Source organism: Phaethon aethereus, assembly GCF_964289735.1.
Source record: "Phaethon aethereus genome assembly, chromosome: 17".
Classification (NCBI taxonomy): Eukaryota; Metazoa; Chordata; class Aves; order Phaethontiformes; family Phaethontidae; genus Phaethon; species Phaethon aethereus.
This window is the reverse complement of record NC_138593.1, coordinates 1,632,637-1,900,449: the sequence shown is the minus strand read 5'-3', so window position 1 is coordinate 1,900,449 and position 267,813 is coordinate 1,632,637. Positions and strand designations below refer to the sequence as shown.

At 49.1% G+C, this 267,813-nt stretch overlaps 10 protein-coding genes across 13 annotated transcripts; 5 read left to right on the top strand and 5 right to left on the bottom strand.

Annotated features, from left to right (window-relative positions):
- Positions 1-1,088: 1,088 nt before the first annotated feature.
- On the bottom strand, positions 1,089-49,725 carry CORO1C (coronin 1C; the record flags this gene model as incomplete). Its single annotated transcript, XM_082007938.1, has 8 exons — positions 1,089-1,238; positions 2,410-2,514; positions 3,143-3,262; positions 3,848-4,029; positions 5,542-5,671; positions 12,823-12,945; positions 24,192-24,391; positions 49,251-49,725. 8 exons carry the CDS (start codon positions 49,723-49,725, stop codon positions 1,089-1,091), a joined length of 1,485 nt encoding a protein of 494 aa, XP_081864064.1.
- Positions 49,726-59,746: 10,021 nt separating this feature from the next.
- SSH1 (slingshot protein phosphatase 1) lies at positions 59,747-96,461 on the bottom strand (the record flags this gene model as incomplete). The annotated part of the gene is made up of 15 exons (XM_082007556.1): positions 59,747-61,157; positions 61,623-62,253; positions 63,184-63,384; positions 64,053-64,199; positions 65,551-65,597; positions 66,746-66,874; positions 68,263-68,356; positions 68,591-68,785; positions 70,098-70,163; positions 70,598-70,666; positions 72,749-72,870; positions 73,647-73,711; positions 75,468-75,571; positions 91,872-91,912; positions 96,396-96,461. 15 exons carry the CDS (start codon positions 96,459-96,461, stop codon positions 59,883-59,885), a joined length of 3,252 nt encoding a protein of 1,083 aa, XP_081863682.1. The 3' UTR covers positions 59,747-59,882.
- Positions 96,462-99,587: 3,126 nt separating this feature from the next.
- On the top strand, positions 99,588-107,422 carry DAO (D-amino acid oxidase; the record flags this gene model as incomplete). The annotated part of the gene is made up of 10 exons (XM_082007774.1): positions 99,588-99,781; positions 99,915-100,029; positions 100,392-100,468; positions 100,907-100,972; positions 101,775-101,829; positions 102,338-102,442; positions 103,018-103,100; positions 104,956-105,073; positions 105,666-105,764; positions 107,291-107,422. The coding sequence occupies 10 exons, from the start codon at positions 99,588-99,590 to the stop codon at positions 107,420-107,422; spliced, it is 1,044 nt and encodes a 347-aa protein (XP_081863900.1).
- Positions 107,423-115,148: 7,726 nt separating this feature from the next.
- On the bottom strand, positions 115,149-136,826 carry SVOP (SV2 related protein; the record flags this gene model as incomplete). Its single annotated transcript, XM_082007617.1, has 16 exons — positions 115,149-115,355; positions 116,026-116,115; positions 116,347-116,428; positions 117,697-117,808; positions 119,343-119,450; positions 120,589-120,665; positions 121,003-121,076; positions 122,457-122,585; positions 123,644-123,769; positions 124,779-124,842; positions 127,575-127,699; positions 127,925-127,996; positions 129,618-129,716; positions 130,804-130,889; positions 132,481-132,641; positions 136,792-136,826. 16 exons carry the CDS (start codon positions 136,824-136,826, stop codon positions 115,149-115,151), a joined length of 1,647 nt encoding a protein of 548 aa, XP_081863743.1.
- Positions 136,827-140,088: 3,262 nt separating this feature from the next.
- On the top strand, positions 140,089-151,198 carry USP30 (ubiquitin specific peptidase 30; the record flags this gene model as incomplete). Its single annotated transcript, XM_082007516.1, has 12 exons — positions 140,089-140,510; positions 141,487-141,669; positions 142,938-143,041; positions 143,895-143,993; positions 144,740-144,782; positions 145,047-145,141; positions 145,890-145,949; positions 147,054-147,140; positions 147,741-147,821; positions 148,832-149,051; positions 149,731-149,839; positions 150,934-151,198. The coding sequence occupies exons 1-12, from the start codon at positions 140,411-140,413 to the stop codon at positions 151,196-151,198; spliced, it is 1,446 nt and encodes a 481-aa protein (XP_081863642.1). The 5' UTR covers positions 140,089-140,410.
- Positions 151,199-155,287: 4,089 nt separating this feature from the next.
- Positions 155,288-156,715, bottom strand: ALKBH2 (alkB homolog 2, alpha-ketoglutarate dependent dioxygenase; the record flags this gene model as incomplete). The annotated part of the gene is made up of 3 exons (XM_082007719.1): positions 155,288-155,597; positions 155,741-155,939; positions 156,511-156,715. The coding sequence occupies 3 exons, from the start codon at positions 156,713-156,715 to the stop codon at positions 155,288-155,290; spliced, it is 714 nt and encodes a 237-aa protein (XP_081863845.1).
- Positions 156,716-157,016: 301 nt separating this feature from the next.
- On the top strand, positions 157,017-160,404 carry UNG (uracil DNA glycosylase; the record flags this gene model as incomplete). Of its 2 annotated transcripts, none has more annotated exons than XM_082007855.1 (7): positions 157,017-157,106; positions 157,677-157,877; positions 157,949-158,044; positions 158,704-158,801; positions 159,231-159,319; positions 159,574-159,752; positions 160,264-160,404. In XM_082007855.1, the coding sequence occupies 7 exons, from the start codon at positions 157,017-157,019 to the stop codon at positions 160,402-160,404; spliced, it is 894 nt and encodes a 297-aa protein (XP_081863981.1). The 2 variants fall into 2 exon arrangements, with proteins under 2 accessions (XP_081863981.1, XP_081863980.1); XM_082007854.1 differs by having other exon boundaries at positions 157,017-157,109.
- A 2,127-nt stretch (positions 160,405-162,531) lies between these two features.
- ACACB (acetyl-CoA carboxylase beta) lies at positions 162,532-187,768 on the top strand (the record flags this gene model as incomplete). 3 transcript variants are annotated; one of them, XM_082007676.1, is made up of 52 exons in its annotated part: positions 162,532-162,950; positions 166,144-166,276; positions 166,769-166,907; positions 167,190-167,299; positions 167,478-167,559; positions 168,309-168,407; positions 168,687-168,796; positions 169,022-169,132; positions 169,311-169,520; positions 169,779-169,949; positions 170,254-170,415; positions 170,658-170,821; positions 171,300-171,450; positions 171,531-171,634; positions 172,281-172,362; positions 172,880-173,025; positions 173,103-173,253; positions 173,406-173,540; positions 174,038-174,184; positions 174,321-174,509; positions 174,786-174,886; positions 174,972-175,060; positions 175,141-175,265; positions 175,684-175,797; positions 175,875-175,988; positions 176,371-176,460; positions 176,566-176,684; positions 176,927-177,064; positions 177,363-177,462; positions 177,553-177,660; positions 177,852-177,908; positions 178,323-178,364; positions 178,442-178,657; positions 178,759-178,914; positions 179,494-179,697; positions 180,244-180,399; positions 180,793-180,915; positions 181,134-181,403; positions 181,738-181,835; positions 182,003-182,123; positions 182,335-182,445; positions 182,971-183,114; positions 183,198-183,318; positions 183,484-183,580; positions 183,775-183,871; positions 184,113-184,248; positions 184,582-184,759; positions 185,219-185,331; positions 186,028-186,182; positions 186,422-186,592; positions 187,272-187,408; positions 187,538-187,768. In XM_082007676.1, the coding sequence occupies 52 exons, from the start codon at positions 162,532-162,534 to the stop codon at positions 187,662-187,664; spliced, it is 7,143 nt and encodes a 2,380-aa protein (XP_081863802.1). In that variant the 3' UTR covers positions 187,665-187,768. The 3 variants fall into 3 exon arrangements, with proteins under 3 accessions (XP_081863802.1, XP_081863803.1, XP_081863804.1); XM_082007677.1 differs by having other exon boundaries at positions 162,931-162,950; positions 176,879-177,064; positions 185,186-185,331; XM_082007678.1 differs by lacking the exon at positions 162,532-162,950 and having other exon boundaries at positions 166,148-166,276; positions 176,879-177,064.
- A 3,491-nt stretch (positions 187,769-191,259) lies between these two features.
- On the bottom strand, positions 191,260-195,925 carry FOXN4 (forkhead box N4; the record flags this gene model as incomplete). The annotated part of the gene is made up of 8 exons (XM_082007706.1): positions 195,762-195,925; positions 194,781-194,896; positions 194,578-194,691; positions 194,298-194,425; positions 193,806-193,902; positions 193,511-193,718; positions 192,097-192,480; positions 191,260-191,510 (listed from the first exon to the last, which is right to left on the bottom strand). Exons 1-8 carry the CDS (start codon positions 195,820-195,822, stop codon positions 191,260-191,262), a joined length of 1,359 nt encoding a protein of 452 aa, XP_081863832.1. The 5' UTR covers positions 195,823-195,925.
- Positions 195,926-243,195: 47,270 nt separating this feature from the next.
- Positions 243,196-264,972, top strand: MYO1H (myosin IH; the record flags this gene model as incomplete). Its single annotated transcript, XM_082007718.1, has 31 exons — positions 243,196-243,348; positions 244,459-244,574; positions 245,547-245,745; positions 246,344-246,424; positions 246,863-247,042; positions 248,193-248,291; positions 248,632-248,745; positions 249,147-249,218; positions 249,872-249,991; positions 250,335-250,402; positions 250,732-250,837; positions 251,378-251,458; positions 252,912-253,003; positions 254,404-254,498; positions 254,727-254,773; positions 255,006-255,086; positions 255,554-255,659; positions 255,911-256,028; positions 256,326-256,439; positions 257,408-257,484; positions 258,031-258,099; positions 258,709-258,793; positions 259,405-259,564; positions 260,132-260,215; positions 260,667-260,760; positions 261,544-261,599; positions 262,127-262,262; positions 262,996-263,063; positions 263,519-263,616; positions 264,605-264,704; positions 264,949-264,972. The coding sequence occupies exons 1-31, from the start codon at positions 243,223-243,225 to the stop codon at positions 264,970-264,972; spliced, it is 3,066 nt and encodes a 1,021-aa protein (XP_081863844.1). The 5' UTR covers positions 243,196-243,222.
- Between the last annotated feature and the right edge of the window lie 2,841 nt (positions 264,973-267,813).

Below are 267,813 nucleotides of genomic sequence, written 5' to 3'. Positions count from 1 at the left end.
GTGCAACTTAGGCGTGAGGACAGCCAAGGCCATACAAAGGATGCCTCGGGTCTGCCGCTCATGCACAGCAGCGTACCGGGAGACAGAGGCGGTGGGAAACGAGCAACCGTAAGGAGTCAGCCACAGCCGGGCTGCGCTAGGACTTGCAGGGCCCTGCAAGGGCTGGAGAAAACCACCTGGGTGTGTGCAGAGCTCCTCTCTTAGCTACTGGGTGACTTCAGAGGGTTGCACTTTGGCCAGGAGGGGCTGTCAGTGAGGCGCAGACCACTGCTCGGGCCATCGAGCACACCAGTAATTCACAGGTACACACTAGCCAGCCTTCTGCTCACCGCTCACACGTGTCTCCACACTCCGGTCACCCCTTGCGATCCTGCTTTGGGCCAGTGCCACAAACTCCAACGTCCTCAGCCTGGCCACTGGGCACGGCTGCTGAAACGTTCATGTGCTTCAGGCAAGCGCAGGCTCTGCTCCCTTTTCAGGGGCTCCTGCTTTCATTAATAATCAGAAGAGCATCAGAAGGCTTCAGGGGCAACATCCAGCATGTTCCCTACCAGCAGTGTGCCAGGAGCCATTGCAGTGACACAAACCTGCTTTCCCGAGTTGCCTTCTTCCTTTGCCGTGTTTTCTGAATCACAGCTGCACTCTGGTCACTGCACTGCTGCTTTAATTACTCTCTAAGTCCCTGAAACCAGCGTCCAACCCGCTTGCTGTGTACAAGCTGGAGAGGGCTATCAGACTTAGGCACCAAAAGTTTATCATCGGTATGTTGACAGCGTAGGCTGTGACCGACCTGACGCTAAGCTTTCTGCAGACAACATCTTCTGCGAGGTATCACTCACTCATTTATAACAGACTCAAGCCGAAGTCCTGGCATATTTTGAGGCTGTGTCATGTAATGTGCATCTATCGCTTCATGTCACAGGTCCCAACAAACACTGCAGAAACAACAGTGGAGCAGAGCGGTCTTTCCAACAGCGGGGTCCGGTGTAGGACAGGAAAATGAAAGCAGACTTTCCACTTCTGAACGGCTGAACTCGCAATGGGGTGGCTTGCTAAGACAACACTGCCCATCCTGACAGCCTCTCTCCTTACCTGGCAATCTCACACTTGTTCACATCAAGGCCCCTCTTTGGCATGAACCCCATGCCCCTCTGCGGCTCTTTGCTGCTGAAGGTGTTGAGGTAGTGAACATAGGGGGATTCGTCCGTGATCTCAAAGTAGCGAATGCTGCTGTCACCCTGCAAGAAAGGAGAGGAGGACCACTCCAGAGGCTGGAGGGGCCGGCACCGCCCGCGCCCGCACGCCTGCTCCCTGCTGGGGTATGCGGCCATCGGTCTCACTCGATAGCCTTTCCTTCCAGGAACGCCACCACAGAGCAAGCACACTTCATAGCTATTTTTTGTTCAAGCTAACCAGCTGAACCCGTCTCCTCTCAGGCTGCTCACAGCAGTCGCTATCAGACAGCACGCTGCTGTGTTCTCGCTATCCACAGGGCATCGGCAGGGATGAGCCCTGCTGTAACCCAAGTGCATTAGCTGAACAGTTTCTCAGCGGTAAGTGCTGTTCTTGAAAATACTGTGGCACAGTGACCTAAACTCGTGCTTCAAGACTGGGAGTGTCAACTTCCACATCTCCTCCTGTGAAAAAGCTGAACTTTCTGCCACAGTCAGGGAGAAAGGCTATAAACCAGCTTCTCTTCGATTCCAGGCAATTCTACTACGCTAGCATCTCTGCAACAGCAGAAAAAGTAGCAGATATAAAACGAGTATTTCTCATTAGCTGTTTACAAAGATGGGATTCTTGAACGTACTTGTATGGATTCTCCTGTGTAATTTTGTTCATCTTGTCTTTGGCTCCTATTTGCAGGAAGTCCAAAGCTGCGGCATCAGAAGCGAGCACTTTACAGCACTTAATGCCTACAAATTGCTTTTAGAAAGGAGCACATGACTTCAGTTTTCTATTATTTAACCCCATAAAATTACAGTGAGTGTTGCTACATGCTCCATCATCTTCAAGCACAAGGAGGATAACATCTAAAATGTACCTTCCTCCCACACTCATGTACAATCATTCGGGTCAACACCAACAAGAGATGTTTTGATGATGGTATCTGACTTGTTGCATTAAAAGCAGCTTTACCTATGTAAATCCACCTCAAAGAAACACCCAGTTACATACCAGACCTACACAGGGCAGACTTCACAGGTTCTCTGTATGGTCCTGCAGAGTGAGGATCAAAGCAATTTCAGAGCAGCCTGGTTTGTCTGCAGCCCTGACCATCGCTGCAGTGCTAATTTTTTGGTTCCACCTTTCTCAATTGAGACACTTGGGGAACATTTCACAGGTATCATACATGCAACAGGAGTCTCCCTCTAAACACACCCGGTCATTCCAAAAGCTTCTCTTTACCTTGCCACACAAGTAAATAATGTTGGTATCTGGATCGTAGAATGGCAGCAGGACTCCATTGCTGGTGTCCATCTCATGAAGGGCTATTGGCTCCTCCATGTTTTTCTGGAAATAAAAAAAATGTCAGTGATGTTAATGAAGAATGGAAAAGCTCCCGTTAACATAGGATCTAAATTATTAACAGTTCTTTGTAGCTAGTGAACATGCAGCGGTGTCTTCACCACCCTGAAGGATCTGTGTGTTACAATAAAAAATGCTGTAAATGTTCACAAGCTTATTCATTCCCCAAGGACATCTGAATCACAAAAAGCCATAAAAGCAGGACCCCAAAAAATTCACAAAGCCAAGGGACAGATGTGACATAGTCATGTTAGTGAGCGTCTTGCGCCAGTGCGATGGGATTGTTGCTGTCTTGCTCTGCACACATAATGCATAGAATGAAGCGACCCTCACACAGCCACTCTGCTCTCTGTGTACATCTTCTCAGACATGTCAAACGTGCAGCTCCCAGCTTCACTGCTGGTCTCAGTGAGACAGGGATTGGTACAAGAGAACTCATTTCCTTTACTGAGTGAACGTCCAGCCTAAATAACGGCACAGGAAGCCCACGTATATTCCAGAAGAGGGAATATGCTCAAGTATGTGAACTATGAATTCAGAGGGTGACTGTAGGTCTGGGCTAGTAACTCAACGGACATTTCAACAGCAAAGTAGTAATGGGACAGGAACCTACTGGATTCCAAAGGGCAAGCTGCCGTTCACTCATGCGGCTGAAGCCAGTTGTGAAGATGTTTCCATCAGCAAGGAAAATGGCTCGCATGGGCCGGGCTCCTTCGTGGGTTTTCTCTTTCTCCTGAAAGAGATTTACAGTTAGCCTCTAGCAATGAACAGAAAAGCCCACCTGGTGGTGGCTTCTCTTCTGGCTGCACAGAATCGCTGGCAGGACACACTGCTCCTCCACGCAGAGTGCCGACTCCATGGAGCAACACCCAGTGATCTTTGCCTGATGCTTGAGGGAAGAAAGCAATTACTAAACTACAAAAGAAGTGGTCATTCCTCACTTGTTTCAGCTTTGCCTATCAGACTTTTGCAAGGCTGAAGGAAAACTTCTTTGCAAGCTACGACACATATGCAGGCTGCTAAATCTCCGCTTTGCATACACAACTTTGGAACTGTAATTATACAAAAGGATTAGATGTGGAATTACACTCCTGCAGGTTTTAAAACCGAGCCCTAAAATCCTAGTTCAAACACTAATCCCAGTAAACCCAGACAAATCCTTCAACCACTCCTATCTCTTCAGTAATATTTCTCCTCACTTTGAAAAGCATGACTAAACATGGTATATATACTAAGGAAGGTTTTTTCTCTATGTGCTCTTGCTAACTCTCTGCTGGAGTGAAACCCCGTTGCTTCTTTCATTATCATGCACACTTACAGCAACAATTTCTTGTTTCCTGGGGTCAATAACTCGAACTTTTTTGTCTTTGGAAGCTGTACAGATTAGGCTGCCATTGCGATTCCAGCTCACATTGTAAATCATATCCACGTGCATGTCATCCAGGTTTATGAGGGCTTCACCTGTTCCCACATTCCAGATGATGATTGCATTATCACAACCTAAAATGGAAAGTAACAGCTAAAGTCACAATGCTGGAGGAGGTCTGTGAAAGTGTGTCCTGGCCACTGCTACTGCAGGAGCTTTGTGCAGGAGCTCTTGGGTCTTGGCTCAGCTGCAGGACCACAGAGCAAGAGATGGCAAGGGCAAAGAGCGGATGTTCTTGCACCTCTGTATGTGAGAATACTGGCTGGCAGCTAGTAGTTGTCTTCTCAAGTTAGAGAGATTTGCAGCAGAAAGAGTAAAAGTGGCATGGATGGAAAACAGACAAGTGACAGCAGGAGAAACAGCAGAACAAAGGTAGAAAAGAATGGTAGGCAGCAAAAGCTGAGGTCAGCAGTTTCACAAGGACTACAACCCATCAGACAGGTGGTTTTGTTCAAGGACCAGACAGCAAGAAGACAAAGAATAAAGCCTAAGATAAGATGACAGCAAAATAAAGAACAGAAGTGGAGGACCAGGTAAAAGAAGGAAAGCACAGTGTGTGACTGAGCAACTTCTCCCAAAGCCCCAGAGGGGAAAAAACATATACCAAAGCAAAAGATAATAATCACTTTGAACTCCCAAAGGGTATGAAAGACATCCAAAATCAGTTTGTTGTCACCAGGAGGAACCTTGGAGACTGCAATGACCTGACAGCATCCCTTCTCCCCTGTGTTTCTTAGGAGTGATCCTGGCCAGACTGCCTGGACATACACATCTTGCTGCTTGTGAGCAGCTACCTAAGAAAAATCACCTTCTCCTTTTGTATGTTTTCACACTGAGTTTCATCACATTAACTGCTGCAAGGTCTGCAACTCCAAGCACTTTTGGGGAAACCAGCTCAAAACCAAACTGGTACCTCAGAAGGCATTTATATCAACAGAAAACACACAGCTCATCCGACAGTTCAGCTGGAAGGACTGGCTTCTTTTACTGGGCTCCAACCTAAAGGTCATGCTGTGAAAGCCTCAGACTGTGCCAATGGATAATGACACATTAATTTTATTTCCATAATGATGTGACTGGTTTTCAGTGGTCAAAAGAATCCCATTGCATAGACTGGACCAGTCAAGGAGACAATTTGGAAAATGCTGAAAATGGAAGCTTGTGGAAGGAACAGCCAGACTCTGGGATACCTTGCAGGGATCAGTGAAAAGGAGAAACAGTTGGGCCTTTTTTATAAAAGTATATGAAAACAGAGATGAGGAGCGTGCAGGTGTAAATAGTTATCAGCAGATGAAACTTGCAGATCAAATAAAGTCTGGAACAATTTTAATACTGTAATTCATCCCTCCAGACGATTTCCCAGTTCTCATCCCTGTAAACTGAAGATAATAGATAAGGAGGAAGCTGTGAGCCACATGTCCTGGTGTTCCCAGGCACTGCCTTTAGTCTTGTGATTCACCGTCCCTAAGCAGCTGGGAGAGGAAAGAAGGGAAAGGATTCAACAAGCTCTTCTCCAAAATACCTGGTGTGCAAGCAAAACGCGAGGGAGAGGTGCCTGTCGACCCCACAGCCCTGACGCGCCGTACCTGCACTGAGCAGCACGTTGCGTGCCGTCGGATGCCAAGCCACAATGCCGACTCTCTTGGAATGGCCTTCTAAGACTACGACCGGCTCTGTCAGGGACAGGGTGAGTCCGTTCTCGGGAATCTGCCACACCTGGAAAGGGGAAAGGAAAGATGGTTAGCCAAGGGCCACCCCCTCTGAAGAGCGTGTAACTTGTTTGCTCCCTGCATCCTGCGCCGTGCCACAGCAGAAGTCCGAGTTGTCACTTCTCAATATAAACAGGAAGAGGGAATTGGGGAGGGAATCGTTCCCAGCCACCAATGAACCTTTGGCTGATCTGCGTGTAACATCCTTCCCAGCACGTGCTGCCAGCACATAACCACTGGCTACTTATGCTGCAAACGCCCCGTTACCACTGTGTCCAGAGAGATCTCTGTGTCCAGAGATCCATTCATCTCAGATGCTGCCTGAGAGGGATGCGAAAAAATCTGCCTTGCAGCTCGAATTCCATCTGACCAAGCTGCTGTCTTTTCAAATTGTGCTTGTTCCTCAGAGGGACGATATTCCAGCTATAACTGGTGCCTGCCTTTTATTTTAGAAATACTGGCCATTAGTTTTCACATTGTGTTTAGAGCCTCCTTTCAGATGCCATTTAACTGGGGAGGAGCAGTTTGGTCCTGGCAAAGGTTAAGGCAGCCCAAGTTAGCATAGCAGAAACTACCACTGAGCTCAGCAAACTGCCTGTTTGCTTCTTGCCTGCACGGTTACACAACCCTTCTGTTGCAAGCATCTTCAGGAAAGTGCCATCAGGAGGAGGAACAGACCCCGAGGGATCGCAGAGGACTGGAATTCCAGCTGCGGAGTCAGAGCAGGTTTATGTGCCAAAGGAGGCGGCTTCGGCAACTGGCAGGGACCAGGGACGGGAGCGGCAAAACCCATCACCCCACACCCCAAGGCAGGATCAGCCCTACCAAAACTATTCCTGCAACTCAGCACTGGACAATCATCTTTGAACTGAATTTGACCTACATAGAGTGTACTAAAAAATTAAATAGAAAGCCCCTCAGTCAGCAATTATAGCTGCCTATAGATAGGTGGCAGCATTAGAGCACGTTTGCTTTGCCTTCCATTGTTTGCTTTTCCTGGAGCTGGAGAACAGGGCTTGCCAGACCCTGCCCAGGATGGCCCAGCAAGCTGTCAGAGCCAGCAGATGCCATGCGAGCGGATTTCGGAAGCGAGGCAGACAGACACGTGCGAGGGTGACATGGATTTCTGCGCTAATCCCAATTTCTCCCTTTTCGCAGGGATGGCTGCTGCTTAAATAACCCCCCCCAAAGATGCAAAAATTCTCAGCGCGTACCAGCTCACCTCTAAATAACCCCCAAATTATTTCACTTGTCACTGAGACAGCTCTCCGCGCTGTCCCTCCCAGCGCCCTCAGGAGGAATGACCTGCGACGGGCACACAACCGCAGCAGAGAATTTCTCTGCAAGGGTTGAAAATCCCTCTTTCTCCTCCTGCCTGATGGAACAGTTCTAGCAAGAAGACCACGTAAACCAAGGCTTTTACCAGCAATCACGTTTTAAAACTGGGTTGCAAACCGGAGCTGTTCAGCCTGGAAAAGCAGGATGTCATCCTGCTCACTTCCAATTCCACACCAGCTTTGCTGGTGACCGCAGCCACAGCACGCTCTCGGGATTGTGCTGGAACACAACACGCCTTGTGAACGGCAACAGACCATTTCACCTGCCTATTACAAGAGAAAACTGGATTACAAAGCCATCGGTTTTTACAGAAGCAGCTTTCTTCTTGCCAGTCAGGGAACAACAGCCTGACAGTAGCAACAGTTTAAAACAAGTCTGCTGACGGAAGAACTTTAATGCCAGTCTGCTAAAACCGGTACCTGCATTTAATGTCACAACTGTACACAGGTCTCTGCGATGAACAACCTCCAAACCCCTCACAGATCTAGGCATAATGTGGTGCTGCAGAAAATAGCTATTACCTAAACCAGTAAGAGAGCTGGAAAGAGAGCATGAGAGCTGGGAGACCCCCGCAGACGAGGCGACGCAGGAGAGCCAGGGGCTGTGAAGCAGGGGTACGGGAGGTGCCCAGCAGAGCATTAGGTGACACCAGTGCAGGGGATGCTCAGTGGAGCAGCTCGGGTCCGACAGCTCTGTCTGGCAGGCAGATGCTGGGGCACAGCTGGCACGGGGATGAAAAACAGAAAAAACACTAAAACCACTTTTGAGGAGCCCTTAAAAACGGCAAGCCTTCATGCACACAGCCATTTCTTCCCCCGAGGGAAACAGTGTGACGAAGTGGCCTGCCTCAGCCTCACTCTCTTTGTGAGGGAAGCTTTGAAAATTGAATTTATTCACAAAAAGGCGCAGGAGCAGCACAAGCTTCTGGGCCAAGCAGGACCCGCAGACAAGCCACAGAGGGACAGCGGCAGGGTCAGAGCAGCTTCTGCACCTGCAGCCAACCTTCCTCCCTGCCCAGGGGCAGTCGGAGCAAAGGGACCGGGTCCCCGAGGTCCCCGTTTCTGCTCTGCACAGTCTCAGCCGGGAACGGCGTGGGGATCCTTCTGTGCAAGAGCAGCTTCCTAGCAAAGGAACCGGCGCGCCAGAAAACTCCAGGACCAAGTTTAAACGTGAGCCAGCGAGTGCAGGGGATGGGAGGGAAAGGGAGGTATTACAGGCAAAATACCAATGAAAAGGATTTTTTTAAAAGCCTCTGGAGGACAGACAGATTTTTTTTTTTCTTTAAGGGAAAGCCCCTGTAGTTTACAGCAGCTGCAGACCAGTGTAATACTCTGCAGATTACAGAAACTATTGACCTAGTAATCCTGCTCCGTATTGCACAAAAAGCTAGGAGCGTGAAAGGTCAGGGTATGCTCCCGAGCGACCTGGCCCACTCATTCCTGCACAGGGTGGGGTGCCCGTCTTCAGCGTGGGATGAAATTAGATCCACGGGGCAAATTAAGGAACGTTCGCTTTGGATGCAGGACCCAGCCTGCTGAAGGTGAGGACTCGGGATGAGTACACAAAGGAAACCTGAAAATACCGCAAGATTAACTGGACATCGGTAACAGTTTGTCAGCTTTCCCACTTGTGGGGGTTTCTGGGTTTTTTGGTTTGTTTTGTTCTTGTGGGTTTTGGTTTATTTTTAAGTTAACGTGTCTGATCTGTTTGTGATCGAGGAAGTGAAGTCACGCCACAGGGGTGTGTAGAGCTTTGGGTCTCAGAGGAAGAGCAGAAGGGGGAAAGGTTTTGCACAAACAGCACGTGAGAAGGAAAACAAAGCAAAATTTTTCAGTGCTTTTTTTTATACCCTTTGAAGAGAATCAAAAACTGTCTCTTCTGGCTCCGCACCGACCCGCAGAGAAGATTAAGTCAATTCCTAGAAACGACATCAATTCCTATGTCCACATTACAGGAGGAAAGGAATGAGTTTGAGCCCTGGGTTTTATCTTTACCTGTAAAGGCACTTTACACATCCATTATTCATAGCTACAAGACCTTCTCCACAGCTAGAACCAGTCCTGGTTCATCCTGCCTGGGTACCACGTCTTAACTGTCTGTGACCAGGCTGGCGTCCCAGGTCACTGCAAGGGCTCTGGTTTAATTTTTAAAACAATTTGCTCAATCAAACGAACTCTGCTCTGGCCATTACATGCAAACTCATTAGTATTCACCTTCTGATGGAGCAAATTTTCCGTATCTGAGAAAGGCCATCTGATACCATCTACAAGCCTTTATATAAGCAAACATTTTCCAGCTGAATTAAAAAACCTGCAGTACATTACAGTCATTCAGCAGAATATCAAGCATGAATATTTAAGTAATTCCTTATTTGTTGGCACAAGAAAATAATTCTTCAAAGAGAACACCAGAAGAGGCCACAGAAGGTATCTGCATGCCATAGCGTTTTAAAAGAAGTCTTTCTGAGAGCAATTTGGAGCGGAAGAGATGGGGACTGCCCATCCTGCTCTTCTGCAAAAGGAGACAGAAATTCGGCAAGAAACCAGCAAATGGGGCAGAGGGGCCACTGCCATCGCCTACATCACATCGCTTGTCTGATTAGGGCTCTTGTGTTACACTGGACGTATGAAATGGGCCCCATTCTGCAACCGAGAACAAGGCGTAAAGAGGAAAAACTTAAGACACTTGCAGACTACAAGTATTTTGTTATATCTTGAACAACTTCAAGTGAGTTGTATTTGCCGACTCAAAAGGAATCTGTTGGCTTCGCGCTCCAACTGGCAAGGGCCACGCTCCCAGAGAAGCAAGCGGGTGGCGTTTCGCAAAGGCCCATTGGGACCAGGGAGGTACTTGCTACCCACTGGCACTGTGACTCGCACAACGGTGGTCTTGCAAGGGCGAGCTGTCCTAAGCATTGCCCCCCACCATCTTCTTCTCCACCTCCAGATGATTTCTGAATGCGTCAGATGTGACAGCGGAAGTGTATCACCTGCAACTGTCAGATCACACCTATCAAGGGCCTTTCATCAAACAAATCTCGATGTAGCTGCAAACAGTTAGACCTCTAAAGCTGTCCAAGCTACAAAGCTAAGCAATATCAGAAAAAGATGTCTTCTTTCCCAGTCCCTTACTTCAGCCCCTAGTCTGATGATCTCAAATGCCAGACCTGTTCAAGGTTTATATGCAGCTCCCAGGGTATTTCCACCTTCTACAAATCTGAGATTTTATTTATATAAAAATGCTTCTGGCTTTTGAACGGGCCAAGTTAACCTTCCTTGTGCAACACAAAGTCTGCAGAGAGTACAAAGTTATGGCTGCAGGGAATCAGCCCTCTTCATCGTGGAGACACTGGTTAGATAGCATCTCAAAGCCACGCTCTCTCCCTCAATACATGTCTAGCTGACACTGATGAGATCCATTGTGGCAGAGGGTAAGACCCTAAATCCGTGAGTGCCCAGGCACAGATGGTCTTTAAAAACGTAAGGTATTTTTTTTAAAAGCAGCTGGCACTTCTGCAGAAAGCCACGTGATTTCCTCTACCACATCACTTTTTCTCATTTCACATTGGCTAATGAAGAGTTCAGAGCCGATGAACAACCACGCATCCTTTAAAGTAAGATGAGTTTATTCAGTGACAGGCTGTTCAGGAAGCAGGACTCCGAAACCTTTATTGAAGAAAAGCAAAGAAAACAGGATGCTAAATTACCTGCGCCAGGACAGAAAAGCAATTAAAAATGGGACGGCTCATTAGCTCATCCCGTTTGCTTCCAAATAGCCCAGGCCAGGGTTGTCCTTTGCATACGTTACCTCTGTCCAGCCCAGTTAACAACCGTCCCAAATCATTTGGGATACATCACTTCCCACCAGAAGTTATGCAATACTTAACAGGAGATTTGACTTCAGCCTTCAAGTCCTCTTTGCTTTCTTCATCGCTACTGCTGGCACTCAGCTTCACTGCATTTTAAGCCTCCAGCTAACACGCACCTAACATCTTCCCGATCACGAGTTGCATACGCTTGTTCCTTCGAGCGCAGCAAGGACTGACGTTTTTCACCTTCCCAGCTGCTTGCTGCCTTCCACGCAAGACACAGTCACACTAACAGGTCCCGTACACAAACACGAGTGTGCTAACTGGCAGCCAGCTACACCGCGGTGTCTGCCCGCATGGGTGATGCCGGCAGGGACGGAGGGGAAGCTCGCCCCTCACTGCAGCGCCTGCAGATAAGCAGCCACCGCAGAGCAGCCACCCCACCGCGAACCCCCGCCCCACGGAGCTTGTTTGCGCAGTTGTAGGCTCAGATTCTTGCAGACAGTTTGTGTCTACATTAGGAGCATTCGGACAACTTGTAATCGAACACTGTTGGTTTTTCTACATAATTCAATCCCTCTGGAGCCTCACAACATATTTCTCATTGCACTTGGATTAGAGACTTATTTTGCCTCCGTGAAGGCAGCTACGGACCTTAGCTTTGCCTGCTTCTGTTGATGCTCATGTTTCAGAGACGGTTCTTTCCGATCCGCAGCCCTTCTGGATCCTGGTTTCTGGAGGAACATTCTTAGATCCTTCAAAGCTTAGTTCTAGCCCAGCAGTGAACATTACAAACACAGAAGCTTGTTGTTTTGTTTAATATTAAATATAGTACATTTTGTTAACATGCTTCAGCTTCCAAGACTGAGAGATCATAGGCAAGAGCTGTCCCAGGAAAAGCCTCTTGGGATGAATCCCCTCCCAAACATTTTAACGACGAACAGAAGCAAAGGAATTTATCTGACATGATCTATAATAAGATTTCAATATAACATTCAGCCTACAGCATTTCTAAATATGGCCAAAGATCACTGAAGTTATTTGGCATTATTTCATCTTACAAGGATTTTCTTTCACTTATTCTGCTGTGTTTGCATACACGGGATTCCACATCCATCACGGAGCAAGGTCGTCTATTGTTCAGTGGGCTCTGACTGAGGTAAAATAGGTCTCAGGACCAAGGTTGGCAGGTGCAGAATTTGGATTTTTTTTTTTTATTTATTAAAAAAAAACCCAACAAAAACCTTTTGACATTTTTCTCGTTTCACATTGGCTAATGAAGAGTTCAGAGCCGATGAACAACCACACATACTTTAAAGTAAGATATATCTACCATATATCTACTCACAACCTGTAGATATAGGAAAAAATTGAAGTGTCACCCTTAAATCAAGGGCTGAAGCAATTCTGAAACCTGATGGGCTTGTTCCCCTCCAATCCCCACCTCTTCCCAACACACGCTACTACATCCATTAGGACATTTGAGGTAAGGAACCATCTCAGTCTTCTGCAAAGCACTACAAAACATGTCACCACTGACTGGCACTCTGCCTTCTCTTTCCTCTTCCCAAACATGAGGCAAATCCCCAGGGGAAGGAACAATGGAAGAGCAACTGAAGACAAAGCCAGGAGGACACAGGCCAAGTCCATTACTCAAAGTGCCACCTCAGTGCTGAAGAGATTCTGCTCAGAAATCTGAGGTTGCACCTTCTCCAACATAGTGTGAGAAGAAACTACCAGCTGTAAGAGTCCGAATTCTGCTGCTACGCAGGTAAAGCTTGCTCTGCTATTTTTTCTCCAATTTCTAGCTAGGTCCTGCAGCCAAGATAGCATCATGTCTTAAGCTGGGACAAAATGTGATCTGCAGAATGCCTGTGACCACTCTCACACGGGCAAGGACTCTGCCCTCCGCATTGCTACAGGAGATCCCTTTAGAAATACAAGTGTCATCTGCAGCAGCATTTTGAGCATGAAGCAAATGCCACCCCAAAAGACAAATTAAAGAGACTTACCATGACGGTGCAGTCCTCAGAGCCACTGGCGATGACCTGGTCATTATGAGGACACCAGTCTATGTCCAGCACCGGTCCTGTGTGGCCACACACTGTTGGGTAGGACTTGTCAATTCTGCCTGTCTGAAGGGGGGAAACAAGGAAGAGAGCTGTAATACAGACGGCACAGAGGACGTCTCTCAGACTGGAGGAAGATGCTTCCTAATTCTCCGTTAACTCTTTCAGTATTCACAATTCCATAAAATTTGAATCGTCTCGTGTATCGGTAGAGGAAATGAACCAGTGACTCTTCTCCAGCACCGATGAACTGGAAACGCCCGACGGTGCAAGACAAGGGTTTGGAGGTTCAGCACAGGAGGGCTTTGCTCCCCCTCGGATGCAGGGATGCTTTGCTGCCCGTACCTCAGCATTTGCTGGGACGCCATCCCTTTGCCTGTCCCCTATGTTTCGGGAAGAGGGCTCTGCCCGCACGGTGAAGCTCTGGTTTTGTCTGTGCTTCACAATGGTGGCCAGCGACAGCTAAAGATAACCAAGCTAAAATTTTAATGGAAGGGTGTTGCTGGTCATTGAGTTTACCAAGTCTGCTTGTTTTCATCACAGAAGTATTTTGCATAGATGGAAAGTTTTTAGGACATAGTTGTGCAGAGTAAAATACTATTTTCATGAATAAATACTGCCGATACAGACTGCCACTGCCACAGCCACCCGCCCCGATCCGTACCTGCCTCTCTGCAGCCAGAGGATCAAGGCCAGCAGGGCGCTGGCAAAGTTGAGCTCATACTCAACTTCCCAAGCAGATAAACTTTCCAGGAAAACAAGCTAATGAGATGTTCTCATCTGAAGAGAGACAAATCTAGCGATGCCAACGCAGTTCTGGCAAGTGCACTGACTTTGTCAACTGGGTCTACAGTTTGCTGATGGAGCCTCTTAATATCCTGAAGCACCCGACCCCTCAAACTGCTGACACACCAAACACCCCAGCTTCTTCCGTGTGAAAGGAAAGAAGAATCACTCTAGCTAATCATCATTATCTCTCTTGCTAAAATCTTGCACACACGGGAAGCAATATGTAAAACACCGAAGACATGCGGCAGTAGCGGTAGGGTGAGCAGGAGACTCCTGCACTTGCAGGGCCAGAACCTGGGTCCTGCTCCGAGGGGCTTTGTTTCCAGGGCATGCAGCGATGGCCGTTTCATGAGCGATGGGAGAAGAGAGGCAGGAGGGAGAGGTCTGGGACAGAGTCGTCTTCTTTCGTGTTTAAACATGCAGAAGAAATGGTTGGCATTTCACTTCTGCCATTTGGTGATGACATTCCCCAACCCTGGAGGTTACATCTCTTAATGTATGCCTCCTACCCATCTCCATGCGGAAGGCTGTTCTTATTCAACGCTGTCTTACGTACAAAGGATCAGAATAATGCTGGGTACCGGCTTTTGAAGACTACTGACCTGAAGACCTCTACTAGCGACAAAACAAAATATAGATCCCAACAGACTAAGATACAGAAACAAAACAACCACTATTTCCTAAATGGCCAAAATTTAGGTTTCAAAGAAAGACTGTCTCAGTGATTCAAATGCTTTTGAAATTATTAAAAGTGAAAGTGTTGTAGATGAAAAGCCATAAAACAGACATTCAAAAATTAAAGTCTATGTAATCCCTCTTGGATGCCATAATGTGAAATAGGATTTAAAAAATTAATACATCCAACTGACACGTATAGTCCATCCATTTTAATTTATCTAATTAAAAAAGAACCATGCAGAGCATGCGCACACGAGCGTATTTCTGAAGTCACGTTACAGGCTAAATACAAATATAGACCTAAATCAAAAGAAAAAAATACGACTAATACTGTGAGACGTCAGGGCTACCTGTTCTTGCTCCTAGGCAGGGCTCAGAGTAATCCTCTAAGAGAAGCCTACGGTAATTATTTGCAGGCTGCACGAGTGCTTGTCAGTTTAGTTTAGGGTTTTTACGGTAATTTATTACTGGAGGGAGGGAAAAAAAATTCAATTTGAACAAATTAAACCACAAACTTCACCTTTCAGTTTTGATCACGATGAACCTGAACAGCATGAGCAGGAGCAGCCAACTGCCTGTGACAGCCAGCTGACCGCAGGGACCAGGCAACCCCACTGCCTGCTTTTGATCACCTTAAACGGAGCTCGTTTTTTAAACCAGCTATCTTGTACTTCCATTGCTCTGAGGGCAGCGAGGAAAATGAGACGCCGGAGACTCCGTGTGAGCCCGTGGCAAGAGGGAGCTCCCGATGCCCGAAAGCAGAAGGGCCCAGCGCAGCCACGGGCTTCCAGCTCCCACGGGGAAGCAAGTCCCCTTCTCTCGGCAAGCTAAGCGGCAAGCCAGAGTAAAGCTCAGTCTTGTCACCAAACTGCAATAAAACTCAGTCTTGTCATCAGGCTGAGGAACTTGAGATCGATGCACAGGCGCGGCTGTTTGGGACAAGGACAGCACACATTTCTCAGGCCACAGCCATCTGGATCAACAAGAAATTGCAGATACACAAAGGGGAAGTTAAATGAAACCGAGCAGGAATATCTTTGCGCCACGTTACAGGTGAATAGATGCTCATCTGCATCATCTATAAAGTGCACCCCTTTCCTGCCTGGATGTGGACAGTGACATACAAACCCCATTTCTAACACGGGAACAAAGAGAGTAAGGATGGGGAAAATGAGACCTCATTCAGCAGCAGTGAGGGAGACGCAGTAACTTCAACCAACCTCAGGAATATTCATTCACAAAAATGTACAAAACCAAGCAGGTGGGGTACAAACAAGAGAAGGAGATGCCACGTTGCCTCAGCTCGCCAGGGTCTGGCAGAGGAAGACAACGCTGGAGAGCTGCACAGCCCAGCGGCATCAACTTCTACACTTGGGCACAGCACTACTGCACCAGAGGACCAACTCAGCTGCTTACCAGCGTCCGCAAAGAATAGTGTCCGAACAGCAAAATGATAATAAATAAGGATTTAAGTGGACAGAAGGGCTTACTGGCCAAAAGGCTGCTCAAAGCTGCAGTTCGGCTAGTGGAAGTCCCACCACTTTCAGAGAAGCTACTGACTTGTGGTTAGAGACACAAAACCATCTTCACAGTGGAGAGGAAACCATGGTGCTTTCCTGAACACATAACAGAAAGCAAGAGCTCTCCTCGGCGATGCTTCTAAATGTGCTTCATCTGCTCCACTTTAAAAAAACACCACCACTTTTATTAGAAAGCATGACCCTTCGTAGGATATCGAGGGGGGCTGCGAAAGGACAACAACTTGTGTCACCATCCCAGGGCCTGACCCAGCACACCTCCTCCACCATCACCCAGCAGGGTGGGAAATGGGCAGTTTTTAACTCGGATGTGTTACTTTACCACCTCTCTAAGGCAGTTTTGCAAATACCGTCTGTTTTGCAGGCTTCCTCCTCCCCGCAGCGTTCCCCTCTCCGGAGCAGGAGACCCCTATTCCTGGCATCGTGGGGGATCAGCTGTGCACAAAAGAGCTTTAAAAACAGTATTCTGGGGGCTTTTTTTTGGGGGGCGAGGAAAGCCCAGGAAGGCTGCAGTAAGGTATTAAAAAACCATCAGCCTGTAAACCCATCAAATTCAACGTCTCTAAACACAGTGCCTTTGAAAAGAGATGCCTCTACCACAAGAACACCATGAGGTTTGCAACTTTGGTGCCAAATGGGTGTGTTTTCACGCTACCATAATACTCCCAGGTTTGGGGTTTTATTTATTTATTTTTAAAATCTGATCTTTTAATTAGTTAGGGATTTAAAATAAATCTCAAGTGCTGATACACAGCTTAGAATTAACTCGGCACGACTTCAAGAAATTAAATCCTTCTCATAATCCATTAGGGCTCTGGTTGAGCAACACATCACAGTAACAACTTTTGAAACTCAAGGGTTGTATTTTATAAAAAGTTATCCAAAAAGGTGAATTTGAGGTTTAGTATTAATACGCTGGACGGCATTGAGCAGAAGCACACTCAACATTCAGGTCTTTTGACAGGTGGTAAGCAGACCTTACCAAATCAACTCATTTAGTGGTTTCATGTATCCCAGATCAGAAAAAGCTGACAGATGAGAAGAAAAAAAAAAAAAAAAACTTGTTATTAAATCTAGAAGGGGCAGATAAGCAGCACAGGAAAACTGTTCCTAAAAGTGGTAGTTTTATGAATTAATTTGACTGTCTTACGATCGCTTCTCTGCCAGAAAAGGGCAATTGGTTGCAGGAAACAGCTCATGGATTATGGTAAAAATATCACAGAGCACAGCTGCTTCCCCAAGCCATGGTCGCGCTCATTAAGATCGCCATTTAAAATAGGGAAGTGGCATCGAATTGCACAAGCAAAAGCAGTTCCCCCACCCTTCGTTTGCAGTAGTTTGAGGAAGGAAATCAGGTCACAACTGCAAGTTTGAAATACAAACCGACTAGTACCTTTTCTCTGTTTGAGAGGATATTCCTTCTTTCTTAGCTAAATTGTCTATTTTCCTTACAACAAACTCAAGTTTCACAAAGTCCAGTCGAGTGAAGTTTAATGTGCTCTGACCACCGAGCCTCCACCTCTGGTTGCAGCAGCTGGTCATGCAGGAGGCCGCTGGGAGAAAAAACTGCAGTAGGATGTAATGAAAGTGCATTGCTCTCTCGTGACCATGACAAATAGCCATTAGTCACCCAGCAAACCAATCAAGGCATCCATAACTAATTCAGAAGATTATGAAAAGTGTTAGTCCCAAAAGGTCTGCTGTAATGTCATGCAATAAGAGACTTTAAGGCATTCATAACTACATACTGCTTTCAAACCGGACCGCTGTATACATTGCTTGTGCCCCCCGCAAATTCCTCAGCAGCGCTCCTGTTCTGGTTTTATCACCTTGACAGCTGCGGGGCCGTGACATTACAGTAGATGTTATGGGCTGCTACAGAAGGGAGACAAAGGTCCTTGTTCCAGAGTGCTCGGACCTAAACAGATGCACAAAGAGGAGGGAAGAAAAACGTGGTGACAGACAGGAATCCTGCACAAAGCCAACCCTGCCCGAGCAGCGAGAGCAAGGCTTTAAAAGCCACGGCACTGCGAAGCCCCAGCGGATGTGGCATCGGCGCTCAAAGCACAGTTCGGAGGGTTTCAGGTGTGTAGGCAGCCGAGTGAAGCAGGCGGTGATGGCGAGGTGCGTCGCGCAGCGCTGGGAGAGGAGCTGCAGCAGCTGGGGGACTTCACGGTTTGCAGCGGGTGCTTGCAGCTGACCGGAGAACGGAGATGCAAGAGCTGGTTGCAGCTGCAGGATGCTTTACACTGGAAAAGGGCATGTTTGTCTGCAGAATCTTTCACAGAATTAGTTGCAACAATCAGCTACTCACATGCTGGCTTTAAAAAAGGGGAAAAAACCAACACAAACAGCCCCTCAAAACCCAACCCAAACTGCTAACTCCTATTACTCAGAGCTGGGTGCACAACGCTGCTCCCAGCATTTCAGCTAACATCCACCCCGGTTTCCAGAGGAAAGCTCTAAACACACCTCAAAATTAAATTTCAGCCTCAGCTAGATACGGAGATTCAAAACAGAGACCCATTGCCCAGAAATTACATTACAAGATACAGAGTCGCTCTTTTGTTTGGTTCCCAAGTATGCTTTTGAAAGCAGTTAATTCCCCTGTTAGCAAAATAGGCGTACTACCCTTCCAACTGAAGGAAAACCAATCGGTGACCTGAAAGTTTAGGGTTCTAGGATAAAGTGGTAAAACCCCGCTGCTACTCAGGGGGTGGTGGAAGACGAGCACCCTTCCAGAGAGGGGAGAGGTGCTGAGCAAGGAGGCAGCACCCAGAAAGGATCCGCGGGGAATGACAGCCTCGCGTCACCCAAACACACTCATCCCCAAGAGCCGGGAGCCGATGATCTGGGACTCTAGCATCAGCCCTGGCGAAACAAACTGGGACCAGTAAAAATGCAGACGGGGAAGGAGGAGGCAGAAGAAAGTCTGGACAGATCCCAGGGAAGATGACATTCTGTTCCAACCATTTCTGTCGAAGTCATTTTGTCCCTGGACTTCCAAGACTCCAGTTTAGTTGGAAGTTTTAAACAGCTTTAAACCAGGCTTTTACCTTCCATTTCAGGCCCACCTGCAGCCCCGCTGTAAGTGTGCTTATATGTATGGTTTGCACATAGATGTTTGTATCCTACGTAGACCAGTGACATTATGCCATGGGCACAACAACTCAAATTCATGCTGCTGTTAGAGCAACATTATTTTTCATCTGAATATTGGACAACTACACAACTTATGAGGACTTACTCCACTCCTTACTCTCTGTTTTAACCACTGCAGACAGACAGGAGGGCAGATGTGGACCATGCGCAGTGCTCTCCAAGTGCAACATTCTCTCTTTCGTAGCTGCTTGCAGACCAACTATCAAGCGCAACTTCCATTTTCATTATTGCACAAGGCCTTAAAACTGCAGCAATAGTCCTACAGACCACTGGTTGGCCATAAGACAGAGGACAGTGTTTACTGCTTGCTTTCCTAGAGAAATGACACTTATTGGCCAAATTGCCTGCCCTCTCCTCCCTAGTACACTAGAACCCGATGATCCATTGGAATCAAACTGACAGTGATAAACTTTTTTTTTTTAATTGGCTTTAGAGAAAAATCCAAGGTGAAATAAAAGAAATACAAATTAGTGGCCCGCTAGGGAAGGTGCAGTTATAACTCAAGCCCACGTCCCTCCTGAGCGGCACAGGCACCCCCGCTGGGCTAGTGAGGGACCCACAGGAGATGGGCAGGTGCTGATGGGCAGAGAGAAAGGATGTGTAAGGGAGCTGGGGAACGTTTGCTCTATGCAGTGTGCATGTAGCAAAAATCTGCAAGAAACCAGGTTTTAGCAGTTCCAGTGGTCACAAGGTAACATAGATCTTTAAAAAACCCCCATGTCTTGCTTTTGTATTCAGTCTTTGCAGAGTTGTCTTGAATTTTGATCTCTTCCACCCAACATTCAAAAGTACTTGGAGCTGCATGAAGTCTGATCAAAATTCAGGGGGAAATATCCCTTCCCAGTCTTCAACCTTGCAAACTTCTCTCACAGGGACATTGCTATGAAAAAGACCTACAGTACCAGTACTAACAGGGCTCCATGGCAGCTGAAGCGAAGAGGACAGTAACTCATTTTACTTCGTATCCTTCCATCCACACTCCACCTAAAATTGCTGGCAGGCCTCGATGAACCCATCACAGCACTACATCCCAATTTTATTTTACACACAATTCTGGAACAGATGATTTTTCTCCAGTCCTTCCTGGAGGAATGAGAATCTGGAACAGCTGATTAACAACTTATATATGCCACGGTTGAACGCTAAGGCACGTCACCTGCGGAACAACATACTCCTTCAAGAAGATCATTCCTGAGGTGTGGACTCACCCACCCACGTGCTAATTGCCTCTCAGGGCACCCATCTCTAGGATCACAGCTTCTGTAGGAATGCTGCCCATGTAAGGGGAGTGCAGTAAGAAGTCAGCCACACAAACGGAGAATCTAATAAAAGGTATATCCAAAGGGGACTGAATAAGCCTCTTCTAAAGGCCTTACGTAACATGACTTTTAGCTGAAGGCGTTTTTCTAGATGAACTGAAACAAAAAGGAACCCTTTGCAGCAGCGTTCTTTGCAGATACAAACTGCACAGATTTTTTTCAAGGAGGGGAAAAAAACCAAACATACTTTATCCAGTTCCAGCATCATGTAGACCCAGAGCCAGAACCATGCACTAAACCCAGGTATTTGCGAGTCACTTTCTCCAGCACATCAAGAAACCCACTAAATTTTCATCTGGGCTGTAAAACAGGGATTCCCCATCGAGTTGGGCGAGTATATCCCCTGCAAGCCCCTCTCCTCTGACAGCAAGAGCAGGGAGATCTCTGCCCTGCCGCTTCAGCCGTCATCCCGAGGGAGATGAGCACGGCGTGGGGCACGGCAAGGACGTGCGGCTCTCGGCCCTTGCGAGAGCACCCGGCCTGCCAGCTGAGCTGCGCGCCGACGGCCGCCGAGGCAGCCGCACGCGCCCATCCTGTGCCCGCCGGAGCGCGCGGGGGGACGGCTTCTTCCCTTACCCGCCTGACTCTTCCTTCGTTCCCAACAATGGCGGCTACCTACCACGCCAGGGGTGACCTCCATCTTGTCTTGCAGCACCCGCCCCAGCAGCAAGCGACGGCTGAGGCGCGCACGGCTTAATGGAATTTTACCCTGGGGTTCCCTCCCTGTGCGCCCACGGTTTTGCCTGGGATAAGGCTCAAAGAAAATCGCCTCTAAAACCCCGCACGCTTCCAGTTTAACGGCCATGTTCCACACTAACGCTTTGCTCAGCGCCAGTCACCCACAGCCCAGAATAAGCAGGGGAATTTTCATCCTTTCCCCCGGTGTGTGTGGTTCATGCTGATTAGCTTGGCTCTTATCATCCGCACACCATCAACTGACATAAATTACAGCTTTTTAAAAATATGCGGCTCATTCCAAGGGAGGCCATCTCTCTGCCGACCAACCAACCTGGGGGAATTGCAGTTTGCTGCGAGCCAGAAGGGTGGCCGCGGCGCTCGCTGGAGCATGGGAATGGCGCGTTGCTGGCAAAGGCCTTGCACATGTGCATGCAAGAAAACAGGAAGCTCAGACAAAGCATTTCCACAGCCAGCAAACCCGCCTCAGCTGCACCAGCCCCGGCGGCCGCTGCTGCTGCGCACCGGGCTCTGCGGGGAGCCCCGGCGGAGGGAGGATGTAGCCCCCCGGGGCCTCCGCACACCTCCGCCCGGGGGCTGCCGGAGGGACCCTCGCTAGCCCCCGAGGAGCGGCGCGGCCGCGGACAGGGACAGGACGAGGGGGTGCGGCGGCCGCGCAAGGGTTAACGGCCGCGCACTTGCCGCGCCGCGTCCCCGCCAATCGGCGGCGGCGGCGGCCGGCGGCCCCGAGCGCTGCCATGACCATATAAGGTAAAAAGCCGCGGCCGCCGCAGTGCCGCTGCGGCGGGAGCGGCTGCGCGCGCGCGCGGCCGGGCGGGGCGGGCTGTCGCGACAGACCCGTTCCCCCCCGCACATGGGTGCTGGGCGCGGGGTCCCCGGGCGCTCCTCATGGCTCAAAATCACCCCCCGGGCGCCTGCCCACGGCCGGGCTGGGAGCCGGGAGCCGCTCCGCCACCACAAACCCCCGCGGCCTTGCTGCAACTTGGGAGAAAAAAAAAAAAAACAATTATTTAAAATGATTAAAAGCTCCCTGTGACCCCGCGGCCGCCCCTCGCGGAAGGCCAGGCCCCATCCGCGGTAACGCACGGTGACACCCCCCCCAGTATAACAGCGAGGGTCTTTGCTGGGGGAACTCGGTACCTCTGCGACACGGGCTCAGCCAGAAACCAAAATCGAGGGCGCTGAAGGAGCTGAAGGAAGGATTTCACCAGCCGAGGCTGCGAAAATAAACGAAGAACATGGGGACCAGGCAGAGCAAGGCCAGCCGCGGGCTGCCCGGCGAAAGAACCCGTGGGGCTGGGGGGTTAGGAACAGAGTCCCTCCCGCTTTGCGTGAAACCTTCCCGTATGTGCGTATTAAACAGCTGCGTAAGAGAGGACAGGAACGCCGCCGAGGGCACACAGGCAACGATAAGCACAGGGGAAGGCAGGAGGAATAACCGAATAAACGTAAAAAACCGAACAAACCTAAGGTGCCACTTAAAAACGCAAAAGGATCACGCGGGATCAGCAGGAATTTCTGCCAGGGCCTGAGAAAATGTTGGGAAGTAAAGAGAAAAAGCGGGGTGCGCGTCCCCTGCTGTCGGCGCTTGATTGCGTCGTGATGCAACGCGAGCGCAACAGCGTGCTGCGTGGAGCAAGGAACGCCTCATCGAGATGGGTGCTGTGGCACGTGGCTTGGGCAAGAGCAGGCCACGTGGCCCGATGATGAGCGCGAACCGGAACACTGGCAAGGAAGGGCTGTTAACAAGACGAGCAAAATGGAGAGCTATTTAAGGAGGCTAGGGGTTTGGCTCGCTTCACTTGGCACAACCGAGGCGTAAGGGAGAGCCGGCTGCCTCTGTTCCTGCAACGCGCTCGCCGTGTGGGATGCTATATTCAATTCTGGTCACTATTTCTATATATAAACAGGGCAGATCTGCAAGTGGAGCTAGGAAAAAAGGAGAGGGCTGATGACAGACTAAGGACATTTTAAGTGTATGGTTAAAAGAAGCTTAAGGGTCACAAAGAAAATAAGTAATGTTACAGAAAAAGACTTTCATCACAAGAATTTGCCGGTTGAGCATCAGAAAGAGCGATGAGAGCACCGCTCTCCAACAGAGGTGGAAGAAAGATGCTCTGCGATTTTTCCATGCAGTATCAGGGGGCAACAGGGATTTATTTCTCCGCTCCGGCTCGTTCTGTGTGCTTTCTGCCGCAGCACTGCCAGAGCCTGCCAGGAAGGCTTCTGTACCCACCTTTTCAGCCTCCCTCCAAGCCTTTGATCCGGCCATTCTCATGGCTGTCAGACAGGAACCTAAGTTTTCTCTGTGTGTTTTGCAAAGCACACCCCCGCGGCTCTACAAATCAATTCAAAGTAGAAGGGAAAGAAGTAGCGTGGATATATGGGCTCACTGAAAGATGATTTATTGGAGCCTTAGCAGCATTTTGCACAGTTGAGAACGTAAGGGGTGTTTCCCTGCCCAAGATCCGGTGAAGCCCCTCGCCTTGGTATGTCAGGTACTAGGGGACAGCAAGATCTGCCTGAAGTATAATAAAGCCTCGACACAGCCCTGTGATCTGGGGGAACCGCAGGACAGCTGCGATGGTACGTGCAGGAGCCGTTTTCTTACCGAGATTATTCCTGCCTTACACCGTGCAGAGAAAGTAACTGGAGGGGCTGGCAGCAGCCTGGACCGCCGTGGATGCCAGGTCTGGAAATGCCCTTCTTGGAACCACCTCACCCCTTCGCATCCATCTGCTACGGGGCTGCAAGGAGCAGTTCAGTTCAGGTGCGTTCCTCAATTAAGTGATAATTAGAGCTCAAAAAGCCGAATCCCTGACAGTGGAAAAACCTGACCACTGCTATCATAACTAAAGAGGTGTCATTAGGAGTATGATTCTACATAGGAGCTTCTGCCATAAAGAATTGGCTCGGATTAGTCAAGCAAACCGCTTATTTACCGTGTTTAATGTACAGGAAGCATTACACTGATTACAGAGACATTAAATGGATTCTTACATGGCACTACCGAGCAGCATTTGTCACAACACAGCAGAGACTTCACAGCCTTCATGTTATTCATAAACAAGTGCCGAAATGACAACAGAGCTGAGCATGGCATAGCGAGAAACGTTCAAAAAGCACTTACCTTGTGCAAAGGCAGCACCAGGAACGCTCCGCCACCGCTAGCATCTACAATTATTGCAACAAATCGGGGGTTTACTGCACAAAACGAGCTATCCCAAGTAACACGGGAAACACGGATGTCGTCGTAACACTGATCGTTTTTCACCGCTTGGCCAAACACGTGCCGAAATTTGCTCTGTCGTACCACTCGCCTCATTGTGTCTGCAGAGAAGAGGAATGTCAAAAGAAGGAGATCAGTTACAGGTGCAGGGACCTCCTGCTTGCCCAGAAGATGCCAAGGACCTCCACGGGACCCTCTCATCTGCACCATCACCCTGCTTCCAGCAACACAGAAATGACCGTTTCACTCACTATTCCTGCACCTTGCTTCAGACCTGCTCAGTGCTCAGCCAGTTTCGCCTTTTTTTTTTTTTTTTTTTTTTTTAAATAAAGTTTCAGGTTGTTTTGTACCAAATGCAACTGAACTGCACTTCCAAGGGTGTTCTACAGAAAGAATTTGCCGCTTAAGCATCAGTTTCCCAATGTAAATGTATTCTCTTATTGCAGTAAGGAAGTTCCTAATCCTGAAAGCAGTTTTTAGACAAGTCTCCACATATTTTCGGGGATAAATCTGGTCTCAGATTGAACTTGTTTACTTTCAAGTCAGACAGGGTCCAGAAGATGTAAATAAAAATGCAAGCTCTCAAAATCCGGTGTTCCTGTGAAGTGGTTCCACATGTTCACTAGCTTCCATTTCTTTCTTCTAACTCCAAAATCTCACTAAAAAATAATAAAATTAGTTTCCTAGGCAGAAAGGAGTAATGGAAACAAGCTAATGACTCAAATTAACTTAGTGCGTCTGTAGCGCTTCTCCTGCTCTTAAGAAAAATAATTTTCAAGAAGGCTTGAGTTCAAACAGAGGGAAAGGGATTGGTGTGGAAAATTCCAGCACCCGAGCCCTGGAAGAAGGCACAGACACACCACCGCGTGCGAACACCAACCCTGGGAGCGAGCAACCGTCCTGCCTTCTGCGTACACAACCTTACGGAGCCCTCGCATCTGCGAAGGGCTTTTCCCATCATACAAAATTTTTTGGCCTCGGTCAGGGCTTGCAGGAGAAAGAGGAGCCTCCATATAGCATCATGCTTTTACATATGAGAAAAATATTTCTGCCCCAGTCTCTAGGGAAAGCAAAGCATAAAAAGAAAAAATAATAATAATAAAAAAAAAAAGCAGAGTCCACCTCCTATCTTCCCTCCCAGTAGGTCCCCAAGCACACGCAGAGGCTGGGAAAAACTGCTCAGCTCCATGGAGCTTCTTGCTCCGGACCCACCAGCCCAACGCTCTCGCGTGAGAGACTCTGAGCGCGGCTCAAGCGTGTCTCCATCTGCACAGCCTGTCTGCAGCAACAGCGATAAAAGGTTGTATGTCTGTCTCTAACTGCAAAGGCTTTGCATGAAAGCGTGGCGAAAAAAGAGACTTAAGGATGATCGCTGTCTTGTAGTCTCGGAGGTTAAAAAAAAAAAAAATTAACAGCAACAAAAAGCTGAGTACCTAGAGGAAAGCACTCAGAGCTGGGGAATAAGCAGTCACGTAGTATGTCTGAAGAGGAGGAAAATGTTACAATTAACATAGCAGACAGCTATGGAGTGAAATGCTCCGGTTTCTGCACAGATAAGAAAAAATAATCACAGTATTTGTTTTCCGCAAGCTCCCCCTGACCACATCCAGCTGAAGCATTTGGGAATTGGCACTGGCCATCTCCACAGCGGCTTCGGCTCCGCTCCGGGCAGCTGCTGCCGGCGGGGCGCGAAGGGCTCTCTATTTATTTCCAGCCATTGCGAGTAGGTGGGTTTTCCACACAGCGTTTCTCACGGTACCATTTCTATACTGACGGTCTGTTATATCTCCCAATTTAACTCGGTCATTTCAAAGCTACAGAAGTGCCACAAACACCATTTTATTAAGAATTCCTGCAGGTTAAGAAAAAAAAAAGCCCCAAACAACCCAAAACCAGGTGTCATTTTTAAATGCAAAATTTTGTGAATGATAGGGGTTGTGCAAGACATCCATGTGAAAAAAGCTATATATAAATTATTTATGATTACTATCATATTATAGACATACTTAGGCTTCCTCTGTACTTAACATCAGTTAACAGAATTGCGTTAATACATTTTCTGCCAACTATTTCACTTGCAGCACAAGTCAAAGGCCTGTTCCACGCCGGACACACCCAGCGACGCCGAAGCGCGATGGGACGTCATCAGCCAGGAGCTGCTCTCCAGCTCCAGCCAGCGGGTAAGGGTGCAAAAACCCAGACACCGATTTCTTTTTAGGCTCAGTAACGCACAGCAAGACCCCGAGGGTTCACGTTCAGCTCTCCAGTGGGAGGGAGCAGCTGAAGCCGTAAGGCAGAGAGTACCTGCACTGCAAGGGGACTGGGAAAGGTTGGGAGCAAACCATTACGCACTCGGGACAGATAATTAATCACCTGACAGTGAAGTGCACCCAATTTGGGGGTGGAGTGGGAGGGTGGAATACAACTGCTCCCCTTACAGTGCGATGTGAGGTTGGGGTTTGTTTCCAGGCAAAAGGAAGAGATTAAGTTAACCAAAATGGACGGGAGAAGCTCTGCCAAAGCAGCTGGTACGTCGTGCCTCGAGGTGGAGGGCTGCCAGTGCAGGCGGCTCGGCAGGCTCCCCAGGGATGCGCGCATGGCCGTCCCCAGCCGGGAGGGTGGGCGAGGCAGGCTCCATCCAGGGGTACCAGCCCCGTTCCCTGGGTGGATCGAGAGCATGATCCCAGCTGAGCCCCAGCCCCGCTGGATCATGCACAAAGAAAAGGTAAGTTTCAACCCGGAGATCCCCGAAAGACAAGAAACAGGCTGTACTATCAAGCTGCCTGAGGCCCAATTAAGATACGTCATAAAAAAAAATTGCAGTTCCACACCCAGCTACTAATTTATTGTGTAGACTGGTTCAGAGACCTGTCAGAGAGGGCTCCTCCCAGCCATAAGCCATCGGGGCGCTGGGCGGCAGGCAGGGCTCTGCTGCCTGGACTTCGGCATCCACGGCGTCGGTTCTGCCAAGTCCTGCAGCGAGCACCGTGCAAGAGCAGCATCACACCGGTCCTCCCTCCCGGCCACCTCCACCCCTTGCTGGCATGCCAGGTGACACCAAGCCACCCTGAAGAAGCGGGGATGTCCTCGCAAAGCCCGACATGCTGCAACCCCGCGGGAAGCTTACGAACAGCGCAGCCTTTTCCCTCTTGAAAACACACCTTGCAGCAAAACTCGACGTCCTCCATCTGCCTGGGCTGTGTAACTCATCCAGGAGAAGGGAAAGGTCCCCTGCTTTGTGCACTGTCACCTTTCACGACTCTTCACCCTCTGGCAACGTTCCCATCCCACTGCGCATCAAGATTAAAATCTGATGGTTTAGAAGAAGGTAAAGCGAGAGTTTAAACCTGCCTTGCTGAGTTAATGCGCAGCAAACTGCCCTGTGTCGACGTATCGTACACCCAGGGGTTTTGCAATTTGTCTGCTTTAATGCTGGGAATGTGGGTATGTTCGGTAAGGAGAAGGGATATTTGTATAGCTTGGATAATTATAGCTTTCCTTCACTTGATCAATACCAGAACACCACCAGAAAAAAAGCGCTTATCTCAAACATCAGATACTGGGAGGTCTGCTGCCCCTTCCACTCCAACGGAAGAGAAACACCCCATATCCTATGGTGAAATTCTGCTACTGTATTTCCCTCATTTTTACCATTTGATGCAAAGGGTAATTTTTTGGTTTTCTATAAACGACTTAAAAAATGCAGAGAATCAGAAGTATCCAAAAATATCCTTATTTGTTCCAAACGGATTTGTTCGAGCACACCTTGGCTGCCCTCTTCCCCACCTACAGCTCATCATCCTCAGCAGGAACTCTCTGATGAACACATGGTGAGCAGCCTCCAAGTCCTCATTTCCATAGCAAAGGGAGTGATTCTTGGCGTTGGATCACAGCCATTTTGATCTGGCTGCTCTCCAAAGAGAAGGGGAGGGGGACTAGAAAATGTGCAGGCTGTAGTTCGAAGGAGCAGCGGCCGTGGATCTTTTCAGCACACGGCGGAAAGCAGGTGAAAAACAAAACGGGATTAGCTTGATCCTGTGCACCAAAAAAAGTAATCTTCTCCCTACCCCAGCCTCTTGCTAAAACGTGAAGAGCTTTTAGCATCCTCATTTGTTTCTCAATACTGCAATGCGAAGGATCCCCTCCTCCACCATCCACAAGAAAACCACAAGCTGAATTTGGTTGCCACAGGTTCTCTCAGCAGGGCCATGAGCAGCCATCAGCGCAGGCAGGCTGCAGGCAGGCTGCAGGCAGGAGCTTCCAGGTTGGCCCCTGGTAGGATTATCAGGTGAGACGCCAGCATCTGAGATGATTCACCAGAAGGAAAAAGAGTGGTTCAGCCCCACGTGCGGAAGCGTGACCGGGGACCCTTGGGAAGTGCCTTCGGAAATACCCGAGCGGGCACGAAAGCGCACCCACGGCTAATGGGGCTGTGCCAGGGATTTGCGCTTAGGAAGTGGACTTGGAGCAGGAGTCTGAAAAAAGGGAAGTCTAATTAGATCATTTAAATCTTAGCTAAGGAGCTGGAACCATCTCCATACACTTGCTAGACAGGATTTTTTTTTTTTTTTTTTTTTGGGTGAAGTACAAATTTGGAGGATTTAAAACCTCACGACTAGGAGCTGAAAGGAGTTTAAATTTTGCCAGAGTTACAGCCCTCAGCAAAATTAAAACAGAAGCGTTAGACACCCTGCAAAGACCACTACAATAGAAGTGCTGACAGATCTACGACTGCGCTGATCTCCTGGATCCCGCTCCACGACACACGGCATCTTACATGTCCTGGTGGGGACATGGGAAAGAGCCTTCAAAACTCTTCCCCCCCCCGCCCCCAAATGCCAAGTGACTTCCAGCTGAATTTTACCAACCATTTAACTTCATCTCCCACTGTCTGTGCCCGCCGTACCGCTCAGCCGCTGGCCTTTGTGTCAGCATTTAAAAGGACCTTAGAAATGCGGGATGCCGTCAGCCATGCTCGCACAGCAATACTTTTCATTCCATTTCTTTCTGATCTCCCATCACGATGTGTCACAAGAGTTACCATGAGTTTGCCCATTTTCCTGTTTATAAAGGATTTATCTGTCTCAAGAATCCAACAGATGTATTTCTGTGGCTTCGGAGGGTTTTTAGCCTGCTTATGCAAGAGGAAACGCATCCTGCTAGGGAACACTTACAGGAAAACCCCCCACTAATGGCAAAATCCTGCTCAGCCCATGTGATTGCGATCCCTTCTGGAAAGAGAGGCATTCGAAATAAAAGGCTAGTTTAAGTCACAGGCAGCCGTAGGCTACTGGTGAAGGGGGGTAAGGAGATCTGAACGCACTGGGTAGGGAGAACGGCACTTAGAAAAGGTCGGTACTGGACTGGAAAGGCTCCTCCTTAAGTGGAAAATGTCAAGATAAGTTGCGGTTGTTGACGGTGAGCCCCCAAACGCAGAATTAGAGCCTCACTGAAGAGGCTGCGCACACCGCAATGGCAGCTTTGGAATCAATGTTCAGCCTCAGATAACTATTAACAAATGAGAAGCAGATAAGGGGGAAAAAAAAAAAAATCAAGATACACTATAGGCAATGCCAGCAGCACCGATTATGAATGACAATTAATAGCAGGGGGCACCTGCCTCGTTTGTTATGGGTCGGACAGGGTGCTGGGGCCGGCAGGGAGAGGGGTCGGCCCCACTGGTGAAACCGCAACATGGGACAGCCCACGCCTGGGGTGGGGAAGCCCAGAGGTTTCTCGAGTACCGACGCGTTGACCGTGCAGCCCAAGGTCTTCCTGAACGCCTGGGCTGAGACCCTTGGGCTTCACCTGCAAAAGTGATGAGTGCTCAGAGCTGAAACCTTTCTAAAAAAAAAAAAAAAGTAATAGAAAGTATGTTATAATCCTAAACCACTAATCTGGCCATGGATGTTTCAACCTGAGGCCTAAATGCCCCCAGCGTGGAGAAAACACCCTCCCTCACAGCAGGGCTGAGCCACATCTGCGGAGCAGTTGGCCATTGTGGAGATAAGCACCAGAGAAAAGCCCACAAGGAATCTGGCAACTCACTCGTCAGAGCACTTTGAACATCATATGGTAGATAAGGTACAGAGCCGCATACAGAACAGAGGATATAAGCATTCCGAGGTTTTAAAGCCATAAAAAGACCACCACCCCATCGCACCTCCTGCTCCACACAGGCAAGGAGGACTCCATCGCGCCGCCACGGCCATCGCTGCGTGCCCAGCAGAGCAAGGGGTCGGCGGAGCAGGGACTGAGCTAACAGCTGTACCCCACTGCTTGTGAAAAAGGGAACAAATATTACCCAGGTTATTTCCTAATCACTCACTTCTGGCATTTCTTAACTTCAGGGCACTCTGTTGTGCAACCTCCGTGGGTTCTCTGTAACCCATGTGTGCGCACGGCACGTTGTACACAAGCACACACACACATGCGTGCGCCTGCGGACACCCACTGCCTTGTGCTCAGTCTAGTTGCACACATATTCCATGTAAATGCTTTACAGCCTTACCACACCACGCAGGGCAGCGTCTTACAGACGTCTTGGAAGACTCACTCGTCTAGAAGAAAAGTCTGCCACATCATTTTAAGGACAACATTTCTGAGCACACCTTTGGCAGAGGAAGGAAAGCGAGACACATCCTGGGGGGAAGCAAGCAGGCAAGCGTTTGCTGCTGGCTCCACCAGTTGAGCCATGCAGATAGCAAGGAGGGCAAAGACTTAATCTGTTCTGTGAAACCAAATGAGCACGGACTGACAGGCCCCGAAGGAGCAAGCTAACCACCAAGGGAGACCAAGGCGAGCACATGTCCTCCAGCCAGTTCAGGGCCACGACGGGCATTAGACCACAAGAGCAGTAAATTGCCGCCGCCGACACAGGGGAGAACCAGCATGCCACCAGCAAGGCTGAAGGAGGACTTCATCTCCCTCTCCAAGTATCAAGGGAATCAATGAACTCAGTCTCGTGATATTAAGTCTTGCAATATTTGGGCAAGAGAGGAAGTGGGAGGGAAAAAAAATGGAAAAAAAAAAATCACATGGCCACAAAAATTTCAGCTTGCCCCACGACTTCACATGAAACCTCTGGCAGAAAAAAAGGAACAGCCACAAATACCTTGATGCAGTCCTCTACTTTTAAACATAATGCTATTCCCTCTCTGGTATACCATTTCAAATCAATTCATATTATTAAGTCCATTGCTGACAGAACTTTTGTTTTCAGATGTTCAGCGTTATTTAAACCAAGGGCGAACACTACTACAGATGGTCACAATTCCAAAATACATCATATTTGTGCACAGATTATTTTCAGTCTTTGGTTACTTTAGTCTAGGTTGAGCAAGACCCTGCCATCTGATTTCACTTCATTTTAAAGACAAAAAGCTGGAATATGAACTTAATACTGAAATTTCCAGCTGTTATACCACTGGCGAGATTCTATTTTGGGATGGGAACCTAAACCACAAACTACCAGGGAATTCGATTATATCTCAACTGGGGAGCCCAGCACGTTCAAAAATGTAACACAACCCAAACGTAAAATAAGCTGAAACTGCTATTCTGGACAAAGTGCAAGGTGTTGGTTCTAACCTGTGAAATACTTGATACAGTTCTGCTTTTCAGAAACTGAAAAAATCATTCTAAGGCTGTTCGAATGGGAAGAACTCAGGAGTCAGAAGTGCCTACAACGCTTAAATCTCCTCGGCAGCATCAAGAAGCGCGTGCGATTTCCTGAGTGCTCACCCTGCGCAACCTCGTCTCAAGCACGCATCTCCCATGCCGTGGCTGACGCTTCTTTCACGCATACAGGGATGTGGGGGATATTTTCACTTAAAGATTTCTAGGCAGGCAATTCATCTTCTTGGGGGATCTTACTACTTACATTTTGTAGCTTGTATCTTTATGGTCTACCGTTACATCATTTACCATAATTTACAGTGACAAAAAGGACACCGCAATTGAAAGTCATTACCCCAAACAGAGAGCATTGCCCGGCTTCATTTAATCTGTGTCATCTACCATAAAGCTAGAGCAATGAACGCACACAAAAATCATTACACAAAATAATTTATCAGGAGGCCACAACGGGATGGATAACCAGCAAAGAGAAACACTGCAGCGGTTACACAAACCCTGGATCTGAAACGGCGAGGCAGCTGAACGGGTGCCAGAGCAACAACCTCCAAATCAGCCCCCTCTTTTGGGTTTACCTCTTCTAGAGTCTCTTCTGTCAGCTGGCACTGAAGCTGCCAGCCTCACGGGCAGCGAAGCGTGATGTGTCTGGGGATGTTTGGATGATAGCGATTTCACACACGCTGGGCAGAAAAGGTCAGTAAAAATGAAAACAGAAGACAGAGGAGGGCAAAGTAGAGGGGGGGAAAAAAGCACTGAAAGCCAGGACAAAACGTCACAGCGGCACGTAACGCACAGAATACGTGGGGAAAAGAGGACTAGGGTACCTGTGGATTAAGCATCCCAGATGCCTACTCTTTTGCTGCCACTGGAGACAGAGTTACACGGTTGGTGGGCAGCAAACGAGCTTTACTGGGCAAGGAAAGGGGAGCCTTGCGCTGGAGTAGACCGACTCCCATCCGAAGACCCTGCTGCTCCGCGGAAGGCCATAGCCTTTCCTATGTTCCCCTCCAAGAACTTCATTATCCTCCACCTTCTCCACTGGAATAAACACCAGAGACGCTTCTTCGCACACTGTATCCTCATCCACTGCCAAGGGACGGAGCAACACGCTTCCAGAGCTGAACAGCAGCCCTATGAACGTCAGCCAGAGACATTACACCAGCGTGACGGAAGACGCTACTTACACCCCTGGGGACTGCCTGCATCACCCGCGCAGCGAAAGCGGCACACGCCACGGAGGGGAAAGCAGCAGGGCTTCAGACCACGCTCTGACCCCGAGGAGAACGCGAGACGGAGAGCACGAGCCCCTGTGCAGAGCTGCCAGTCAGCAAGGCGGTGACGACAGCCAAGCGCCAGGATTCCAGTTAAGAGAAGTATGCAGATAAAATGCTTTCTCCACAGAGCTGACCTAGTTCTCTTATCAGTGCAGGAGAGCTAACAAGGAAGTATCAATCTGTTCAGAGCTGCCACCCCAATTTGCTGAATTCTTCAGCTCCCTTAAAGGTGACATGCAAGCTTCCTCCAGACCATATTCCTGAGGCACATCACAAGCTTTTTTTCCTTTTTTTTTAACCTGGTTTTGGGCAAAAGCTTAGTACCAGCTAAAGATGGTGGTTACGAACAGAGAAAGAGCTCTTTCCCACCACAGCTTCATTAGTTTCTCACCAAATCACCACCAGATCCTACCTTTCCCAACTAACCAGCTACAGCACAAGCACTTCTTTCTAACGTGACAGAGTGCTAACAGCAGAAAACCCTATTTTCTCCTACAACTTGAAGCAATCAAATGTGCCCAAGTGAGATAAACAGCAAACTTAAGTCTTTCTACGCGTGTGACAGAGGAGCTGACCGGTGGCCACCGGACCTACTCCCGATACAGGATGTAGTCTGTCCTCTTCAGCGATGAGCGCAAGCTAGAAGCCAAGCAGAGAGCAGTACCCAGGCTCTGGGAGCCTAAAGCACAGAAAGAATGACACGTGCAGGATTTCCCATTCTGCAGAAGTCAAGAAGAGGTGCAGAGATTTGATTAACACAGTATTTTCTAAGGTAAGCACATTTCCTGTTAAACTCCAGTGGCTTTGAGACATTATTGGAAACATTACAATGCTTCTCCTTGCTTACAGTTAATTGGATCATTCCTTAAAAAAATGACAAGAAGATTTATCAAAAGGAGAAGTCTCCAAAGGACTTGAAAAAACAGTTTCCTATTCCTCCTCAATTACAACATGCCATGGTATCCACAGGAAGAAACTATAAACGTTAGAGATGTTTTAAGGAGATAAACGATCTCGTAGATAAAAGGTCACAGGTCCCACTTCTTCAAGAGCACTGTAGCACTACAGCCTGAGAGCCACCATCAGGAAGCCAAGACCAAAGCCCTCCGCTATAAACATAAAGTTAGCCAGGACACAAATTCCTCGCAACTTAGAAATAACGCAGAAACAACAGATCAGCACAACCGAGGCTCACAAATAGACCAGCCAAGTGTGAGTCAGACTGACCAAGCGAGGATGCAGCATTCTCCAGATGGTCCTGCCTGACCACAAACACTCTGGTCTGCTGGATGGAGCACAACACCCAGACCTGCCGGGAGCCCACCGAGAAGACAGCACTGCCGTGTGGGATGCGATCAGAGAGGAGCAGGACAGCCAAGCGTAACGGCCGTGCCTCTTGGACCAGCACCGCAGCCGTACACCACTGTCGTGGTGTCTGAAGTTTGCTTTCAGCCCTGCAATGGCAAATGGGATGGGCCAGAGACCTGGACAATGTCATGGTTAGACTGGAAGTTACAGCACATGCCAGCGTGGTCCATCACACTGCAGTTTTGAATGGAGACACTCTACTCCAAAAAGTAGTAATGAGCTTGGTTAGCATACCCTGAGAAACACCTGCATCCGAACGCTAGCTCAATCAGAGCCCAATTTAGGAACTTTCACTTCTCAAGCTACTTAATAAAATAACGCCCATCCAACAGGTGAGGCACTCACATGAACTTTTGATGTTCTCCAAATAAAACCAACAATGGTTAACTGTCAAAGACAAGACAATATCCTCAGCACAGAAGAACGCAGAAGGTTCAGACCGGACAACGCGAACACATTTCAGATTTTAATGCTGTACAAATAAGCTGCAAAATGAGTCTCAATTCTCACAGTTGGAACTGGCATGTATTTCTCCAGATTTCCATTTGCTGTCCTGCCAGCTCTTCTGGCCAAGCAGCCTATAATTCAAAGAGTACCATTGTCATTCTGTCCCATTTCCGTAACATGCAATTTGAAATCAGGGCTGGGGGAGGGAGGAAGGGACTGGAGGAGGCTAAAACTCAAATTCAGATAGTTCAATCTGCTAACTTGATTTTTAAATCCCTATCTTGTGGTACCAATTACAGCCCCTCAAACATCTGTTTTAGCAAAGAGTCCAAGTTCAAACACATTTCCTCTGTCCTACAGATGTTCCTTGTCGCTGATCCGTTTCAGGCCAAGGCTGCTGTCCCGTGCTGCGGCAGAGTCGCAGCTGCCGCACACTGTGGCTAAGAGGGCAGCAACCTGGGCGAGCTGGTTTCAAGCCACGAGCGCAACACGGAGCACCCGTCTCGCCTCTTTAGGCAAGCAAGAAGGGGGAAAAAGGAAAAAAAAAAAAAAAGACTTTGGAAAATATATTTAGTTCAATGAGCAGCTTTAATAAACAACCCTGCTACACTATGAAGGAGGATTTCAGATGCAAGAGGGAAAAACATCTTCCTACACCCGCAGGCTCCCTGGGCCAAGGACGAGGGGTGTAGCTGCCGTCCCCGACACCCCCAGCACTCCCACAGCAGCTCTCTGCCTACCTGACAGGGAGAATCTCGCCCTCGCACACGCTGGGCGAAGGCTGGTTTCTTGGGGAAGGGACCTGCAGCCGGCTGCTCTCAGCTGGGGAACTTGTTTTCGGTAAGTGGCATGAAGAATTACAGCCTGCGTTTGGTGACCTTTAAGCTTTACTTACCTGTTGGCTCGACAGTCATGTTACTGCACGTGCAACCCACACTTCCAGCCCTCAGAGTCCCTGTGGCATTTGCAGCAGTTCTGGAGGAGACCAGCCGAAACAACAGGCAGTATTACGCCGAGATAAGCCCCAGCTGGTTTTTATGGGATCTTTCATACTGCTTAAGAATTCCCCTAGTAGACCAGAAGATCAACGTGGCGAGCACTGCACGTAAAGAGCAAAAAGATAACCTTTGCTCCCTGATGTTTCTTTGGGGGCAAAGTGAAGTGTGTGGAGATAATACACGTGCATCCAAAGCATGGTGAAAGAGGAGGCCAAACCAGGGTAGCCCACCTTTATAAGCAACAGCACCTTAAAACACCACACAGAACTTTTAACAAATCGCTCCAGAAAGCGGCAGCGGCCAGGAAAAAAGATGCTGGAAGGCACGGCGACACTCAGCTAGAAGTGTTTTGTGCCTACACTTCACGCTGTGCTAAAGCAGAAGTATATATATTGCTGAAGTATGTCTGGCAACTCACGTTTGTCTAAGCTGGCTCAGGATTTTTTTCCTGCCTTGCAACTCGATCTCAGCAGATCCAAAAATGAAAATAAACCTTAACAAAAAAGTCACTTGAAGACTCAAAAAAATTTAATCCACCTCCTGTTCAGAACAAGACAGCTTGGTGCCTATTTACTCCAACCTCCAACATACGGCATAATTAATACAAGTACTGCAGTAAGAAATTAACAGTTGAAAAGCTAAGTGTAAGGATGGCCTCTGATCCACACACATCCCACCAGGTGTGCTGGTGCAAATACACGAACCATCTGTAAAACAAGTACACTTAGTATTACATGCTAGAAGTATTCCCAGCCCAGTACCCGCAACACCCCGAGCAAAACGCTTAACCTCACATTGCCAATTTGGAAACAAGGACATCAACCTGTTCCATACGGGTAACTGCAAGAAACAACCGTAATGCTGACTGGCCAGCGTATGACGAAAAATGCCAACTAAATACCAAGCATATACCCCCCAAGTCAGTCGGGTGTTCAAGATTCCAGCATGAGCTAACAAACTGTGAGGTTTTCAAGTATTTCACGTCAAAGGCGGGGAGGGAAAAAAAAAGGCAATTTCAAGAGGTAACCCTAGCACTGAGCCAAGGCCCTCACCATCGAGCCTTTGCTGATGACTATCTTCCATATCAAGCGATCATCTGCCCGGCACTGCCAGTTTGCCCGGCTCCCAAGGGACAGCGTGTTTACTATGGCTTGCATTTGTTACTGCCTGCTAATCCCTGGTGGTGCTAATTACACCCATTATCAGTTTGTCTGACTGTGCCTGACGCACGTCCAATATCGAAACGTGCAGTGCGTAGGATGTCAAGTCACTATCGGATTTGCACGGGAAGGGGATGCTTCGAAGTGTGATCTTTCAATACGGCAGGTTTATATATTTATGCGAGATAAACAATGGATTTTCAAGGGCTCCAGAACACAGTCTCTATGGCAACTATGCGCAGAACTAGAGTGGCAGGGAGGGGAAGCGCCCACATTTCTAAATGCTCCGACCAGGGTGATTTGAAGTGTGTTTTTCCAGGGACTGCTTACACCAGGAATCGCAGGGGAAACGTAGTGCCTCGCTTCATATGTGGATGTAAACAGGGTCTAGTTTGAGGCACACCGCTCTCCTCTAGTTTTATGAAATCTGGTCAGGCATATTTGATAAGACTGCAGAAATGGTTGCCTTAACATTCAGCTCAGAAGAACTGTACATCGATTACATATATGCTTGTACATATGTATGTGTACATAGATTACAAAGATGCTGTGGCCAGCCAAGATTTGGGGAGCCGCAAGGCAACCAGGATCCTTCCCAAAGGGAGCACTTAGCCTTAAGCGCAGTTCAGCAATGCTCCAGATGAAAGCTGGGAGCTCATCTCAGCACGCCTGACCGCATCAGGCTGCACCTTAATCACTTTAAGTCAGATCCCACCACTGTTTTAATTTTATTTCCATTGCTTTTTCAAATTAAATTATCAGGAGGGAAAACAAGAAAAACCTAATTATGATGGATTGAGAGGCCCAGCTCAATGTCAAAGAGAGTCACTATAACTGCTCCAGCTTCTCCCACTGACAGCCAGACCTCAAAAGAGTCATTACATGCTCATAGCAAAAAGCATATTGTATATCATTTATTGTTATCATCAACAAAATTGGGACAAGACAAAGCAAATAACCGTGAAGCAGCAAAGTGATAATGTTGAAGAAATGCTATCCTCCTTTCTCCAACGCAGGTGATTCTACCTCGGTATCTAACTCATTCACAGAATCATTAAGGTTAGAAAAGGCCTTTAAGGTCATCAAGTCCAACCATCAACCCAACACCACCATGCCCACTAAACCACGTCCTGAAGAGCCACGTCTACACGTTTTCTGAACGCCACCAGTGATGGTGACTCCACCACCTCCCTGGGCAGCCTGTGCCAATGCTTGACCGCTCTCTCAGTGAAGAAATTCTTCCTAATAACCAATCTAAACCTCCCCTGGCGCAACTTGAGGCCATTTCCTCTTGTCCTATTGCTGGGAGAAGAAAAGCAAAGAGGAAAAATGGTGAAAGAGCCCACATTTTACTTTGTCACCTCTGAACCAAGGAGACCTTGTCTATCAACGAGCACCATGAGAGCGCCAGCAGGCTGGCAACCTTCTGACGAACAACATGGGGGTTTTTTTCCCCCTTAGGAGAAAGATCCCATTTTCATTATTTCTCTCTCATGTTCCTTGCTGGTTCCTGACCTACAAAGCAGGACTTTAAAGCTTTTATGGTCTTTCATCACAAGCCTCTTCCATCTTAGGAGCACTTTGAGATGTCTGCTGTAAAGAGATTACGTCTGTCTTATTGGCAGGAAGAACTGCACAGGAGAGGCATAAAGTAAAATTATCTATTTGCCCAACAGTCACCTTCTACGATATAGCTACATCCTTCACCTCTGCATCCAGCCATCAATTCTGATCAGACGCGTATTCACTACACAAACTCATACAGGCACGAACGCAACTAATGGTTGGTAATACAACTAATGGCTGGTATATTCCATTAGGAACCTCTCCAGACAGTTTGCTCCTCTGAGGACCATCAGTGCCAGACTCTGCATCGGAGAGTCCTTCAGACCAAAGCCAGACCTGCCGGTGGGACCCCTCAGGCTCGGCGCCGCTACGCCGAGCAGCCGTATGATTCCAGCGTCAGCTGGTATTTTTACGCGCCTAACCCTATCGTCTAAAACACACATATAAAGTCATGTACTGAGCGATTATAACCTCAAAAAGAAACAAATAATCCATTTTCAGTATAGTTACTCACATGAGGAAAAATAGAACACAACAATCCTCGTAGCAAATAGAAAGAGAAGGTCCAGTAACCTATTCCCATTCAACAAATGCAGAATAATTGACTTTCACTGCCAGCTTTTCCGAGTTGTTTCAGCTAACTTAAACATTTTTGCCTTAGTTTTGACTTGGTGTTCACCCCAGCAATGCCGCCACCACCACCTGCGTTTGTGCATATCGTGACAAAAAAAAAAAAACCAAAACAGTTCACGTCCTGTCAGCCTAAAGCCACTGGCAATCTGACTTTTCACATGCGGCTACATAACCAGCGTGACTGTAAGCTGAAGCTGTAAGCAGTTTCTAATCACATTAATTTCAGAGTTAACAGCCAGAATATAAGCAGACCAAAATATTAGGTGGGGGAGACTACGGGGAAAGAGCTGGAAGGGAACACAGACATTGAATTCTTGTTCATATGTCCTGTAAATGCTTAAACTGGGGCACTTCAAATCCTCAGTGACTTTCTGTTCCAACACATCCTTAGAGAAGGACTGAGATTATCACAAAAGCCTCCGTAAAACTCAAAACAAACAAACCCATACTTTAAAAGTCAAGTGAAAATGTGCCTGTGAGTTTGCCTAAAAGGACATTCCTAGCCCTGGGAGTGGTGCGCCGATGACCTCACCAAGCTGCAAACTCAGGCCAGGAAGTGTTTTGCTCATGTCTTCAAAATAGGAAGCTGGCATCCAAGTTATATTCCTCGGAATCGATAACGAAATTAAAACCAGTAATGTAAATTCTCTGACTATCAGAATGCAAAATCGTGCTTTAATGAGCCATTTTAGGAAGCCGTCATTAAAGTCTAATATTAGACTTGAACATGATGCATGGAGCAGTCGCTGAGGGCAGATCTCTCAGCGTCCTTTGCTGCATCACTCAGGAAAGCTGATATTTTACCCTTCTGTGCATTCCTTCTCATTGCCATTAAACTGAATCTCTGCCTTTTGCTTGGAGCGAATCCCAGAAGTGACAGATGCAATAAGCATGAAGATTTAACTTGAAAAAATCCAATGATGTTTGAAAAGGCAGCTCACTAGAAGATAGAGTAATGCCAACAGAGAACATAAAGAGAGACACACAAATGCTGATTAAAGCAATCTGTATAAGAGGCTACAAGTGACCACTGAAAAATTACTATTATGAAGTGCTATATTAACAGAAACACAAAGCAAATGCTTCCTGACATGTACCCGAGCGTGTCGGGTCTTACCACAGCTACTGAAAATACTAAAAACATATATACACAAACTAAACGTGCGCTGACTTTATCACAACAGTATTTGATCTTCTACCTTTGTGTACACAGTCTTCAGCAAACGCGAGTATTAGCTGCAGTGAAACGTCTCGGTGAGTGCACAGCCATCTGCTTTTTCCCCTTGAGCAGACGATGATTCAATGGTTGTTATTCAAATGAAAATCAAATATATCCCCTCCTGCCTCATGCACACGATACCCACTGTTTTCTCTAGCCATCGCACATTCAGCACATACGAACACGCTTCTTGTGGGACGGACTGTGCCAGTTCACACCATTTTCCCACACTTCCAGCAGGCACGGAGCTTCTCTCCTGCGTGTGCTTACGGAGGCACGCACGAAGAGAAAGGGTAGCGTCAGGGAATTTGGATACAGCCTGGCCTAAAATTAAACCAGAAGTGGTATCGGCGAACTGAAAAACCAGCCACAGCCCAGTATAGTCAAAACGTCGCTCTGTCATTTCGCTAACATCCTTGGTCTTGCTTATACTAATCCGCATGCACATCTGCGTGAATAGGCTGAATAGACGCGCTCAAGCAAACACATACAGGACTGAAACTACAGCTATTAAAAAACCCACACCACTAATGCATATCACTTATCTTTAACAATAAAACTGCATCAATCAGTTTTACTTTTGTTTCCAGTCAGCTTTCAGGCCTTTCCCGGCCCCCCCCGACCTGTCGCCTGCGCAGTCACAGCATCACATTGTCTAGACCGGGGTGCTAGACCTGAACGTTGCGCGTCCCGATGCTTTTCCGCGTATCCTGAGCGGAGAAACGGCTAATTCCACAAAACCACGGGTAAGTACAAACCTTTAAATCCTGCCCTTTGATATATTCCTATTCAAACGATGTGGCTTTCCGCGTAGAAAAACAAAGCCCAGGAAGGTGTCGTACAACCCAGGATTTGACACTTCTGCGGCACGGGCTCAGAAGAGCCATTAACGACGGTGTGACACGTTCCCGGTCAACACGAGCGGAAAGGAAAAAAAAATCAAAAACCACCAAAATTCAACCCTCCGGGCATCTGTTGTCCTCTGCAGCCTTACAGGGTGGCAGCGGGGACGCGGCGCTCCGGGGGGCGACAGGCACACGCCGGTGCCACCGAGCGGCTGCATCGCCAAGGGGAAAAAAAATACTAAAAAAAGAGGAATAAAAGGGAAAACCCGCCGCACAAAGGGAAGCCCAGCTGCCCCGCGCAGAAGGCGGCCGGGGCTGGCAGCGGGCATCAGGTGTGCGGCGCGCCGGGGCTGCGGCGGGAGAGCCCGGCCCGCCCCGGGCATGCCCCGCCGGTCGCCGGCGAGCCCCGGGCCCCGCGGCCGCCCCGCCGCCTGACGCGGAGGGGAACGGGGAGAAGCCCCGGGCCGAGCGCAGCACCCCACTGGGGGCGCGAGGAGGGCGCTCACCCCGGGGGCCGAGGCTGACAGCGGCCGCCTCCTCAGGAAGGGCCCGGCGGACAACGGCCGGCCCCACGCAGGAAGAGCCCGCCCGGCCGGACCACCGCCCGCCCTGCCCGGCCCCGCCGCCCGCTGCCGCCGCCGCCCTCCCACGGGTACCGCCGCCTTGCCGCGGCGGAGCCGCCCTCCCGCCTCCGTCGGCTGCCCCCCACCGCGCCGCAGGGCGCCGTCCCGCTGCCGCCCCGCTCCCCGGCTCCCTTCCCGCCCCAGCGCCGCGCACCGCGATCCCGAGCCGCCTCCCCGCGTCCGCTCCTCAGCCCGGCGGAGCCGCCTCCGCCCCTGCCGCTGCCGCCGCCGCCGCCGCCGCCCGACTGAGTGCCGCGGGGCGGGGGCGGGCAGCGCCGGCGCCAGGCTCCGCCCCTTCTGACCCCGCCTCCCTCCTCGGGCGACACCCCCTCCTCACGGGCACCGCCCGCCGCCGCGCCTTCCCGCCCCGCCTCGCTCGGCGGAGGGCGGGGGCGGCGAAGTGAGTGGCGGCCCGTCTAGCCAGTGGCGGTGCGGCGCTCGCCGCCAGGCGTGGTCGCGCTGTCTTCCACCCCACCGCGCCGGCCGGTCTGGGCCCTGCGGCCCGTCCGCCGCAGAGACCCTCCGCGAGGCGGCCGGGGACGCGCCCCGGCCCCCGCCTGTCTCCCCTCGCGGCTGCGGCGGGGACGCGGCAGCCCACTCCCCCTCAGGCGCTTAGCCCCCTGCCGCCGCACCCCCGCGGCCTCGCAGCCTGCCTCAGGCCTCCTCCCTCGCAGGCCCTGCTGCGACGCGCTGCCAGGGCGGCACTCCCGGCTTCTTGCCGTCGATAGCCAGGGTGCGAGGAAAGGCGGGGATGTGCCGGCCAGAGGGCAGGGTGGCTTTGGGGCATTATGGCAACAAAACCAAAAATTGCCGGCGCTGATGGCGGTGGGCGAGACGCAGCCCCGTGGGTTCGGCTGGGCGTGAGGCCTGGGCCGAGCGGGGCGCGGGTAGAGCCTGCTGACGGCAAAGGCGACGCTGAGGGGAAACAGCGGTTCCACAAGACAAGTGACTGTGGCGCCTGGTTTTGTCATGCCGGCTTGCCAGGGCCTGTAGCTGCCGTGGAAAGCGGCACTGCCAGCAAGATGCTGACAAAAGGAGAGTTTAAGCCCCTGCTAAAAATCACACTTTAATGGGAAGCGCAGGACAGTGGCTTGAAACCGAAGATTCTCCCCAATATGCTAAAAGTAAAGCTGCTTTTGGGGATGCTGGCTTATGTGATTGTAAAAGAGGGGGTTTTCATCTCCGCTGTTTGATGAGAGAGCCTAACGGTTGTTAAGGCAGGACATGGTGAGCACCTTTGTAGCATATACTTAAGGCACGCAGGGTAACACCACCCTCAAAGGCTGCGTGTTTCTGTTCCTCCAGGGAGCTTGAAGAGCGGATGAATGATGCTAGATCAGTGCCCACGTTGCACAGTGTTTACCATACATGGCCAAAACCAAAAGCTAGTCTAGCTTCCTTCTATGTTTTGGCCAATATTTGTAAGTTCATTTGCATGTGGTTAGGTGCTTAAGGGGCCTAATTTTTCAGGGGAGTAACATGCATGTATCTCCCCTTAGAGTCCTTCAGAATTTGGAGAAACATGTGTCGTGATGAGCTGAGAACCCTCCTCTCTCCCCATGAAATTGCACAGGACTCTGAACTACCCCCTGTGAAGCGATAGCCGGGTGTTAAAACATGCAGAAAGCCTCGCAGAGATACGTTTGTTGTGGTCTTGCTGGTCTGACTGATTACAGCTGATGAAAACATCAGATGCCACCGTAGCTACAAATTAAACAAACGTTATCCAACATTTGTTAAACTTTGACGCTAGTTTAACCACTGATTCAATAAGCAGGAAAGTCTCATGTACTGAGCAACACCTTGATAAAAAAATTATACACCGAAAGATTAGAGTTGCAAGCCTGCATCCCTGCCACGCACTGCCCGCGGCACCAGTTACTGTGAAATTCATACCCTCCTCCTGAAAGCCAGCTCAGCACACTTACTCTCCACCCGCCTCCCTCAAACAGTCTCTTTAAAGCTAAAAAAAAAGGAAACAAAAGCAGTGTGGCAGCCTCAGAGCAGACCTGCAGGTAACGTGTAGTTTAGTGGGTTTAGATTGTGATTCGTATTTTCCACGTAGGTACGTGACATGCTGAAGGTCACACAGTGAGTCAGTGGCAGAGCTGAGTGTCTTTGACTGCCAGTCTCATGGCTGCTTATTAGGAGTCTCGAACTTGTGCATGTGGCTTAAAGCTTTATAAAAAGCTATTAAATACCATTTTATATGCTTGTATTAAAAACACACATACGTATAGCTCCTTCTAGCTCAAAACAGTGGGCAAGCCTGAAATGATATTTTAATCATGTACCAGGCGATGCTTTACCCTGGACTGAAAAACAACAGCGAGGGCAGCAGTACCCGGCACTACCCAACAGCTTGGAAGAGAAACCAAGGAAGAATTTTGGCATCCATCTAAAAATGGATGCACAGAGGGCACAAAGTGAAATTTACCCTGAGAAATCTGATTGAAACCTAATCCTCTCAAAAACTGCCACCTGAACGGCTGGTTCCCGCTTCACGTTGTCGCTGCAGGGATGGATGCTCCTGCAGCACGGCTTGCTCAACTTGGAAGGGTCGCGAAGGATGGACTCAGAAGGAAATGATACCTGTTGAATTTTCGCTAGCACTTCCTTAAACATTTGGGTGGAAACGCTCCAACGATCACTCAGATCCTGACCTGGATTAATGAGCCGTTTAGACTGCAACAGCTCACCGTACAAGGTGATGAAGAAACGACACGAATTTCAGGCTGAAGCCTTCAGCGACAGAAGGAATGGCTGAGGTTTTACACGTGCTCTTTGGTTCCACTGTAAACAGTAATCTTCACCACTTCAGCTGAACAAAATCATTCTGACAAACAGAACTTAAATTACAGCCAGAGCGATGTAAGCCTAACAACTTGTCAAAATATGTCACAAATTCTAATTTTTGTAAAGGAAAATATCCTATTACCAAATTCTTGCAGCTACAGGGAACCACACAAAAAAGTTTATCCTTCTATTTTGTCAGTACCAACGTGCCTGGGTATTAAATTTTGAAGAAAAGATCCAGAATTTGTTAAAAAATACATTTCACTGGTTTTATCCATCCCACATATTTTACCCTCCACTGCATCGACGCACGATTGCTGCAAACAGTCTATCTCACAGCCTTTATACGGAAACAGCACCGTCTCTACAGACTCCACCTCCGAAACTTATGTCAGCAGCTAAATTTAGCTTGCTTGCAAATATGCATCAGTTCCACCGCTGCAATAAATCATGCTGGTTTGTTCTTACGACGATCTTGACCTGCCTTATAAGCAAGGCGTTCGGTATGCCCCACGGCCTTCCTTGCCAGTGCGGTAACATCAGTTAGAAAAGGTAAAGAAAGACACAAACACCTGAGGCACCTCTTTCTAGGAGAAATTTCGTCGGCTCCTTTGGCCTTCAGCTGATATTATGCAACTTGGCTGGGAGTCTCTCAGCAACCTTAGACGGACGGCAACCCAATCATTCAGAGCCAGTAAAGTCACTTGAGGGATGAATTTGTCTCAAACGTTTCAATTTGCTTAAATCCTCATTGCTAAATATATTCTGAATGAAGGGAAATGGCTTATGGAGGGTTTAGAGAGATCAGCAATTTAAAGTCCTGTTATTTTGCAGCTTAACTTCCAAGTCACGCAAAATATGCCAGCCGCGACAGTTTGTGTTTCTGACCTCAAGTTCGCAGATATCCAAGTTATACAGCTTTTCAAAGGACATTTATGTCCCCCAGGTATCTATTTCTTGAAGCCTTTTGAATTATCATTATATTTAAATAACTCTACGGGAAGCACTAGGTTCTCCCACCTGACAGTTGCCTATTCTTGTATTTCTTCTTCTATGGCTCTCGTGGTTTAGATACGCAAGGGCAAATGCAGCCGCACTGGGAAGAGCTGCTCCCGTTGAAACGGGTGATGTGATCTTACCGTTCACTCACCATTACTGGAATGCAGTGGGCTTGTTTGTGCAGGGAAATCTGAACTGACTGCAATGAAAAGAACCCAAACCCACACCCAAGCCATTTTCTGTGCGTGGAGTAACGTTAGATTTACTCTTTCTGCCTTGTTTTCTCAATGTCCGTTGGACATGCATAGCGAGTGGCAAGGGCAGCTTCATGAAACCGCTTACAAGCCTGGTTTTTAAGGGCCATTTCAATGATCGTCAAATGTTGAAGCAGCTGCCAAGACAAAATTGCACTAAGAGCCACCACGTAACAGCTCTTGATTACGGCTAATCAATTCCATCTCTTGGATGGGATTACGTGTTCTGCCCAGGGAAGCGTTGCCCTGTGCTGATCTGCTCCCCAGATCCAGCAAGCGTTTGCCTGGAGAGAGGGCGAGAGCGCAAAATCCGTTTGGTTTGGCCTTATTCAATCCTCGGCCAGAAAGGGGAGCTGTAGAATTATGGAACGAAGATAAGGAGAGCAATACGTCCCACTAGATTTTTAAAATAACAGCCAGGAAGGGAGAAGCGTACGAGACCGTATCAGAGCAGCACGCGGACGGGGAGGAGAGAGGAGTAGGTGAATTAAAGCAGAGGGTTAGGAGCCAGCACCCCGTAGTTTTATTCCCAGGTCTGCCTCACCTTTCTGCGTGACATCGAACGAGTCCCTGTGCTACTTCCAGACCCAGTAAATTGGGTCAGATGGCAAGCCCCCTCCCCAAAAGGGTACCGAAAATCCGCTGCAGTGAGCGAGCACTTGGCGACGGCATCGTTTGTGTGCTGCGTGGCGGGGATGGAAGATGCTGGAGGCTGACAAGTAATAATAAGTGAACATGAGGTCAGGGTGGGTATTAATAATTTACGCTGTTGTGATTAATGATTTAAAATACATTTCATGAAGCACATTTATTACTGCACATACAGACTCTCATGCATGTTGTTTGCGGTAATACAGATGTCACAGACATCCCTACCACCTCGTCTACAGACAAGGCATAGAAATACGTGCTGCCCACAGTTTTTACAGCAAAAGGAAATCTCTACATTAATTTCAAGTCAGTCTATTTCCTTGTATATTCTCCTCTCCATCATTATACAAGATTGTGAAATATATTTTTGTTTCTTTTCTCCCATTTTTGCGATAAAGGGGAGGTGGTCCCAATACCTCATTAAAATGTTGGGACGGCAACTAAAAATGAAGCAATTAGTTGCAACAGATGGGATTTTCTTTGTTGCTATCTCCACTACACCAGATGATTAGCTAGGAAGAGAGAGACAAGAAAGCAGAACACACACCAAAAAAAAAAAAAAAAAAAAAAAAAAAGGCAAGCTGTATTTTATTTACATGAATATCCTGGGATTGACACTTCCTACCATTCTGTATAGCAGAAAAAAATCAGCCTGGCACCCCGTAATGAGCAGGGGCTTTGAGCGGTAACGCGAGGCTTGGCGCTGTGATTCCTGTAGCACTCCATGTTACACTTATCACATATCCTAGTCTTGTCCTCATTATTCAACCAGTTCTGAATCCTTTTGCCATCTTGTTCTGTTTCTCTCCCTGCTGTCTGGGATCAAGTTGGACCAAAGGTGCTGGGAAAATCAAAGGTATAAGAAAGGAACTGTATAATGGTAAATATACGTGAGATGTTTGTGTTCAGTTTGGCAGTATGAGATTTGAGAAGACCTACGTTTAGAAACATTAAAAAAAAAACCACACTATGTCACAGATATAGCAAAATAAGAAGCTATTCCTACTCTTCTTTATTGCAACATTTTCACAGTTCAGCACTGAAATGGGTTGTCTTGACCCTCCCTCCCTATTTCTTCTGAAGAACAAGCAGGGAAACATCTGTCAGGGGTGATTTAGCCGTAGCCGGTATTGCCTTGGGGATGGAGCGTGATTTCTCGTAGTCCCTTCCAACCCCTTTTTCTGTCAGATCGCCTATTGCATCCACCTGCGCCTCTACCCCCCGCAAAGGACGCGTGCCTCGTTGCTGACGGCAACATCCCTCCACCTGATCTGGCCGACGCGAACACGCCGTATCAGCCGTACCATTTAATCAGACACATCTCCCGCTCGAGGAGGAGCGAGAGGCTGCGGAGATCCAGACTCCCTGATAACGCCGGCGCTAGCACGGCTGCACGTACGGAGCCCGAGTCTGTCAGATGGCAGATAGTTTGCAGTGACAAACATTTCACAACCCTCTTTCTTGACACGGGGAGAATGATGTGTCTTCAGGCTCTTCCTGAGAGGATGGGATCTATTTTTCATCGCTGCAGGCTTTTTGTTATCCCTGACACACACACAGACTCTGTGGCAACGTTCATATTCTGACTTGGTTTCATGACTTCTGTGAATGACAGTAATTGACAGCACAACGTACCAAGCGCCGTGGGATAATCGCGCCTAATTTTTAAGTAAACGTGCTGTTCAATTCAAAGCTAGCGTAGATTTCCTGTGCCTTAAAACATTTATTTTCCCTTATAAGGGAATCCACAATTGCAGGTTGTCAATAAGCAGAAGACGCAAGTTAACCAGCATGGGTCTGATGTGTCCTTGCAGGATCCGAACTCTCAGACAAACACTCATTTCTAATCTCTCTCTATTTCTGCATAACTGCTCTTTTACCTGGAAAATTTCAACAAAGCTCATTTACCCACAGTTTTTCAGTGAAGGGGTTTCCAAGTTGATGTCACTCTCCTGAAAGGCTTATTCAGCTAAGTCACAGCGCAGGGGGGAAAAAAAAAGAACCTAAGGAAAATAATGCTTCCTTTTTATGCCATAGCTAAAATAAAATTATATCGGCTCACCCGATGCCTGGAGAGACGGAGGCAAATAATCCCACATGACAGTGGGAGAATATCATATGGGCTCTTCGGCACCGTATCTATTCATGAAAAGCAGTACAGGAGTACTGGATATTACCCTTATTTATCTACAGGAGAGTCTTAAAAAGCAAACCCCTTTCTCACGAAACAGTTGCACTGCAAGAAGTACTTTCACCAGGCTGCTTTTTTGTCCTGCCTCGTTACGACCACAGACCTCTAAGCGTGCCCCGAGCGCATCCCCTCCGTTGCTCGGCTATGCCAAGGCAGGTATTTTCTGAAAAGCCTCACGACCGCCGTGTTCCCACCTTCCCTCGCCACCCAGCCCTCGGCTGCAGCGTGCTCCAGGGCCCCGCCGGCCCCACGCGGAGCCGGGGTCTGCCGGCCTGCCCGCGGCCGAGCCGTCGCGCCTCACCTTTTCTGGCAGCACTGGGCGGTGGCGTCGCTGCCTTCCCCTCCGCCGGCTTGGGCTTTTCGAAGGTTTTCTTTGCGTCGGCAACTTTAAGCACTTTCTCATCCTCCTGACTCTTCCTCCCCTTCCGCTCCGGCTCCTCCGGGCCCCCTCCTCCCGCAGTCCTGCCTCCAGTTAGCTGCTCCGCGCCTGCAGCTGCCCGCTGCTCCTTGGCAGGCTTCACCGCCTCGCTGCGGGGCTCCAGCAGCGCCTCGGTCAGTGCCACGGTCTTGCTCATGCTCAAAGCCAGGCTCTCTTTGCTGTGGGACCTGACAGGAGGGGCCGGGGGGGTGGGTTTCTGGCTGTACGTGTCGAGTATCCCTGCATCTGCTTCACCTCCGAGCTGGTCCCTGCTCTCAAGGAGCTGGCTGCTGTCCTGTCGTGAAAGCTTTTCAGTGTCTCTAGCCACCGAAGCGTAATTTGCGACCGCAGAGACCATCCTCTCGAGGCTCTTTGCTACCTGCTTGTCTGGCTCCGGCTTCCTGGCCGGATCCTCCTCGCCGGTATGGCCATTCTGGCAAAGGACCGGAGCGCCGTCAGGCTGGGGGGCGAAGCTCGCCGCCTGCCTGAAGCTTTCGGCCGCCTTGCCGCTTTCCCTGGGGACGTAGGGAACAGATGTTGTTGCCTCCTGTTTGCTTTGCAAAATGTAATCCATGAGCATGGCGTTTCGCTCGAAGCTATCCGACCTGATGGGGACGCTCGGCTTGTTTCTCTCCGAGGGAGAGTTCAGGGTCAGTTTATTCACTTGCCTGCTCTCTGCACTGCTTTCAGAGTCCGAACGGCTGATCTGCCTCCTCAGGACTCCTTGGAAAGCGTTGAGCCTGGACAGGCTCGCACTTGCCGCCTTCCCCCCCGCTGGGTAGCCCTCCTGACTCACAGGTACCTTGTGCTCTGTCGCTTCCCATTCCTCCTCGGGTTCTGCTTCTGCCTCTTCCATCAGGCGCCTGTACTCACTCTCCTCCAGCCTGTAGACCACCGGCTTCACCGTCCTGCCCGTGCCCGCTCGCCTGTGCCCAACCTCCATCGCGTACACCTTCGGAGGGGCTTCTCCCTCCTCCCCACTCCTGCACCCTTTCGACACGGGGCGGCCTTCCGAGCGCCGGTCCCCTGCCAGCCCCTGCTGCCCTCTCTGCCCGCTGCTGCTCATCTCCGAATTCTTGGCAGGGGCTCGCGTGTCACTCCCGGCGTCGGGAAGGTCCCCCCTCTCCAGCCGGTGCCCCAGGCCCTCCTGGCTGAGCTGCAGCAGAGTATAATCCTCGCACGTCCCCGAGGAGGCTCCCCGGGAAGTAGGGCAGTCTCTCCCCCTTGCCTCACTTGTGTCATCCCGTAAATATCCACAGTACTGCCAGGTGGAGGCTTCCATGGCCGGGAGCTCCGTCACCGTAATTCCTGGCCCAAATGCTTGAAACTTGGGCAGCCAAGATTTCTTCCCACCTTGGGTCTCGGCAGACTTTCAGCACCGCCTTCTCCTTCCTCCGCTACTGGGAGAGACGGAGGCAGCTTGGAAGCCTCCGTGCCTGGGTCATGTGAATCGGCGTTTTTTAGCCTCATGGCCAGCAGAGATGAGACGGCACGTTGGCGCGGCGGAGCCCATCCTCTGCGGCAGGGCAGGAGGCTCTCTCCTGCCACAACAGCTGTCAGAGTTGATGCTACGCTGGTCCCTGCCCAAATATATCCCACCTGAATAACTGTAAAAGCACCCTCCAGCTTCTAATTTGCTGGTCCACAGCGCTTTACAGGCAGGACTTGTTGCCCATCTGCATCTCTCTTCAGGGACTCTCCTCTTTTCCCCAATCTGCTGCAGCAATATCTCCCTACAGTGCCGTGCAACAACCCTCCCTGGCTTCCCTCCGATCTCGCTGCTTCCCGGGTGATTTACTGCCAGGTCATCTGCTGCGGCTCGTCTGGGCAGGATCACCTCCGTCAGCTCCTCCATGGGTTTCACGGAGCGCTCGGAAACCTGCATCCGTGCCCCTGGCGCTCTTCCCTGCCTCCCTGCCCCGCGCCCGACGGACGCGGAGCGTCCCCCCCAGCGCTCCTTCCTTGGAAGCGGCGCACAGCCTTGGTCTGCATCCCAGTGTTTTGGGGAGAGATACTGCCTGCACAGAGCGTGCGGGGCACAGGCGCGTCGGCTGGAATGGTCTGTGGGAATATGTTATTGCTAAGGGAATTGCTGTGACATAAGAGAGGCTACCCGAGATAAACAGAGAAGCCCGGCAGCAGCCTCAGAAACAAGTTTCCCTTAGGAGCCTCCAAAACCTAACTTAGCAAAAATCCCTATTAATGCGCTGGGAATTTCTCTAAACAACCCTCTGAGCAAAAAGTTTCTCCCTTCAGATCATCCTCCTGCCAAACAGGCTCCTGCAAACTCTCCGGAGCAGGAGAGAGCTGGAGGGCTCTAATCCGTTTACCCACGGCCGGGATGCCTGGCATTGCAGCGAGCCGCGGCGCAGCCACGGCTCCCACGCCAGCAGCTCTTCCCCAGTGCTTTGCCTTTTATGGTGCACGAGGTGCCGGCTGCCCGAGCCCGATCCGGGGAACCATCCCGAGGCGGGATGCGGGAAAACGCCTAGATGGTCCCTAAAGAGACGCTGGCAGCGGCACAGCCTGCGCAGGCACCGCCGCCGTGCCGGGGCTGAGCCGGGGGCTGCTTCCCGGCAGGGGCCGAGTTACCCCGGTGTCAGCGCCCAAAGAGTTTGCAAACAAACAGCCCCCAGCGACCTGCCCACCGGCCCCAGGCTAAAGGCTGGAGAATCCCGCCGGGGCCTCATCCAGAGCCCCCAGGGACCCCGGCGGCCCTCAGAGCACAGCCGCCGCGCTCACACGGGCTGCACAGGTGACGCCTGGACCACGGTCTCTCATGACACCACCGCCTCGTCCCCGGCTCCGTGAGCAGGCTCAGGAGCGAGCGCCGGCCCCATCCGGGGAAGGAGCGAGGTACAACTGTTACCCCAGCCCTTATCAGCCAGCCGGGGCCCCTCGCAGGGATGGGTTTTTATCAATGCACATTGCAGAGCTGCTCTGCAGCAAGACAAAACACCATTTGTTGCCACTGGAAGCTTCAAATCCCTGCTGAGGCTGCCCAAAACAAACACAACCGCTTCCCAGCAGGATCGGGGCCAGCAGCCGGGCTCCTGAGCCGAGCCAGGAGCCGGCGATGCTCCCCGATGACACCGGCACCGCCTGGGGGGAACTGATCCCACCAGGTAGTGAAATGCTGCAGCAAGATTTGCTGGCGGTTCTGTGAGTGACGAATTTTAAAGCCAAGTCACCTCCCCGTGGAATAAACTGGCCAAACTCAGGCACGCTTGACATTGGCACGGTGACCTGATCAGTAATTGGGGGTTCTTCCCCTTGAGCCAGCGCCCTCGCTCCCCCGTGCCAAAGCCAAATACATTCTAGGTTTCTCACAAACCATCATGATTTGGAGATATCGTCTTGTTTTTTTTGGCTTGCCCTGCGTGGGGATCGCAGAGCCCAGGGCCGGCGTGGAAGCCGCACAGCTGGGTCACTGGACCCGGGTTTGTCCCGCTCCGCGGCGTTTTGCACCGCTTCCCTGCGGGCTGCTTATTAAACGCTCGGGAAAGTCTGACACGGGAGCAACGCGCTTTCTGCTCCCGAACCGTCTGCATAAAAGGAAATGGCAGCCGCAGCCACGTCGCCGCTGCCGCATCCTTTAAAGCGGAGAGGAAGGGACTTTTAGGGAACGTGCGACGCTCGGGGCAAGGGCCGAGGCTGGAGCGAAGCCGGCCGGCTCATCAGCGGCTCCCCCGGCTGGGGCGGCAGAGCTGCTGCCGTCGGTACGAGATGCACGTGCATGCACGTGCGCACGCGGAGGGGACCCGCCGCCGCCCATACTCCGAACGGCGGCACGGGTGCACCGGCTGGATGGGGACGGAGCCCCCCCGGTCGCGCTGCTCGGCCCCTGCCCCTCCGCAGGACCCAGCTCGTCTCGGCCGCAGTGCCAACTCTCAGCTTCTGCTTAGGAAAATATTTACATTTCCGTCTCCCTCGAGGCCGGCGCGGCTGCGCAGCCGCAGCGGCGGCTTCTCCGTTGCTGCAGCAGGCGGCCAGTGCCGAAGCGCAGCAGCGGCCCTCCGCGTCCTTCCCGTTGCTTCCCCGCGCGCATCGCTTTGTTCCCTAAAAACAGCCTCGCTCGCCTGCCGGACTTTTATCTTTTCCCCCAGCAACAGCGTTACGGCGACGGCTCGCCACCCCGGCGCTCACCCAACCCCGGCAGGGAGCCGTCGCTCCTCGCATCGGGGGCAAAGAACGGAGTCAGAGGGTCCTCGAGGAGATCTGCTCCTTTCTGCCTTGCGGACCCCGCCGCCGGGCGGGCAAGGCCAGGGGCCCGGCCGGGCCTTGCGTCTTCCCACCGCCCCCCGTGCCAACCAGGAGGGCAGCCGGTGCCGGGCCGCCCCGCCATGACCCGCCCAGGGGGGCTTCACGCTCAGGCATCTCCCTTTGCCAGCGAGGCTGCAAATAAACCCTCGACGGTCGCTGGAGAGAACTTGCGTTGCTCCAGATGTTGCCTGGCTTCGCCATAGCAACATCACAACAGGATGTAACATTCGGCCGTAACACCAACCGCTCTGTGAAGAACCAACTTTCAGTCATAACAAGAACTAAAGAAAAAAAGACACAAACTCACCGGCAGCCACGGGGCACCCTCCGGCCATTTCCCAGTCCTGCCTCGTGGTGCCTCTAACCCGTAACCTCTCAGAGGCAACGCGTGAGATGCGAACAGGTCTCCATCCTTGGGAAGCCGAGATGAGCAGGAGGCATCGTCTTGTGAATCAGCCAAGGGAAGCGTGAGTTAAGAGAGCCAACAGCAAACATCTCACCCCAACATGGCGCTGGCGAAGGGACAGACTCTGGCCCAAAGACCTCAAAAGCACGCTACGGCGAGAAAGCTGTTGTCTCCCCAGACTGGAGCTCTGGGGTTCCCAGCTCGGCGCGAGCTTCCCGGCGCCGCGGCGGCTCAGCGCTGCGGAGAGTTAACCCCGGGGTGCGAGAGCTGCACGCACGCTCGCTCCCACGTTCGCTCCCACTGTTTTCCTTCACGTGTCATCACGTAAGCACGTCTGGGCAACTCTCGGAAGGCCTTGACCAAGCCGAGCGCTCCGTGCCGGGGCGACTCAGCCTGGGGTCTCTGTCCTTGATCCGGGGAGCGTCTGACGCCGGTTTCAGCTCCCGATGCTGCAGCTCCCGCAGTGGGTACCTGCCCACGCGGCGGCAGACCAGCTCAGCACCCTCCTCCCGCACCTGGGGCAAGAGCCACGTTTCCACCAGAGATGCTCTTGGGTGCAAGAAGCCCCAAACCCTCACAAACCCGCCCCAGGGAGCCCAGGGCTCTGTCCTCCGTCATTCGCAGGTTGTTTTCCCCGCCGCTGAAGCGCCGCCCGCGCGAGAGTCCCCGCAGAGCTGCGAGCGCGGCCCAGAAACGCGCCGATGACGCGAAGCGGCATCAGCCAGCACGTGCCACGCGCGGCTCCGGGGCGATCCCTGCGAGGCGAAAGGAGGATGATCCCCAGCCCCCGGCTCTCACACAGCGTCTTGCGGCACCTTTATCACCCCGGAAGCAGACGCAGCCTCCGCTGAGGCCGCGGTAGGACAGCTGCCAACTCCAAGCCAAACCAGCCCCCGAAAAGCAAATATTTTCTGGTGGGGGTTAATGACTCTTTGAGGCAATTAGCAAGCGTGCCAACGCCGGAGAGCATCCCCAGTCTGTGCTTTGCTACCCGGCCAAGGTAAACACTGACATGTTCCTCCCTGAAGCAGCTTTGAGAGCGAGAACAATCCCAGGCGGTAACGAGACTCCTCGCAGGCACACGAGGCAGATGCTCGCCACTTGCCTTTAAAGGCAAAATTCGGTGAATGCCCGGGAAGGGCCGGTCCCACCTCGGGTGGGTCGTGGGGCAGCAGCAGCAGCGTCGGGGCTCGGGGCAGAAGAGCTGCACGCCAGGATTGAGCTCCTCGGCTTTCGCGCTGGGGAGCTGCTCTTCGGAGGAGGCTGCAGCGCAGGGCTGTGGGAATTAAAAAGCCCACGTCGCTGCAGTAGCACCAAGCCCCTCTCCAAGTAAGTACTTTTCCGTGCGCCGCACAGGGAGGGCTCGGCGCAGCGCAGGCGTCGCTTTCACAGGCGCGGACGCTCCGCTGCCAACAGCCGCTCAGTGCCGGGGAACGCGCGCCAGAACGCGAGCAGCTTCTCCTTAAAGCCAGCCCGGGGTCTCTGAAAAGCGGCTGGGCGGAGAATTGCAGACTGCAGTTCCGCTCCTGCCTTACAGGAATACACTTAATTCTTGTTTCATTCCCTTTTCCCCTTAAAAAACCTGCCCGTGCGCCTGTGCTGGGGCTCGGGTGCGTTCCTGCAGCGCTCGCCGTCCTGGTGGGGTGGCTGAAACACGTCCAGCACCGCAAGGAGACAAGCGGAGGGACCAGGGCACCTCCCCACCAGGCCTCCGGGGCAGCAGCAAACAGTCAGGACCCCAGAACACAGCTCTTCCCGTCTGCCCGGGCTGCGCACCCGATGCGGGGCAGGGGACCAGGGAGCCAGGCTGCTGCTCCGACGATACGCGCCCGTCGCCTCCTCCTTCCTTCCGCCCCCTTCGGGCCTGTTCCCCATGGCCGGCTGATCCTTCCCCGCCTCCAAAAACACTGCAAAGCTCATTTGTAAAAGGAAAACAAAAAAAGTTTATTTTTCTCACAAGAAGCACGTAAAATATACAGTACATTTTTGCAAACAAAAGTAAAAAAAAAAGTGCATTATGCATCCCCTACCGCAAACGTACAGTACAAAAGATCCTGCATATTTAAATATAAAACCAGAATTAGGAAATACCATATCATAGAGTACAGCAATGCACTGGAACAGCTACACGTTACTCACCCACCCCTCCTCTCCGGGTCTGTGGTCACAGTCTAACCAGGGTGGTCTCCACCTCCCGGGTCGCGAGCCGGCTGCCCAGCAGAGCGGGCGACGCCGGGCCGTGCCCGAGCCAAACGCCACCTTCACGGAAAGGCCAGCCAGGAGGACGGCTATTGCTACCACACAGACCGACAAAGCCCGGACTGGAAATAAGGTGCCAGTTTTGTGCATTTTGGGTTTTCTGGCAGAACGGGACCGGGTTTGGATTCACCCCCGGCAATCCGCTGGGCAAAGAGCAGCCGGCCGCCGACGGGACGGCTTCCCGGACCCCTCCCCGCCCGCATTTCTGCGGCAATGCATAGATAAATGGGGGCACTGGGAGCTGCGGCCGGCACGGCGGCGGCTCGACGCAGCCCTTTGGTTTTGCCGTGTACAGAGCGGAAGGGAAGCGGTTAGCAGCACTGTGCTCAGCGGGGCCGGGAGGCCGACAGGCAGAAGTAGTAACGGTCTCGCTGCCACCGGAAACACCAAAAGCACCAAAAAAAAAACCAAACCCGAACAGCAAACAGCAGAGTTTAACAGCTCAGCATAAATACACAGTATTTGTAAACTATTATTAAGGCACTCAATTGTAAAAGAACAATTACAATACGTGGGAGAGGACAAACACATCTACCTTCTCATGCAACAAATCTAATGAAGCCTGCAAGCATCATCGGTTTGGCTACAAAAACCTTCAAAATGGCACACTAGTGCTTCTAGCGCACGTTGGCTTCGAGACCGACTCCCACTAAACCGTGCCTCAGTCCCGACAGCGTCGTGACGACGCAGCGACGGAGCCCCGAGCCCGATGAGTGAAGCGGTGGGCTTGGTCCGGCGAGAGCCCAAGGGACAGGCACGGGGAGGGCGGTCGGCACCGAGCTACGCCCCGGGACAGCAGTGGCTTGTACGCAGCAGAACTTGGCAGGCACTCAAGAAAACAGGAAGGAAATATATATATATATGTTGCTTGCATCAGGTTAACGGAATTTTTCTGAATTTGCTCAAATCCGAACCCCGCCTTCCCGTGGCCGGGCAGCGATGGGAAGCGTCTGCAGCGGCCAGAAAGGTGCCGGTGTAACAGAGGAGAAAAACAACCGCGTGAACGCCCCTCGCGAGCCGAGGCCGACGACGAAGCCTGAGGGAGCGGCAGAGGCACGCGGGGCATGAGGCACCACGGCCGTCCCAGGCGGCTGCTGCGGGCATCGCACAGCCCCGGGGCCTCCTGCGTGCCCCCGCTGCCTGCCCCTTCCCTAAATCGGAATCTGGGTGCGAGCAAGGATAGTAAAGGTGACACAAATATAGGAAATTTATTGCAGATCCGGACTTGCACATGCACCCACGGTACGCTGGCGTGGGGTACAGGGTATTTCAGTCCTACTCTGAAGACGACCCAGTGTTTTCTCAGCCCTAAAAAGCAAAAGCTCGTGCATGTTTTCCAGGGTCCCCTCACGCAGCAGCTTTTGCTTCCAACCAGCTTTCATGGGTGAAACAGGAAGCGTGCCTTAAGCTAAAAGTGTACGGCAAATTTAAGACTCTTTAGGAAGGGACGTTTATTTACTGATTGCCACTCCCTACAATTCCTCACACTGTTAATGTAAAAAACGTGGCGTCTTATGCTCAAGGAAATAAAGGTAAACTCTGGGCATTTAGGACAGTAAAACATGTGGCTCCCTTTCTCAAGGCAGTGGATTTTTGATTAATACAGACTCTGAGAATGATTGCTTGCAGCCCTGCTCTCTGCCCCACCTCAAGGAGAGGATTTTTAAGAACGATGGAGATCTTAAAACGTGGGAGAGCTCACACTCACGGCCCGGTTGCCAAACGAGCAAACCCATCCGTTTGCCATCACTGACCTCTGAGGTCTGTTTTGACCCCCCCAGGTCTGTATGGACCCCCAAGCCTGCTTCAAAATATCCCCCCAAAGGCACGAGCAGCCGGCACGGTTTCAGATGGGACTCGGAGAACACCAAGGTTCGGAGCGTGTCCCCTACACGCTTCTCAAGCTCTTCCCTCCTGACGTGGCCAGCGCATCTTACGCAGAGCAGTTCTTGACCTGGCCGGCTGCCCAAAATATTCTAAGAAAATGTGCATTTCATACAGCATCGGTGAACCGCTGCGTTTCAAGCATCTCCCACGGCAGGGCAGCAAGAGGAGCCGCGCACGGTAACGCCGGTCTGGGATCGGTCCCGGAGAGCCAGCTTCCGGCGCGGGAAGGGACGCCACGGGGCACATGGCACCACGGGCCCCTCGCTGCGGGAGAGCACGGGCAGCCCCCGGGGTCCTCCCCGCAGGGCACTGCCAGCTTTCCTCTGAAAGGAGATCTCGCCCACGCCTTCAATATCCCCCTCTCTTCAGAGTGAGCCCGCGTTTCTGTTTGACCGCTCGCCCCCAAGCAGGCACCCCCAGCCCGAGCGCGGGATTTACGCCTCTGTCACCCTGGCAGGAGGCTGGTGCAGCCCTGCAAGCGCCGGGACACGTACACCCGGGACACTCCCCGCGCTGGGGCCACCCAGCCTCCTGACACCCGGCATAAATAAACCCCTTGGACTTCAACAGCTTCCCAGGCTGCTGGCAAGCCAAGGATGCAGGAACCGCTCTCGCAAAGCCAACAGCAATAAGCAGAAAAGACACACGTTCACCTACTGCCCACTGGGATTTCAAATGCGTGGGACACCGGGAGAGCTGTCCCCCCTCGGCCGTCTTGCCGGCACTGTGTGCCACCCACAGCCTGATGAAGGGTCCCCAACACAGGATCCACGACACTGACACAGCATCACACAAAGCTTCACTAAGGTCCACGGTCACGTACTGGCCAGGCTCGTCATTAGTACTGGGACACTACAAACCACAACGACAGCAAAAACACTCAAAGCACACGACGCCTCTCCACGGGAGCGTAAGCCTGCGACAGCAACACAGTCTGGGTGTCACTCCAACGTGAGACTATGACAATTCACCTGGTCATGCAGCGAAGACGGGCTAACACCAGCAGGTCATACAGCCAACACGAACACAGCTCGATACTCCTTCACGTCACAGCTAGGTCACTTGGTGCAGTAAAGCCTCTGCCTCCACACTCCGCCAGGCCTTTACAGTTAACATTAAGGGAATGCCTTCAAACAATGGCAAGTATTCTGGGAAAAGCCTTTTTTAAGGAAAAACAAACAACAAACCAAGGCTAAAGTCAGCAAGAACAGAGGTAGTGTTCATGTCACCATTTTAAGGATTTTGCCACAAGTGCCCTGTTTTAACTAGACTTGTGTTTGTTCTGTACAAAAAAAAAAAAAAATCGTGACTAATTATTTTGTTGAGTCTTTGAAGAGTATTTCAGCATTATATATATATATAGATAGATAAATTGATACAAATATCTATCTATATATACACATACACACAAACACACATTATTATACTTGGCAAACAGTACTAGAAATAGCATCCTGCAAGACAACAGGCAATTCACACACAAAGTCCTCTTCTAAGCCATGCAATACGTTTTATTTTCCCTTGTGCCATCATCGTGACCCATTATGGTTTTTTTTCTCCCCACTTAGAGTACAAGGAGGGGAAGGAGAGGTGGCATCAGATGAACTGCTGCAAGTCAGATGGTAAAACTGCATCGGTGCAATGAATAAATACCATGAAAACCCAAAAATCCACCCCCCCGACTCCTCCCACAGAAGGCATCAACTTTTGCCCATCCAAAGCATGTTCTTCAAGTTTCCGACCGCCGGCTTCGCTGCCAATTTGGAGGTGACGTCTGCACTCTTCAGCGTGGATTGTGGCTCACAGAGCATGGAAGACTCACTTGAAACGGCCTCTTTTGAGCCCGTTATGGTTGACACATCCATGTCACTTGACAAGTCCTCAGAGGACAAGTTAAGACATCCCAGCTTGGCAAGAGAATTGGACCTTTTCAGAGGAGAAGACACAGTCAAGCCAGCCAGCCGCAGCCTGGTCTCGATTTCCTGAGTTCGCTGCTTCACCAGGCCGGGCTTGCCCCGCACGCTGTGGATACTGTCGCTGCTGGAGCTACGCGTCAGGTTGGAGCTCCGGGAGGAGGAGGGGGTATAGCAGATGGTCTTCAGAAAGTCCTTGGTGAAACTGCTCGTGTGCTCCAAGCGGCACATGACAGGCGTGGAGGTTTTCTGAGAGATCCCCTCAAAGACGCGTTTCGCCTCTAACTTCTCCACATTATTTTCTGCATCTTCGGGTATCAACTGGGCTGGTCCCAGAAGAGGTACGAGGCTGTGATGTGAAATCAAATCCTCGTTTTCCTCCACAATGCCAGAGTCGACTCTGCTCAGCGGGCTCTCTCTGAGCAGCGACGAGGCGTCTGAGGGCAGGCTTTTCAACCGCTCCAGCTCTTTGGTGTGCTTCCTAACCAAGCCTGCTTTCTGCAACTGAATAAGAGACTCCTGATGCTGCATCAAGTAACTGTTTGCACTTGGCTTTTCCAAGTCTTTGCCGAACAAGTACTTCAGATCCTTGGTAGGTTTGCCATCTTTTCTGGCTAGAGACTCTTCTTTCACCGCTTCTGTGTTAAGGAGGCTCTTGTCACAGTGCGAGTTTCTCCTGGGCAGCAGAGTTTTGACTGGGGTTTTTGGTGCATCTTTTCCTCTCTCCAAAATGCTGCAGTGTTGATCAAGTGATTTGCAAGCACCAGCCTCCAAAGTCCCAACTCCTGCCGACAGCAGAAGTGGAGCCTCGTTATTTTTAGTTCTGATTCCTTCCTCTGAGTGTGCCTTGCTGGGCAGGTGGTCCGCCAAGTTGGAATTGATGTGGGAGAGGAGGGCTGGCTGCGTGCAGATGGTGGTGCTGCGACGCGCAGTGCCGGTGTTCAACTTCTCGCACTGCTCCCCAAAGGAGTCGGGAGACAAACTGGCTGAGGAATACATGCAGTCAGTGCAAGACTGATAGGAAGGCTTGACTTTACTGAGGATCCCAAATACGGCATCATTCTGCAAAAAAGAAAACAGGTACAGATAAATGTGCACGGAGCAGGACATCAGCAATCAGCAGAGCGAGATGCACAGACCACAAGATATCTCTACAGCCACACAGATTTGAAACGAAGCCCATTTCCACTTCTCTTAAGGCCCTGCAGCAGGAACAAAAGCCATGTACTTTCTCAGCAGACAGTATCTTCAATGGAAGAATACCTACCATTTCAAGCGATGGTCATGCAAGCAAGTTGCCCAAAGCAGTTTATAGGGCGCTCGCATGTGTGCGCTCTCTCTCGGGCATCTAAATCCATAGCTTGGGCAAGCAAAGCCATGTTCAGAAGCACTTCGAAAAGGAAGCTCATCATGGAATGAAAGACTTTATCCAAGTCAAATGAAACTGTGCTATGAAGATGAGAAGAGCAGTTTCACTTGCAGTAGAGTCAGCCATGCTAATCACCTACACTTCAATTCCATACGCACCTCAAAATCCTCTGGGCAACTCCTTTTGCTGTTGTTGTTATTCAAGTTCTCTCTATTAAGCCTGCTCTCCTCCTTGTGCATGGACAAACGCCGCTTCCACTTCTCCATCGGATTTTCCTCCCTGACACCGTCCTCCCCTGGGTCCCCAGGGCCCAGCACTATCCTTCCCTTCCGGGGGCTGAAGTCCAGTTTCTTCTTCACCTCCTTCTTGCAGAAACTGCTCAGCTCTGCCAGCGGCTCCGCTGTCTCCAGGGCTTTCACCGTCTCCATCAGCCTCCCCTCCGAAGGCGCTGCCGGAGGCCGTCCCACCAGCGAGGCAGCACGCTCCCTAAGCGCATCCCGCTCCAGCTCCTCCACGTGGAAAAAGCCCACCCTCTCACCAGGAATCTTGTTCTCCAGCAGCGTGTCCGAGAGGCGGCGGAAGCAGTAATTAAACCCCACAGACACTTCTGTGCCGGCGCGGTTATCCAGGTACTCTGACTGCGAAGGCGTGTCCAGGTCAGCCACCCGGTTTTCTAGGTCAATGTCTAAGCTCTCGAGTAAGAAGTCACCCGACCCCGAGGTGCTGTCTGTGCTCTGGGGTAGGTTGCTCTCTGCTTGCTGCTTCCACAGCTTGTTGTGGCGCTGCTTGCTGGGGGAAAGGACAAAGACACAAGTGAACACCGTTGAACTGTGGGATGCTCCAGGAACATCCCTCCCTCTCCACAACCTGGCACTGAACGGCTGAATGCTGGGGCCAGCCTGGCAGTCCCACTTGGGCAAAACCACCTTTAGCATCAGGATTTCGTCCCTCCTGCTCGCCCACTCCAGCGTCTCTTTGGCCCAGCAGACTCACTGCAGTGCCCTGCACCGCACCCATGATGGGAATGGTCCTCGGGAGGAGTCCCCCGGGACAGAGGGGCACAGAGCCCTGTGTCGGAGCAAACCACTCTGAACCAACATCTCTGCACGTCTCACGGCACAGTTCCTGCTGAACCAGAGTGAACCATTTTCCTCCTCCTCCCCCAGTAGAGCAGAGGCCAAGTGGAGCGTGCAGAAACCCTTATTAGATACTATGGCACTTGCAATGACAAAGACTTGTGATTGGCATGGTCACCCAGAACTGCAAATGATTTGCCTCCAACACTGCCTGAGCTCAGTTCTGCCTCATAAAACAAGAACAATGTTTTGCTGAACAGTACTGGCTGCTGAGAAATACGAACATGCTTCCCAAACGCAGAGAAACCCTCACTGAATTAAACCAGAGCAGATCTCCCTAGAAGACAGCTAATTTCCATCCAGGGAGGCCTGGCATAGAAAAGGTTTAGAAAAACACAATTAGCCCAGGCTTCTGCATCTGCCCTTCTGATGGGGACCCTTCGGACTACAGCACCATGCGCACTCTGCCCGCATCTTTGAGCGCGACACGCACGTGTGCAAGACATCAGCAGAAGAACCTGTTGACTGAACGAAACTCCATGGAGATCGATTAATATTTTGCAATACAAAAACACAAGAGGTTGCCTACAATTAGCTCCTGTATCTCCTACAAGTCACCTTTCCGTTCATCCGGTCGCCTTACCTCGCATCTAAAATGCCTTCGTATTCCAACAGCTGCCTCATGAAGCCTGCATTTGGTCTCGCAATGCTGCGTTTTTGCTTCACATAATTATAGGCCTTTTCCAGTGACCATCCGAATTCCTTCATTGCATAAGCTATAACAGTAGATGCCGACCGGCTCACACCCATTTTGCAGTGCACCAGGCACTTGGAGTGATTCTTCCTGCGGAAGAACAAACAGGAAAATGTGTCTCACCTTTCTGGTTACGGTATCTGTTGTTACCATTTTACACGGTGGAGGGACAGTACTTTGTCCTCCTGACCACCGTAACACCACAGCTCAGTAGATGAGAAATGTTTTGGACTAAGTGGGCCAGGAGAAGACTCTCTCTCCAGAACAGTCACGCGTTCAAGAAGGGCAGATTCAGTCCTGCTGCCATTTCAGAGACCACTGTGAAGCCTCCTGCCTGCCTGCGTCATTGGATACAGGGATAAGCAGGAACAACCCGAGTGTAAAAGCCCAGCAGAGTTTGATGTACTCTGTCACCATCTCTTGTCCAGCACGGACACGTGTTGGAGTATTTCCAGAACTTCTTGAGAAGAGGAAACGTCCTCGTTTCCTTTTGGAAGCAAAACAAAATAACCGTAAAAAATATCATAGGCTAGGAACAGGTTAACATCAGTACAGGAAGAGACAAGGTACGGGGAAGTTCCAGGGACACAGAGAACTCCCGGCAAAAGTAGCAATGCAAAAGCCCTGAGCCTCCTTCAGCGGTGGTGTGGCTTCAGGGAGGGTCCAGCTCCACGCTGGATGAGACACGCAGGGCACGGTGTCAGACCCCGTGGCTTGGATGTGCTCTCGCACTAAGTCGCGTCTCCCAGCCCACTTACTTGGCCTTATTGATGAAGTGGTACGCCTCGTTCCAGTGAGCCAGGAGGTCCGTCGTCTCCTCATCATACACTCGGATATTGTGATACGCGAACAAACCGGGAAAAAAATTATCTATTTCTCTGGTCACATTCAAAATGTAGTCAATGCTGTGGAGAACAAAAACAAAAATAAAGGTGAACTGCCGTGGTGATGAAAGGGAACTGACACACATTGTGAAGTCCATGAGATCTGGCACAACACGAACGGCAAGATTTTTATCTACAGCCCTAATCCCGATCCCCTGGGACCCCCAGTGACACAGGTCACGCACGAGACGTGCGGGGCCTGCCCATTAACCCATCTCTCGCCACCGGCACATCCCGTTCAAAGTGTCAGGACCTTGGGCACAGGAGGGAGTTTATTTTGTCCTGTGTGCCAAGGCTTTGCAAACTAATCAGAAACTCCTCACTGTGTGCCACACACAGCTTCTGGGATGCTGAAAGAAGAGAAGTGCATCGGCTGCAAGTGATTCATTTGGGCAAGAGCTGGGAACAACCCCAGGAATCACAATCTTCAACTGCAGGCTTTAGCTGCAAAACCATCCTTTTCTCTTCTTTCTGACCAAAAATATGAAATGAGAGTCACATGGTATCTCTTGATTCCTGCCAAATATTACAGCAGGGATTACAATGTACCCAGGGAGAACGAATGCCCGTATTGATTTATCACCTATCATTCAGACAACTCAAGGACACAGGATATTTGTTTCAGAATTTGTCCAGCTTTGACTTTTAGACACTGCATGTCAAGATGCCTTCCCCATAGATCAAAAGTATTAATGGGCTGGTTCATTTACTTGTTCAAAGATGTTCAGACATCTGTTCCCAAGGTCTCCAAATTAAACATTTTTAGTCATGCTGTTGAGCAATATTTTTCAGTCTCTCACATCAGGGTTGGTGTATGCCTCGGGCAAGCAGCAAATATTTATATGCAAAATTCTCACTCGTCCAAAAAGCGTGAAAATAAATCAAGCCAAGAAGTTGTGCGGTGATGAGAGCGTGGTGAAAGACAGCCCTGCAGCTGCCTGCCTGGGCAGGTGAGATGGAGATTGCTCATCCACAGGAAGTTCTGCTCCATTTAGATACAGTTTTTTCCTAAGCTTAGCGCTAGAATATTTGCTGTCCCGCAGCCTGCAGGAATTCACACCTGAGACGACAATATGTATGGCCATTTCATGCTCGGCTACTACACACAGCGGGAGTTTGGAGATCCTGATGTACTTCACAAACAAGAAGTTTTGTTACTTCCACTCAACACGTGATTGGTAGAAATGAGGTAGGAAAGATGTCTCGACCAAGGTCTTGACGGTAAGTTACGCACATCGCCGGGAATGGGCCCAAACTCATCCCTACGTCTATAAACGTCATGTGTCATCTCAAGAGACCTGAATGTAAGTTAAAGGCAAACGACTGGAGGTTTCACAGTCTAAGGCTGTTGCCTGAAAGGTGCAGTACTCACCCCGAGCCCTGCAGCTCCTCCAGGTTGGAAGCGTTCCACTCGGACCCCTGCAACAGCCACAAAACACATGCTTCAAAGGAGCCCAAGACCTCCCTCTTTCTTAAGGTTCCGCAATCCCCCAGCCTCACTGAAATCTTGGTAATAGACTCTGAAACAGCAGCGTGGCAGCTCAGCACAGAGATGTCCTGTCCTGAACAGGCAGGGACCTCCTGAAGGAGGTGACAAAGGCATTATGTCCTCACCTAAGGAGTTAGTTTAGACCAGCATGTGACAGGGCACATCCCAAATCACCGCCCCTGGCCCCTCTGGAGTTTTAACCACGGATAAATAGTGCAGGCAAAGGAAAGGATTACATGTGGCATGACTGGGATCACTGGTGTATGACAAGTGAGGCAAATCCTGAAAGTTATGGGCGTGGTTACACCCTGAATCCCCCCCCATGCTTGCAAAACAGAAAGCTAAAAAGGGTTTAAAAAGCAGGTTTTGCCCTCAAACATGAGCACTTCCTCTGACTCTCTCCAGAAAAAAAAAAGACCCAAGCATAAGGGGCACAAATGTGTTCATCTCAAGGAAGTCTTTGTTCCAGATGGCAGTGCCTGGTTTTGCTTGGAGTACCATCTAGTGGCAGAAGATCAGACGAAACACGCCCCGTTCTTTTGCTTTTGCACAAGCTGGAACAGCACATCACCTTCAAGCCCTATTCTTGACATAGCTCTGGCCATGCGTACAGAACTTCATAGGCTCAATCGAGAAAACCAATACAGGGACCCTAATCAGAGGCAAAGAGCAAACTGCTGTCACACCAGGGCAGCATCCACAGCTAGAGCCTTCATCCCTCTTAAAAGAAAATCTCCATTGCTAAAAATAGAAAATAAACGTGCATAGAGAGAACTTGAGCTACGCTACGGTATGTCCTGAAACAGGACCAACCTGGGCAGGAAAGAACCATTATATCAAGTGCCAGAAACAAGAATGTAGCTACAAAAAAAATGGGCTGCTCTCCTGCAGGCTTTTACAAGCAATATGAGTCCTGAATTAAAGTCTGCACAAAGGGCAGGAGAGCAGGCTGTACCTCTTGGTCACGCTGCACAAGTCAGCCTTGAGACAAAATCCAGCTTCCCCTCAGCCCAGTGACTTGTCAGATCATTCCCACTGAGCCTCCTGCCATTCCGGAACTCGTAGCATGGCAGCTTACCAGATATAAATGATCAAAAATCAGCGACGGTTTGTCCATCTGACCCAGGATAAGCAGCATTTCATTGTCTATAAATTCCTTGAATTCCTTCAAGTTGCAATTCATGTGCTTCTCCAGCTCGTTTCGTATCTGCAGAGAAGAAAACAAAGGATGCCACCTAGAATGATATCTGGTCAACAGAAACATTTGTTGGCACTCCTTTGTAAAACATTTTTTCTGTACTTCATTAAAAACAGCGAGAGGGATTCGACATTTTGGAGACAAGGAATATCACTACGTGGCGCCTTTCCAAGTACCCGAGACCCCCAAATTGAAGATCTGTAAATAAAGCTTTAGATAACATCCGAGTACAAAAAAAGAAAAGCAACCAAAAACCAAAAAACAAGTATTTTGGGGCACCAGCTTCTTAAAAATAATTTGAGGGATAAAAAGAAAGACCTTGGAGAGCAGCTAACAAAAAACTGCAAAATTCAATAGAAGCAAGGAGTGAATAATGGCAGCAGCACGGGTGAAGAGAGATTTCCTGTACTTTCCCTTTTTATAAAACGCCACTCTCACTGCACCTCAGCTTCAGGAAGGTGCGATGCAAAGCAGCCCAACTCTTTTTAACCCACTATGGAAAATGGTTGCGGCAAAACCAAAGCATCTCGACTGCACCCAGAGTTGGTAACACGTACACAGACAGATGAGCTCTCAGCTTAACGCTTACAACTTGTAACGCTGCTGTTACACAGAAGCGTATCTGAACCTTCAGTGCTAAGCTTTAGGAAGGAAAGCCCTGCAAAAAACAAACAAAAAAACCAACCCAAAAAGAACTATTTTCATTTGCTCTGAATATGCGTGCGCTGCTGCTGGACATATTTACACCAGCCTGTGGGATGGATCCAAACTAGCGTTAGCCTTGACTTGTGATTTTCCATCCATAAACTTGTTAGCAAAATGTCTGCAAGCCCCTGTGACATTTGTTCAGGAACAAAGAAAATAAAACCTTAAAATGAAGCCGACAGGGGAAAGGAAGTTACGTACTTTGCTGCGCTGTCCATGAGCAAGTGAAAATCAGGACACTCATCTAACACAACTGCGAGGCCTCAAGCCACCAACTGCATCTTTTAAGAGTGCTGCCTCGGCTTCCGTAACTCACAGGGACACCCTGAAGGAATGAGTGGCTGCAAATTCATTGCTTGGGCGTGCCTACATGTGCTACAACCAACTGTAAATGCAGGCATCACCTCTGATGCCACTCCGTTGGCAAAAGAACCAGGCACTTTGCATTTGAAAGTCACCTACTTGTTACTAAGGTCTTGAAAAATGCACTCGGATGTTGGTGTTATCCCGACTTCCCTGCTGGGGAAACAGACGTATAGCAAAGCCAAAGAGCAGAGCCTTTATGGAACAGTTGGAGACACACACTCAGAAGCCAGTGACACCCAGTCAGACGGTGTCTCTACATCGGTGCAGCACTCACTGGAAAGACAGTCCAGCAGGAAGAGTAAGATAGCAGGACTTTTTATATTTACCTCCTTAGAAGTCACATTTTCCAGGTCTTTGCTCATCATGATGCTCCGGAGTTTGGCTTTAATGAGCCGTTCTGTTCGTTCCCTTTCAGTTGGCCTGAAAAGGAAAAGGAGTTGACGTCTCCAAGCTGGCACTAAACACACAGTGCGACTCATACCGTAGAGAAGAGCAGTGGTAAAGCTTTGCATTAAAAGCAATTTTTATGAGAATAACGGAAGAAAAACATTTGAAGACGTTTATGAAAAGAAAGGAAAAGGAGGAAGAAAAGAGAGAAGGGGAGACTCCTCTCGGGAGCCAAGCCAATTTTTTCTAACAAAATTCAGAACTGACTTGTCAACAAACAGGGCTGGAGAGTCGGGGCGGGTGGACTCCAGGTCCTGCATTGCATTCCACTCATTGATGCAGCTCTGGTCAGAGCTGATGCAGCTTTCGTAGTACGTGGCCCAGACCAAGGCCATCCCACCTGGGAAGTAGTTGTACCTTCTTGCAACTTCACAGGCTTTATGGAGGATCTGTAAAGCAGACCTGTAAGTTTGGAGAACAAAGTTGTGCAGATGTGAGCAGCAGGAACAGACAGAGCAGGATCTGAGAGATTTTCACAGAGAAAAAAAAGATTTTCAGCATTGTTTGTTGCAGTTTATTTTTTGAGCACCGCAGATTTATTATATCAGAGTTTAGAGAGGGCACAAACTATACCTTGAAGGCCTTCTCAACAGCCAGTCTGAGGCACAGGCTGAAATCTTCCCTGATTAACAGGCAAGCACAAGGCACAAGTCACTCTGGGATCTAATCATTAGCTAACTCGTAAAGCCAGACCAAAGAAAAATAAAGAACATGGACAATTTTCAAACCACCTTCAGCAAGTAGTCAAATGCATATTTACCAGCATTCTTGGCCCCTGACATGCTCCAGGGACAGGGCCCAGATTGGGTCATTTGTTTTTGCAAATTCTAGCATTACTTTTTCCTTCCTTCCCTCCTCATTTTTTTCTTTCTTTTCTTTTTTTAAGGCTCTACTCCGAAGATGTCATTGTACTGAATGCATTAACCACATCTAAGGTTGCCAACAGGAGGGGCCGAGTTCTAAAATGACAGGAACAAGAGTTTCATTTGTTTCTGTACCAAATCGTCCCTAGCACGACATCCTTCTCCACCTCTGTATTTTTTCCCTATCAGATGCCACAAGGACAGGGCTCTCTCGAGGCCCCGGTAGGAGCCAAACTGCCCCGGCCAAAAGAGATGCATTTGTTCTCGGCGGGGCCGGGGAGCAGCCTCTTCGGGGAGGAATTTGCTGGCACAGCTGCTGCTGATTCAGCCACCTCTGCTTCAGCGTTTTGGAATCCCTGCACAGGGGAGGGGTGACAGGAGCTGAAAGGTGAACAGGCACCCGTGGCGGCACGGAAAGTTTCTGCGCAGCAGGAGCCCCAGCCTGGCCCCAGTAATGAGGCAGAACACGGGGAATGCCATCAGATTGGCAATGCGTCCCGAGACGCCTCCTTCAGCCAGTTCGAAAAATATGCACAGAGAGGAAAGGCTGGGTTTGCAGCCTGATGGATTCAAGTTGATCTTTCATGTTTATTCATCTCGCTAGTGCCATTTCCCCTACATTAAAGAGCACATAGCTGCTCTGAACAGAAGCAGAAGATCCTGTTTTCGGATCAGTATTCTCACGGTCCCTTTATAGTCCTGCTGCCGGCTGACACAGGGAAGCAGCGTCTCTGCTGCAGCTCACTAAATACCAATTATGGAGAAGGCTAAAATGCAGTTGGTTTATTTGTTTTCAATTTATTCACAGAAACGACAGTCTCTTTCTCAATGTAGCTAATTAACACACATACCACATGGCTTGCACTGACACCGGCTTGAAGATGTGCATTCTCCCCGCAGTGCTCACGCTGAAGCCACTAAGAGAAAGAGGGGAAAAAAACCAGTCACAAATCGCTCTTCTGCGCAACACGAGCTGCACTCTGCTAACAGCTAGTGCAAGGCAGCCAGAGGGGCACTCACAGTCAAAAAGAATCAGGGATGAGAGTTTGTATCACCGATTTTCCAACATCCTCCCAAATAAGAAAGGCAAGTGGACACCCTTCCTGGCGTAGGTTGCCAGGAATGGGAGCTCCACCCCTCGAGTGGGATTTCAGAGAACATTCACGGGGTATCACAGGTTCCACCGAGCAGTTTGAGGGCAGCAAGACAAAAACTCACTGTCTGAGTAAGAGCACTGCAGCCGTGAATCTAAAATTGGAACTTCATTTGCAAGGTGACGGAGAATCTCTCCTAGAGCAGCCCCCCAGCAGGGAAGGACATTCACATTTATCCTTTTAATGTGGTTTCTTACCCATCACCATCAAGATGGATTTTAGTATCGCTCCACAGACGAAGAACCATTCCTATAGTGCAGCTTTTACTGGAAGAGAGATTGTTATACAGGATGTTAAATATAGGCCACAATGCGGTCACGCCAATATCCTTAATTATTAATACTCTTTAATTTTTAAAATCCTCAAGTCTTGCTCTAGTAATTCCTAGTAATATCTTAGGCCATCAAATACGTAACACACGAGGAAACCGGCAGCTGAAGCCTAAAGGTCTACTCTGGTATTAACATGCCAACTGCCCCATCATCCTTCCTGCTCCTTCACCCTCCGAAGCTCAGTGCAAAGCGGTTCCCTAAGAGGACGTAAAGGCAGATCACAGGGGTCTGGCTGCAGAGGTTCAGCTCACTGAAGCAAGGCAGAAAGCAAAGCCTCGGTAGCAGCCGCCCGCCCTCTCCAAAGGGGACCCGAGGGGCCTTTCAACGGGCTGCGTGCTCGGTTTTCACTTCACCACGCTGGCTGGTGGAAGAGACAAAAACGGATTTTACGAGTTCACCTAACCCGAAAGAACATTTTCATGTCAGAGAGGCAATCTGGCAAGAAAACCGTACTATAATGGGGGCCAGTAACTTTCAACTAGTAAATAATTAAGCTACTAAGATATTAAAAGTTTTAAAGGAAATTGGGATGCATACAGCAACAGCCGGTTAGCCAAGAACTTGGGTTTGGTTTTGTTCTTCTCCTTTCTTTAAGCTGCTTTCTACAGCGGATCAAAGGATTCGACAGGCCAGTTTGAACACACATGTGGACAATGTGCAGTTTAGAGCTTTGTGAGGAAAAAAAACGTTTTTTATTAAACACATGTAAAAAGAATGAAACCCACAAAAGTGCCTGACTAGTCAAACTGTCAGCAGTCAGAACACTTACAGCTCAGCAGTGACATTTCAGCCCCAACACAGAGCCATGGAGTCACTCAGTATTAAGTCGCTAATGCCAATTGACTTCTTTTCACATGCGACTTACCCTTAATTAACAAAAAATTTGGCTTTCAGGGGAGACAGCAGCTGAAACGGCAGCTAGCCTTACAGTTAGGATGGATTTGTCATAACTTGTCCATCTTGCCTCTTGTCTCACATCGATAGCCCCCAGAAGCAAACTATTGCAAGGTGGTTTCAGATTTGAAGATGAACATAGCAAACATCCACTGCTCTTGCACACTGTGCGTGCCAGAAGGAAATGCCACGTTAGAATTCCCTCCGTAACACTAACAGCAGTAACTCCACAGCAGACGCAAGGGGCAGCATCAAAGCCAATGACAATCTTGTTAGGAAGGTAAGGCTACGACTTTCCCTACAGGTCTCACTGCAGAGCAAAAGCTCCCCCCTTCCACTTACAGCAATGGCAACATCCGCTCAGGTTTTCCAAAAAGAAAACAAAATTCACACTGGCTGCACCAGCACAACATGGCAGCCTGCTAAATCATCGGAGAACAGAAACAATGGTCTGGAAGCTCTGACTTCTAACTCCAGCTCTGCCAAACCAGACCCGTCTCTCTGAGCCAAGAGCTTCTCTGCCTTGGTTTACTCACCTAGAATTGGAATAATGTGAGAGGGTCTGCGATAACAAAATATTTTATTTGCCTTTCAAAATATTATGTGCTCTTATCAGTTAGACAAAAGAAACAGCTCATTACTGACACATTTGTTTGTTGGTTTTGGAGGTACTTCTGCAGTATTGGTTTCCTTGATGTTATTTGGCTACCCCCCCAAAAAACAGCTCCGTTGCATCATACCATCAACAGACTTGAAGCCTGGTTGATAGAATAAATTCCAGTTCTGCAAATGTGTCTACAAGAGCATTTTGTAGTGAGCAGACAGCAAACTACCAGAGATGAGGTAGATGCCATAGCCCTACAGAGGGGATTACAGGTGAACGCTTTGCTCACACCTGCCCAGACATCCCAGAGATTCCAAGGAGACTAAAAGCTTTCTGGAACAAAAAAAAATTACCCACTCACCCTCATAACTGGTCAGAGAACTCAACACATGTCCTTTCTCTTGCTAGAATTTGCAGATACATGTAAACCAACTGCTTGGGGACAATTTGGTGTTGACAGGCTTCCCAGAGAACCCAAGACTGCCCAATTTCTAACCCCAGCCTCGCCTTAGACATACCTCTCCTTGCTGGAGAAATCCACACCCAGCAGAATATTCTCTTCCGTGTCCTGTCGTCCACTGCTGTATACAACCACCATGTATCGGACTCTGTCTGTCCACACACTTTCCAAACGGACAGCCTAGAAAAAGGTCAGCAAGCTCTGCAAACCAGCTGTTGGATAAAGATTACTTCCATTGCTGCCTAGTACTTTTTTCAGGTGTAACTGTGTCCAAAAGCTTTATTTAGCTGCAGTATGAAAGACAGAGGGGGAGAAAGTCCACCGTCCCGCAAGGCTAGTTGACAGTTTGACTTGGCATCAGGTGGGGAGAAGATTAGCCTAGATTACCTGCCCCAGTTCAGAGAAATTCTACAAAACGCAACCTGAAGATTTGTTCCAAAGAGGTTCAACTAGGAAGTTGGTAAAAATATTGGTCACGCACTGAACTGGAAACAGAGGCAGGCTCAGAGGAGTCTTCCACTCAAGCCTTCAACTGAAATATGTTAGTCACACTGGAGGGGATAATTGACACAGACTTTTCTGCAGTGACTTTTACAGCCTCTGCAGAATTCTTTCAAAAAAAGCCCAGCCCCATTTGGATGCAGCTTCAAGAGTGATTTAAGAGTGTCCGCTAGCATCAGCAAGCTCCTGTATTAGTGTTTGTCAGCCGGCTGGAAAATGAAACTTAACAAAACACACACGTTTCGGACAGATCAGTGTCCTGACCCAACTCCTTACCTGGACGTAAGGACCGGGGCAAAAGGAGTGTACGGGAAAACACGGTATGGTTGGCAGCCAGCATAGAGTTAAGCTGACTCTGACACCTAGGATTTGCTAATGCTTCTCAGGAACCTCCACAGATCTATTTCAAATGCCTCCAAAGAGAAGGGAGAGCAGGAAAAAGCATCTTGTCTTACCAGTTTGATCCTATCCTCACAGCGAAGGAGGTTGATCATCACCTGGAGGTGCTGGGGCAAATCACCTGCAGGGAGAGCAGAGAAATGATCAGAAAGGGTCTCTCACTTGCTGCACTAATGGGCAGAGTCTTGACTTTTTATGAAATTGCATGTTTCTAAGTCAAAAAATACCATTTTAGAGGAGGCCAAAGAGAATACTAACAGAAGAGAGCTTCTTGGAGGAGGGTTTTCTGGCTGTGTGAGAACTCGACCTTATGACATTTGGAAGCTACCAAATATACTGAGACCACCTGTGACTGGCACTCTCTGTTACAGCATCTTGGAGAAGACAGAAAGATATGGGCACTGAGGACAGGAGTAAGAGGCAGGAGGAACAACTCTGATTAATAAAGTTGTAAAACATGTTAGCATCGTGGGTTCAGCCCCACCGGCCCTATGGAGGCTATAGCTGAACACGAGAAACTTCAGAGGAGGAAGGGCTGCAGGAGTGACCCAGTTTGGGTGATGGATCCCTTCTATCTCAAACAAAGCACTGTTCATCCAGCAAGTCCCTTAGGCTCTAGAGTGGTGAGGACATTTCTGTTTGGTGAAAGCAAGCAAAAGGAACAAGGAGGCTACAAGAAAACAGAACAAGTTCACATCTAATAACTTGGTAATGCACTCCTAACTTTCCATACAAGATAAAATTCCTTCCGTAGGATGTTCATTTGGTATATGAAATTGCTGACAATTGAAGAAACACAAAGCCAAGCTTGGCATTCAAACACCCTCTTTGTGCTTGGAGTGTTTACTAAGCAGCAGACACACAGTACCACACTGTGCCTTTCCCACATGCTCCTGCTCTCAAAACGCCCTGATGATCTTATTTCTTTTTTCCCCAGTAATCACTTATTCCAAAACTGTCAAAGACAAAAGGCATAAAAACACGGGGTAAGTAGAATCCACTTTTCTGAACCCCATATCTGCTTATCAACCCTTACGTACGTTCACCGTAAAAAAACTCTACCATTTCTTCCCACCAGTTTGGCACACTGGAGAGGACTGTGGTAAGAAGGACAGTCTGTTCTTAAACCATGATAAATGCTTACAGGCCAGATTGTGATGAGTTAACTGAACAGGGGATTTTGCTGAAACCAGGAAAGGGGATATAAGGAGCTAAGAAACGTATGCCTATCCAGAGACCCAAATCCTGTTAAAACGTTCCTCGCTCTTAGTGGCACCACCAAAGTCAGCAACAGGTAGTTTCAAAAGAGGAAATGCTGTCAGCTGCCACCGAAGCGCCAAGCGTCAGATTGCTGCAGGCTGGGAGAGCACTCGGAGAAATGCTCCTGCCATGCTGAATCAGGACCGCGATAACTACAGAAGAGGTGCTAGAGCCCTGTGACTCAGTCCATCCAGTTTTCCTCCCCACAGGCCAACGGGGAAGGCAAAGATCAAATCATTGAAGCAGGAACAAGTGATGTTCCTCATCTGTGGCTGAGGAAAACAGGGATAGAGATTCAGCCCAGATCCTCTCGCTCAGCAGGCTTCCCTGGCTAAAGAATGCCATGCTGAATGCCGTAATATCCCCAGAGAATAAATTTCTACTCCAGTTACAGTTCCAAGAGAATGACAAAACAAAGACTCAATAATCATTCATTCCCATTCAGATGAAGCGGGCTGAAAACCTGGCTTTACTCAGCAGGCTGTACAAGGTCCGCTGTGACCGTGAGGAGTCACCCACCCGCCCGCCCACCCGTGCTCCTAGCCTGTCCGCGTGGATGCAATGAGCGGCAAAGCAAGAGGGGAATGAGAGTTTCAGTAGGTGATTTAATCCACTACCTGCATGTTTGTGGGGATGCTGGAGACTTCGCTGGCCCTGGGAGCTGTTTCCTTGTTGTAAGAAAAGGGCTGCGCCTTTCACCATGAAAAAGCTCTCGCTTAGGCTGCAAAACAAACGACAGAGGAAGTCAACTGGAAGAAAATACCAGCAAAACGGGTGCTCAGATCTGTACGCCTAGGGAAGGGAGGGCTTCTCCTCAGTAAAATGTAGTAGGATTTTGCCATGAGAAGCTGTTCCCAAAGTTTGATCCTGCCACCTGCACCGCACAGCTCCAGGATTACTCATGTGCCATTTTTCCACCACCATTTTATTACTTGGCCATTGCAAGAGATACTTGCCTGAGCTGTCACAGGCTGGAAATGACTTTATCATTTGATTGTCAAATTCTGCAACTTAAAACCAGTAGAGGGTAAGACTTTTTACAGGCTTAGACCTGTACACAATGACTTAAGATCAGGTTCCGATTCAATCAGTTCCTACTAATTCCAGTTCTTGAGATTTCTTTGGAATGCAAAAACAAGGATACGCAACCATAAACTGTCTGTAGACTTAAAGAGGAAGGGAGGGCAGACGAAACCTGAACATCACAAGGGAAAGGAAACTGCACTGAAACCTCAGGGGAAAAAGCAACCGGCACAATAGCAAAGATTTTGCTTTGCTCTGGCTAGATACAACCGTCCTGGAAAATACTACTGATAAGAAGGCAGGTCACAGTGTGTGCAAACACATAACCATGTTTCCGCAGAGTCAAACGACATGCAGGCCCCAGAACGTAACTAAAGAGAAGGCTGAGCAAAATCAGTAGTTACAGCAAGCACCAGCACAAGCCTAATTACACAGTACCGTAACGCGCTCGCGAGCATTTTAGACACAGCCTCGGCCGTAAGCGGTAAAGTTAGCATTTCCCACAAGGCTGAAAATCAACATCTACTAAGCTACCTTTTAGTTGCCACAGTAACTGCTTACACTGCATTTCCTGCACCGCTCAAAACATCACAAGAGACATTCTTTTGTTACAAAGCCCAATTTTCTGCTGCCCTACACTTCCAAACATAGATCATCATTAATTACTGTCTGCTATCTACTAAATATAAATGCTCCATTACAAGGTTGTGCTACATGGGAGTTACTTGTGCTACAGAAAACGATCCCACAGGAGCTCCTACTCCCAGCACTCGCCCATTCTGTACTTTATCAGGGGTCTTGGCCTTTGGGCAGAAGTGGGCACTAATGCTCCATTCTCTCTTAGTATTTCTGTGAAGACAGACCTGAATTTCACGTCTTTTCAGCTTTTGCTGCAAGTTCAGCTTTTCCTTTCTCTGAGAACACAACCAAGCCTCCCAGGCAAAGCTTCCTCATTTTTCAACTGAATCAAGGTGCAAAATTCCCCAAAAAATCTGAATCAGGTTTAAATTTGAGGTTTCAGCTGCTTTTAAAAAGTGAACTAAAATTGTCACCTAAGTTCCGGGCTCCACAAGTCACATATCAGGTCAATAAAATGCCAGCAGGACAACGGCCCTCTAATTAAAGCAAGCTTTTCTCCATTCACACTCCCACAGTATTCTAGCACTCACCACTCACTTCACTAGCGAGTTGTGTCTGAACAGGAGCCGCACAGAGTTTGCTTGTGATCCGAAACGCCGGCTCTGCTCTGCCTGGCACACGCAGTAACAGCAAGAATTTCTGCAAGTGGGAATTTGGTTCATTCCGTGAGTGAGGCAGGAAGAGTCTTGTTTCCTTCTCACACCAGATCTCACAGGAAAGCATTAAAAAAGGCCAGAAGTTACACAAAAGCTGTGACACCAACACGATGTATAGGATATTCAGCTAGATAGCAGCTTCACGCACGCTCATCTGTTTTTCAGCAAGAAGGGAACAGTTAGATAACACACAAGGAGATAATTCACAGTATCCCTGTTAAGAAATTTGGGAAATATTTCTCCGGGAAAGCGAAAAAAATATCCCAAAGGATATTCTTTTATCCCTGATAAGGTACTGGCTGGGATTTCTACAGCAGGAGGAAACATGGAAGAGACAGAGCTCCTTCCCAAAGGCATCAGTAACTCCTGCTCTGAGAGTTCACCTTGCCCGACGTTCTCTTCTCCTGTGGCCGGGAAATCTTTCACAATAAAGCGGAATATTCCCAGTTGCCGGCAAATGAGAAAGCTGTGCTGCAGGAGCAGAGAGCGACTGCAGGAAAAGGACAACCCACACAGCAAAACCTCTGTCGCCGTGTGTCCATCTGCGTGGAAACGAACCGGAAAGCCAAGCCAAAGAACCTGTTGAGAGCAAGATTTCTTTTTTAATACAAACGCTTGTTTCCCAAACTGCGCACTAACCTTACGAAGCGCGGCTTGCCGTGAGTCGGACTGCCCGTACCTCCCCAGCGCTCCCCGATTTCCACATAAGCTCCTGCTTCCATACGACCAGCACGGTGCCGTACAGAGGTAACGCGTCCAAGCGCCTCTTTGCAAAAGCTCGTATTTTACACCATCTCAAACCAGCAACATTACCCAACACTGTCCCTCATCTCCGCTCCAGGAACACTCTTTGCTCTCAGTGGCTTTGTACAACTGCTCTAAAAGACAGCTAACAAAATAAAAGTGAGAAAAAGGCAAGGCACAATATTCCAACCCAGTTTTAACAAACCCTTTTAAATCCTGCAGTTCCGGTAAACAACTAAAACTCCAGACCTCTTAAAAAAATCTCCTAAAGAACACAAAAATCCTACCATTAAAGAACATCCCCAACTTTTGACCCTCTGCAGCAGTGATAAATGCCCTAGAAGCAGCATTTGTTAGCAGCATAAAAACGAGTTGCTTATACATACTAATTTGGACTGGTTTTCTTTGAACAGCAGAAGCATTGTGCTGGCCCAAGAGTCAGACAGAAGTCAGTAAATTCGAAAAGATTCATAACTAGCTGTAAAACTCACATCCTTTTGCTTCTAAACCCATAAAAAAAAAAAAAAAAGGAAAAGAAAAGGTTGACCGTATATTCTGTGCGGAGCAGAGAAATCGCGTCTGTTGATGCTACCCAGGAACTGAATGACTTTTACAGAACACTGTGTCTTCCACTGATATCCTGGCTTGAAAAAGCACTTGTCCTAACATATCCTGATGAAAGAGGGCCATTCAAGAGGGGAAAAAAACAGCTGAGGCTCGTCTAATCATTTCCCTCCTCCAGACTTGTTTGTTTGCTTCCTCCCGCGTGCTCCGAAGGCAACGCAGCGCCTATCAGCAGCCCCACAGCCAAGCGGCCCGTCGCTGTAGAAAGTCCGTATTCCCCGGGACGGGACGGGATAAAAAGCATCTTATCAGCCGGCGCCTGTTTGTTTCTTTACAATTCAAACACGGCATACAGACGGCATCATACAGACGGCATCATACAGACGGCATCATACAGACGGCATCATACAGACGGCATCATACAGACGGCATCATACAGACGGCATCATACAGACGGCATCATACAGACGGCATCATACAGACGGCATCATACAGACGGCATCATACAGACGGCATCATACAGACGGCATCATACAGACGGCATCATACAGACGGCATCATACAGACGGCATCATACAGACGGCGAGGGCGTTGGCGGTCAGGTTAAAATGCTGCTTCACTTACTGTACAGCTACCACAGTTTGGCTTGTTCTTTTTCGGAGTGACTTGCGAGTTACTGAGCTACTACTGAACAAGAAAGTCTTTCAGGTGGCTTGGTATTTATTTGTTAGCAGCTGGCTATAATCAATTCAGTGAAGACTTGTTTCTTACAGACCCCTGACTAATTCTTTCTGTAGGCATAAACCATAACCGCACGCTCTCGTTTCACCAGCAGCACCAGCCTAACCTGGGGCGAGAAGCAGCTTTCCGTTGGATTTCCACACCTGCAGCACACAAACCACCCATCCCCGGATGCCCTTCCAGGAATCCCGAGCTGCACAGCTCCTTTACAGGAGGCACTTCAGGCTCTCAAATAAATGCAGAGCCCACGGGTTTTGTCATGACCCCGGGATCCCGGTGCTGCCTAGTGCTCCAGTGCAGCTGCAGACCAGTCTCCTTTCCACTCCATAACCTCAGCTTGCCAAACTAACGCCATTAACCCCCTAAAGGAGTTAAAACCTCTGCTTACAAGCATCTGGGAAATGCCAAGGGTGTCAGTGCGGGCAGCTGTGGTGCTTTGCTGTCCCTTCTGCACCCAGAAGCTGGCAAGGAGAGGGTGTTTAATGGCCACAGCGTCGTCTCCAGCGTCTCCTGCTTCGCTCTCCCCTAACTCACCCGTTCGTTCCGCACTGCTCAACTTGAAAAGGAAGTATTTTTTCCCCCTTTGGGAAAGCTCCAGAAGAGCGTGGCTGCGACACACATCAATTACATTTCAAGCTGCTCAAGAGCACAATAGGCAGTGCCTTTTAATCGTTACAAAATGCCACCCCCCGGGTCCACAAATGCCAATAAGCAATTCGTTGAAAATACTGGGTTTTGGAACAAGAGACAGAGCTGCTCGTGTTACCAGACAGACAGTGAGCTGGAAGCCAGTTGCCAGGCGCAGAACAATCTTCCCTTGCTTTGCCATTGTGGCTCAGGCTGTGGTGTGTCCCAAGAAATCTTGTATGCCTCGGGAATTCGAGTTCCCCATTTTAACGGGAAATCTCACAAGACGTAATCATCTTGCACGATACAAGAAAGCACTCTGTTAACATATCTTGTAGCTATATAACTCCTCTCAAAATAAATATCCATACACAGATGTCAGTAGAGAGAAAACCACTTTCCCTGGGAAGACACAGCCAAGCCTGAGGTTGACTCAGCTGCCTCTTGCTGATCTAAGAATTAAAAAAATCGTACCTAGCTAAAAGGGGCAGAACACAGAAAAATCGGTTTGCGTCTGGCCGGGTATCCCTGCTGCTCCCCGAACTGCCGCAGGCTCGGTCGGTGCATGGGATGCTCAAGGACCCTGGCTTATCACCACACCTGCAACGACTCTCGGTATTTCTGGAGCCGTAATGAACCTGTTATCTTGCCGTTTGCCTCTGATCACAACCGAGAAGCCCTTTTAGTGCAAGCGCTGTTCAGATCAGCTTGCTTACAGCTCTACTCTTAGAGAGCACCGGAGCGTCGAGCGCATGTACCCAATGCATCAAGGCTTGCTTCAGCGAACAGCCAGAGCTCACCACTGCCTGGTCGTTACAGGTAAGTTATGTCCTCCTCTCGCAGAGAGGTAACGTTCCAGATGTCCTTTCAAGATAAATGTGTAGAAGTGGCCCTTCAGGATATGGTTTAGTGGGCTTGGTGGTGTTGGGTTGATGGTTGGAGTTGATGATCTTAAAGGTCTTTTCCAACCTTAATGATTCTGTGAAGATACCTGCTCCCACCTGAAGCTTTCTCTGTTTCTCTTCAACCTTTTATCTTGAGCAACTCCCACACTGCTGACCTGTCGCGTGCTTGTGCGGCTCGGGCGCAGAGCCCCATGTTCCAGTAAAGCTCTGCAGTGAAGCCTTGCCCAGGCACAGGGCCACGCCATCACGCTCTCCGGGCACCACATCTCAGTCAAATTAAGTTTCTTGATTTCCCCCTCATTAATGGAACAAAACGTACACGCGATGTGGGGGCAGAGAAGGTCATCTATCCTTCAGGGCTGAGCCAGAGCGCTCGGGGGACAGCGATGGCCTCCGGGCTCGTCTCACAGCAGCGCTGGAGCAGGAACACCCCCTCGCCCCAGCATCCAGCAACGCCGTGGTTAGGAGCAGGCACGCTGCTTCTTTCAGGGGAAAAAGTCCTGCCCTTCCTACCCACAGCATGCAGACCTCTCCCCATGCCCAGAAGAGCTGCCCTCCTGCAACCAGGTCCGTGTTTTAGATTTAAAAAAAAAAAAAAAAAGCGCAATATTCACTTCTCTCAAAATCGGTCGCAATTTTACAAAGGCATGAACACGGTGGTGCCTCCCAGTTCCTTGGGTTTTATGGCATCTTCTGCTCAAAACGTTTCCAAACTGATAAGGTGAGGAAAAAACCAGGCCTCCCAAGCTCCACAAAATTAAACACACTTCCCTTTTCCACAGCCCCATTGATAAGGAGGAAGAAAACTGATTTTTTTTTTTTTTCCCCCCTCCTTTTTCTTCCCCCTATTCTCCGCCCGCTCTGGAAAGCCCCAGCTGTCCCAAGGCAGCTAAGCACGGCCAGGGAAGGCGGCCCCGGCGAGGGGCTCTCCGGCGCACCTCCCCGCCGCGGTGCCGCAGCCCGGCCGCCCCCGCAGCCCGGCCGGGCCCTCGACGTGCCAGAGGGTGGGTTTTAGGACAGGGCACGGCCGCAGCAAGCCGGAGGGTGGTCACGCAGTCGTACCAAAATAGCAGCATAAACTGGAAACGTGCACATCAAATAGGACGATGCGGGCAGAGAAATAGCAGGAAGACGAGGCAGCAGCTGCGTGGCCCCGGCTTCCCAAGCCAAGCCGGCGATTAAAGCACACTGACTGCTTGCTTTGGCTTGATAAGAGGAGGCACATCGGAAAACGCTTCCTGACCGAGCAAGGGGCCTTCGGAAGGGGTCTGGGAGACACAAAGCAGCGCCGGGGAAAAACGAACTTCAAAGCTGCTTGCTCACGTGCTCCAGTACAACCTGAGAAACAGAAACGGGAGCCTTTAACAGCAGCAGCAGGTCATGTCTCACGCTTTTAATTATAAAAAAAAAAAGTACTTGGCGTGTTTCCAAGTGGCCTTCGCTCTTGTGTCACACAGTGTCCAGCGCCGTGGAAAGGCTACACGAAACAAAGGAACCACCTTTCCAAATACAGCTGGGAGTATCGCCACGAGCATCCCCGCTTAACTCAGGAGGGAGCGGGCTGCCGAGCACGACGCTCCCCGCGCAGCAAGACCAGGAAAGCCCCAGTCGCGACGCGTGCGATGCCCTTTTCAAACCAAGTGCTATTGCATACGCGCTTAGACTTTGTGCTGCGCTGATAAACTGCCCTGTGACCCGAACAACACACCTGCTAAAGTCGGTGAGAGCCACCAGCATCGCTTAGATTGCGGTGCTCTACCTCTGCCGAAATCTCTGCGATGCGTCTCAAGAGGCGGCAGCCACCTTCAGGGCGACTTTTGGAAATGTTTGTCTTCCAAAATACTATTTTATTACCAAAAACGCGAGGCAGGAAAGCTCTTTCCACACCCATGGCTATGTTAGGCTGTGGCTTTGATGGGTCACCGTTCTCAGATTTCCCGAGCTGCAGACAAGTCACCCCAAGAAGAAACCCAAAACGTAAGCCGCGACAGTCGGACGTTCCTTCAGACACGCAGAGAACACCTCCCCTTCCTCAGACGCAGCCAGGGCACCATCGTGCAACGGCAAAAAGCTGCCTGCAAGGGGCCAGGCCGCAGCCCCCGCTGAGGGGGGTTCTCGTAATGCCTCCCCATGGGGGCAAACATCTCCCCATCTATTTCAAAGGGGAGCGAGACAGTCAGGCAGGCAGGGAGACCCGGCGGGCTTCGCTCTCGCGTTTTTAGCAGCGCAGCAACAAAAGGGGAGTCTGAGCACGCATTGTTCAGCTGAAAGGCGTGGGCCACATCCACAGCGCAAGAATGCTCAGAAGGGTTTGAGACACTGCGGGCCATTCACAGCGCCAGATACAAACCCTCCTTGAGCACAAAGAGGGGAGAAAAAAAAAAAAAAATTAAATCAATCATGAAGCCCACAAAAGCTAATTTCCTAACATAAATAGACTGCTGATGATGCGCCTCCAGCCGCTGCCGCGCACCGGGTGAGCGGTGCGTCGGCTCGGGCAGCCATTGCCCCGGCTCCGCGCGGAGCTGAAGCGGGTCAGCCCCACGCTGGGGCGGCACGCAGCTCCGAGGGCAGAGCACGACCCGGGCTGTGCCTGCAGGCAACGCAGGAGCAGCTGGGATCAACCGTCCAAGAGGGAGGGCAGGAAGAGGGAAGCAAACAGACCAGCAGGAGTGCTCCTCATTCCAGCAGGCTTGAGCAGACTGTTAGCAGAGCTGCTCCCAAACGGCCAGGAAAGAGAAAATTCTAGGAATCCCTAGTACTTGGATGGTGAAAAGCCAAATAAAATAAGAGATTGTTTCGCAAGGAAAAAGAAATCCTTTTTGCTCATCCCATTAGTTGCAGAGTTCAAAGAGGCACGAGGCTGATACAGCATCATCCAGCTGTGTGATGGGCTTGGAACTAACGGTTTGAATCGCAACAAGCATTTCTGAGATTCCCACCGAGACATGGCGTCACTTTTGGGATAGCCACTGTCTCAGGAGACCAGGGCCAGATCCTCTCCAGACCTCAGCCTGCACAACCGCCCATTCCGCTTATAAAGAAACCTTTCTCTCACTCCTAGGAGAGGGGTATCAACCCACGGAGACTCCCAGCACCCGCGTCCCCCAGCCCTCTGCGGCAGCCCCACGACCGCCCACCCTGCGGCGAGGGCCGAGCAATGCTTCTCCGTACAGCTCCACGGAGCGGCTCACGCTTGCCTAGACCCGCGGGGGGCTCAAAGGGCAAGGCTAGGGAAGGCGGCAGCCAGCACAGGGAAGCGCGAGAGGAGTATACAGAGGTCCCAGCATTAGCAACAACATCGTTTTCCAGCCCAGAGCACCCTCTGGCATGCAGCATCCTGGCGGTTTGAGGGAAGCTGGCTATTCCCAAAGCACTGATTCTCTTCTTCCCCCACGCTAAATGCCCCAAAAGACACCCCGTGTTTTCCTACAAGTCACTTTTTTGGATGTTGCTGTTGCCATGTTATTGCCATAGCTGCTCTGTGACCGCAGGTAGGGAGGAGGATAGACCACAAGCCCGAGAGTGCCAGGGAGGTGTCTCGGAGCCGTGGTCCAAGCTAAAAGAGGTAGGACGATGCCGGTCCCCAGGCTCCTGCCATGGAGGGCACATCAAAGGCAGTGCCGCTCGCTCGTGCTCCCGGGCAGGAGCCGATCCTGCTCCCGTCCGCCTCCCCAGCCAAGCTGTCAGCGCATCGGCCAATCCTCTTGCATTCCTCCCATCAACTCATTGTTTTAATCCTTTAAACTATTTTATTAAGTCACCCCACTTCACCCACTCAGCGACGTCTCCCAGAGACAGGCCAGAGAAACAAGTGGAAACTCTCCACTGGCGCCACTGGAAAAGGAAGGTGAATAATAAGTTTCAAGGATTCAGAAAGCAGCTTCCAAGCGGCATGTGCGAAGGTCAGCCAGGACACGGACAACAGCATAGGAAGCACGACTGAGAACCCTGCAGGCAGCGGCGGCACAGCAGCCCGAAAAATAGCTTAGCCGCTGGGTTTCAGAACGACTCCAAAAAAGGCAGCAGAGACCAGGGAGTACTTGACACATTGGTAATGCGTAAAAATAAAATAAAATAAATCTAGACGGATCATGCGGGGTAAAAGCAGAGCAAGAAAAGTTCTAGCTCAACCCCAACACCCCCTCTAGTGTTTAGCTGGACCGCAGCTTGCCTTCCCAGCTCCCCAAGGGTATGCAGCCAGCACCCCACAGGGACAAGGCGCACCCCAGAAATTAGGAGACTGCCAGCCAGCGGCAAAGCTACTTCAAGACAGAAAAGTGTTGGTAAAAACCTCAGAATCATCCTTCTCTTTCTCCTCTGCTCCAAACCTATCTTTTACAAGCAGAATTGGTATTGCAGAGAGAAGCAGACATCTGTAACCCAAAAAGTTTTACAGGGCTGGGAGGGAGATGCCCACACGCGAGCAGCCGTCTCCGCAGGGATTCCAGTGTTGGACCTGACCGTTTGGATGGCAGACAGGGCAAACAAGCAACCTGGCAGCTTTCCGGAAAATCTGGAAAGGACATTTTGTCCCGTTCCCTGCATTTCTGGATGCCTTGGCCTCCGACGCTAAGCCCCAGAGGTTTTCTGCCCAGCGGTCAGCAGCACGCTGCCACAGGTCCCCCAGCAGCTGCCTTCACTGGCGATCCCTGCAGCAAGGATGTCTTCAAGCAACACTGGTGAGCCGGTGTGCTTTTGGCAGGTTCGTCAGCGGGGCAAGTCCCTCTGCACAGGGTCTCTGTGCTAGTGAGATGAGTGTCAGGCACAGAGCTCGGGTCTTACAACAAGTGCTATGCCAGTACTGGGACGTTGGGGAGAGGTTGGTGCAATGAGCAACACCTTGAAGGTACTGACACAGCAACGGGGAGGACTAGATGAGGGAGGTACGAACACGCAGCCACCGGCCGCTCTGCAGGCACGGTTTACGTTCCCGCTCCTGTCCCAGGAACCCACCTCTCTTGTGGCAAAAGATAAGCCTTCGCACCGGCTGCACGGCGAGGACATCTGCGCGCACGAGCGGCCCCGGTAAAGCCGTTAACCGCTGCGGGTTCACACCCTGGTTGCGGACGTTCACACCTCACGCTATGGAGAGCTGACGCAGATCTGCCGGGTTGCACAAGCTCAACACCGCTGACTTCTCCCTGCACTGCAATTCTACAACTTCCAGAGAGGGAAGGCAAGCTCTGCAGAGAAGAGTCCTTCTAGATAAACCTAGGACTAGTCCTAGTCTAGACAAACCTAAACAACTAACAGATGCAGTTCGCATCCCAATCCCTTCAAGGCTGGTCTGATTTTTGGCTTATTTTGCTTTCTGATTTTTTGTGTAGCAGAACGCTTCTGCATCAGGGATTCAAATGCTGCAGAGGGATGTGCAAATGTTTGGGAAATAAAAAACTCAACGCGCCCTTCATTAAAAGTAAAGCCATGCCTGTGAAGGTGTTCTGCCCATTTCACAGTCTCCAGAAACATATTAAAAGCACTTGTCAGGCAGACCACAGCTCTGATTTCCATGAGAAATCCCTGACTCACAGATCTTGGCAAATGATTATCAAAGATTAAGGTATTTAAAAATCAAGAGGCATTTGGAATCAAAATATTTTTCTGACCCAGCTCTTTAACACCTAAATAAACAGTAACCACACTGGCCCTTTAGAGAAAAAAAACCCTTCAGTGCAAAGCCAGTACCTTTGATAACAGGGACAGTGGTTTGGCAGGTTTTTTTGCCAAACTGCTGAGGTTTCATGGAAAATAAGTAAAAAATTGAATTAAAAAAACCCAACAACATTTATATACAATTACGAAAAGGTCTGATGACCACAGCTTCACACTGGCAGGCCTCCTGCTATTACTCTCTCTACATCCAAGTAAACTCCTCGCATTGCTCAAGTCAGCAAGAGTTTCCTGGACAGGCCAGATCTTAAATAAGCGTCAAATAAGTGCATGCTTCCTCGGCTCCGTGGTCTTTGAACGTCCCCACACAACCCACCACAAAATGTAAAGGCCTAATTATATCTCCATTGGCTTCCACAGCCACACCTACGGGCCAGAACGTTACCGAGGGTCAAGAGCCTGTGAATTTGCCTCCCCATTGTATGGGGCACGCTAAGGCAGGATGCTGCAGCCCCGCCAGGATGTGATTCAGCGTCCTGTTTTGAACAGTTAATAAAGTCAGCAACTTCTGCCCCACCATCTCCTACCAAATAACTGGGAGACAATAAATACTGCAGCGAGCAGCACTTGTCAAGGATGTAATGAGCCGCTGTCCCCACATATAAATCCTCAAGACAGCTGCCCCGGCGTACCCCCAGCCCCGTGCACCTTCCCAGCACCATAAACGCGGCCGCTCAGAGCTGCGGATACAAGCCATTGACTCAACGCTGCCCCCAGCAAAACATGCCCATAAATGCCTAAAAAAGTTAAAGATCGAGGTGTTAATAAATACTTTTCAGTGCATTAAAATATAATAGACAATAAAGTCTAGCGCATAAACATCCCCAGCTGTGGCGGGCACCCAGCGCCGCGCCGACGGAGAGCCACGCGGCTGCACGGAGAGGAGCATGAGCAGCGGGCTGGAGTTGCACGCACTCTCCGAGTTCTCGTACTGAAGAGGCCAGCCGTAGCGCCAGCGAGGAATCTGCTTTATTACAGTGATTTTAACCAAACAGCCTCCTTATCACGAGCCCTCTGGCATGTGCCAGCCGGGATGATGCTCTGTAAAGGGTTTGTCTGCAGCAATTACTCCTCCTGATGATCTGAGCTGCAAAAAAAGCTTTCATCAACCCGAGGGCTCCATGTAACTCCTGCGGCGAACGCAAAACCAAGTCAAACCAAAGCCCAGCGTTAACTCCACCACCTTCAAAAGAGAAAATTACTTCATTAAACTACAACAAAAAAGCAGTAACTAAAGGAACTGTAGAGCTGGTTATCAAACCAGCGTGGCGGAGCATGGTCGTTCCTGACCAGGTAATCACGCAAAACACAAGGGCGAGTAAGTGAGGTGGAAAGCAAGGGGGACGTGGTGCCTCCCACCCATCATTTTGCCAACAGCCGTAGGTTCCTCAGAGCTCAAAAGCCACACGACTCCTACAGCTAAAAGGTTTCAACGCTGAATAAAAGCGAACCGACGTAACACCTAGAGCGTTTCAGAAGATGCGGAAATAACATCATCTGCCAGGCTGCGGACGGGGGAAAGGGAACGTTTGGCAACTTGGCGAGGCACACAGGATGGTATCGGCAAAGAGAGGAAGACCCCCAGTCTCCTCTTCTTCCTCTACCACTTCTGTGTTCAGCAGGACACCGGGTGCCCCAGGCAGCGCGCTCAACGCAGGGTCCCCACACGCGGCTGCGGCCCTGCAGCACAGCAGCGTACGCCGTTAAAAGACTCTGCAAACATATACAAGCCCAGTCCTGAAAACCTTTCGCTCCCACAGCTGCTCTTGCCAGCTCTCAAACTGGGTTTAGTGGTGCCAAACAAGAACAGCTCTTTCCGTAACGATCAGAGGCTGGAGACAACTAACTCCCAGGCCCTTCTGCAGCTCTTCAACCTCCATCTCCCTGCAGAAGGTGCCTGAAAACACTCACCCAGCCCTGTTTCTGACCGCATTCAGATTGCGATTGGAAAGCCAGTAATGGCAAAGATTACAGAATGACTGGCTAAACAAACTTACTTGTCTTTGTAATTAAAACCAGTGATTATCTTGCTGCATTTGCCAAGTGCATCTGAGAAACAGCCAACACTCGCAACACAAGGCTTTGTAAAACATCTCCTTTGAGCTCGTGCTAGAGAGCCAACCGACAGCGAGTGATGAAAGTCAGTCGGGTCACACCAAAAAGCGGCATAGGAAAAACTGCACATACCCCATTCCCCCAGAGCAGTCTGCTTGAAAAGAGCTCAGCTCTGCTCTCGGTCTCCCCCGCGCTCGGTATCATCTTCTCTGAGGTTACTCTGAGCTAAAAGAGCACGATGGGTCTCTGCGATAAGGCGGCAGGCACTGTGTACGCAAGGCTCGCCTTGAATTCGGTGGACCCTAATCTCGTAAAGCTCAAGGCTGCGCTTAACTCTAAGCTAATGCATACTCCCGTGGACTTGACGTAACCGTGCCAGCAGTTTTATTAAGGTTTGGGTGAGATGTCTCAAGGTCCTGTGTGTGTGCTGCATGATTAGGGGAAAAAAAAGAGATCAAGCCACAACATCCCATGGCTGATTGGCATCCAGGAAGGAGGATTTCAGCGGACGCAGGTTATGCAGAGTCAGACATGCAAGCTTTCGTGTGCAGCAGCTGCGCCGAGCCCGACCAGGCTGTTAGATCCGAGTCTGTGCTCTTACTTTTTCTTCTGCTATGAATCTTTACCCACTGAGGAGCAAAATGGACTCCTGGCTGTCTGCTGGAATCAGTGTGGATGTTACCTCATCGAGGCTGCTGCAAAATTTTTGGAAAGGTAGAGAAAAGGAAGACTTTGAAGCAGATTAAAGTCTAAGAAAATGCAGATAGAAACAATATCTTTCAAAGAAAAGCTGAACCTAGAACATGTTCCCTTGATCTATTTTAGGGTAGAAACTATTTCAGGAAGAAAACAGAAAGAAAAGCGTTTTGGAATGACAGAAACCATAAGGAAGGTCTGCTGCTCTTAGACCAGAGAGCAGCCAGACACGCATCTGGTTATGAAACAGTGATGCAGACCTGTTCCTCCTCAGATAGCTCACGGAACCAGACCCGAGTGCGCAGTCATGAATGAAAATCCTGGAATTTTTTTGAATGAATGAAAATAATCTGTTCAGCAAGCAGATGAGTAAGTTATGTCAGAAATGCGTACTAGCACATTCATCCTGTATCGACGGAACGCAGTTTGAGCTGGCAGCAAGATGGGGTCTTCTTTCCAACAACCCTTCCTTTCCCTAACCATTAGGACCTTTGAGGTCTGCAAAGTCAGGGGCTGGACTGCTGACCCCTGCACACAGGACACGTGTGACAAAGCACAGCTGTCACCTAAGTCTCCACCAAGGCTAGACCAGGATTTAAAGTCACAAATATCAGCACAGCCCATTCCTGCAGGGTTGTTTTGGTTTTTTTTCCCCAGAGATGACCTGAACTTGGCTGTTGGAGAAGCAGCACAATGAAGTTGAACAATTCTGCCACCCCATGGGCACTGGGTAAAGTCTCGGTGAACTGATCCGGAGCAGGTGCCGGCAGGATCTACCCACCTCCTCGCGAGAGGAGCTTCACTTATCATCTGTGCTGTGTCCACACATTTTCTTCGATCCTTGACAGTCTTTCCTCCTGAGTACAGCAAAGGCTCTGCACAAGAGCCATCCTATTCTTGAGGTCTGTCTAGTGATTTAATTACCAGATTCTTATCCTTAAAATTGTGTACAGAAGAGCAGCCCCAAGAGACTGAAGGACAGAGGAAGCTCTTGGGATCTCGGTATCCAAAGTCAGTGCTGCGGCATTTTTAACCGGCCAGTAGAAAAGTATCAGCTTTTAAGCCCAGTCTCACTACGTCCACCCCCACGTTTGCTGTGGTCAGTGACGGATGCACATGCCTGGCTTGCAAAAAGGCCAGAGAGACAGACCAAAGGTAGGCACAAAACCAATGAGCTCCCAGCGATTTATCTGTACGTTATCATTGAGTTCATTTGTGAAAGAGGACAAAGCTGTATTTCGTCTTTCAGCACAAGAAGAGACTATCATCTGCTTGGTTAAGTGTTGCTATTTAATACTACGTGGGGAAAAAGCATAAGAATTAAGGATCCGTTGCTATTCACGACTTCAGCAGGTTCCTGCTTGAGCCTTGAATTGTACAATAAGCCCACAACCAAACTGGGAGCAGAACCAGGAATCCTGAATTTTGCTTTAACTGATACAAAATGCCTTCTCCAGAAAATAAGCTAACGAGAGACATTACAGACTGCCATTAAATGCCCATACCCGGGAGAACGCACAGCAACCAAACATGCAACGCTTCTGCCCCGCGTGCACGCAAGCAGGACAGCTACCGAACACCAGTCTTTCCAGACGGGCTGCAGCCATGACAAATCATCCCTGGGATGCAGGAATGTCGAGGCCTGACATTTTCCTACTCTTGTAAAGGGCCAACTTTGCTTTTCTGCTCTCTTGACTTCACTTGCAGGGTAAAGATGGTCTCTACCCTAACACACATTTGCTTCTCCCAAAACCACAAGGTTAACCAGACTTCAAATCAACTCCACTTTGTCCTAGTCTCCATCCATCAGACTGCGACAGAAAACCCACTGCCACCAGTGTCTCTCAGTTTTATATCTCCGCAACGGTAGGTCACAAAGCATAAAATGGGATGGAAACAACACGATCGAACCCTAAGCAGCAGCATGAGTGGCTTTGCTTTTACCTGAAACTAGGATAATTAAAGCAGAAAGTAATAACAAGGAGAAGAGACCAAGCCTGCTGAACCACTATTGTGCTTTTACGCTTTCTCTCTTGGATTGTGGTTTACAGGTTAGAGGGTAAAAGCTGTCTGCAAGAGCTGGGTTTAGAGTGAACAATCCACATAATTAGTCAGAGCCCCATTACGCCAGGGTCCCACCAAGCTAGCTTTATCATTACTACTTCTGATCTCTGCACAACGTCAGCAAGAAAAGCCTTTCTCTTCTCCAGCAGGATATCTCAGCCCTCTCCTCCCCCTCACATGAAGAAAGCGACTCTACACAACCCCAATAGCAAAGGGGTCAAATTCCTGATGGTTAGTACCCAGGAATAAGCAGAGGTCTCTCCCCTACCCACCCCAGCAGTGTCCCTCCCTTCTTCCCAGACCCCCAATCGCAGAGCAGCAGCAGGCAGAGATGCTGTGATACCAGTTAAGTGCTGTGGCCAGAGCCGACGAGCAATTTTCCAGTTTCTTCCCACCAGGAAAAAAAACCCCACAAACCCTCTTTAATGCTTTCAGTTTCTTCAAGACTCGTCTCAAAGCCAAACTCATAAGGGACAGAGCATCCCCCGTGTTTAGCTCTCTGCAGACCATGCAATCCCCTCCAGGCAAGCGTACACGCTCAAGGCCGGAGTCCTCTGTGGGATCAGTACTCAGCTACGTGGCAAACAATTAACAACGGTGGAAACGATGTTTAGAACCAAATAGCTCTGCTTACCTCACATTTAATTTACGCTCTTCATCACTGCCAACCTCCAGCTGAGGGGAGAAAAGAAGGATACAGAAAAAGTTAGATGCTGGTTCTTTACAGACTACAACTTGAAAAAAAATCCCCACACTTTTTAAAACCATCCCTGCAATCACGGGTCTCAGGGGGTTGCTTTCCACGGGGTTTTTCTTTCTGGTGCCAGGGATAAATGAGACTCCCTGGCCATATATGCCATCAGCACCCAGTGCCGGGTGACAAAGGGGCTCACGGGGATTTTAAAGCTATTAGGTCCTAATCCTGCAAGCTGGTCCTAGAGCGCAGATCGGTTTGAAGATCGCCAACCTCGACGTCACCAAGAGCGCACACACATCGCTCCCACTGAGCGCACACGTGAGGGCAGAACCTGTCCCGAGCAAAAGGCTGCTAACGAAGAGCAGGGCACAAACTGATGCTGTAATTCGGGGTGCGCAGCAACAGCACAAGTGCCCTCCAGCAGATGCAGCCAAAAATTGCCCAGCTGGGACTACTCCGTCCTCCGGCACCTGAACCCCAACCTGGCACTGATGTGCAGCTCCCTGGTCCAAGTGACACCGCACACTCCGCCGCCATCTCGCCAACGAGGTCGCCTCCACCTGGACGCTGGCAGAAGACATGTCCTGAGGCTAGGACGATGCCCACCTGGTTGCCCAGTCATCAACAGGTCCTGTCTCTGCTGCCTTCCTGATAAACACACTTCTTTGACGGCAGGCGTGTATTAAATCGGCCATCTTTCCACCGCACGCTGGTGGAAAGTCCCCCCAGAAGCAAATCTGGCTGCTCAGGTGACATTACTGGTCCTTACTCTTTATTTACTCTCCTTAGAACAGAAGCATGCTAGCTGACTTAAGCCCATTTCCTGAGAGAAACATTTTTACATTGCTGTGTTTTCCAGCCACCTCCTTCAACTTCTCTATTAGCTTCTGGACAAAATTCTTTATTAAAGACAAACAGAGTTGGGGCTAACTGCATCCAGAGCTGACTAAAAAAAAAAAAAAAAAAGGTTCAAAGATAATTCTCCTCCTTTGGTCCTGCAGAAGTAGACAGGAAGAAGAAGGGCCAGGAGCATCCTCTCAGAGGGCAAGGTTGCACTGGGGACATGGTTTGGACTCGAGGAGCAAAGCAGGGACCTTACAGATAGCCCTGCAAAAGGAAAACCTTCAAACTTGCAACACACCAGAGCCCAGTGAAGCTGGAGGGACACAAGCCTTTAAGAAAACATGCTCCATCAGCACTAACACTCGGGGAACATTTTGTTATTTACTACAGCATTGCTTAAAACACACGTCAAGTAAGGCCCATCGTAGAGGTTACTTGTTCCCAGGTGGTTTTGTAGAAGTAAAAAATAAGCAAATAGTTTCATGTAAACCGTTCAAGCTTGAAGTTTAGTGCGTGTGTATAGGACCTGGGCTGCTCCCCACCCCTCCAAGTTAAGACTCAGGAGGCTAGAGCACACGGGAGCTGCTCTGTTTACAATCTGCAACAACCAAGTAACGCCAGGAAAAACCTCCAAATGCAACCGCACAGGCCGGATATTAGAAATATAGCCATTTGGAGGAAAAAAGAGATACACAAAGCCCATCCAAAATGACTGCAGCTGATGGCGAGAAACATACCATCGCTATTTTTAGTCTGTTTACACTGTGCAGTGGCAGCGCAGAGCCAGTCCGGCTGGGGCAGCAGGCAGGGCTCCGGGAGCACCCCGAGCCCCAGTGCCCCCAGCCCTGGGAAAGTCTGGCAGGTTTTTGGCCTTTGTAAGGTCACCCTCCTGTTTGTTTGGGTCTGTCACGTAGCAACAAAGGGGAGAAAAAGTTTTTTTTCTTTTTAAAAAAGTGTGACTGTGAAGTCATGAATGTCGTCAGCTGAGGCTCAGCAGCAGAGCTGACCCCTGAATTTGCTGCAGGCTTATCTTTTGCAGAAGCTGACCTGCTTCCAAAGTCGACTTTTCCTCTATCTTTCATTAAAAGCTGCAGTAAAACCAAAACATGCTGTTTTCGTCAGAGCACCACTCCGAGCTGGCAGGTTTTATGGTGGACCACGCATGCGATGCCATGGACCCACAGCTGCTCTCCGGCACCGTGGATCCCGCCACGGCATGGACCCCAGCACCAAGGCCAGACCTCTACCAGGTCTCCACCTCCGCACCCCTCCTGGGGACCGTGCAGAGTGCGGCCGGGCTGAAGGACCTGGCACGGACCGGGAGGCGGGGTGGAAGGGAGATGGCAGCGGAGCTAACGAGTGCACGCAAGTTTGCAAGTGTGTGTGAACTCCTCTCTCCTCCTAAGAGTTTACAGCACGCTACAAGCGTTAACACAGCAACAAGCCTCTCGCAGGCAGCAGCATCCATTTTATAAATTCCTTCAGCCTTGTGAGTTAAGAGAGGCTGCAGCAGTGTACTCACAATTAGCAAGGACGTACGGTCATCACTTTCCATGGAAAAAAATCTTCTAATAATTATTCACATAGGCTAAAAGCCTCAAAAAGCCCTGATTTCCCTTGCAAGAAAGATCATAAAAGATCAGAGAGCAGGCTAGCACTTTTTGATGGGATTTTTCTTTGAAATTAACCTCGTAAAAATAACACACTGAATTGGGAAGAGGATGGTTTATAGTTTTACGGTATCTCATGCCAGAAGGGACCATTCAAACAGAACGGGAGCTGATATCTTCCTCTGGAAGCCACCGAAGTACACCTGAGCCATGGATCCTGGCGGCAGAAGTGCCCTGCCATGGACAACGCCAGGCAGCAAGTTTGGGGCAGCATTTTCAACAGCGGAAGGGAGAATCGTATGGCCATCCCACTGAAAAAATAACAACCAACACAGAGATCCTAAACAATGCAATGTCTAACACAGATGTAGATAACAATGTGAGTGGCATACCACTTTGACTCCACTCCCACCTGCACTAGTGAAATCCAGTCTAATTCTGCTGCCTGCAACAGGGTTACAGATCATTTACATCTGTGTAGATCAGGTGGCCACCAGGTCTCGTTTAAGACTGTCTAAACCAGAACCCAACAAAATTCCTTCTGAAAAACCCTCACAAAAGCACAAGTCCTGTCTCCAAGTTCCTCAGTGAACACAGCACGGTCCAAACACTGGGTGCCTGTGGAGCCCAAACCACACAACACTGATCTCTGGCAAGACAGGTGGCGAAAGGAAGGGATGAGCCACGTCTCCGGCGAGGGCTGTGCCAAGGGAACCCCCACGGCCGCTCTGGGCGAGAGAGAACCTGCGAGCCTGGTGGCACTGTCCCCCTCCATCTCCCCCCCCGGGGACCAGCTAATCAGGGGAGTCACAGGGACCTGACAGGTGACAAATAGGATTGTTTACCTGGCAGGAACAGGGACAGAGCAAAGCCAAGGGCAGCAAGCATCAAAGGCAAGGGGGGGCGGGGAAGGATGCACAGGAAGGATACGCAGAGAAACACCAGGCTTGTCTTTGAGGGTCACAAAAGAGCTGGGTTAGGAGGAAAAAAGGGATGCACAGGGAAGAAGAAAAAGAAACTGGAGGGTGCAGCTGCGTTTGGACGGTGCGTGGGAGCCGCGGTGAGGGGAGACAGAAGCCCAAGGCCGGGCAGAGGCAGGAGAAGGCGTTTCCGGGGCACAACAGCGACGGGGCATGCAGCAGAGCTGGGACGCACAGGGCGCCTGCCCGGGCAGGGCAGGGATGCGGGAGCACGGCGTTACAGGGGCTGCGGTTACGGGGCACGGCCGTGGCCCTGGAGCAGCAGAGCTGGGAGGGAAGGAGCGGGCGGCAGCGCGGGGCAGCCTGCGCTGCAACGAGCAGCGTGGCACCGGGACGTCGCACGGGTACGGCGTGGAGCGGGATGGCAGCTGCTCCGACGGCAGAGAACCGACAGCAGCGGCCTCAGGGAAGGGCTGGCGTGAGCTCCCCGTGGGGCAGAAGCTGCGGCGGGCATGGGCAAAGGTGGTGCCACTGCGGCACAGGCTGCGCCCGGCCAGAGGGGTGATGCGGAGCATCCCTGGGGCAGGAGGCGACGGCGGCTGCGGGGGGCCAGGGAGGGAGAGCGTATGGGGCCAAGGGCCCAGCAAGCACAGCTGCCCCACAGAGGCAGGCCCAGCACGCCGCCCGGGGATTTACCTGCCAGGGAAGGGCGAAGCAGGCTGCCCCGGGGTTTAGCTGGCCCAAGGCCGAGGGCTGAAGTGGGGGGCAGCCGTGGGGCACACGGGGCTGCGTGGGGGCGAGGAGGGGATGGCCAGGACATGGCGGTGGGGCAGGGAGGGGAGAGGGCTGGATAGTGCCGGGCCTGATTCAGCCGGGCGGCCTCAAAGGGCCGGGGGCTGAGGCAGAGCGGGGCTGGGCGGCGTCGGGGGCGGCTGCGGGGGGCCAGGGCCGTGGGGCTGGGGGCCGTGGGGGGCTCGGCGCTGCGCGGGGCCGTGAAGCTTTGCGGGCCGCGGGGGCCCAGCCGAAGCGCTGAGGGGCCGCGTCCCACGCCGGGGCCTGCTCTGCCCGCCCGGCCCGGCCCGGCTCACCTCGCTGGTGCTGGCTGAGGAGGCGGCGCTGGGGGTCGGCGAGCGCTGCAGCGTGACCAGCGCCATGGCGGCGGCGGCGACAGCAACGGGGCCCGGCTACAGCGGCGGCTTGCGGGGCGCCGGCCGCCTCCCCCGCCCCAGCGGCTGCGCAGCCCGCCCGGCCGCCGCGGGGAGGGGCGATGGCGGCGGGGGCGGCCCCGGGGCGGGGCGGGGCGGTGCTTCCCCCGGGCCGCCGGCCTGGGCGGGAGGCGGTGGCGCCCACGGCCCGGCCCGGCCCGCCCCGCCGGGGGGGGGGCTCCAGCCTCGCGGCACCGGGAGGGTCGCGGCTCCCACCGCCCCAGAAAGCGTCGGTAGGGCCTGAGCTTCACCCCTGAAGCAGCTGAGGGGCTTCGGGACGCAGCAGGCGGGAGCATCCCTCCAACCGGGCCGAAGAAAGTGCGAGGGGTCAGCGGTGCCAAAAGCAAGAGGCAGACGAGTAATGGGGTAATTAGTGTAAGAGGCTTTGCTGATTGTATGTAAAGCCCTTAATAATTGAGGGCGTTGGGTGACTGCCTGCCCCCCTCCGCCCCTGCCACGCTGCAGAGAGGAGTTGTGCCAAAGCACCCTGGGGTGCTGGACGCCCGGGGTTCCGGCACCGTCTGCCCCAGGGGTTTCTCCTGGCAGCACCCCGGGAGGATGCGGTGAGGAGGCAGCGCACACGGCGGACGAGCCTCCTCCTTCGCGCCATCCGGAGTGGGAGTCCCCGAGCCGTGGCTTCGCCAGCTGCCGCCCTTGGGAGCCGGCCAGGCGGTGTGGAGGGGGCCGGCGGCTCGCCGGTGCTGCTGCTCCCGCCCGGTGGGTGCTCGGCGTTGGAAATGCGTGCGCGTGGTGCTCCAGAAGCGTGAAAGGTACCAGCTGCTTAAGCACTACGAGCCCGCAGACTTGACCCTCCCGGGCCATCCTCGTTGACCTCTCGGGGTAAAGCACCCTTCTGCTCAGGCTGGCGTACGCCTGCCCGTGCCTTTCCTCTGCCTTTTGTGGGACCGAATTCCCGTTGCCTGCAGTGGGTCACGCCCGGGACTCCAGAGACGTGTCTGCAACCCGGCTGTGCGGGAGATGAGTTCCCATTTCGTTTATCCTCATTACCTCTCTTACAAAAGCTTTAGGCACCGTAAAATCCCTAATGGGAGCAACTCCACCCAAGCACCGCCTGTGCTTCCAGGGCTGCCTCTGCTGCCGGTAACGGTACCCGCACCGACAGAAACCCGGCTATTCAGCCCAGAGCCCAGAGTTGGGGGTTTTGTGAAGGGAGAGGCAGCTTAGAAACGCAAACTGAAGCGATCTGACCCCTGAGAGGGAGGAGCTGGGCGGCACAGCTCCTGGGGTCTATCAGGGGGAGGCAATGCCGTTTCTCTCTTGCCACGCGAAAATCAACACCAACGCATTCAATTTTCCCAGAGCCGGCAGAAGTCCGATGGCTGGCGAGTGCCATCCCCGTGTCCCCATCGGCCAGGACCCGTGGGGGCAGCCAGCAGTCACCATGGTGACAAGTGTCAGTGATGGCGTTTTGCCACGGACCGCGGTGACCCCGTTTTCCTTCCAGAGGAGCGACTCCGGGGCCGGCTGCCAGCCGCACGCGGGGTCCGGCGGGGGGACTCCACCTCCCCGGGCGCGGAGCACAGACTTTGGCCCCGCTGCCCGGGGGCGGGCGGCGATCCCGCTGCCCTTGGCGCTTAGACCTTGCACTGCGGGCGGTTTGCTGGGCTGTAAACAAGCCGCCCCGAGAAGGTGGCTCCGTCGAAGCCTCTGAAACCCGCGGCGGCCGTCCCGAGGGCCACGCACTCTGCGGGTAAGTTGATGAAAAATGTCTGTTTCTGTTATTTATTGATCAGCGAGGCGGATACCTCAATGGCTGGCGCTGCAGGTAGAGGAGGTGTCCCCTGTTCATGCTGGCCGTGGGTTATAAAACCACAGCAGATGGGAAGCAGCGCGGCTCTCCCGCGGCTGTCGGAGCTTTGCCATCCCAACGACTCATCCCTCCATCCCGGCAAATATCAGTCCCGCTGCGGGCTGCCTTTCACAGCAGAGATGCCGCGCTTCACCTTGTCCAAATGAAAGTATGGGCTAGAATTTACTCACGCTGCCCAGAACCAGGTCTGGCGTGCTGCTGGCATCCCTCCCCACACGCTGGCTGCTGAGCACCCAGGGATGTGACCCACGTCGAGGTGATCTGCCCCGTCATACCCCCAGCCCTTCCTCGAATCGGTCCTTGGCCACTCTCTGCCCAGACGGTGGGTGACCGCAGGGCTTTTTCCAGGCTGAAAGGCAGGAAAGCTCTGGCGAGAGGGAAGAGCCAGGGGATCGAGGAGGGCTGCAGACCCTCTCTGCAGCCGGCGTTTACAAACAGCGGTTCTCCCAGCCAGCGCCGGGAAGGGGATGGGGCGCTGGCACAGCCGCCCTCACGTGCAGGCAGCCCCGAGGGCAAGAGCAGCGTGAGGAGCCGTCCTTGCATTTATTGCACGTGGCATCGCTGGCTGGAAAACACCCGCTGTTTCCCTTTTCTTTTATCCGTGCCCACCTCTTTTGCCTCCAGCCCATGCCAGGGGCTGGGGAGAATTAGGAGCGCCCTGGAGCCGGGCTGGGGCACGGGCCATGGAGGGCTCACGCTGTCCCGTGGGAGACAGTGCGAGTGGATGGGTGCTCCCACCTCTCCCTGGCCGCTCGCTCTCGGCGCGCTGGCTGGTGGGCGGGAGAGGAGGATGCCGATGGCTGTGGTGCTCTGTCCTGCGCTGCCGTGGGGCACGAAGCAACCGTTGCTCGCTCGGCCAGGCAGGGGAGCGCGGCCGTGGGCAGCTGAGCCGCAGCTTTACTGCTCGCCAGCGGCTACAGCGCGCCCGAGGGTAGAGCCAGGGATGCCGCCCCGGGCACAAGGGCTGCAAGCACCGGGGCAAACTACAGCCCCTCACCCGTGCTTTCAGTGCCCGGCCAGCGCAGGCAGGCGTTGAAGAGGGCTTGGGAGGCTTTACAAGAAATGCACCAAGGGCAGCTCAGCCCCTTCCCCGCAGCCCAGCTCCGCTCCAGCAGCAGAGCCGAGGCCAGGTCGGGTCCCGCAGGACCTGATGCCCTCCCTCCCGGCAAGCCCCGGCTTGTCCAAGCAGCTCCCCGGCCCTTTCGCTGCCCTTCACGCATTCCCCCCTGCAGAGAGCCGGAGCCATGCGTGTGGCCGTCATCGGGGCTGGGGTGATCGGCCTCTCCACCGCGCTGTGCATCCACGAGCAGTACCACAGCCTGGTGCCCTCCCTGGAGATGGAGGTCTACGCGGACCGCTACACGCCCCACACCACCAGCGACGGGGCGGCCGGCTTGTGGCAGCCCTACCTGAGCGACCACGGCAACCTGCAGGAGACGTAAGTGAGGATGAGGAGGAGGAGGCTGGTGCCGTGCCCCCCGCGGCGTGGCCGTCGGCGCACGAGGGGCTGAGCTGCCCGGGCACAGCTCCATGGGGCTGGCAGAGCCACCGCTTTCCTGTTTTCATCGCAGGCTCTGGAATAAAGAGACCTTCGATTACCTGCTCGGGCACCTGGGCTCACCGGCAGCGAAGGAAATGGGACTTTTCCTAATTTCTGGCTACAACCTCTTTACGCAGCCGGTGCCGGTAAGGAGCAAGTCACAGCCCGGGCTGGGAAGGGCTCCAGCTCGGAGGCTGCCCGGGGGCGGGCAGGGTTGTACTTCTTCCCAGACGATGCTCTGAATGCTTCTGAATCCTTCCAAGTTTGTCTTGTGACAGTTTGCCCAGGACACGGTGTTTTCTGTGCCCCCCCCCCCCACCATTGGTACGAAGGAAGGGCTGAGCCCTCCCGGGGCGGGAGCCGGCAGAGCCTCGCCGGTGCGGTGTGCCACAGCCGCAGCCCACCCGTGCTCCTTTGAGGTGGGCTGTGTCCCCTCCACGGCTTCTGTCCCACGGTGGCACGGCGATTTGGCTTCATTAATCAGCTTGGACCTTTTTCCCTACTGCAGGACCCATCTTGGAAGAACATTGTCCTGGGATTCAGGAACTTGACACCAAAAGAGCTTGAACTCTTCCCTGGTTACAGGTATTTCTGAGTCCATTTTCTGGAGAGTCACTAATGTGCTTTCCCCCAGGCAGGACAGGTATGGCTGGACGGTCCCAGACGCCTCCCTGTCAAGGGGCAGTGAGGATAAGAAACTGCAGGCACAGAAGTGGCCTTGCTTCGTTACAGCTGCTTCCCTTAAAATAAGTAGGAAACACCTCAAACAAGCCAACAAAGTGGCAGCCCAGCACGGAAACCATTCCAGCTCCTCTCTTACTCCACCAGATATTGTCAAACTGGGGGAAGAAAATCAGCAGAAGGTGTTTTACGCTGTAAACTGAGGGGGAAAAAAAGTCATGTGCAAGGGGGAATTGGGATGCCAGGGCTGCAGCGGCCGTCAGGAGCACCGGGGCAGGAGGCGGCCGCTGGTGCAAAGCTGCTGCGGGGTCCTTATGGCTTCTTCCCCTCGTCTGCTTTCAGCTACGGCTGGTTCAACACGGCGCTGATGCTGGAGTGCAGGAGCTATCTGCCGTGGCTCACCAACAGGTGAGCGCGGAGCCGCGGCGGCGCTGGGGCTGGGGCTGCGCCGGTGCGGGAGAGCTGCCGCTCCCCCGCTTCCTCTGGCCGGCAGGACGTGGGAGGCGGGTGTGGATTTTCACCCTGCGCTTCGGGTGCTGCCCCGGATCCTTCTCTCGCGCCAAGGTGGTGGCTGAGTTTAGCCGGCACCGATTTTAGGCGGGCGCCCCGTGGCCTGCTCTGACCTGCTGGTGCCGGTGGCTTCCGTGTGACAGCACCCACGGGGGACCTGAGCATCCTCCCTGCTCCTGGCAACCCTCACCCTGCGCCCTGCAGCAGCGCAGGGGCGAGGGCATGGCGGGATGAGCCCAGGGAGCGGGGAAAAGGGTCTGGAATTCTGGCTCATTGCCCCAGTGGGGTAACAGACTCCCCACTTTAACGGGTAGCCCAAAAGTGTATTTTTGCGTGCTAAAAATTAAAGTAATGGGATACTTGGAGCTGTACCTGACCACTTTGCAGCTTTTAGCTATGGGAGTATTTGGGGCTTGGCTTTGTCCTTGCCCTTTCTGACGCGGAGCGGGCGTCCCATCCGCAGCAGAAGACCTGGGCTCCGATGCGGGGCTTAGCAGGACTGATCATCCTCGGTGGGCCGTTAGGGAAATGAGCTAATGACCGGAGGCCATTAGGAACCACCGAGAAGACCAGGGCTGTTTATTACAAGGAGTCACAAGCCGTACCTATCCTGGGCTTTTTATTACACTATTACAGGTGCTAATTTGAATGGTACATTTGCTTTTCACTTGCCGGTAACAAATGAATTCGCTCTTTCCAGGTTAACGCAGAGAGGAGTGAAGTTTTTCCATAAGAAGGTTGACTCTTTCCAGGAGGTGAGTGGCGATGTCGAGCCGGGGCAGAGCGGGGCAGCGGGCACGGCCGCGTCCCAGCGTGGAGAAGCAGCATCCAGCGGGCACGCGCTGCTCTGGGATGTCCCTTGGCACCAGTGATGGGCCAGCGGACAGCGGCAAGACTACGCAGAGATCTAGGAAACAAACTCTGCTAGGACAGATAAAGGCTCTTGGGCATCAAGAGACGGCTGAGAGGGGAGGGGGTAGTGCATTTGGCCGGCGCTGAGCGAAGATGCAGCCAAGCATCAGCAATACGGCTTTCCTTTAAACTGCAAACATTCTCCTTGGCTGCACACATGGGGTCCCGGCGGGAGCCGTGCCGGGGAAGCTGTGACCTGGATCCGGCCCGTATGGTTTATTCATTACCAGACCGTTGGACCGAGTACTTGGCTTGGCTTTGACGCAGGAATCTCGTGCCCGCCGTGGGTAGCACCCTCGGCAGCGTGGCTGTGCGCGCACGGCTCACTGCGCCGCCTCTGTCTCTCGTTAGATGTTTGCCCAGGGCGTGGACGTCGTGATAAACTGCACTGGGGTGCGTGCAGGGGAGCTGCAGCCTGACCCGGAGCTTCAGCCCGGCCGTGGACAGGTCATAAAGGTGAGGTGGGTGCAGGGCTTGTGTCCCCCCGCTTTGTTCCGGAGGAGCCGTTTGTTAACCGCGGGGTGTACCTGTGCCTTCTGGGGCAAACCGCAGGCTTGTGGGCTGGACGCACGGTGGGATCGGGTCCTGATTCCCAGCAAACGTTGGTCATGTAAAACACTTATGTGCGTGGAGGTCAGAGCAGAAAACCTGGATCCCGTTCCTGGTTCAGCTGCGGGGATGCTCTGTCTCCAGCCCCTTTCTTCACCGCCCGTAGGTAGAGGGAGGCCAGAGCCATAATCCTAATAATAAAAAGATATAAAACCCTCGGGAGAAGAGAATGATTATTTGGGGAAACGCAGACTCACGCCAGGTAGGAAGCTCTTCCGCTTGCCTACCTGCCCTCCCATCTCCCTGTCTTCCCCGGGCAGCGCGGGGAAGCCCGCGCCGTGGTGTACGTAGAGCCTGGGCGGAAGGGAGGGCACAGCGTGCAGACCCCAGTGGCCACGCTCCCCGAGCTGCCCACAGCCCTCCCGCTGCCCCCCCGAGCCGGGCACCCCGCTCCCCCTGACCCTCTCCCCTTCGTCTCCCAGGTCCTGGCCCCGTGGGTGAAGCATTTCATCATCACTCACGACATCAAATCCGGTATCTACAACTCGCCGTACGTCATACCGGGGTAGGTGACGGGGCGAGGCCGGGGCTGGCTGGGTTAGCGATGCTCTGCTGCCAGCTCTCCTAAAGCACCGGCTCGGTCGCGGCTCCCGGCTGACGTCTGCCCTGCAGCACCCCCGTGGCTGCAGCCCGGGGCTTGTGCTCAGCCTGATGATGCTTTTATTTGCTGCGCGGGAGGAGAGCAGAAGGACGTGGGCAGGCGAAGCGAGGGAGCTCCCACGGCACAGGGAGCGCGAGGTCCCTGCGCAGACCCCGGCTCGGCGCTCGGACGCGAGGGAAGTCCGGGCTGGTCCCGGGCTCCTGGGCTCTCGGATCAGGCGGCACCACGGGGCTTCGATGACCCTGGTCCCGTCCTTTTCCAAGGAGCAAATCCCACCGAAGCAAAATGCCAGGTCCTGGCCAGGTCCTCAAAAGAGCCAAACACTGACAGTGGGGCAAGCGTTTTGGGAGAAATCCTTTGTTTTCACCTTTATACCCCGTTCTTCTGTCAACGGTGTTGGCAAAACTGCTGTACAGCGGCTCATCACGAGGAAAGGCACTTCTGATTCACACTCCCATTAAACCCAGTGCCAGGAATGCTTTTTACTGTAATAAGGATTAAAGCTCAGCCTTCCCTGCGCTGTTACCCCGAGCTGTTGCTGAGACATCTCCTGAGGGCATCCCATTGGGTTTAGCACCCGCAGAGGGCTCGCTGCCACCTCCCTGCAGGGACCGAGGAGTCGTCCCTGGGGAAAACCTTATTTCTGTGTCCCCACAGGGGACACGAGGGCTGCAAGGAGATCCTGGCCCCGACAGCCCCCTCTCCCCGGCTCAGCGAGTGGCAGTGGCTGTGCCCGGGCAGAGCCCAGCTTCCAGCACTTATCTTCCACTTTCCACCTGCAGCTCCCTTAGGGGAGTTGGGATCTATTTGAGACGGCGGCCTATGCGTGTACCCAGGGAGATAAATTGCAGGATAAATAAATCCGTGTCTGCTGTTCATCCCACCTCTGGTGCCTCCTGGGAGCAGCCATCTGCCCCGCTTTGGCAACGGAGAGGGGTTTTTTTTTAAGCTGTAACTTGAATGCTGCGTTTCTGGCGCTTCCTATTGTGTGAATATTTCAGGATTAGGCAATAAGCCATTATGTAAATAGGAACTTTGAATGCTCACAGCCCCCAAGCAAAGTATTCCAAGCGATTTCTGATCGCAGTCCCAGGTACATGTGAATTCCTCGCCCCGTGTTTATTTTAGCTGGAGCTGCCGCAGCTGGGCAGCGGGCTGGCTCCCAAAGGAAGCAGCCGGGGCCAGCACTCGCGCAGGGAGGACGCCTCTTCCACGCTGGGGAGCGCGGCCCCAGGGGGGTCCCTTCCTGCACCCCCCTCATTCAGCCCTTTTGTCTTCACGCTTCCCAGGGCTCAAGCAAGGTTTTAGAAGGGTCCAGCAGGTACGGGGACCCCCAGCCACCCCCGGCCTTAACCTGTCCCTCGTCCTCTGTTCACGCCCAGGAGTTTTGGAGCGGCAGCAGCAGCAAGCTGTTTCTTTGTGTTGCCCACCGGCGCCATCCTGTTCCTTCCAGCCCTCTTCCCCAGCCAGGCAGGAGCAGACCTGCTTGATAGGAGATGAAATTAGCAGTTTGGTTTGCCCAGGCAAGGGCCTTTCGGGTGCTGATCATATTTAACGAGTGACTGGCCCATGAGCAGACATGCAGGCACCGCTCTCTTGCCGCCTTGGCGTGAGAGTTTCTCGGGCAGGAATATGTTGCGGGCTCGGGGCGTAGCGGGATCCACACATCACATGCACGCAGAGTCCCTCCGCGTGGTGGCCCAGCAAGGGACGGCTGGGGACACCCACCGCCATTTATCTCCTTCGGCTTTTGGTGCAGGAGCGAGTTCACGGTCTTGGGAGGGATCTATCAGCACGGCAACTGGAACGAAGAAAACAGTGCCCAGGATCACAAAACCATCTGGGAGAGCTGCTGCAGGCTGCTCCCTGCGCTCCAGGTGGGTGACCCCGACCCGCCGCCCACCGCCAGGAGGTGGGCAGGGTGGGGGCACGGGGAGCCGGGGTGCTCGGGCGCAGCTCAGGGCGCCGGGGAAGGATGCTGAGCACCCGGCTGATCGGCAGGGGGGGGCTGGGGCTGGTGCTACTTTTGGGACGAGGTTTGTAGGAGAAAGTAATTCCTCACATGGGTGGTAAAAAGTCAGAACAAAAGCTCTGGGAGGTCCCAGGCCAACCCTTTGGTCGCGGCGGGTGTCCCCCCTGCCTTTTGGTGCTGCTGCATTGGAGAAAGGCTGGCGTGCGGCGGGGCTGGTTTGTACCCGCTCCCCACGCTGCCGCTGCGCCCTGGGTGAGCAGGGAAGGCGGCGTGGGGCTTCGGCACAGCCGTTTGCCTCGCCGGCTGTGCCACGGGCTGCGATGGGCGGGCTGCGATCTGAGATCGCTCTGCCCGGCTGCCTCTTGCAGCGTCCCGGGAGCCTCCGTCCCCGCTCGTCGCAAGAGCCCCGGGCGTCGCTTAGCGCGGTCGCTGCGGGGAGGTTTGGCGGCTGTCGTGGGAGGAACGCTGGGCAGGTGCTGATGTGCTTTTGCTTCCAGAAAGCAAAGATCGTGCAGGAGTGGAGCGGCTTGAGACCAGCGCGCCCCTGGGTTCGCCTGGAGCGGGAGACCATCCGCCACGGGCACGTCCAGGCAGAGGTACCGTGCATAGCCCCCGGCTGCCGAGCGCCGTTAACCACCGCGCTAATTGTGCATCGGTCCCTGCCACCTCGGCAGTGCAACACCAACGTCCAGCTAACGCTGGTGCTCGTCAGCCCACGGCCGCGCTGCCCCGCGTTCGTCGGTCCTCCCCTTTAATAACGGGTCAAGCTTTGAGCCAGTTTCAGCCCAGTGTTAGAGATAAGTGTCAAAGATATTAAGTTTTGGTGAATTTTATGGGGAGAGTGGGCAGGGAGCACTCCTGCCGAAGGAAAACCTGCAGCTGGAGCTTAGTCCTTAATAGACACCAAAAAACCCATATGGGAGAGAAAATCTTGGCATGGGCTCTGCTGCTCCCAGAACCACACGAGGCACGTGCGAACCGTGTTTTGGTGTCGGCATTTAAAGTAGCGTGGTTTTCTGCCCATCAGTGTAGAGCCCTTGTGCATGCAAACTTCACGTCTCCGTTTAATAAAACCCAATATGCAGTTTTTAATTAAAATGCTCAGGGCCTCCAGCACTGACACCAGGTTATTGGTGCAAAAGATGGGACTTCTTGTGATTTCTTCTGGTTTGAAGCTCAGCAGCAGCATGAAATGAAACATGGTGAAGGCACAGAGGGACACTGGTGGGGCTGCAGCTGCTGTGGGGCTCTGAAAAACTCAGCTGCCTCTATGCAGGTAAAGCTGGGTGTCTAGTGTAAAACTTCCTCAGGGCTCTTTAAATGGCCTTGCACTGCTAATATATCTTTTAAGAGAAAGAGAACCAGGGATGGCACGAGTTTCAGCGTAGCATCTGGTCTTGGACCCTCAGCACAGCACCTTTTCGTGTAGGACCACATCACTCCTTAGTGCTGTCGCCTGAACACTCATCAGCAGACCTGCAGAGGGAATCCTTGATTCAGTTCCGTGTATATGTCTCTGTACAGCTTGGAAGAAGAGATTAAAGCTCCAAAGGGGACGGTGACTGCAAAATGTAATTAAATGTAATGAGAATACGTTCAATTTTTAGCTGGAGAGTCTTGGAAAGAAAACGGTGTATTTAGGCAAAGCCCAGAGCACGGTTCAAAGCAATGCTGTATTTGAATTAATTTACGGATCGCTCTGTTCCTTTATTAGCACATCATATCTGCGCTGCCTTGGCACGGGAGAGCTGTAGCTACTGATCCCAGCAGTGAGTCAGGGCTCCCGCTGAAGCAAAGTGGCAGGAGCAAACACTAGGTAGGATGCGACACGTTGTGCTCGGAGGACCGCGGCCGTGAGCCTCTGCATTTCGGGGTGGCTGGAGCAGCGGCTGCAGAGCATGGTCTGGGGCCCCACTGAACCATGTGGAGTTTCTCTTGCCTCTCCAGCAGCTTTTGGAGGGAGAGAAAGAGCAGTGGGTCGCTGGGCTGTGCGCCGGGAGCTCCCAGGTCGAAGGGTCCATCTAAGGACATTCCCAGCCGCTCCCGTGGCTCCTCGCTGCCCTTAGCCCCAGCGGGCGCCAGCGCAGCTCTCCCAGCACTGATGCCTTCTCTTCCCCCCCAGGTGATACACAACTACGGCCACGGCGGGTTCGGGATCACCATCCACTGGGGCTGTGCCATGGCAGCAGCCAGGCTCTTCGGGAGCATCCTCCAGGAGAAGAAGCTGGCCAGCCCGCCGCAGCCCCGCTTGTGAGTTGCCGGCTCACCCAGGATTATCGTGACAGCTGTAGCTTAGAAATCACAGCAGAAAGATGCAAATAACACATACCCGTGGGCCGTTCAACCCTCCCGCCATCTCCTACACTGGTTCATAGTGTCTCGCTTTCAGGTTGCTGCCAGTTCTGTCGCTGCCATTTGCCCGACGGCTGAGTTCCCCCCACCCCGGCCTTGCACAACCTACCGAAAGGAAGTGCTTTAAAATATGGACTAATTATCTCTGGCAAAGTGCACTTCTGTCCTGGGGATCAGTCTGCAAAGGGCAGGCAAGGTTCAGCTGAAATCTCGACAGTCCTGCGGTTCATCTGCACAATGGGACAGGATCTGAAACTGAGCCGGTGCCACCTGAGGTCTTCACTGACTGCTCCGACACCCAGCGTGTAATGGGATTTGTGAGCTTCCCCCCAGGAGGCAAAAGCTCCTTAGTAGGAAGAAGCTCTGAAGCTCCCAGGGAAGTAACAGCAGCTCTGAAAGCATGTGCTTCAGTTACAATGGCTTTTCTTACGTTCGTGCCAGGACAAAGCACGGGTCTACAGCACCTGGTTAGTGTATCTGGCAATAGGCAGCAGCAGTTGCCTAAAATGGGCTTTCCAAATGATGTTTTTAGCAACAAAAGCAACATGTTCCAGCCCCGTGTACTTGCCAGGCTCTATATATAGCAGAGAGCATACGCAAAATAGCTGTTCTCGTCCCTAAAACTCCCACGGGCACTTCAGTTTCTCATTTCCTCCAGCCGTGAGACATGGCTGGAGCAGCAGGGCTGAGGCGGGAGCTCACCCAGGGTGGGGTTGTGCCTCCCAAAGGAGTTGGGGACAACTCCCAGGGGGGTATGGCCTTTTGGGGGTGTCCAGTGCCGCTGCTGGGGACCCAATGCACCGCCCTGACGATACAGTTTGACCGATTTTTCCATGCCGCGTGTCTTTCCTGCTCTAAAAGCCATCACAGACAAGGTACTGAATGGTCAAGAAGCGTTAGCTTCAAATCCAGATGTTGTCCCAAACCTGGCACATAGTCCCGGGCTCACTCTCCTCCACAGATAAACCAACTGTTTCTTATTCATCTGTGATGCAGCTTCTCTCTCCCTCTGACTCCATGCGCCAGAAACAGCTCATCACGCTGATTTGTGACGCACCAGGCAGCTGCCCCTGGTGCACGAGAGACGCTGCAGCGCAGCCGGGCTGGTTTCACCTCCTGGGCACCTGGGTTTTTAAAAGTCCCATGAAAAGCGCACGTTTCCTGGCCGCAGCCTGGCACCGGAGCTGCTCCCGTGTCGAAGGACCCGTCTCTCGACATGCTGCTTCCGTCTCACCAAGGAAAGGAGAAACTTGTGAAGGCTTTGTGGGAAGCGACGAAGCGACGAGCCCTCGGTGCGGCTGGAGTTGGTGCGCGCAGACGAGCTCCGCTGCCCCGTGGCCGCGTATGAGGCTGGTCTCACTTGCAGCAGTGCTACGGAGGTTACCGTGCCAGCACAGCCGTGGCCCTGGGGCACCTTCCAGCAACGTGGTTTTGCACTGAACACTACGTGACCGTTGTGCACTTCTCCAGCTTACACACAGAAAGCTCTGACGAGCTTTGCCGAGCGCATCTGCTAATTGTCTGCCCTTTTACAAAAGCAGCAATGGTTACTCTCACCGCAAGGGCCACAATTTCTCCGCATCCCTTCCCCTCCTCTCGGCCTTCTGTGGAGGTGCGGGAGGGTTGTGTTTGCCTCTGCCATCACACCTGCGGCGCCGGCAGCGACGCTGCGTGGGAATCCCGATGCCGGCGGCACTCGAGCCCAAGGCAACAACTTGCGGTCGAAGGCAGCAACGAGGGCAGGCGCTGAAGATCCTCTGGCTGCGATTTTGGCCTAACGCACCCTTGCAAAGTGTAAAACACCTTGCGGTAGCCGCAATTTGCACTTTCTGGCTGTCGCTCGACAGCGGGACGCAGTCCAGCTGCCACCGCAGCAGAGGTGACGGGAGGCTCTGTTGGCTGCCGTGGAGTCACGGCACAGGCTCGGGCAGACCAGTGTCCGTCCTCGGAAGGCAGCGGAGGGTGGGGGTACGTTCGCGAGCCTGCTGCTTGGTAGCCGCGGCACCTCTGCGGTGCGTTTAAAAAACCCAAGGTGGACATAGGAAATTTAGGAGCCTCTGTCATGCCCAGTGTGTCTGTCAAAAGGGTTTCCCACTTGATCTGGCAGCTCACCTGGTATATCACAGCCACGTTCAAAGGGGTATAGTCAAGAAAAGGATAGAAAAAAGAAAACAACGTCTGAAGAAAATTTACCATCGATTAATGCTAAACCTAATGGTCTGTGATACCACTTCAGTAGAAGCCATTCTGTGAGATAGCACCCACTCGATTTCACTTATTCCAAATATGCGATATTAAGGACCGTATTCTCCTCCCATTGGCGCTGCTGTATACCCAGACCCACTCACCCGATTTCAGAAGAGCTACGCTGGATTAGCAGGGGTGTAGCATATCATTGTATAGTTTGCAATAAACAGTTGATTCTTCTGATCTTAGAGCCTTTAGGAGCAGCTGTCCTGTGATCTGACATGGCCTCTTCGAAAACGAACAGAAAAGATTAGAGGTATAATTTTATTTGTAGTCTAATTTTTGCTTCTTTTATAAAAGGCCACAATTTAATACGTGTGCACAATAAAGGTAACATGCAAATATCTTGTGCATGATGCTTTCTCTTCTTAACAATGGCATGGATAGGGCCTTAAGTGCTAATTCCATAGAAACATCCCAGTAAATCACCATTCCCTGTCTCCCCACGTTTTTCCTGAACACTTCATCCCGCAGGAGGAAGAGCCATCGTTTCAGATTCCGACTAGACAAATGAACCTGAAATACCATCGCATGAAATTACGTGCTTGCCTGTGAGTTGTTGCTGGTAGCCCCCCGGCCCGTTAAGAACTCAGACTCCCATAGCGAAATGTTTGGGCACTCTCACATAGCTCAGCTGATGGCTCCATTTTGGGAGTAGAGCGACAGGAAATGGCATTTTGGAAAACAGAATGAGCTTTAGAAATGGCTGAGGATGCCAAAAAGTTCGCAGAAAACACAGAAGAATGCATAATCTCCCTCTATTGCTTCCGCAGTACAAGCCCTTCTGTAGTTACCAGCCGCTTCCATTCCCAAGTAAGACTCTTCATCCCAGCGGACTGTCAGTGGCTACACGAGCTGCGAGAAGGAAGACGCTTGCGCGCCGAGAGAGAACACGCTGTGTTAGCATGCGAAGCATTTGCAGGTCGTTAGTCATTTTGACATGCCCATCAACAACCTTATGTTTGTAAATTACTGGACATCAAAATAAGAATATCATTCTTAGGGTACAGGAATACAGTCAGGGTTATGCACTTGTGTACATTTTATAAAAACAAGAGAGGTGAAAGAAAAGTTTACATTAAAAAGTAAGTAAGTGGAAGGAACCCTCCCTGCCCCGAAGTCCAGACACTTGCTAAGCCACCTCCTCCCAACGCGGCTTTGTGACCTGCAGTCACATACTGCAGCACTGAAGGCATTGCTAGAAATTAATTACCCCTAGGCAAGAAGCAAAACTGACCAGTTTTTATGTCCAAACTGAATCAGATGCAAAAAGCAACTAAAGATCTTAAGATAATTTAAAAAAAATCTTTAGCTGTAGCTATGATGTTACTTATAAAGCGAACATGAATCCTGTAACTTTTCTCTATGTCCAAATGCACAAAACACACACACAAAATGGGTGAGATCTGCAAAGCACTGAGCCCTTGCGTATCCTGTGCTGCTGGGTGGCCTCAGCTGATCCCAAATACCCAAACATCAAGACAAAAAAATGGTCAAGTTACTGACCCTTCATAAAAGTCTCATAGAACAGCCAACAGCATTTTTACTGAAAAAACTATTTATTTATTCAACACAAAATATCTAGTGCGGAATTAAACTATCCAATGTCGCATCAGTAACATAGGAACAAAAGCGTATTTTACAACAAGCTTGATATACACAAAGTTTTTAAACATTAAAATTTGTCCAGCTTAGAAACTGTACATTCAAACACAGGAAAACATTCAATGTTCTTTCGGCAAGCATTTAGGAATAGTAAATCATTCCATCAAAGCACATTTGGAAAATTATTTTTCCCACAACAGCTTTGCACATTAATATATTGGACAGTTAGCAAATCTCTGAATCCCACAATTCTGTTTGCTCTCGATTTTAATTCAAAATTATCTCTCGCTTTATTGTTTTAAATGAACTAGCTATAGGAATTCCTTCATCAGTGAAAAATACTCGACAGTGTGTAAAACAATCTTTGGAAGCTTATTATATACATCAATGGTGTTGCCATATTAACAAAATATGACTTGTGATTATTTATAGGCTATTGTGTATCAACCCAAGTGTTCTTCAGGTTTTTTAGTGAACAATCCAAAATGTCCTTCCCTTATTAATAATAGGCAAGGACCTGCCAAAGCTGAACTTCAGTTCTGCTCCTTCAGTGCCCAATAGGCTCCCATTGATCCAGGGAGGTGGGATCAGCTGCGGCAGGCTCCTACCCGTCTTCCTCTATTTAGCTGATCCGAAGCCCACCAATATCCATGGGAGATTCTCCCAGACTTCAGTGAGCTTTGGATCATGCTTTAGGCATCACTGCCTTTAAGTCAAAGACCCAGAGCGTGAAGATGTCTCAGCAGGACCAATCTTGGCAGTTATATGGTTATGTATATTTTCAATGCAGAATTCATAAAAAGTGAAAAGCAAAAATGCCTTAAATTCTTTTTTAAATACTGTAAATGTCACAGGTTAAAACTGAGCTACTCAACAGCATCAAAAGGTTTCTCATTACTTATAAATCTTTACCTGGGAAATATTTTATTTGAAGTATACATATGTGCAAATTCATGAGATATATATACTTCACCTAAAACACCGAATGCGTGCTTTAAAGGCCATTGCAATGCAATCCTTTAAAACTGTTGAATATTGACTCAAGAAAGTGAACCGATACGTGAACATTAACACTGGAAAAGCAGAGTTTTAACTAAAGGCGCTCAATAACAGACAAACAAACTTGGCAGTTAGGCTGTAAGGTGGCACTCCTTCAGGCCGTGGATTTCGTGGACTTTATATTCTTTCTCACCTCTAATGCAGGCTTACACCCAGCCGAATTCTCCTAGAGGCTGTCCGGTTTTGGGGTGTACACCTAACTGTAAACACAGCTAATGGCAAGCCCACGTGGCGAGAGACACGTAAGCATCCGGATGCGCACCATCAGGTGCGACTGGCATGCTCTCAAGTACCTTAACCAGCAGGACGAAGAAGATGGTAGCCAGAACTGTCATTAAATGGACTGTTAACCAGTCCATCCTAGGCAAAAGCAAAGCAGGCTTTCCAGCTCGCTGGTCACATGCGGGTCTCATATCGGACCTAAACCCACCTAGGAACTGCTTCCTCACTGCCAGTGTCCTGTCCCCCTCTCACACCTCAGAGGCACAGCCCAAGGGAAACGAGTCCATCTCGCTCTACTTTGAGGCAACACGCAGCTACCCCGGTTGCATAGTGCATTAGGGAGGATTATGCAACTACAGCCTGGCAGAAGGAGGTGAAATCAAATTATTTGCACTGGTTGTCAGCGCCACGAGAGCCCTGCCCGTTAATTGGGGACTGACTGGAACTTCAGCTCGCTGGAGACTGAGCAGACAGGACACAGAGACAGCAGAGACAGAGATAACCAAACCAGCACAGAGCAACCGCCGCTGGAACAGACAGTGTGTTTCTATGTCACCAGCCACATCTAAAGTGGGATCCCCTGTGAGCTGATCTCCATTTTCATGTTACTGTGAAAAGGAAAGTTTGCCTGTTCAGACCAACCGCTTCTGGAGTCTTCCATTGCGGTCACCATCATTGAGCGGTAAATGAACGGACAGACATTTCGGTGCCTTGTCAAACTTTAACTTTTTTCAGCAGAAGATACCCACACAAAGAATATCAATAACTTCTTTGGCCTTTTTCTATTAGTCTGAGTTTCCTCAGTTTCTTTAAGGAATTATCCACTTCTAATTTTCTTTCAGTGCTATAAACAAACAGCCTACCATGGCTTGGAGCATTATACGGCACTACGGTGCTGTAAAACCCGAAGTGAAAGCTGAACCCCAAGCGTGTTCGTTTGTAGTGCACCCAAACATGGACTCAGTGACCTCTTCTTGCCCCACAGAAAAGGGGCTCGGTTCCCAGAATACTTAAAATATTCTGCTGTGCAAAAATTTGTTTCACACTTACCTACGTTTACGTGAGACAACTGACCACACATACTATAAAAATGTATTGCTTCCCACAGCCTAGTGATGAGCATTTAGTCCATCTCACTTACATTTGGTTGTGTGTTCCATAGTCTGGAATCCTGAAAATAAACTGAGACACCGGTGAGACATGTCTCAGCTTCCTTATGCATTTCCTTGCTGCACATCCACAGACTCTGAAATCTGACTTCCTGCATAGCGACAGATTTCTGACAAACAAGACAAACTCATCCTCACCTGAACTCCGTTACATTCTCTGACAAGAGCAGAATCATCAGCCTCGAGGAGCGACATACGAAGGAGTGAAGTTCCTCATCTAAGGATGATTGCAGTTCGGCTCTTCCCATGATTTTTGTTTGTTTATGACATGATGCCAGCTACATTCCTTTGTCACCAGCTTGACGTTACAGTCAGTTTACAGTTAGCAGCTATCGAAAAGTTCTGCCCAGCTGTCAGGAGGCCAGCTTCTGTTGGGAGACACCTGAAAGCAGCTCCATCCAAACTGCTACATGCAGCTGTTCAGACCGAGGCATTTTTATCAAAGGTTTTGGCTACACCACTGCGAGAACATACTTAGGCAAATTGAGCAGAAACATACCTGGACCCATGCAGAAAAACCACAGCGTGCACCTCCACACACAAAGAGACACCAGTACAGCTGAAGCAGTCTTCACCAAGCAGCAGACAGAGTGCTCAATGATTCCGGCAATGTTAGAAATGTCAAATTCTGCTCCAAACCACGAGGATTTACATTTCTTATATAAGGTTCCATCTCTGCAACAAATACCACTCCTCACTGACTCAAACTACCTGCCTTGGGTGGAGAAACGTTCAGAAAATCGTTTCCAAGCAATCAGTGCCTGTTAATTCTCAAGGAACAGATCCCTTAAGCAAGGGAACTAGAAAGCATTGGTTGATTTGTCATTACCACATCTTGTTGTTGTTCATGGCTAAAAAGTGCAAGGCAGGCATCTAATTCATAAAAATTACTCTGCAGTGTATAGAATCCACCGTGTGCTACGCCAGGTACACAATAAATACTAATCTTTTGTTTTTAGGCATTGAGAGTACATTATGTTAATTACAGCTTATACCAAGTTGCAATCAGTTAGGTATTTGCTTGGCACGGGACGTTTTAAGCTGAATAGCTGACCATGCAAACACAACAGACTTCAGAAAAACCCTTCCTGCTAACCTTCAGGTGATATCTCGATCAAATGCCTCTCAGTACAGAAGTAAAGTTTTTATGAGTGTGAGCAAAGAGCAGCAGAGACACAATTTGCTTAAGTTCAACCCAAAAGTTCCTGCAGTTTGACACATGACATTGGCAGTGACAGTATGATCGGCTTTCTGGGGTTGCTTCAGGGTTGGACTTTTTGTGAAAGAGATCTATCATTCGTTCTTTCAGAAGGTTTTCATGTCCCATCATTCCTGCGATCCAGAGTTTGACCTGGTGACCGCTGGGGAGTGAGATCCTCTCCCAACCATCTCCTGTCCCCACTCTCTGTGGCTGGACTCCTGTAAGCCACGACCTTTTGTTTCAATGGGCAAGAAACAGGAAGCCACAGCGGCCAGCAGGCAACATCCACTGTAAACCACCAGTGTTAAATAGACTGAAGATTCCAACATCACCTGCAGAAAAAAGGCAGAAAATACAAAATATCATCCCTGAGCCTTATCACAGAAATAAATATTAATACTAAATGTTTAACATGCACTGCTGCATACTTTCTTTCCTCAATGATGACACACAGCTCTTAAACATTGACAAAACAGCCTGGATTACAAGTGCCACAAGGTGCTGCTGCTCTTATGTATTAGACAGGATTGAAGCAAATCAGAAGTTTTCTACCTAGCCCTCTGCAGAGTCACTGCTTCTGACACAGTATTCCGAGTCCTGTCCCTGTAGAGCCTGGCTCCCCTAACCTCCCTGCCTAACTCTTTCCACATACCCTTAAGGTTTATGTCCTCCAGGACCTCAGCCTGGGATCTCAGAAGAAAGGTGGCATTGCACCACGCACAGAAACTCCCTGCCTCTCACAAATCCCATCTCCAGATGGTGGCTTCCAAGGTGCCCTTACATCCATTCAGCAGCCTGCTTCTTCGTTATTTATCCCCCACCATATGGACCTCTGGAGCAAGAGGTAAATTCAGAGGTGAACCTGAACTCTCCTCGACGAACAGGCAACCACAACCCTCTTTCAACACGACACACAGATTGCCTTCGGTTTGGCCCTTACAGCAGAAAAGCAGGTTCTCCATCGCCCTCCTGTGCCTTCAGTCTCAGGAGAAGGGATTTTACCTGTGCAATGAATGGGGTTATGAGGGCTCCCACTCTGGCCATTCCACTGCATGTTCCCAGGCCCAAAGCACGTGTGGCTGTTGGATAAACCTGTGAACAAAGCATCAGCCCATTAACCCTAGTGGGAAGTTCTCTTCCCTCCAGTCTCCTAAATCAATGGAAATTAGTAAGTGGTACTACAGCAAGTTCTGTTAGACAATGACAATGAGATCATCAACTCATATCTGGGGTAAGCTCCATTGTGAAGAAGTCATAAAAATGACTTTCCCACCACGTTCTCACTCCCCTTAAATATTCTCATTACAAAACCAACCTCCTTACCTCAGGAGTGTAAACATAAGCAGCCTGAAATCCTCCTGAAATAAAAGCTCTTGCAATGAAGAGCAGCACAGTAAGAACATTTCTGTGAGAATAAAAAGGAAAGCAGTATTTGGGATTGTTCTGTACAATCTGTTTGTTTAACTTGGAGGCAAGTGCAATAAAAATGCTAAATTGTTAGAATGATTTCTTTTGTTTTTTAATGAAGCCTTTGTACCTTTTCTGGACCTTTAATATAACAACAGTGCCAAACAATCTGCATTCCCACAATCACATCAGTTTTCTAAGTATATTCATTCTAACTGACAGCTGTGGCCTATTGAAACAAGCAGCGAATGCCTAGGCTTATCTAAATAAGAAAAATATATTCCACATTATGTATGGTGCTAACAAAAAAATGGCACACATGAGAAGGAAATGAGAGTGAGGGTTTCCTGTTTAAAAGACATGAACCTACTACGTACCACCTGGATATCTGCAACTCTGTAAGGCTTCTTATTACAGGGTTTTGGTACTATAAGGTTTTGTACAGTGCCTGGAAAGGTTTAAATTCAGAGAGCTCTCCTCTGGCTGTTAGGTCATTTTCTTATTCGTCAGCCCCAAGGTATAGACACTGTCGCATGCATGTGGCATGAAGGCCAGGTGCAGTCAGAGCTCAGCTGGAAATCTGATACCATTAAGATTCAAGGGCAGAGCTGCCAACCAACTTGTTCTTTGGAAAACCTGCATGAAGGACAGATACTGAGCAATACTAAAATGTGAACCCAAGTTCTTTTGAAAGTCGGGCCCCATGTATCTGTAACGCCAGCATAAAGGTCCACCAGCCATGCTGGATACAGCTTCGAGGTTGTGCCAGTCAGCATCTGTTGCTTCTCACATAACTCTGCCATAGAACTTAGACCACCGAGAGCCCATGACAAGTGAACCAGTCAGACCACCTGAATGGGAGCCAGAGGCTGGGCTTGGCTGTGAAGCACTGCCCTGGTACAGTCAGCCTGGGGAAACACAGGTAATGAATGGCAGAGAGCAGTACATGAACCAGCTATGGAGGCTCATGACATCAGATCCGATTTAAAAATTGTCCAGTGGTTACCTCCTACTCAGACATAAGCTCTTACTTCCCCCTTGGGATTGTTCTGTCCGCAAGATTATAGTGAAGGATCTCTCCTCTCCTGCTTCTTTTAGTTTCCTTCCAAACTCTGGTGAGAAAACCTAACAACATCCTTAATTCTTTCTCCAGCTGAGCACAACCATCTCATGGCTTTTCAAACCACCACTTCCAGTTCTCCTGCCATAATTAAGAGAGAACATGGACGAATCAGATATATCACTTGTTGACTGTGTTTTACTTACCTTCCAACGCAGAGAAACAGCAGAAGACTGCAAAAGGAGAAGACAAAAAAGGACAGGGCCATGGTTTTCTTGCGGCCTATCCGATCAATAATCCATAGCGTTACTAACACACCTGTAGAAGGAGACAAGTTTACTGTTGGGAATTGAGCAAAGGTGGAGGCTGCAGCAGCTGGATTTTAATATAGGCTGGGTTATATAGATATGAAATTTTGTTGTCTCTTTCTTTAAAATACTTTGCTGGCAGAGGTATCAGGCAGGGGTGTAGAATGGGTTGCCCCCAGCCGTTGGTGCCACGTGAAAACAGAAGGTCTGTGTCCCAGCTGGTGAGTCTTGCTCCATGTTCACAGCCCTGCTGGTCCACACATCCACATGTCCACACACTCAGGAGCTACACACTCCTTGAGTGTGTTGATTGAGTGAGCAATCAACTCTGACACCTGTTAACCACCGATTGCTGCAGTGTTTACCAACGCGAACGCTAAAAATGCCTGCCTTATGTCTCACGAATATCTTTTGTTCAGCTTCTGAGCATTGGTCCCTGCTAATCTTCTTACTGCTAGATGTAAGGGCTCTTTAGAACTTAGTATTTTCTTCCCATTGCGTTATTTATATGCTGCCATCAAATTATTTCTCACCTGCTGTTTGATAAAGGAAATAGATCAAGCCCTATAAGTCTCACAGTGTTAATGTGAGTTATGCAGCTTTTCCAGATCCTTTTAAAAACGGACGTACAGGGAGCGTGGGAATTATTCAAGCATCAGAGTTGCCAGTGTCATATTCAGAGGTATCCTTGTAGTATTTCTTAATCCTGCCTTAGTGTGTCTCAGGATCAAATGAGTCCTGGTAGCTACAGCATCAGTCCAAGAGTACATATTCTCTTTTCTGTCCACTGCACACTGACATCCGCCCCAGAATGACTGTTATGCAGGTCAGTCTTCCCATTAGGGAGGGACTATGCATATTTACCAGTCATAGACTTACACCTTTTCACCTACAAAATGGCTTATCTTTGAGCATTTGTCCCTGCAACTATAATCTGGAACAGTGAAAATAACTTGACCACTGCCTCACAGTATTATTTCAAACAGATTAATACTGAGAGATCATCTTCCACATCTGAAGGAACAACGGCTATCACATACTAACTATCCTGCTTGTCCTGTCTCAAACTGTTCATTGAAATTCGCTAAAATTGACTGAAAATCATGACTGAGGCTGGACACAGAGCTTTAGGAAGCTGTTTCTCCATTGATTCACTATAACCACCATCCTTTTAAAATAGTTCTGCAAAGTCATTTATGGATAAAAGTTCAAGTGATTCTGCCCCTTTGATTTAATTGTTACTCTTCCTCTGAATGCCTAATAAGTTGTTTGGATAGAATCCATAGTCAGATGGACCATTATAGCTTCACAAAGCAATTACTAATGATTTTATCTGTAGTGATCACATGGGCAGCGAAGAGAGCTACAGCTACTGTGTGCACTGCATATATCAAGTAGTCCAAGCAAGGAGTTCTGGTGCTGCGTGAAATACATTGGCATCAGGCCAGACAGAAGAGCCCGCTTCATTGCTTGTACCAGAGCCCATTCCAATCACACTGAGCCACTGTGAGCGAAAAGAACTGGTGCTTCTTATTGCCACTTACCAGGGAATTCAGACAGGGTTGTCCAGAGGAGATCAGTGTAGTCTTCCTCTGTCAGATACTCACAGGTCAGGCTGCACTTTGCTTTAACTTCTTTCCTTCTACTGGATACTGTGGGAGGAAAAAGAAAAAACCCAAACATTTAATTTATTTTAAGTAATTTCTTCTCTGCTTACCTTCCATTACTGCTGATATGTCCTTATCACTCTTACTGCTAAAACCGATAGAAGGGAGGTACTGAAAAGATCGTGCTGCACAGCAGGTATGTTCTGCCTGGAAGATACAGCTGAAAATTAACAGTTTATAATCTTATTTGTGGCAGGATGTCTTACCTCTGCAACCATCACAATCAGAAAGAAAACTTACACTTCCTTATCAGTTGTACAGGCTTTTTTTCTAGTCCAGGGTTCATGACAATGAACAGAATTGACATCAATAATTCAGTTTCTCCCTACATAAACTGGGATACTAACACTTAATCTATAGTTTGAGAAGACTGAATAATACCGTGTCTTTGTCAGAACAAGTAGTTTTAAAGCATGCGTGCTCCTTTGTGGAGGCTAACCAGAGTCCCTCATTTTCTCTCAAATAGCTAATAGGCTGTTGTAGAAGCTTGGGATCTGTGTCTTCTCTCAATACTACCCATCTTCTTTCTATAATTGTCCAACTATCAGACTGTTTTCACTAATCACAAGTGTTCTGAATACAAGCATGCGTCCCCTGGGGAATCAAACTTTTCAAACCTCTTCTTAATGCAGTCAAAGCACTTTTTTTTTTTTTAACCTTTTTTTTTTTTAACACAAAAATCTGCAGAAAAAAAGGCAATGGTTTCCCAACATTATCTTTTTTCTCAGCAGGTCTTCACAACTTGAGAACCTGGGAGCTCCACAGCAGCAGCAGTTGTCTCTATCTCAGAACTAATTAGGCCTGCCAAATCTGGAAATGTACATTTATTCAATCACTTCTTTCTCAAGAAGAACAGATACTTTTCTAACAGGTCTCCCTTGAAGGCTGTCTTGCTGTTTTTCATTTTGGGCTCAGAGACACTGCAGGACCTCTCCGCATTGTGCGGCAGACAAGGAACAGTTTATCAAAAATGTTTAAAATAAGTAACCCTTTACATGGATGCCTTAAAATTCAGGCTGGCAGCCACAGTCCTTTCCAAACTAACAGCAGAAGGTCATCTAATAAAAGATATTCCACCACTTAACAGGATATATTTAAAAAGAAAAGATGGACTAGTACTCACTGCTGCAGACATCTCCTGCTTGGAAGAACTCTGTAGTTAATAAAACTAACCCATAATATGAAAAAGCATTGGAAAACCTGCAAGGAAGAAAATGAGAGGAAGTCTTAGCTGGTCAAATCTATAGCAAACAACATGAATCAAAATTGAACCTACTGTGTGAGGACTTCCACCAAGTGCTGCCTCAAAACTGCCTTCTATCAGCATTTAGAAAATGAAGGGACAATTAGATTGAGAATGCCACTGATTGGGTGGTTTAATAAATTACAAATCAATACAGGTGGGGCTGTTTTTTTGTTGTTTTGTTTTGTTTTTTTTTTTAGGAGGAAGTTGCCGTATTTTAGTGATACTGTAAAATACCTCCATTAGAAACCACTTAGAATTGTGCTGGCACTGAGCCATTATATTTCCTCTTACCATATAAACCAGAGTAACAATGTGGTCCATCTGAAATGGGGCGTAAAAAGGTCCCTCATTTTTCCTCGGTCTTCCTGTTGAAAACAAGCAGAAGTCAGATGATCAGGGCACTCACTGGTCCTGGACTGGAGGATGCAGAGTGGCAAGGGATAATACAATACACAGTCCTACGTGCTGTATCTCAGGATGAGCGTTTGGTTTCAGCTGAGGACTATTCAGGTTGCAGGAGCAACACTGGAGCTGGGCTCCAAGTAAAGAATTCCTCTGCCAAGGGGAATTCTCTAGGAGCATAACGATATCAAAACCAGTTCATGCACAGGGCACGCTACTCCTCCACAGAGAAAGTGAGGATCTGTCAGAACAAGGTGGGGCTGGAAAGAGGTAGAGCAGAACTTTGCCAATCCACAGGTGGCATATGATTCATGTGGCCCACAGCCAGCTCCTGTAAATTAGAGCAGCCCATCAGGGCTTCTGATCTAGGGTAAGGTCCTGAGGAACTACAGGCAGCCCTCCTGCAAGCGGACCCCTTTTAAACTGTGTGGATCTTAGAGAGAGAGAGAGTGGAGGGCTCAGCCCATAAGCTTGTGGTTAAGGAAAAGTATTTTCCCACCCCACCCTGAAAACAAAACTTGGACAGTGCTCCTGCACAGCCCATCAAAATTACCATGACTGAACTAAGCATTTGCAAAACGCACAGAACTCAAATCCTCACTGATCCAGACCTTAGAAAATCAAACCTCCACCTCCGATTAGTAAGACGCTGTCATTACCAACAGGCTCCTGCCTAGCTTTACAGCTTTGCTCTTGTTCAAATCTAGAAGTCTCCCTCTGCTGTCCTTCCTTGCTGGCTAACTTTGTAACTTTCTTTTCTTACAAAAGTCTGCTCATTGTTCTGTAAATGCAGAGCTGCTTTATATGTTGACAGGGGTGATGAAAAGTTGGCCATATAAAGCTGAAATAAAAAAGCATCCAGTGCAATTCATACAGTAATATGCAGCTCAGAAGTAACAGCCTGAATTACTCCATGCATTAGGACTGAATAGGAGCTTGCAGCTTTCCCACTCCAGAAAATCAGGATTAGATTAAAAATGAGGTACAGCTAAAGAGTCAAACTCCATCTTGTCTCATGAGTTCAGATCTGGGAATTCTGATGTGAGTTCTTTGGTAGCCTCAAGGTTTGATTTTCTTTAATAATGGGGTCTTAGAGTGAGGTTAAATAACATTAATGCCCACTTTAAAGGTCCTTTTCACTTGCAGGATTTTCATGTAAATAAAAATGAGAAACTAACTCCTCACTGTCAGAGAGGCTTATAGGATCATCTCTCATTTTTTTATTACTGGTTGAGACATTAAAATTAAACTTAACATTGATTATTTGCTTATAAAAATACGTATGAATGTAGCACAGTTTGATTGTATCCCACGTTATTAATGTGCCTGTTACCTGCACATACCTGTCTGGAAATAATTAATTTTCCCAAAGGCATTGGAGCTCCATTTTCCGTTGCTATCCGCTTTAAAGTGGCAATTGCTTTTTCTTGATTTCCAGATAATACATCATACCTGGCACTTTCTGGCAGCCACTAAGAGAGCAAAGCAGATCACAAGCACAATGATGTCAAAAACACAGCAATAAACAAACTGGGGATTTTTTTTGTGGGCTTACAGTGGGAAATCTCAGCGACTCAAGCAGACTGCTCACATAAGAAAGGATTACAGAACTAACCTTTTATCGATTCAGAGAACCATCTTTCTGCCAAATGTCAAACTCCTCCTTAGGCTTTAAGAAACTGCAAAATCCCACTTTCACCATAAAGTCAGAACTCCAGTCTAAAATCTTTCCCTTCTGTTACCTTAGTTTTATTCTTGAGAAATGTTAGGCATTTTTACAGGTTCTTTACATTACACCTTCTCAGTAGGAAAGGCAAAGCATCCAGGGCAGATCACAAGATGCTCTAGGCATTCCAAAATTTGCATTTTTAAGCTCCTTTTAAAAACGAGCATGTTAGCACCTGTATAACTTGAGGTATCGCTGAAAAACAATGTCAGTGACTAAGGAATAATAACAATCTAACTAAAGAACCTGACAAGGACATGTATCTTTGAGAAGACTGAGTGACTGGCAAATATATTACCTAATAATAGAGCACTGAAGCTCAGGTTTAACTCATATAGGTCTTATTTTAGAATCTGACCCGCGCTACGCAGATTTTACCCCTGATTTGGATGGATTTTTTAAGTGGGCTGTAATAATAAAAGGTACAATTTTGACAAAGTCATTTAAAAATCTAAAGAGCAATCAGGGAAATAGCAACAGCTTTTAATAAAATGTTGGTTCCACTGAGCTTAGCTGAAACAAATTCATTAAATTGGAGAGGTTTCCAGGCCTGATTTGGTTTCACAAAATTCCAGCCCACCATTGTCCTCCAGCAATTACAGTCACATAAACACAGATCTCACTGGAATGTTTTTACTAGCACCCTGTTGAAACAACAGCATTTTTGTCATTATTTCAGATGTTTCAGAGAAGACACCAACAGAGAGCTCAACAGTGTCACAATTTCCTTCATTCAGGTTACAGAATCAGGTAGAGAAGTGGTAGATTGATGGAACATGTATTCGTCTTTGAAAGAATACCTACAAAACATAGGACAGCGAAGAGCAAAAGTGGGAGGGCAGAAAGAATGAGAAGCCACCGCCAGCCAAGAGTGGGCATCACCAACACTGCTAGAAGGACTTCAAACACAGTCCCAATGGCCCAAAAGACCTGCCAAAGGGAAAAGAAACAGTCACAAATGAGAATAAGAGTGCTCTTAAGGCCTCCTCCTTTGTAACATTCCAAGATGCGCTCTCTAGGGACAGCTGGAGAGAGAAGTGCCAGAGACATTTCAAACATGTACCACTGTATGGAAATAGAGTCCAGACATTTTAAGGGGATTTGTTTAAATGTCATGGAAGCTAAAATGTTCATTTCTGAAAACCTAGCATCGACCTTCTCTAGACACTCATGTTTGTAGCTTCTTGTGAGGAATAGACTCATCACATGCTGTTTCTTAAGCAAAATGACCATTAATGTATGTGTCTATGAGTATCATTCCCAGCTACCACTATGAAATTTATGGTATTTGTTTTCCTTACCAAAAACAAGCTACCAAAGCCACAGAGTTTGGCCTGTAGATGAAAGAAGGAATTGATACCTTCTTAGAAAATAACAGAGCTGGCACCCTCTTGCATATGCTACCCATGCAGGATTATTCTCCTTTAGATTATGAAACCACTTAGCTCATTATTTAACACTCCGAATATATTTCTAACCCAGGGTTGCTCAGAGGCAGCCAAACTGTGGTAGAACAAAAGCGACACAGAAAGGAGTAATTCATCTACTGAACTCTATTTACAAAAGATTAATCAAGTGAATGTAGGACTAGCCAGCAGATATCTTAGAAGACTGTTTTTCCACTGAGAAGCTGTTTCAGTTTGGTGAGGTTTTCCACAAGGATGCTCCTTCCAAACTGACTGATGCAGACAAGTAATAGTACTGTTCTCTGACCCTTCAACCACCCATTAAAGGGCTGAGAATTTTCTCTTAAAGTATTTATAGGGCAAAATTCTGCTTTCTGTGACTTTGATACATTTGGGCTGAATATGGGGAGCTGAATTTAGCCCTGCATTTACTGCAGCTATGTGTGAAATGTCTAGTCAGCAGGACTGAATGGATGTAACCAACAGCAGAATTTGTCCTTCTAGGGACCAGTATGCATAGCTACACTGCTCACCTCTATTAATAAAATGCATTTTGCTCTGGCTTTCATTGGAAGGAATTCAGCATATAAGGTTACCCTGTAAAGAGTGAACATCAAGAAAAATGTCATGTTAGCACATTGAGAAAAATGCCACGTTAGCACAATGAGAGAGGTTCAAACATTTTGTTTGCCTTTTATCAAAATTGCCAAACCCATAGTAGTAACGAAAAAACCCTTCCTAGCCCTCAGAGTCAGCAAGGCTGTGGACACTCGCTCAGACTCCCCTTTCTACATCAGAACAAAACCCCTTTAGTTCATCATTGCAATGGAGGACAGAATTCACTCTGTTCATGTGATTTTGTAACCCTATAGGTGTTAGCTAAATGTAGCAGTTCTTGATGCATATGTTTTCACAACCCTGCTCTGGTCTGGGACAGGCATTACGCCTGTTATTTTCAGTGTGGTCCATCAGCATTCAACACAAACTCTTGCTGGGTAAAGTATTTCTTCAGGACTTTACAACTGGCTCAGAGAATTTCACATCAGTCTACTCTGCCAGGTTTCAATTCTCCAAGAGGTGAATACTTTCAAGGTCTGATCCTGTTACTGGTATAAAATAATTTGCATTCTTTTATTGTGGGAATTCAAAAAGAAATCATCTAACTCTGCAGAGCCTTTGTTTCATAACTGTGCCAAAGAGTAATGGTACAGCTTCTCTGTGAGTATTTCCTAAGGATGAATGCAAGGGCCAGCAGCCAGTCAAGGCTCTCTTGTCTTCTTCAAACCATCTGGTAAGACTTGTTCTTTGCTCCTACTCTGTTTGCATTCCATTGACTCATCCTGTTTCTGCCTCTAAACTCCTTAGGCTTTCTTTGATGTTTGTGACAAAACTCCTGCTAACTTGACAAATGGTGGATTGATCTCTGAGTAGCTTCCCAGAACTCAGTTCATTGAAGTATAAAGGTGCACACAATATTATATTAAATCAGTGATTAAGAGAAGGAAGTAAAATCACGTAATGAAATGTAGAGCAGTCCCCTATATATCGCAGCAGAGAACAGGAGCTGATTAATGCTGTACAGAACTGTTTTCTTAAGGGAATACTCCATATCTTCTGGATATGGCACTGTGAATGAATAGTCATACTCAGAGTTAGATAACACCTTGCAGAAAATTCCCAGAGGAGGCCACAGCTTATTAGGTGCAGCTCCTACATACGTATAGATAGAGGGATATCTGCTATAGCTAGTTCATTTACTATTGCTGGTTGCTTTCTTTTTAATAGCACCTTTCATAAAAATCTCTCTCTCATACCCATCATTGAATATAAAATTATAAAGATACCTTTGTGATTCCATTGAAATTCAGCCACTCATATCCGAAGTTACATAGCCCACTTAAGGATATTAGAAAGGAGCTACTTTTCCTGCTTCACACATATTTACTCCTCTGTCAAAGGAATCACTATTATAGTTAGAACAAGAAACAGACTCAGCAGCAATGGAATCCACTCTGAGTTCTGTAACCAGCTCTTCTTTGTCTCTCATTAAGTCACATAGCCTTTGTGCATTATCCGCCCCCCTGTAAAACGGCACTAGCTGTGCTGTAGCTGTTCCACTGGGGCTCTGTGGAACATCATTAATATGTGTTTGCAGTACAAGGCATTATTAACTCTGATGCTTTGTCTGTGTTGGTCTCCCGCCTCATTCCAGTTGTGCTCAGATGGAACTGCAGAGGCAGAGGCAGAAACTGCCTCACCGTTGGTCAATACACAGCAGGCTAAGGACTTTCCTATTTTACATACACGTTATACTTTTGTGCAGCTTCTTAAGGTGGGCAGGAGAGCATTAAAAGGAAATTAATAATACTGTGATGTTCCATCTCAGCTCTGAATCTTTTATCTGGGAATGGCAATAGAAAAGACAGGATATTGACTTGCCTTGTGAAGAAGTCTATGAGCCATCAATCACAGTTAGACTCTGACTACTCCAAAATAGCACCTCCATGGGGCAAAATATCAATTATTAATAAGGATAAAAGACTACACAGAGAGAGAATGGCTATACTCTTCCCTTTACATTTATAATTAAAAGCCTAGAGCAGTTATTAATTCCAAATGGAAAATTTAGAGATCCCCCTCTTCAATGCATGGAATGCCACAGTAATAGAGAAATATCCTGGTGGAGAAATATCACCTGGTGGTAATAAGAAATCCACATTTCTTATTAGAAACGTGTCCGAGACATCAAGATATCTTCAGTGCTCCAGATTTGGGCTGTGTAGTTTTGGAATTCCAATTCAGGTTCAGACGTGAAAGTTCAGGCTCTGCCTGAACAATAATCTGCAGTTTTACAATCAGGAGCTGGCTCTGCCTCTAAGTGCTAGTGTTTAGGTCATGACCTATCTTGCAGCAAAACCATGTTGTCCCTCACGGACTCCACCAATACAATCTAGCAACGCAGTGTTTAGGCACAGCTACAAAATGCTGTCTGTTGTGTTTTACTCACTTCTAGGTGGGCTCTTTGGGCCTCTCATTTTCACCATGGTTTACCTGGGGGAATGAGAGAAGCTTGAAAGGGCTTAAGGCATAGAACATACTACATTGAGGGATGCAGCTTGTTCACACAGAAGTCACCGTAAATCTGATTCACCTCAGTGATGTGTTAGGTATCTTCAAAGCCTTCTCAGAGCTTAATATATTAGTTCCAAAATACTTAGAAAAAAATGGGTTTGGGACAACTGAACACAGGCATGTCTTCAATTTGACATAAGCATTTTTAAAAAAATAAATAGAAAAGAGAAAGTTTGGACTTGTGAATATTTACTTACGACTGAGGCACTCCTCCAATCCCAAAGCCCACCAGTCCCCTCAGCACCAAGATCCAGCTATACACTGGTGCAAAACCACTGAGGATCCCATAGTAGAGTGTCCACAACACACTGATCTTTAGGCCCTGTATTTAACAAACAAGCAGGAGGAAAAGAAAGTCTCTGCTGTAACACAAATTAACAAAATGTAAAGTAGAGCTTCAAACTCCTTTTATTTCATGGGAGGTCAATTCTGGCTCTGCTTAATTCTGCTTCATACATGTGGACTATGACATTTGTGAACATCATGCACTGAAACATCCACACTGTAGAATTATTAGAATAGATTCCAGTAGGAGCTGAAGACTTACTGTTTTTCTCCCGTACTGGTCTGAAATGTTTCCCCAAAGGGTGGAGCTGGACATCATTCCCACAAACACCACCTGCGAAACACCAGAAAAAAATCTTCCCCTTAACAAGACAAGTGAAAATTTCCACATGACAGCAAAGAGGACACAACTTCACAGTGAAACTAGAAGATTTCAGCTCTAACAACAGAGCAAAATGTCCAGGTTTTCTGGGTACAGTTGCTCAGTAGAGAAACTACAGTCTCTCAGTAGAGACTATTAAAGATAATCATTCATATAGTAGGATTTTTCAAAAGTCACTCAGCATTAGCCTAACTTCACCTCCACTGATTTGAAAGGGAATTCGCTATTGCCCAGGAACGGGGATGAGTGTCAGCAGACTGTTCAAGCCAAGGTCTCTCAGCTTCTTCCTGTGGTGGGCCCATTTTCAGTAGCTGCCTTGTTTTTCTTGAGGTCAGGAATCTGAACACAACATAAATAAACCAAATCTCTGCCAAGCTACTTGTCATCACATCATCCTTATCTTACCTGTTAATTTGTGAACTACTGAATTAGACCAGTGCTGAGTATTTCTGAGCTTTTGATAAATGGAAAAAACCAAATTATAAGAAAAGACTGGAGAGCTCAATTTGCCACTAAATGGGAATCACTGTCTTGTTTCTGGGTCTTTTTTTTTTTTTTTTTGCTGAAGGGTTTTCATAACTCACAAAAACAATCTTTCTTTTCAGAGGTGACACCAAAAAGTATAGTTTATTCTGTAGATGGAGAGAGAAATGAAATCCCGCTCAATGAAAGTAAGAGCAAACCAAAGCATGTTTCCCCCATCAGTGCATTAAAACCATAGGAATTTTGTCTGAGAAAGAAGTGCATACTCAAGCAATAAGTGGGGTAAGAAGCAGTTCTGTTTGTCAAAGCTTTTGACTCATGTCCACTGACCCCTTCTCCTTCTGATTTTGCTCACCAAGGATAAAATTGTCCTGAGCTGAAAGAAAGAATGAGACCTTCCTTCAGATGGGCTGCCTGCATGCGGGTATGGGAAAGGATGTGATCTTAACTGATTTAAATCTATTGAGCATTTTGACCAATTTACACACCACCACAAATGGCACCAAAAGCTAAAGGAAAAAGAAATGTAGGAGTTAAAGTGCATGCCATACAACAATAGCATATGCTGAGAGAAGGGTCCCAAAACTAGTATTCTTACCCCTAAAGGCATTGCATCATAGCACCATACCTAGAGTTGGTATTATAAGAGCTCTGCTCGCAAAGATCACTGGATGAAAAACCTTGAAAAGCGATTGCTTGCTCTCTCTCATGGCTCCCAGTCTGTTCAAGTACAAGCAAGCTTAAATGCAGTAAGAGAGAAAGATTTTCAAGAAAGACAGTAAAAATTTACCAATCCTTTTTTTCAATTAATCAAATGGTTTGAATTTTAGGATGAGTCTCAGTCAAGTCATATATTTTCCTAGAAATCACATGAAACTTTGATCCTGAAACTTGCAAAATTTCCTCAGTTCTCACTGAGTTTCATTTCCTCAAGCTCTCGCTTTTAAAAAGACTCCTATATTCTTCGGAGCCAAAGGCAATTTGCAAAGGCCATGAACAGATTTAACCTTGGGATATAAAGCATAATGTCTGAATAACAATGAGTGGAAAAACCTTACAGAATACAGGAGCTGTCAGTTATTTTTCCTACCGATGTGAGCAATGCAACCTGCCAGCTTGGTAATCGCCACTCACAATGAAGCTGAGGAGCTAGGATACTTAAAATCATCATTTCCATAGCATCTGCCATCTAGAAGGGTAAAAAAGAAACAAAAATAAATAACTGCCTGAAAATTAGATTGACATAGCAGATAATAATATAGTTTCTTGAAATTAACCTCGTTTCTGCTCTGTGCGTTCCCACTCTGTAGGTGAAACAAAATGGTTATGTTTGCAAGGTACAGTGGATGTACACAGTGTGGAGAAAAAAAGCAACAGGTGCACTTTTAAACAAATCTCTGATTGTCATAGTGTTTAGTAACACTGGCAGAGAGGATTCAAAGAGCCAAATCAAAAGCTGTCGTGGGTGACTTCGAGGAGGCTTGTCTGGTCAGTCACCCAGGTTCATTCACTTCCATATTGCCTGCTACAGGCATGAGCTTTCAACTCCTTTATACACAGACTCAATCAATCAGAACTGTTTACTACCTTATAACTTACTCCCTTCCTCCCTTATACACTACTTCAGGACTTTATATCAAATATATTGATAGATCATCTGCAGGCCAAACTCCACTACTGACTTAGGATCTAAACCATGGCAGATTGTAACCTTATACATAGATGAAAGCTGGTAAATAAAGGCTCCAGATATCATTATCCTAAAATATACCACAGCAGATGCAACATAGTGCTTCAGAAATAGCAGAAAAGTGAAAACAAAACCTGTCTTTCTCTTCTTGATATCAAGGTTAAAACTAGAAGTACGGGGTTGCTGTTCACCTGAAACTGAGATTACAATAATACTGACTGATACAGAGAACAGAGATTGTAGATAATGGGATGAATGTGGTAAAATCACTGCATGAAAACTGAGATCTGCTTCTGTAGGAATAGCCTAGTACCCTTTCCATTTCAAACAAGCATTTGAAGTAGAGAATCAGAACAATTTTTCAAACCCTGATTTATAAGAACTTCAGAGACAGAGAAATCAATCAGTTATTCATTGCTCCCACAGAACAAGTTAGAGTCCAGCTGTCACTTCAAGTAAAATTCCTTCTTTATTGCACAATTCTCTGTTTAGAGACTTTTTGTCTGCAGAGAATGGCTACATTATTTGAAATCACTGAGATTCTCCAACTGATATCATGCAGTTAACATTGGTAACAATTACTTGCCCATGCTAATCCAGTAATGACAGAGAGCTTCCACTGGAACTTTCCAAATCCAATGGCTTCCACCGCATCTTCCACCATGAAAGTATCTAGAAAGAAAACAATTCTAGTGCAGAAGTGTACTCCTTTCCTAGTAAGCGCCATCCCTTGAGACAGCATTTTCTGTGAATGCAATTACTTATTAACTGGGTAATCTACTGAAATCTAAAATATATAACAGAATGCTACCTAGCTTTTATACAGTTCCTGCTCAGGAAAATCTCTGTGTTCTTCAGGAATCATGCTAAAGCCAAAATAATTCTAAATATTCCTAGAATATTCTATTCATATAGAAGCAAATCAGCGTAGCACCAATGACTCCAGCACATATTCAGCTTATTACTCCTGGGTATGACTCCGCCAGCCACTGAATTGCAGCTTCCTCTGGTGAGAAGTATATGAGCTGTTCAACAGCACATCGCAATACTATGCAAGAGATGGAAAGTGCAGAAGAATATTCTTAATGGAGAATCAAACTTTGATTGTTTGAATCAAGAATTTGTCCAAGACACATACATCTTAAAACAAACTTTTGTTAAAAAAGCTGATGGTTCTTGTTTCTCCCACATTGTCATGACCTCATTATTTTGTTCTTTCTGAAGAAGCTGAGATATCTCAAATTCCTTTTGCTCAAGTGTAAAATTAAAAATAAAGCAAAAATACATTTTGATAATCAAGTTGCTTAAATCAATTCAAGTCTCAAAGCTTTAACACTTCCAGCAGTTTAAAAACTACATTCACCACAGGAAAGCTTTATCTAGCTAAGAGTTCGATATCCTCACAAAGCAAAAGACAGAAACACAAACCAAAAGGAAATCAAACAAAATCTAACTGATAAAATGAAGCAGAGATATCATAAGACCTCAGTTTGTGACTTCAACCCAGGCATTTGGTGTGATGGCACTGAAGCTCAGTATATTGGGATGTTGCATCACTTGCACTTTTTTGGGCGATGTGCCAGCTGAAATTCTACATACATCTGCAGACTTACACTGATGTGCTGAGTCTTTTGAGAAACTCACTGAGCTCGCTCCATGGTATTCTGGCTTCCTATTGCATCGATATGTTAATAAGTCCCCGGGAAAATAATCATCCTACAAAATTTTAGTATGACTTGTGATAAGACAAAACTAACACTTCTTGTATCTTCTACATTGCCTTCAGGGCAGTCAGCACTTCTCTGCTAGGCAGCAAGCAGAGGCTGGGATGCACTTTCATTCTGTCCCTCTTGTCCTCTAGGCAAGTAGGAGACAGGAACACTGCAGAGGCTTCATGCTCAGCCTTGAAGGTGAGCCACGTGTATCTGCTCCAGTAAATTTAGCGATGTTTTAGGAGCACCAATCAGTTCTAAAGGAAACTACGTCAAATCTCCTGTATGAAATAGGTGGTGACAACTGAATACACAACTCCTTAAAAGGGTCTATTAGTGGTAATATAAAAACAAACACATAAAACATCCCTCAGAGAACAAGGTAGCTAAATCGTGACTTTCAGGTGTAACATAATTTGCCTGTGTTGTTTCCTTCTTTTACCTGGGAATCTTTAACTTCTCTAAACACAGTGTATTCAGCCTGGTTGCAACACGACTGAAGTGAAGAGGTCTCACCTTTCTCCTTACAGGAAAACAAGAAACCTACTCACCATCAGTTGGGTTGGCAAATTCTTTTGGCACTGCAGCTCCATCCTCTAGCTCAATAGGCTCTAGTTCTGTCCGAACACCCTCAATCTGAATTTCATGTGCTCCTGAAATGACATCCTCATCTGACCTTGAACTTTCCCCAGTGCGGCGAAACTTGACCACCCTAAGAACACAGAATCAAGGATTAGTACTTTGGTGGGTCTTTTCCAGGTTGAAGCTGTGTTTGGTTAGTCTTGAAGCCCTATTTGGTCAAACAGCAGTCAGGTTTCTCCCCACCCTCCTGTTTCCATTTCACATTCATAGAGAATACTGTGACTTTTATTTGTACCTGCTTTTAGATACGGTATCCTCTTGGTTGCTACTGGCTTTGGAAAAACTGCAGAGTACATTGCTATGTGACATAGTCATCATTTTTGTACAAATAGGGTGTTATCATGCTAATGTATAAAGTTATAAAAACATAGAGGTTATAAAAATATGACAAAATTATATATATTTAATGATAATGATGTTTTGTGTGCCTAGACATTTATTGTGAATTAGACATAGCTGTGTCACTGAATTTCAGGTGCTTTATCTTTGTAGGAAGAACCCAAATTCAATCTTCCACATTATTTTCATAAGAATTGTTTGTGTCTTAGGAGAAACGGAAGTCCGAAATTTGTCAGATTTTTAAACATTACTTAGTGAAGTAGGATTCATAAGATAATGCAGTGAATTGACTGATTTTTTTCCATTATGGTGATGATTGTGACTATAAATATGATTGCTTTCGTCTCTCGTTTTAAACTGAAGTACTTAATATTATGTAATTAATTAAATACCTGTATTTTAAGAAACTATTTTATTTCCAATACTTGGTTAATCTGTACATTTTTGGAGTTTGTTAGGTAATAAGGTGGGACAGAATAAGAAAGTGAATCAGACGATACTTCTTTTTTCATTAAGTCCAAGGCAAGACTGAAGAGTGCACCTGCCTGCCAGCTATAGCCCTGGCATATGAGATGAAGATTGTCACATGAGTGTCGTGCTCACAGCTGTCTGTATTTTATACCATTTCTGGCACTAGCTGAGAGATAATGGTCTAATCCCTGCAGCAAGGCAACGGAGAGAATAAGACATGAAAACACAACTTTGCTAAATTGACACAACTTTCACGTTTTGGTCGGAGCGATTTTGTGCAATGCTTTGTGCATATATAGAGGAGGTCCATTTTCCATCAGTTAAGTTTCCTGTGACCAAACAAAGATTTTGAAGCAGATCTACCATATTTAATTTAAGAGATTCCTCAAGCCTCCTTCACTTTACCTGCAACATCAGTGTAAATTTTTCATCTTGGCAACTGACAATTTCTTGGACTTAAGTGAAATAGTTTTTTGGAAATGGATTAAATGAGTCTTGCTACTACCTCTTCTGATTTTCAATACATGAACATTTTAATTCTACAGTAAAGATTAGCAGAGAGCCTCTTGAACTTCAGTTTAATCCTCTGGTTTAGGGGTCAGCAAAACAAAACTATCAGCATCATTGTCAACTGCAGCTGCAGCATGCTGACATGCATGTACGACATTTCTAAAGGTGATCTGAAAGACTTTTCATATTTGGCACAAACCCAACTCTTACTTTCTCTTACAAGTGCCGATGACACAATCAATAGTTAATATAAGGGCAAAGTGATGAGCAATCTACAAAACTCCTGTAAATGGATTTTGGCCCAATGGCGGACAAGAGGATGGAGGAGTGAGCATCTCAGTCACCCATGGGGTTTTTGATGAAGAGAGGAGTCCTGGCCACGACCAGCCATTCAGTCCAGGTTAGGATTTCACTGTGGTAGGAACATAAAGCAGAGGGATACAAAATATTTTTACTTTTATTTTCTCACAGTCCTGGCACATAGATTATTTCCCTGACCACAGCCCACCTGGGGAATTGCATATACTCACTAATGCTACTCTGGCAGTAAACTGGAGAGAGAGAGAAGTACAGTGACTGTTTTGTGAGGCTATCACTCAACTTTAGGACAGCCTGCTTTGCAGGCTGTTGAGGTGTTTTGGGATGATTTTCTTTCAGGTAAACAGGGCATTGCAAGATCCGTATGGGGCAAATATTCTTTTTACTACTTTAGTAATGCTGTCATCTGCAGGAGGAAACTGAAAGCTTTTCTCTGGCCTTTAAGTCTTGGTGGACAAATAACAGGGTCACAGATTTTGTTTTCAGTATGATAACATGAATGATAACATTTGAGGGTCTTAATCATAAGAACATAGAACAAAACCCCAGGTCTCTTCAAAATGGGCAAGAAAACTACATGGACTGCAGTGAAAGGAGGGCTTATCACACATTCTGATTTGGGGTATGCAGAGGATCCTTCACTCAGTTATAAGAAAAGACGAAACAAGGAAACTCATCTGAATTCAGGTTCATATTTAGTTCCACTGAGAAAGTAAATTTTAAATTCTCTTAATCTGATTGTTTTTTTAACCTCAGTACAACTATCTCTGTTTGAATTTTCTTTTGCTGACCCTATAGGACAAACACAAGTAATTACTACCCTCGCATTAAAATTGTCACTGAAGATATAATCCTCATATGACCTACAAAATACATATTCTCAGCAAACAAACACTGAAATCTGTATGCCCAGGACATGACTTTTTTTATTACAAAGGGCAAGTAATATTGAAGCACCTTTCACATCTTATTTACAAAAGCTTTACAAGCACCTGGTTTAACTATACAGGAAGTGAACTTTTATATTTTTATTTTTTGAAGGGAGACTATTACTATAACTTCAGCAGTCTCAAAGCCTGGTGCAAAATTCATTGAAGTATATGGGCACTTCTTCCCCCGGTTCAGGAGGTCTGAAGTGCCATTACTCCATGGGATTGTGACTGAAAATCATTCATACAACCTATGCTGGTAACTGTTCAGTGCCCTAGAAAGCCACACGCAAAATAAACACACCAATAAAAACTCTCCTGACTTTAAACTACCTGATCACAAAACCCCTGTATTACTGTTTCTTATTTTGTAATATTTGTTGAAGTAGACTTTCAGAAATGACCATTTCGGTCACTGACCATGGTTCCAGATGCTATACAAAGGCAGTGACTGATCTGACAATTGTAAATACTTCAATGGCAATCTGAAGTAGAGAGCTATCTGGCCACATTCCTCATCACAGGGAATAAAAAACCATGTTTATCACTTAGGAACCTATGAAACAAATTGACATAAATGAAGAAAAAATCACACAGCGGTATTTACTGGTCCATACTTGCAAAATTCTTCACAGCTGAGACATCTGAGAGAGCTGCATTTGTTTGCAAGATCCCGCAGCACTGAGTAAGTCTAATTAAACCTACATTGAAAGGTACTTTAGAACATTTTTCTCTATCTTGTTTTTAAAAAGAAAATTAGGAAAAATGGCCTAATGAAATCATGTCTTACTCTTTTTACCGACAAGCTGAATGCATCCCAAATAAGTATTTGAAAATAACTGGAGTTCGTGTCCATTTTCCCAACTTATTAGGAATGTTATGGGACAGTTTGCTCTGTCATTGACATGAGCTCATTAATATTTAAAATCAACTTTAGGCATTTATTCCCTGCCTTGCAGAGTTAATGATTTATAAATAGGAACATCTTTCAAAGCACCTGATAATGGAGCATTAGGAGAAATGCACTTGTTTTTAAAGGAAACATTTTGCATTCATGAAAAGGAAAGGAAACACTGGTGTTAAAAGGCAGCAATGCTTTTATCACCTTTTTGCACAGATCCAGCAACCACATCCCCACAGCAAGGAGTTCCTCACAAATAACAGCATTTTCCTTATGCAGCAATGTTTGTTTCTCCAAAACATACAGTTAGGAAATGTCGATGATTACTCAACTGCAAACACACCTTTGCAAAAGAGCTTCTGATCTGCAACCAGTTCGCAGCACGGAGGAGGAAGCTGAGGAAGATGCCTTCCCTGGCACAACGTTATTTACAGATGCAATCCACCTTGCAAATTGCAATAGTAACGTTTCCTCTCAAAAAATCTTTTGGCACCTCCACGGTTTTATGCCACCCCTCCTTATTTCTACCACCATTAAGTTCATGCAAAATATAAAAATTGAGTGAATTTCTATAACAAATGCATCCCTGCATGCTGAACCCAGGCAGCTATACAAGAAAAATGGCCTGCTTCCCGGGGCCTAAGACACTTCCCAGAAATAATTCCCTTTAAAATCACCAGGATTCACGATATCCCTGCAGCCCGTTTAGAAGCAATCCTGCGCATCCCCGCTCCCCGCTCGGTGCTACTCACGGCAGCTGTCTCAGCTGGAATAAATCATCCTCCATTGCCGGGCTGCGTCTGGAGGAGCTGCTCTCATCGCTCTCGCATGGCGGGTACGGCTGGAGCTGCGGGCAGAGGCGGCGGGGCGGCTGCGTCCCGGCGGGCAGTGGCTCCCTCCCCTTCCCGTCCTTGCTCCGGGGGTACCAGCTGCCAGCCTGGCCAGGGCTCGCCGCCGGTCCTCGTCCCCTCGGGGCTGCCGCCTGCGTCCGATGACGGGCCTGTCAGGCTCGGGGATATATTGCAGTCTAGGAGATGGAAACATCCACAGGGAAAGCCAGACCAAGCTGGTTTAGATGCCTCCGCTCCCAGTAGTACAGCAAAGGGTCTTCTGGGGAGCACGACACCGGCCCGCTGAGCAGCAGAACCGCTGAATTTTGTCGAGGGGCTTCACGGAAAATTACGTTATTTTTGAATGAATGTTTCAGGAACCCAAGGGCAGTCCCTGCATGTGGTATCTCTTGTAATGACCTGGTAGGGATTCTGAGCATGCACTCCTCAGATGCAGAATGAGTTTAGTTTGTAAAAACCTCAGTTACTTACCTGAAAAAATACACTGTAACCCTGGCACATTCATCCCTGGAGGCCTTTTCCTTCAACTGGAAGCATTACGCACAGTTTATTTGTGTGTATGCCTGCATTGACGGAAGAATCCTTTGCAGAGAAGGGCCTGCAGGAGAAAATTAAGAGAAAATATATGCTAGGAAGATGACTAGGAGGCATTTGATGTGATTAAAATTTAAAATACATTTGACAAATTGGAGAAATGGCCTGAAATCAACAAGACAACGTCCATTGAAGACAGGTGAAAAGTGCCACAGTGAGGAGGAAGAATTAAGTTGTACAAATTCAGGTCAGAGAACAACGGATGATGCAAGAGGCTTGGGCCTAGCTGTGACAAACCAAACGTGCTTCAGTGTGTTGGGAGGTGTTCAGCTATCACACAGATTTAGTTTGTGACACTACATATTGAAAATGTTAGCAGGTTTTAGTATTTATAAGAAAGGACTTGCAGCTGAGCTAGCTAGGGTTTCAGCTTCCTTAAAAATAGTGAGGATAATTATTTAGTTAAGTATTTGTGGCTAGGAGTGGAATCCAGAAGCCTACACATGTACACATGGGCTAGATTTTAGGTAAGTGCCTATCTCCTGCGGCCTCCAGCTTGTGGGTTTTGCACAGGACTGTATGGTGGATCACCCAGGGTCTTGTGGATACCTCAGGCACCTTAGGGCTCTCTCACATGGATCAAGAGGTCTGTGCTTAGGTGACTGAATACTACGCTAGAAGTGTGATAAAAACAAATTTTAATTGCATGAAATGCATGCATGTTCTGTAATATATTCCAAAAGCATTGAAAAAAAGGCTTTTTCAGAGAAAAAGTTTTGAGAACTTTGTTCAGGATGTGTTTGGCATCTCCCTCCACTCTCCACTTCTTGCCACCTCTCTTGCCATTCTCTTCTTATCCTCCACAGACACACAGATTTCCATAAACATGACTCTGCAGTCGTGCACCCTTTTACTTGTCTTTGCATTGGGTGATGACATGTTCGGGCTGAAGAATGACATTGTTCCAGCTATTTGTTACCATAAAGGAGCTCAGCAGTTTATTTGGCATGAAAGGCAGCCTGGCCCATCGCAATTAAAAAATGAAAGGCCTCAGTAGATAAAACTGGTCTACCAACACCTTCCTGATTTGCAAGATTTATGTTTCCTCTTCAGAAAATGTGGTTTAAAGAAACCATAGTTCAATGCTTTATATGATCCAAGAAGTCTGTTCTGTTTCACTGGGTAAAATACTGTAGATAAGGTCAGTACAACGGGAGGAGTTACTGGACTGAAGCTTCCAGAGGAAAGCAGTCATTGCAGGCCTTTATCAGAGCGGTCTCAGCAGAGCATTCTGATGGAGTTCCAGGACATGATTTATCCACAAAACATGAGTTCACAGAGACTCTGGGTTGCTTCTCCCAAAAACTTGCTAGCAAATGGCATTTTTCATGCGGAATTTTAGCTTACACGTTCATTGCATAAGAAACAACTTTCTTTTCAGAATACAGCAACTGAATTTTTTTTTTACTAAATAAGGTCCAATTTTCTGGTAAGTTTAGGGTGTGAGATTTGGCCTCTAAGCACGCTAGTTCTTTTGTCTCATGTATTTAATGTGCATGGGAGAGCCATGAAACTGGTACATTGCACATGTACGCTGCAGGATGTCAGGATGACTTTATTTCTTCACATCCTTCTTCTCTTCTGCCTGTCACTCCCCTGTTCCTCTCAGCCTCTTGCTGTCTGGTCCATTACTCTCCAGACTGCTCTCCTCTTAAGAACAGCCTTCTGGCACACGTGGAACAATGTCAGGCAAACAAGGACTCGGCAAACAAGGACTCGGCCAGAAGGAAACATTTCTCTAACAAAGGTGGTTAGAATTAATCTCGGGAGGTGTGAGGAAGGAGGGTGTTACCTGCCAGGCCCACAGACACGATCAGCAGCTGCCATCTCGAGGTGCTCTCAAAAGCTGCATGTGTCAGCCATTCTGCCTGAGAGTGCTCCCGGATGCCTCCTCTCCTGACACTGACGTGAAATACTTCTCTAAATAATCCGCCAAAATGCAGCAGTTAAAAAGAAAACCCAACAGCACTAGGTGGAGAGCAAACAGAGTGGGGCCCTCAAATACCAGGTGCAGAGGGTGAGGGGTGTCAAGGCAGTACGGAGGAGCCTCAGGGCTGGCACGGGCTATGCGGGCAGCGAGAGCTCTTCTCTGTCCGTGGGGTTTGGACGGTTTCATAGACTCACAGAATCATTTAGGTTGGAAAAGATCTTTAAGGTCACTGAGTCCTACTGCAAACTCAACACTGCCCAGTCCACCACTAAACCATGGCCCTCAGCGCTACATCTACAGTCTGTTAAACCCCTCCAGGGCTGGTGACTCAACCGCTTCCCCGGGCAGCCTGCTGCAGCGCTTGACAACCCTTCCGGTGAAGACATTTGTCTTAATTCCCAACCTAAACCTCCCCTGGCACAACTTGAGTTTGTGGGTTTGAAGTGTCCCACCTCCTCCCCACAGCTTTGAGCTACCCGCCCCTCCCTCCCCGGCAAAGCCGGCGTCCACTCAGGAAGGCCGGGGGGCTGCCAGGCAGCGCGGGGATCGATGCTCCTTACACCCACCTTCCCCCGGCCTTGCCCAGTTGACGGTGCCACCTCCCCCCGCCCCGCCCCGTGGCCTTAGCGACCAGCCGCCCGCCGTTGCTAGGGGCGGTCCGCACGCTAACCGGGCACCCCGCGCCACTTCCGGCGCTCCGCCGCTCGGTCCGCCGCACCGCCTGCCCGCAGAGCCCTGGTTCCGGCGGGGAGATGCTGCCCGGCGGCGCGGCGGCGGCGGACGGGGCGGTGCGGAGGTTGTTGCGGGCGTGCGCGGCGGCCAGGTCAGCGGGGACGGACCGGGCGGGGGGTGCGGACCGGGCGCCGGTGCCGGCGGGGGCCACGGCGGGGGCGGCCCGGCGGTGTACCTCTGCAGGCGGAGGTAGCGACTCCCCGGTTGTTTGGGTTTTTTGTTTTTTCTTTTTTTTTGTTTTTCCCCCGTTTCAGGCACAAAGCGATGAAGAACTGGGGCGTTATCGGGGGGGTCGCCGCCGCTCTGGCGGCGGGGATGTACGTGCTGTGGGGGCCCATCAGCGAGAGGAAGCGGCGCAGGAAAGGTAGGGAGGGCCCAAGCGCTGGCAACCGGCCCCGGCCCGGGGAGCACGGGAAAGAGCCGTTAAAAGAGCGTTAATCCAGTTAATCCCTCTGCGCTCCGGCTTCGACTGGGAGCGCTCCGGGTGTCAGAAACGCCCCGGTTTCTGGTTTTTATTGACAGCTTCTGTAAATTGTTCTCTCCTGCTAAAGGTGAAACCTTGGTCACTGCCCTGTTTGGAAATGGAACAAATGTTAAAAAATAAAAAAAAAAAAGGAGTATTCAACAAAGGAGTTTTGTACCTTACGTCATGTATTAATTGTATCGATTGGCATTTTTCTAAAATTGTGACTCGTTAGACATAACTTTGTGTCTTGTGATAAGCTGGTTACTGAGCCGCTGCAGATAACACGCTTGATTTTATTTTGCATTTTGGAATGCGAAACAAATGTGTTCTTATTGACGGCTAGTACAAGAGAAGCAAAAGTCTCTGGTGAAGTGGAGTCATACAGAAATACCTCTTATTAATCCTTAGCAACCCAGGATTTTTCATAACAGTGTGCTAATCTGAGCAAAAGAGAAAGCTTCACCAAGCCAAGCTGGAGTGCGCAACGGTGCGGCAGTTGACCCCACGGGCTCCTCTGTTGTGTACTGGAACCAAAAATTTTACCGTTTGTACGGTAATTTGCAGATAATCCTGAACCTTGGTGTTTTTGATAGAAATCTATTCCTACCTGGAGGAAAAAAAAAAGAGAGTATTTTTCAGAGAAAACGTAAAAAAGTTTTACAGTAGTGTAAGTCTCAGAGACCATCATGTATATAAACACTTTACAGCATGCTGTCGTACTGTGTCTTCCAGTTTTTATGGAGTGCAAATACCAAATAAACTGAAATAACTGAATTTTAATGTCATTTTAATACCTAACGTAACACTTGCTATTGAAAAATAGTAAGGTTTTCCTAGACTTTATGGTGTGACATACTTATACTTCTATTCATAGGGCTTGTACCTGGCCTTCTTAACTTAGGAAACACGTGTTTCATGAACTCTTTGCTGCAAGGCTTATCTTCCTGTCCATCTTTCATCAAGTGGCTGGAGGAATTTACAGCACAATACAAGACAGACCAGAACCAGTCCACTGAGAATCAATACTTGTCAGTCACTTTGCTGCATCTCCTAAGAGGTACTTTAATGTTTTCATGTTGTGATAAACCAGGAAGAAAATATTGAGCATAAATGTTATCGTTTCTAGCCTCCTTTGCTAAATAAAGGAAGCTCATGTGGTCTCGTATTCTCTTTTTAATTTCCCTCTACTAACTTTGAACTTCATTGGCCAAGTTCAACCAACTTTCACAGAGGGGTAGAGATCCAAAAGGTATTACTGTACCGAGCCTGAACAATGCAAGGCCCAGTTGCGTGTGTCCCCAAAGCTGTTTGTTTCCTGGCCAACAGCTGAACAGTTTCGGGTTTTGTTTGACTCTCCTGGCAAATCAAGAAGCAGTGGGCGCCCAACCCAGTGTCACGCACATTGCTCCGAAGAAGCCATTTGCCAGCAGGTTAAGCAAATCGAGGTAGAGGGCAACAGTGGTGCCGAAAATGTAGTATGGCACTCATTTCCACAGGCTTTGATGTATTTGCAGTTCACAGAGTATTAATGGTTAAAACAGTATGAATATGTACTCAGAACAATTGAAGAAATAGGAAAAATGTTATCACAATTAGATGGACACTCAGAATTCTATATAAAAGAAAATTAATGCATTATAAAATAATGGAAGCAGGTTTTTTTCCAAGCTTACTATTTTACCAAAAATATGGACTGCTAAATGAAATACTTTGTATGATGTTGGATACAAATATTAAAGCCTCTAAGCCAATTTTGGTAACCCACTGCCCGTGTGCTAAATTTGTACATCAGTTATATCCTCTTTAAGCACTCAAAATGTTTAAGCAATTTGTTGGCTCTCCCTGGCTTTCCTCACAGGGCTTTGTTTTAAAGGAAATCCATTGGAAGTTTTCATGTCTCAGGATGCTGTTCAAACTAAAGTTGTGCCAGTTAAGCATGTACATTTAACTGATGTAAGGACGATGAGACATTAATATTGGGGTTTCTGTGAGATGTGAAGTACCCATTTTTAGCCAACCCACTAGGAAAAATTTGCCCGTTAGGACTGTGTTTACATTTATTCTCTCTGTATCAGCTCGCTGAGAAACCTTTAAATTTGCATATGGATTAGATGAGGAGAAAGTGCAGTCAGTTAGCTGAGTTAGATGAGAACAGTAATTAATACACACTACTTTGATTGTCATTGTCTACCTGCCTTAATCAAGAATAACTTTGCTGTAATCGATTACATGACAGTTAACTAACATAAAGTCTAAAATAAACTGATTTGTGTTCCAACTGTTCTTTGTGGCTCCTTCTAACATTTTTAAATGCAACATCTCTAGCTTTATCCTGTCAAGAGGTAACAGAAGACGATGTCCTGGATGCAAGCTGCCTGTTAGAAGTTTTAAGGATGTACAGGTGGCAGATCTCATCATTTGAAGAGCAGGTGATTGCAGAATTTGAGTTAGACTGCCTGATATATACCTCGATGCATAGATACGGAATAACGGAAAATTGAAGCTATGGTAGTAACAGCCCCAAGTGGCAAATGTGAATCTTTGCCGTAGCAAAGTTTGCTTTAAAGAGTGAAGGAAAACAACCATGTGATTAAAGAATGGTGTTTTCAGTTTGCTTAGATATTCGTCATGGAAACCCTGGCTGCTTCAAAACCCTGTACTTAATTACCTTCAGATTTGGTACAATGGAGCCAGTAATATTAAAATAGAACAGATAACGGCCCTAACTTCGCTGTGGATAATGGGTCTATGCTAGTGTGCCACTCTGCTTGGAGGGATGGACTCTACTTCTCTAACATTTCCAAATTTAGTTACATGTAACATGCAAGATTTCTAATTCTTGTTTTCTGTATTTTCAGCCCCTAAATAAGTGCACCTGGCTGATGAACTCAACCAATTATCTCACTCGTAAAACACGGTTCTGTCTTTTATATTTCAGAGCCAAAGCCAGCAGCAGAGATTTCAATTATGCTTTTATTGAAATCAAGGAAAGCAGGCATTTGTGCATTCATTTTTCTTTTTTCCTCCAAGTATTTTAATATCTTTTGAGTTTATATTTTTAATAATGTGTGCTGTTACAAAGTTCAGCTTTATAGAAAAAGCTTTTTGGCAAAACTGCAGCAGATGCACAAATTACTGCTATTAATACATAAGGTGAGCTCAAAGCAGTAATTTTTGCTTTAATTTCCTACTGCAATGATGTAGTTGTATGTGTATCAGTACTCTTGGTGTATGTTTTGATGTTTTTTTGCTTCCTCTAAGTCTTATGCCTCTATTTAATAGGATGCTCATGAACTATTTCATGTCCTTACCTCGTCATTAGAAGACGAACGGGATCGGCAGCCACGTGTGACACATTTGTTCGATGTGCATTCACTGGAGGTGACTTCTTTACCAATGTTACTTCATTATCAGGAGAAGTTTCCATAGTCTGCTTAGATTCCTAAGTGTGTCAAGTACAAAGCGTCTGTTTAGAAACTGGATATTTTCATTACATTTACAAAGCTGTTCCTTAGTACTCTGCTAGAAATGAATCAATAGGTCAGGCAATCTGAAGAATGAAAAATGTTTTTCATAAGCAAATGTATTTGAATTTACAGTGATCCCGCTTTCGTGAGGGCTTTTGCATTCCTAAATCCACAGAATTTAGGGATTGAAATACTGGCACAGTACAGTAGTCCATCTAAGAAGTTACTCTTATCTGTAAGAGCTGATGCACGAAAGAGGTTTGAAAACTGCAAAATGGACATTTATGGAATAGTCCATTTGGAGGTAAAATTTATCTTATCCTCCAGTTTAGTGATAAACTTAGTGCAGGCAGAAGGTTTCTATCTCCTTTTGTCTAAAATATAAATAAAAGGTTTACAAAATCTGTTAAGCTTTTATTTCAGTACTCTGAGGCAGAGAATTCTGCGGATTAATTATTCATTTTATTAGAAGTGTTCTTTTTGTCAATTATAAATTTGTTGCCTACCAGGTTTTTTGGCCTTCCTCAAGTATAAAGAGACACTAAAACTCCCACAATTGTGCTACTGTCAGAAAAGCATATTAGGGATGAAATAAGAACATATTTAATACTTAATGATTTCTAAGGTAGGGCTAATGAAATCTTTTATCTTCCTTTGTAGCAGCCAGAAATAACCCAAAAGCAAATATGCTGCAGAACAAGAGGTATGCTTTTCTCTATTCTGAAATATGAATATTCATACTGTAGTCACTTTGTTTATTAAGGGGATAATATTAATTGATCTTTGTCTGTATTGGACTGAAATATATCTCTTCAGCTGTTAAAAAAAAAAAAGTGAATTATTTGTCAGTGGGACAGAACATGTTTTAGAGCAGTTACTTTTGTTACTGTGGTCCAAGAATGTGGAATTGTAGTGATGAACACAGATGTATTGAAAATAAAAGGACAATTTCAGCTTTGTGTTTCAGGGTCTCTCCCCTCTGTGTCAAATCACTGGAAATCTCAGCATCCTTTTCACGGAAGGCTGACCAGCAACATGGTTTGCAAACACTGTGAACACCAGGTATAAGAATGCGTGTCTGGTAACATGTATATGTGAAAAAGGATGTCTGACAGAGCACATTCTGAAACCATCATCCCTTGTTTCTGATATAGTTGGTTTAAGCACCAAAGGTTTGCTGGGCTGACAGCCGAGACTGTTGCTTTTTCAGGTACTTATGGTGTTGGTGATGAACAAGAATGTATCACTAAATATACTGAAGAAAATTAAGCATGAACCATTTTGTGGGGATAGTAGCTGTCTTATCAGACAGAAGAACAACTGTCTCACTACATTTAGTATTCAGTACCACAGCTATCATATACTGAAAATTCACTCACATGGGTAGCATTTTAGGACTAGCTATTCATTCAGCATGTGGTATTGAGATTGCACATGCAAAGCCAAATTAAGTTGCAGTCCAGTTATCCAGAGTAAGGAGATGAAGATAACCTGGATAAAGAAAAAATACAGAAAGTAAATCTCATTTGTAGATCAAACTGTAAGAGTACGTTCAGTACTTCTGCTTTTCAAAACCTTGCAGACAAATTTAAGTGAGCAGGGGCAGCTTCATCAGAAACAGGCTGAGTAGCACCTTGTGTACCTAGTGTTCCCTAGCACTGTGCTTGGGAAAGCGGGTGGTTTTGACCCTATTCCACCAAGTAATTGTGAACAGCAGAGGGCATATGTTCATCTTGTGTCAAGTTGTTGTGGGTTTTTTTGGACTGCCATAAATTTTAGCTCACTGGATATGTGAAATATTTTCTTGCAGTCTCCTGTGAGGTACGATACCTTTGACAGTCTCTCGCTGAGTATTCCAGCAGCTGTGTGGGTACGTATCCCTCACCGATGCATGATCCAGCCAGTCTGCCTATTGCCTTGTCGTTACTAGTGCCTTTTTAAGATGCTACAGCCTACGTGTAAATGAGTAGCTAGTTTATTTTCTTGCCTATTTATAAATGATCCCGTTGTGCTAATACAGTTCCTCATCACTAATGTGTTGGCACAAATTACCAGATAGCAAAACAAGCATGACTTTGTTGACACCAATAGAGTTTTTTGTTTCTCCCAGTGGGGTATTTGGTCCTTTCTGCGTAATTTGAACGGACCAGATCATATCCCTAGGGCTGTTTCTGGCAGTCTTGCAAGGTGACCTTTGGGTGCTCTGGTCTCTGTGGTGATAGTACACAAGTTACCCAATACAGGCTTTTGATCAAGTGATTTCAAATGGAAATTGTTTCTTTTTGGCTCTCTGAAAAACTTTGAATGACAAAACACTGTAGATTTTGGGGGCAAAATGTGCAGGATGTTTTTGAACTGTAATGGTTTGTTACTTAATGTCTGCTAGCGATTTGTCTTTCCATCCAAGTAGCAACTACTTGTACTCATGGAAACTCTGACTTGTACCTACAGGATACACTCCTGGACAGCTAGGACTGGAATTTGGACACATCTGCTATTTGTGTTTTATTTTATACCGTCATTGAAGATTATGCCCTTCATACTTGGCAGTATGTAGTACAGTCTACAAGGAAGGATAGGAAGGGATGCCTAAATTCAACTAAATGCTTTGTTTCTCCTATGTAGAGGGTCAGAGTGCATAAAGTGACCCATGAAGTCCTGGAACTTTAGAGGAAAAATAGTAACAGGGCCAGGAATCTGTAGTTTAAAACCCCACTAAAGGAGTCACACAGGGAGTCACAGCTATTGTTCTTATCTACAGGCTGCAATGTTTTCCATGTTTAATCCAGGCTGAGGAAGAATCCCCATAGTTACATTATCAGTGTTTTACACTCAAAGCCATTTAGTCAGTTTTCTCAAGAAATAAGTCTGCAATTCTGTAGCTTCTATGGAAGAGGTTATGAAAAATCCTTTCATACCTTAAGTGGTACGCACCCTAAAATTACTGCAGATAATTTTGGTTTTCTGTACTAAGGGTCGTCCTACGACGCTGGACCACTGCCTCCATCATTTCATCTCCTCTGAATCTGTAAAGGATGTTGTGTGTGACAACTGCACTAAAGTATGTCATTTTAATTTATATAACCTTCTAGCTCAGTTTTAAGCCTGCTGACAGAATTATGGCTTCAGTTTTTTACTCCTTTCTTTGTGACTTCAGGAAAGCCTCTAGCCTGCCTGTGATTTCTTATATTTAAAATAGAGTTCTTAATATTTTGAAGCTTTATTTATTACTGATAGTACAAAATTTACAGATATTTTATTCTCTAATTACCAGGTATTATTTAGATAATATTTGGGATAATTTTTGTGTTCTGTTATTTTAAACAGTATTTTGCAGTTCCCCGTAGTTTAACGATAGCATAAAGCCAAAGTGGCTTGTCTGAAAACCAACAGAAATGGCATATGCCTACACGTAAACCTGGAGACTGGGCTTGTTCTGTAAATGCTCATTTCTGCTTGATTTTCGTTAAGAATTCTGATCCATTAGGACAGTCCAACACTTCTTAAGAAAGTTCCTAGAAAGCTGTAGATGTAATTAATGTACTGAGCATGGTTCTAGATAGAAAATTGCTTTTGTCTGCAGCGTGCAGACCTGCACTGTTTTGTGTAATCTGATAGAGCAAGTAATCAGATGGCTTTATTTTTTTCCCTTTGATTTCAGATTCAGGCAGAAGGGACTCTGAATGGACAGAGCGTAGAAAACCAGAGAACAACATTTGTTAAGCAATTAAAGTTAGGAAAGGTGAGGCAAGCTAACCCTCCAAATCTATTCTAAATGCTATTATACAGTAAATTATTTCTTTGATCTCTTTGCTTGATGCTTGCTTCTTGCTATTAGACTACTTTAATGTTTTACTTTTTTAAAGTAAACTAATTTGTCAAATATTTAGGCATTGAGGCCTCAATTCAGCAAAACATCAAACTCTATAGCTTAAAGAATGTGAGTATTCTACTACTATTCAGCAAAACACTTAAACGTGAGTTTGGCTCAGTGGCAGTTCCTATGTCTTGCATTAATTCTTGATTTCCTTGGTAAGTGAAGTGATTCATATATACAATGTTTGTAGCATCTATAGCAATTGCAAATGTCAAAGAAATTAAAATGTTCTAAATGCAGTTTAAACAAGTGAATATGGTGCTGACCATCAGGTGTAATTCACAGGAGAAGGCTTTACTATATTTTGCTCTGTAATCATATAATGCAGAGGACAATAGGGCACTGGTCTGTAATTAAGAGCCTCAGGTGCCATTAATAAAATAATAATATGCACTTATTGATAGAGGTCAACCCTGGCATGACTTTGAATGTCAGATATTTATAACCACTTAACCTTTTTTTCCCTGGTACTCCCACTGTGCAAAAACTTTACTTACTGAGTAGCAAATGCCTTACAACTTGCTCCAGCAACTTCCAGTCCTTATTTCAACCTCAAAGGTCAACAAGCTAGATGAGATTGTAGGGACACACATGTATTTTATTGATTTTTCTTGCATTTGGAGAAAACGCTTAACATTAGCTATCCTACTGCCTAGTGAGTGAGCAGTAGTGGAACTAGCAGAAATCTCAAGAGAGTGTGAGTTGGTGTCATGTCCTATCGCAAATAATCTTACAGTAGCACATAAGGGAACAGTTCAGTGAGGTATTTCCTTATCCACTGGACTTACCAGTTCGGTTAGTATGCTTTTAACTTGAACAGCTGTTTCTCTCAGTTTAACATCTGTTTTGACTCTCCTTTTGGAATATTGCTGAAGCTTCCTCAGTGTTTGTGCATCCATCTGCAAAGACTGAGCTGGTCAAACCAAGGCACTCCTCTGAAACGTCACGAGCACATACAGTTCAATGAGTTCCTGATCATGGACATCTACAAATATCGCATTCCTGTTCATAAATCAAGCCAGAACGAGCTGAATCAGAAAAAGTCGGAAGAGACAACACCTGGAACAAGGGTTGGGATAGCAGTAAAACCTTCAGGTACTTATTTTGAGAATAAGATCTATCAGGTATTTCTACATTTCAGTGATAAAACATTCTAATCTGCAGAATGAACATAAAAGTAGTATCTTTATTTGGATCTGTGCAAAGAGGACAGGCAGAAATCCCTTTCTCAGCAAGCATTAGGATACCCTGTTCCAAGTTTACAGTTCAGTTTTGATAATTTAATTTGATCCTACTAAATACTAGGAAAAACTTAGAAACAAACAAAAAAAATCCCAGATAGCATAGAACTCACCTGGTTTATGTCCAGAGGAGGAAGAAATGTTGAACTCGGGAAGTCCTAGGGATTATCGTGCTAGTCATCTCTTCTAAGGCTTCAGAACAAGCATAGAAAGAATGCTGGGAATGGCGACTTAAAAAACAATTAGAAAATCTAGCTGTAGCAGGTCTGTCATTTAGGCAGCTCAGTATTCTATTTAGTTAGGATTTTGGAAACATGGTCATTTTCATACATGTGTAATGTAAAAGCAATCACCACTGTCTTTGGGTATTATCTCCTCTGCACCTCTTACTCTAATTCATTACATATCACAATCCCGTAAGTAAAATACCTTCATATTCTGTGATGCAAGGTACTGCAGACAGAAGCACTGTTATTAGCAATACTAATAGTAGCATTTAAGTTCAATTACTGAATGTCTACTCTCTCTTGCAGATGCAGAACAGCCATCTGGTACTAAACCACTCTTTATGAATGGTGCCTGCTCCCCTTCATTTTTAATGTCCTCGGGAACTTTTCCACTTGCTGCATTCCCTGAATGCAGGTAAGTTAGAGATTTGTACTCTATCTTGTAATTTTTGTCCCTTCAAATTCTGTCTTCCTTTATTCTTTCTTTATTATGAGGCTGCATAATGACAGAATTTAACATCTATCCTAGCTTCTGGGCAGAGATTTTTTGCTTTTCTCTTTGCCACTTTTTAGTGGTTGTCTTTGGCTCCATTTCTCTCCTAGAAAAAGGAGTAGAGCATGTTACAAGCAAAACTCAGAATCTTCTTTCTCTGGTTCATGGTGCAGTAAATCATCCTTCTGAATAGCCATCATCTTATTCTTGCTGTTTCCTTCTACCCCTTCCTTTCATTTTTCCTCTTATTCTGATTTTAAAACTGTTGCAAGAAATCCATGAATCTCTTACAGATTTTTTTCAAACATTATATTTAACAAGTTTGATTTAAGTTGCAGCTGCCATTATTCTACTTAGTAAATCAGCCTTGCTACTTCTCCTGATAATCTGTTTTTTTGTCCTTTTGAGAACATTCACTTATTTTCATGCTGGTGACCAATGTATAGTTAGTTCTATACCACTTCTTGTATCTGCCATTGCATATTTTCCCCATGGAGAAGACACTTCCTACCATCACTGTGTGAAGTGAGAAGCCTGGCAGCATTTTGTGCCAAATGTTTGTCATGAAGACAATTCTAGAGCACGTCCTTGAAAGTGTGTCCATTGTTACCTGTGGATTACCTGCCGCAATTTTACCTCTTTCCAGTTAAAAGCACATCCTTCTGGAATATCTTTTCTGTCCAATAACAGTGCTTTAAGAACTAAATACTGGCACATTTGTAGATTTGATGGAAAACGCCGTTGCAAAATTCAATCAGTTATGCTGTATAACATGTGGTAGCCCTCTAGCATAAACTTTTAAATTAAATGGTTTGGTTTTCTCGATAGTAGAATAAGGCAGCACTGCAGTGAAGGCTTGGTATACTGAAAAGTAATCACAAGGCAGTGTGTCTCTCATGGAGCCACGTTTGCTCTAAAAAGAAGACAACTGAAGATAAAGCAAGTGGGGCTGCTTCTGGTATGTGTGTGATCCGCAAGAGCCGCTGACCCTCTCCTTTTTCTCATTTGTCCCTCAGTTCCCCTGTGTACCTTTACCGTCTGATGGCAGTTGTAGTTCATCATGGAGACATGCATTCTGGACACTTTGTGACCTACCGCCGCTCTCCACCTTCTCCTAAGAACCCACTCTCTGTCAGCAGTCAGTGGCTATGGATTTCAGACGACACGGTTCGCAAAGCTAGTTTGCAGGAAGTCCTTTCTTCTAGCGCTTACTTGCTTTTTTATGAGCGTGTTCATTCGAGGGTACAGCACCAAAGCCTGGAGTTGAGGGCTGAAGAGTGATGGAGAGAGAAGAAGGAGGACAAAAACCCTCTAATGAGATCTACGTTGCACCTCCTGTCTGTTATGCAAATAACCCACCACAGGCCCTTTAACTTTCCCCTCCCTCTATGGCAATGGCTGGCTCCTGCTGGGAGTTGTGTTTTGTACCAAAATTGCGCTGCCCAAAGTTGGTCTGCTAATGTTGTGCAGTCCAAAATATATCTGTATTAGAGAAGCATTTATTCTGTTAGGTAGTAATTTTGTCAACATCACAGCTCTGAAACAGACATTTCAAACAGAATTCCCAAGACTGTATTCCATATTCTGACACGTACGTAAATTTTCAAAGGGAGATGCTTAAATCCTATACATTTTGCTGCAGACGTTGCTGAACAGGGGAGCACCAGGAGCAGTTGATGGGAAGCTACTGTTATCAAAGGCAATGATTTCAGAAACAAAGTGCCTTGTGTTTATTTGAATAGCTCGTTACTGTTGTCTGAGTCCACTGCATGTCCCTTGCATTCTGATACATGCCTCAAGATGATAGGCTTAACTACTAATGGAATCAGATTTCTCTTGATCTCCTAGTTAATCACTAAAGCAAGGCATCTCTACATAACATACACAATCCAAAAAACGACTTCTCTGTTCACATAATTTTCCCAATATTTTAGTTCTTCGTACATCATAGAAGTTATGCTGATTCAAACTGCAGTTTCCTTTTTCCAGGAGAAAAAAAATCAATTTTTTATCTATTGAGAGACGAGACCCTGATTTATTGCTCTGTATCTTTGGAATATAGCTGAAATCAAGAGACAGAAGTGTTTGCTAGCAATCAGTGTTGTAATTTGCTTTGTCACTATGAAACTGTTGAATATGGTTGCATGTAGCATTGACTACAACTTTTAATGCTGTGATTTCAAGGCTGCTGTAATTGGTGTTCTAGACTTGCCCTTCCTATTTTAATGCTGAAAACTGCCATTTCTCATCAACTAGTCAGATATGTGCTGTCTGGCTTGCGGTTGAGCTTTAAAGCTTGTACCAGTTGCGACTGTGAGCTGAGATGTGCAGCAACCCAGGCATCCTTGTTAAGTTAGGGTATACACTATTGAATTAGGACTGGTGGGCACTTGTGAAGTAGTACAGCAGTCTGAAAAGACTGGCGTCACTGCATTACATACACAGATTGCCATATAAATAGAAGTAAGGTGTACTTTGCTGCTCTGGATTGTTTGACCTGTCAAAAAAAATACATCCCAAATAAAGCGTGGAGGGAGAAGCAGCAAAAATTACCTTTTGACTGCTTTTAAGTTACCAGGAATAAAGTATGTAGGCTATTTTTAGCTCTTTTCTATCCTTGTAAGCTTGGAGGAAAAGAAGACTAATTCATCAGACAAGCTTTTTCAGTGTAGAACAGCAATTAAGTTTTCAAATGGTAACAACTGTCTTAATAGTTTTTTAGGACAACTTTGTACTTCATATATTCCCATTGCTGCCCAAAGCTCAGAGGCATTCAGAGATCCTTAATGGGAGGCTCAAAACCAGCTAAAATAAGTGGTATTTACACAACTTATCATTCCAGAGTACAGATCACAATTCCTGCTCCAAGTAATGCTCATAGTACATAAAATAGTCTTTATAAATCCACTGACATACTAGTTCCTGAGAAGTCTCCCCATCTGTGCTCGGCTAGCAGTAGCATGGTTTTAACCTTTCTATTTTAAGTTACAGAAAAACAAGAAGAAAAAAAACCTAGAAGGATGCAAAATGCCAAAAATGCCCTGGCCATTGAACTAAGACCTAACAGACTTGCAGAAGGTATGAGAAGAAAGCCCTCCGGGGCAGCATGGGTGTGCAGAGGGAGCTCTGTAAAGCAGTGCTGGGTGTCACCTAAGGACGAACAGCGTGCAAAGCATCTAGCTCCAGCAGGTCCACTATTTGTGCCTCAGAACTTCAAAACATTTCCACTGCCAGCAGTGTATATTCTGCAATACCTATTCTCAACAGGGTCTGTTTAGAGTTTTTAACTGCATTTTTGTGAAGTTCATCTGAACGGGTCACTTTGTTTAGAAAGCGGTAAGGCTGGAGGTGGATCAGAACATACGCGCACAATGGACTACGTCTTAAACTCATCTGTAACAGGGACATAAAGCCACATATTAGCGCAAGCTTGCATGTTCAATACATTTTTCATTTCCTTTTGCATAAAGCTGCTTTCCAACAGGGGCCAGTTTGATGAGAATGAAAGCACCGTCGCTGTACAACACTGATAAGCCGCGCAGTTTCACTCAGCTGCAGATTTACTCTGAAAGCTTCCTCCAGGGCTATAAAGATGAGGGCTGAGTAGTCAGCATTTGTTCTAGGTTTCACTGTTAGGAAGGAGTAGGCAGTCTTGGCTTAGCCCTCAGTGTGAGGAAGGAAGCAAAGTGTCAGCACCTTGGTCCTGGTCCTGAGCTGTGCTGGATACTCCCAGCCTACTACAAGCATCAAAGACCTCTGCAGATGTTTGCCACCCAACCCTCACCTTTTGAAGTCACTGGGCTCCATGCAGGCACATGAGGCTCATCAAACGCTATTACTTGTTACTCAGAAGCTTTCCTGGTGGAGAAGGTGTTAATAAAATATAAAAGGTTAAAAAACATCAGATAAGACCTCCGAGATGACATCTCTCTGTTTGGATTACTCTTGTCTTACTTTGTGCATTATTTAAAAATGTATGATCCTATAGTCAAACCACTGCACTGCTGTTTGAAGTTGCATTTTCACTTCAGGTTATTTTTGTAACTGTACAGTAGCAATAAAAGAACAAACTTATTTAAAAAAGTAGCTGTTCACATTTGATAATGTCCTGAAACAAAGACCAAGCTATAAGCCAAACCGCATATGATATATTGCAATAGAAGCAGCACTTCACATTCTCTGGATAAGAAGCATTCATGCAGGAGCTCTTCATGCTCTACAACATTTTCTGGTAGTGGCAGAGGGTGGGAAGTACCAACTCCAAATTGTTTAGCCAGACATTAATCCCACAGCCCTAACAGACCTACCGTTGAAGGATAGAGCCTGTCACTCAGATGCTTGTGACCCGGTTACGTGGGGATCAGTTCACAGTCTCAGTACTTACCACTGCTTTATTCTGCAAGAGCTGCTGGCGACTTTTGATGGTCTTTCCTCATTTCAGCAGGATTCACTGTGAGCATCGAAGGTGATGGCTTTCAGGTAGTCAGAATGGAATCCCTAGGGATAATTATTTAGAAAAACAGACACTCTCAGAAGTGATAACCTTTCTCGCTGCATTGTCCATATAAAAGACACAACCCAGTCTTTCCCCAAAAGGCCATCTTATGCTCCCTGGTTTCTGTACAGACAAAGCACCTAAGGAAGAAGAGGCCCTCTCCCTGTGTGGTAGCCCCTCGTGCTTCCTCCTGCCCCACCACGCTACTGACCGGAAGAACCCAGCCCCCCATGTCAGCAGAGGAAGTAGAGCAGTGGAGGAATACAAGCAGACAAAACTCAGTGACTGTAAAACATGCAGCCAGCCATGCTGCACTCACTGTATTCGTATCTTAGCGCTCTCCTTTTTCTTGTCAGTCTCATTTGTTTGTATTTTATTAAAAAAAAAAACCCACACAAACAAGCAAACCATAGCTCATTGACAGAGCATACAAGAAAGTGTCACCTGTTGAACAGTATCAGCTTCCAGGCTCACTCTAAATGATTACATCTTGTTGTTTATGGTATTTATAAAGTATTTCACTGCTATCTCAAGGATATAGAGTATTTTGATATTTTTGGAAAACTGGCAAGATTAAGATCACTTGAGAAGAAACTTCCTCCTGAGCAAAACAAGGCTATTACTCATTAAAAATATGTATCAGCAGAACTACAGCAACATTTCACGGAGACAAAGTGTTCTTGGCGTTTAAGATCAGTAGTTGCAGTCTTTATTAGCAAGTCAGCAAGTATGCTATCTCTTCTCCTGGTTTAATTTGCTCGTCCAGTACCTTGGGTCATCAAAGACAGTATTTGAACGAGAAGTTAACAGTTATGTTGGGGGAGAAAGCTTCTGTTTTCAGAGTCAAAAAAACAGGTGCTTGATTGCTGAGTATTTCAATTCTTGGCTACAGCCATCACTTTCCGAAACGTGAGGTTGATTCTTGGGGCGAATACTCTCTTGCGGATGGGCAGGCTGTGGTACCAATACACATTGGTGGGGTACTTCATCAGCAGCAGGCTACCATGGGCTAGCTGCAGTTTGATGGGCTTAATGTGGCGCGTTGCATTTTTCCCTCTGGAATCGCAGTGCCTGAACACAAAGTCTCTGCAAGCTCCGAAGGACACCGACGCAATAGGACTGCGTGGAACCAGTTCTCGCTCATCATCTCGATGTTCACCTATGTGGTCCCCACCATCTTTATATCTGTACACAGAACAGATTCGTTAGTTCTTCTACCAATCCAATCAAATGAATGGCAAACAACTTGTCAATAACGAGTCAACAGCGTTGCACAAGCAATTTTTCATTTGAACAAGTTGCTTCATGCAATTGGAAATCAGACATACCTGTTAATAAGAACAAAATTAAAAGTATGTCCTGTGTCCAAAGCGATGCGGTCCCTGATACGGTTGAGAATTGGGATCCACGGCTTAGGAGAGAAGGTGACACCCGAGTAAGTGTATGTTAACTCAGGGTCTCCATAGGTCACCTGCTTCCTTGGAATGTCATGCCATTTGCCAAACACGTGCAATTTTGTCATTTCACCTGTTTAAACAAGAAATGAGAAGGACCAAAACCAACTCTGGATTACCTCTGCACATTTCAACATTCTCCTTGATTTTGGAGCTTCTGTGAATCTCCAGCGGCACAACAGAAACGAGGATGCTTATGACAGCCCAAAAGCTCATCCATGTTCAGGTGTTTCTGCCCCAACAAAGTCCTTAATGCTCCAGTTTGATGCTGCCTTACTATCCCCCTCAAATGGGGTGAAGGGGACTAGCACCCCCATCACATTCTGTCGTTGAATTAACGTGAACGGGGGTATCTCATATACCACAGCTACCGACAAACTCCCGTCTCACTTCCCGGACTACCCCGGTTCTTTGGAGACGTTAGAACAGGAATGAGGCTGCTCGGCACACACCTCAGGCCAAGCAAAACCAACCCTGCGGGATCAGGCCTCTGCTTGCACTTCACTCCTCAGGGCCCGTCTCGGCAAGGCCAGGCCCCGCAGACCCCCCATCCGGCAGCTCGGCCCCGGCCGGGCAACACTTCACCGGCCCGGGGCCGTGCGCGACACCCGCAGTTGGAAGCCGCGGCCCCCGCCGGCCGTTACCTTCGAAGTACTCCACCTCCTCCTCCAGCCGCTGGAAAATGTCGTCAGCCTCGGCCTTGCCGAAGAGGAGCCGGTAGTCACAGCTCAGGCCCTCCGCGCGGATCTCCTGCCGAGGAGGCTGCCCCGCGGCGGGCGCCTCCGGCCGGGGCCTTTTCCCGCCGCCTCCTGCCTGCCCGCGGGGACGTTTAACCACGTATCTGTCCATCGGCGGGGGGCTGCGAGGGCGCCGGTCTGACAGCGGGCGGTACCGGTAGCGCCTCCCTAAGGCAGCGCGGCGGCGGCGGGAAACCCCGGCGACCGCGGAGGGCGGGGCAGAACGAGGCGGGCGCGCATGCGCCCGGGCGGGCCGTGCACTCGCTCCCTCCAGCGGGCACCGCCCCCCCCCCCCGCCGCGCACGCGCGCGCTCTTGGCGCCAAATTCCCGTCCCGCCTCCTTCACCCCCCCCCCCCCCCCGGCTCGCGCAGTACCGCTGCTGCCGCCCCTCACCGCTGCCGCCTCCGCCGCCATGATCGGGCAGAAGACGCTGCACTCCTTCTTCAGCCCTGCGCCGGCGAAGAAGCGCGGCCGCTCCCCGGAGCCGGGCAGGGACGCTGAGGTAGTGAGCGGGGGGCGGTCGGGGGGCGGCTCTGTGTGGGGGTGGGCGCGTGCGTACGCGCGCGTGGGTGGCTGGGTGTGGGGGTGCGTGGGGGTGGTTTCTCGCGGTGCTGTTGGCCGTTGGGGTGCGCGGGGGGAACCACGCGCCGCGCGGCCACTTCCAAAAAAACCCGCGCTCCTGGCACGCCTGACTGACTTGCCAATCGAGGCCCCGCTCCGCCTCTGCCCAATGGGCGCTTGGTCCTGCCGCCGCGTCACGGTTGCTAGGCTGAGCGGATCGCCTCTAGCTGCGGCAAGCCAATAGGGAGGAGTGTGGTCTTTCCCGTTGACCAATGGGGAGCGGGAGTTTTCGTTCCCGCTTGTGGGCGGGATCCGCTCGGCGAGGCGGCCAATAGGGGCGGGCTCCGCCGTTGTTTTGCCGCGAAATACCCGCGTGGGACTCCGCCCCCTCCCGCGGAGGGCGGCGCGCGGCCGGGGCATGGCGGTCCTTCGGCTCCCGCTGCTCGGCCTGCGGCTGGGCCGCGGCGTCCTCCGCCCGCTCGGCAGCCGCCTCTTCGCTCGCTGCTCCCAGGTGAGCGCCGCCAAGAAGGCGAAGGCGGCGGGAGATGAGGCGGGCGAGGCCTCGCCGCTGAGCCCGGAGCAGCTGGACCGGATCCGCAAGAACAAGGAGGCGGCGCTGCAGCGGCTGGCCGAGCGGAACGTGCCCCCGGGCTTCGGGGAGAGCTGGCGGCGGCAGCTGGCCGGGGAGTTCTCCAAACCCTACTTCGTGCAGGTGAGTGAGGCGGGCCGGCCGCGGGCGGCGGGGCTGCCGCCGCGCTGAGCCCGCCCCCTCTCCCCCCGCAGCTGATGGCGTTTGTGGCGGAGGAGAGGAAGCGCTACACGGTCTATCCCCCCCCCGACCGCGTCTTCACCTGGACGCAGATGTGCGACATCAGGGACGTGAGTAGAGCCGCGGGGGCACCCATGGGTGGCTGGGCTCCGCGGCCGCCCTGCGCCGTACACGCTGGCTTCTCTTTCACCTCCGATGCTGCAACGCGGATTTATTGCTTTATCACCTTCACCGGCCGCGGAATTTCCCTTCAATACTTAGTTAGACTTTTGACCTTATTTCCAGTGTTACCAACTTAATTTTAGTGCTTGATATTTGGATGTCGTACATCTCTTCATGTTTTTTTTTTTTTAATCCATCTGTGATGGACTATAATTAAAAAAACAGTGTTTAATGCCATTGCTAATAAGCTGTGTCAAAAATATTGCAGCAAGCGTGGCATAAAACTAAAATGTGAGGAAATTTACTTGGAAAATACCTTCACAAGGTGTTTTATTGTGGCTCTTTGAAAATGTTGGTCTTCTGCACTCAAAATATCTTCATACTCTTAGCAGCAAAACTGTGTGATGTTAGTCCTTGGCATTAAAGAACACAGTCCCCACTGAACTTGTTTATAACGAGACGTCAGTGATTTAACTTCGGTTCCTGGGATGGGATTTTTTTTTTGTCTGTGTTTGTTTTAGGATAAAGCTCACTTATAAGCCTTTTTTCCCCCTCTTTTGGGAATGATACTGATTCTAATTCAGGGCTAACAAAGGTCTGCTTTCAGGTGAAGGTTGTCATTTTGGGACAAGATCCATACCACGGACCTAATCAAGCTCATGGGCTCTGTTTCAGTGTCCAGAAGCCTGTTCCACCCCCGCCCAGGTATGACGGCGCTCCATTTGCAAAATCCCTTTTGTTTCCAGGTTGGTTGCAGTTCTGTGTGTTGCTCACGGCTGTGAGCCAGGTGATTGCCATGAAATGTTGTGACTACTTAAGTTGGAGTTGTGCGTTGCCTAGGAGAAACATCACTGCCAAAGTGTGGGTAGTTCTATGTAGTTTGGTGGCATTCTGAAGAGCGTGCTGGATGTAAATTTGCATTTTCAGTTGTGCTGAGACCTTCTCATTAAGCTTCCAGCCAGACACACAACGGGGAGTCCTTGCTGCCCCTCTTCTACAAATGGCTTTATTATCTTAAATGATAAGATTAAAATCAATACTCTTCTTGTCTAATGTAAGAGCAGTAAGTGGTGCTGTTTGCTTTTATCTTTAAACATGCATATTAAAATAACTTCTGATGTTTTTTGTTTGCAGTTTAGAAAATATTTACAAAGAACTATCTACGGATATTGAGGACTTCACTCATCCTGGTCACGGTGATCTAACTGGCTGGGCCAAGCAAGGTGAATTAATAGATACTCTATTAATGTGTCTGCTGTAGGTGATAAAAAAAGCCTATCTAGAAGACAGACCCATGGTTGGAAATACTCCATCTGTAAAAGAGAAATCAATTCTGAACGCCTGTTGCTTAGCAGGTTACCTTAGAATGAAAATTTCATTTATCATTTCTCAGGGGAAGCAGTAAAAAGCAGTTAAGGCTTGATTTTTTTTTTTTTTTATTTTGTTGCATCCTCTGTGTATCTGTGGTGTTTGCTAGGAGTGCTCCTACTCAACGCTGTCCTCACGGTGCGAGCTCACCAGGCCACCTCCCACAAGGAGCGAGGCTGGGAGCAGTTCACGGACGTGGTGGTGTCCTGGCTCAACAAGAACTTGCATGGGGTTGTCTTCATGCTGTGGGGAGCCTACGCCCAGAAGAAAGGCAGCTCCATTGACAGGGTACACGTTTCTTCTCATCTCTTCCTGCTCACTAATTTTTTTCTGCAGTTGGGTGGACACTAGAGGGCACTTCCCTTACAGAATTGGGGTTTTCTCCCTGCTTGAACTCTGCTGTCAAATTTAGTTGCCCTTCTGGTCCAGCTTAGCCTTTGCCAGAATTAAGCAACAGAAGTGGAGCAAATATAACCTTCTGTTGTCAGAAAAGCCTCCAGCTGAGGACAGAACTGTCTTTTCTAGGAAAAGGCTCATAAATAAGCGTAAACTTTCTATTTAAGACTACAGCAGTTGAAAAATGGCCAGGGTATTACTGCTGCTTTACGTAGTCTGTCCTCCTCTGGTCAGTGGGATAAAAGTCTTGGCCCTCGTGGCCACTTCCTTGGGTCCTCAGGCTGGTGGCTGAGGGGGTGCAGGGAGGAGAGCACACCCGCTTGGTTGGGCAGAGGCAGCCAGCCTTGTCTTGGGAGCCAAAAACATGCAAATCTAACGAGCTGTTTCCTCTAATGCTTTGCAGAAACGCCACCACGTCCTGCAGACGGTTCATCCCTCGCCCCTCTCTGTCAACAGAGGGTTTTTCGGCTGTCGGCATTTCTCAAAGACAAATGAATTGCTCAAGAAATCCGGCAAGAAGCCCATCGACTGGAGAGCGCTCTGAGCTGCGCGCAGAAGCTGGTGGGGTCGAATGGTTGGAAGCAGCCCCCGTTTCAGAAACGAGAGAACGCCTGAAAAACTTTTGGTGACCTGAGAATTGCTCTTTGGATGTTGATCAAGGAACAAATGACCGAACTTTCAGATGTGTTTATTTTTTTAATGGTTTTTAAATAGCAGATTGGAGTGTTACATGGAGAACTCTGCTGTTTGAACAGGTCTCAACCTATTTTGAAGCAAAGGAAAAAAATTTCTACATTAATTTGTGTTTGTTGTTGTAATGGGAATATATTTTCAGGCTTTTGTGAAGGGATGTCAATTCTTACAGGTGAAGCTCTTCAGCTTTTCTAAATACCCTGCCGTGCCTCCTCCCACTTTGTTGCCTCCTGCTGCTCAAATCCAGATTTCATGTTTGGGGGGTGTGGGGCTGACAGGAGAAAAGTCAGATGCTTTTGGGTTTTGCTTTTTGCTACAGACTACAAGATTTATTAGAAATATGGCCTGTATGTATGAAACCTTGGCATGTAGAGACCAAGTGTGTTACTTGGTGTATCCATACTCTCAAGATTTCAGGGTTAAACCCTCCAGCAGCCGTGGGGAGACTGTGACTGAGGCTCTGGTCGTGCTCTGAGGTTTTTGTTGGCATTTAGAGAGGAAAACTAAGTTTTTAGATTCTTACTGGGTGTGTTAATCACTTGGATGGCAGGTGAGCTGTGATACCATGAACTTCGTGGTACCTGCTGGTGGCAGCAGCGAAGGTTTATTCATCAAGGTCTGCCAATTGATGGGTTGATGGATGCAAGTTATTAAAGATCTTTTAAGATCTTAAAACAGAGGGATTTTTGTGCTTTGCCTTCACAGGAGCAAATCGAGGTTTCTGGCCACTGCTGAAAATAACTGTTGGGACTTGAGGATGGAGACAAGGTTGGACTTGGCACTTCTGGGTTTCTAGTCCATATTTGATTTCATAATTGCTTTAATGGAAGTGAAGTGCCTTCTTCATTGGGAAATAACATCGGTTTTTATAGAATAAGGCTGTGAACCTTCCTTCGGTATTTGCTCCGATAGGTAACACTAGTACAAGTGCAGTTTACGCTTTCTGTGGCTGTGTTGTATTTTGCGTGTCGTCCCCCGTCCCCCCCCCAATTTTTTTTTTAAATAAAAATTACCTTGTTGATGTTGTGTTGGGATCTTAGGTCGGTAGGAGCAAGGGAAGGAAGGGCGCCTGAGGCGAGGCCTGGGGGCCTCCCCTGCTCTCCCCGGGGAGGCAAAGCCGCCGGTGCCGGAGCTTCTTGTCCCCAGCACGGGGTGCGGGGCCAGGGCACCTTTGTCCCCCAAGGATCGGGTGTCCCCGCCTGGGCCGAGGCTTCGCCCCCCCCCCCCCCCCCCCCCCCGGTCACTTTCCACTCTCGCCGCCAGCAGCAGTTCTGCGGGGGGGGGGGGGGCGGGGGTGTATTTCGGCTGGACGTTGCCGTCACGTGCGCCAACGCCGCCCTACCGCGGCCGTCCCCGCCGGGGGGCCGGGGCACGCGCTCCCCCCGCCGCGCGGCCCTCACCCCGGGGCCTGGCGCCGAGCCCGGCGCGGACCGGCGTGACGGGGAGCCGCGGTGCGGGCAGGCGCAGCCCCCCGTTCGTCCCGGCAGCCGCCGGCCTGGTAGGGGGGGACCCGCGGGGCTCAGCGCTGATGGTGAGTGGCCCCCCCAGAGGGGGCCGGGGCTGAGGGGCGCACGGCGGGCCTGCGGCCGTTCCCCCGCGCGGCCGTACCCAGCTTTTCCTGCCGGCAGAGGTTCGGGGTGCGGTTGAAGGCCCCCCCCCCTCTGCGAGGGGTTGGGGGCGGCCTCGCTGCTGCCCTGGGGGGGCGGGGGGCCCCTTAGGGCTGTGTGAAGGCAGAGCCGAGCTGTGCCCCCGCCCGCGCCGCTCCTCTTTTGGGGCGTAAAAATAGCTCCGGCTGAGCCTGCAGGCAGCCGCGCCGGGCTGGAGGGGGGTCTGGCGGGGTGTTGGGGGGGGTGCGGTATGGGGTGCGAGGAGGAAGGGGCCTCGGCGTTTTGGGGGGCTGTTGCCATGCCCCCAGCAGATGGGGGGGCCTGGGTCCTCCCTGACGGAGCGTCTCCATGCCTTTCCCCAGGGCGGGTGAATGCTGCCGGCCGCCCTGCTCCTGCTGCTGCTGGTGCTGCTCGTCTGGGCCAAAATGTCCCACCCTCGGCCTGGGGAAGAGGAGAAGCTGGAGCAGACCGCAGCGGAGCAGCCGCTGGCTCCCACCGTAGCTAAGCCCCCGGCCCGGCCAGGCCCCCCGGCCTTCAACCCGCCGCCACGGGCTGGCAAGGCTGTGGCGGGGGGGCAGGAGCAGATCGCGGTGTACAGCCCTGCTGCTCTCCGCCGGCCAGCCCTGGCCAAATTCGTGCTGGGCTCCTTCGAGGACAACTCCTCCGATGATGAGCTGGTGGCCACGGCCTTCAGGCTGGGCAGCCGGCGCAGCAGCCTGGCCGGGGTGGGGGGCCCCGGCACCGAGCCCCCCGCCGGGACCTCCTCGCTGGAGCCCGCTGCCGGCATGAGGTACCATGTGTGGGGTCGGGAGCGGCGGTGATGCGAAGTTGTCCCATTTGAGGCAGGCTATGCTGCTAATAAGGTTAACGGCAGCCCCCGCGGGAAGAGCGGACGAGGCCGAGCGCTCTGTGTGTTGGCAGCGCCACGTGCATGAGTGCAGCGAGGGCTGGGGCAGGGCTTGCTTCGCTTTTGGATGTCAAAGAACGGGGTGGTAGGTGCTTTTAGAGTGCATAGTGTTCCTTCAAACGCAATCCCCAGCGCTGCAGCCAAATTGCCCAATTGCTCCTGTTTTCTCAGTTTCCTCTCTTATTTCGCTCCCCTCTGTCCCTGAACCATCTCCCGGTGCCGGGAAAGGCCGTGCCAACCCACTGGCCGCAGCTGTGGTTGGCACATGACAGGGGTGCACCGGGGAGCGGGCATTTTCTTGTGTGGTAAGACAAGATTGAGGTCGGTCGAGGTGGTGAGCACGCAGATGGGCAGCGGCAGGCGCTGCTGGTGTTTTCCTTGCACTCACCATCCTTCTGGGTGCCCGTTTTGTGCCTGAGCGTTGCTGGGGGCGTTTCACAGGGTGTACATTAAGGCAAGCTGCGCCGAGCCTTTCGCACTGGCACACGCACTTGTGCTTGCAAATGTTTCCCTTGTGCCCTCAGGGCTGGATCCCACGAAGACCCACTCCTGCTGCCAGGTTCACTTTGCTTCTGCTGGGGGACGCGATGCTAACGTGCTCCCAGTATTGCGCAGGGGGAAACACAGCATCCCAGGGGATGTGGGGTGCTCCTGTGCCGCTCCTGCCCTTCCTCTGCCCTGGCAACTATTGCAGATAAATTACTCAAGGCAGAAAAGCAGCTCTTTGGTGGTTTTGCGATGAGTTGGTGAAAAGCGGGTGAGCTTTGCTCCGTGGGTAGCTTTGCAGTGACTTTTGCCCAGCCTTAGTGCTGGCGAGGCCGCAGGGCAGCTCGCTGCTGCCTGCTAGCTTGTGCTGAGCGGCTTCTCGTGCGAGCGTAGCTGACAGCCATTGTAGATAACTGGAAACAAAGCACTGCTGCTCAGCTCCTCCTGGCTCCTTCACTCCCACCGTGGTTAAAAATAAAAGACCTTTGGCTGCAGGGACCTCTGTTACGAAACCCAACAGCCTGCTCACCAAGCACAGCCCAACGGTGTCTTCATGCCTAGCTGGGAGTTTGGGTGATTTCATGCACCGTGCTGCCAGCGGGGTATCGCTGCTGCTCCTCTGCGCTTTAACACGGGAGGAATTTCCTTATGTCGTTGCCTGAGTCACGTTGTAGACACGGTTGGTGCAGGATGGGACGGGTGTGCTGGCGCAGGCTTTGCGGTGGGGTTCGGGACCGCGGGAGGGAAGCGGGCAGTGCAGCTGGCCCTGGCAGAGCTGCCAAGCGGCACAGGGGATGCGCCGGAGCATGGTAAACCTGGCACCTTTTGATGGAGTGCTCCAGCTACTGAGAAAATAATACCCTAAGTGTGCAGAGAGATCAGGATGTTTCCCAACCTCCCAGGGGGGTTCGGCACATTTCCCCTTAAAATAAATGTGCCAAGTGCTGCTTGTGTGAAATCAGCTCATTCGGGGGGGGCTGGTTCTTCTTCCTTTGCTTATTTATAGCACATCTGTGGAACAACCATCAGCAGTTCAAAATCTGGCTGAGTTGGGGGGGGAATGTGAACCTAGTGACTAAAATAGAAAGCTGGTTAAAACTCTGGGCAGAGCCACAGGGATGTCCCTGCCTGCCCACGATGGGCTGCTGGCGCTGCCAGACCCTCCTGCGCCAGCAACCGCCGTGTCAGGAGGTGGGAGTCATGAGAGTGCCTTGTAGCACTGCTGGGACCGCAGCCCCGCAGAGGGGCTGGGCTGGCCGGCTGCAGCGCAGCCCGCTCCAGCCTGCCCGCTTTGGGGATGCGGGATGGGGTGGGAAACGAGGAATAGACTCTGGAGGGCATGGAAATGCCTTCAGTGGAAAACCATGGTAGGGGTGAGTCTGGCCAGCAGCACAGCATGCCTGGGAAGGTGTTTTGGGGTCGTGGAGCAGGCAGCGCAGGCAGCATGGGGCCCAATTTGGCAAGGAGCTGTGGCTGCTGTCATTGCAGGCTGTGCAAGAGCAAATTCCCAAGGCAGCTGCTGGGAGCGGCGCATCACGCTCTTTGCAAGGTTTCTTGCAGAGCACTCTTTGCTCCCCCTTTGGTCACCCTTGTAGGGGCACCTCCGGCTGCGCCCCTCGCAGACCTGGTGCTCGTGCCATGGGGTTTGGAGGCAGCAATCCTGCTTGCCTTGCACGGACGCCGGTGATGGGATTCTCTGTGCTATCCCATGTACCCGTTGTTTTTCCTGCCACCCACACCACCCAGCTGGGCCGCTCTGGGTGTCATCTGGGGACGTGGGGGATAGATACAACCATGCAATGGGGATTGGTGTGAACTGGGAGCTGTGGGGGCTTTGCAGCAGACCTCAGTCACTGCAAAGGGGCATTTGTGCATGTAACATCCCTGGCAGTGGGAGGGAGGGTCCGCAGTCGGTGCTGCGTTTTGGCCCCCTGGGAGTCTCCCCATATTCCTCGGGCCTCGGAGCAGAGCGTGGTGCGTTTCTAGCTGCAGCCAGGCTGGGAGCTATTAGTGGCACAGAAGCGGGCATGGCCGTGCTGCGGTGGTAGCAGTGCTCGGGGCACAAGCATGCTTCTGAAAATCCTGAGCAGCTTTCTGCTCCCTGAAATGCAAACCCCAGGGGCTTTTGTCCAGCACAGCAGGGTCTCAGCGCAGCCCCTGTGGCTGCAAATCTGCTTGTCGCAGCGTCCGAATCTATGTGGACCCTCAGCTGCTGGGGGGAGTGTTTTAATAGCAAAAGATGCTCTGTTCACCCCAAATTGCTTGCCCCATATAACTCAGCTGAAAACAGTTTTCCTCTGCGGCATTGCAGTGGGTGTTCAATGTCCCTGAAGAGATCCCGGTGTGCGTCAGGGAGCTGGTAGCGAGGAAGGTGAATCCCGACGTTCCCTGCGTGTGTCAGCAGGGCGAAGGGTTTTATTGCTTTCCTTGGAAGAAGCCGCAGAGGGGGAACAGTTTGGTCTCCAGTGCCCACTGCTGCAGGCTACCGGGCTCTCTGCAAATCCAACCCCCCAGGGAAGCCTGAGCCAGCAGCGGCACACGTTTGCTCGCGCAGCTGCGGGCTCGCTGACAGCATTGCGTCCCGCCGCAGGCCTAGCATGTCCGGGCTGCAGCTGGCGAAGAGGGGCCGTGAGAACAGGAAGATGGATCTGCAACGGGACTTCACCGTCGCCTCGCCAGCAGAGTTCGTCACCCGCTTTGGGGGCAACCGCATCATCGAGAAGGTCTTTCCCCACGTACCGTTGCCTTGGTTTGGGTGGAGGGTCGCCGCTTTTCATGGCAGCATCCTTGAGCATTGCCCAAGTCTCCCGCACCCGCCAGGCTTGGACTGATGGCAGCCTAGGACGAGCTGCTCGTCCCCTGGCTTTACCCGTCCTCATGGGCTGGGAGAGGGAGACTCTCCCAATGCTTGCAGGGGCTGCTTGCATGTGGCTTTGCATGGCAGGCACAAACAAAGGCCAAAGTCCTGTCCTTCATTAGCCCAGTGCCAGGCATCAAAGCTGCTAAGAATGTACACGTATGTACAACATTGTATGTACAGCACGTACAACTGGCTGCTGCAAAGCGGCCGTGTTAGCACGGCTGCCCTGCTCTGCTCACCGCCTGCGCCCAGCCCTCGCCTCCACGCTGCTGTCCCTCGGGGCCGCACGCCCAGCCCCACGCCCCAGCAGCAAGGAGAAGTTTCAGCCTGATGCCCCATGTCCCCGTCCCCCCAGGTCCTCATTGCCAACAATGGCATCGCCGCCGTGAAGTGCATGCGCTCCATCCGCCGGTGGGCCTACGAGATGTTCCGAAACGAGCGTGCCATTCGGTTTGTGGTCATGGTCACCCCTGAAGACCTCAAGGCTAATGCAGGTAATTCCTAAACGCATCCCAACGAGAGAAGTTCCTCACCCTGAGGCTGAACCGGGGCAGCCCTTTCCTTCTCCCCATGCTGCTGCCTGGGACGTGGGGGCCTCTGTACAACTCGGGGTCACACACTTCCCTCCTGTGCAGCCAGATGCAGGAGTAAATAATTTCCTGCCCTTCCAGCCTCCCCAGGATGGAGGATTTGGGGAGGAGGTGCAAGGGGCAGCATGCGAGTGGGGTGCGGCTTGGCAGAACCAGCTCCCACCACCACCATGCCCTGTCTTGCAGAGTACATCAAAATGGCAGATCACTATGTGCCTGTCCCCGGGGGGGCCAACAACAACAACTACGCCAACGTGGAGCTGATCGTGGACATTTCCAAACGGATCCCAGTCCAGGTAGCAGCCGCTTGCAGGCTTCCCACCTCTTTGCTGAGGGAAGCGGATGGGGAAGAAGGGGCACTCAGAAATGGGGTGACGTCCCTCCACGCGGAGGAGCCGGGCACGATGCTGTGGGCGATGGGAGGACAGCAACGCGGGGAGGTAATGGCTCACACTGCTCCTTCTTGTGCACCAGGCGGTGTGGGCTGGCTGGGGACATGCCTCAGAAAACCCCAAGTTGCCAGAGCTGCTGCAGAAAAATGGGATAGCTTTCCTAGGTAAGACCTTACTGCCTTCCCTGTGCTGGAGGGAGCTGTGGGCATCAGGCTAGCATGTGCATGCATGCTCGCTCCCCAGGGACGGGGCAGGTTTGGACTGGATGTTAGGAAAAATCTCTTTACTGAAAGAATGGTCAAGCATTGGCACAGGCTGCCCAGGGAGGTGGTGGAGTCACCATCACTGGAAGTGTTCAAAAAATATGTAGCTGTGGCACTTTGGGACACAGTTTAGTGGGCATGGTGGCATTGGGTTGATGGTTGGACTTGACGATCTTAAAGGTCTTTTCCAACCTTAATGATTCCGTGATTCTGTTCTGTGATTCTATGACACCGTGCTGGGCAATGCCTGTTTCGTGTGTCGGGCATGCCTACCCTGCAGCATTGCAGTCCCCAGGCTGGTTTCCCGGAGCTGTCCCAGGAATCCTGCTGTTTTCTGGGTTTTCCCTGTAATGCTGATGCAGCATTCACAGAGGAACATCGGGTGGGAGCAGACCTCGTGGGCTGCTCAGCCAGGGGACAGCCCAGGGCTTCCCCTTGGAGAAGGATCAAGCTCTGTCCTGAACTGGGCAGTGGGTTTGGGGCATTTCCCATGCCCTGACTTTTTGCAGAAGGGCTGATGGTACTGGCTCAGTGGGGAGCAGTTTCCGCAGCATCCATGCGACAGGGACGGGACAGCTGGCCGGGCTGGCCCAGCTCACCCTAGCTCACCCCAGCTCACCCCAGCTCACCCCTTCCCTCCCTGTTTGAAGGTCCTCCCAGTGATGCCATGTGGGCACTGGGGGACAAGGTTGCCTCCACCATCGTGGCTCAGACGGTCCAGATCCCCACGCTGCCATGGAGTGGGAGTGGTAAGCACCTCCTCCCCAGCCCCACACATCCTCCCCACTCCCCCATTTCTCTTGTCCCTGCCCCTCCTTCTCCCCCAAAGCAAGCATGGGGTTGGGGTCCCCAGCCTGGCTGGCCACAGAGTGGCTGCAGATGTCAGGGACCCCATGGCAGAGGGAGTTTTGGAGATGGGGTGCACGGGCACAGGGGAAATGGCATGTGCTGCTGTGGGGTGCCCAGCTTGCCTGGGCACAGCCATCATGCCGCTGTGGCGGTGACCATAGCCCTGGCCGTGCCCACAGGTCTGGTGGCCCAGTGGTCTGAGGAGGACCAGAAGCATCAGCAGACAATCAGCATCCCTCTTGAGACGTACGCGCAGGGCTGCGTGAAGGACGTGGAGGAAGGTCTGGAGGTAAAGCTGAGCCCACAGGCAGCTGGTTGTCTCTTGGCCACCATTATTTCTCTTTGGAGCCCTTTTGGGCTCCCAGCACATGTGACAGCAGTTCATCCCTCTGAATGGACATGGCTCAGGGCAGTCCTGCTCAGGACTGCATGGGGCTGGGGCAGGGTGGGCAGTCGGGATGGTGGGTTGGAGTCCAGAGCGCTTCAGTCACCCCAGTCCTTGTCCTCTCCTCAGGTAGCCAAGAGGATCGGCTACCCGCTGATGATCAAGGCAGCAGAAGGCGGTGGGGGAAAAGGCATCCGAAAGGTGGAGGCAGCGGAGGAATTTGGCACCTGCTTCCGGCAGGTGAGAGGTGCCCGGAACCTCCATCCCCATCCCTGTCCCATCCTGGGGCACGCAGCAGGGTCATGCTCCCACCCTGGGCACTTTGTGCTGCCCACCTGGGCTCACCACAGGACCTGCCTCCATCCTGGGATGAAATCTGGGGGGTGATGCTGGAGCATAACCGTCTCCCCTGCTGCAGGTGCAGGCAGAGGCGCCTGGGTCCCCAATCTTCCTGATGAAGCTGGCGCAGCACGCACGGCACCTGGAGGTGCAGGTGCTGGCTGATGAATATGGCAACGCCATCTCCCTCTTCGGCCGTGACTGTTCCATTCAGCGCCGGCACCAGAAGATCATCGAGGAGGCACCCACCACAATTGCGGTGCCTGCCGTCATCGAGGTGATGGAGCAGGTGGGTGGCCCCAGTCTTTGGGCAGCATGGGGTTTTAGTGAGAAACCAGTCTGTTCTTTGCTGGGTTTATTGTGATTTTTGGCACCTGAGGCTCCTAAGGAAGGGAGGGACCCCCGGAGCCGAGTGGGGAGCCCCAGCCCTGCTTCTCTCCTTGGATCCATGCAAGGACACTGCTGCCATTTTGCTTGGGACACCCTGACTCCGCTGTGGTGAACAGAGGGTCATTACTCCCCGTGGCGGTTTCGCCCTGTGCTGCAGTGCGCGGTCCGCCTGGCCCAGATGGTGGGCTACGTGAGCACGGGCACCGTTGAGTACCTCTACAGCGAGGACGGGAGCTTCCACTTCCTCGAGCTGAACCCGCGCCTGCAGGTGGAGCACCCTTGCACAGAGATGATCGCGGACGTGAACCTCCCTGCTGCCCAGCTGCAGGTACCTGACCGCACACGGGCGACCTTGCGAGCCGTGTTAGATGAAGCAATTTTGCAATTTAGGGAGAAGGGCTAGGCTGGAGCCTGGCAGAGGGAAGCTGTCCCATACACCAGCGTGTAGGGTGCAGGCAGAAGCAAGGTAGCATCCCTGCTTCACCTCTGGCTCCCTGCTGAGAGCAGCTGCCTGCAGCATGGTGCCTCTTCCCCTTGCTTTTAATTCATACCATTTGTTGATGTCTCCCAGTTGTAGTTTTAATGCTAAAGTCTTGTTCCAGCAACTAAAGTCCTCCTTGTTACTCGTGCAGATTGCAATGGGCATCCCCTTGCACAGGATAAAAGACATCCGGGTGCTGTACGGGGAGAGCCCCTGGGGCGATACGCTCATCTGCTTCCACAGCCCCACCAACACCCCCGTGCCCAGGGGCCATGTCATCGCTGCCCGGATCACCAGCGAGAACCCTGAGGAGGTGAGCTGAGGGGGACGGGCTCGTGCAGCGGCCCCACGCCTGGGGACGCGGGTGACCCTGCCGCTCATGGGATTGAACTGGGCACAATCCTCCCCAGCCAGACAATGCTTGTGGGCATTCAACCTGTGGGATCGGTGAGATCCATGTGCAGACCAATAAATGGCACAGGGGTTCCCCTTCCATTTGCGCTGCATGAGTCTCAAACTTGGTTTCTCCATGTCTTCTGCTCTGTCTTTGCTCAGGGTTTTAAGCCCAGCTCGGGGACGGTGCAGGAGCTGAACTTCCGCAGCAGCAAGAACGTCTGGGGGTACTTCAGCGTGGCGGCAGCCGGGGGGCTGCATGAGTTTGCTGATTCCCAGTTTGGGCACTGCTTCTCATGGGGAGAGAACCGGGAGGAGGCCATCTCGTGAGTGTGGTGGGACAGGGTGGAGAGCGGGTGTTCTTGGAAAGACTCGCAGTGGGTGTATGAGCCGGGAAAACTGGCTTTTATCTCAGAGGACCAGAATGGTGCCGCTGTGCTGAGCGGCTTGTGCGTGCTGCAGAGACTGTCTGGCCACAGCTAAAGTTTTCAGGCTGCGGTGGTGCTACAGCCCCAGTTCATCAACCTGATCCTTAAAGACATGTTGTAGTGATCCGCTAAGCATGTGCTTAGTGCCAGTGAGCAGCAATGTTCATTCAGTAATTGAGCAACATGTAACGAGTCTGTCTTGGGTATTTACGTGTTTTATTAAGTCAGTGCTGACTGTGGGGCTGTTTCATCCAGGCATGAGGGCACCCAGGGCTCGGGAGCTCATCACTCTGGTCCCTGTGGTTTCCCAGTTTCCTCTGCTGAAAGCCAAGTGCCACCTCGTCAGTCGTTAATGGTGGGTTTTGCTCCCTGAAAGGAACATGGTGGTTGCCCTGAAAGAGCTGTCCATCCGCGGGGATTTCCGGACCACGGTGGAGTATCTGATTAAGCTGCTGGAGACGGAGAGCTTCCAGAACAATGAGATAGACACCGGCTGGCTGGACCACCTGATCGCCGAGAAAGTGCAGGTGGGGGAGACCGGCCCCCCAGGGATCACTGCTCCCGTTCTGGTGTGAGACCCAAACCCTGTTGGTTTTGCCCCCCACAGGCAGAGAAGCCGGACACGATGCTGGGTGTTGTCTGCGGTGCCCTGAACGTCGCGGATGCCGCCTTCAGGACGTGCATGACCGACTTCTTGCACTCGCTGGAGAGGTGTGGAGCAGGGGCTACCCGATGGGGGCTCGGCCGTGCGATGGGCAGGAGTCAGGGGGATCGCATGTCCTAATGGGCCGCTCCTGGCAGCCCGTGCGGCTCCTGCAAGCATGGAGACCTGAGCTTTTCTCTCTCAGGGCCACCTTCCTTCCCTCTTTTGCTGCAAAAGCTTTGCAAATCTGGAGGCAGAGCCCATGGCACTGCAACAGACGGGAAATGGGGGTGTCTGCTGTGACTCACAGCTCTGGCTTCTTGGCTATTGCTTTGTCTGGAGAGCGGAAAAAGTTTCACATGGTTGGGAAAACAGGTTTCAAGGAAAAGCAGCTTCGCTGAATGCAGCCTGCACTTGAATGTCAAGGTTATTCCTCCAGCCTTGGAGGACGCCCAGGTCTCTCCCCTGCACCCTTATCTGAGCGTGTTTCGCCAGTGTCTGGCCTGCCTCCGGATGCATTTTTACAAGGCACTCACGTGGGTCATTTAAAGCAGATGTCTGTCCACTCCGGTCACCTTCGTGCCATCCCCCAGGCGGCTCGGAGCCCGCAGGGCCCAACGCCAGCAGCACTGCTGACATCTCGCACACTTGGCTACCCGCCGACGCGCAAGGCAAGAAACACTTGTGGTGCTTGACCCGTCCGTTGTGTTTCAGGGGGCAGGTGCTGCCAGCAGCCTCCTTGCTGAACATTGTCGACGTGGAGCTCATCTATGAGGGTGTGAAGTACGTTCTCCAGGTGAGGGCTGGGCCGTGCTCCTCCCAAACCAGGACTTCTCACAGGGAGTGGAACGTGTGCTCCTGTCCTGAAGGAGAAAGATGTAATAAACACAAGGTTGTCCTTTAAAAATGTGCAACATAAAAATGAGGTTAATAACCTCATTTTAACTAGACGGACATTTTCGTGCATCCTGTTGCCCTGAGTTTAATAAAGGACCTCCTTTTCTTGCTTTTAAACCCAATTAGTTGAACTTCATGCAAAAACTCCCTACTCACAATGAAAGCAGCAGGTGAGCCATGAGTTAAACCAGCTCTGGGCTGCGTTTGAACCACTCTTTGGTGCAGCCTGAGGTCGCTGCCTCCCGCCCTCCCCGGCACAGCCCCGTCCCATGGCAGCATGCTACTCCTGCACTGGCCCTTGCACCAAGCATGGGGAGATGCTCATCACCCCCCACCATTACCACCAGCCCCCAGAAAGGCCGTTGCACGCGTTTTGGGGGGTTGCACTGAGGGCTCCCCCCGGCTGCTGCCTGCAGGTTGCCCGCCAGTCCCTGACGACGTACGTCATCATCATGAACCGCACTCACATAGAGATAGATGTGCACCGGCTGAACGACGGCGGGCTGCTGCTCTCCTATGATGGCAACAGCTACACCACCTACATGAAGGAGGAGATCGACAGGTACCTCCCCACTGGGCCCCCACCAGCCTTGCCCGCTGACTGGCAGCGGGTTCGTGAGACCTTTCCCTCTCCTTCAGATACCGGATCACCATTGGGAACAAAACCTGCGACTTCGAGAAGGAGAAGGACCCGACGGTGCTACGCTCGCCCTCCGCGGGGAAGCTGCTCCAGTACACGGTGGATGATGGTGGCCACGTAGCCGAGGGGAATGTTTTTGCAGAGATTGAGGTGGGTTTTGCAGAAGAATCCAGAGGAGATCTCTTCCTGCCGTGCTGGTGGACGGCAAAGATGAAACCCACCAACACTGCTGTGCCGTTCGAGGCGCTCTGCGGTGTGCGGGCGCTGCTCGCTCAGTGACCGTTTCACCCGTCCTTGCCCAGGTGATGAAGATCATCATGACGCTGGCAGTGGAGGAGGCTGGGCGGGTGCACTACGTCAAGCGGCCGGGCGCGCTGCTGGAGGCAGGCTGCGTCATAGCCCGGCTTGAGCTGGATGATCCCACCAAAGTGAAGGCCGTGAGTCTGCCAGGGCCGGCCACGCTGCCTGTCCCCTCCTGTCCCCTCCCAAATGGCATCCCGCGGGGCACCGGGGACGCTCGCTGGGGGACAAAATGGAGGAGCTGCCCTGACTGGGGCATCAGCAGGGATGTGTCCCCGTGCTGGCACAGCGTGGCACTTGCATGGCCGTGCCACATCCCGCTGCCAGCTGCTGCTCCACGTGCCATGGTGTTGCTCTGCGTAAGCGTCCCATGCACGCTTACTTAGCGTGCAGAAGCTCACGTGCAAGTTTTTAGGGTATCTATAGCACTCTGTGTAAATCCCCCGTTTTTCTGCATTTTTTTCATGATGGCACTGGCAGAGACACGAAGCTGAATGTTAGGAGCTTCCTCTGTATCTAACCAAAAGCAGATGCTGGAGGGGTTGTGCTGGTTTCTCTGGGGCAGCTGCAGCTCTTGTGGGGCACCGTCCCATGTCGGCAAGGACCCAGGCCAGCCCACCTCCTCTCTCTTCAGGCGCAGCCATTCACAGGGGGGCTCCCAGCCCAGCAGACCCTCCCCATCACTGGTGAGAAGCAGCACCAGGTTCTCCGCAACGTCCTGGACAATCTCACCAACGTCATGAACGGGTACTGCCTGCCTGAGCCATACTTCAGCACCAAGGTAGGTGTTGGGGGCAAAGGTGGTCCAGGGATCCTGCCCTGTTGCCTTGTGTTTGCCATTGTGGCAAGACAGGCAGCACCGGTGGGTGCAGGCAGTGCTGGTGGGTGCAGGCAGCACCAGCTTCTGCTCCCCACAGGTGAAGGAGTGGGTGGCGCAGCTGATGAAGACCCTGCGGGACCCCTCCCTGCCCCTCCTGGAGCTGCAGGAGATCATGACGAGCATTTCGGGAAGAATCCCTCTGTCCGTGGAGAAGTCGATCCGGAAGGTGATGGCGCAGTACGCCAGCAACATCACCTCCGTGCTCTGCCGCTTCCCCAGCCAGCAGGTGAGCGGCGCGGGGGCTGCGCTCCCCAGCTTGGCCTTTGCTTCCTTTTTCCTAGAGCTCCTTAGGAGTTTCTGCCTGAATTTGTCCTGCCACTAGATATTACAAAAAATTAAATGAGAGAAACATTTGTGGTTTTATGCTTGTGTTTTTATATTTGTGTTTTTATATTCGTTTTTCTACATTTATTTGTCACTTTGCATTTTTCGCTTGGGAGGGGGGAAAAAGCAAACGAGGCTGGCCCCGACCTGCACCGGACCCTGTGCCTTCTCCCCGCAGATCGCCAACGTGCTGGACACCCACGCGGCCACACTGCAGAGGAAGGCTGAGCGGGAGGTCTTCTTCATGAACACGCAGACCGTGGTGCAGCTGGTGCAGAGGTGAGCCCCGTACTGACCGTGCCCCCCCGCCAGCTCCCCCACCACCGCCAGCTCCTCGCAGCAGGCTGGGCTCTCTGCTCCCCAGGTACCGCAGCGGCATCCGGGGCTACATGAAGGCAGTGGTGCTGGACCTGCTGAGACGCTACCTGCAAGTGGAGACCCAGTTCCAGCATGGTGAGGGCTCAGGGGCTCTCTGGAGGGGTCTGTGGGGCTCTCTGGGGGGTCTGCAGGGCTCACCGTGCTCTGCCCCGCAGCTCACTATGACAAGTGCGTCATCAGCTTGCGGGAGCAGTGCAAACCCGACATGACCCCCGTGCTGGAGAGCATCTTCTCTCATGCTCAGGTGGCAAAGAAGAACCTGCTGGTGACCATGTTAATCGTGAGTACAGCCCATGTGCCCCGAGACACCAGAAGTAAAGGCTGGCAGCAGGGAAAAGCCCGAAGTCGAGGCGAGCTCTGCATCGCTGTGAGACAGGACGTGGCTGCGGGTTTCTGTCACAGCCCTGTGCTTTTCCCTTGAAAGTGGACAGACACCTGAGAAACCACTTTTCTGCTCTTCTGTTTAATGTATCCCCAGAGTTTGGGTTTTGCATTCAGGTGTCCATTCCTGCCTCGTTAGGACAGGCTTTACCTCCCCTCTGTAGCATTGCATTGCTGCCCTTCGTTCAAAGAGCAGCGTTTTGCCCATTTTAGCACCTCGGGTCTCGTCCCCGTTGCCCGTGCAGGGCTAGGGTGCGGGATGAAGCCATCCCGCAGCGAGGGGCCTGAGCTGAGCCATGGTGGTGCGTGCACTGCAGGACCAGCTGTGCGGCCGTGACCCCACGCTGACGGATGAGCTGATGGCCATCCTCCACGAGCTGACGCAGCTCAGCAAGACGGAACACTCCAAAGTGGCGCTGAGAGCACGGCAGGTCAGCGAGCGCCGTGCCATCCCCATCCCTGTCCCTGTCCCCGTCGCCCGCGCTCCCAGCAGCCTCTCCCCTCGCAGGTGCTCATCGCCTCTCACCTGCCCTCCTACGAGCTGCGACACAACCAGGTGGAGTCCATCTTCCTCTCTGCTATCGACATGTACGGGCACGAGTACTGCCCTGAAAACCTGAAGGTTGGGAATCGCGCGATTTTCCGCAGAGGGAATTTGGCTTTCGGGTGGCTTTGGTGAGGAGGTCTGGCTGCAAGTGGCTTAGCCTTAAAAATAGCCAAAAAAGCAATCAAAGCCTTGCTGTGGTGTCGGTGCCTGTGTGGAGCATTGCTGCCAGTCCCCATCCCCTGCTCCTCACCCAGTTTGGCAGGGGACTGGCATATGGATCCACGTCTGGGTCTGGCGGCATCCCCATGGTGGGCTGGGTGTCCCCTGGCACCCTGATGGCCAGTCCTGCACAGCCCCACATTGAGAGACCCCTCTGGAACGTGCCTCCCCCATCCTGTGATGGGGCAAGAGGGTCCCACTTCATCCTGCCCTAAAGTTTCCTTTCTCCTCCCCCCAGAAACTGATCCTCTCGGAAACCACCATCTTTGACGTGCTTCCCACCTTCTTCTACCACACCAACCAGGTGGTGCGCATGGCGGCACTGGAGGTGAGGGCTGGGGTGCTGTGGGGGGCACGCGAACCCTGGGGGGTGGCCTGGATGTGTGTGGTGGGAGCAGGGGCACGGCGGTACCTCCTGCCGTCCCCCTCCCAGGTGTACGTGCGGCGCGGGTACATCGCCTACGAGCTGAACAGCCTGCAGCACCGGCAGCTCTTGGACGGCACCTGCCTGGTGGAGTTCCAGTTCATGCTGCCATCCTCCCACCCAAACAGGTACGGGGGCCCCCGCTCCCCTGGCCACGGTCCTTTTTGCAAAGCTGTTGGTTTTGTATTGTCTCCCCCGTGCAAAATGTGGGGACCCTCAGAGGGAGCTGCCCACCACGCTCTGCCTTTGCCAGTGGAGCAGGATGCGCACTCTCCGGGTCAGGGTCCCACGTGGGACCTGCGTGGTCCCTGTTGGACCCAAGAGCAGCGCCTCTGCCCACGGCTGATGGCTGCCTTGCTCCCCCGTGCAGGATGTCTGTCCCCGTCAGCATCTCCAACCCCGACCTGGCCCGGCACAGCACCGAGCTCTTCATGGACAGTGGCTTTTCTCCCCTGAGCCAGCGGATGGGAGCTATGGTGGCCTTCGACAGATTCGAGGACTTCACGAGGTGGGGGTGCAGGGACGTGCCTGGCCGGTTGTACACACGCCTTTTGGATGCCACTGCAGTTGTTAGAGAGCAAAAGAGGGTGGAAAAGCCAAAACTGGTGGCAGCTGGGCAGTGCTGGGAGCAGATCCTGTTCCTCCCACAGCCAGAGGTTGGGGCTGAGTGGTATTTTCAGTACGTGCCCCCAGGGTGCTGCGCTGGTACCTGCGTCCTTGCCACAGTGGGTTCCTGGTGCTGTCCCCTTGGGCAGGGGGTGGGCACGACGTGCTGACTTGTCACTTCATCCTTGCCATTTGGGCAGGAACTTCGATGAAGTAATCTCGTGCTTCGCCGACCCGCCTTCGGAGAGCACGCTCTTCAGCGAGGCACGAGCCACCGTCTACGAGGAGGACGATGCCAAGGTGGGCATGATGCCGTTGCTGTCCCCCCAGGTGGTGCCGGGGTAGCAGTGGTGCTGCTGGTCAGGGTTGACTGGCAAGGTTTTTTGCCAGAATGTCCGTGAGGAGCCGATCCACATCCTCAACATTGCACTCCGCTGGGCTGACCACATGGAAGATGAGATGCTGGTGCCCATCTTCAGAGCCTTTGCCCAGTCCAAGGTCTGTCTCTGGGGCCGGACCCCCTTTTTGCAGATCCTGCAAGCCAGGCACCATACCCCAAGGTGCTGCCTCATCTTCATGCGGTGTTCCCCAAAGTGCTGCACCCTGCAGCAGCTGCTTGGGTTTTGTTTGCTCCCTCGGTGGAGGTGTTTAACCTTTCGTAACTGGTGGAGTCTTCTGTTTCCGTGTAGAAAAATGTCCTTGTTGACTGTGGTCTGCGGAGAATCACGTTTCTCATTGTCCAGCAGGTGAGTGCAGACTGAACCGCCAACAGGCAGAGTGGCTTTAGATGCATCATGTTTCTGCCTCCCTAAAGCACCTAGAAACATCTATAAGGGCCTTATAGACCTAGCATTGAGTGATGGATGTACCTACTGTGCACCAGGAGCTGGGAATTAGTTAATGAGGGATTCAGTGAGTGATTTATCTCCTCTCTTATCCTTCATCCTGCTAATGTCTCCAGTAACATGTGATTCCTGCGTGGCTGCTCCATAGGCTTTAAGCTGCCTTTAAAAGGCATTGATTACTCTCGGTTCTTTTCCTTTTGGGGGAGGAGGAAGCCTGCAAGGTTTTTTCTTCTTAATGAATTCACTGAAAATCAGAAAAATCCTCTGTGTGCGAGGATTACTCACGTTGTCCTCTCTCTCCTCTCTTTGCTCTAGAGAGAATTCCCAAAGTTTTTCACATTCAGAGCCAGAGACGAGGTAAGAGACGCGGTGAGAGCAGAGCCCGTCCGGCGCTGGCTGGCCGGCCGCTCACTCACCCCTCTGTGCCGCGCCAGTTTGCAGAGGATCGCATCTACCGTCACCTGGAGCCGGCGCTGGCTTTCCAGCTGGAGCTGAGCCGCATGCGCAACTTCGACCTGACGGCCATTCCCTGTGCCAACCACAAGATGCACCTCTACCTGGGGGCTGCCAAGGTGCAGGCGGGCGCTGAGACCACCGACTACCGCTTCTTCATCCGCGCCATCGTGCGCCACTCAGACCTCATCACCAAGGCAAGGAGGTGCCAGGTCCCCTGGGTGCGCGGGCAGAGGTGGGTGCATTTCAGGTGCAGGGGGTTGCTCTGGCCGCCCCTGAGCCGCCCCGTGCGCCGCAGGAGGCTTCCTTCGAGTACCTGCAGAATGAGGGTGAGCGGCTGCTGCTGGAGGCGATGGATGAGCTGGAGGTGGCCTTCAACAACACCACCGTCCGCACCGACTGCAACCACATCTTCCTCAACTTTGTCCCCACGGTTGTCATGGACCCTTCCAAGGTGCGTTTCTTGGTGTCCTACTTCCCACTGTCAGCGTGGTGCTGATCTGGGGATGGAGGCTGCACTGTCCCCCGTGCTCGGTACCGCTGCACAGATGGGCAGCCCCCCCCACGCTGTCAGACCCAGTCCCATCCAGTGCCCACCCAACCCTGGGTGGGGCTTGGATTCAGCAGCCACAGAGGTACCTGCAGCTTAACTTCTGTGTCAGACCTTCACTGTGGGCTGTTTGCTGGGGAGGTGCTATTTCACACTTGGCAATGATCAGGGCTCTTTGTACAGGCTTGGACAAGCGGGCAGCTCACTGGAGGGCACGAGGGTGGGTGGCAGACTCTTCCCCCAGGCAGCGTGCAGTCTGAAGGAGTGGGGCTGTGTCCACTCAGGAGGGTGTGGGGCATTGTCTTTCCCTCTCCCCAGTGGAGAGGCTGGATGGCAGCACCAGCCCCCAGGGATGGAGGGATGGAGAGAGGGAAGGGGCTTGCCCAAAGCAAATCTGAAATGGCTGTTTGGGATAGAGATGTAACAGGGCTGCTCCAGCCTTGGCACTGGGGACAATGGTGTCGTGTGCTGTCCTGTGCCCAGATCGAGGAGTCGGTGCGGTCCATGGTGATGCGCTACGGCAGCCGCCTCTGGAAGCTGCGGGTCCTGCAGGCCGAGGTGAAGATCAACATCCGCCTGACACCCACTGCCACCGCCATCCCCATCCGCCTCTTCCTGACCAACGAGTCCGGCTACTACCTGGACATCAGCCTCTACAAGGAAGTGAGGGATCCCAGCACCGGCAGCGTGAGTAACTGCAGGCAGCGGCTGCAAACGGGGACCCAGCCACAACTGCTTGAGCAATTGTCAGTGACCGTGAAGCTTTGGGGTGGTTTTTGGCAAAATCCTTGTGCACCTGCAGTGCTGGTCTGTCCCAGACCAGACAAACCCAATGGGACTGTGCAGCATCATTCCCAGGACTGGCCCAGTTTCACTCTCCTCTGTGCTGCATCCAGTTGGGCACCTCGGGGTGATGCTTTGCTCCAAAATGATGCTGAGCCCCAGGGGTGTTGCTGGCGCTTAGTTGCACAGGTTTTGGTCTGGGAGGTGAAGGTCAGCGTTAGGGTGTTACTGGTACTTGCGGCACAGCAGTGTTGCACTCTGTCCCCTCAATAGCACAGAGTGGGGTGGAGAATCATATTGTTTGGTCGAGCAGAGCTGTGGGCACGAGCATCTTGGCCAGGCAGAGCTCAGCAGAGTTCCAGCCCTGCGGGGCTCCCACACCTTAGCGTTGCAGAGAGGACTCACCCGCATGCCGAGGGAAGGCAGCCAACGCTCTGCTCTTCTCTCCAGATCATGTTTCGGTCATATGGGGACAAGCAAGGGCCACATCACGGGATGCTCATCAACACCCCCTACGTCACCAAGGACCTGCTTCAGGCCAAGCGGTTCCAGGCGCAGTCCTTGGGTACTACCTATGTGTATGATTTCCCTGAGATGATCAGGCAGGTGAGTCTGGCTGAGCAGAAGGAGGCTCTAAATTATTGCATTTGCTTTTCTTCCCCCACCATGCCCAAATATTCCCATCTGGGGTAAAGATTCCTCTCCCCTTAGCTGGCAAATGAGAAAAAGAAAAGAACCCAAGCCCCGATATTTTTGGTTATATGAAGCGTTTCTAAACCAATTCCTAGCTCTTGCAAATTGCTGTAGTCACACTCATGGAGGACGTGAAGCAGAAAGCCCCGTGCAAGGAGGTCTGCAGCAGGGTGGGGGCTCTAACGCAAAGTTTTGTGCACCCCAAGTCCCAGCCTGCTGCAGGAGTGTGCGTCTGCGCTCGGCGATAGCCTCGGAGCTGCTGCAGCCCCATGCTTTCAGCTCGTCCTGTGCACGGTGTCTCTGCAGGCTCTCTTCAAGCTGTGGGGCTCCTCGGAGCTGTACCCCAAGGATGTCCTGACGTACACCGAGCTAGTGCTGGACTCGCAGGGGCACCTCGTGCAGATGAATAGGGTCCCTGGAGGGAACGAGGTAGCGGGGATGATCTGGGAATGGGGCGAGAGAGAGGGGAGGCTGAAGCTGTGCTGCGGCAGGTGGGAATGGCTGGTGGCGTCCCCAGTCTGGCTGTGTTTAAAGCCTGGGAGATGCTCCTCAAGCAAGTGTTTTGTCTGTCAGTTAATGCAGTCTGCAGCTCAGACCCTCTATTTCTGGAGGAGCCTGACCCATGACCTTGTGCTGTTTTGGGGCAGGTGGGGATGGTTGCTTTCAAAATGAAGCTGAAGACCCCCGAGTATCCAAAAGGCCGGGACATCGTGCTCATCTGCAACGACATCACACACAAGATTGGCTCCTTTGGACCAGAGGAGGACCTGGTCTTCCTGCGGGCCTCGGAGCTGGCGCGGGCTGAAGGCATCCCCCGCATCTACATCGCCGCCAACAGCGGTGCCCGCATCGGCTTTGCTGACGAGATAAAGCACATGTTCCAGGTGGCCTGGGTGGACCCTGCGGACCCTTACAAGGTGTGTGGGCACCTCCCCTCCTGCCATCACAAAAAATAACAGGGGACTTATTTGGGGAAGGAAGGACTAGAGCTAAACTGGATCATAAAACTGGGGGATCAATACTGGGGGTTGGCACACATGTGCACCCACTGCTATGGGGATGGTTCCCTCTGCTTTCCCCAGCAGGGTGGAGATAAAGGTGCCAGTGCTGGCATGGCTGCTCTGTCCAGCCCTCGTCCCTGAGCCGCTGTTGATGCATGGGGCGGGTTTGGGTTGGGTTTGGAGAGGGACTGTGTCCCACATGAACGTGTGCACGGGGGGCTCCAAAACTACTCCTCCTCTTTATTTCCAGGGGTTCAAGTACCTGTACCTGACTCCCCAGGACTACACGAGGATCAGCACCATGAACTCGGTGCACTGTGAGCATGTGGAGGAAGGGGGCGAGTCCAGGTGAGCCCCACTATCCCACGGGGCACACAGAGGTGGCCCGAGCCTTGCCCTGGGTCCCGCTGGGATGCAGCTCCCACGTCCTGGCTCAGCATCCTGCCAAACACGTCGCACAAGTGAGTGCTTCCCTCTGTCCTGCCCGTGCCACCACGGCTCTGCTTTCCCCGCAGGTACGTCCTCCTAGACATCATTGGGAAGGACAATGGTTTTGGGGTGGAAAACCTGAGAGCTGCCGGTACCATCGCCGGGGAGTCCTCTCGCGCTTACGATGAAATAGTGACCATCAGCATGGTACAGCCGAGGGCCCTTCCCCTGCTCTGCTCCTCCCCTCTCTCCCATTCGCTTTTAAGGTCATTCCCTTGGGGGGGATAACAGGCGAGCTGGTACAACTCGACTGTGCAGGCCCCTGCGGAGCCAGAGAGCATCGTTCTCCCGGCACTCGCAGACCGTGCTGCAGCCCTTTCTCCCCAGTAACCCTGTGTGTCCTTGTGTGTGTGCCCAGGTGACCTGTCGTGCCATCGGTATCGGTGCGTACCTGGTGAGGCTGGGCCAGCGTGTCATCCAGGTGGAGAACTCCCACATCATCCTCACTGGCGTCACGGCTCTCAATAAGGTACCACGCTCCAGCCATGTGTCCTACCCGGCACTGTCCTTCACGCCACAGCATGCGTGGGCTCCTTCCCTGTCCCATGGGAAGAAGTGACCGCTCCCTGCTCATCACCTCATGGGACCTGTGTGGAGGAGATGCAGGGGAACTGCAATGTGCTCTTCTCTCTGAGCACCGAGAGAATGCCACCCCGCACCTATTTGGTGCTGTAGGGGCCAGTTCATGGTGCGTTGTTCCTGGGGCAGGGCCGTACGGCAGGGGAATGTTTGGCTCCGGTCCCAGGGGCAGGACCCATCTTTGGGCAGAATCACACTGGTTTGAGCTGATTTGAAACCTGCTTAGCTAAACCGATGCACATGTCTAAAGCAGGATCCCTTTGCTTTAACTTCAGCCTGGTAGGCAGAGGTGGAAATTCAGCCTTAAACCAGCGGGAATGTGCCTGTACAGAGGTTTGACTTAACAAACAGAGCAAGGAGAAGCAGCTCCTGTGTTAGCAGAGACCAATCTGTTTCTGTTAATAATTCTGGTTAGGTGTTGGGGCGTGAAGTTTACACATCAAATAACCAGCTGGGAGGCGTGCAGATCATGCACAATAATGGTGTTTCCCATGTCACCGTCCCAGATGACTTCGAGGGGGTCTACACCATCCTGCAGTGGCTCTCGTTCATACCCAAGGTAGAAGGGTGCTGCAGGACAGTGGTGTGGGGTGTTACCCCATACCTGGCTGGTGACCTGCCCTTCGGGGCTCTCCGTTGCAGGATAACCGGAGCCCGGTGCCTGTCACTGCCGTAAGTGACCCCATTGAAAGAGAAATTGATTTTGTCCCTTCCAAAGTCCCCTACGACCCCAGGTGGATGCTGGCAGGGAGACCCCATCCAAGTAAGTGAGAGCAGCCTGAGACCTCTGCAGCAATGCTCCCAAAACCATCTTGTGGCTGCAACCCCCCCATCCCAATGCAGAAGGTGCTTTTTGTGGTGGGTCGGTGCAGAGAGCGCCCTTCAGCGCTCACTGTCGCACTGCTTCACTTTTCCCTGTGCTCTGCAGCTCTCAAGGGGACCTGGCAGAGCGGCTTCTTTGACCAGGGCAGCTTCTTGGAGATCATGAGGCCATGGGCTCAGACAGTCGTGGTTGGCAGAGCAAGGTACTACTGGGATCAAGGGATGGAGCCCTAGGGCAGAGGGTGATGCGGGGAGCCTGCGTGCATGGCCAAATGCACTTGAGCCCTGGCTATGGCACTGCTTTTGGGATGATGGAGGGGGAACACCTCTCTGGTGGGGCTGGGGTGCAGTGTGGAGGGGAGCTGGCCTCTGCTGAGGCTATTGGGCCTTGCTGCAGGCTGGGAGGTCTCCCCGTGGGTGTCATCGCTGTCGAGACACGCACCGTGGAAGTGACAATACCTGCGGACCCTGCCAACCTGGACTCGGAGGCAAAGGTGTGTGGTGAGACCATAGTGCAGCCAAGCAGCAGCAGGAGGTTGGAGGGGAGAGCGGGGAAAAAGCTTGGTGTAACCCTTTGGCATGTCCTGATTTTCCTTAAGGACTGGTGAAATCAAGGGTGCTCGGTCAGTTTGTTTTCTTTCAGCTCTTTTACACCGTGTGCTGCCAACCCACCAGTGCAGTGTGCTGGGAAGCACCGGCACCAGTCTCAACGCTGCTGCCAACCGTCTTTTCCAGATAATCCAGCAAGCAGGGCAGGTCTGGTTTCCAAACTCTGCTTTTAAAACAGCCCAGGCTATTCGGGACTTCAACCGGGAGCATCTCCCACTGATGATCTTCGCCAACTGGAGAGGTTTCTCCAGTGGCATGAAAGGTATCCACACTCAGGGTGCCCACATCCCCATGCCATGCCATACTGCCGGCACTCCTGCCACCCCCGGGTCCTGGGATGACCCAGTCTACCAAGAACCTGCCCGCACCACTCCAGGATGTGGGTTGGGCTGGGGAGGTGATGGGGCATTGCCAGGACCCAGGTCCCAGGGCTTGGTGGCTTCCTGCTGGGCTGTTTTTGGTGGGCTTGTTTGGTCTCTCCAGTGAAGAAGGTGGCTTTGGGCAGCTAGACTGAAAAGGTTGGGAGGAGGCAAGGGGCACTAGCTGGGTCCACAGCAGTCGGGGCGCCCAGCCACTGAGTCCTTTTGGCTTTCAGACATGTACGACCAAATGCTGAAGTTCGGTGCCTTCATTGTCGATAGCCTCCGGGATTTCAAGCAGCCTGTCCTGGTCTATATCCCGCCACACGCGGAGCTGCGGGGAGGTTCCTGGGTGGTCATCGACTCCACCATCAACCCTCTGTATGTAGAGCTCTACGCAGACAAGGAGAGCAGGTCAGTGTCCAAAATATATGTGTGTCCTCCGCAGCCTATGTGCAGAGAAATGAGAGCCGGTGCATGGGGTCTGCAGAGTCATAGTCCCGCTGGCAGGGGCCTCCGGTCACTTGAGATGTGTATTTTTTACCCTTTGGTTAATCAAAGCCATCAGCCAAAAGTTCCAGGGTTCTTGCAGAGCAGCATGGCAGGTATCTCCGTGGGGGTATCTGCATCCAGCAAAGGCTGTGGGCAAGTAAATCATGCTTCTACGGGACAGGAAGCATTTTCCCTAACCTTAATTAATGCATACTGGAGCAAGCTGTAAGGAGTGGGAGGATAGACAAGAATCCCAGACTGGGAACAAAACCCTTTTAGGTTTTCTCCCTCCCTAATTCTTAGGGAGTTGCCTGGACGTTTTGTCCCAGGATTTATTTTTCCATGCAGACTCGTCCCTGCTTTACCAAACTTTCCTTCCAGGGGAGGCATTTTGGAGCCTGGAGGAACAGTGGAGATCAAGTTCAGGAAGAAAGATTTGGTGAAGACCATGAGAAGGATCGATACGGTCTATGCCAGGCTCGTTGAGCAGCTGGGTAAGGGAAGGGCATTTTGACTTGTGGGTGTTGGTAACGACAAGTTAAAACATGAGGCTCAAACACCATGGTGGCAACCGTCAGGAAATCCTTTAGTGTTCCTCTGTGGAAACTCTTTATGGCTCTTCTGATGGTGGAGCCTGCCAAGGGGATGCGGTGGAACTTTAAAATACCTGCATCTCCTGGGGGCTCCGTAAATGGTGCTGGACTTTGCTCCCATGCTTTGAGATGAAGGATGGCGATGGCCATGCTGAATCAGTACCTGATGAGATGACACATAGTCATTACAGAGCTGCACAGAGGCTGCCTTTAATGCCCTGGGTCTCCTTTCACCCTGTGATCGGCTCCTGCCAGCAGCAGATGGGTGGGTCTGCGTTGGGAGGTCCTTGGCCCCATGCCCCTCCACATCCACACTGCTAAAACATGGTCCCACAAAGTCCTTGCAAAGGCCACCTCCCACCTCCCTTGCGGCCGGCGCAGAACACAGCACGGCCCCTTCGTGGCCATGGCTTTCTGTGACTGGGCTCTGGGCAGGGGTGTAAATGTGCAAAGCAAAGGGCCGTGATGCTGGGCACCCCGTTTCCTGGCAGGGGTGGCTGATGTAGGAGCACTGAGCGGAGCACAGCCCCCACGGTGGCCTGGGGAGCCCCGTCACAGGGGCAGCGGGCAGGCTGCTGAGCACGGTGTGTCCCACAGGCACCCCCGAGCTGTCCGAGGCGCAGCGCAGGGAGCTGGAGAAGCAGCTCAAGGCCCGGGAGGAGCTCCTCCTGCCCATATACTACCAGGTGGCCGTGCACTTCGCTGACCTGCACGACACCCCGGGCCGCATGCAGGAGAAAGGCGTCATCACGGTGAGCCAGCGGGAAGGGGCTCGGCGCAGGGGGGCTTGCAGCAGTTGCATGAAGACGGGAGGTAAAGTCCTTCCTGGGGGTCTGGGCTGCAGCTCAGTGTGCCCCGGGTGCTGCACTCTGCTCCAGCCCAGAAGAGCTGCCTTCAAACCCGCCGGCGTGAGCCGCCAGCAGGCAGTTGCTGCAGATCAGCTCCTCTTCCTCTGGAAAGGCAAACCTGAGCTGTGTCCCTGTTTCTCCAGGACATCCTGGAGTGGAAGAATGCCCGCTCCTTCCTCTACTGGCGGCTGCGACGGCTGCTGCTGGAGGAGGTGGTGAAGGCAGAGGTCCTGAAGGCGAACAGTGAACTGAGCCACATCCACATTCAGTCCATGCTGCGGCGCTGGTTCATGGAGACGGAAGGAGCCGCAAAGGTACCCCCAACCCCAGCTTCCTGAGGCATCCCTGTGGCCAGGCGGGTCCGGAGGGCTGTCACCTTGCTCTCCCGTTGCTCGGCTGTTTCATTGGTGCCTCCCTAAGTGTTTAAACCTGCGATGGGAATTACGATTCTGCAGCCTGTGCCGGGGTGGGCTACGCAGCCCTGAGCCTGGGGCTCTCTCTTCAAATCGGGTGACCTCAGTTGGATGCCGATGTTCAGCTGTAGCAAGGTGGCCCCCAAATAAACATGAGCCTCCTCATTTTCCACCATCAGATAGGGCTTTCCAGGGCAGAAGTGAGACTTGGGGTCTTTGCATTTGAGCTACCCTTGAAAGCAAGCGCCATGACACACACCTCACCACGTCAGTTCTGTGCTTGCTGAGCTGGGAAGTGAGGGCATGCAAAGGAAACATGTTTTACATTAACTTTTTGCATTTTAAACAGCCCACAAAGCTTTCTTAGTTCCAATTTCTAAACTGAACCTTGTCTCCAGTGTCTGTTAGACAGGAGTGGGGGCATGTGCTGAGCCGTCCTGTGCCGTATGTGCGGGACTGAGGAGAAAACTCCCATTGTCTGGTTTTGTCACGGAGGAAAAAGCCTGAGGCCACAGCAGAAAGGGGGGGCTCGGGCTGTGCAGGCAGCAGCACCCCCTGCTCATGGTGCTGCTCTCCTCAGGGCTACCTCTGGGACAACAACCAGGTGGTGGTGGAGTGGCTGGAGAAGCACATGCAAGAGGACGACGGCACCCAGTCGGCCATCCGGGAGAACATCAAGTACTTGAAGCGGGACTACGTCCTCAAGCACATCCGGAGGTGAGTGGCCGCGGGAGCTGGGATGCGAAGAGCAATGCTGTCCCCTGGGTTGGGGACAGCAGGTGGTGGGGATGAGGCGGTTCTTGCTTCAGCCTCCAAGGCAGCTGACCTCTCCCGCCTGCCTTGCAGCTTGGTCCAAGCCAACCCCGAGGTTGCCATGGACTGCGTCATGCAGATGGCTCAGCACATCACCGGTGCGCAAAAGGCCCAGGTCGCCCGTCTCCTGTCAACAGTGGATAATGATGGCCCGTCTTGAGCCGGCGGCTGGCAGCGTGCAGGGCAATCGCTGCGGGGCAGGAGGGGCACCGGGACATGCTGCTGCTCAGAGGCCAGACCTCGCGTCCCCACCCGCTTCCTCAGCCCTCACACTGAAGCCTGGGACTCTTACTTGTGTGCCTAAATAAAAGATTCCAGTGTTTGTATTTTAAGCCATGAAGATGGTCTCGCCATCCGTGCAAAGTTCCCTCTGGTGCTGGGGGTGTTCGTCAGAGGGGTGGCTTGGCGGAAGATTGTCCCGAGCCGAGTCTGGACCTGGTGTAGAAGCTGGTTTTAAAAAGAACCTAAAATCTTTTACTGTGTTTTAGTTGCAAGCCCTGGCCTTAATATTTAAAACAAGCACCAGTGTCAGACACGTCTCATGAGACTGGATGGAGCTGGATGTACAAACCGACCGGCCCAGGCACCACCGGGGAGCAGGACAAAGGAGGAGGTCTCCGTACGGCCGTGTTGGGGCTGACCAGGCACCAGCACAAGGAAATGTAAACCCTGCTTAAGAAGCAGCCTTAAACTGATGTTTTGTAATAAACTCAGGAACTCTGAGGAGCAGTTTGTCTCATCCTTCCCCATGTTGAGGAGTGATCAGTAGATGTGGCCAATGGCCCAGAAAAGACACCAGTGAGCCGTGCTGGGAGCTGGTGCAGCGGGAACAGCAATGGATCCTCCACAGTTCGGCTGACCCGACTGTTCCGCTCGCTCGTCTCGTGTCCTTTCTGGCTCCTGCCACTGCTCCTTTGGGTGTTTCCAGCCTGCGGCTCCTGCGGAGGATGGAGAGGAGGGAGGACATGGCTCCGGGTGCTCCTGCCCCAGCAGCCCAGCTCCTCTGCTGAAGCACAGGAGCCAGGGTGAGCTCTCCATCTGCTCGGACTGTCCCTTGCTTCTCAGGTGGCCTTTAATCTGCTTGGTTCATGGAGGGGAAATTTGAATATGTGCTCCCCAGTGCCTTGGCGGTGCGGGTGCATCATTTCACCAGCACAGGTTTCGCTCTGGCTCGCAAAGGTGGAGGCACGATGGCGATGGAAGGTGGGACGCCTGGTTCAAGTGCAGGGCTGGTATTGCCCTGGTGTGGGGGTGTTGGACACCTCTTTGGTCATGCCTGGGCTGGGGGTTCCTGCTGGGGTCTGCGGGGAGGTCTCCCTGTCCTGGTTGTGGAGAGGGCCTCACGAGGTGCTTTCTGATTTGAAAGGTGTCACTGTGCTTTGTCAGGGAAGGGGGTGCTGATGCTCGCCGTACGGGAGCCGAACCGCCACCAATAAAGTGAGCACTGTTCTCAAGGGAGTTTTCCTGAGCTCTCTTTCCTTTGTCGTTGCAGAACCGCGGCGGGTCTGGGCGGGGGCCGGTGCCTCTGCCGCTGCACAGCCCCCTCCCCGCAGCACGGGCGCTGCTTGGTCCAGAGCGGCTGCTAGCGTCGCTGCCGCGCGCGCCTGCCCCTAGCCAGAGCTCTTCGCGCGTTTAGCCACCGAGGGTTTCAGGTCAGAGAAAGGGTTCACACCTGTAAACTTTTATTCTCGTGGAGGGTTTGAGCGAGGGACAAACCCTCGACTTGGACATAGTATTATGTCTGTAAAGGCGACGAAGCCTGGGGAAGGCTGCTCTTGGAGATAAGCCCTCGCTTCCGTTTGCAGGTGGGCGCTACAGATGCTTTGTGCGGGGACGAGATACTTTTCTGTTCGCGGGGGCACGGAAACGCACGGGTCTTAGATTCCAGAGCACGCTCGGGCACTGCGGCTGGAGGCAAAGTTGTCTGAGCTTTGCCCATTTGTCAACATGCGTAAGTTGTAGGAAACTATTTCCTTGCCGGGTTGGATTTCCAGTAGCAGATGCCTCAGAATTGGTGTTTTAATGCCGAGCTGCGACATGCCACGTGGCAGCCTGACGCCGGAGTAGTTATGATGCAGCACATCTAGAATAACCCAGGCTTAGTGCTAAGAAATATTTATTGAAAAAAAAAATGAAGACATCATAGATGACACCAGTCACAGCAACTGATCGTTAATCACATTTGTTCTTGAGCAATAAATTATGACGTGGAGCATCGTGCCCTTTTGGAAGAGGTTGCCGTGGTCATACATGCTGGGGAAGACATGGGCACAGATGTTTTCTAGCCCCTGAACTTCACAACAGTGGTTTTTCAGCTGGGTGGCTCCCGCGTCTGGCACCCTCCGGGTTTTTAGTACATGGACGTAAGCTGGAGAGGCTTCCTGCCTGCGACCGGCCCCAGCCGCGGGCAGCGGGGGAGAGGAGCCCGGGAGCGGGTGGGGTGCGATACCGGGAACTGATGGAAATTCTATCAATGCACAGAAACAGCCAAAACACAAGATATAAATATCACTTCATGGTCACAGAGGTATAAGTAGACTAAATGCTAAGTTCCAACATACAGTTTGCTTTTTATATTTTCAAATGTTTCGGCACGTTTTTTGCAACGTATGTTGCCAAGTGTAAAGCAGGGTTTGAAAATTTTAAAAACTACATTAGAATCAATTTGACTTGGTTAATTAGGAAAGAAAGGCTATTATGAATCGGAACGGTATAGTTAACAATATTTGGTCTCTGAAGTTTTCTTAAAACATGAGTTTCACAGTATCAAAAGTGCTTATTTAAAAGAAATGTAGTGTAACAACAGTGATTAAAATTGTTGCATTTTTGATTATGAATAATTTAGTGGATGTAAAACAGGTTACTGCAGCATTTTAAAAAATTGAACAGTGCTCAGTTTACATAATTTCTTTTATCTTCATAACAATAAATATAAATAAATTTACAAATAGTAATACTGCCTAGCACACGAATAGTCAAGCACAATACACAAGACTATAAAACAAATCTAATGGGTTTTTTTTTAAATCCTAAAAATAGGCATAATTCCTAAAATCCTCTAGCCAGTGATCAGTTTAATAATTCGGTAGTACCACTTCCTTCATGTGGGGTAAGGACGTTGTTTTCAAACCTAGATATAACAGTTGTCTGCCATGGGTTTGATTTTTAATATTCTTGCTCCTTCTTTCCTACCTCATAACAATAAATTAACAGTAGTTAAGTCAGAAAAAGGTTAGTGGTGCAAGTGTCTCCAGAAACTGTGTGTGGTCTCTGTTCAACGGCAATAGTTATTTGGCAATTTAAGATAAAAAGTTACGCGTGGCACACGATCAACCATTGCGGAGTCCAGCTTGGTGCCGACCAGCCCGTTGACTTGTGTCGGCTTCCGTGTAGGCAGTGACCGAACAGCGCCCGCATGCACGTCCAGATCACGGTGTCGATTACACGCGTTTGCCTTAACCGGGCTGTTCTTGGCTCAGTTACGTTCTAGTGAAAGGTCCTGCTGGCTGATGCCTTCCAGGTCCTTCTTAAGCGCTCACCGGTCCTGCCACACAAGTGTCTGTGCCCCTTCCTCGGTCTTGCCATGGTTGAAAGTGGTTCTGCTAGTAACAGTTTGGTTTATTTTGGCGTCACGTGGCAAATAGCCGCCGCATTCCAAGCGTCTGCAGGAGGAGCTCTTTTATTGCTTTCAGGTCGGATTTTAACGGTTGGGAGAAACCGACCCCAAGTCGGAGGGCCATGGAACCATGCAAAACTTAGAGGAGTGCTATGGGTTTGTTGCCTTGGGGGTTCATGTACTGAGCCGCCACTACGTTATCCAGTGTCGTGTAGGTGGTATAAAGGCCGGTGACCTGCAAGTCTGAGAAGGAGAGATCGCTGCCGCTGGAGACGGGGGTGAGGCCTGGGGTGCCCAGGTCACAGTCTGAGAGGTGGAGCGGGGAGTTGCTGAAGGCACCCAGGGTGTCAAGGCTGAAGCTGTCGTCTTTCATTTCCTCCCATATGTTACCTTTAAAAGATTAAATTCTGGTCACGGCAACGCATCCAACCCACCCGGGCCCTGTGCGTACGGGCCATAACTAAGGGACTTCACCCGCTGCTTGGGACCGGTGCCGCTTGCGGCTGGTGCCGTTTGCGGTGCGAGGGCGGTAAGTGTGTCTGTTCCCCTCGAACCCTCTGGTTCCAGCAGGAGCACAGACCTTTCCGGGCAGCATCTCTCTACCCCGTGCTAACCAGAAACCCAGGGGCCGCGCGAGGCATCGCCGTGAGCCAGGGGAGTTCTCCTTTCACAGAAGGGGAAAACCGAGGCGCAAGCAGAGCTGAGGTTTCCCGTGGGCAGAGAGATGTGGTGTGCCAGATCCAGCCAGCTGGACGTCCCTGCCTGCACCCGAACCGTGAAGGCGGTTTGCTGTCCCGCCTAGCCCGGGGCAGAAACGCACCGAGGAGGGCCGGGGAAGCCGCGCTGCAGAGGCCAGCACCCAGCACAAGTTTTTAGCTCAGCTGCATCCCACCCCGGAGCACCCTGGTTATATATTCAGTGACTACATAGCCACATAAAATATCCCCTCCCCTACCCCAGCTTCCTTCTCCCATACCTTGCAATGCAAAATCCATAATGCTTGGGTCAAGAGCATCCACCTCCGTGCTCATGTCTGCTGTCACGTTCAGGAAGTCCGGAGGCGCGCGTCCCATGGGGTGGTGGGGAAGGGGGCTGTGGCTCATGTCAGGCAGAGTATGGAGAGGAGGTGTTTGCGCAGGCGCTGGTGAGTCCGGGGCGATGCGCGCCTGGGTCTGGATCTGGTGATGCAGGGGGATGGACTGCAGCGAGAGTGTCATGATCGGCTGGGGCTGCAGCTGGGAGATGGAGATCCGGCCTTGGGCTGCAGCCACGTGGTTGAGGGTAGAGACCTCAGACTCTGCCTGTTTGCTGGGTCGCCTGCAGTTCTCGGGTCTGTCAGTGATCAGCTTGTCGAGCTCCTCTGCACGAACGATACCCGTGCCCAGGGAAGAAAAGAGACAGTTTAACCCGTTTGTTCAAGCAGGGCCCGGCCAAAGCATTTCACAAGCGAGCACAGCCGCATGCTTTTGCCATAAAACTGACCAGGTAGTGCCTGTCATCATGCCTGTCATCGTGCGGGCTGCGGCACGGAAGGCAGGCTTTGACTGTGCAGAGAGCGAAGAAATGCCCTCTACCTCCCTGCCCGTAGCCCTGACCTAATCGACTTCCATGGCTACCCCTAACTGAGCTAAAGACAGGATCATATGAGACGTACACAGAGCAACCAAGCCACCACCGACAGCAGCTGCAGAACTAAGCATCCTCAGAAGGTCTCCTGCTCATAGGGATACTGCGAATTCTGCTTGTATCTCAAGATTCATGCAAGAGACCCCTGACATTCAATGGCACTTTTGTTTTTAAGCAAAGGAGAAGGTAGTTTATCATTGATTGTATGTTACAGATTTTGCAGCAAAACAACTCTGGTTGATTTTGCCAATATTGAGCTCCTGAAAGCTTCAAAACCACGTGTCTCTATAAATAAGAATGAGAAAGTCTTAGTAAAGGGCGGGTTTTGCAGAGGAGCAGGCAAAACAAATGCGTTAAAACGTGACACTATAAATACTAACAGTGGAGGCAGCATGACTCCTCAGAAGGCCTTGGATGTGCTAGATAAGGTTAGCGTGGGGGAAAAAGACAATCCGTTTTGGAGCTGGGGACTGATTTGCACTGAGGGCCTCCGAAAATAGCCGTCGTTCAGTTACCTCCTCCTGCTGCAGTGCATCGCCCTGTCATGCAGCCTCGGGGCAGCAGCCCTGGCTTCCTTCGGCGCAGAGCACGGGGTGTTTCAGCCGAGCAGCTCGGAGACGGCGGCCGTTGCAAGGCGTGAGCGCTCTGCACTAGCCAGCTCTGTCCATAGAACTTATTTCTTAAGGTTCATGCATTCCTGGCCAAGTGGCCATTTTTCGCCCTTGCCTTTCATACACGTAGCAAAAGCCTTATATAAGCCCTACCTGGGTTAGCCATGCTCCTGTGAATAGCGGCTAGGTCCTTCCGCTTCCACTTCTGCATCTCCTCTTCCATCTTGTCGATCTTGGCAGGATTGAGAGCCCACAGGCACCCTTTGCGAGAGGTGCCACTCATCTTGTTCTCCACCTTCTCAAAACACTTATTCAGAGACAGGTTGTGGCGCACGGAGTTCTTCCAGCCGTCAGGGGCTGTCTGAAAGATGCAGGAGGATGTTAGTGAAAGAAGCCATAGACGAAGTATTTGTGATGTTCTACTTCCGCCCTTCAGGTGGACGCATACCTTGAAGTAGGGAAAGTGCTCCTTCATGAAGCTGTAGATCTCGCTCACTGGGAGACTGCCCGTTTTGCTGTTCTTCAGCGCCATTGCAATCAAGCAACTAGAGGACAGAGAAATACAGGAAATAACAACAGATTGCATATACTCAGCCGTCCTATGCCTCCTTCTGGTCTAGCAACCTTCGACCCATCTCTTAAGACACAAACAGCTGACCGATCATGGGATTACTGTTCTCAAGCGCTCAGAAGTCACCCTGTGATCCTGCAGATTTTACTCCTCTGTGCAATTACTCTACTGTTACATTGATGTCCAGGGACTAGTTTGCTTGCTCTTTCCTGCTGCCCCTCAGAGGCAGCTTCTGCAGAACTCCTGGGCGGGTGACGGGATTTTTGTTCCCTTCGAAAGCCATCAGACCCTCTCGTGCTACCACGCCTACAGCGTTACAGTCATCCCGACACAGGCTGTAGGCAGCGTGCTGTTCCACACTCTACTCACCTATATGAATAGATCGGCTTGGGGTAATGCTTTGGATGCAGCTCTTGGGCAGAATGAGGAGCCAGGCGTGGCTGAGGATAGTGTGGCTGGGTCCCATAGGATGTGCTGTAGATTGCTGCTGGGTTACACTGTATGCAGAAGGAAAAGGACAAAACCGTCGGCTGCAGAACGGCCATGGGTATGTAGGTTTAGGGATATTCTAGTGTTTTTCTGTTACAAGAGTTCTAGAGATGATCTTGGCAAGTACTTCCAGACACAGACCGCAAGCAAATAACAGTACCTGTTGTGTGTTCTGTGCTAGGGCGAACACTTGCTGTGAATGAGGAGGAGGAAAGAGTTGTTGCTGTGTTTGTAAACTAGGGGATGGCTGCCCACCCACAGCATACTGGCTCATCTGCTGAGATAAAGACAATAGATGTGTCAGTCTTGAAATTACCAACCTAAGAAGTGTTGCAATAATAAGCCATCGAGGCCTGCTCTTACATTTGCTCCGTGTGTTGAAATAGAGTTCAGCCCCAAGATTGCCTGTGGCAGGCTGGCCTGGACATGAATCATTGCTCCAGGTGCCCCTGTCGAGGGCACGGTGCTTGCCACCGGACCTGTTTTGGGGAAAGCAAAGGCGGTGAACGTTCACAGGAAAGCACACTTCAGAAAAGAGAGGCGACGTTTGTTTTTAATCGATGCAGTTGGACGCGGCTAAGCCCTGGAGAGGATAATCACACCTGCCTGTGGCTTTCCATCCCCAAAGAACTCAGAGCATTTCACGAATTGCAAAGGTGACATCAGCCGCTTCTAAAGGCTTGTTATGCAGGGAACGAAAGATGGCAGGCGCTGAACAGTCCGCGGTGGTGTTACAGTATCTTACAGAAGAAAAAAACCCAACGTATTCGGCACTATCCGTGCTCCAGGAGGATTTCTGCTCTCAAGCAAGCACAACGACACGCCGCGCACTCTCGGCAGAATGCCGTAGGGAACGAGTGTGTTTACCTAAAGGATGTTCGCAAAGGAAAGGCAGGCGTTCAATGAACATACGCTGTAAGGCTGTATGAGGCAAACAGGTATGGGGTAAATAGGGTGCTCCTAATTTTATCAGTGTTGAAACGAACAAGAAAGCCTAATTACCTAATTTCAACGCTGTTGAAAACCTCTGAAATGCCAAGTCTTAAATACCTTGGCCCACGTTCACGCCACAAGGCAGCGGCAACTACACTGAGCAGAAATGCCGATCAGATCCCAAGATCTCTGCTGTCACTGCTAGGGCTCTCTGCCTCTCGGGGTGAAGGAAACGTGTCCGCAATACCCTTATCAGAAGAGGACAGGCTCCAGGTCTTTTCCGACAGGAAGGGAAATGTCATGCACTTAAAAGGAATCTACTAATCGGAAAGCCAGCCTGTGTGGGGGGAAGGAAGGAGGCGGCAGGCTGTGCCGTTCAGACAGCAGTTATTTAACATCCTAACAGTTTACCTGTCTGTTGTAGCATTGCGTTCTGGGCACCCAGGCTAAAATCCATTCTTCCACTGGCCATCTGTTGTAACCGAGGAACATCAACAGATGTCAACCACGACAAGGACTGTAAGTCACTGGGGAGGTCATCTTCACTCAGCTGGGAGGGGTCGGAAGCCAAGAGCCTGCAAAATAGCACAAAAGGTTAGCAGGGAGCAGAGGTGCTGCTACGCTGTCTCTGGCAAGAGGGGAGAAGGCTGGGATGCCGAAGCCCTCGTAGGTCAGTGGGGAAGACATGTCAGGCTGGAATTCGGTGTGCAGAATTCGGGTGCGACCTCTGGTTTCACAGCTGGCCGGTTCCTGCCACCCTTTGCCTAACGGCGTGGTCCTTCGTACGGCTTGAAACCTTTTGGTCAAGAAAACTTCTTGTGCAGTATTGGCAGGGGCAGAAGGCGTTAAGAACCCGGGAGAGAAACCGCCTAGAAACAAAACCAGAGCCGATTCACTGTTCTCACATGTGTCAGAAATTTGCCCTTGTCTGGCCTTGATGTAGAAGAAACCTGTCAGCACTTTCAGCCTGACACTTTTGCATTAACCTTGGACTCGGGTGAGCAGCCAGCCTTGGACCTGCATGTTCTGCAGGCTCGAACACCCGGAGAGGGCTGTTCCCAGCCGCCACATCCCGCCGGCGGGGACGGATCCGCGGAGGGTCGCTGTGCAAACAAAACCTGACAGAACGAGCTCTTCCATGCAGAGCCACGGAGTTACCCATACTTAACAAGGAACCGTGAAGCACACCGAAACAATTTCTTAGGCACTTTTTGGCATCATGGTAAATGACCAGAATGCAAAGCTCGTGCCCAAATGCACAATAATGCCCAGCTTGCCTTTAACTGGCAAAACCGCGGCGTAACGACGACAGGCTGCTTTTGGTTTAAAGCTCTGTTTCTGACACGTCCTGCATGCTCCATCCCACCTGGTTTATTTTGCTGCTGAGAGAGCGCGTGGCACAAAAGTGAAATATTGAGAAGTATTTATAGCACTCCAAAATTCCCCGGTGGTCAGGACTCCAGCTGAAGTCAGTGAAAGAACTATTGCAAATGAAGGGCTGAACTACTCTTACATACGTTGAACGGTGCTGCAGAGGCCCCGGGTACCTTGAGGAGTGAAGCAGTGATCGGAACGTGTCAGGAAGTTTGATCATTAGGTACCCAGGGTAAGTCCAAAGGGATTCAGGTCCCGGAAAACATCTTTCTCTTTCAGAAAACCATGGGTTTTAGTGGGATGTAGTTGATTTTGCTTTCAAAACAAGGGCTTCAGAGAGCTCTCTCATAGCTACGTTAAAGCCAGCTGTGTGGTGCTAATGCGTGTTCGTTGCCGAAAGACGATGCCGAAGCCTTGAGTAAATCTGGTCTCTCGCTGAAGCGTCTTTTATGTTTTACACGATTCTAAATCAGCGTAAAAGAACGAGGCAGAACTCTAGTGCCCGGCTGCCCGGGAGCTTTCAGCTCCTCTATTCATGATTTCCAGAAACACATATCAAAGTTCCCTAAGCTGTTATCTGAGAGATCTTTAAGCAGAATGTAATTTATTTGTTTGTAAAAAAGATTTTGAAAAGGAGAACAGAAAAAAAAAAACAAACCCAAAAAACCCAAAACACCTGACCAGCAGCCAAAAGCTCAAATCCTGGCCAAAAAAACATCTGCAACTCTCCCTTCCAGCCTTCCCCGCTTTCTTTCTCCTACTGTACTTATAGTGCAATAATTAGCATCGCCATGGTTACCGCTGTTCGGTTATTTCGCCAGGCCCGGCACCTCAGGCCGTGGCAGGGCGGTCAGGTGACGCCCTCCGGCCCGGGGATTGGCTGCCTTGGAGGCAAACAAGCGCATTAAGCGGTTTGAAAACTGGGCAGGCTCGTGCCGTTTGCGACAGTTGGGCCCATTCACGGGCGGCGATGACCCGTTGTGCCGCCAACGACTGCTGCCCGGCGGCACGTGGCCTCCATTGTCTTTGAGATTCTTGCTTAATTGTTTCCCGCCCCCCCCCCCCCCTTTTACAAACTCCACGTTAATCTGGCTGAACGGCAGCCGCCGGCGGCGCGCACCCGCGTGCCATCTGGCACCCCGCTCGCCGCCAGCCCCCCAGACGACTCGGCCCCTCCGACAAAACACGGGGTCAGGCGGGCGGCGAGGGTCAGCGCCCGCCGCACACGCCTCCCGTCGGGCGACGAAGCCGGGGGACGGCGGGAGTCGCGGTGGGGCCCGGCAGCCCTTCCCAGCTTTCGCTTTTCGGGAAACGAAGGCCTCCACTTCCCCCTCGCCCGAGGCGCGCTCATCCCGGCGCTCCTCCCGGGCCTGGGGATGACTGGCGATGCCCCCGGCGCAGCTGGACGCCATCAGAAGCGCCTCCTCCTGAGGCCGACCCGCGCGGCTCCGTCCCCCTCGCACGAACGCGGCGGATCCAAACGGGGGCAAGGAGGGCGACCGAACTTTTGAGTTGACGCGACGGCCATTAGGCTCTGTTCTAAACAGATACGGAGACGCCGTAGTCCATAACGACCAGACAAGGGTGCGAGCCAAGTTTCCAAGACAAAGGTGGTTCCTTCCCTTCCCTGCCCCAGCATGGCGGTGGCTGTTTGAATTTGAGTTTACGGTTCTTTTAAAATCACCTCTGGCTGGCCACTCACACAATTCTTTTTAGGGATTTGTTAGTTTTCAGAATAACATTCTTCATTAATAACGGGGGGGGAGGGGAAGTATATTTACTCAGAATAAAATATTTCGCATTTAAGGATTATTCTTCAGGTTGTCTTCAAAGCCGATGCTGAAATTTTATACGTCTTAAAGAAGAGGAAACTGCTTTAGGTATGCCCATCGCTGTCCGACTGAGGTGTTTTAAGCGCCTCGATATATTCTGCAGCATAAAACCAGCTTATCTCACAGTACACAGGCTGCATGTGTGTCCTGCCTTCGGTGAAAGAACGCTAATCTAGCTGCCTCTGGGAGGAGCGCCGTGCGCAGTAATACCTCACGTTTTAATCTCGTAGAGTTCAATCTTTCTGACCTGAAAAATCGCCCGTGCCAAGCCAGCTACAGCTATATAAATCCACACTGCAATTCGGTGCGTACTTTGAGTCTGTTCCCCGCCACCACCCGTTTCGGCTCACGTTTGAGGGTGAACTTCAGGAGTCAGGGATCCTGTCTTCAGACGGGTGTTCACAGCCCCTGGCACAATGGGGCACTGTAGGAAAAGCAGCCATTTCCTTTCAGTGCATGTAAATGAGATAAATAGCAATACGCCGTAATTAACGCACGCTACTGAAAACGTCCCCAGCTGCACGTTCCCCGGGGCTGGCGGGTATATACGCTGAACGGTGAAACCCCTGTGAAGAAAAGCTTGCAGTCCCACCGAACACGTTCCGAACAAGATACTACTTTTAGAGGTGTGGTGAAATGATGCAACTCCATTTTTACCCCCCGCCTTTCAAATCTCTTTCAAACGCCCTTCTCTTTCTGTGCGCTTCTGCGCTAGGAAGGCACCTGCGTTCGTAAGAATCCGCAGGATGCCAAGGATTTAAGCCCCCGTCCTCCGCTGTGTATCGGAGGATGCCGGCCTCCCGCGACAAGCGCCCCGAGAGCTACGGTCGGTATGATACAGAAACGCTCAATGGGAGCATTAGTCTTTGCTATCTGCTCTATCACGCGCCACCCGAGATATTTATCTGATCAGGACAATACACCTTGGTCACCAGCCAGCCCGCACAAAGTTTACTCTCCCAAAATCAGGAATGAAACCCCTTTCCAGATCTCCCGATGCTGAGCTCCAGACCTGCCTGCCTGCTGTCACTGAGAAACTGAGTTCCTGCACTGGCTGCATGTCCGACAAAGCTCGCGAGAGCCTGTCAGCAGCGTAAAACCGTCAGTTAGATGTACCCAAAGATACCTCTACTTTTTTTCCCCCCAGCAAGCACATCCTGCTGGCACACCAGCTAGCTAGGTGGAATGAAATTCCTTCCTCGCATAACCTCGCGGGAATCTGCAGCTAACATCGGAGTTGAATCTGCATCTGTATTCGTAGGTCGAACTTCACCAGCTTTCCTCACATTGAGCTGTTCTAATATGCTGGATCTCAGGTAGTTCATCACCACAGAAGCCGCTGCCAAGGTGAACTATCCGCCCACCTCCACGTTTGCAAACGCCGTAGTGCGGTGAATTTGTCACTGGGTGGGGACGACAGGGACCGTCTCCTCAACATCATCACAGAACAGTCTGCCAAACGCGTCAATTAAGACTAAAGGAAAGCTCAGCAACGACAAGCGTACCTCTGGGTATTTTATCTCAACAGTTTAGCTAATCACCACGTGTTTCAGTTTGTGATATGGTGTGCAGTTACATATTTCTATGCATATTGCACCATTCACAGTTCAGAGGACTCCACTTGCTTGTTTGCTCTGGAGTCTGTCCCTGAAAGACATAAAGCACCCAAACTGGTTGATGTTGTAGGGCGAACCTAATGCTACAGGTTCTCTCAAGGGGATTAGTGCGTGGTGGCAACTCATCGTTGCCTCCGTTCTAAACAAAGTCAGACCAAAGGTTGCGCTTGCATTTGGCATATTCAACTTCAACCGTAGTTTTAAGATGTCTCTCCCCTCTCACGCAACGGACGACTTTTATTACCGTCGCCAGCACTGACATCTGAGCTTTTTGCCTATGCTTAACCAATACAACTCTTCAACAAGTAGGAGCAATTGGGGTGATTGATAGGTTCTTAATTAGCTGTTTGCAGTGCTTTATCCAGGGTGAGTGACAGCTGAACGGGAAGAGTCCTAAGAAAACCTCTTCTTGCAGTGGTGATGAGAAACTGTTTTCCTTTGTCTGGGATTACGTAATGTCCTCAGAACAAGCAGGGTGATTTCTCATATGTAAACCAACACACGGAAAATATTTACGTTTTGTGACTCTTCAGCTGTCTCCATGGTGAGAAGTATTCCCCGTTTTATCGAAGGAGTCAACTTCAGCGTCTCCTTTTGCTCCTCACTCCATCCGCTCTGCTCCTTCCCTCTAGGCACTTCTCTTCCCATCTCCCTCCCGTGCAGGTGCTTTTCCCCACACTAGGTTCTGTCTTCCGCACTCGCAACCACCTGCCTCTCTCCTCCCTGTTTCTGCATCAGCTCCTCTCCCGCTTCAGCCAGCAGCTCTCGCTGCTGCTTTCCGTCTGCGGTTCCTCTTTGCCTCTTGAAGGCACACCACCCATCCAGTCCCCAGCCACCAGCCCGCCTGTCTCCTCCCTGTCTTCAAGTCCTTTGAGTAATTTCTGGCCCTGCTGGAAACAAGAACAGAAATTAGGCAGCTTTCTAGGGACAACCAGAAAGTCCCTCCTCAGCTACACCTTGAGAAACTTTGGATTATAAGAACCAAAACTAGAGAGGAAAAAGCAAACGACACGATTACCCTGTCAGGTGTTGCTGTTCTCCTTTTCTTACGCCGCGGTTCAGAAGAGGATTCTCCAAAAACTTTCTGCAAAGGTACTTAGCGCTGACAGAACAGGCTATAGATGTGCTCCTGGAGACCTTTATACATTTCAGCTCCGAGTTTCACAACCCTCATTACATCACTTTGCTATGGGATGAAGGGAAACTGAATTACAAGTGACCTACGTGATCTGCTTAAGCCTAGGAGGAAATCAGCAGCAGCACCAACGCTGAACTCCCAGCCGCTCGCTCCCTGCTGTGCTTTACCCACATAACCGTCCCTAGGTTCAGATTTGCCAGACGCAGCCGGTATCTGACTCTGCAATCTGTTTTGTTAAAAAAAAAACCAAAAACCAACACAAAAACCAACTAAACAAACCCAACCCCCAAACCGGTGCTTCTCCTCGACGCAAAAATGTGTTGAAGCACCGGGGACTACAGGAACGTTTCCTACTAAAACCAGGAGCGTTGTCGATCTGGGAAGCTATTTTTCCCTTTAGCGTGCTTCAGCTGCAATTTATTAGGACTGAACTGATCTATCTGCCCGGGAGCTCGTGTGGTTATTTACTCCAGTGTAAAGGGAATGTAAAACATACTACCCTTTGTTTTGCACTGTTGTAATAACCCGTCTCAATTGCATTACTTGCCGCTGCAGTCACGCAGCAGTTCTGCTTTCCGCAGGTGTGAGATTTTTAAAGTGGGTGACGTGAGAGCGGTGTGCCACAAGCGTCTGAGGTCTCCCAGGAATGCTGGAAAGGTCCCAACTCCTTTTCTGTTTCCTTGCTTTGAACAGGCGGTCAAGCACCGTTTATGAGGCAAGGTAGGAACTCTGTTCTGGTTTCACTGGAGGCAGATGAGCCTGAGAAGCCTGCAGAGATACCACCTGGGTGCAGACCAGTCCTCCCCATCTCTGCCTGTAACTGCAAGACAAATTGAGGAGCAAGGGCCACAATTTTTTATTAATACTGATTAGCACATTTCAGGAACTGCATAGGAAACAGTTGAGCTAATCCACTTAAATCAATCCACAGTGGCCTGAGTTCGATTGATTCCTAGGAGGTTTCTCACATTTTTTTGAAAGACTGAAGCAACTACTGTGATGAAATTCCTCCGACACATCGAGTCATTATCTCACTCCCTGTCAGACACACATGGTGTCAAGGGAATGGACACTGACATTTTCTTCAGGAACAATTACGGTTTCGTTAGTTATGCATTTGTAACCTTTTGTCTGCAGAAATCTCCTTCATGCAAACTCCCGGACTCCGTCCGTCCCCGGTGGTGACAGTCAGGAGCCCTGAGCTGTAGCTCGCTCTCCAGAAACCGAAGTGCAAAACCAGATATAAGAGTAGCACTTAGGAGAGCTGAAATGTTCCGTGTGTCATAAAGATGAAGACTTTTCACCTTTTTCGCCTCTGTAATGCAATCGCCTCTGGAATGTATGGAATACAGCGGTTGCGTGTTTATGTGTCTGTGCTTCTAAATATGATTTTATGCTAAGCTAAGCCAGCGTAAAGTTATTACAACAAAAATTTAATCAGACTGTCTAAGGAGCGGATGAATATAGACCAATTTTTTAAGAACCAAAGGGACAATTAAAATGAGGCAAAGGAGGGTATAGTCTACTAATATGTTGAATGATTAGTGATTGAGTAACAACCTTTGATACCTATTTAAAACTTAATTCCTGTTTAACACGTATAGAAAATGCATTGCAAGGCCTTCAAAATACTACATAAGGCTTCTATCAACTGGAAATACATAGTAATGTAAACAAATAGGAACATGGTCCTTACACAAAATATTGAGCTGCAAAACATGCAGTTAATTTATCTTGTCTATCTAGGGTTAGCTTTACATCTCAAGTAACGGTATTTCTTCAAATAGAATTCTACGTTTTTGTTATTTCTTTCAATATATAGATGCCACGTTGTTAGCTAGGGTGATCATTTGATTCCTTAAATTTGGATTTTCACATATGCCAAATAATCCATAGCAAGTTACTCTCTCTCTCTCTTCTAATGGCCTGGTTTTCGTGTCGTGATATATTACATGATACGCAATAAACCACACATAACTGTACCTGGTTTGGGAATGGGATTCTCCCGGAGGAAAATAAGCACGCTGCTGCATTTGAAAACCAAGGGCGTTGAACTAGGATAACATTGAGCCTTCTTGGGGAGAGAACTTACAGGTCTGCGAGTGTTTTTGCAGTCTTGTCCAGGCTCACCTTGGCCTCTCGTCTGCCTCCCTGGGGCTTCTACTGCTCAAGACCTGCACATTAACTCTGATTCTGCCCTTCTGTACATCACAGTAGATCTTTTACTTCTCTTGCACTGGTTATGTGTGTTAAATCAAATCAGACTGCAAAAGGATAGATCGCAGATTTAAAATGTGGCTTGAAGACCACAGGGTCCATGAGCTGAAGAACCTCGTCTCTCCGAGACCAGCTCCAGGCCCACTGAAGACTGTGAGAGCTCTCCACTAATTTAGTAGCCTTTGAGTTGGCTCCTATAATTTACATAGCTTTGTGCTGAAATAACCACAAGTGCACCACTGCACAGTAAACTCTGCAGTCTGCCTATTGCTTTGAAATGTCAAAATATTTACACTAAAACATAATGTTCTATTATTAATTTTAATTAACAAGAATACAGCGTTAAGGGTTAAAAAAGCCCAGTGTGTTACAATTCTCTGCTTTTATTCCCTGAAATGTAAAATGAACTCATTAGAAATATTTGCCTCCATCGTGATTATGAAAATATTGAAGGTAGGGCTATTTTCTTTGGGAGAGTGAGAGGCATCTGCTAATATGAAGTATTAATTTGCATTGGTAGCCAGGCAGTGACAGCACCATAAAAACATAGGCATCGGAGGAGATATGATGGCCCTTAATTGTTCCTGGATGGTAGGATGCTTTATATTCCACAGCTGCATCGGTGGAAGAGATATTTGTCTAAAATCATTTTACTGTGGTGCAGACAGTCCCTGGACTTTGCACAGCAGTCTAATCCTCATCACTAATCTATGTGCTACATCAAATTTACTATAGATGCTTTGGACCCACAGAATTCAAAGATCTGCTAAAATCAGGGATTTTTTTCCCCTCATCCATTAAAAAAAAAAAAAGAAAAGAAAAAAAGAAAAAAAAATCCCATAGTTTCAGATCGTAAGCATAAGCTGTGTGAAAGCTGATCGGTGTTTGCTGATTCGATCCCCTGCTTACGCGCCCACGCCCTCCCTCCCTTTCAGTGCTTCCTCCCACACACTCGCAGGAAAGCCTGGTCTCCTCCAAGTCCCACTGTCCCATTGAAAGATTCCAAGTGAGACAGAAGAGTATTCTCAGCACAGCCCCAGCCTCCCACTCACTAATTGGAGGCCATTCCCCATTTTGTGGAGCCTTGATGCTCCCCCATGGAGAACTCGGGACTGTGGGTTCCAGTCTTGGACTGTGGTGACAGCAGGAGAGTAAACAGAGCTGATAGAATTTGACAGGCCTATTCTTTTCTTAAAATCATTCAGTCTAAAAGATTTTCTTTTACATAATCCAAAGTGTTTTCTCATGAAGTAGGACAAATACTGCTCTGCATTTATGGTGCAGTTAAGGTTTTGTGCATTTTTATCAGAAATTGCCACTATTAAATGAAGTCGAATAATTCATTTTAAAGCCGCATTAAAGAAACTACAAGTGGGTTAAAAACTTTAGAGAACTGGGATCTTTGAGTTTGAAACGTTTAACAGAGAATTGAAAGTAGTCTTTAAAAGCAGCTGACCTCTGAGTAGAAGAAGAAACTCGTACAATTCCTTTACTGGCAGTAAGATAAATCCTATCTTTTGCCCCCCAAAAAGAGTGTTTTTTCTGCAGCTACGAGTTAAAGAATAGTTCTCTCCATAAAAAGAGTCTTTGTTAAGGTGGTATGTCCTTCAGGGCACTGAAGATACAGACTTAATTATAAGGACCCAGAAGACTCTGTCATGCACACCCTTCATCAAATACTGAATAATTTCTCCACAAATATTTACATAGCCAACAAAAATGCCTAGAGCAAACAGTGCTTTAATAAACAGCAAAACAGAGTTCCACAAACCTTTTTCCACAGTGGCTTCAGAGAGTATAACAAATCACTTGTTGAGCTGCAAGAGGCTGCAGTGCCGTGTTTGCGTTTTGAATAGAGAGAGGCTGATAGAAGAATACCTGCCGCAGCCCACTTTTACCCATAGAAATGGGTGAAAACACCCTCGGCCTGGGAGGAAGGTGAGAGTCTCTCGCTCCTCATTTTAAAACGAGAAAATAATTATTTGTTGCTTGGGTTTTTTTTTAGTGTGAGAACTGGATCGTGTTCTGCTATTCTGTATTTCTTGGAACTTTGCATCATGTGACAAGATGTAACCTAACTTAACCCAGTGCCCCGTAATTCATGCAGAACTATCCCGTGACTTCTAACAATACTTTTAAACAATAAATGGATGCGTAGTGCTATAGGTATATTATCAAAGGCTGCTGACAAGCCCACGTTTGTTCCCACTGATATTAGAAGACCTTTGACATGTCAGCGCTTTGGAGTACTACATAAGTACTTGTTTTAATGAAAAGCTCTTCTAGTGTCTCTTGCCCTTGGTTTAGCCTCTCCGTGACTGCGTCATAACAATACAAAATGTGGTCTGAAAGGGAACGTTTAAATAATTATTATTTGACAAGAATATCCTTCTCTGGCAACGCTCATACAGTAGCAAGAGTTTACTGGAAGGTCAACCCGAGGCTTTGAAGGTGTATTTATCAAACATAATGTAGAATAAAAATACTTTAAAGAGGAATGCTTCTGAATAAGTAATGCCTTGTAATCGGTCACCAGCTTAGAAATCTAATTTAGAGTGGAGAAATAATGCAGTCAACTTAAAAAAAAAAAAAAAGTTGATTTCTGTGCGCGAAGGGGGTTATTTTTAGGAAATTACGAGAAAGCAACATCAGTGAGCAGGCTGTGACAGTGCAGTGCGTATTCATGAAACGGGTAAAAGTGCCTCACCTGTACTCCTGTGGCGGGTGGTGGTTTTGCCCCGAATTCCTAAGGATTCCTGGCATTACGGGCGGGGCGTCGCTTTCTATCATCGCGGCGGCGGGCGCGGCGCGGCGGGCGCTCCGGCCGCGGTAGCTATCCAGCACTTCAGCAGCGCGCAGCGGCCCGCGGGCCCCGGCCCGGCAAAGCCCAGCTCTGCGTTACCTTTACCTCCGGGTCCACCGGTTTTATTTGGGCCGGGCAATGCAGGAAAGTGTTTTGAGGGAGGGCAAAAAAAAAAAAATTAAAAAAAAAAAAAAGCTCAGAAAGGGAACCTTGCCCCTGGTGGGGGGAGCACGGGCCGGCTGCGGGCGCGGCGGGGCAGTTCGGGTGTCGGTACCCAGTCAGCCGAGGAACACTCCCGTAGTGCCGGGGCTGCTCTTAAACTCCCACCAAAGCCTCCGCGTAGCGTTTAGGAGGAGCGAGCCGCGGCAGCGTGCCCCCAGCGGAGAGGGGAGCCCGGGGAGCCGAGCCCCGCTGCCCGCGGAGCTGCCCGAGGGCGGTCCCGAGCCCTCCGCGGCGGCGGCCCGGCCGCCGGCCGGCAGCGAAGGAGGATCCCCGCGGCCCGCCGCCCCGACAGCCCGCAGCCCGGCCTTGCCCGCACCTCCCTGTCGAGCGCTGCTTGCTCCTTCCACAAACCTGGCGGGCCGGGGCCCGGGGGCCCGGCCGGAGCTCCGCGGCCGCGGCCCGGCGCAGAGGGGTCTCCTTCTGAGGAGGGGTGCGGGGGGGGGGGGCTGGAGCTGGCCTGAGGGGGACGGAGCCGCCTGGAGCCGCGGCGAGTCGGCGGCGGGGCCGCGCTCCGGCCCGTTTTTAAATTTCCCTCTCAGGAGCTGTCCAGCCTGGAGCATGCGCGGCCGCGCGGCCGCGGGGTCAGGCCCGGGGCAGGGCCGGCGCAGCGCCGCGTTTCCCGGCAGCCGCCGCAGCGCTGCGCCCCCACCGCCCCGCTCCCCGGCCCGCCCCCGGGGACCTGGCCGTGGGGAGGGCGAGCGGGCTGGGCGGGGGAGTTAAAAAAAAAAGGGGAAAAAAACAAAACACAAACCCCCAACTTCTTGCAACTTTCCAGGGAGAGGAAGGGGGAGGGGGACCCACCCAGCGCGTTCAAACGGGCACCGGCGGTTTGAGCTGGGGAGGGGGTAAATGTGTGAGGGGGAGCAGGGCGGCGGCCGCCCTGGGGACCGCCGCGGCCCGGCGGGGAGCCGCCCGCCCGCCGGAGCCGGGCAGCGCGGGCCTCGCGCCGGTGCCCACAGACAGCGCTGCCCGCTCGGCCGCGGCGGGAAGGGGTGGGGAGGCAGCGCCCGGGGCCGCCTCTCCCCGCCCGCCGCCGGCGCTCGCCTTCCCCGCCGCTGGGCCCGCCGTGCCGGGCACCGGCCGCCACCGGCTGCTCCTCCGCGGGAAGGGGCCCGGGAGCGGCCGGCAGCTCTCCTTCCGGCGGGCCCGGCGGCGGGCATCGCCCGGTGGACGCGGGGAGGCGCCTCAGGGGCCGGCAGCGCCGGGGCGTGAGGAACCGTCCCCGCGCCGGCTGCCCGGGGGGAGAAGATGGCTTCCCGGGCGGGGAGCGGGGACCTGCGGGCGGTGAGGAGGAAGCCCGTCCCTGCCCCCATGGAGCGGGGCTTTCCCCGCTGCGGGGTGGGCAGCGGCGCGGGGGCAGCGGCCCTCCCCGGGCAGGGCGGGAAGGTGCCCGGGGCCTGGGAGTGGTGGGGCGGGGGGCGCCAGGAGGGCGCAGGGCGGGCCGGAGACGGGGCCACAGGGTGCCGGGTAGCCGTGGGCGCCTCCATTTAGCCAAGTTAATACATCAAAAAATAAGTAGGAAACGGAAGAATTCGTTCTGACAGGCATACTTCTGCTTCCTCTTTCACCAGAGGCTCGTTAAGCGCCGTGCACCCAGCGGATGGGGGAGTCTGGGAGTCAAGGCGTGGGGTTAGGCCGGCGTTGCCTCCGAGTGCCAGAGACGGGAGGGAAACAGCTGAACCGAGCTCAAACCCTGTGCCAGCAGAGGCCAAGTCCCAGAAACGGTTGGCCTGGACTGGCCGAGTCTTTTCTTGAGGTGGTTTACCAGAGTTTTCTTCCTATATGCCCTTCATCAAAACGGGTATCGGCCCGACTTGTCGTGGAAGGTGGCCTTTTTGTAGAAGCAGTTTGAAATGGGGGGTGAAACCAGGTCACTTGGACTCTGCATAACAAAGCATAAATGTGGAAATACTTCAAATATACTTGCAGAATGAAAAACCAGAAGATCTCATCATAAATTTATTTCCTTGTGCTTGTCAGTTTACCACATGGTATAGAGGGAGTGAAATGTGAAGACAGGGGAGATCTTTTCTTCTGCTCTTAATGAGAATCTGTTCACTTTGATGAGCATCAAATCGCTCTCCGTTAATTACTGTCAATAGAAATGGAGAGCAATCAATACTTCTCAGCATCAAGGCCTATACCCAGCACATCTGGAGAACCGAAAAGCAGAATAAAAGAAAAAGTCACAGTAATGCTAGAGCCTAAGGCATAGAGTTTGCACAGTTGCAAACGTTCCCTTAATTACAGCGCTATGTTGTGCCATTTTTGTAACTTACTACAAGGCCCACTTACAGTCGTTAAATACTTACCCTGTAATTTAAAAAATGCTGCTTTTTTTTTTTTTTAAATGCGTTCCTGTAGCTTAATATTTGCAGGAGGGGTAAAGCTAAAACGCCATTTCTTTTAGACTTTCTTGGAATCTGCTCGAGCCATTGTGTTGAACTTTTTGCTTGACTGGTTTCCTTGTAGCAATACATTCAGCGCACAGATTCATTTCTCTCATTCAGGTGATTTGCATACCTCCTGCTTGGAAGGGCCAGATCATAACAGGTAAGGAGTACAAGGGTGGCTTATACTCATCTTGCTCACTAGGGGAGCTTAAACTGAAATGTGAAGGGATAAAGAGCTTAGTTCTCCAAACACTTAGAAGAGAACTTAGCAAGTTGCAGCAAGGAAAGTTCTTGTTAATATTACGCAGAGAGTTTTCACAATGAGGGTAGTCCAGCGTTGCAGCGGGGCACAGAGGGGTGGTGAGACTCTGCCCTTGGAGATACTCCGAATTTGACGGGCCAGAGCTCTGAGCAGATCCATCTGCTGTGGCCCTGCTTTGAGCAGAGGTCTGGAGCAGAGAGCTCCGGGGGTCACTTCCAACCTAAATGACTCTGTGAATCCGTAACGGTGGCATGTAGTACTCCTTGGGACACAACGCGCGTAAATATTTGCAGGCTGGGGTTTTCGTGACTGTTAAGCAGAGCCTGGAGGAGCCTCCCTGTTACTGGCTAAACCACTGTTAAAATTATCAGAGTTTTAAAAGCAGAGTTTCCTCAATAAGCAACTGGCCTTAGAAGTTACTGTGCGTGTTCGTTGTTACTTCCATACATTTTTTTCAGAAATTCTTCGACTGTTCTGTGTTACATCATGTCAGCTGGAAGCCTGAACGCAGGTAAACTGCAAATTGATGGTTGGATTTAGAGAGATTGACTGTAGCCAACTTTTCCTTCTTTTAGGTATTTTCTCACCCAGTTAATGTTGCACTGGAGACATTATGCCGTCCAAGGGAATAGCATGAAAACGGGGTGAAAAGGAGTATCTGTGTATTTTGGTTTCTTACATACATTAGCTGGGTTCTTTTACGTGATTTAAAATGAGAGAATACAAAATACGGACAATTGTTGTTTTATAGTCTTGTCTAAGTTAAGGAAAGGGGCAAGTTCAGCTGACAGAACTGAAGTTATTTTACAGTGAATGTTAGCAAAGAAATGTGTGTTAGGTATTTCGATTCATCCAATTTCTATCATCTAATTTATTTTGGCAGCATGTAAAATCACATGTAGCCTTTAAAATAATGTAATGTTCAGCAATTAAATTCTTCTTTTGTTTGGAGTAACTAGTTTGTAGCAATAAATAATGCAATAAAACAGCAGAGGCAAAAGAGAGATTTGCTTTGTAAAGCCATTGGCTTCTCATTTAAACTGGAGTAGCTTCCTTTGGATGTTGAACTGAATTAACTTTGCTACCAGCTGAGGTCATCATAAAACAACTTTGTTTTATTTTCCCCGCTCTCCAGTGTGCTTTAGGAGATTAAAAAAACCTGTAAGTGAGAGTTGAGGAACAATCAAAACCAGAGATTTGTGAAGACTTTGAGGACGTCTGTGTTCCATCTAGTCAGGCTGTAAAGTCAAGATATTTCCACCACCTCAGACCTATTTGGACTGGGACTCATGGTTTCTATGTTGAACCCAGCATGGCTGAAAAGCAGCTTCATGTTTGCTCATCATCTTTTTTTGTAAAAGGGCATTAGTGTGTCCTGACCCTCAATCTTCTTACTCCTCGTTTGGCATGTTTTCTGATTTTAGTTTTCGTCCTTCAGCTGAGTGTCTAAAATGTGTGGAGCAAATAACGACGTGAATTAACATCAGTGCCCTCTATTTAGTGAAATGGGGTGCTCCTAAAAGCAGTTAGTGCTTCTTAAAAAAGAATGATTTCCTTGCACACTTCAAGCCAGCTTTGTTTTATGTGAAAGAGTGGATTCTTTAGCTCCTCCTTTATTTACCCGGTGCCTTTACGATTCACCCCTCTGTTCCCCTCAGTACAAAAGTGAAATATTCTATTTACGTTTTAAACTGCAACTTCATCATGCAAATTCTCAGTCCCCCAGCAAGATGTGAAGTGCGTTATACTTCATCCCCGGGCCAGTGCGCAGATTCTAAGTTTGTGTTTGTATTCTTTCCCTCAGAAATAAAAAGCAGCTATTTCAATTACCCAAAGGTTCTTTTCCCGAGACATATCTGAATGAAACTAATGTAAAGTGGATTCCGTACAAACCATTTTAAATAGAGGAAACTTTACAAGCTTCCTCTTATTACAATGCAAGCACTGACCGTTTTTTTTTTTTTTTTTTTTTTAGAATACTGTATCGTAACAAATTACACTTAAAAATCATTTAGTGTGAAATTGCAGATTAATCCCAGAGGGATGGGGTTTTAGCACTCGTCTAGCCACTTGGGAGCATACAGATGGTGAATCTGAGTTTTACAAAAGGCACAATCACTGATTACATGCATGGATGTAACGGACAAAAAGGCCTTCCTACGGCTAAGGTAAGGAAAACACACTGGAGGTCCTAGTGCCTGGCTTGGTCAGAAGAAACTACATTTTAAAATGCCTTTGCTGTTGAAAAATTTCAGAATATGTATCACAAACAAAGGGAAACCTGCTTTTTGCTCCCTTTAGGATGCCGTTTTTACTTTCTAAGCCAGTTACTACTTTTCTTATTCTTCTGTTGTTTTGTTTTATTGCATCTTTAGGCAACAAACAAATGGTGATTCCTTTAGAAGGAGCTTGGCAGCTTCTAACTATCACTGTCCTTGTTACTAAAAGTAATGTCTGCTGTTCTCTGTTCAGCAGGGAGAAAGTTGTCTTGCTCTGTGTGAAGTGCTGGTAGTCTGGCCTGTGAGAAATTAATCTTCATCCTCGTGAAGATGATATCGCTGCCCTGTATAGCCCTGAAGGTAAAACTGCCATCTGACCTGCTCACTGATTTTAATGTAAAATTGTTAATGCTTAGGAACAAAATCCCTCATACGCTGTAATCCATCATAGTGTGTCCGGGTTCGTTAGGGTAAGGTGTGTCATCAGAAGGAGCAGCTGCTTTGCTGGTATCCCAACTTCATTTTTCTTTGGGCTAAGATGAAGTTTTTAGAATGCAGCATTACTGAATAATTCTGAAGCTTAATTAAAAAATAGTTGGGGATATCTGCTCTGTTTACCTCAACTGTTCTCATTATATGTGTCTTAGAATTTCTCTAAAATACTAAACAAAACTCTGCATTTGATACATAATTTCCTCTGAGGCTGAAACCCTCTCACTACTGTACATTTGCAGAGTGGCTGGAAAAATGGGCCTGGGGCTTCTAAGTGCCCCCATAACAGAAATAATACAGAGCCATTACTATATGTGCTCTAAGAGCTGGCAGAACCACAGAAACAGACCCACTAGGATGCACAAAGCCTGACAATCTGTTTATAATTTAGACACTTAAACCTAAGCATAGCACAATTTTATCTTTGTGGGTGGACTACAAGAATATTTTGCCTTGATACGTGTCTATTTTGGGGCAAAATGTAGTTTATAGATAGTGTAATCGTGCAGTGCAATGGTTATTACACACAATATTATGAAGCAAGTGTTGTGACAAGAGAATTAGGGTTGGCTGGCATGTTTTCCACCACTTCAAATGTCCAACGTAATTGCTTTTATCACAGGCTGTTAGCAGATTTTAACCCTCAAAATTTCATTAACGAGAAAGTGATCTCTGAGAAATGTAGTTTTAGTGTATTTTTACTTAGCCTCCAGCAAAATAGTTACTTTCAGAAGTACAGTGCCTAATACAAGATTGTAGAAACGAGAAAAATTGGGACTGAAGCTAAAATTGCTTCCTTGAACCATTCTGTTGTCTGTAGATACTGTGCCGTGTATGACCATTAGTATCAGCGTGTGCAGAAGGTACTGTTCCCTTCTTAAAACATGTGGGTGTAAAAGGTTGGAATAAAAACTTATTGTAACCCTGAATTTTTAACGTTCTAAATTTATACGGTGAAGTTAGAACAAATCCTTGTAGTATGTAAGCATAGTGTTAATGCTTTTATTTTGCGTTTGGGGGATAAAATGTATACTTTTTAAATTATCTTTTTTTCATATATAGAAGGAAATCAATAGGCTGCTGGCTGATGGATATAATTTACAATCTAGTTTGTCATTGAAAGAGAATACTTCAGCAACAGCGTGCTGCAGGCAAAATTGCTGCTTTTGGTCTCTTTATTGCTCTTTTGTAGACTGCGGTTTGTTTACAGCTGAAGAACACTGCAGAGAATCATGTGTAGGTCTCACCTATTTCTTCATCATAGTAATGAGCTTTTCCTAAAATAATATTCCTGGTGGTTTTTGGCAAATCTCCATGGATTGTATTGCGCAGCTAATGACAACGAATGCTTTTATCTATACCTATGCTTGCATAAAGTTTTTCCTCTTTGTAGATGAAAAGTTAGGAAAGAAGGAAAAAGGAAAATTTTACATCTACCCACTTTCAGCTTTGGGTAAATATACGACTTTTTGTCGTAGAAGCAACGAACATTGACTGCATAAGTTCTTTGGGAAATTTGTCTCTGAGGGGCTGTTCGTTGCCTCAGTTGGAGGCACAGCTGAATCTTCAGCCCTTGAAAGACTAAATCAGTTGGTTCTCCCAGGGATGGACACCTGGAGCATAACTGATGGATGTCAGAGAGAGGCCGGTCTGGTCCACCTTCTTTCCCAGCAAGGCTGCTGTAATGCCTAACCTTGACAGAGTGGAATTAAGTTTGGCCAGTATGTTACTCGCTGAGCCGCACAGAGAGATGGGTGTCATCTGAAGTTCACAATCTGGCCACACTGAAACTGGTATTTCTGACATAGAAATGCAATGACAAGACAACAGCTAGAAAAAGGCCAAAGTCTAGCTTGGGATTTAAAACTTTGCAGAACTCCAATGATCTTCATTGCATTAAGTTTATTAACCATGACTAGAAATACTCAAGTAGAGTATTCTTCAAGGTTTCTGGAGAAAAACATTAATAACAAATACACAATTTTTTCTTGGTTTCTATTTCTGCAATATTTTCAGCATATACGCTGACACATGTTATATCAAATAAAAAATAACAGTCATAGGATGACAGGGTAACACTCTAAATGTGTGCAGCCCACACACAGCATGATAAAGGGTTTTCATAATCTGCGACAGAACGGTTGATTTCCGATTTCTTCCTAGCTTCTGTAACCCTTAGGTGAATATGTAACGAGTTCTACTTTCCTGCCAGTCGTTCAAGAGCGTTGGCTGTTTTCCGGGATTCCTGGTTCTGAGTGAGGGAGTATTTGCATAACTATAACTTCACAGGTGGAAGTATCCAGCAGAAATCAAAACTGTGATAACTCCTTTTATCACAGTTGAGATAAAGTCAGTGACACGATCCAAATGAGCGAAGATAAGCATGTACATATTTTTCTAAAGTTCTAAGGCTGAAAATTTAAGATCCCTTCTCTTAATAAGGCCATCATCAAATTAACACAATCAAGAAGCAGCCGGTGTTATTATGGACAGCTTCTCTAGCAGGTACTCCTGCTACCTCAGCGTCTCTGTTCTAAACAATACCACAATTTAGATTAGTGTTGTTGCATGTTTACGTGACACAGAAATCTAATTAAACCATTTCTGCACCTTCCCTGACCAAAATTCTTCATTTCGGTAATTAGAAGACACCACAGTACAGACCCAGACCCGCTGTTTCATCAGATTTTAGGCTACGAGACTTAAAACTAACATTTTCAAAAGCATTTCATGGTTTGAAAGAATGGCCAATTAACCTCCAGTTTCCTGTGGGGAACCCTGCAAAGAACTGTCAACAGTTCAGTTCAGAGAGATTTGTCCAGTGACCTACAAGGCCACTAAGTTCACGAATGCATGTAACGGTGTCATCATAGATTTGTTTCCCGGGTTACTATCACAAGAGAATAAACCCAATTGTTTGGCAGTTTCTGCTACAGTACATAGGTGACCAACTGAATGACGGGAAGCACCCCGGTGCTACGATGCGCTCCAGTATTGCCTGTTCAAAACTAGAACCACTCACCAGGAAAAAAGAAAACCTCCGGTATCTTCAAGACAAATTATGTGTCTCTTTCTCTTCCTTCCATAAGGTTCTTTTTTTTTTTTTTTTTTTAAGATGGGGCCGGGGGCGGAATTCATCGACTGCCTGCTGAGTTTCTTTGTATTTCGAATTCTCTTCAAATGGCAGTCTAAGATAAACGTCTGATTATTCTAGTGGTGGCAGTCTTCAGATTTAAGTGATAGCAACATCTGACTTTTTTATTCCAAATTAAGGGTATTCTGTGGAGCAATGGAAATTGATTCAGGGGATGCACCTGCTGAAGAAAGTCAGGCATACCCATCCTGAGCCCTATACAAAAGATTACACGGTCAAGCTACAGTGAGCAGATTTTATTGTGAAATTGGAAAGAAACCAAGGGTCTAGTCCTGGCCATTGAGGTCAAAAGAATCTCTGGTTTCATGAGGGAGGCAGAACTAGCCATAAATAAAATCATCTTCTATGTAGGATTTGATATGTGGAAATTGAAATCTAGCAGTTGGCATTTGGCTTAGCTTTTACTTCAGTGCTCTATAAACACAGGATTGTAGCTCCATTTTGCCAGCTGCACAGAGAAGCGATTTTTTCCTTTTCCTTTTCCTCAGCAGCAGGGTGTTGTGCCTAGCCAGCTTGGCAAATGGTAGTTTGATGCATTTATTCTCGTCTTTACTGGTTGCCAGTTGTGTGGTTTATCTTGGCGCTTTCCTACACATGACTCTGAATGCCGTGTATCCTCTGTGAAGCTAAGTATCTAATTTAAAACACCAGGCAATTGTAGATTAAGGCACGGTGCCCTCGGGTGAAATGAAAATAGTTCAGTGTCGTGTCAACACGGAGTTCCTACATTAAATCTGATTTTCCTGGCTTTTGTCATGTTGTCACACCCTTAGCACTTTCACAAGTGTTGTCAGGGTTGTTGCTTCATGATTGTAACTGTCTACAGTACAGTTCAAAATACTTCAGTTGATCCTATGTAATGCTCCAAACTTAAAATTTTAATATATGAAGTAATCAGGAGGGTTTGCTTAAGCATTATTTCGCATGCACATCCCTATCTTTGGTTAAGATATCATACATCATAGTGTGCACTATTGTCTGAAGTAGTTCAGTTTGTTACACAGGGCTCTGATTAGAATATATCTCGTCATATTTTACCCATTAACATAGGAATGTAGAGAAAAAGATGACTTCTTTAAACTGAAAAATGCTTACATTTTAGTGTTCCCTAAAAACTAAGAAATGTCACAATGTTTACAGAATGTTTTTTAAGTGTGTGATATCAGGGTTTCCTTACCTTCCTTCCAAGTTATGATTTAAAAAAAGAAATCTAGCCCAAATGCCTTTTCTCCTCACCTTTTTCATTTTTTCATTGTTTCCCTTGAATATTGAGAACTGGTGCCAAAGGTTCCTCTTACTCCCTCCGAATACGAGTAGCAGAGGGTCATTTTTGAGCAGCTGAGGGAATCGGATAATTCGTTTTTTCTCATGGTTTTGATGTTCTGTATGGGAAAAGCAATTTCAAAGAATTTGGACCACGTCATGCCGTGGTCTGCGGGGTGCAGCGCTCAGGCGAGCCGAGTCTCCTTGGCCTGCCTGCGCTGCCTGCTCCCATCCCGCAACATCTCCTGTTGCTCGCTGCGGGCTGCTGCGCTGCACACCTCCTGCGGGAAGGCTCTGGAGAGCAAAAAAAAGAGCAAACCCAGAGCTGGAAACAGAAATAAAATTCTTATTTAAATGACTGCAAGTAACGTAGTGCAGTGTGCGGAATACCAGTCATGGGTCTAAACTGGTGGTTGGGAAATAATACCTCTTTTTCTAGCACTATCACAGACCATGTGTATGGTCTTGCACAGTGCGGATTTCCACATTTGCTGAAGTATTTACCAATACTGGATGTCTTTGCTAAGTAAGCTAGCAACTCATTTTTTCAGCATGTTGCAAGAACTGCTGAATACCAAGCCCTGAATCGAGCTAGACATACAAATTAGAAACAACAAAACTAGAAACAACCCAATTTGCTGCATGGTGTTGAAAAGTGTGAACTGCAATTGCTCAAAATTTTTTTATTTGAAATTAACCACTGAAATGACTATTTAGGTGAGTTCTGCTAAACAGATAGTGCCATAATAGGGTTATCTGCGCCTTGATTAATTCTTCTGTGAAAGAGGTAATGCCCCTTTCTGTTCCTATGCTAGGGCTTCATTCATTATTTTTTATAAAACTTTCAGATACTTTAGTGGAAGAGCCTGTAGAAATGCAAAAATATCCTCATCATTTGCTATTGCAGCGAAGGGAAAGAATGTAGATTTCCCCACAGAAAAAGATGTAATTATATGAATTCAGCTTGGCCCGGTTCCACAAACCCTGATGATCACAGTTCAGAAAAATAGACTCTGGCTTTGAAAAGTCACAGAAATGGAACTGTAAGCAACCTCTCCCAGATCAATTGTCTAGGAAATGCGGCATCTTTTTGTTGTGAGTGCCTTGAACTCCCTTAAAAGTTGTGAATTTAATTCAAGCATGTTTTAAATCTTCATACTTCAATGTGCTAACCCACTTTAGATTTCCGACATGAGGAAGTGAATTTCGTTGTTAAAAGTTTTTCATCATGCTTACATTTGTCTTTCACAGGTGCTGCATACCTATGAGACCCACGGGATGAGATCAAGACAGAGGGATCTGAAAATTTCACAGAATTGAAATTGGCATCGACCGAAGTCATAGAGCTCAAGTGAGAATGAAGTTAGCAAAACATTTGATTCTTCCAGCTGAAGGGTGCAACAATTAACATATTCAATAATGTGTTTTGGGGGTTAAAATACACGTGTATGTGTGTCTATATGTATATATACACACAGGTGTATGAGTACCAGGCCACAGAGATCCCTCTGTAAATTATTAGTTATCTTCCACAGTCAACACTTGTACTCATACACCTGAATTCCCACCAGAGACACACAGCTGTACATCCTAGGAGCAGTTTTGGTACTGAGTGTGGGTAATACCTGCTATAAATAACAGAATTCTCCAAAACTTCGGTGCTTCTGTTTTCCCAAGTGCTGCGTGACATGAGCTGGATGTCAGAGGAGAGGATTTCAGACTGGAGGAAATATATACATTTTACACGAGTTTTTTAAAACTGTCTCATTTCTAAGGATTGTAATTGAAATCTATGCCCGGTTCTCTGTAAGAGATGCAGAGATAATCATGGCTCAGGCTCCAAAGGTCTTCCTGCCTATGTTGATTCCTGTCAGAGAATAGCCATTGAGTAGTGAACAGATCGTATGGGTCAAGTCAAGTAGGTTGCCACCCAGAGCCTGAGGTGGCTGAGGTGACTACTTCTCGGTGCTTTCAACCAAGAGAAGACAGTGGAGGAGGGGAGCAACATTGGTCCTTTGTATTGCCAGTAGCCCTGCGTTGTATTTCAGCGGTGACGTGTTTGTGTCGTTCTAATGTGGCCACAGAGAGTCCCCTCGTGAGGTCCTTAGTGTACAAGAAGGGAAGCATGAAGAAAAACAATGCCTCAAATTATAACTTTGCACATTCTTTCGGAGTAAGTCACACTGGGGAGAAGCTCAAACGCTCAACTGTTCTTTCTTCCCTCAGAAGTCACAGAGAACAGATTTAGAACGCAAAGCATGACTTTGCAGGCCTGTACGTGTAGGGGGGAGGGGAGCAGAGGATAAAATGCCATTGGCGGCACGTTGCACGAGCATCGTTAGGCATTGAGAAAGATATCATTAGATTAAAAAAGTGTCTTCACAGAGAAACAAAAGGCGAGCCAAGGCACGGCGTGTCAGGATTGCCCAACGCGAACCTCAGAGTCATCGCTGTTGACAATAGATGCGCAGGCAAGCCTTGCCTGGGAGAGGTTACCAATTCCAGGCAGGGTCCAAGCGGTGCTAACAGACACTGGCTGTCATTCTAGCCGAATAAACAGTCAACAGGGCTCCACATCTCCCTCTCGGCTCAAGATTAATTACTCATCTAAAATGACAGCTACTGTCTAGTGCCTAAAAGTTGTCAGGCACCACATCGCCCATTCATGTTTCCTCGAGGACAAATGGCTTCATTTCTCTTGGGCACGTTTCTGAATTTGTCTGACTGTTGTTCGATTCCATCTTCGAAAGTGCTTAGCAAAAGCTGACGATTTTTTCCTGTTTTTATTGCTGAGGCTGAAGAGGAAGTAATCTGTCCATCATATGTAACAGCTATCAAAACAGCTAGGTTTCTTAATGCATGCAAATTGTCTTTCCTGGCTTTATTTTTTATAAAATGTAAAATAAGAGCTCAGCGATTTTGCTACAATCTTTGGAGCATTACCTAAGAAAAACATCAGTCCCGCTACACTCTTGAAAATTGGCACTGGAATACGAAGCTGGGCACTTATTTTTCTGCTTTTTCTTTCATCTTGTCAAATAGGTTTCACCTTTATGCGTTATATATTTTGTTGGTGTAGAATGGGCAGTTTAATGGTTAGACAGATTGCGATATACGGGTACGTACCAGCAAAAAGAATCTGTTGGGGTTATTCATGTGCTTTTGGATTTGATTTACTTCCTACTTCCTTATTTAATAACTAGGTTCCTTAAGAGTTCTTAAGCTTGAATGACCCACGTTTTGTTGCCGGGTCTATTCCAATGACCCCTGCCAAGACCCCTGCCCCAGTTCGTCTATCAGACAAAAATGAATCTATTCCAGGAGCTATCAGTTCCCATTATCTCTAATTGAGCCTGACAGTTGGAGACAGGCCTCATTATTTTTAATTGGGCCCTATAGTTCTAGAGTTAAATTAAACACAATTTAATGCAGATAGCTCATATACATTGGTATGACAGAGTCAACTTGTATTTTAAGTTTAATGAAACAACAGGTTTTGTTTCCAGGCTTTGCTTTTACATAGTTTTACTGCTTTGAGCTCTGCATTATTTAAAACTTGCCTATTGTGTGACGACACATACATTAATTAGAATCTGACCTGATCATGCACCTGTTGAACCTTTTCACTACGTACACTTTTTATACTGAAGATTGTAATGTGGGTGTAAGGTGGTGATGGACAACTCCTTATTCTCTAATAAGCGCAGACTGTCTGTGATAGATTCGTACGCAGTGGTTAAGATCGTTTTAAACAGATTTGCAGTCACTAGTCATGCAGATACAAGAAACTCCTGAAAGTTTTCCCAGAACTCCTGGGTGGAAGTTTTATTCAGAATTTAAAAATGAAGACACCTCTGTATACCTCAAAAAGGGCGTTTTTACTGCTTCGAAACAGAGCAACTGGCCGTTTTCTGTCATGAGGCGGACATTTTTGTCACTGTCAGGTGGTGCTTTTCTGCAAAGACAGCCCTGAATAAAGAAGGAATCGAACCATCCTGTTACACAGGTGCACGTTGCTCTAAATGTTGTAAAAGATCATGTACTAAATTTTCACTGGGAAGGAACATACCCATCCACGCTGATGAAGGAGCCAGTCTCACCATCCTCACTCCAGTAGTCTTCAGCCATACAAGAGTTTGTAAAATCATCCTCTGTGCTCTTTCTTTGCAGCATGCAGTGAGTCAGCAGTGGGCTGCAAGACAAAGTCAATTTTTATGCAATATTTAGCTTTGCCAGAGCTATCGAAGCAGGCAATCCACCAACGATACTGTTCTTTGGATTAAAGATTGTGGAACCAAGTTTCCTAATTACAGAAGGCTTTGATTAAATACTGGATTTTCAGATGCAAGTTTCCCTTTACACAGGTAAGGTTAACAGATGCTTCTTTTAGAGGATGTTTCCTTTAATATATTTGCATTTGCTGTAGCTCCCTCGTCAGCTTTGCTCGAAGGTCAAGTAAAGAAACTACACCACTTCTCTAATGAGTTGTGACACACATAATCAAGCTGGACATTTTTTCACAAAACATGTGTTTAGGAATCCAAGACAAGTATCCTTCTGTTTGGAACAGCAGGAACTCTAGCCTCCTTAAGAGCTCGAACAGCTTGCATTTAGTAATTATATGTTGTGTTTAATTAACATACACTTAATCATGGAAATTATATGTCATTAAGCCTATAGGCTAGGATTGTCCTGGCAAAAAAGAACAAGGATTACCCAATGTTTGCATAGTCGCTGTACCTTTCTAACTGCTTTCCTTGGCCTGTGTGTGGGCATCCTTTCCAGACCAAAAGTCAGTTATGTCTTCCTTCTCCTAGCTGCCTCCAGAGCCGCTTCTGCAGCTCGTTACACCTGCGGCAGAGAGTCACATCTGGATGAGCACGTTGTTGCCTATTATACTGGGCTGAATATCTAGCTTTTTCGCCCTGCGTTGCTTTTTTTGAACAAAGGTGCCATCACAGGCGAAAGGTCTGCTCTGCCTTCGTTCTTCCTGGGGGTAGGGACGATCGCTGTCGGCTGGTAGACACCATTTGACATTTTAATTTTTTTTCAATTTGTGAATTTGCAGGGATGCGCTTTCCATTTTAGAGCAACAGTAGGGAGCGTGTTCCACGCTGAAAGTCTAATAGAAATCTCAGGCAATATCGGTGGGATGTACTGTCACAGCCTTCTCCCATCTGCACCTCCCCGGGGAGTGCTCCTCCACTGCAGTGCCACGCGCTGCATTCCCAAAGCCCAGCGCCCGCAGTGTCCTCGCGTCCGTCGCCCTCGTGTGCATTGCCAGCGTGTTCGGCTCCTTCTCTCCCGGGACAGGGCAGGGCTTCTCTAACTCGCCGCGTCCGGCACCAGCGGGGTAGCCACATTGCACAGAGCTCCTCGAACCACCCTGTGGGAAGCTGGACGGGTGGGAAACTGGTATGGGTGAGATGGGTGGAGGTTATCAGCAGGGAGAGAAACCAGTGCTGGAGAGAGGAGGGGAAGAGTCAGAGCAGAAGCTCGCAGGACGCAAGTCAGTGAGAGCGTTCAGGCTGTGGGGCAGAATTTCCTTTCCCCTGTTCTAGAGAGAAAATGAGGGTGTGGGAGAATGGTATCATTTCTGCCCCAAATATTTTTTCATTGAAGTAAAAATAGGTACCAAAAATAGTATTTTTTTTTAGTCCAACCAGTCACTTGAAGGTATATCTGATAGCATCTCTGGAATGAATTTTTCATGCCCACATTCAGTATGCACATGCTACTTTAGACATAGCTAAATGCGTGAGCTTCTCAGCTCTTCTACTCATTAGGTATTTTTGTTAGCTTTAGCTTGGCCAGCAGAAAAACCCTCTTTCCCTAGCACTGCAGGAGGTCCCTGCTGTGACAGGCTAAAATACCAAAAGATACAAGGGGTCTGTCATATGCTGTTGTCCTTTTGATTGAACTTGGAGAGAAAAGGCTTTTGTATAGCTTGTGGCCAGTTAGCCAGCACACTCCTAATATTATAGGCACAGATTTAGTGACCTGCATGAGAAGTGAGATTGAAATAGATTTATTACAGCTTTCCATGCCCCTAGAAAAATCTTGTATCTATGTTTCAGATTTTTAATGGCTTCCTTGTACATTAGCATGTACAAGGACATTCCTTCCTTGTACATTTGGGCACTGCAGAACGATTCATGCCTGAATATTCACAGCAGCCGTGCAAGGCACAAAAGTTTTGTCAGTCGTATTTTACAGAAGGGGAGGTGAAGCTTCGAGGGTGTACTTTCCACTGCTGTGGAAAGATCGAGGTGGCGTAGACCTAAATGGCTTGGGTCCTGGAAAACAGGCTAGTTTCTAGTTTTTTTATACGCTTGCTTGCTTTGTACAGCATTATCGTGTGTGCAGTAAGGGTTTTGTGGGTAAATTCACACACTAGAGGCTTGTGGCCAAGCACAGAGCTGCATCCAGGTGCCACAAATCCTGGCCCACCCTGTCAGTCCTCTGTCTGTGCAGACATAAGTTCGCCCGGTCATTTATTAAATCGTTATAAATGGGTTTATCATTCCCAGTTATTATCGGAATGTATTTGAAGATGAAGTCTTGCTGGTCTGTGTAAGCCCTCCGGTTTTGTTTCTGTCATCATGAAACTATGTCCCGCATGCTGAGCCCTTCTGCGGACGCCAGGCGGGAGAGCTCGCGCTGGCTCCCGAGCTGACGTGCGTCGAGCCGGCAGAAAGCATCCAGGGGCGAAAGACACCTTCTCTGGGAGCATAATGACCCCTTTCAGCTACAGAGCTAAAATGCTTCACGTGTCACCCCCTCTATTGTTAGCAGAGCCAAATTAACAGAAATATTACTTCCATATTTGTTGTACTAATTTACTTCTGTATGTTCCAGTGCTCTGGTCAAGTCACAACATTGCTTGCTCTGTAAATTTGTCTGAATGCTTCCCAGTTTAAGGATGAAACTTTAACACCTTGTTCTAAGAAATTCCTCCCAATTTCAAGTGCAAAGAGGAGGATATGTTCATTTTAAAAGAAGTAAGTAGGAGGAGCAGGCGTGTATTGTATTGCATGGCACAATGAAAAAGGTTTAGACAGCCTTTTGTCAGACATGACTTTTTCTGGTTTGTTTTTTTTTTCTGGAATGCCAAATCCATGAGAAGACCGTGAGACCCAGGCCATGGGAAGGTGGGTTTTCCTGTTCCAACACCATTCTGAGTGATGCCAGCAAAAGTTCAAATGTAAAACAAGTCCTATTTTACAGGCAGGAAAACCGAGGTGCTCAGTGAATTGCTCAGTAGGATGTGTCACATTTGCAGGATTTCTCGTTTGCCTGGTGAAGATGAACTTTTTAATGGGGTACGTTCATGATTCCACGGTTTGTACAACAGCACCTTGTTGCTACGTAAGGTTCAGGGATTGTCATGGCCATGCTGGATAGATTAATATTAAAGAATTGCAAGGAAAAAAGGCTTCTGTTTGTACCAGTACACCTGAGCTCCTGCTCAGCAGTGCTGAGATTGCTGTCTGGGCCTTAGATGCAACGTGAAAATAATGTATTCCAGTCTTAAAGTGACAGAAGAAGAGTCTTTGCATCTTGAAATACTTGGTCTTGTGTGACTGTACTGCCACTGACGTGCAGCGCGGTCCGGAGAGCCTCACAGAGAGCAGGTTGCGGTTTCGCTGTATTTTACCGGGATCAAATTATCTCCTGTTCCCTCTGGGGTTTTTTTTCTGTCTGCTTTGTTTGTTTCCTCTCAACTGGCTTGAGAAAGAATGTGGGCTATAAACAAAAGATGTCAAGGATTTAATTTAGCTCGTCAAAAAATACTCTTTTCAAATGGTAAAACTGAGGCTGAAAGAGAGGTCTGAGCTGCTGGTTTGAAAGGAGGAGACTTTTTCTCAGTGCTGCTTAGCCATCCCTGGCCCCGGCAGTGATGGGAGAGACTCGGGTCCTGAGCTGATGGATCTGCCCCATGCTACCTTCTGATGCAGCACCACTACTGTACCTTCTCCGCCAGCCTTTCTTCTTTAAATGATATATACATGAAAGCCCCATATGATTCACTGGCCAGCTTGCGGTTACGTGGAAAACAGATTAAAAAGGAAAACGAAAGCCTTTTGAAATTTTTAACCGAGCAGTAGAGCAGTCCTATTTATTGCTTGGGATGTTTGGAATTAATGAATTCAGGGGTGAATAATTGATAACTGTTTTAACACAAGCAAGAATTCAATTAAATATGAACAAGAGGAGGCTGGGCATGCGGTAAAGAATTTCTCTTTCCCTTTTGACTGCAAACAATCCTTTCGGATCTGGTCACTGAAGACAACTGGCAATGAAATGGGTGTGCGAAAGAGGAGGAAACCAGATATTATGTTACTTAAAAGTCATTCATCATGTCACAGGAAGGCAGGAATCTGAACTCCTGAAATAAATAATCGCTAAAGGTGATCTCTCTACACAAAGGCACTGCGGCATGAAGTCACTTCCAACTGCTAAAATATTCCTTCTGTAATTAGGCCAGGTACCCAAGTGCTGTGCTTGCAGAACGTCTGGGGAAGAAGAGGACACATTAAAATTATTTCCTGGGTGAGACATCTCCATGAACTGGCTGTAGAAATGAGCTCACTGCTCCGTTGTGCAGATGGGAATGCAACGCGGTGTTCTCATCCCTGTTTTTACCAACGTGGGCGCTGGAGTAAAGCAGGATTCTGGGTTAAATTCTCAAGCCTGAACTGCAAAGACTGTTTGAAGAGCCCCATTCCTACCTGCCCATCATCGCACCTTGACTCCAAGTACAAAATTAATTGTAATTTTGCATTTGTCAGCAAGAAATAGTATTTCCTTCTGTCTGTTAATTCCATGCTTGTTTTTTCCTACTTTGTGCGAAGCAATTCCTCAGCATTCCCCGCTGAGAATGGAGGGCATGTCACCGTCTGCAAGAGTAACCGTGCTTTTGCTGGTGGTCAAGGTAACGGCACCGTAGCACATCAAACGGTCCAGGCCAGTTTACTGAAAATATACTGCCTTGCCTGTGTAAAAAGACAGTGACTTTGGGAGGAGGATGGGCACAAAAGCTTCTGTCAGCAAAATAAGTGGTTGCCAGGGATCAATATAGCGCTTACTTCTGAGGGTTTGACTGGGCATGAGCATGCTTTGTTTTTCCACCTCTTTTAACACTCGGCGACGCACTCAACTCCACTCTGATGGTGAGCCCTGCATGAACTGATGAGTTTTCCTCAGTGTTTCTGTCCTGCAGTCAATAATACACGTTTATGTGCTTTTCATCTATGTGTTACACGATGTCATCTTATTTTTTTTTATTTTATTTTCCTCTCTCTTTCCTGGATAAACTGAGTGGCTTTGCGGTGTTTATCAGCATTTCCTACAATTCGAGTGTACACAGAAGCTACAGAAGTTAGTCTATGGGACTGTTAGCCTGAACCTTCGCCGCTGCTCAGTTTTCTGGTGTTAGCACTCATCGCCCTTCGTTCTGCATAGCTATGCACTCCGCTGCTTTGTTCTGGTTCATAGACACCGACAGAAATATGCACACGCACTTGAGGTGCACCACACGGTATGTAAAGCGGACTGAGTTGCTAGAAAAACCTGAAGGAATTTAGTTAACGGTCTCTCTCTGTCTTTCTCTTTATTTAAGCAGCTGTAGAAATTGCTTGGAGCTCAAGGTCTAATTTTTCATCAGCTAATGTGCGTGGGGCTGAGCAGCGTGAGGTCGGTGCGGCGAGGATGCCAGCGGAGGTAGGACTGCCTCTCCTTAGATCTGGTTACAACACGTCAGGACCCTGTGGAAGAAAAAGGGAGAATACAATATGTGGATGTGAGAGTTGAGCTCTCGTCCACTATAACACTGTCCTGAGCCTGTTTTCTTTAGGGTAAGTGTATCCACACTGGTACCCTATCGCACACTGCACAGTGGGGCGAAGAGATCACGGAGGTTGCAGCAATGCAGGCGAGTTAGTAAAATTTAGTGTGTGAGTTGGGATCACATTAAAGATTAATGTGCAGTTTTAGCATCTGTTCCCCCTTTGTAGGATATCTGCACTTTTAATTTTTAAGCACGTCTTAGCCTCAGCCTGGGAAGAGAGATACTATAACCGAGAGAATATACATTATTAACCTTAAGGCTCCCAGCTCGAGGCCACTCACTCCAGCCTCGAACATTCCAGTTTCTGAAAAAGCAGACAAGCACCCACCACCCACACTGCAACACTGGCAGCGTCCTGGATTGGGCTGACTCCAGGGGCAGTTTTAAAACAGCGGATGGATGCACTCACCTGTGTTGGCAGTTCATAATTAACATACAATGCTTACACCGACTCATCAAAGATCACCGGTGTCTGCAATGTAATCTCAAGGAAGATACAGTTTCTAGTTCTTATCTTGGAAAAGCAGCCACTAAGTGTATGCAAGTACTATAGGAGAGAGTCCCTGACTCACACAGTAAATTATTAAAGGCACTCTATTCGGGTGAGAACGTAGTCTCCTCGCCAGCTGCACAGTGTAACGAAGGACCTTAAACAAGTTCAAAGCACCTTTTGAATGGTTTAGCTGGAATAATTGTTAACAGCTGACTTTAACAGCATTCAAGATGGATACCCAGGTAACTTTAATTACTAGTGGCTGTAGTGATAGATGTATTGCAGCTAGCTAGAGACGTAGTTCCATATGACATTTCTATTAACTGCATCAGTAAATGTTTGAGTAGTGCATTTCCGTAGGCTAGGTGATAGTATAATGGTTTTGAAATAATATTTTTATAAGGCACACAACTGGTATGCTTCAGTCACAAATACCTAGACTCCTTTCAAAAACTTCCTAGTGCAAAAGCGTGTGATGCGTTTAGCTTGGACATACGCCTTCAGCAGTAAGAACCACTTTTGTCCTTGATACCTGTGTGTTCATAAATGTTCACTTTCCGTCTCTGCTGGCTAAGTTAATTTAGTGGACTTTGGCAAAGAAGTTTCTTGGAAGCTGTGACTGGGGTGACATCTCCCTTGCATGCTAATGAAGTCTTGACAGAGGAGATGACAGATGGAACTCCGGGATCAAACCAGCTACTTTTTTCCAAGAAGATATTAAAATTCAAAGGTTTATAACAGTTCTTGCAATTCAGGTGCGGGTTTTTCGGTGTCTGCTGATGACTTTCTCTTGCCATAGAGTGTAGCGAAACTCCCAGGGAAAATTCTGTAATACCTCTGTAGCAGTACTGCACCACGAACACAGGCTGTTGTCTTAAATAGTCCATTTTGGTCGTTCTAAATACTTAGGAAGTTCTGAAGCTGGCCTGTTTGGACAGCGGGCACAGTCTTGGCGTGACACTCGGCCTCCGGCAATCTCCATCAAATCTCATCACAAAACCTGGTGATGGTTTCTGTAGGACAGACATCCAGGTCACCTTGACGTTCTTGGTCCAGAGTTGACTCGCAGGCGAATGAGTGACGTGGTGAAATTCTGCGATCCACTTGGCAAACATTCCTCTTGCTGCAAAAGAACTTGGTTAATCTTCCATTTATTTATTGAGCATCAGTGTGTTGAGACCCGCTCAGAGGGAAAGCGGTTCCTTTGCACCTCCTTTTCCCCCCTTCCCCACAGAAAACTCTCTCCCGTGTTTGGCAGAGACGACAGAGTTCACGCTCATGATGCATTTTGTGAAGGTCAGTGGTGCAGCAGAGGCCGTGTCCGCGGAGGAACCGCGGTGGAAGAGCTTCGCCGAGAGCTGCTCCGTCGAGCGATCGGGCTGGAGGGAGCCAGCTCGGCACAGGAGGGGAGGGAGGCCCGTGCTGGCTGGCGGGGCTGAAGTACGGAGTGAGACTGAGTCGCTGGGGAGAGGTGCGGGAGCGAAGGCGGGCGGCTGTGAGCGGCCGCCGCGGCACGGAGCGGAGCTGGGAGCCGGACGGGAGCTCTGCAGCTGGCACCGCGAGGACCAAATGACAGAGCTTGCTGCCAAAGCCAAGGAGAAGCAAGCCAATTATTCCCAAATGAAGGGTGGCGGAGGCAGATCGTAATGGAGCGTTTGAGCTGAGCGTTCTGAGTCAGAGAGAGAAATACAGTGACCAAAGGCAAGACAGAGGATAAATTTTTAATTAGCCATAATTAATTCCTTCCACATCTTATGTCTGGTGAGAAGACAGAGTGAAAGGAAGTAATAGTGGGTTTGCTTCCGTGTGTCACGGTACCAGGGAGCGGGATAAAGGGACGTATTTCAGTGAGTTGGAGAACTGACTGCTGAGCTTGGAGACGATGTGGGTGTCTGGCTGCGCAACGAGCCTGTTAAATCTGTTGGAGTTTTGCTTGTTGCAACACTGAAGGGTTTTTTACTTTGCGTGCAATTTTCGGTCTTGCTACCATGGTCTAGCTGCACCAGGGACAGCAGAGCCCCCCAGACGTAAGCGTGAGTGGAAGAAGAGCCCATGGGATGTGGTAGGTACCTTGCCGTTGAGCCTTTAAACTGATGTAGGAATGAGGGAATTTCTTTTTAATAATAGTTGTAGAAGGCTCAGAAAGAAATCCTCAGGAAAAAAAAGTATTTTATTTTCTCCAATTAAAAAAAAAAAAAACTCTTATCTTTCTCTTTTAATGTATATTTGTTTGACAGATCCGGATTTACTAACAGCTTTTAGTGGCTGGGAGCTTATGCCACTTCGCTGTGAAAGTTTTCCTTCCCACTGTTATGCTTCATGACAGATATTTGACATAAGTTACAGCTGTCAGACAGAAAAAAACCCAAATGCTCAAAGGAAAACTCATTTGCTCTTGTCAGATAACCCCGTGCAGCTTCTTTGGCCCTACTGATACTAAATCTGTTCCTTCTTTATTCATCCTCCCAGGAAAAACCAGCCAGGACCTGCATTTCTCGTTTCCCAAACCCCAAAGCAGCATTCCCCTGCTCCTTCTTCTCTATTTGTCCTTTTGAAGGTCGGCTTTAAAGACCATAAGATCAGCACAGTAATCCTAGTAGGATCCGTGAGTAATTCCGCTGGCAAGAGCCTCCGCATCCCCTCGCCCCGTGTTTCGCCAGCTCTGCAGCCCTGGTGCTGCGACGAGCCCGGGTGTCCCCAAGCCCTCGTGGCACGCCACCAGCTCCTCCTTCCCGGAACCGTTTATGAACCGGCCCTAATCCGCTGGGAACGGGAGCAACATCCTCCTATATTGCACTGAGTTCTGGCTTTGCAAAAGCGCTGCAAGGCTTGGAGGAACGTCTCCTCCTTAAAACGCAGCATCCTCTCCTCCCTGGCAGGGATCGATGGGCACGGGGCTTGCCGCTCCGGCAGGGCTCGGGCTCCCCGGAGAGCAGGGGGGAACGTGGCCACCTGCCGTGGAAATGGAGATTTTACAAACGTAATGAAAGGCAAAACAAAGAAAACATTATCTACACCGTGAGCTGCTGAGGAGGAACAGCAACTCCCATGTGGTTTGGGTTTGGCACGGCCTTTATTCTTACCCGTGGAGAGGACTCCCTGTCTAGTTATTTACTGTATTAATGCCACGAGACAGGATCACAGCCCAGGGCTGAGCACGTTCCTTACTGCGGTAATCGCCATCGTTTCCTCCGCGGCCGGGGCGGCCGAGCGCTGCGCAGAGCCGCGACCGTGAACTGACCGATGGCCAGAGGTGGGACGCGGGAGCCGTTCCTGGTTTCTCCTTCCTCCCCGCTGGCACCGCTTTCCTGCCGCGTCCTCTCTCTGCTCACCACCTCGAGAGGGAAAACACCCAGTTTGGTTGCCAGGATAATCTTCATCCAGCGTAAATGGTCCTCTGTGAGAAAAGGAGCTCTTACAGGAAACACTTATGGGTTCATAAAGGCAACACATTCTTTTCCTCACATCCCCCTGTGTTTTATTTTTCGTACGTAAAATATCCGTTTCTAAATCACTGCAGTTGTTTCTGTTTCCTCAAACATTCAGCGCTAAGTATAAAAAACAAGATAAATAACATACAAAGCTATTCATGCCCTCATACAAAACGCTTTAAAAGAAAGTTGTTAATTTTAGACAGACTTAATTTTCAAGGTGAAGAATATATACTGTAATACTAACACTTTCTGATTCAAACACACACCTAAATCCAAGAATTTCATATCATCTCCTAATAGGCAATATGGTAAAACACAAAAGCATCTGCTGATATATTGGTCTTGTATTTGTCAGCCTGCAGTTAGGTTACCGTCTAACTTTTGACAGCAGCTACCTACACTATTTGGTGAGGGTTTGTTTTTAAAGAGTTCAATTATTATACACAAAAATTTGCTTGTAGCAGAGCATCTATTTCTGTGTATTCTTTAAGTGTTCAAAAAACATGTGGATGTGGCACTTCAGGGCATGGTTTAGGGGACATGGTGGCGCTGGATTAATGGTTGGACTTGATGATCTTGAAGGTCCTTTCCAACCTAGTGATTCTGTGATTCTTCTTGTTGAGCACAAATAAAACAATTTCATATAGAAAACATGACACTTTATTCTTAAATACTACTAGTATATCAAACCAAAGCTTCCTTTCTTCTTTCCCGTGAGAGGAAAAAGAAAGAGGTTTTACAGCAGCTGCACCACAGTGGTCATTTTGCTACAGATTAAGGCCAAGAAGTGATTAATGCTTTGTTGCTCCTTTAAAACATGCCTCTCCACTTACCTACTTTACCTATTTTAGCAGGTTTTCCCCGTTTCAGATGATTATGTTTCCCTGTGTCAGCCCTTCAGTAGCCTTTTATCCATAAGAGCAAACAGCTGAGTCACCTCTGCCTCCAGCCGGCTCTGCTGTGCCAATATATTGTACATTATAGCTCATATAGAGAGGTGGTAGTTTTGTGTTTTGGAAGTGGGGGGGGGGGGGGGGGGTTTAACTCTTTCCTGCTTGCAGTGCTTCAGGCTGCCTTTTTGTAGCAATGTGGAAGAAGTGGGGGCAAGTTCAGGGCTCTTTGTAAGGGTTTTATGCTAACGGGTGCTTTTAAAATGAGAATCTCTGGCTAAACGAGGAGGGATAACTGTCTTGGGAAGCTGGTGCCTGGCTTGCAGGGTGTGGGTAGTGATGGTTTTCCTCCCTCCCAAAGGAGGAGAGGCAGACCTGCTTCTGGGGTGTTTTGGAGGGGAACAAGGAAGGAAGGAGCTGGTGTTCCCCCGCTTGGAGCGGAGAGGGGTGTTTTTCTGATGGATGGAGAAGGGGACTTGCAGCATGCACACCAGGATGTCCGGTAACGTGGGTACGACTGCTGGAGGAGCCTTGATCTTTATTTAAAAAGCAGACCTGGAATAACTGCCCTGGCCCTGATGGGTGGGTCCTGCTGCACACAGAGTCCTGGAGATCCCCCCGTCCCTCCTCTACTCGCTGTGGAGAAAAAATAGCTTGGATGCTCTAAGGGGGATCGCTGCTTTTCTTCCTTTTCCTGCTTCTCTGTCCCCATCTCGGCAACAAGTCGGAGCGCTCGTCTTCCCTCTCCCTTGCTTTCGGAGCCGCAGGCAGCGATGGAAGTTCCTCATGGGTACTGTGACCAGACCCTTCCTACTCTCAAAAATAGCTCTTGTGCGCAGTAAAGCATCACGAGGGTCATAAAGGGACGTCTTCTGAAGACAAGACCCTATCTTTCCTTTACATAAATTCCTCTTGTATTGCGTCTCACCGGACTGTTCGCCGCTTAGTGCTGCGGGTGGCTGCAAAGCAAACCCAGCCTGTGACGACCCCGCTGTCAGGCTGGTTGGTCGGTGGGGTGCGAAGGGCTCTGCAGCTGCTCCAGGTAGTGGTTTCCAGGATGAAGCAATCATGTGGCCTATCGATGATGTCTTCGCGCTCGACTTCTGAATTTAAATGCTTGTTAGCAAACTGCTTCATGTGCAAGGGGATCCAGGGAAGCTAAACCAGCGAAGAAGGGCTGGTAAAAGTGTGTTCTGGATCAACTTGGAGGTTTGCTATTCGTTCACAAGAACGTTCCCTGCTCCGTTGGGGCTGCCTCTCCAGGCTCCGTTGAAATATTTACGCTTGCCAGCGAATTTGCAACTAGAAAAATGAGTCTGTGCTCACAGCCTCTTCAGATGCACCCTCCGCGTTTCTTCCTACCCGCGTACAAAACTGCAGTCTTGGCATCAGATGCTCCTTCAAGCCTGACAAACCAGGCCTACAGCAAGTGCACGTTCTAAATTAACGTGAGCGTTTGGGTGACCTTTGCTGTAATCCATGTGAATCAGACCTTGTGTTGCAGCCCCTGCAAGTTACTGCTTTGTAGTTGTTATCAAAGCACCCCCTGACTTTTTTGGGCCTCTGATACAGAAATAGAGACTGGCCTTTGCTAGGGCAACTTGAGTTGTAGTCTTGTTTTGGACAGCAGTTTGTTCTCCTGTGCGTCATTCATCTTGTCTGCTTTCAGTTTTGACATGGACTTCTTGTCTCGCTCAAGAGGAGTGATGACACAGACCAGTTTCTCTTTGCCTTCTGATGCCCAAAGGATTTTAGCATCGGGGTTTGCGTTGGAACGCTTCAATGGGAGATGTAATACCAAAGCTTATTTTATCTGTGGCCTTCTTGCTGTGTGCAGAAGTGTGTGTCTGGGTGCAATGGTGTTCAGTGTTGGACCCCTCACTACAAGAAGGATGTTGAGGTGCTGGAGCGTGTCCAGAGAAGGGCAACGGAGCTGGGGGGGGGTGTGGAGCACAAGTCTGATGAGGAGCGGCTGAGGGAACTGGGGGTGTTCAGTCTGGAGAAGAGGAGGCTGAGGGAGACCTTATCGCTGTCTACAACTACCTGAAAAAGGGGGTTGTGGTGAGGTGGGTGTTGGTCTCTTCTCCCAGGTAACCAGCGATAGGATGAGAGGAGATGGCCTCAAGTTGCACCAGGGGAGGTTTAGATTGGAGATTAGGAAAAATTTCTTTACTGAGAGAGCGGTCAAGCACTGGCACAGGCTGCCCAGGGAGATGGTGGAGTCACCATCACTGGAGGTGTTCAAAAACCGTGTAGACGTGGCACTTCAGGAGATGGTTTAGTGGGCATGGTGGTGTTGGGTGAGTGTTTGAACTGTGAAAGGTTGGTTTTCTAGATTTCTGTGCGGCTGGTGCAGATCTGCAGCCTGGCCGGAGCACTGGACCCCCTGCCCACAACACCACGTGGCTGGGAGAGGCTGCCCAATCTCTCTTTCTTATGCCAAGTAGGAATAATGTGCTTGTTCTGAGCAGCCAAAGTCCTGGTTGAGACCAAACAAACAATAATTGTGAATACAGAGGGACAGCAACCTAATCCTGGCCGAGGGAGTATCTGTTACATCTTCCCTGTAGCTTGGTTGGGGTGTTTTGTGTTTCGTTTTTCTCAAAATTTTCCGGCGGTGGCCCTGTCCTGCTGTGTTTGCTGCAGTTACCGAAGCAAAATCAAGCTCTGGCCAACCCAGAAGGCATCTCAGCAAGGTGTCTTTTTCTGTTCATCTGCAAGACCTTTAAATTAATGAACTTACTGTTGTTTAATGCTACCCCCCTCTAACGTACGGGTGGTCAGATACTCAAGGACTGTCCTTCTCTTTCCTAGAAGTTGACTAAATCTACTCTCCCTTCTTTCCAGGAACTTTAACTTAGCTTTCCGGCTGGAAATCCTGTGCTCTGTTAGCTAGGGAATACACGTTCCGGAGTTTACCAGCAATTTATGCTTTCTAGTAAGATGTCCTGTTCTGCAGTTAATAAAAGATTGAGGATTCATTAAGCAGCTGCCTCTGGTCCGGCAGCAGTAAATCTAAGCACGTCAGTGCTGAAGAAAGCTCTGGGGTTTATATCTAGAAAGCAATGACTGAGAGCAGTTAGTGTCTGTGTCGTGGCCGCACAGGATTTGTAGTTTGATTTTATAGTCTTAAATTTCCCGAGCAAGGTGTGACTGCTGCTGCGTTCCTCGCCCATCAAGCTGCCGTGTCCGGGGCGCGGAGCGTCGGGCAGCGTCGCTGCCGAGGGCAAAACAAGCCGGTAAAGCACAAGGATCTTTCCTAGCGGTCGTTTTCAATTTTGTCAGCTGTAGGGTTATAAAGAAGCGTTTCGTGCTTTAGGTCAGGTGCCCGAAGGCACCGGTGCCCGCTGACAGCGCTGGGAGTGCTGGTGCAAGCTGGAACCCTGGAGGTGAGCCGGAAATTTTGGGGTGCGAAGGGCCGTTTTTACTAACCTGGTTCAGAAGAGCAGGACTACTGGCACTAACCCAAAATTTGAGCTGCTCATATTAACCTGACAGGCAATTGTTTTATTCAAGCTGACGTGCTGAATGGGACTCTCTTGAACGATATTCTTTACCTGTCTCGTTGTGTTAAAGTGGGGAGAGAGGAAGGGGGGGAGCGGGGCGAGTGATGGCAGGTGGAACCGAAGATCAGCACCGGTTTCATGCCTTGCACCGCCCGGCGCGGCCGATGTAGACCCCGCGTAACAAGAAAGAGTTGCTAAGAACAAATCTCTATTGTTCCCCGTCATCTTTAAATGAGTGTCAAAGTAGGCAGGGGGGCTTTGACCGTTAACCGCACAATTTAGCCTGCCCGTTGTGTCCGGCAGCCCCCACCGCCTTGGAGTTTCTCGGATGAGAAAAGGCGGCCTCAGCCCCTTATAAATGGGCCAACTCTTCTCCTTTGTGTGCAGACTGCCCAGTGTGAAATCTGCAGTGACGTTAAATGTTTTCTAATGAATAATTACTGAAAGGAAATGTAGGAATATATGTGTAATGGATTGTAGCGCATTAAAATGTTTTATTTTGGGCACAAAAATGTTGTCCTTCACCAGTGCCGCGATTGTTTCAGGAAGCCTTTTGTGGGGGTTTGATTCTCAATGGATTATCTGTGAGCGCTCGCATTTCAAATAGAAATCAAAAGGGTCCTTTGGCAAACTAATGTTTTTCAAAATGGCAGCCATGAAGCCCATTTAGTATTTAAAGTTTGGGTTTTAAAGAAATGTTTGAACTCTGGAGATTTTCTCACTTTTTTTCTTTCTTTTGATTTATGAAAGTGAAGTGGTTCACCTCGACCTCTCCTCTATTGAGACAGACAGACAGTCACCCTTTAACAAGTCTATAGCAGACTATGCCCTGGAGACAGACAAGAGGCCTTAAGAACTGTTGCCGTTTCCCTAGGCTGTTGATTAACCTTAAAACCCTCTAATTCTGTATTCTTTTGAAAAGAAATTAGGTTACAATGTGTAAATTTTTCTGCAGTATAATTGTATTTATGAATTCTTCCGCCTCGGAAAGTGCGTACAGTAGTGCGAGACGGCCCGAGTTCCTCATTACAGACCCAAGACGTTGCTTTTCCGCAGTGCCGCCACGGCGTTCCCAAGCACAGTCAACGTGTAGCATTTCAGTTTCAGGCTTCCAGAGATACGGGGGCCGGTCTCACCGAAACGCCTAAAAATCACCTCGTCTTTTTGTTGGCTTTGCTGCAGCTGGACGACCGTAACTTGATCGCGTGGTGGAGATCTGGTCTGCTTTAACCTGCTTTATGTGTGGCTCTAGTTTATCTGAAAATTACCCTGAACAGGTCAAGTCTTTCGAGCCACGCCAAAGTTTCCACAGCAGGAGGAAAGTATTTTCCCTTCGCCCTGGGCTCGCCACTGTTGTTGGCTGGGGACATGTTGCTCCAAGTCCTGTTGCCAAGCACATAGCTCTTTGGCGGTCCATGTTCTCTCTGGGGGTGAAAAGATGAGGTCCTGGCTCTTCCTGGAGCAGACACCGTGCAGGCAGCTGGCTGCAGCCCCCTTCCAGCAGCCCTATGGTGTGCTGTAATCTTGACCTCGACACCAGAGTTGAAGGAAGAGACGTGATTGCTGGGACCTGTCCTTGCTCTCCCGCTGACCTTGCCAAGCGGGCTCTGCTTTCAGCAGTGCTGCCTCTTGCAGAACATCTTTCTTTACCACTTTTGGTGGTCGAGCACTGTCACTGCCCTTATGGGCAACTTCTTCTGAGGGCCTTAGGTGGAGCAGAGCCCGAGGGGCTTCCTTGTTGTAATCCTTGCACTGCCGCCGTCCAGTTTTCAGGACTCTTAATGAGCAAATTCCTGTTGCGCGCAAGGGGTACAGGACTGGGTCAAGGAGCGCTGCCTCTTGCAGCAAATGAGTATTTCCAAAACAAGAGCTCTGACATTTCTAAAGGAATCTGTATTAGCAGTGTTGCTCCAAGCTCATCTGTCCTGAGCGAGCCTGAGACTCTCACGTCTATTTTAAATCTCATGTCTATTTTAAATCGGATGGCTCCGGAGATGTCTGCTTTCTGCCCTATGTTCCTGTGGCTCCAGTTTTATTTGCTTACATCTCAGGGGTGCAACAACAGAAGAACAGGCAAAAAGGTCATAAATGGTTGGTATCACAGCAGATTTCCTGCGATGCCAGCTGGAGGTGGAGCTGAACAAATAGGCTGCACTGTGCTTTAGGGTCACTGTGTCCAGCATCAGAGAAGGCTCTGAGTTATGGAGGGGGTGGGAACGGGAAGCTCTTTTGCAGAGATCACAACCCAAGTGTGCTCTTGTTGGTATTCCGTTACCAAAAATTGGTTCTGCTGGGAAATGGATGGTTCTAAATCAACTGTCTGCTCTTCCAGTTCTCCATGGAAATATAAATTATTGAGGTATTTTAATTTTTGAATGTTCTTGTTCATAATCAGTATTTATTAGCTGAGGATTTCAGAAATGCCCTTGCCCAAATCAGCTTCCCGGATCGTACCGTTTGCCTGTTTTCCACAATGACTCCAAGCCATAAGGTAAAATATCTTAACTTCCTAACGTTGCTGTAAGACCAGGCAAAGATACTTTGTGGTGCAGGAAGGGTTCTTCCACTTCCGCAGACCCCGCTCTCGCTATGAGTCCCTTTAGGAGGACACCTTCGTTATTGAGTTGAGGTTGGACTTGGGTGTGAAGCTTCTAAAATGGGGAGCTCTTTCCAGGATTGAAAGCATCCGCTGGCGGATGGTTGAACAGAACTGCGAGGTCACTTGCTGCTTCCCATGGATCACTGGCTACCAAATGGGGGGGTTATTCTGCTGACGATTGTTTATGCAGAGAAGCAAACATGGGAAAATAGTTGTTGTTGTGGTCTTTGACAGCTGGGGAGAAAGGGCCGGCATTGTCCAGGAGTCGGCAGCAGTCAGGGGACAACCTGAAAAGTCATTTTTCTGGGGAGGAACTGCTTGTTGCATACGAAAAAAAGTGATAATCCGTGGCAACTTCCAACTGCAAATTAAGATGGGTTTTGCAGTGACCTCTAGTGGGGAGCCCAGCCGGGAGCTACGGGAAGGGGGTGAGGAGCCCGTTCAGGGGTGATATATTTTGTGCCTGGATTTGCTCAAATCACCCATCAGAAAGGTTAGGGTCCATCGCTTCGTCTTCGAGCTCCGACATCACTCTTAAAATCTCATCAAGCCGTGCTGACAGCGTAAACCTCATCACAGCTTGCACACTGACGGCGCGTTAGATAATTCATTAAACAAGGAGGATGTTAGCATCCCTGCCCAAGGAGGGAGGTGAGCAAACAGCCAGACACATGATACTTGGTGTCAATGGGTCTTAACTTCATCCCTGTTAACTCTTGATGGAGGAAGTGCAGGTCGGAGAAGGCGTTGACGGGGGATGGCACGCTGCGGCCGGGGGGATGCAGGTAAAGGAGGGAGGAGGCACGTGTGAAATAAAAAACACTTTGTGGGGTGGTGGTAAGGAAATCCAGCATCTCCGGCAGGTTGGGATGGTCTGGGGGGGGCTGTGGAGGATCCCTGAGAAGGTTTTTTCTGCTGTTCCCATGGGATTTGCTGGCCTTGCAGGTGGAAGCGGTACAGCTGAAGCCTGGTGGCTCGCATGGCATTTTGCTATAGGTGAGGGTGTTTACCTGACCCGATGGGTAAGGGGCTACTCGGAAGATACGCTGGGTGAGACAGTGCCCACCTGAGGCTCTCGCCTCCTGTTTTTATTTGCGTGAGCAGCATGTAGCATGGCTGGTTTGGGTTTTTCTAGTGCTTCCAAAATAGCAGTGGCATCATACCTGATCCTCCTTTCCCCCTATACGTTAGTCTCTTCTGTTATATGGCATTAAACCAAAGAAACAGCAATAATATACTTTGGAGCTTGGTGAAAAGTGAAGTTCTGAGCCTCTGGCAAAGATAAGTAATAATTTTGCAAAGTTTCTTCTTAAAAAAAAAAAAAAAAAGTTGTTTTCTAGCTGTTCCTTGCCAAGTCTTGTTCGTTTGCTTCTTTCAAACTTCCACCAACTTCGTCAAAGAAACCAGCCTGTTGCTTCTGACCTTATTTTCACCCTTTTGCAAGAGCTGCACATCTCCTGAATTTGTGTTGTGATCCGACATAGGTCCTTGTAGTTTCAATGTCGATGGACAAATCCCTGTGGGAAGAGAAAACGCCCTCCTTGTAGCGAGGGAGAGACTTTCTGATAGAGCTTGCATCGCGGTAGGCCAGAAGGAAATCTCCTGGCTCTTAAATGGTGAGGAAAGGAAAATAATCCTTGAAAAAGAGCAGTGTCTTGCTGGGGTAATGTGCACAGGTGAGTCCCGGGGGGGTATCTCTTACCGGTGGTGATACCAGGTAAGCACAAAACTGGTAGTAAACTTCCAGAAAGGGGGTGGGGGACAGGGTGGTAAATGGTACTGCGATAATTAAACTGCCTGACCTCAGCAACAGCGAAATACTGGGAAAATCTGAGCACAAAGCAGCCCAGAAAAGAGTTTGGGATTTTTGTCTACCGGGGAACAGCGTCGCTTACCAATTACCGTACGAGTGAGAGAACTGGGTTAAGGAACCTGATCGGGCAGATGGCCACTGTGCTTCAGGCTTACTCTTTCACGATTCCCGCTTGGGGAGGAGGTAAAAGTCTCTTGTCCAGCTTGTCCTGAGTGCTTTTTCAGGAGGACAAATCCACCTTAAGTTGTTTATAGTCCATCTTTCTAGTAAAATGACAAACTCTAACCTTGTCAGGCAGCCACTGTGCTGTGACCAAACTGGAGTGGGGAAAAAAAAAAAGAGTATCAATGGTTTGGGGGGAAAAATAAGGGGAAATAGTTCAGACTGTGAGATGGTTTGAGTCCTATGCTGCCTTAGACAAATCTCAATTTAAAGTTTTCAGTTTACATTCTTTGGTTGGCCTGGTCCAGGGTATCTGTAGAGGAAGGGGGTTTCAGGGCATTATTATTTTGATTAATACTGCATGCATAGCTTGAAAGTGAAGCTGTTCCCACATTCTCTCTGCTTGCAGTAGTTCTGCCAAAAACCTGCTTTACCCTGGGAGAAAAATCAGGTGATTTCTTACTCGGACTGTCAGAAATAACTGGAAATAACTGACATGAAAGAAAACAGCAGTCGAGCAAGGCAGGAGGCCTCATACGCCGTAAGACCTAAAGGAGGTGGTATGGGATGCTGCGGAGGAGACGGTTCCTCCTGTCCGGCACGTTCACGCGTGGCCGTTGGGCACCGCAGGCACCTGCACGTGATACGGTGGAAACGTCCGGGTAGGTCTAATTTGGGATGTAATGGCTCTAGTGCTTGAGGCTGCTGGCTCGGAGCCGCTGCCACGCGTGCTGAGGGAGGCATCTCCATGGCTTGGCTGGAGAGAAGCACTGACCACGCGCGGAGCGGAGGGCGTATCGTGTTCCTGCAGCCAGGCCAAAGCCTCTCCTTTAAAAATGCATTTGCAATTGAATTCAAAGACATCTCGTAGCTGGTGAGGCATGCTCAAGTTCGAGAACTCGTTCAACAGCCCTGGTTTCATAGGTTTGATCGCTTTTAATTCTCTGTCACCGGATACTGATTTTATTACAGCCTGAACGTGCTTGATTTGAGAGATGCCGCTTTACTGGCCTGCGGCGGTGGCAAATTCCTTCTGTTCTTGACCCGGAGCTAACACACAGCTGCTGAGTTGTGTTGAGTTGTGTTGAGTTGTGTTGAGTTGTGTTGAGTTGTGTTGAGTTGTGTTGAGTTGTGTTGAGTTGTGTCCCAGCCCGGGCAGGTCAGCCCTACTGCTAGGGGCTGGGCTCCTGGCTCAGCTGCCCTTGTAGCAAGGTCAAGGAAGCCAAAATGATGAAGCCAAAAGCTTCCCTGCTAAATGATGAAGAAAGTATCAGGGCAAAAAAAATAATAAATATCTACCGCTAAACTCTGGCATTTTGTTTATGAAACACATACTTGTGTGGGTTAAATAAAAACATTAACCTAGCAGCAACTTATGTGGAGCAGATAAAGTGTGTTTAGAGGGGAAAAAACAAAAAATCTGTAGATTGCACTGCCAAATAATATTGAATACTACTCGGGTGGGACAGACACTTAACAAAAATAATTACTCTGGTAGCTTGCACGATAGCCGCCTGTTTGTCTCATTTGCAATACAGCGAAGTTACAAAATTTGCTAAAACCGTTTGCAGACTGGGTCTTTGATTTGGATATTACCGTGGCCTCTATGCTCAGTACACAGCCAGATATGACTGAATGTTTTGTCACCTGTGTTAGTCCAGAACAGAGAGACTGAAATGATTACTTTTATCCCACTTTGTACTGCACTCCGGAAAGACACTCTGTCAAGTCTTCCAGTGATTTTGCAAAGCTGTAATAATCGTTTCTGGGAGGTGTCACAGCTACTGGGGTGAGTAGTGGTGTGGGAACACCAGCAAGCTTGAGTGGGCTACTTGGTTTAGAGGCAAGTGTTCAGAATGAAAGAAATGACCATGGCTAGTGGTTTGAATGTTTCTTAGGTTCTTGAAGTTTGTAGAATTAAATTAAATGTTTAACAGGACAACGAATAGGAGATTTTTTTCAAACTCTTTCCTTCCCTTCACCCCACCGTGTTCCTCCCTAAGTAGTAGGGTCTGCACAGGTATTGGTTTGAGAAGCTAATTCATTCTTTATATTGTCTTCCAAACCGATGGAACCTGAACTAAGGACAAGCACAACAAATAGATAAGATATGTCATGTGCAGAAGAAGAAGAAGAAAAAAAAAAAAGGCTATTAATATTAAAAGGAAAAAAAATGTAGGTATCTTCCTGGCAGAAGAAAGAAGTGGTCACAGTCGCGTTACACCATGGCTTAGGAGAAATAAGGAATACAACCTCCTACCAACCTGGAGCTGGTAACAGAGTCAGCTGGAGGAAGTGGCTGTAAAAGGCAAAAAAGTAGTTACTTGTGTGTGAAGTTAGTGCAGGTATGATTATTTATTTTTAAACTGTGACAGGATTTAAATAGTATGCTTTCAGAATATCTCTCTGGAGCATTGTGGTAATGTTACTGCTGAATATGGATCTCAAAGCTCAGATCACTCTTTCGATGAGATACGGATGGATGTAAAGAACAGGCCATACTAAAAGTGAGACTCACATTAAAATTTCTGTTTAAGAGCTGACTCTTCTGAGTTTCCCTCAGTCATGAATAATATTGTGAGGTTGGGTCCTTTGCTCTTCATTTTACTGAAATCCTGCTTCTAAATCCACCAAGCCTTGGTGTACAAAGTGCCGTTGTCTTCCACCAGTGCTATGCAAGCTCATCCCAAAAGCCTACCTCCAGGGTCAGGGTTTGCCAAAGCTTAGCAAAAACATTTTACGTTGTGCCTATTTAAAATTTGCAAAGCGTCTGCTTAAAAAGAAAAAAAAAAAGTGATGTGGCACTGCATAAACAGGCCACCACTGTCCTTTCAATGCTTGTTCAAAATCTCGCACACAATCACACAATCTTCTTGAGCAGTGGAGCAGCAAAATGTAAAAAACCAATGTCATGAAGGGCAATATGAGAATAGCAAAGGTGCTGGGCTCATGTGCACATCCCGGAGTCCGAGGAGCTGCTGCTGATGGCTGCTGAGCCGGGCTCTCTTGCCTAATTTGCAAAGCTCTGAAAGGTAAGCTCCTCAAAATCTATTAACTTCATTTCTGTCGTAAGGGGAGTATTTTATGGGTTAGGGTAGGAATTCTCTGAACTGTCATCCCAGTGTCTTTAAAAAAAACCACCAAAAACCTACTCTGGCACATTTCTTACTGTAGAATAAAGAGTATCCTGTTTGTCTACTTGCTAGGATGAAATTATCAGCTTGATTTAATTACATAAACATACAATTTGTTCTTATAGCCTGGGAAACAAGAGCTTGATCCTCAGCAGTGAGTATTTTCAGTATAAGGTCAACTTCCATGGTAAAGAATGGGAAGTGGAGTCTGCAAAAGAATTAACGTTTTGTTAGTGCCGTCTTTTTTGCATCTTTCAGCCTCTCGAGGAAGAGGTGGGGTTGCGTGCTGGCAAAGGCTTAACTGTTTCTCCAAGTCACTATTTGATGAGTTTTACCAGCTTGGTGGCCTCGCTGCACCCTGCCCGCGTCTCTCGCTGGCGTGTGGAGACATCTGCTGCCAGCTCTGCAAGTTGACTTTAATCTGCCCGTGGGAGGCACTAGGAATAATGAAGCAGTCTTGTGCAGAGTAGTGTGGTAGGATTAATCTCTTTTTCCCTAAAGGCCAAGTCCAACTGGAGATTCTCCATTTTCGTAGTTGTGTTTTAGCGTTTCGTAGTTCGTAGAAACGAACCGTTTGTCTGATATCCTCCACCGTTAACTTTCAACTTTGTGCTTGCAACTGCTGTGTCTAGAGTGAGTTAATGAGCGTCCCAGATCATAACTGCACCTTCGGACTTAGGTTTGTCTCAAACAACTGTCACGTTAGCGGGGGCTGCCTGGAAACTTTGGTCTTCCTCTCGGATCACAGTAGTGAGTCTCAGGCGTCTTGACTGGAAAGAAGTTGGTGTGCAAACTCTCCTGGTATGAAATTGCCATCTTTGGGGAAGGTGTTAGTAACAGCTTGGATAATAATCTCCTGGCATTACCCATGCCAGGTTGGTTTGACCCCGGGGTACAGGGAAGGACTTGGCTGACCCTTAGGGTCCCTCTCTGCTCTCTCCTAAATCTGTTTGAATAAACCTTTGTGTTGTAGAAAGAAGTGGTGGAAGATAACACTGACGCAAACATGGAAGGGGCTCTGATAGCCCGGGACAGAGTTGGGGTGCAGGACTTTGTGCTCCTGGACTCCCACACCAGTGAGACTGCTTTCCTGAGCAACCTTCGCAAGCGATACCAAGAGAACCTCATCTATGTAAGTGCTGCTCATGTAGCCTGTGGCAGATGAAGTGTCCCTAGGTGTGGTATGCATATATTTCTAAAAATAATCAGTTGTCGCCCACCTAGATGGGATGCAAGCTAAAACTGCAGGAGCAGGAGGCACCATCAATACAGAGAATACTCTCACAGCTTTGGTTTTATCGTGCTCTGAGACAATAAACCTTGTTAGATGTTAGTAGTACCCGGCAGAGTGACCACCCTGTGGCAGTCTGGCTACTTAACTAATGAAAATAACAGTCTCAGCCTGCTCGGAGTTGCCTTACAAAGATCCAAACAATAGGCAGTAGCGTTTCACTTTCCTATTCCCTTGCTATCTTTGAAGGCAAGGCAGTGCTGAACATGGTATGTCACTTATCTGAGAAGTGCCGAGTCCTTCGTGGTGCAAGCTAGGATGACTTCACAGCCGTGTGAAGGACTTCTCAGCAGCCTCAAGGTTATACATTGGCTTACAGGAGTGGCAAGTAGTATCTAAACAGGTCCTTTGCCAAATGAGGACTGATATTTGTCTAACACTAATGGGATGAATTGAAAAGAAAGTAGAACAGGGCATTTTGGTGTGCTGAAAATGTACACAAAGAAAGGAAAATGTAATGTGTCCTGAAATGTGTTATTTGATCACCCTTCACAGTCAAGAAGGAATTTTCTCTGCTGAACAGCTGTCTAAGGAATAGACATACTACCTGGCTTCCTTCACAGCATCAGTTATTGGTCATTTCCAAAGATTTCTATGAAACAGAGTTGGGATAGTAAATGCGTTATTGTGTTAACTTTAAGTAGGAAAAAAAATTCCGTAAGTATCATGAGATATCAAAACCTTATATATAACACGTAAGGCTCTAAGCTTGATTTTTATTGTTCAACTCTTAACTGGGTAGATTTTGCAGAGTTTCATGTTGGCTTTGAAGTAGTGATGCCTCTGGCATTTTCTTGGGTTACTTTTTTTTTTTTCCTTTCATAATGAGTTCTGTACCATCTTTTTCAGTGGTTCTTACATAATATCCTGAAGTACTTGATCCATTTTTGGGAACTGTCATTGTAGTGTTGTAACAGGTTTCCCACCTGTATGCATTCTTTTTGCCTGCAGACATATATTGGTACTCTTCTTGTTTCTGTCAACCCTTACAAAGAGCTGGATATCTACACAGTGGCACAGATGCAGCTTTATCGAGGGGTAAACTTTTTTGAACTGCCACCACATCTGTAAGTAGAACCCTTAGGATTTCAGTTTGTATCGATAAATTGGGTTTTCTCTGTAATGCGGTTTACTAGCGACAAGGATGTGTATCCACAGTCACTAGGGCTGGTGAATTTTGTAGGTAAGGGTGGTGGTTTTTCTCTGTCTTCTAGCTGATTGTGAGAGGAAAAGGGGGGGAAAAAAAGGATTGCAGAAGGGATGTTGGGGAAACTGCAGGGGAAGAGTTATCCTGAAGACTCTAGTCTTCAAGACACTAGTCCAGACTAGTGCTTAGTGTGTTCTGCTCGTTACACACGGCCTAGTCAGACCACTGCCTGACTGTGTCCGTGGGCAAGTCAACATCTTTTCCTTCAGTTGTCCAAAACGCTCTGGTCATGTTGGCTTGTCCTCCGAGGCCTCGTGTCAGTGCAGGCAACCCCAGGACTAGCACAGTGCTCATGCGCAGCCTCCACCTGGACTTCCCAGGCGGGGAAGAAACCTGAACTTCTGAATTCCGAGCTGGAATTTTTTTGATGGCCAGGTGGTTGGGTGGTTGTTCAAGTAGGTTTTTCTTTTTTCTTTTCCTTCCTTCAGTGGCATATTGGTGAAAGCTCCACTGTTGGTTATCTTTGTATCTGCCTATCGGCAAAAGTTGAGATCTTCCCTTGACTGGAACCAAAACTGGCTCCTCTGCTTTGGAAGAGGGAGTCCCTGCTGTGTGTAAACTGAATTCACCAGGAGTACATACAGCCTGGATAAATTCTGCAGCAGCAGTGGGGAAAAAGAACAAGCTCTATCTGTCCCTCACATACAGGCTGCGTTTTCACTATGAGGCTTCGAGTCAGTCTCGTGTTTTGAGCTGTGCTTTCCCATCAAGCCCAATACCTGTAATGTTAGACGGGGAATAAGTATTTCTGAAAAACCTTTGATACTCCACCTCCTGTCGCCATTTCTGACGGACGCTTCTCCTCTGAACGCTTCCCGTGATCCTTGTCCAGATACGCCATAGCTGACAATGCCTACCGGGTGATGTGCAGCGAGTACAACAACCACTTCATCCTCATCTCTGGGGAGAGCGGAGCCGGGAAGACTGAAGCATCCAAGAAGATCTTGCAGTACTACGCAGTAACCTGTCCAACTACAGAGCAGCTCCAGGTCGTCCGTGATCGTCTGCTACTTTCCAATCCCGTTCTGGAGGTAAAAACGAAATAAAGGTACAAAATGCAGAAGAGTTGGCGTAGGTGGCCGCACTCCAGAAGACTTCCATGCAAGTCTACACACCTGCACCAGGGAACGGCCTCCTGTTATACATGACTTTGCGCCGGCATACATAACATAAATAATAACGTACATGTGACCTCTTGGCAGCAAAACCCCTGAAAGAATGCTTGGGATTTAATATTGCTTAATGTTTAGAAATTTAAACTTGAGTTTTGTAGTGGAGGATAGCTGAAACCTGGGAGTGCAAGGAAACTGTGCAGCGTACCACAGTTCCTCACGGCTTCAGCTGTAGGTCTTACAAGAAAGAGCGATAATTTGCTTAGCTGAATTCCACATTAAAGCTAGGGAAATACATTAGCTTAGAATTAGAGAATAATTTAGGTTGGAAAAGACCTTTAAGACTGTTGAGTCCAATACTGCTAAGTCCACCAAGTTTGTATTTCTTTAATCCCACTAAAATCAGTGGTAGGACTCGGCTGATGCAGCAAATCTTTATTTCTGGAGCTTTGCCCTCCCGTGGGTGTCAGGCTCTCAGTAAGATGAGAAGTGACTTAATATATCTGTTTTTCCATAGGCTTTTGGAAACGCAAAAACATTGCGTAATGACAACTCGAGCAGATTTGGGAAATACATGGATATCCAATTTGATTTTAAGGTGAGAACAAACTTAATGGACCGCTATTAAAACAAGCTGTATCAGTGAACCTCCTGGACACTTACCAGGCAGCGCAGGATTTATTAAGACTTACACTGCAGATTTCTGACCCTAGTTTTACAGGCGTTGCATTTTGCAAGTAAAGTGACTAGTTATGCGTCCTGAAAGCTTCCCATATTACTGGCAATACTGCCGGCGCTCAGTAGAAAGCTAATATAAATTGTTGTAAAGCGCAGGTTACGCTAGAAGGACAGCAAACTCTTTAGATACAGCTTGTAGTGTTGTGGGATACTAACTCTTAAACACAAGACGGCAGGTAAGGAACAGCAGAAACGTGCTTCTCCTGACGCCGCTCCTTGTTCCGAGGAGCGGAGGAAGAGCCGTCGCAGTGACGTTATTTATACCTGTTGGTGTTGACCTGACTCTTTGTTCTGCCAGGGAGCTCCAGTGGGAGGGCACATCCTCAGCTACCTAATTGAGAAATCCCGAGTTGTCCATCAAAACCACGGAGAAAGGAATTTCCATATTTTCTACCAGTTACTAGAAGGCGGAGACAAGGATCTCCTTTGCTGGCTTGGGCTGGAGCGCAACCCCCAGAAGTACGCGTATCTCGTTCAGGTCAGCGCGAGCGTGTCCCTCTCTCGGTATCTTACGTCTCAAACTGTGGGGATTGCGCATGCAGCTCTCCTCACGTGTGAAGTGAGCTGCTCGGGGAGCCCGCTGCCTGTCACGGCATGGTGAAACTCGCCGGCAGGTTGGTTGCGAACATACTTGCTCTGGGGTTGTCGCACACCGTCCTACCCTGGGTGCTTTTGTAGAGGAACTGTTCCAGCTGTGATGGCGGCTTATAAGAGGCAATACCTCCCATTGGATCGGCTGATATAGTTGTGGGGACAGAAACAAGCTTTTGGGCAACAAGACTAGGTGACAGCCAGGCCATCGGAGTTTAAAAAAAGTAATTTTCACCAGGTTTCTTATTAATTGTGTATTCCCTGTGTTCTGTGTGTGCGGAATGGCTTACTGCTGCCATCCGTACTGCTACTGTGAGAACATGAACACTCTTAAGCAAGTGTCACCAAACCATTCGATGACCCTGGTCCCTCTGGTATGGTCAAGGCACTTCTTGATTCATTGAGAAGAGTGGTCTGAGCCACCATACAGCGGAGTAGTCTGCAAGTTACACTTTGTGTAAAGGCATCTCCTCTAACACCCCTGTGTCAGGACCTGGTATAAAATGAGTTTCCCAGGTAGGTATGGTTATGCAGTGTACAGCTCACTTGGCGGTAGTGCTCTCTGTTTCATTTCTTCCTTGGTAGTGAAGAATACTTGAGCGCAGCAGATATTATTACCATAAAAATGGAAGATGGCTGTAAGCTCAAGCTCTTCACAAGACTTCACAATACACCTTCAGCCTGATCTAGTTGAAGATGTCCCTGCTCATTGCAGGGGGGTTGGTCTAGATGACCTTTAAAGGTCCCTTCCAACCCAAACTATTCTATGACTTAGCCATTTTATGGTAATCACTATCCAAGCTCAATGACTTAAGTTATTTGAAGCTTAAAGTATAAGCTGAAAGATCTGATCAAATGAGCCACTTTCAGGATTAGCAGGACTGAAATAAACTTGCGACCTGTTGCAGGCTGCATCTGTACAGGCTGAGGAAACTGCAAATGAAAGTAGTATGCCCAGTAGTATGCTGTGTTTGTCGCCGATAACAAAATTGCCTTGCCAATGAATTGTACTAACTGTTCTTTCTTTTACCATACAGGGTCGATGTGCCAAAGTGTTTTCTATTAATGACAAGAATGACTGGAAAATAGTCCGCAAAGCTTTTTCTATCATTGACTTTACTGAAAAAGATATAGAGGTATGCATGTTAAGAGGGACTGGGCCTACCAAAAGGAATTTAACGAAAGACAGCAGTGCACCCCTTACTTAAAAGTGACGGAAACACTCTTGCTTGGGAGAGATATTAAGGATGGAATAGGACATAATTTGGGGGGGGCTGGGGGAAGATGTGCGTGAAGATCTCTATCCCTTGGTACAGCATGATGGCAACTGGTGGTAGCACATCTCTGAAGCAGGTTGTCTGACTCGCCTCCTTCAGCCTAGCCAATATTCCGCTTAGTAGCATGCGTAGGAAAGATTAGACCTGTCCCACAGAGCTGTGGGAACCTGTTTTCTAATGCTGTAACTCTTGTTATTAGCATCTCTTTGGAGTTGTTGCTAGCGTCCTGCACCTCGGGAACATTCAGTTTGAAGAAGACAGCAATGGGCATGCCATCATTCGCGACGGCACGCAGATCAAATGGATTTCAAAGGTATCTTGCTGTTCCCAGATAGCGTCAGTATTAAGACTGTCATGAAGAAAGCCTTAACCTTGCTGTGTTTTCCTCTTAAGGACCAAAAGATCTGTTCCCAAAAGCAGAAGGATAGCTATATAAATACCTAGCTCTTGCTATAATTGATCTTGAATTGTAGGGCCCCTTTTTTCCGTAGCAGAGTGACAGCATGCTTGGATGAGTGTCAGCATCTCTCTGAAACTTCCTTGCTTACCGTTGCTCGAAGATGAGTACACCCGAGATCTATCAAGGCTGGCATCCCCCCGAAATGAATGGGGATGGACGGGGGGGGGCTTATGCCCTATCGATCACACAATACTGCTTATTTAAGCACTCTCCTGCTGGCCCTGCTCTGAGTGCAGGTATTTCTTTCTCCGCAGCTGCTGGGTACGCACTTGTCCATCCTGCAGGAAGCCCTCACCCATCGGAAGATCGAAGCCAGATCCGAAGAGGTATCGAGGAGGCAGCGGGGAGCCACGCGGGCTAGCGGTGGTGGCGGAGGAGGAGCTCTGTTCTTAGCAGCGTTACAGTAAAACCAGATCACTCCGGCTGTCTCTCTCCTCCATATAATATTCCTCCTCCAGCCTGAGACGTTAAACTAAAACATACTCCTGGTATTGGAGTTTTACTGCAGAACAAGGTAGTAACTCTTAAAAAAGCTAGGAACGGGGACTTGTGTTTGAGCCGAATGATCTCCTTTTGTTCAGTCCCTGGAGGGCTTCGTGGGAGACTGGGCTGCATAAACAAAGAAAAGCACGACTAAAAACCGTTCTTTGGGCGGTTTGTACCAAAATTAATAAAATAAAATTTGTACCAAATTTAATAAAAGTAAAAGGAAGACATAATACTTCTCCCCACTTGTCTAAATTAGTGCTCCCATAAAAGTAGTAACAGAATCCTGCTGACTTGTGTCCATACACCAGACTGAAGTCACTCTGACGGTAAATAAAGCTGTAGGCAGCCACAGTTCAGGTGGGCTGAGCGCTGTGCTGTGGTATGCGACAGTATGGCTGCTTCTCCAAGCCACAAGGGTGAACCGGCTTTGCCGACGCTTGCTCTGACCGTCTGTGGTGCTTATCTCTGGCATGTTTTTATTTCTTTTTAGGTCCTAAGCCCACTGAACGTGGATCTGGCATTCTATGCTCGGGACGCAGTAGCAAAGGCAATTTACGGACGAACTTTCACTTGGCTAGTCAACAAAATTAACGGCTCTCTAGCCAACAAGGTTGGTTTCTGGTCTGGCGTCCTCCGAGACACTGTGTGCTCCTAACGTGCTGAGCAGCATTTCTCTCGTGAGGCCCTACAGCACTCGTCACCGAACCTCTTGGTAATTGATCTAGGGGCATCCCACAGCAGTGAGCTGGAAAACCGCGTAGTTAGGTGTGGAAGGTGGCATGTTAAATAGTTCTGGCAGTTCACTACCTGCTTTAAACTGGCTGCTCCATTGGCACGCGACGCGAATGTCTCAAAGAGAAGGATTAAAATTTAGGGGGAAGAAACAACACGAAACATGGAGGGAAGAAGCATCAGCTGAAGCAGCGGTTACAGAGCAATGGTGTCTTTAACAGGATTCAACTCGGAAAACGGTTATCGGCCTGCTGGATATCTATGGTTTTGAAGTGCTGGACACAAACAGGTAACGGCTCTTCCTGAGGTTTGGGGTGGCCCGTCCTCATGCTAGTGGGGGCATGTGCTGAAGCCCTTGAGCGTGCCCTTACCCCAGCAAGGCAAGCTAGAGGTGGCCGCGAAATCGGAGCGCGCTGGGTCAGCAGAACCCCCCGGGGAGAGCTTCAGCTTGGTCCGCTTGCCTGGATTTGAGCGCTCGGTACAACAGTGTGGGAGGAATGTGTGGGCTTGATCTGTGTAGAAGTGGGTTGTTTGGCTTGAAGATAATAGGTGGTGGTGGGAGAAGTGAAACTGTCCGTGAAATAAATAAAAACTAACGCTCACTTAACCACTCTGAAGCTTTGAGCAGTTCTGCATTAATTACTGCAATGAGAAGCTCCAGCAACTGTTGATTGAGATGACCTTGAAAGCAGAGCAGGAGGAATACGAACAGGAAGGAATAGAGGTAACTTTCTATTTCCCTCCTCCCTTTTTTCTTTGAACTGCCATTCCACTGAATGCTTTTGATCATCAACGAAGGCAGCATCCTGCTTTTTTCTTTTTTTTTTTCTTTGCGTTGTTCAGGTGGGAAGTATCAGATGGCCATGGGTCTCGTTCTGTAATCCTTTTGCAGTGTAATTTAGCCTAGACTTAATTTGCATCCTTTAAGAAAGGAGTAGGACCTTCCCTGACACTCAGAAGGTCAGCAGTGACAACGTCCCTGGAGAAATGAGGAACTCCAGCGGTGTAAGACCCCGGAAGATGGAGTGCATTTAATGTAGAGAATAAGAGGATGGCTGGACTGCTGAAAGCAGGAAGGCTGCAGTGTGGGGTGATGGATCACTGTGCTGTCACTTTTCCCCAGCAGCTCAGTCGGTCCTAACTCGCTACGTTGACCTTCAGTGGGATTGGAGCCTGGCTCCAAAGAACTTAAAAATTGCAAAGAAAAGATCTTCTAAAACTGTTCTTCCTTTCTTTTTTTTTTTTTTTTTTTCCCCTCTTCCAGTGGGAACCAATTCCATATTTTAACAACAAGATCATCTGTGACTTGGTTGAGCAGAAGCATAAAGGAATAATCTCCATTCTGGTAAGAAGAGAGTTTGTGCTACTCAGATTAAAATGCCTGCCTGTACCCTGCTTTAAGGTCCTTAATCATATTTTTTTTCCTCTGATTACGTGATGGGTTGCATTGTTCAGAATGTCAACAAATAGACCTTGTAAACAAAGACCCGGAAGATCAATGTGGAGGATGTGCTTGCTAGAGAGCTGTGGGTTTCGGAGGCAGTATGCTGCTTCCACAGCATCTCTGAGTGCTTGAGAAGGAAGACGTAGGCCGTTCTCCCCGCTTCTTGCCGGGAGACACGGAGGAGTAGAAGGAAGGTACCTGTAGCAACCTGGCTGGCTACAGTCAGCAACAGCGATGGGACCCAGGCTTCTTCCGAGTACCGTTAGGGAGCCTGCGGAACAGCAGGACTGCTTCTCTATAGCTGCCTGAAGCCAGAAGTCCAGGCTCTTGTAAGGGTGAAAGTGGCCGGTTTATTCCCTCGGTCTGCTTACGTGACTTGATGTCTGATGCGTCAGAAGGGCTCAGCTAGGAGACGAAGCTGAGAGCTGCCTCCCTCCTCCTGAGCTGCAGGTCTCCCTCTTGTTTCCTTGCCCTTTAGTCGCTACTGCTCCTTAAAATACTGATCTGAAGAAGATCCTCTTCGTGCCTTCGGAGGGATGGCAGGAGAGATGGGAGAGGCTGAAGGCAGGTCCCTCCAGAGCCTTTAACAAGGAGCTTGTTCTGCAGTGCTGAGTAATGTTTTTCACGTCAGTTGAAGTGTGCAGCTCCACAGGGACGAGTCTGAGCACACAAGCTAACTACCATGATGATACTCTCTTGAATGCAAACCCTGATTATTAAGAAATCAAGTAATCTTCCTGTAGAGACTTGTAGTTGAATTGTCCCTTGCCACCATCTCTGACATGTCGGCAAAGCTGAGAATTTTTATCACCTCGGTACAGGAGGCAAAGGATTAGTACATGGTAATCCAGAGACGGTGCTGCTGAAGCTCAGCATTGGCTTCACCTTGCAACGGATTGCTCCTTCAAGCAGGGCTTTTCTACGCACAGTACAACTGGGGGAGCAGGAAGAGTTGTGTTTCTTGGGTTAGAACAAAGTATTCTGTAAGTTTGTCTTCCCTCTCCAACTCGGTGATTCATCCAGACCAAGAGTCCTTTGGGTCTTTCCGGATTTTGGTGTCTGATGATGTCATCTTTCTCACTGTTTAAATGAACTACAGATAATAAAGGATGAGGCACGGCATTGCCAAATTCAGAAGAAAAAGCTGGATTTTACTTAACTCGATTTAGCTTGACAGTTCTACCCAAAACAGATAACAAAGCTCTAAATTTAAGAAGGAAATTGCTTGTATAAAATAGGACTCATCTCATTGTAAGCAAGCTCTTTGGCCTTGCATAACAAAGCTGTACTAAATGTTAGTGAGAAAGGAGTAGTCTGTTCAGAGCAGCGTTTTATCTGGTGTCTGCTGTTCCAGGATGAAGAATGCTTACGACCTGGTGAAGCGACTGATTTGAGCTTCTTGGAAAAGCTGGAAGAGAAAGTAGGAGATCATGCCCACTTCGTGACGTACGCATTTACACTCTGTATCTTATCACAGAGGAAAGTCTTCCCATCTCTTACCCATAACAGAGTATTGGGGAGGGAACAATTTTTGCTTTGTACCAAAGAAAATCAAGCTGCCCAACCACCGTCTAACGTTGTGATGTGCTACGCTGGTAGAGTATGACCTGGGATGTTGGGGAGGTGGTGGTGGGGATTCCTGTCCCTTCACTAGTGTGTTGCTGATCTTTGAGTCTGGTTTCATTCCACGGTAGAATTAGGGACTAAAGATTAGATGGCTTTGACACACGATTTTAGCCCATGAAGGCTCAATGGCTTTGGCCATAGATGGCTTTGTCCCCCATTGACTCCATGGAAAGCTGAAGATATTGTGAAGAGGAGCCTAATGCCCTTAGGCTTTGAGGGGTACAAAAATATTTAAGTTCCACCTTGCTGTGTGTGAGCTTTGAGTATGAAGAGGAAAGAAACATGCTCCTGCTCAGATCTCCCAGACGAGTGGCATTTTGTAGCACTTTCGGGTTCAGTTCTGGTGGCAGATGAACACGTTGGCGCTGGGCTGTTCTGGCAGTCCCCAGCAGAAGCCTACCCAAAGGCTTTGACAAGTCATCAATTCAGAGTCATGCTGCTGAATTGTCACCATTTCTACATCTTTAAAGCTCATCACAGCCAAGTGGAATATTTGTAGCCAACTTCCTTGTCACCACAATGTGCCTTGATACTGTTCTGCTTGATGAAAAGCTTTAAATAGAAGTGCTAGAGCTACTTAAACAGGATCTGTACTTGGCAATGCTCTTGGAAGGGAACTTTGATGTACTACTGTGCTGTAGTGGCACACAACTCTGCTGTTAGTGACTGCTTACAAAGCTGAAACCTAAACTTTTAAGTTGCTCTTTTTTTTTTAACACCCTTCCCCCTTCCCCTCCCCCCACCAAACCCTTGCTTTCTAAAATGTTCCTACTATTCTTGAAAATTTTGAATCCTCCTTTGTATTTGCTCTAAGGCAAAATATCTCAAACAATTCTTCCCCCCCGGTTTCATTTTGAAATTGAGGAAGCTGGTAATATTTTCCTCATGTAGGTGATGACAATGTGTTTAAATGAATGTTATGGGGAAAAAAATCTTGATACTTCTGGAAAGGGTGATCATTGCCACGTTGCCATGGATAGGTCGCAGATATTCTGAGGAGTTTACAGTAGCTGACTCCCATTCTCTGCTGCTAGCTGTTCACAATGGACAGGTATATGATAACTTGACTATGGGTCGTGACTATGTAGTTAGAGCCATGTCTGTAGGAACAAATATTAGACTTCCAGCCACTTTTTGTGCGGGTGACTTTCTACAAGCTGAGGAAATCTCTCTGCTGCTTTTCTCTTGGTGGTTTGTTTGTGGTTCTTTTTTCCCCGCAGTCGCAAGCTTGCAGACCAGAAAACGCGGAAAGGCATTGACTGGGTGGATTTCCGCCTCCTTCACTACGCAGGAGAAGTCACTTACTGTGCTGTCGGTGAGTGTGGACAAAGTGCCAGGCTAGAAGTTACCTGAGCTTTTAAGCCAACGTGGCAGATGATAACTTGACGGGAAGATGAATTACAAAATCTGTGCCCTCTGAAGGTACTGTTACTTGGAAGTCTTAAACGTGAAAGCAGTGAGAATTTTGAGGACATAAATGTCCAGATTTTGTGCTAAAGTGTGTAGCCTCCAAAAGAATTAAAGCTTTTTTCATTTTCTTCAGGATTTCTGGAGAAGAATAATGATCTACTGTACAGAAACCTGAAAGAGGTAAGAAGAAAAAAGGGATGCTGTTCTCGTAAGTTACCTCGCTTGACGCAGAAGAGTTTTGCAGAAGATGTGTTTCATCTCTGTAGCAAACAAGAACATACATTTCTCCTTAGCGATGTTCTTCAGGCACCGACATGCATGTCCTTACGGCCGTGCTGCTCGAGCTTAGAAGCGTCACGGTGGGAATAGTGTGGCTGCTAAGCAAAGCAGCTTTTCACTCCTCCTGTTGCAGGTCCTGTGCAGCTCTAAAAACGGCATCATTAGAGACTGCTTTTTACTCTCGGAACTAGACAACAGGAGGCGACCAGAGACTGTGAGTTTCACCTTTAGTCTTAACGCCAAATATAAACTCGACTTCTGAAGTCTTGATTTAGCCACTGATCCTGTCCTTAGTCCCAAATTCAGTGGGTTTTCTTTGCTGGTGTTACAGCCCTGCTAGCTTCCTGGTGGCTGCACGGTGGTGCCGCTGAGACAGCCGCTAGCAAAGTGACATTGGTGTTATTAATGCACCCTTCTAAAACGAGCCCTGTGCCTAGCACCCAACAGTAGTTCGCTTCCGAAGGGCTGCCTTGCATGTCCAGCTGCATGGCAGGGCTTCAAATATTCCGGCCAAGCCCCTCGTCCAGGTAGCTTACAACTGACTGCACTTCAAAGGCTTTGTGGTACCAACGCGTATGTCAGCCTTTCACTTACAGTTTTGACGGGCACAGGGGATGAGGTGATTTCAATCACTGCAGCGATGAGTTCCAAAGGTAAGAAGTTCTTTCAATGTTGTCTTAGGTTGCAACCCAGTTCAAAAACAGTCTGATGAGTCTTATGGAAATCCTGATGTCCAAGGAGCCTTCTTATGTCCGATGCATTAAACCGAATGAGAACAAGGAGCCTGGTAAGGCATTGGGCTGAACCCGCAGTTGAGATAAAGGAATGAAGTGAGGGACACTTTCACATCTAGCTAGGTACAGCACATATATATGCTCTGTGTGTGTGTGTTTATATACAAAAATTGTAGTTAAGCAGGCAGCAAAGTCATCACCTTGAGTAATTGTGGATTTGATTCCTCCCTTTGTCCCAATACATGGACAAGTGAGGGAGCTTCCACAGACAGGACTTACCAGTGAATGTGTGTCCTCACTACAGGGAAGTTTGACGATTATCTGATCCAACATCAGGTGAAATACCTGGGCCTGATGGAGCACTTGCGGGTGAGACGAGCCGGCTTCGCGTATCGGCGGAAGTATGAACTCTTCTTGCAAAGGCAAGTGGAACCGTTTTGCCCTCTATCCAGGTCAACCCGCCCTCCCACAAGGGCTTCAGAGCAAGGGTTGTTTAAATGCCAAGTCCCAGAGATAGGAGACGTGGAGGGGTCTGTCAGCAGACACTTTTCTGCATCAAAGATAACCTTTGTATGTGTCTTTTTGTCTGTATCCGTTCTGATCTGCTTTGCCATCTTCTGCCTTGAATAAAGCAGCAGGAATCTGGGAGGGAGAGTTTCAGGAAGGAGTTCCTCAAACATCAAATCATTTGCATTGATGTCTTGCTCTTACTCTTCCAGGTATAAATCCCTCTGTCCGGCTACCTGGCCACACTGGCATGGGCCAGCAGCTGAGGGAGTGGAGAGGCTCATCAAGCATATTGGTTACAAGCCTGAGGAATACAAATTAGGAAGGTAAACTTCCTTTCTCTGGCTTTGATCTCCGTGGGCCAGCTGCATGGTGCTTGCTATATTTGATCCTCTGTCCTGTCTGTGGCTGCAAACCACCATGTGGCCCTTCCATGGTGTGAACAGATCCCTTTAGCCTGGCTCTTGCTTGACCATGTGAACTGGGTGGACCTGCCTGGGCCCGCAAACCTGATGGCTCCTGATTAATGGCTTCTTTAAAACAGACCAAAATAACCTCACCCCAAAGGTATACAATGCACAGGAGCAAGGAGAAGGATTTAAAAGCCCAGATGCGTGAATTTCCTCTTTATTTTTACCTTTCTATTTCCATGGAAGCTTGAATCCAGCCTAGTTTCTCCCATCTTTGGGTTAGGGGAGATGGGCTGCCTTGTTTCAGCTCCAGGTCTCCCTGCTTGCTTGGGCAGCCCAAGGCAACTTGCCTGTCTTAGGCCTGGGTTCTTTTTTTAACTGATGTTTGCAACCACTCCTGAGTGACAACCTTGTCCTCCCTGCCGAAGACAAGGCATGGGGCAAGGCAGGGCACTCTGATGTCATCTTCAACTGATGGCTATCAGAATCCACGAATTAATGTCTAGGACAGTAGCTAAGACAAGGAAAACTCTTTTCACTGGATTTCGGCTGCTTGTCCTGAGCTTCACAGCTCCTGGGAAACTTGCAGGGATCCCAGCGTTGAGAATCAGAAGTCATGTGAAGGCAGAGGACTCCGCACTGCACCTTTGCAGGGCGGCTGGGACCTTGTGCAGTAACTGGTGTTTTGCTTCCTTCCCTCTCCCTGCTGCCCTTTGCCAAGCCCTTTGCACCCTTTCGGGAGGCGCCAGCTCAAAAAGCGAAGAGTGGTTATGGAAGGAGAGGTGACTGGTCGGCCTTGCAGCTAGCTGGCGGGCTCTCAGCCTGCTTAGGGCAGCTGAAATGGTGGCTCACTGTGACTAAGCTCTTCGTGGTCTCTTTTTCAGAACCAAAATATTCATTCGTTTCCCAAAGACTCTGTTCGCTACTGAAGATGCGTTTGAAGCCAGAAAGCACCTGTTAGGTATGATTCCAGTTCCCCTTATCTGCATATAGACTAAGCAGCAGATGTGTTTCTGGGCTCCAGGCTCACGGAGCAGATGTACCATGGTGAGAGCCGAGGCCCCGGGTCTGTATAGCTCTGGAGAGCCCAGGGAAAACTTAGTAATCCAGGGTGGGGAGGAACCACTAGCTCTATTGCTTGAGTTCTGGATACACATCTCCTTTAGAGCTCCTCGGCCCTACGAGTAACTGTTGGTCCATGCCTAGATGCCATAAGTACCTTGGGACTGGTCTACCACCGGTCTCGTCCTAGGGTTACCTGTTTGTACCTGCCTGAAATGCATAAATGCGTGGGGCTGCCGAAGGGCACGTCTACCGACGCAGGCTACTTCTGGTCCCGTTGGTGTTTTGGCACCTTTGTTCCTCGGCTGGTTGTGCAGACCCTCCAGCGCCTTGGCACGTGGTGTCTGGTCGCTGGGGGCGCAGCTCCCGGATGCCGTGATCCTGGAGATAGGAGCAATGTCTCTGCTTTTTCTTTTTTTTTTTTTTTTTTTTTTTTTTTTGCCAGTTTCAAGACTACAGGCCAGATATAAAGGATGCCTTGGAAAGAGGGAGTACAAGAAGAAGAGGCAGGCAGGTACGGGCTCCGGAATCGAGGATGCTCTTCTTAAGGCTACGCTTTCCAGTAGGAGTTGTGGCTTTGGGAGGTCACGAATCCATGTTGCTGCAGACAGGACTGTGGGTGTTGGGATCGGGTGCAGGCGACAGCTGTATGAAGAGCGTTCACAGAGGTGCCTTGAGTTCTGTTGAGCTCCTTGGACCATGTGCTGCTCCTGGTGTCACCCAGGCATTGGCTGTGCCAGCAGCCCTGCAGCGGCAGCACCCTCTGCTGTGCGTGTGGGGATGTTTTGGGGTACCGAGGAATTGGGCCTTAGCTGCTGGGGAGATGGACCCTCTGATCGCAGCGGGCAGGCTGATCAATAATGCTGCAGGCTCCAAGGCTGGCTTTCTGAGATGAGCCGCTTGCTGCGTGCAGCACATCCCTGCCTTGGTGTTGAGCTCTACAGGGCAGGTGGTGCCGGACCAGTGATCGTGGAGAAGAAAATGTTCTAAACTTCTTACTCTAAAGATCAGCTGATGGGAAGAGCTGCAGAAAAGCCAGTTATAACTTCTGCTATGCGAATTTAAAGGATGGTATCGCACAGGACCTCTGATACTAATGCAAAGGCCCGATCAATTCTTGCAGCTATCAAGCTGGAGGCGTGTTGGCGAGGAGTGCTGGCACGGAAGGAGGCCAAGAAGAGGACGTGGGCAGTTCAGATAATCAGGAAGTAACTATCAGTGTGTGGTGGTCGTGGGGAGCGTTGTGGGTGGCGGGTCACAGCCTGGTGATGGCCTCTGGACGGTGAGTCCAGGGTACTGACAGTACAGTGGGTCAAAACCATCTCCTTCACACCCATTTCTAAGCGATCGTTGTAGTTGGGAGGACAGTTGCCAGATGGGGTTGATCACCTGAAATGCCTGTAACCTCTTCATGGATTCTCTGACTGGCACAAATTCCTGTTGCTCTGCTCGTTTACACTGGAACAGAAGATATCCAGACAATCCTTTGCATGCCTGCCCATTCTCTTACATATAGTCCTCTCTCTCCACTCCCTGAAACCCCGCTCCTGAATACTGCATTAGAAGTAGAGCTGATCTTCCTTTCTAACTCCAAAGCACTGTATTTTGGTCAACAGAACTTTTTTGGGGGGGCGGGGGGGGAAGTCAATATTTGGAATATTATAAAGCTTAAGGTTTCCATTGCTGTAACACAGGTGACAGTGTACCTGAGTTACCGTCGATGACCTGTTAGCCTGTTGTGTGCCTTCGGTGACTTGCCTCTCATTTCCATTGATTTCTGAAGGTAACATATAAGTTGTGGTTTGGGTATTTTCTGTAGATTCATAAATGGCTTCATCAATCGGAAAAAACCCCTTTGCCCAGAGAACATCGAATTTGTGCAGCTTGTGCAGTACAACTACTTGATGAAGCTGAGAGACCACGTTCCAAAAAACGTCTTGGACAAGAGCTGGCTCCAACCTCCTTCCATCCTGGAAGAGGTGAGGGTTGCTGCAGGCTTCGGGAGAGGTGAAGATGGCTTCTGCTCTGTGGTCACTGGTGTGCACGCTTCATGTAGGAAAAGAGCAGTCATCTCCTGCTAGCTTGTCCTCTGTTCAGGCATGATGGCAGAGCCTTTGGAAGACCCCTTGGAGCTCCTCTGTGTTTGGGGGAGGGTGGGAGCGGGAGGAACGTCGCTGTTTGTTCTCCAAGGGAAAGAAGCTCGGGGGAAGGTACGGTGAAGAGCAGTGCCGATGGTACGCTACGTGCGCCGTGCCGCAGTCTCGTCCGGGGGTGACGGATGGGGTTTGCTGCTTTTAGTACCTGCTAAGGACTCAGCTGCTTGGTGTTCCGCGTCCTTCGGCCGCTGCTGGGCATTAGCCCTTCTCTGGCAGCAAAGCTCTTCCGTAGGTGGGGTCGGGGCTGCGGGAGCTCAAATGGAGGTGTGACTAGGTGTCAAAAACCTCTTGCACCAGGCAGTATTCGTTAGGACTGCAGAATGAGCTGTTTGCACAACTTCACCACTTTTTTTTTTTTTTTTTTTTTTTTTTTTTTTTTTTTTAATGTAGACGTCTGAGATGCTACAGAAAATCTGCGTTAGGAACCTAGTAAGGAAATACTGCCGAGGTGTTACCGCTGAGAGGAAAGTGCAGGTAATTAATATGTGGAATGCAAAGGTGCGAGTTGATCACGTGCGCACAGCGTGTTTTATCTGCTCTCTGTGAACCGCCTGAAACGCAGGAGGCACCTTCTGACAGACCCCGCTCCTCTCGCTGAACACACGCTCCCGAGGGGGGTGTTTCGGTGGCCCCTGCGACGCACGGTGCGGTTCTCCTGCAGGCACGTGGGTCTTAATCTGACCGCCTTGAAACTGCGCTTCGCCTAACTAGACAAGACCCAGAAATAAGAAAAATCTGTAGGACTGTTTAGTCCCTGCCCCCCCGTATTTGGCGTAAGGCAGGAATAACCCGAAGGCGTTGGAAGAAACGCAGCAGCGCACAAGTGGAAGGATGACGTTGCGCAGTAATGGTGCCCGTGTTGTAACTGCTGCTGTCGCTGACGGCGAAGCTCTAAGAGAGTAAAGGCTGTTCCTTCTCAAAACAGTTACAGCAAAAAGCGGTAGCAAGCGCTGTTTTCGGAGGGAAGAAGGTGGGCTACCCGCAGAGCATAAACCAGCCCTTCGTGGACACCCGACTAAGTGAGTACACAACAACAACCCCCCGAAGGGCCCGGCCGTGTCCTCCTTGCTCAGGAAACCTCTGTTTGACAAAACAGGTTCAGTTTCCCAGAGAGATTCCCATCCGGCCGAGGCAGCATCACCCGCTGCGCTTAGGCCCCAGCGTTTGAAGCCCCCGGCCCCGCCACGTCCGGCGGCGCTAGGCTGGGGGTACCTGGAGTCCCCCTCGGGACAGCGAGCCGTAAACCCAGGCAAAGCCCGCGGCAGGCTGGGTGGGACCGGGACCCACCCTGGCCGCGCCGGGTGGAGGGGGGATGGTGCAGTGCAGCCTCGCCAGCTGTGGGGATCCAGCCCTAAGGACGGGAGCTGCTGGGAAGGAGAGGTGTGACTCTTGGGAATCCACGTAGACGGGGTTAGACGCAGAAAAGGCGTGAGAAGAAAGCCCAGGTGCACGGGCAGGGCGAGGGACCGGGGAGACTGGGGAGGGGGCGGTGGCGTGTGGATGAAATGCTGGGGCCGTGACTTGGAGGCTCCCTTCGGCTGGAGCACCGTGCGGAAGGAGTGACGCTCTGGGTGGTTCTGGGCACGAACCGAGGACGGACCCAACGCCTGGCGTGAATTCCTTGTCAGGCACAAGAGTCACTGAAACGGGCTTAGGAGCAGCTGGAAGTGAACACCCTTAGTTTAGAAGGGAATGTGCCCAGGGGACGAGGACTAATGGGATGAAGACAATTAATGCAGCTCTCTGGGCGCGGTGGCCGTCTGTCGCCTGCACTCAGTTCGTCTTTCTGGTTTGCTCCTCAGAAGAGAACGATGTAAACCCCAAAGTACTGCAGCTCATCCACGGTGAGAAGATCAAGGTAAGGGAAGGGCAGCTGGAGCTCAGCAGCCCTCGAACCAGCCTCGCTGGAGTCCCGGAGCTGGTCGGTCACACAGACTAGGCGAGCCGTGACGCCTGAGGCTGTCTTGCAGCCATGCCTATGTGGCAGGGCAGACTGATGAATAGCAGCGTAGCAAGTATTCCCTCGCTTTTAAATTGGAGACACATCTCAAAATGCACCTAGACAAAAAATATTTAAGCTTTTATTGAAAAGGCATCTTAAAAAGCATCGCTATTTGGGCTGTAATGAGCAGGAGAAGTGCCAGCACGCTGCACTTCCCGTGGTTACGGCATAGAGGGCACAGGTAAACCATCCTTCCCAAAGCATGATCCTGCCATCTGCATTTCCAAGGATAGAGAAACCAGATCGTTATAAGCAGAGGTTGGCAGCGGCTGCTGCGAGCCGGGACCTGCAGCTCCACGGCGCAGCGCTGCTCCTTGCCGAACTGCGCCCAGCGCAGGACCCCGCGGCAGCGAGAAACGCTGATACCAACTCGTCATTTTCAGTATGTGACCCCCGTGATAAAATACGACAGGAACGGGTTCAAAGCACGAGACCGGCTGCTTGTTCTGACCCAGTCCTCGGCGTATGTGGTGGAAATGGCCAAGATCAAGCAGAAAATAGACTACGCCACTCTGAAAGGTAACGGTGGAAGTTGGTGTGGGACTTGCCTTTCTGCCAGGGACCCTGGGGGTGGAAAGATGAACTTCTGAAACTTGGTCTTTCAAAGAGATTTGAAGCAATGGTCTACCTGAGAGCACTCTCTTCCTGGGGGATGGCTAAAGGGTCTGTGTGTCAGCATGCAGTTTCTTGAAGTATAAATTATGAGTAAGAGGTCACAGTTCTCTGAAATACTTACATACAGGAGGAAATCACTTTCTGCTGAAATAGAGGGGAAGGGAAGACAAAACAAAACGAATCAAAATACTTTCCTACCCCATTTTGTAGGTATTTTTTAATCCTGCCATTTTCTGAACTACAGTCCAGGGGTAGAATATGTACTTTCTCCCTTCTCTCTTTCCGTGCTACCTTTGTTTTGGTAAGGTACGGAGCAAAACGACTGTGTTTAAATAACCACTCTTGGCACCGAGTTAGAGACAAGTGGATGACAGATAAAGGAGCCTTCAGAAGGGATTTTGAAAAGTTAGAATTCTTCAAAGCGATAGCTTCGTTGCATTTTGCTCTGAGCAGGGGGAGAGACTTTCTTCTCAGGGACAGAGCTCCCCTTCAGGAACGTGACTTCCTTCTGTAATCAAGTCAGGGCTGGAGTTGCTGCCCCTGTGGGAACAGCACCCGAATGCTGGGAAGGTGATGACGGTGGTGTGGAACTGTCTTTGGTAGTTGTTTTTCTCTAATTCTTGGATTTCTTTGGAAGGTATTTCCACCAGTAACCTGGGCGATGGGATTGTTGTCATTCATGTTCCCGAGGACAACAAACAGAAGGTAGAAAATCATAACGTAGCTACTGCGAGCGCGTGGGCAGAAGGGAGGTCTTGGAGCTGATGCTTCACGTATCTTCCTATGAAATCCTGGGATTACACAATTACTGATGTTTACTAATTCTGTAATCAGCCACACCTTCGCATCCTTGCTGTCTCACCATGAAAGCTTTCACTTTCCTTTTTTTAGAGCCCAAATCGCTATAAATCCTCAATAGTCCCTGGGAAGGATGCTTAGCAAACCAACCTTGTACGTGACTGCTGTAATTGCTGCGTAGTTATCGGTCGCTTCTGCACAGCGGTCGCTGCTCCAGCATTAGAAAGGAGTTTCTCTGAATGCACAACTACTGCGTGGCTTACGTGCGGGGGCGATGCCAGACGACTTTATGCCTCTTTTTTGTTGTTGTTTTTTGGGGGTGTTTTTTTGGTGGTGGTGGTGGTGTTGTTTTTTGTTTCCAGGGGGATGTGATACTTCAGTGTGAGCATATCTTTGAGACCGTCACTAAACTCTGCATGCTGGCCAATAAGCAAAACCTCGTTAAAGTTGTGCAGGGAAGGTAAGGAAGGAAGTTGAATGGGTAGTATTCTGCAGGCTGTATTTTATGGAAGAAGCTGCTTCAAAAACTTTTAGGCCTGGACTACTTAGGTCAAAACTGTTAACATCATCCCAGCAGACAGTGCCTTAAGCTGATCAGGTCTGTTGCAGTAGCACGGTTGTTTTCACGGCTTCCTTTCCTAGGCACTGGGAAACAAGATGGGATGCACTGGAACAAGAAAATATATTAAAAATCATTACAACCTTTTTCCCACACTAAAGAAGCTTGCTTCCATGATGGTTGTGGCTGCGCCTTGCTAGGTGTGCTGCTCTGCTCTAAGAGCTGCCCATGACCCATCTGCCTAAACCCAAACTTCTTTATAGGTGATGGTACTTTAAACCCACTTTTTTTTCACGTTGATGAGACCTGGGCACAAGGTTGTGGGTTTAGTGGTTTCACAACAGATCTTATTAGCACCAGCTCTGAGGAAAGCCTGCTGGGCTGAGCCTGTGGGTCACTTCAGGATAAATGCTCCCCTCCCTACAAGATTGAGAAGGCCCCGAAATGTGATTGCTGAGCACAGGAACCTTCTCAGTCACGCCACCAAGCTAATGGCAGGTGGATGCAGTCTGTCTCTCAAATCTCTACATGAATTGAAACTGGCATATAAAACCCGTACTTCTGCTCCAGCTTTTCTCTCTGGCCTTTGCATTTCAATTGTAATTAGATTCTGTGTGTTCAGTGGTTTTCTCCAGGTCAGATCTGCTTATCTTCTAGTGCTTAATTGCACCAGGAAAATTCAAATGCCCGGGCCAGGCAGGCATGCTCCATTCATCAAACCCTTCTGGGTTGTGTGGTATAATGCAATTGTTTAGGAAATTTACCCAAGCTGAAGGGCTCTGATCTTTTAATCTAACGAGATTTGCCAAGGGAACAGAAATAAAGGGGGCTTAGTGTAAAGCCTATTGCGAGGAAAGCATCTGATGTGTAATTCTGCCTGTATTTGCAGTCTTCAGTTTCACGTTGGCTCTGGGAAGGAAGGGACAATGGTGTTCACCACTGGGCAGGAGCCTCAGGTCTTTAAAGCCAAAAATGGACAACTAACAGTGGTAAGGCCTCATCTAAGCACCGTGAATATGGTTTAGGACCGTTACCTGACAGAAGAATTACGTGCTGGGGTGTAACACCCTCGAGGCACTGGTTAGCTGTCCTTGCAGCCCGGAGATGAAGGGAGCTGTCTTGATATGCCAGTTGTTAAACAGAAGCAACACAACCTTTCTTGCCACAGACAGGACGCCTCGGTGATGTAACATTTGTACTTTATTTAATGACTCCTTCCTCTTCTTGTCCCAGGTGTCAACCCAGGCAAAGTCTTGATGAGAAACAGTTCCCGTTCCTGCTCGCTGTCTCGGCTGGGAGCAGAGAGGAGCCTGCAGGACAAGACCAGCACTTGCATCTCCCCTGGAACCTTTGATGCCATAGGGCTGCTGTGATTTGAGTTTGCTTGCATCTTTTAGGCTCTTTTTAATAGCTTTAAACTATTCAACTATAGCTAAATAAATTCCATTATGTTGCTGTAACACTCCAGTGAGTGCAGATGCTTGTTACATACTGTCACAGGGAAGTATTTAAACGAAAAGTAAAATGTCTGTCTCTGTGCTCTCAGGAAGAGCCAAGAGCTCTCACCACTCAGGAAGGATTAAGATAGAAGTAAAAAGGCTTCTCTAGCTGTACTTTGGGTCACTACTCACCAGGAGAACTGCATCAAGTGCAGATCAATGAAGTTAACTCTGCTCTGAAAACACCTTTTCTCTCAGGCAGACTGGCAAAGCCTTTAAACCCAGCAGCTCATCCTTTGGCATATACAGAGATAGTTAAAGGTAGCAGCTAAGGCTGGCACTGATCTGTTTGAGTTGGTGCATCAGCATCTGAAGCTGCTCATCTGGGAATCTCCATAAGCTCCTTGCTTGTCTGCTCTGACGGGGGCAGGGAGGGGAGATCTTTCCTTTTAGACTAACACTGGTTCTCCCTGTGCAATGAGACTAAGGCAGTAGAATCAAAACTGTAACAGAAGACCAAAAGGCACCCTCTTACAGAGGGATGTGCTGGCTTGGTGCAATCCAGTTCAGAAGTCTCCTGCTGCTGTAGAACCTTCCTCTCCATCCATGGAGCTGGACTCACTCAAGAGGGTGCCAGGCACTGCTGTTCCCGATGTGTATTGGGGCAGCTAAAAGGGGAGGGGGGTGGAAGACAGGACTTCCCTCTGCTCCCTCCTGCTTGGAAGCTGCAGCTGTACTGCCATGTTCTGTGTTCATAGTGCTTACTCTGCTGCCTCATGTTGAGGCAAACTTGTGTAGCTCCAGCTTGCTTTGGCTAGGCTGAAACTACAGCCTGAAGATCCTTGACTTGCTGCCTTTAAATCCTGGGGGCTGCAGAGTCCTGTGAGCCATGTTGCTGGTGACTCTGTACCAGCAGCACAGCTGGGAGGAGGGTGATGTCTGGTATTTCTTCCTGAACGTTCCTTCCAGCTCCATGGACCATGAGGAGAGCACGCTTCAAACAAGTAATGAAGTGACTAGCATGTAAATATGAAATATCTTCTAATTTATTGTGTTACATTTAAAAAAAAAAAGTACATATTGCAAACACCAACATACACTGAAATCCAGCTTTAAGCTTTTTTTGTGCATAAGTATAAAGTGGGAGGGAATGATTGTACAGAACAGATGAATTTGCTGCTACTGCCCATGAAATGGAACAACTCCATTAAGATTGAAAGGTCCTACCTACCCTTTGCTCTATGGTAAGATGGAATTGGAGCCTTCCACCAGGGCTCTGCAGCAGGTCATGATCCAAAACCTGCCTTAGGGAAATACAGGAGCAGCTGCTTTGGTGCTACAGCTACACTGATACAGGTGGGAGTAAACACCCTGTCAGGGCACTGGTGGTCACTCTTGCCTCTACTCTGCAGCTGTAACTGAGTTACAAGCTGCAGATTTTTAGTCCAGCTTTTTTGTATTATGCTGATGGACAAACTCACTTCCACAAGTCAGATTTTATAATCGGCTCTACTCTGCGGTACTGTCACTGCTAGTGTCCATTCTGAGGTGCCAGAGAATCAAAGCAGACAGGTCTGCGCTCCCTGTTAATACAAGGCTGTACTAGATTAGATAATCTGACTTGCTGCCTGTGCCCAGGACAGCTGCCCTGTACCCCATCTTCACCTGAAAGCCGCAGAGGCAAAACCACTTATAGTAAAAAGGCTCAAGAGCTGAAAGCATTTGTGCAACAGCATTAACAAAGTCTCTCTCCACATGCCAAGGACAAATGGCCAGTAGGTAAAGGATGTTCTAACACAACAGCAGCACGTCTTTGTTACACAACTACAGCATGCAGAGGGTTAAGTCAGGAGTGTGCTAAGGCAGAGCCTGCCCATAAACACAGTAACAAAACTGAAGCTTACTCGAACTCTCCTGGAGTGACTTACTAAACCAATAGCTATACAAATCGCTGTACAAAGATTAAAAATAATCATCCCCTGGTTTTTAAGAAGTTAGTTTGCAAAACCTGAAAAAGGAAATCCTGAAGCCAGTTAAGAATCTATTTACAGAGAAGTTAATCACATAGATGTGATCTGTCAGGTGCTTAGCACTGCTGTCAACACACGTCACCTCCTGGAGCTGAACCTGTTCTTGCACCACAGGATGTGACTGGATTTTGTCTGAGCAGCCAGTTCTGGGTTACTGGAGTCTCCCTGGCACTGTATGGGGAAAGCAGGTAGTTCAGCACAGCTGAGGATGAAGCTGGCCTGTCCCTCCTCTCTCACAGGAGAGAGACAGCTCTCTAGCATTAATGAAGCAAGCAGGGTTTGCTGCAGGACTATCAGCATATTCCACAGCAATCGGCTGGTGTTTCCTTTTCACCCGCTGATGGCCAGTAGGAGCACAGTGGGACTGCTGAGACGCGGGAGCTAGTTAGACTGAATGGCTTTACTTTCTTTTAGTGTAGAGTCCAGACCCCTTTAAGGGCAGTAGGTCTGTTTCAGATGCTCAGAACCCCATGAACAGCCCAATAACATGCCAGTAAGTGCCAAAGTACACAGTGCTGGAGAAACAGAGCAATTCAGAGGACTTTCTTTCCACACTCCCCAGCTTATCACACAAGGAAGGTAAGAAGGGAGAGGCGCTGGGTCCTTCACAACAACAATCTGCACTATGG